Below are 284,111 nucleotides of genomic sequence, written 5' to 3'. Positions count from 1 at the left end.
TTTCTCACAAATTTTATTGATTTACAAAATACAGTTGATTTACAATGTTATGTTAATTTTTGTTATGCAGCAAATTCACTCAGTTACATGTATATATTTACATTTTTTCCATATTCTTATCCACTATGGTTTATCATAGGATACTGAATATAGCTCCTTGTGCTATACAGTAATACTTTGTTGTTTATCCATCCTCTGTATATTAGTTTGCATTTGTTGATCCAAAGCCCCAATTCTCCCCTCTTTCTGTCCCTTCCCTTATGAAAACCACTCTACCTGAGCCCTCTTGTTCTGGGATGGGCCCCCATTTCTGCACCTGCAGAGAGCTGTGGAAAGACCCACTTGATTCTCAACAAAGGAGGGAAATAAAAGCAAGAAACTGCCAGCTCTGGATGTCGAAGGCAGTGACAGGTAAGGGCTCAGGCTGACTGGTGTGTATTTCTGCCTCCCCCAGATTTATGAGAACCTCTGCATTAGCAGCTTTGCAGGAGGCTCAGAAGGCTTTAAAGGGCCAGAGACCTGGGTCCCTGGGTGATGTCTTCCTGAGGTTGTATTTCTCTATTTTCGATCGGAAAAACAACAGGGTTGGCCTGGCTCCTGCAGTGTAAATGATGAGCTGCTTTAGGAGTCAATCAGGCCCACTCCAAACACACACTCACTCACACCAAGGGCACTCTGGCCCAAGGGAATAGGTGATGAGACTGTGTTTGTTGCTCTGCAAAATCCTATTCTCAGTTAAAAGTAAAGGATTTCATCTCAGTGGGGCTGATACGAATGGATACCTCTCTTTGGGGTCGAGAAGGTGCATCATAACCAGGAACAATCTAGAATCAAGTCTCAACCACAAGTGAGAGGAGCCGAATTCCAACTGGCTTCAAGGAAAGAGGAGACTTATTGGAAGGACCCTGGGGATCTGGGACACAGGAACGAGAGTAAATCCAAAGATCGGTGATTGGATCCAAGAAATCAGAAGCCATCAAGCTCACTCTTTCTCTCCCTCGTTCTTTCCATTCTTTCATCTTTGATAATCTAAGCCGGAAAACTTTTTTCCCTCAGACTACTACACCTAGTGAGGGAGTCTGAAGGTGCCTACCACAGGGTTCTGTATCCATAAAGTATCTAACCCAGAAGGAAAGAAGTTCTGAAAAATCTGGTTACCACAGAGGTCTCTGATTGGTCCACCTCAGGTCATATATCCAGGCTGGACCAACCAGCCTGGCAGGGCAAGTGGTACTATGGCTTTACTTGATCACGTGGCCCTGTCCCGCCCCCATTGCCTCACCCCCTCACCCCACGTTGGGTAGAGAGGAGAAAGACATTATTTGGGGACTTAAGCTTTGGGTTTGCACTTTGGCTCCTCAGCTCTTTGCCTGTGTGACCTTGATCATGTCCCATAACCTCAGTTTCCTAATCCAGAAAATGGGTGTTGTGATGAATCCCCACCTGGGGATTGCATGTGTGCCTGGGATTGGCAAGTGGCCTGGGTGAGCAGGCCAAATATTAATTATTCTGCCTCCTGGGGGACAATCTGATGATTTCAGGGGACTCCTGACACCCACGGGGCTTAGTACTGAGTCAAGCAAATAACTGCTACTTCTGAACCATAACAGGGAATTCTGACTGAGCCAGGGCTTCTGTTTTCCTGGTTCCACAAGGAGCTAAAGCACAGGCTGATTACTCCCCTCCTCATCCTTACCAGCCAACCTGTCCTTGCCAACTACTTCAAGCCTGAAATCACACTGCAAAGAGAATTGTAAAGGCCTTTGGTTTCTTCTCAGTTTCCCACATCTCCTAGGGTAGCACAAGAAGCTGTTACCATGGCAGCCTGCACAGTTCAATCTCTGAGTGTTATATGGAACTGGACCCATTTCTCCCCTTGTGACAAAAACATCTGCGGTTGTCTTAGAAATCTTTCTAAGCTTTCTGTTTAATGAGGAAATATATGTTGACCTGATCAAGTTTCTCTTCCCAGGATAATTCCAGCCACACAGTCAAGTACCCAGACATTCAGTTGCCTAACTTCCCACAGATCAGATCAGATCAGATCAGGCACTCAGTCGTGTCCGACTCTTTGCGACCCCATGAATCGCAGCACACCAGGCCTCCCTGTCCATCACCAACTCCCGGAGTTCACTCAGACTCACGTCCATCAAGTCAGTGGTGCCTCATTCTCTGTCATCCCCTTCTCCTCTTGCCCCCAATCCCTCCCAGCATCAGAGTCTTTTCCAATGAGTCAACTCTTCGCATCAGGTGGCCAAAGTACTGGAGTTTCAGCTTCAGCATCATTCCTTCCAAAGAAATCCCAGGGCTGATCTCCTTCAGAATGGACTGGTTGGATCTCCTTGCAGTCCAAGAGACTCTCAAGAGTCTTCTCCAACACCACAGTTCCCACAGCATATGCCAAAAGCAAACCACCCATCATGCACTTCTCACTTGGCCCAAAGCACTATTGAATTGACCTACCTAAACAATCCCAAAAGTTGGCATGTGTGCCCCAGAAAAGAGACTTTCTTAGGTTTCTTTCTATGGATATTCTGGAGTTGGGATTAGAATTGAAGATGCCTTCATGGCCCCTGGTGCTTAATAGTTAAAACAGTGTGAAAGGCAGTGGAAACAGTTCAGGGCTTGAGAGTCTAATATTCTTCATTTAAATCCCAGCTATGTGACCTTGGGCAAATTATTCAGCCTCTGAATTCTTTTCTTCTTGGTAACAAGGAACTAACTCTACCAACCTCATCGGGTGGTTGTAAGAGTTTAACAAGAAATAAACATGAAAGTTTCTGGAGGTGCTAGAAAAATCACTAGACCAGCACTAGATAGCACTAACTCATGCACTCTCACAGGTTTTGAAAATCTATTATTGTAAAATGCTGCCTGACAACCCTGAACTCTGAGAGAACAGGTCCTAGAAGACAGCAAAGGATGTGGCTTTCTTTTTTTTTTTTTTTTTTAAGTATTTCATGTCCCGCCCCCCCCCCTTTTTTTTTGGTACATATACACAATGGAGTATTACTCAGTCATTAAAAAGAATACATTTGAATCAGTTCTAATGAGGTGGATGAAACTGGAGCCTATTATACAGAGTGAAGTAAGCCAGAAAGAAAAACACCAATACAGTATACTAACGGTTGTGGCTTTCTGAAACAGGCTCCAGACCAATCTGAACAAAGTTCCACAAACATAAGGGGGACCAAGGTGCCTGGTACAGTTCGAATAACAATGGTAAGTTAACAACAGAAGTTGTTATCAAGTTAAAGTTAAAGCTGACTTCCCTACATTTACTTTTGTCCACATTCTGCTCTGAAAATTCACCAGAAAGTTAGTCCCTTTTTTGTGAAAAACTTTTAGAGACTTGAAGGTTGGTCTTTATGCCCCCACCAAAATCTTGATTCTCCAGTGTAAACAAGCCTCCAAAATATCTGCCCACATTCCCACTTCCCAGCCAGATGGAGGTTTGGAAGCTAGTGGTCATGACCTCTTCATTCAGTGTCCAAATTCTTCCCCACCCGGTTTCTAGAGCTTCCAGGTTCTCTTAAGGCACTTCCTTGCTCATAACATTTTTCATCTCTTCTATTCGTTGCTGTCTAGTCTTCACTTTTCATTCCTCTCCTCCATTAGCACAGTCTAAAATCTCTGTGATCTCCATCACACACAGCACAAATCCCACACTCTTGAAATTAGGCTTGACTGCCAAGCCCTCCCCACACCACCCTGGGAGGTGGTCTTGGATTCCATCTTCTACATGGGCCTGTGTATCATTAGTGCTGTTGTCCAGATTTTCAAGTCTTTGTCCTAAATTCAGGCTGTATCACACATCCATAACTCCCTCATAATCCACTGTAGCCCTGTGGCTTGTTATATAAAGCAGGTAGCAGTGACGCAGCTCACTCATGGCAAATGCTTTGATAGTGTCACTAGGAAAAAAAAAAACAGCACAAACTAAAAGTTGACAATTTTGTTTTATTTGGCAAACTTTCTGAGGACTTCAAGCCCGGGGGCATCTTCTCAGATAGCTCTAAGGGATTTATCTGAAAAAGTAAAGGAGGAGGCAAGAGATAGAGGAGTTTTTGCAACAAAAACCAGATAGTCAGAACATTAAAAGATTGCTGTTCATTAGAGAAGGTCAAATATCTCAGATTAAGGAATGTAAGCATTTTTCAATGTATGGGAAGATGCAAGAGCCTGGGTTCATTGAAATCATTTCTTTGATATGCACCTTAGCTGTCCAGGGAGTGTATTCACTTTCTTCTCATCCTGAGGCCTCTCTAGATACACAGCTGGCAGGGGGTCAGGCGGCTTCAGAGGCTGGGGGCTTGACGGAGGGCATCCTTTGCCATCCTGAATTCCTTCTGGGATGACCTTTATAGGCAGCTATGTGATAGCTGGATGGATATAGCATCCTTGGTTTACTGATATGGCAGGCCACACTTTTCATTCACGATAGTCAGTACATACATTGGCACATGCCCTTCCCCCTGCCACAGCAACCAGGGACACTGCAGATGGTGAAGCCTCCATCAGTCCTCATCTGCAGAAGTATCCAGTCAGAGCCCCAAACAACTTGTGATGGACAGAAAGATTTCACTTTGGGAACCCACCACTTGGCATGCGGAATCTTAGTCTGTGACCAGGATTGAACCCATTTTTGCAGCTGTGAAAGTTAAAAGTTTTAACTACTGGATGACCAGAGAAGTCCTGAGCTCCTATTTTTAAACTGTGCATTCTTTGTACCACTGCACAGACTGCCCAGACTGGTTGATATAATGTATCCCTTAGGGCTAAGCTTTCAAAGTGACTGACAATCCCTGGAGTTCAGTAGGATATCAGTGCTGCCCTCTTTAATAGGCATTCCCTCTGCCCACACTCACTCAGCAATGTCCTTTATCCATGGAGACACAGCTCAGTAGCCACCTCCACCAGGAAGCCTTCCAATGTTTCACCCAAGGTGAGAGAGTTAAAGCTTAGGGCCCTTTAAGAAGGAGATGAACATCAAGCCCATGCTTTCCTTAAATATACATTGTGCAACAATGTATCTTGCCTGAGAACTGATCTTTCTTTACCTCTGGAACTAATCACAGAGCACAAAGTCTTACTCATGGAAATGCTTTTCTGAGGCTCTGTGTTAATGATCATAATTGTAACATATCTTGCCTGGAAACCAATTTCTCAAGACTTGTACCCCTGATTACACAGCCAACAGTATATATCTCCCAGAGACCAGCCCAGAAGCCTGTCTCCTTAGTTAATCTTGTGCCAAAGTTATCTCAGGATATATGCCTTGGGAAAGGGTCTGGTGGAACTCTTACAACCTTGAGGTATTCTTTTTATCTATTCTTAGTAACCAGTTGAGAAGTATATAGTGAGTAAGTGAAGCTGCTCAGTCATGTCGTACTCTTTGTCATACCATGGACTGTAGCCTGCCAGGCTCCACCGTCCATGGGATTTTCCAGGCAAGAATACTGGAGTGGGTTGCCATTTCTTTCTCCAGGGGATCTTCCCAACCCAGAGATCAAACCCAGGTCTCCTGCATTGCAGGCGGATTCTTTACCATCTGAACCACCAGGAGAAAAGTATACATGGCCTCGCTTAATAAACTAGTGAGGCGGGTACTCTCCTGCTCCCTTCCGATGTCTCTGTCAGAAGCTTTTTCTGTCACTTCCACTTTTAATAAAAATGTACACAAAGCTCTGAGTGACTGACTGTTTTTGGTCCTGGAGCTAAATCTTCTCCTTTGGAGACCATGAGTCTGGTGGCACCGTTCATCACATGCAATCAAAGGCAACTTTAGGCTTCAGCTTCCCAGGACTCCAGGAACATGTCTCCATTACAGGCTGCTCACATTTCTGTTCCGACATTTGGATTCCTGGACTACAAGGCCCTTGCTAGTCCACTTGGAAAAGCTGGCACTCCAAGGATACAAGCTTTGGAGGGAACAGCTTCATGGAAAAAGATTATGAACTGGGCTTCAGGCCATCTTCCCCCTGGGCACAGTGTCTGTATTGTGGGCACAGTCTGAATGGTGTTCCTGCACTCCAGGCTCCATCTATGCAGGGAACATTTTCCGTGTTAGGCTTTGAGCGCTTTGAAGAAGTGTTCACTGAAAGAATGAATATCCTAAAAGATGAGATCCTTCCTCAGTTTCCCCCTCTATCCCCTACCCTCTTTTCTCTGCATCACTGGCTGGTTCCCCAAGCCCAGGACTAGGAACAGCTGGAATTAGCAGTCAGACAAACCTGGATTCAAATCTTGGATCTATGACTCACAGGCCCTATGGCCTCCAGGGTGATGCTTCAGTTCAGTTCAGTTCAGTCACTCAGTCGTGTCCAACTCTTTGCAACCCCATGAATCGCAGCACACCAGGCCTCCCTGTCCATCACCAACTCCCGGAGTTCACTGAAACCCACGTCCATCAAGTCGGTGATGCCATCCAGCCATCTCATCCTCTGTCATCCCTTTTTCCTCCTGTCCCCAATCCCTCCCAGCATCAGAGTCTTTTCCAATGAGTGAACTCTTCGCATGAAGTGGCCAAAGTACTGGAGTTTCAGCTTCAGCATCATTCCTTCCAAAGAAATCCCAGGGCTGATCTCCTTCAGAATGGACTGGTTGGATCTCCTTGCAGTCCAAAGGACTCTCAGGAGTCTTCTCCAACACCACAGTTCAAAAGCATCAATTCTTTGGCGCTCAGCCTTCTTCACAGTCCAACTCTCACATCCATACATGACCACTGGAAAAACCACAGCCTTGACTAGACAGACCTTTATTGACAAAGTAATGTCTCTGCTTTTGAATATGCTGTCTAGGTTGGTCATAACTTTCCTTCCAAGGAGTAAGCGTCTTTTAATTTCATGGCTGCAGTCACCATTTGCAGTGATTTTGGAGCCCTAAAAAATAAAGTCTGACACTGTTTCCACTGTTTCCCCATCTATTTCCCATGAAGTGATGGGACCAGATGCCATGATCTTCGTTTTCTGAATGTTGAGCTTTAAGCCAGCTTTTTCACTCTCCACTTTCACTTTCATCAAGAGGCTTTTTAGCTCTTCTTCACTTTCTGCTATAAGGGTGGTGTCATCTGCATATCTGAGGTTATTGATATTTCTCCCAGCAATCCTGATTCCAGCTTGTGCTTCTTCCAAACCAGCGTTTCTCATGATGTACCCTGCATATAAGTTACATAAACAGGGTGACAATATACAGCCTTGACGAACTCCTTTTCCTATTTGGAACCAGTCTGTTGTTCCATGTCCAGTTCTAACTGTTGCCTCCTGACCTGTATATAGGTTTCTCAAGAGGCAGGTCAGGTGGTCTGGTATTCCCATCTCTTTCAGAATTTTCCACAGTTTATTGTGATCCACACAGTCAAAGGCTTTGGCATAGTCAATAAAGCAGAAATAGATGTTTTTCTGGAACTGTCTTGCTTTTTTAATGATCCAGTGGATGTTGGCAATTTGATCTCTGGTTCCTCTGCCTTTTCTAAAACCAGCTTGAACATCAGGAAGTTCACAGTTCGCGTATTGCTAAAGCCTGGCTTGGAGAATTTTAAGCATTACTTTACTAGCGTGTGAGAGGAGGTGCTTTCATTTCATTTCATTCAGTCGTTCAATCATGTCCGACTCTTTGTGACCCCATGAAACACAGCACACCAGGCCTCCCTGTCCATCACCAACTCCCGGAGTTCACTCAGACTCACATCCATTGAGTCAGTGATGCCATCCAGCCATCTCATTTCAGTTTCCTCATCTGTAAATTGGGGACAATCTCAAACTCTCAAGGTGCTCCTGAAAAGCATGTAGGGAAATGCAATCAGTGTCTAAGGTCTCCTTGAATGAATCAGGCCCTGTGCTTAGGACATTGGAGTGGCAAGGGAAGGTTTCCCTGAGGAGAAAGACATTTGAGATGATGTTGAATATTGAGAAGGAACCAGCCATGTAAAGAGTTGGGAGAAATTCAGTGCAATCCCTATCAAGCTACCAACAGTATTCTTCACAGAGCTAGAACAAATAATTTCACAATTTGTATGGAAATACAAAAAACCTCGAATAGCCAAAGCTATCTTGAGAAAGAAGAATGGAACTGGAGGAATCAACCTACCTGACTTCAGGCTCTACTACAAAGCCACAGTCATCAAGACAGTATGGTACTGGCACAAAGACAGAAATACAGATCAATGGAACAAAATAGAAAGCCCAGAGATAAATCCACGCACATATGGACACCTTATCTTTGACAAAGGAGGCAAGAATATACAATGGATTAAAGACAATCTCTTTAACAAGTGGTGCTGGGAAAACTGGTCAACCACTTGTAAAAGAATGAAACTAGAGCACTTTCTAACACCATACACAAAAATAAACTCAAAATGGATTAAAGATCTCAACATAAGACCAGAAACTATAAAACTCCTAGAGGAGAACATAGGCAAAACACTCTCCGACATACATCACAGCAGGATCCTCTATGACCCACCTCCCAGAATATTGGAAATAAAAGCAAAAATAAACAAATGGGACCTAATTAAACTTAAAAGCTTCTGCACAACAAAGGAAACTATTAGCAAGGTGAAAAGGCAGCCTTCAGAATGGGAGAAAATAATAGCAAATGAAGCAACTGACAAACAACTAATCTCAAAAATATACAAGCAACTCCTACAGCTCAACTCCATAAAAATAAATGACCCAATTAAAAAATGGGCCAAAGAACTAAATAGACATTTCTCCAAAGAAGACATACAGATGGCTAACAAACACATGAAAAGATGCTCAACGTCACTCATTATCAGAGAAATGCAAATCAAAACCACTATGAGGTACCATTTCATGCCAGTCAGAATAGCTGGGATCCAAAAGTCTACAAGCAATAAATGCTGGAGAGGGTGTGGAGAAAAGGGAACCCTCTTACACTGTTGGTGGGAATGCAAACTAGTACAGCCACTATGGAGAACAGTGTGGAGATTCCTTAAAAAACTGGAAATAGAACTGCCTTATGATCCAGCAATCCCACTGCTGGGCATACACACTGAGGAAACCAGAAGAGAAAGAGACACATGTACCCCAATGTTCATCGCAGCACTGTTTATAATAGCCAGGACATGGAAGCAACCTAGATGTCCATCAGCAGATGAATGGATAAGAAAGCTGTGGTACATATACACAATGGAGTATTACTCAGCCATTAAAAAGAATACATTTGAATCAGTTCTAATGAGGTGAATGAAACTGGAGCCTATTATACAGAGTGAAGTAAGTCAGAAAGAAAAACACCAATACAGTATACTAACGCATATATATGGAATTTATAAAGATGGTAACAATAACCCTGTGTACGAGACAGCAAAAGAGACACTGATGTATAGATCAGTCTTATGGACTCTGTGGGAGAGGGATAGGGTGGGGAGATTTGGGAGAATGGCATTGAAACATGTATAATATCATGTATGAAACGAGTCGCCAGTGCAGGTTCGATGCACGATACTGGATGCTTGGGGCTGGTGCACTGGGACGACCCAGAGGGAGGGTATGGGGAGGGAGGAGGGAGGAGGGTTCAGGATGGGGAACACAGGTATACCTGTGGCGGATTCATTTCGATATTTGGCAAAACTAATACAATATTGTAAAGTTTAAAAATAAAATAAAATTAAAAAAAAAAAAAGAGGTGGGAGAAGAACATTACAGAAGGGGAAATAGCCACTGCAAAGGCCCAAGTTAACCAAGGTTAATAAATGGCTACTTTTCCACCTCCAATCTTCCTTCCACACTTGGAACTCAGCCACACCTCACCCACTCTGACCTCATCACATACTTCACTAGTGAGATACCAACAATGAGCCATCTCATCCTCCCCAGAAGAGAAACCCTGGAGCAGACACAGGGCTAAGTTGGCTCTGGGTCTTGGGGCCATGTAGGCAAGATAGTTATTACCAGGGGCATCAGGTGCAGGGGCACCACCAGTAACTGACCATCTCTGTATGCTTGTCCTCAGGGGTAGAAACTCCAGGGAACAGATAGAGCAAAGAAACAAGCAATCGCTCTTGTCTCATCTTGCCCTGTGTGATCCCGTGGCCCCCTGACCACTCTGCTCTCTGGACAAAATCTCTTTCCTCTACTCCTTCTCCAAAGGTGGCCTGAGACCAGCATCAGCACCTGACCCTGTAGTCTGGTGGCTGGAAGTCCGTTCACAAGTACTTTGGACACAGGAATGCCCAGCCTTGCCCTGTTTGTCCGTCCTTCTCCCCCAACAAGATCCATAAAGCAAAGTCCTCAAAGAACATGACTAGTTGCATCTCCTCTCAAGGACTTCAAAGCTACAAGCTCTTTTTTGAGCATCCAGAAGGGAACGCATCCTTTGCATCCAGACTTGTCTTAGCCCTACCAACCCCCCTCAGCCAGGGGTTTCCTGAAAAAGAGTAAGACACTGCATCTTAAGTTGCCAGAGAGCTGAGCAGGAAAAATGCTCCTCACTGTGAAAGAAGGTCCATGTTACCCAGTCTCCCAAGGGTCTGTGTTGTGTGAACCAGGAGGAGGAGATATGGGGCTGATGAACTGACCTTGAGTCCAGCAACACCTGGATGTGCCTCCTGGGGCCACTCCAGCTGGGGCTGCCCATACTGTACCTGGAACCCAGCAGACCCAGCTCCTTGTTGCTTTCCTGCTGCTATAAGATAGTAGGTCTGCTGATAAAAGCTGTGCTGGATTTGAGGGGCAAGGGGAAAAGACTTCTGCTTTGGCACCTGCAGACCTCTGAGAGCTGTCCAGCAGTGGATACAGTTGAGCTTTCTCTGCTCTTTCCCTTCTCAGAGCTCTCCCAGCCTGAGAACCAGAGGCCCTGGGTCCCCATGCTTCACTAACTTACCTGCAGCCTTTGGGTGAGTCATACACTCCAGGTTTCAGTTTCCCGATCACTTGGATGACGGAGATTAGACTTGCTCCAGAACACTTGTTCCAGACCGAAGCTCAATACCAATTAGTGGACAAGTGTCTGAGAAGTACATGTTGCCAAGGACTTGGAGGCCACATCTGGTCATTAGGGGGCCGTGACCCCCTGGCCGTGTCTGGTGATGATGGACTCAGAACAGGGAGTAACAGACCAGTTGGCACACAGCTGCTGTGAGATGGAGGATCTTAGGGCCTTGCCCAGTAAAGTTTTTGCCACCTGGGTTCTGTGGGATGAGATCAGGTAGTCATAAGACAGAAGTTACCAACTGGGAAGGTTTCGATTCCTCAGCAGAAACCCGAGATAGGGTGATGAATCACCTCTCATAAAGGAACTCTGGGTACAATACATGCCAGGACACTTAGATAAATTAGGGATTATTTTAAATCTTTGGATGACCTGCCATTTTACTGTCCAGTCTGGGATCATGCCCACAGTTAGAGTGGAATCAAAGGGCCCCTGGGGGAGGCTGTCCCTCTCCCCATGACTCATTAGCAATGAAGTCAGCTCTATTCCTTCCATGTCCAGAGCAGGAATTCCAGCAGGAAGGATGTGACCTCCAGCAAGGTTAACCAGAAGACTCAGGTGGGTCTGGCCCTCTGGTTGGCACCTTTCATTTCCCAGTGCCTCTTCCTTCCCTCCTGGGTCCTGAGCAAGCTGCCCTCGTCTTGGTTAGTGGGTTGGAAATTCCTCTTCCCTTCCAAATATCCCTGCAGCTCCACGCCTTCGCTCCCTCCCTACCCAGGCCCTGCCCTCACCTGCAGGTGGCACTAAGGAAACTGGGGAGAGGATGCCCAGTTCATTCTTTCTAAAAGTATCCTCATTCCTCTACCTCCAGGCCCTGACCTGGCTCATCAAAGTCCCAACTGGATGAATATTGGGTCCTTTAATGGACTGGAACCTGGTGGTCTGGAGTCGACAATGAGAAAGTGAAAGAGAGAGCCAGAGGGAGGGAGAGAAAGAGAGAAAAAGACACGGGGACCCAAGCTCTGATGGAGGAAAGGTGCTTTAATGATCTTTCTGTGAGTATATATAGGCTGTTGTACAAGAAATTTCTTTCGATAATGGTAAAGATCAGAAAACCAAATGTACAGTAACCCTTACCAAGGGAACAAGAGATTAATAATGCTCACAAGGCCAGGAGATAATCCATATCTCAAGAAAGAAGATCGAGACTAAGCAGTTTTGTCATAAGGAGAATGTTTACTGAAGGAGATTCAAGCCTGTCTCATACTATGACCTCAGTCCTGGGAGCAGTGTGCCATTCCACTGGTTTCTGGCAACAGAAACTGATAAGGAACAGAGGATTTATGAGAAACAGCACATAGGAATCCTCCTGTTAAACATTCCCTGACAGATGACCAAGCAGCTTAGCAGTAGGGGAGGCGGGAAGGGGTGGGCGGTGATCATATGACAGGAGAACGAGCAATCTGTAAACTGCTGATTACAAAAAGATTTCAAACATCACAAAATAAAAAATAATAGTAACAAGAACCCTATATTTCTTCACACAGCATCAAGAACTACAACACTCTTCTGTTAGTCTGTCATAGCCAGGAGGCTACATGTCCAAGATTAAGGTGCTGGCCAACTGCATTCTTAGGACCTTTCTTCTTGGCTCACAGACAGTTCTCATATTACTGTGTCCTCCCAATGGTGGTGGACGGGGCAGGAGGTAAGGAGGGAGGCAGAGGGAGGGAGAATGAAAGACAGAGAAGAGATTGAGGAAGCTCTCAGGTGGCTCTTCTAATAAAGGCACTAATCAAATCAGAGGGCCCCACCATTAAGACCCCATCTCAACCAAGTGTGTATTAGTCACTCAGTCATGTCCAGCTCTTTGCAACCCCATCGACTGTAGCCCACCAGGCCGCTCTGTCCACGGACTTCTCCAGGCAAGAATACTGGAGTAGATTGCCATTTCCTTCTCCAGGGGATCTTCCTGACCCAGGAATTGAACCTGGGTCTCCTGCATTGCAGGAAGATTCTTTACCATCTGAACCACCAGAGAAGCCCCCAACCAAAATTTCAACCAAATTACCTCCCAGAGGCCCTGACTCCCAATACCATCACATCAGGAGTTATGCATTCAACATCTGAATTTGGGGGTGGACACAATGCAGTCCATACCAACTACACGGGTCTTTTTTTTTAATATAAATTTATTTATTTTAATTGGAGGTTAATTACTTTACAATATTGTATTGGTTTTGCCATCCATCAACATGAATCCACCACAGGTATACACGTGTTCCCCATCCTGAACCACCCTCCCTCCTCCCTCCCCGTACCATCGCTCTGGGTCATCTCAGTGCACCAGCCCCAAGCATCCAGTATCATGCATAGAACCTGGACTGGCAATTCGTTTCATACATGATATTATACATGTTTCAATGCCATTCTCCCAAATCATCCCACCCTCTCCCTCTCCAACAGAGTCCAAAAGACTGTTCTATACATCTGTGTCTCTTTTGCTGTCTCGCAAGAGACACATGTACCCCAGTGTTCATTGCAGCACTGTTTATAATAGCCAGGACATGGAAGCAACCTAGATGTCCATCAGCAGATGAATGGATAAGAAAGCTGTGGTACATATACACAATGGAGTATTACTCAGCCATTAAAAAGGATACATTTGAATCAGTTCTAATGAGGTGGATGAAACTGGAGCCTGTTATATGGAGTGAAGTAAGCCAGAAAGAAAAACACCAATACAATATACTAACGCATATATATGGAATTTATAAAGATGGTAACGATAACCCTGTATGTAAGACAGCAAAAGAGACACAGATATATAGAACAGTCTTTTGGACTCTGTGGGAGAGGGAAAGGGTGGGATGATTTGGGAGAATGGCATTGAAACATGTATAATATCATATAAGAAACGAATCACCAGTCCAGGTTCGATGCATCATACAGGATGTTTGGGACTAGAACACTGGGATGACCCAGAGGGATGGTACGGGGAAGGACGTGGGAGGGGGGTTCAGGATGGGGAACACGTGTACACCCGTGGTGGATTCATGTTGATGTATGGCAAAACCAATACAATATCGTAAAGTAATTAGCCTCCAATTAAAATAAATAAATTTTTAAAAAATAAAATAAACAGCACCAGTCTTGCCCATTGATACAATTCAAATTTTACTTTTTCAGTTCTTGGTCTACAAGATGATCATGGAAAACACTGCAAATCAACAGGTTCTGACAGTAACAAAGAACAACATGAGGCTGAGATTTGAAAAGAGAAAATAAGCCAAGGGCAGACAAATCATACAATTTTCTTTTTAACTTAAACTTATTTAATCGGAGGCTAATTACTTTACAATATTAAGTTAAATGCTATCCCTGAAAATAAGCAGAACAGTTTCAAAAGTCACAAGTAGAGGGGAGGCCTTGTTACTTATTTTTTAAAATGTTCATTAGGCTCCAGTGATTGTTTGCTACTATTCTTTTCTACAGTCATGCTGAGTAAAGCTATAGCTAAAGGGAAGTTAAACTGTGTTCATGAAGCGTTAAGGTTTACCTCTTTTTATCTGCAGTCTCTCAGAGAAAGCAAAGTAACTACAAATAGCGCTACACCAGAAACGACTTTCTTGACCAACAATGTCACTTCAGCACGTGATGAACTGGTTCACTCTAAAGTGGTCACGGCTGTTGAAGACAAGAGGTTTTGTATTTTTATATGGCACATCTTTTTGGTCCCTGTGAAAACAAGTTTTTTTGAATGTGAACTATCCTCTGACACTTGTGGAGTTACTATCACTCTTCCTATATCCATTAGATCGATATATGGCTCATGGCTGCACAAGTTTAAAATTTCATTACAGGGCAATGAGCAACATGTGGCTTGCCTCTGTGAGCGGCTGGGTCAATCTGCAAGAAAGAGTATTTTAGAGTATCATCAAGTTCCAAGATTGCAGCTTGGTTACCACAACAATAACAATATTTTGGAGCACTGAAAATCGTTACTGCATTTCAGGCAAAACACCAGTTATATCCCTCCATCACCAGCCAATGAGCTCTACACACCAACAGGAGGCCATTGGCATGATTAAATGTCTCAGAAACATCCTGCCCAAAGGTGTAGTCAGCTCCTTGAGGAGATATACCCCAATCTCCATGGTCCCTCTGGATCTGACCACAGCAAGTGATACGTTGGACCCTCGCGGGGAACTTCTCGTAAGTGATCAAGAGCTCTGATGTGATCCAGTGTATCTATGGATGGTGAGAGGCCACCATGTAGACAGACTATCTGCCCAGCCACTGAGGCAGTGAGAGGAAGATGGTCAAAAAGATCTGTAAAATATTTCCAGACATGCGTTTGCATATTTCCTGAAATATTCATCACAGAAACCACATACTTATGTAATCTGTCTCCTTCTCTCATGATTTCCTTGAAGAATGGTGATATGTTCACTGATAAGGAATCACAAGAGCTACAAGCAGAGTAACTGTTTCCACTGAATAATACCCTCTGTCAGCATAATCGCCCATAAACAAGTAGTTTGTATCAGGAGATTTACCACCAATTCTAAACAGTTCCATGAGATCATGAAATTGCCCATTCACATCTCCGCAGATGGTTACTGGACATCAAACTTCTTGTACATTGGATTTTTTTTGTCAGCATTTCTTTAGCCTTCATGCAGAGGCTCTTGACCTGGGATGGGGACTGCTGCTCCATCCACTTGTCCAGCTCCTTGGTGAATACCTTCTCGTCCATGATGTCAGCTGCCTGAACCAGCTACCGCTCCTTGCTCCTCCCGCTGGTAGCCAGTTCCCGCTGAACTTGTGCCTGTACTGGTGGTTGCTCAGCACTAGCGCTGGCCCTCTGGCTCATCCCTCTGTGCACAGCCACTGGCCGCTGCCCTCCTCCACTCACTCTAGGCCTGACACTCTGCTCTCTGTAATCTCCCCCTTCCTTTCTATGCCACTTATTTGTTTAAAAGGTGGGAGGAGGTGGAGTTGTCTTATAGAATTTTACAAGTATTGGGTTTAAAGCAAGGGACTGCAACACCACTACCAAGGGCCAGTAGGGTCTTTGACCTATTGAGACCCCGGCTGCACGGCAGGAGTGAGACTTCATCTGTATTTACAGCTGCTCCCCATCACTCTCCCGTCCCCCAGATGGGACACTCTTGTTCCAGGAAAACAAGCTCAGGGCTCCCACTGACTCTTCATTAAGATGAGTTGTATAATTATTTCATTATGTATCACAATGTAATAATAGAAATAAAGTACACAACAAGTGCAATATCCTTGAATCATCCAGAAACCACTCCCCTCCACCACCACCTGTAGAAAAATTGTCTTCCAGAAAACCAGTCTCTAGTGTCGAAAAAGCTGGGGACCGCTAGTTTAGAGGATTGCTTCTCTGTCCCTTTATCTATGTAATTCCCTGAGAACTGGGAGTTAGATCTAGACTTGAGTTCAACAAGTTTCATTGGAATATTTTATACATATTTCCATATATTTCTTATGCCACCACTTCAAGAGGCTCATAATTTCCCCCACTCCTATGACAGATGCTGAGATGCAGCAGGTCCTGATGGTGCCAACCTCATGCATGCATTGTAAAACACTTCAGCCTTTCATCTTATGGTTTTAGCATCCATTGATGACCTTTGCCTAGATCCATTGATTCATCAGGATGTTGCAAAACAGAGGATTTATGTTTCTACCACTCCTTCTGAATTTAATTCCTAAAATTCTTCAATTAAAGATGATTCTTTTAACTGTTTGTAGTTACATGAAATATGCTTCATATAAACAAAAATAGCATAAATGTTGATGATTACTTCCCTTTTTTCTCAGTGCCCATGTTGGTGAGTTGGTGCCCTACCAATGTGTCACTGTGACAAATTAGATGTTATCTATTAGCATTTGGATCTCCTGGCTTTTTATATATTTAATTTATTTCAGCTGATTTGATCTGATGCTAAAATTGTCCCAGTTTTAGCCTCTTTATATGGATTACTAAACTTTTTGTCCAGCCCTCGCTGGTCTTTGAAGGCTCAACTTTCTGGCCCTTCAAGATTCCCAGACTTATCTTGTACACTTCTTGACCCAGTCCTGAAATCAGCCATCTCCTCAAGAATCCATAGATCCTCTGGTGGAAAATGGTATTTAGAGGTCACAAGTTAGACCTCAGGATAATCACTATAAGCAAGCTGCATCGTTAGTAGGTTTTTTAACCATCAGAGTGATGAGGTATGCAATTCTTAAAAAAGAAAATAATTAAATGTTACAAACTTAAGCTTTCAAGTTTTAAGACTGCAAGGTTTTACTTAAGCTTTTTTGTTTTATACTTGAACCTCTTTCCTCTATCCACTGATTGTCTTACTTTAGAATAATAGTAGCTTTAATTACTTACTTGCTTTAACCTATAACACACATGCGATACTTTCACAACAGCAGAAGCAATATCACCAACAATAGGGTGTTGGACACAGTCTCAAATTTCTTTGCTTTTTTGTTTTTGGTTTTATTTTGGGTGTGGGGGCATGTTTTTGTTTCTCTTTGTCCTTAGAAAACATTCCACTCTGAATGCTGCTGCTGCTAAGTCGCTTCAGTCGTGTCCGACTCTGTGCGACCCACCAGGCTCCCCGGTCCCTGGATTCTCCAGGCAAGAACACTGGAGTGGGTTGCCATTTCCTTCTCCAATGCATGAAAGTGAAAAGTGATAGTGAAGTCGCTCAGTCGTGTCCGACTCTTAGCGACCCCATGGACTGCAGCCTACCAGGCTCCTCCGTCCATGGGATTTTCCAGGCAAGAGTACTGGAGTGGGGTGCCTACAAAGTCAAAATTCTGCATTTTAAAGCCACTTACTTAGGTAATGTTTTGTTCTGGGCAGTTATGTCATCAACTTGATACAATTAGGCTCCTTAATCTTAGTTTGTTCTCAGCTTCTACAGATGTGTTTATCTATTTTTTGATCTTGTAACATATATATTGTTGCAAATTCAAACTATAAAATAATAAAAATCACTTCCTTCTCTGCCCCTCATCCATAAATTATATTTTTAGTACTTTTGACTTATTCTTGCCCTCTTTATTATTGAAAATAGACATACGTGTATGTAAAAGTAACAAATTATAAACACTTTTTCAGTCTGCTTTTTTAAAAAAACTGAACAAGGTACCCTGAAGAAATCACCCATCCCACTCCTCCCTCCACCCGCATCCTCCCCAGGTGTTGGGACGCCCTGGGCCTTATTCCACAGTCCCCCACAAGTGGTCACTTCAGGTATGTTTGTAATCTTTTGCATTTACAAATGGTTCAGGATGAGGAACACCTGTAAACCCATGGCTGATTCATATCAATGTATGGCAAAAACCACTACAATATTGTAAAGTAATTAGCCTCCAACTAAAATAAATAAATAAGTAAAAACAGTTGTTGTAGTGAACAGCTTGTGCACATGGTGATTTCTACTTTTGCCAGTGTATCTTTGGAACAGATCCCTAGAAGTAGAATTGTTGAGTGAAGGGCATATGTGTGTGGCATTTGTTAGATGCTGTCAAATCCACTCTGTGGAGATTGAACAACCAATAATGAATGTAAACAATGTACAAAAATATGGGTTAAGACATAGCACCCTATCTATACACACCTGGTAACCGGGGAACCTCTCGATGTTCTACCCAAGGGTCAGAGTCAGACCTCGCTAGACCTCACGCAGGAACACCCAGGCTCTGGGAGTCCTGGGAGGAGCCATGAGGCACCATTGTCTTTACTTTGGCTGAAACAACAGTTTAACAGGCAGCCCTGTTCATCACAGGCTGAGCAGGAGCTCTGCATGATTTGTTTGTTTGTTTGGTCCTCTTTGATGGATAAAAACACTTCAAAATTATCTCTTTCTATGTTTGGTTTAGCAGTTAAAATGTTTCAAGGCATGAATTTTATTAGGGAATTAAATCAGAATTCTATCCATTTGTCCTTAGCAAATGGATATTATTAAATTCGCTGGTTTATATGACACTGCTGATCTTTCTTCACAAATGGAAGGAAAATTGACATAGTTAATATGTATTCAGTCTCTTACTCAGTCAACCAACTTGAATTGGATTCCCCCCTCTGTCCCCTCTGTACTCATACCTCTAGGCGAGAAATAAAAATCTGCACAGTCTGAAGGCCGAATCCCTCCAGCCTTTGAATCCCTTCAAATGAACAATGTATGCACATTTGTTGGAGAATCGGTTCACACTATATTTTCTGGACAAAAAAAAGTTTAGTTGCTAACATTCAAAAATCAGGAGATTACACATAGATTTACAGACTTCTGACTTCTCTTGGAAACTTGGCCAACCAGCCTGCTTTCCTCTGTGGCAGTCCCTGGTTGGAGCAGAGGCGAAGCTTCCCCCAGTGGTAGGACCTGTGCTGCCCAGTGTCCAGAATATCTACCCAGCCCTTCCATTCATTTCTCTTGCCTCCTGGGCCATAAATCTGTGAGAACTGACCTAGACTGCTAGCCTCTGAAGATACGGACCACCTGTGTGTTACTGGACTTTGACTTTCCAGCATCCTACCCAGACTCCAGCACACAGGGCTCTCCTTGTATGTTTGGTGGGTGATATGAAGTATCTTGTGGATGCCTGTATCACCTTTCTTCCGATACTAAAACCATGTGATTGCAATACTGCTCCAGCCAAGATCTTTGATACAGACTGGCAGCAAAGGTGCCCCTGATCTGTGCCAATGTCCCACTACTCAAAGCCACTCATATGTCACTGGGCTGCTCCTAAAGTCTTCACTTTTCTGTTTGATCTCTTTTCCTCCTAGCAATCTCCTCCCCAACTGAGCACAGCCATGCACATCTCATGTCATTTCTAGGACAACCACATGAGATCGCGAATGTATAGCATGGCACCCAGCATTTCTGTTTATCACATTCTTAGCAGCGTTTTGTCTCCAAGTTGGCACGAGTCTCCCCATTCTTAGTTTAGCTTAATTTTTCAGCCAAGCCTCAAGGAAGAGATTACAGTAGAAATTTCTGTAATCTGAGAATTTTCCAAATCCTATGTGCAGAGACTGACAGAGGTAAACATTTTATGGGAATTCCTGTGGTGAAGTGGTAAATAATCTGCCTGCAATGTAGGAGATCCAAGTTTGATCCCTGGGTCGGGAAGATCCCCTGGAGGACGAAATGGCAACCCACTCCAGCATTCTTAGCTGGAAAATTTCATGGACAGAGGAGCCTGAAGAGTCCATGAGGTTGCAAAGAGTCGAAATGACTGAGCACGCACACATGACCTTATCAGAGCCATTAGTGGCCTAACGGCGCAAATTAGGGCAGGTCAGAGCATATATAATTAGGAGCTTGTGTTCACCACTGCAAGCTCAGGACTTAATCTTCCCTGGGTCCTTGGAGCATGAAGGACCTTGTGAAGATCCTTCACTTCATGAAGCATGAAGTGGCCGGTGCTGCTTGGGCTGGTGGCCCTCCTGGAGTGCATAGTCAAGTAAGTATGGGGACAGTTAGTGGCATCATCTCTCTTTCTGGGATTTCTCTTGTCGTCCTCTTATCCTTACACCCATCAGGGTTAGAAGAGAAAGCAATTCTCTAGCAGTCCAAAGATCAACTCTTACCTATTGATGAGAACCTTGTCATGGGCACTGAGGGGCAAAAGCATCTTGAGGTAGGCCTGCAGGGTTGCACAGCTCTGGGGGTGCCAGTCACATTAGGACCCATGCAAGAACAGCACTCTCTGCAATTGTTCACTGCACAGCCTGTGCAACTCTAGGTGTGGTGCTGTGGAAACCCATTTCTCCTGAATTTGCCTCGGGGGCTTGTCTCTGCTCTCTCTCCTATTTTGGGTGTATGTATTTATGTCTTCATCTGCATAGGCGCCAAATGGTCATCTGGTTTACCCAAGATTACACAACAGAACCTGTATGCAGACCTAGGTTTTTGACATGTCTTTGCACGGCATCCTGATAAAAGATGACACTCATAGGAATGCTTGGAAAATACACAGTGCCATTACAATGCCAGGTATGACAGTCATACTATAATACAGACAGCTGATTGCTAACCCTTCTTTGTTTCCTTTTCCCCGTGCTCAATAAAAGAATCCCTATAAAGAAGAAGCAGGCCCTGCAAGAAATCTTCAGGGTAAAAATCCTGACAAAAAATTTCCTGCAGGCAAAAGCTTACAGTCTGTCCGACAATTCTGGTCTTTACCAGAGTTTCTCATCTCATCCCCTGAGGAACATCTTGAACATGAGTGTTGGGAGGATGGTGCTCCACAGCGCCCCCTGGTGCTCTGGCCTAGCACTGGGGCTCATCTGGAGGTGCCAGGTGGGATGTTGGGGCTGGGGCTCCTGCAGGAGGCAGAAACAGTGGGGAACAGGACCCCATTCCAAGAGGAAAAGGCATTCTCGTCCTCAACTCTTGGTCTGTGGTGACTGGACCCAGCAATGACCAGGTGGCAGGTAAACATCCATTTCTGTGCCAAAGACATTAGATTGAGGGAGATTGTTCTTTCTGAACGAAGTGAGCTACTGAGTTAAGATGAAGAGTGAACCATGACTAATCAAAAGATAGCCAACTGCAAACTAGTGTGAATCCTCAGGCAGAGAAAGGTCACCCTCTGCAAATCCAGGAATGATACCAGAAAAAAGTTACTGAGTCCCAAAGTCCCAAAGTCCCATGTGAGGCCATAAAAGTCCAAGACTATAGTTATTGTTTCTGTCATTGTTTTTTTTTTTTTTTTAAGAGTCTTATCTCTTCTTTGAGAATGCACAGACCAGGCTGAGAGAGAGGCAAAGATTGAATACATGTCAAGTGTAAGGGCCACCTGCGCATTGCTGACAGAAGTTTAGAGGGAGTGGCCTGGGGTGACTTAGAAGGCCCACAGTCTGGGGCTTGAAGAAGAAATTGGAGAGCTTCTCAAATGAAGTGACTAGTCTGAGCAGAGGCTGTGAGGAGGAACGGTTGGAAAATGATTTCTGGAGACCTGGGTTGCCCAGAGGGAAGCAGTCCTCTGGGAATCAGGGGTGATCAAGAAGACTGGCCTGCACTAACCTCCCCTCCCCGGCCCCTGTAGATGGCCTACATCAGCAACATCACCCCTGGAACACCCCCTCAACAGTTCCAGGTCATCTTTGACACCAGCTCATCTGACTTGTGGGTGCTCCCTGTCTACTGCCCAAGTTCCAGCTGCTGTGAGTACCTGCTCCCCCGACCCATCTTGGCCCTTCCCACCCCCTTTTCTATCCTTGGAACCTGACAGATACGCACCTCTTGTGTTGGCAGCTACGAATAGCAAATTCAACCCTAGTCAATCCAGCACCTTCCAGGACATGAGGAGGACAATCAACCTCAGCTTTGGCTCTGGGAGAATGAGTGGATATCTTGGCTCTGACATTGTTTGGGTAATGTGGGAACCAGGGGCTCAGTAAGGGCTGGCCCTGGGAGCGACAGCTACCTGCAAAACAGATACAGGACTAGCTGGCAGAGACTGTCCATCCCTAAATCCCCTAGTGGCCACCTGCCCAGCAGGGCCCTGTCCCTGAGGAGGCAGCTCCCCTGCTGACACACAAACTCCCAGAACAACTAACCCAGAGAGTGGCTTGACATGTGGATTTGTAGCTCCTTTACCCATGAGCAGCCCAGAGCTCATTTTGCTGGAGCAGAAGGAGGGGACAATAAAGCACCCACTTTTGTATTCTCAGACTCTACAGGGTACAGTTATGGTAATAACTTGTTTGATCCTGAAACAACCCCAGGAAGGAGGTATTACTATTAGCTCCATGATAAGGATAAGGGACATGAGGTGCAGCAAGTCAGGGCCTTGCCCAGGTCACACATTTTTCAAGTGAAGGAGCTTGGCTGTCCTTCAGGACTCAAGTAGGTGTGGGTTTGGGAGAGAGCATAAAACTGATCTGGGTCCCCTGGACAGCACAGGGCTTCAGGTATCCAGGCAAGTAAAGCAGGGCTCACAGATGTGGAAGGGGCCTGATAAATGGGATCTCACTCCAGGGGACCTTTGAGACTAATAAAAACTATGGCTTGCCTCCCCATAAGTGCCTAGTATACTCTACCTGTGTCTCTCTGTCTCTCTTCCTCTCATACATACACTCACACACAGGTATACACATCAGCAAAAGCCTCTTTCCCATGCCAAATTTTCATAAGAACCCTGCCAGTGACATTGTATAATAGGATTTCGTCTTCCTGGAGAGATACAGAATCCACAATGCATTGCAAGGAATTCAGTCCATTTCTGTTATCACATCATAGTGATGCCAAAGAGAAGACTAGCCTGCTCTCTATTCATTGCATGCTCAGGCAGGAACCATTTGGTCCTGTTCCAAGTTTTGGTTGCCCCACCTGTACAGCAGGCTGAGGTCAATTTGACTCACTCAGATGGTGTTTTCAGGAGAAGCAGATGTTGTTAAAATATACAGCATCACACAAATGGAACCTGAATTCCTGTGCCAGCTTTGTCTAACCATCTTACGTCCAGCCAGGGTACAGCCAGGCTTGTTTTTCTCTGACATGCTAATGATCTGCGCTCCAGCCCAATCCCACTTCCCAAACCTTTATGTGGGAACTCTCTCTTCCCATGGATCGGGGAACTTTTTGTCCCGTGGCAAGCATTTGGCCTGAGCACGAATCTGTCCAGGGAGGCCATGGAATACGGGCCTTATGATGGCATCCTGGGCTTGGCCTACCCCAGCTTTCCCACCGATGGGACCAGCCCTGTCTTCGACAACCTGAATAACCAAAGAGTCATTTCTCAGCCTGTCTTTGCCTTCTACTTGAGCAGGTAAGTCTGAGCTGGACAAGTCTTCTCTCTAAATTAGCTGTGCTTACAGTTGCATGAAAAATTATAGACCACCAGATCCAGAATATTTCTGAGAGATAGTCTAGCTTAGGAGAACTATGGCCCCAGGATCACATCTGGCCTCACCACTGGGTTTTGTCAATAAAGTTTCACTGAAACACAACCGTGTTGTTGGGCTCAAGGACAGTAATTTTGCCCAGGATGGGGGGTGGGGCGTGGGTACAGATAAGAGAGAGAGCAATAGAAGGTGTCAGGATATTGGATATTGGAGGAAAAGGCAACAGGATTTGTTGATAAATTTGATATGGAAGGAAGGAGTGGGATGGAGAGAATGTTTCCTTCCTCAGTAACATCTCACCAGGAGCCCAGGACCAGCTACAGAGTTTGCAAGAGCCAGTCCAAAATGAAAATGTGGAACACCAAAACATATTAGGAATTTTAAGACAGGGATATTAGAGTTGGAGGTCTGCTCAGCTGTAAGCCCCATGGACAGCACTGGTCACAGGCAAGTGAAGTTAAATTGAAACCATGCCCTTAGCTCCCTCGGGCCTTGGCTTTCCAGAATAATTATAGATTAGACAAAGAGAAAGCCAGACCACACCAGCATGGAGACCTCTGAGGGTATCTCTGAGCACTCGGGTGGCTGGAGAGGACCTGGCCTTCCACATAAGATTGGGTGGTGGAACCAGGTTAGGCTGCCCAACTTTGAACTTCTTTGGCACTCAGTATATGGGGACCAACCTTGGTCAGGTACTCAGTCCATCTAAGCCTCAATTTCTGCATATGTAAAATAAAAACTACTGTAGTAGCGCCTCTGATGGGTGAAGAAGCACAGCCTGCAGACAGTGCCTGGTGTTACTCTCTTCCAACAAGCCCCTCATCCTTCTCTATTTGGCCAGCTGGATATCACCAGCATGGTGATGTTTGGTGGAGTCGACAATTCCTACTTCCACAGAGATCTCAAGTGGATACCAGTGATTCAACCACGCTACTGGCAGATAATGATGAATCGGTGAGCCTCTCCCTCTAAGGGTCACCCCAATGACATTTCCACACATGCACACAGACAGACACACACAGTCACACACAGACACTGGCTCCACCCACAAACATACATAAAAACACATATGAGACACATATAAATACACTCATAGGCACAGATACAGACACGCACAGCACACAGATATGCACAAACACAGACACACAAATATAGACACACACATCACCCATGGGTTCATAATTGCCTCAGGCCTCCTGTCCAAGCCTCTGACCAGGGTCCTGAAAGGATCCAGAGAGGTCTGTGCAGCTGGGGGAGGGCTGCATTCCTCTGCTGTGAGGTGGGGAGCATGGTTAGAAGACCCTACAGTGTGGTGAAAAGAGGATCAGGGGGAATTTCACAAGTCTGGACAGGGTTGTGTTAAGATGACCTACTGACCAGGGCCACCCAGGACCTAGAGTGTTCTCAGTACACAGAATTGCCAGTTGAAAAACTGAGAAAGTCCTGAAAGTCTGGGAAAACTGATCTACTCAGGGAGAAGCCATCCAGCAGTGGAGAGAGGTTGGCTGCAGTCTTGAGACCTAAAACAATACATAAAAAAGAGACAACCCACCTAAACAATGCTACCAACCACCCAAACCGAGCACACAGTAGGGCAGCAGCTGTGACTGAGTCAGGAAGCTGGGATCCAGGAGTGGCCTGAGAACAAGGGGCAATAATAGATGAGATTCTGCATGATACCCTCAGGCCAAAGATTTCCTGTCCTTTGGAGGCCCCTGGGTCTGCTCACACTCCCCTGGCAGGGGCCTCAGTGTCTGAGCCGGGTGAGGGGGTGGTGCTGGGAGACAAGCACTCCCAGGGCAGCCTGTGTCTCCCCCACCACCACTCAGAACACCTACTGCCCCGAGGAACCTCCATCTTCACTGTATGGGCCGACCCATCATTGGTGAGACACCAGATACAGGTCTCTGGATGTTCTTCATTCAACAAACATACCTCATGCATCCATTGTGTGCTGGGCACTTGAGGAAGGCTCTAAGGATACAACTCGCCTTCACCTCTAGTGACGGAGACGTAGATGAAATGACTCACACAGTAGTCCAATAGTGAATTACCACTTTGGTACACACTAGACATGAGGAAAAGGCCCTGGCACCCGACTCCAGTACTCTTGCCTGGAAACTCCCATGGACGGAGGACCCTGGTAGGCTCGCTAAGAGTTGGATACAACTGAGAGACTTCACTTTCACTTTTCACTTTCATGCATTGGAGAAGGAAATGGCAACCCACTCCGGTGTTCTTGCCTGGAGAATCCCAGGGACGGTGGAGCCTGGTGGGCTGCTGTCTATGGGGTCACACAGAGTCGGACACGACTGAAGCGACTTAGCAGCAGCAGCAGACATGAGGAAAGACCTACAGAGAGTGAGCAAGACAGGTGCTCGATCTAGCCTGGGGTGAAGACTTTCCTGAAAAAGTGACAGTTAGGCTGGGACCTGGAAGATAAGGAGAAATTAACTATAGAAAGGGGATGAGGGTCTTCTAGAAAGGGCACCAGCACAGGTCCTGAGACATGAAACAGCCAGTTTATTCAAGAAAGGAAGTCCAAAAGGTGATGTGACCAGAATAAAGGTAAACAGAGTCAGGGCAAGAACTGAAGGTCTCTTCAGGAGACAGTCAGGCAGGGGGCAGTTGTTGAAGAGATTTCGGAGTGACCCTGGTGCCTGCTTTGTCCTTCTGTCTCTCAGTGTCTCCATGAACGGAAAGATTATTGCTTGTTACCACGGTTGTCAGGCCATTGTGGATACTGGGAGCTCATTGCTGATTGGCCCAACTGATCTGGTCAGCAGCATTCAGGGGCACATCAACCCCAGTCCCATCAGGGATAGCGAGGTGAAGGGTCATGCCACAGGGTCGTTCTTGGGCTCCCCAAACACCAAGGATCACCTGGGCCAACCACTCTCCCTCTTTTTCTTATAGCAAATGATGTCATGTAATGATGCCACGAACCTGCCTCCTGTTATCTTCACCATCCATTGCACTGACTTCCCAGTGTCCCCTAAATACTACATCCAGAAGGTGAGGGTTCATCCCTGGGGCTGGTTCCCAAATCTGGCAATTGCTGGAAACCTTGGGCTGCTGCTGGGAGGAGGGCACCCCCTGCAGGTCAAGCCACACCATTGAAGACGCTGCTGAGCTCTGTGGCTGGGCCAGTGCCTCCCACAAATTCAACCACTTGAGAGTAAAGGGCAGTCTGGTAGATCCATCATCCTGAAATAAATAGAGAGACACAAGCCCATTCCAGCAGTGTCGAGGCAAAGGGGGAGGGGAACTCTAAGGTCCTCAGACCTCAAAGAGCTTCAGTTCAACTGAAGCCCTCAGATGGATGAACACAGAAAGTCAGCTCTAGCAACCCTTGAAATAGACAGGGGACAATGGGGAGTGACTGGGGATGGTCCCTGTGCGCTGGCCCACCCTAGTGATTGACAGTCTCCCTTCCCTTCTCAAAAGAGGCTGATGGGCTCAAAAAAGGCATTGAGGAAGAGAGGGAATTTCAGTAATTCTAAATCCCCAGCCTCATGGAGGAGTGAAGAAGCCTGCTTGGGTTGAGGGATATCTACACCGAATTCCATGCAATCCATTGCATGGAATGGTTGGTGCAAAAGGGATCTGGAGGCAGATTAGGGGTGATGAGGGCTACAGACCAGGGTTGCACCAGGGGAAATCACTCAACCCAGTCTGGAGTGGCCAAAGAGGATGAGTATGGGTCCAAGGAGGCTTCCCAGTCAGCCTAAGTACAATATAAAGGGCAGATTGTGGGCACTGCTATTTAAAGTGGATAACCAACAATTACCTACTGTGTTGAACATGGAACTGTGCTTGATGTTATGTAATAGCCTGGATGGGAGGGGAGCCTGGGGGAGAATGGATTCATGTAGATGTATGGCTGAGTCCCTTTGCTGTCCACCTGAAAGTGTCACAATACTGTTAACTGGCTACACTGTGATACAAAATCAAAATCTTTTAGAAAAAGAACGGGTTGTGGGGAAGGATGAGAAGAATAGGCATTTTCTACAGAGCATAGAGCAAGCAGGAGTTGGAAGGAAAGAAACAGAAGACTGTGAGGGGAATTATGAGACATTCTTGTTCTTTTTTTAAAAAGTATTTTGAAGTATAGCTGCTTTACAACGTTGTGTTAATTTCTGCAGAACATCAAAGGCACTCAGTTTTATGTATGTACAAACATATACATATTCCTTTTCATGTTCTTTTCCATTACAGTGTATCACGGGATACTGAATACAGTCCCTGTGCTATACAGTAGGGCTTTGTTGCTTAACCATCCTCTCTATATTTGTTTGAATCTGATAATGCCAAACTCCCAATCCTCTCCTCCTCCCCTCCTCATGACAACCACATATTTTGGCCCTTCTTGTTCCTGTACCCCCACTTCTGCAGCTACTGTGAGAGCCACTTGATTCTTTCCACAGGAGGGAAAAAATGGAAAAGCTGTCTGCTCTGGATATTGAGGGGGATGGCAGGTAAGGGCTTAGGCTGACCGGTATGTATTTCTGTTTCCCCCAGATTTCAAAGAGCCTCTGCTTTAGCAGTTTTCAAGGGGGCACAGAGAACATGGTCCCCTTGGAGACCTGGATCCTGGGTGACATCTTCCTGAGAGCATATTTCTCAGTTTTCGATCAGAGTAAAAACAGGATTGGCCTGGCTCCCGCAGCATAAATCTGCACTGCTATAGGAATCACTCAGGCCCACTCCAAACACACACACCCAGGTAGGGCCATCCCACCCAGGGATGCTGAGGAACTGTGTCTGATGATCTGCAAGGCCCTATTCTCGGTAAAGAATAAACAGCTTCACTCTTAATGGTGCTAAAACAGATGGGTGTCTCTGTTTGGGTCCGGGAGGGTATAATGATTAGGAAGGAGCAGGAACCAAGTCTGAACCACAAGTGAGAGGAGACCAATTCCAACTGGTTTCAAGGAAAGGGGGGCTTATTGGAAGGACACTGGGGATCCAGTGACAGGAAGATGTTCTAGACCATGGAAGTGTTTATGACTGCACCACCAACTCCACCATTCCCCATCCAGAGGGACAGGGCTGTTGTGCCTGCATGCTCAGTCACATCTGACTCTATATGACCCCATGAGCTGTAGCCCCCCTAGGCTCCTCTGTCCATGGGATTCTCCAGGCAAGAATACTGGAGGGGCCATTTCCTTCTCCAGGGGATCTTCCCAACCCAGGAATCAAATCCATATCTCCTGCATTTCAGGTGAATTCTTTAACTCTTGAGACATCGGGGAAGCCTGCTTTCAGAGGGATTGTAAGGGGTAATAAAAATAGCTTCTATCCATCCTCCGCATCTCAGAGGAACATTGGCAGTGAATTTCTGCCCTAGGGGGATCTCTGTGAGGCCCTTCAAGTTGAGGTAATTCCTGTTTTCCTTCCACCCCAATCACCAGCTCTCTGCCACCCACACCAACTGTGTCCTTTCCAGTCCTATTTGCCAAGTTTTGGGCCGTGTGGATCCCTGAGCCATCCCTCTCCTCCAGGGCAAAGCACACCCCTTCCTTTGGCCCCCAGTGCTGCTGGGGAGGAAGCCATTCATGTCAAAGGAGAACTCAGGATGCACAGAGCATTCAGCCTGTCTGAGCTTCCTTCAGAGGCAGAGCTACAAACCATTTGGTTTGAGCTGCCATGGTTTGACACTTGCAAGTGAAAGCATGACTTTGTCCCACCTAGAGATCTGAGATAGAGAGTCTGGCTGGGGATGAGGGGTCAGAGGCAGGGGGAGACCCAGATAAGAGAAAAATAAATAAGTAAACAAATGAGTAAACTAGTAGATGCTCCCACGAGACCACACTGCTGTATTCATGTTGGGAGACATAGATGGTCTCAGCATGGGTACTGCCATGAAATCAACTGGGATTTGTAGACTTCAGTGAGAGAATAGGCAGGACAAAATAGCAAAAAGATAAGTCTTGAACACTTCTTTTTTTTAATTATTTATTTATTTTTACTTTACAATATTGTATTGGTTTTGCCATACTTCAACATGAATTGGCCACGGGTGTACACGTGTTCCCAATCCTGAACCCCCTCCCACCTCCCTCCCCATACCATCAAGTATAATTTATTAAATCTTTTTGGAGATGTTTTGTCCTAAACATACATATGACCTTTGTCACAACAATTTTGATTCTAACATTTATTTTAAAGCAATGAACAGAAGCACCAGCAAATATAAATAAGCAAGAATGAAGTCCTCAGAATCTCCTACAAAAGAGAATATCTAGGACTTCCCAAAATTCATTCAGCATAAAAGAGTCCACAGCATAAATAGGCCATCACACAACGAACTACCTGATAATTGTATTTAATGTTATGGGAAATCCTTCCAATAGGACACTGAGAGAAAAGAACAGAATACAAAACAGCATGATTCCAGGTTTGCAGAGCACGTGGAAGACAGTGCAGCAACCTCACCAGGCATGTGCATCCTGGAGCTTTCCTCAGTTCAGTTCAGTCGCTCAGCTGTGTTCGACTCTTTCTGACCCCATGGACTGCAGCACGCCAGGCTCCCCTGTCCATCACCAACTCCCTGAGCTTACTCAAACTCATGGCCATCGAGTCGGTGATGCCATAAAACCATCTCATCCTCTGTCTCCCCTTCTCCTCCTGCTTTCAATCTTTCCCAGCATCAGGGTCTTTTCCAATGAGTCAGTTCTTCGCATCAGGTGGCCAAAGGATTGGCGCTTCAGCTTCAACATCAGTCCTTCCAATGCATATTCAGGACTGATTCCCTTTAGAATTGACTGGTTGGATCTCCTTGCAGTCCAAGGAACTCTCAAGAGTCTTCTCCAACACCACGGTTGAAAAACATCAATTCTTTGGCCCTCAGCTTTCTTTATGGTCCAACTCTCACATCCATACATGACTACTGGAAAAACCACAGCTTTGACTAGATGGCCCTTTGTCAGTAAAGTAATGTCTCTGTTTTTTAATATCGTGTCTAGGTTGGTCATAGTTTTTCTTCCAAGGAGCAAGCATCCTTTAACTTCATGGCTTCAGTCACCATCTGCAGTGATTTTGGAGCCCCCAAAATAAAATCTCTCACCTTTTCTACTGTTTCTCCATCTATTTGCCATGAAGTGCTGGGACCAGATTCCATGATCTTAGTTTTTTGAATGTTGAGCTTTAAGCCAACTTTTTCACTCTCCTCTTTCACTTTCATCAAGAGCCTCTTCAGTTCCTCTTCACTTTTTGCCATAAGGGTGATATCATCTGCATATCTGAGGTTATTGATATTTCTCCCAGCAATCGTGATTCCAGCTCATGCTTCATCCAGCCCAGCATTTCTCATGATGCACTCTGCATATGTTAAATAAACAGTGTGACAATACACAGCCTGCCATATGCCTTTTCAATTGAACCCCCTCCCTGTCTATCCCTACTCCCACCTCTGTCCAAGAACTAAAAGCCTGCACAGCCTTAAGCCTGAATCCAGCACACAGTTGTTGGAGATTTGGCTCTCATTATGCTGTTTGGAATTTTTTTATTAAAATCAGAAGATTGTACATAAATATTCAGACTTCTGACTTCTCTCTAAACTGGGCCAATCAGCCTGCTTTCCAGCATGGCAACCACTAGTTGGAGCTGAGGAGAGGCTGCCCCAGGGGTAGTGCCTGTGATGCTGGATGCCCAGGACGCACTTCTACCGTTTCTCTTGCCTCCTAGGCCATGAGTTTGTGAGAACTGCCTTAGACTGCTAGCTCCCTGAAGATAAGGACCACCTGTGTCTTACTCAACTTGGACTTTCCAGCATCCTACCCAGACCCCAGCACACAGGCTCTCCTTATATGTTTGTTGGATGATATAAAGTGTCTTGTTGATGCATGCATCACATTTCTTCCAATACTGAAACTGTAATTGTAATAATGCTCCAGCCTAGATCTTTGACACAGACTGGCATCGAAGGTGCCCCTGATCTTTGCCATCCATCCCACTACCCACTACTCACATGTCACTGGGCTGCCCCTAAAGTGTTCATTTTGCCATTTGAACTCTTTTCCTCTTAGCAATCTCCTTTCCAACTGAGGATAGCAATGCACTTATATAACATGTCAAGGAAGACCACAAAAGATCACGGATGTGTGGCATGGCCCATAGCATTTACACTTTTCACATTATTAGGAGTGTTTGTCTCCAAGTTTGCAAGAGTCTCATCACTTTTATTTTAGTTTAACTTTTCAGCCACGCCTCAAGGAAGAGATTAACAGTACAGACTCACTGTCAAAGGGACCACAACCATCCTGGATAACCTGAGGAATCATAGCCATTTCTCAGCCTGTTTCTGCTTTCTGCTTGACTCATAAGTCTGAACTGGACAAGCCCTCTCTATAAATTAGTTATAAGATGCTTTCAGTTGCATGAAAAATTGTAGACCACCAGATCCAGAATATTCCTGAGAAACAGTCTAGCCTAGGAGAACTGTGTCTCAAGGATCATATCTGGCCCCACTATTGGGTTTTTGTCAATAAAGTTTTATTGGAACACAACCATACTCATGAGTTCAAGGACAGCAGTTTGGTCCAGAGGAGTGGAAGTAAGAAGGATAGCAATGGAAGGTGCCAGAAAATGGGTTGGAGGAAAAGGCAGCAGGATTTGCTGATGGATTTAATATGGGAAGAAGGCAAAAATGTTTCCTTCATCACTAACATTTCACCGGGAGTCCAGGACCAGTGACAGAATTTGCAGAAGCCAGTGCAAAATGAACATATGAGACCTTTTGGTCAAACATATTAGGAATTTCAAAACAAGGATAGCAGAGATGGGGAGTCTGCTCAGCTGTGAGCCCCATGGACAGCACTGGTCACAAGCAAGTAAAGCCAGTCATGGGTGTGCCTGAACCCCCATGCTCAAAGCACCCTCTGGCTTTGGCTTTCCTGAAAAATGACAAGCTAGATGAGGAGGAAGCCTGACCCCTCAAGCATGGTGTCCTCTGAGAGTGTATATCAGCAGTCAGGTCGCTGGAGAGGACCAGGCACTCTTCAGAAGGTTGGGTGGTCAGAGCCAGGCCAGGCTGCTCAGCTTTGAACCTCTTCTGTGGCACTCATTAGACAGTGACTGACCTCAGTCAGGTACTCAATCCCTCAGAGCCTCAATTTCTGCATCTTTAAAATAGGGACTGTAGTAGTGCCTCTGCTTTGTGGAGAAGCACAGCCCTCAGACCGTGCCTGGCATTACTCTCCTCCAACCAGCCCCCTTCTTCCTTCTCTCTTCAGCCAGCCAGAGAACAGCAGTGTGGTCATGTTTGGCGGGGTGGATCATGCCTACTACAAGGGAGATCTCAAGTGGGTACCTGTGACCCAAGCCTGCTACTGGCATATGCTCATGGGCCAGTAAGCCTCTCCCTCTGAGGGCCACCCCAAGTGAAGTTCCCACATGTGCATGTGTACACATGCAGACACACATAACTCCATGCACAGTCACAAACACATGCTCCACGCATAGAGACACATATAAACACACTTATAGGCACACAGATATAAACGCATATACACAGAGACACAAACATAGGTACGCATCACCCACAGGTTCATAATTGCTCCCTGGAACCTAACCAGATCTCTGACCAGGGTCCTGAAAGGTTCCAAAGAGTCCTGGGCACCTGGAGGAGGGCTGCATCCCTATGCTGTGAGGTGGGGGCCATGGACTGAGAAACCTATGTTGTGCTGAAAAGAGGATCAGGGGGAATTCATCAGCCTAAACAGGGTTGTGATAAGACCTACTGACCAGGGCTATCCAAGACCTTGGAGGTTCTCAGTACACAGAATTGCCAGTTGAAAAACTGAGAAAGTCCTAGACAATCCAGGAAAACTGGTCTCCTCAGGGAGAAGTTACCCAGCAGAGGAGAGAAGTTGGCTTCAGTCTTGAGACCTGAAAGCAATGTGTACAAAGAGACATCCCACCTAACCAATGGTACTTACCGCCCAAACCGAGCACACATTCTCTCCCATGACAGAGAGAATCAGGAAGCTAGGACCCAGGAGTGGCCTTGGAAGGAAGGGCAAAAATTGATGGGATTCTGTATGATATCCTCAGACAAAAGCTTTCTTGTCCTTTGGAGTCCCTTGGGCTAGCTCAAGCATCCCCTGGACAGAGCTTCAGTGTCTGAGTCCAGTGAGGGGGCAGTGCTGGGAGACATGTTCGCCAAGAGCCGCCTGTGTCTCCCCCGCCACCACTCTGAGCATCTGCTACCTGGAGACCTCCATCTTCACTGTGTGGGTTGACCCATCATTGATGAGACACCAGATACATGCCTCTGAGTGTTCTTCATTCATTCAGCAAACATACATTATGCATCCACTATGTGTCAGGCTCTAGAGGGAGACAATGAGGATACAACTTGCCCTTGCTTCTGCTAAGGCAGATGTATGTGAAACAACTCACACACATAGTGAATTACCATTTGGGTACAAGCTAGACTTGAGAAAGTGCCTGCAGAGAGTGACTAAGACAGGAACCTGATCTCGTCCGGGGTGAAGGCTTTCCTGGCAATATGACAATTAACTAGGAACCTGGAAGATGAGGAGAAATTAGCTAGACAAAGAGGATGAGGGGTCTTCTAGGAAGGGCGCCAGCACAAGCCCAGGCCCTGAGGTACAATACAGTGTGCATTCAAGAACTGAAAGGAAGTCAAAAATGTGATGTGACCAGAGAAAAGGAAAACGGAGTCAGGGCTAGAGCTGAAGGGCTGCTCGGGAGACATTCAGGGAGAGGGTAGTCACAGGGTAGACTTCAGAGTGACCCTGGTGCCGATTTTTCCCATTTTCTCTCAGCATCTCCATAAATAAATAATAAATGGAACGGTTATGGCTTCTTCTGATGGCTGCCAGGCCTTTGTGGATACCGGGAGCCCGTTGCTGGTTAGCCCAAGTGAGCCGGTCAGCAACATCCAGAGGCGCATCAACCCCAGGCCCAACCAGGATGACCAGGTGAAGGGTCATGCCACAGGGTAATTCCCAGCTCCCCACACACCAAGGATCACCTGGGCCAACCTCCTTCTTTCTCTACAGCAAATGATATCATGTAGCAATACCAAGACCCTGCCTCCTGTTGTCTTCACCATCTACAGCATCAACTACCCAATGTCCCCTCAATACTACACCCAGGAGGTGAGGGGACAACACTGGGAGCTGGTTCGCAAATCTGTAATTTGCAAGAACCCTTGAGAGTCCCTTGGACTGCAAGGAGATCCAACCCGTCCATTTTAAAGGAGATCAGTCCTGAGTTTTCATTGGAAGGACTGATGCTAAAGCTGAAACTCCAATACTTTGGCCAAAAGACCCTGATGGTGGGAGGGATTGGGGGCAGGAGGAGAAGGGGACAACAGAGGATGAGATGGCTGGATGGCATCACTGACTCGATGGACGAGAGTCTGGGTGAACTCTGGGAGTTGCTGATGGACAGGGAGACCTGGCGTGCTGCGATTCATGGGGTTGCAAAGAGTCGGACACGACTGAGCAACTGAACTGAACTGACTGAACTTCCGACTGCTGCTGAGAGGAGGGAGCCCTCTGCAGGCCCAGTCACCTCATTGCAGCTGCTACTATATAGAGTGTAAAATTTCTCCAGAAAAGGTAGAAGTCGAGTCAGTATGGACATAATTGAGTGAAAATTTTTATGGAAAGATGACTTCTGTCTAATACTAAGGTAGAGGTTCTGAAGTACAATCTTACAGAATTCAGCAGGTCTTACAAATGAAAAAAAATAGGAGTGGGGAACTCTAAGATAACAATAGCTGTGAGGACCATGAGGGTGTGTGCTGGCTGAGCACAGGCATTGGCTGGGCCAGTGCCTCCCACAAAACTAACCTCTTGAGAGTAAAGGGCAGTCTGGGACATCCATCCTCCTGAAATAACTATGGAGACACCATCCTGTGCCTGCATGGTGGGAGTCACAGGGAGAGGGGAACACTAAGGCCTCAGCCCTCACAGAGCTTCAGTTCAACCAGAGCCCTCAGATGCAGGAACACAGAAAGTCAGCTCTACCAATCCCTGAAATAGAACAAATGACAAGGTGGGTGACCAGGGACAGTCCCAGTGTTCTGTCACACCATAGAGTTTAACTGTCTCCCTTCCTATCTCCAAGGTGTCCGGGTTGGGATCATAAATTACATGCTTACCCTAGAATTTCGCTGAAACTTCACACTCTGTGAGTTGGGGAACCCGGGGATGCTAAGGTGAATAAAGGAGCACAGTGACTGCTCAGCCCCGGCACAGGGTGGAAGCTTCATGTCAGCCCCCTGTGGGAGTTCAGAGCAGGCTGATGGGCTCAAAGGAGGCTTTGAGGAAGAGAGGGAATTGCAATAATTCTAACCCTGCAGACTCATGGAGGCATGAAGAAGCCTGCTTGCTGCTGCTGCTGCTAAGTCGCTTCAGTCGTGTCTGACTCTGTGCGATCCCATAGACGGCAACCCACCAGGCTCCCCCGTCCCTGGGATTCTCCAGGCAAGAACACTGGAGTGGGTTGCCATTTCCTTCTCCAGTGCATGAAAGTGAAAAGTGAAGGTGAAGTCACTCAGTTGTGTCTGACTCCTAGCGACCCCATGGACTGCAGCCCACCAGGCCCCTCTGTCCATGGGATTTTCCAGGCAAGAGTACTGGAGTGGGGTGCCATTGAAGCCTGCTTGGGTTGAGGCAAATTATACTGGATTCTATGCAAATGGCCCCCTGGGGGCTGTGCAAAGGGAGACGGGGGCAGATTAGGGGTGATGAGGGCTGCAGATCAGGGAGAACCAGGGTAAGTCGCTCAACCCAGCCTGAAGTGGCCAAAGAGGGCGAGTGTAGGTTAAGGTAGTCTTCCTAGAAGACTGAGAATAGTATCAACAATGGGTTGAGTATACTGCTATATTTAAAATGGGCAATCAACAGGGACCTACTGTGTAGCACAGGGAACTCTGCTCACTGTTACATGGCAGCCTGGATGGGAGGGGAGTGTGGGGAAGAATGGGTACCTGTATATGTATGGCTGAGTTCATTTGCAGTCCACCTGAAACTATCACAATACTGTCAATTGGCTGTACTCCAATACAAAATTAATTAAAAAAAGAAAAAAAGAAAGGGCTGCGGGCAATGGGGAAAAGAAGAGGCATTCTCTGCAGAGAAAAGAACCAGCTGGGATCAGAAGGAATGAAGTAGCAGAGTGTGAGGGGAACTATGGGCCATTCTTGTTCTTTTTTTAAAAAATTTATTGAAGTATTGTTACTTTACAATATTATGCTAATTTCTTCTCTCACTCAGTTTTATATATGTGTGTGTGTGTGTGTATCAATTCAGTTCAGTTTAGTCTCTCAGTCATGTCTGACTCTTTGTGACCCCATGGACTGCAGCACGCCAGGCCTCCCTGTCCATCACCAACTCCCAGAGTTCACTCAAACTCATGCCCACTGAGTTGGTGATGCCATCCAACCATCTCGTCTTCTGTCATCCCCTTCTCCTCCTGTCTTCAATCTTTCCTAGCATCAGGGTCTTTTCAAATGAGTCAGCTCTTTGCATAAGGTGGCCAGAGTATTGGAGTTTCAGCTTCACCATCAGTCCTTCCAATGAATATTCAGAACTGATTTCCCTTAGGATTGACTGGTTGGATCTCCTTGCAGTCCAAGGGACTCTCAAGAGTCTTCTCCAACACCACAGTTCAAAAGCATCAATTCTTCAGTGCTCAGCTTTCTTTATAGTCCAACTCTCATATCCATATGTGATTACTGGAAAAACCATAGCCTTGACTACATGGACCTTTGTTGGCAAAGTAATGTCTCTACTTTTTAATATGCTGTCTAGATCATAACTTTCCTTCCAAGGAGTAAGCGTCTTTTAATTTCATGGCTGCAGTCACCATCTGCAGTGATTTTGGAGCCCAAAAAAATAAAATTTGCCACTGTTTCCACTGTTTCTCCATCTATTTGCCATAAAGTGATGGGACCAGATGCCATGATCTCTGGACGCCATGGAACCAGGTATGTGTGTGTGTGTGTGTATGTATACACATATTCTTTTTCATATTCTTTTCCATTACAGATTTTATCACAGGGTATTGAATATAGAATCCAGTACTATATATTAGGACTTAGTTGATTATACATCCTCTATATATTAGTTTCTGTATGATAATCCAAAACTCCAAATCCTTGCTACCCACCCCCCTCTGTCATGCTAATCATATATTTTTTATAATATAAATTTATTTATTTTAATTGGAGGCTAATTACAATATTGTATTGGTTTTACCATACATTGACATGAATCTGCCATGGGTGTGCATGTGTTCCGCATCCTGAACCCCCTTCCCGCCTCCCTCCCCATCCTATCCCTCTGGGTCATCCCAGTGCATCAGCCCCAGCATCCTGTATGTGAAATGAATCGCCAGTCCAGTTTCGATGCATGATACAGGATGCTGGGAGCTGAAACATTTCTAAGTAAGCATTTCTGGTGAATTGCTTAAAGCCATCTCAGAAGAAAGGAATCTAGAACTCTGTGACTCCAATCAGCTGTTGAGCTTTCTTTTCTCATTCCAAATAAAACAGTTGATCTTCCCACCTAATTTTGTTTTGTAATTGTGTATTCTGTTTTAAAAGAATGTAAGTTTCAGCAACATACTTAACCACTGCTTTATTAAGCAGTACATTTAGTAAGGTGCAATATTGTATCCTTACCTTAACCTATGTGGCTGGCTTCTATAGAAGAGGGCTTTAACTTTTCTATGGCTCCAATTCAACACTAGCAAGCAGGATGGATCCAAGTGTATGAATCCTGCTTGATTATATTTTAGTAAGTTGAATTTTGCAACCATTAACTGCAGTTCGACAAGCAAATTTAAGAAACTCGTCTTCATTTGGCCTGCTTTCTCTGCTGCTCCCTTTTTAGCCTGCATCTCTGTAGAACCCTACCACTGTCCAACATACCCTAAGCTGGTTTTATCCCTTCTTGTTCTCATAATCCCCATCTCTGAAGCTGCTGAGAGAGCCACTTGATTCTTCCCAAAGGAGGGAAAAAAATTGGAAAAGTTGCCTGCTCTGGGTATGGAGGTGGTGGCAGGTAATTGCTCAGGCTGACTGGTGTGTATTTCTGTCTCTCCCAGATTTCTCAGGACCTCTGCTTTATCAGCTTTCAAGGGGACCCAGAGCTCATGAGCTCCTCAGAGACCTGGCTCCTGGGTACCATTTTCCTGAGAGCATACTTCTCAGCTTTTAATCAGTGAAACTACAGGATCAGCCTTGCTCCCACAGTATAAATGCTGGCTGCTTCAGGAATCAGTCAGGCCCACTCCAAACACACTCATACGCAGGGCCATCCCACCAGGGATGCTGGTGAACTGTATTTGCTGCTCTGCAAGCCCTATCCTCAGTAAAGACTAAAGGATTTCATCTCAATGGAGCTAATACAAATGGCTGCCTCTCTTTGGGTTGGGGAGGTGCATCATAATTGGGAAGGATCTAGAATCAAGCCTGAAGCACAAGTGAGAGGAGCCCAACTCCAACTGGCTTCAAGGAAAGGGGAGACTTATTGGAAGGACACTGTGGATTTGGGACACAGGAACCAGAGTAGATCCAAAGAGCTCAATGACTAGACCTGAGAAATTAGAAGTCATCAGTCAGTCTTTCTCTCCTTCCCTCTATTCATTCTCTATTCTTTGCTTCTCTTAGCCTGACAGCTTTCTTCCCTCAGGCTTCTGCAGCTGCTGAAGGACTCTGCAGCTGCCTGCCCTGGGGCTTTACATCTCTAAAGCCTCTAGCCAGTATGGAAAGAAGCACAGAGGGCATCAGGGTTCCTGGGATGAATATGACTGGCCCAACTCAGATCATATGTTCAGCCCTGGACCAACTATCCTGTCAGGGGCACGAGGTTCTATGATAGGCTTTACTTAGTCACATGCCCCTGTCACCTCTGCTCTCAGCAAACAAGATTAACAGTTTCCTCCAGAACCACATGGCTGGAAGTGGAGAGAAGCCGTCCCAGAGGAACTGTCAGGGGGATGTTCTAGATTATGGAAGAGTTTATGACAGCCCCACCAAGTCCACCACTTCTTCATTCAGACAGATGGTAAGGGGTATTAAAAACAGATTCTATTCTTCCCATCTCAGAGGAACACTGCTAGTGGCTTTCAGTTCCAGGGAGGTTCCAGATGAGGTCCTTCAAGCTAAGATGGTTCCCTTTTGTATTCTCACAACAGTCACCAGCTCTCTGCTGCCCACACCTGCTGTGTCCTTTCCAGTCCCACTTCTCAAGTGACAAGCCCATGAGGATCCCTGAGCCATCACCCACCCTTTCAGGGCCCAACACACCCCTTCCCTTGGCCTCCAATGATGCTGGGAACGATGCTATTCATGTAACAGGGGACCCACGATGCAATGAGCATTTCAGTCTTTCTGAGCTTCCTCCAGGGGCAGAGCTACAAACCATTTCATTCGAGCTGCCATGATTTGGCATTTATGGAGTGGAAGCAGCACTTCTTACCTGGAGATCTTAGTATAAAGTCCAGGCTATGGAACAGCAGGTGTCAGAAGTGGAGTGAGACCCAGGTGAGAGAAGAAACAGGAAGGAATAATAGCGATGGAAAACACTCCCCAAGACAACACATAATATGGACCTTTACTCAGGCAAGACAAGCATCAGCAGAAGCAATGTCTCGCTCCCTTCCTTCCTCATCTTTCATACAGTACAAATTTACTGAGCATCTACTATGTGCTAGGTGCTGTGGAGGACCCCAGGGTTAGAGGGCTGGCTTAGGAACCACCACCAAGTCAAGGAAACAGATAAAGAAACCACACCGAGGGGCAGGGTCAGATAGAGAAAACAATAAACATGTTGGGGGGAGGGCAGAGGAGTGAGGGGTTTCCTCTTCAAGGGGACAGGGAAAGTCTGTCATAGGGTGACGAGAAGGGCACTGACTTCAGTCTTGCCACCCCAAACCCTGTGAAAGACACCCCTAAACCCTGCAATTACCATCTGTGTGCAGATTGGCCTTATGTCCACAGTTATGTGTGCCTAGACCCTTTTGGATGGCCCTGAATTATGATCAGTTTGAGGAAAGAAAGTGGACAGTGGCTGAGCTGATAAGGGGAGAAATATGAGAGCAGAACCAGTTTTTCTTTTTTAACAGTATATGCCAACAAAGGTCCATCTAGTCAAAGCTATGGTTTTTCCAGTAGTCATGTATGGATGTGAGAGTTGGACTATAAAGAAAGCTGAGTGCCAAAAAATTGATGCTTTTGAACTGTGGTATTGGAGAAGACTCTTGAGAGTCCCTTGGACTGCAAGGAGATCAAACCAGTCGATCCTAAAGGAAATCAGTACTGAATATTCATTGCAAGGAGTGATGCTGAAGCTGAAACTCCAATACTTTGGCCACCTGATGCAAAGAACTGACTCATTTGAAAAGACCCCAATGCTAAGAAAGATTGAAAGCGGGAGAAGTGGAAGACAGAGGATGAGATTGTTGGATGGCATCACCAACTCGATGGACATGAGTTTGAGCAAGCTCCGGGAGTTGGTGATGGACAGGGAGGCCTGGTGTGCTGTAGTCCATGGGGTCGCAAAGAGTCAGACATGACTGAGCGACTGAACTGAACTGATCTCTAAGCGAGCTAAATGGAGACTCAGTGAACAGTTTCTCAAACAGATTTTCGCAGTGGTCTTCACGGAGTCATAAGCAATGTTTCTGTTGGTGAGAAACCACAACCAAGAGTAAGAATAATGGCTCTGATTAATTACATATGCTACCTCACTGCCTCCCCATGAATCCCGGCAAAAAATGACCTTCTTTGTACAGATGAATGAAGTTTTCCTCTGATCTTCTGGCTCCACCACTAGTAACAGGCACTTAGTAGGCCCCCAAGAAGTACATGCTGACTAAATGAATGTGTGAATTAGCAGATGCTTCCACTAATACATAGGTGCATCCATGTCGGGAGACATGCATGATCTCAGCATGCTACTGCTATGATAAAACCTGGAGAAGGTCAGGCTGTACTCCCGTAGACCAGCCTAAGGTAGGGGCTAAAGCTGGTGTCCATTAATGAGACCCCTGTTCTAGAGGCTCCATACTTGTAGCCTGTGCCACCAACATGAGGATGAATTTTGATCTTCAAAGCAACAATCTTATCCCACCTTTCACTTTTATCCTTTACAAATTCTAATTCTAAAAAATTATAGCCTTCAGTGAGAGAAAAGGTAGGAAAAAAAAACAGGAAAACGCTAGGTCTTGAGCACTTCTGCTAAGTATGTGAATTTCTTCAATCTCTTTGGAGATGATTTGTCATAAATATACATATGACCTTTGTCCCAGCAAATTTGCTTCCAACTTTCTGCTAAAGCAATGATCAGAAGCAGCCACAAACATAAATTATCAGCAAGGAATAAGTCCTCAGAGTCTCTAAAAAAAGAGAAGATCGGTAACATCCCAAGGCCTTTCAACATCATAAACTTCAAATGTCCACAGCACACAGGCCATCATGCAACCGACTATCTGAAAATTATATTTAACATTATGAGAAATCGTTCCACTAGGACATTGAGAGAAAAGAACAGAATACAAAACAGCATGATCCCAGGTTTGCAGAGTACGTAGAAGACAATGCAGCATCCTCACCAGGCATGTGTATCCTGGAGCTTTTCTGCCTAGGATCAGATCCCAGGACAGGAGTCAGAGGGTCAGGATCAAGCAACAGCAAGGCCACCATATGAGCCACTGCAGACCCGTGAGGTCTGAGACGGGGTGGGGAGGGCTGGGAAGTGGGGAGGCGCCCACACAGCATCCACAGGTACAGGGACAACAGCTCTTTGGGGGGTATTACCTCCCATTCTAAGGAGATCAGACTGGGATGGAGGTGGGAAAGGAAGGGGTGCTGATCTGCATTCCCTCCACCGAGTAGAGATAATGTATCACTGTTATCTCACTAACAAACCCTGAGAAAGAAACTTTCTTTTTTCCTTCTTTCTTTCCTCCTTTCTTTCCTTCTTCCTTCCTGCCTTTCTTTTGTCTCCTCTGAGCTTTCACCTCCACAAAACTCACAAACCCAGATGCTGACGCAGGAGGCTGGCGTGTCAGAGACCATGTCCTCCGAAAGCTCCATCCCAACTCGGGCACCTCCTGCAAGCAGGAAGGCAGGCCCAGCGCGACCAGACCTGCCTGGTCTCCAAGGGAGGCTGTAAACCCACATCGCTGTGATGTCTCCCCATTTTTAAATTTCAACAGCAAGCTAAAGCTATAACAAACATGAGGTGCACTGTTGATTGCCACCTGACATCAACACCACACCCTCCATGAGAGACACACAGGGAGGACAGAGTCCATGGAAGGAAGGAAGGGTTAGAGGGGTGAGGAGACAGACATTTCTCAGGTGTCCTGGAGCCCAGCTTCTGTCACTGAGCCCTGTGTAGGGGCTGACAAAGCTGGAGCAGTGCCTGTCAGAACCAACAACACAGTTTCCAGGTACAGACCCTGGGCCTTGCTCCCACAGCATGGGGAGGGGTCACGAACTCTCCAGCTACTGACCCTACTGCTTGAGTTCTTGCCCTCAACTCCTTTCCACTACATTCTATTTTGATGAGATCCAGCTCACATACCTGGAACACGGGAAACTCAATATATGGGAAGATAGTGAGGCCCAGAGGAGACTACACAATATCTGGTGGACGGAAGCCAGACTGGCACCCTCAGTTACCACCCCAAAGAGGGTCTGAAGAATGTCCCCAAAGGGGAGGGATGCGGGCAAGGACTAGCTCAGGATAACTCTGAAGGTCTCACATCTGTGGGGTGAAAAACGTGAGGTATTGTTGGCTCTTGCTGAGTGAGGATTTATCATATGACCGTTCAGCTCAACAACAAATAGTTTCAACTGATATCAGATCCTGTGCAAGGTTGAGGCATTTGCTAAGCATGAGGGCACTCAGATTAGAGTAAGGTGTGCAGCCCCAGAGATGGCTGGTGGTACCCCTTGCCCCCTTGGGCACTCAGATTAGAGTAAGGTGTGCAGCCCCAGAGATGGCTGGTGGTACCCCTTGCCCCCTTGCTTCAGCATAAACAACTAGTGCCAGGTCTCCATTCCCCCCACACTGGGTGCAGGGCAGAAACATACAACATGGGGACTGATGTCCTGGGTTTGCGCTTCGGCTCCCCAGCACTTTACCTGTGTGACCTTGATCAAGTGGCATAACCTCAAGTTCCTCATCTGCCAAACATGTACCATGATGATAAATGGGGATCACACGTGTTACTGGGATGAGCAAGGGTCCCTGAGAGGGCTTTGCAAACTCCTAAGTCTGGAACAAATATTAATTATTCTTCCTCTTCTGTTTCTGTTATGCATCCAGTCCCATTACTTCAAGGTAAATAGAAAGGGGGGAAATGGAAACATTTTTTATTTATTTTAAATAAAGCACAAGACTTTATTTTCTTGTGCTCCAAAATCACTGCACACATGACTTCAGCCATGAAATTAAAAGACATTTGCTCCTTGTAAGAAAAGCTATGACAAACCTAAACAGCTATTACAAAGCAGAGACAGCACTTTGCCAACAAAGGTCTGGATAGTCAAAGCTATGGTTTTTCTAATAGTCATGTACAGATGTGAGAATTGGACCACAAAGAAGGCTGCTGCTGCTGCTGCTGCTGCTGCTAAGTCGCTTCAGTCGTGTCCGACTCAGTGCGAACCCATAGACGGCAGCCCACCAGGCTCCCCCGTCCTTGGGATTCTCCAGGCAAGAACACTCAAGTGGGTTGCCATTTCCTTCTCCAATGCATGAAAGTGAAAAGTGAAAGTGAAGTCGCTCAGTCGTGTCTGACTCTTAGCGACCCCATGAACTACAGCCCACCAGGCTCCTCCATCCATGGGATTTTCCAGGCAAGAATACGGGAGTGGGTTGCCATCTTCCTGACCCAGGTATTGAACCCTGGTTTCCTGCATTGCAGGTGGATTCTTTACTGACTGAGCTACCACTTACCATTCTAAACATTTAAAGTGTGTAAATACATTCACACTGTTGTACAAGCATCATCACCATCTACCTCCAGAATTCTTTCCTTATCCAACTGAAACATTGTACCCATTAAACATAAACTCCCTTTCCTCCCTTCCCCCAGTCCTTGATAACCCTAATTCTTCTTTCTCTTTCTATGGGATAGGTTCATAAAATTGGCTCTTAAGGATATCTATTTGAATATCTGTCCTGCCAGCCTCTCCCTGAGCCCAGCATGCCTCATTTCTGCTCTCCACCCTGAACTCCTTTCAGGTGAGTTGAAAATCATCAGCTGCTGCAGCAGGGTTTATTCCTGGAAAAGGTATATGTCAAGTGCTTATGGCCAGTGCCAATTTGCAGCGGATGGAGCCCCTCAGGGTTATAAATTCGACCATATCTTGAGAGGCATTTCATGACCATTTTATCCCACGGTGCTAGGAAGCTTCTTTCCAAGATCAGGCAAAGAACTACGGATTGGTCAGTGATGCTGGGAAAAGAATACAGGCCAGGAGCAGACCCAAGGCTTAAAAGCCACATCTTCACTACCCTGGAGAAAGTGCACAGCTCATTAGTGTTGCAGACCAGAGCATCCCTCAGAACCCACTCAGTTGCTAGACTCCTGCTGGTAAGTCAGACCCCACTCTTACCTTTCTTTCCAAATTTATACTATGGGCAACTTGGCTCTAGGATCACCAGAACTGTAACTAGCAAGATGCTCAAGCACAGGGAGGAGGGTAAAGGTGACGGTGATGAGTGCAGGAGACGGGTGGCACGACCTGTATGGGGAGCTCAGGTGGAGCTCCCACACCCACACTCCCACTGCAAGGGGCCTGAGCCTGATGGGACTCACATGCTCCTCATGACCAATCACCAGCCTCTGCAAGGTGAGGTGTGCAGGAGTGGTCATGCAAGGAGAGGTTGCCAGTCCTCGTCCCAACCAATGCCAAGACTCCACAGCTGCCACCACTGCTAACTCCAGTTAAATCACAACCCAAGCCCACACCTCTAGGGACCACAACCACCACCTTCCCACCAGGATATGACCCCCTTCCAATATCCAGGCCCTGGGAGCTGGGGCTCAGGCCACTTATGAGAGGCAGATGACATTAGAAAAGGGTGCTCATTTCTAACCTCCAACCTCATTTCCTCCTATTTTCCACTTCAGGCTATTTTCAGCCTCCCCACCCTCTATGAGCCTTGTCCCCTATCAATTGCTCCTATGTCCTCATACACCATGCCTCGACTAAACACAATGTCATTCCTATTCAGACTGACTCTGATACAGGCAAAAATGAGAGAGGAAGAGAAGGCAGCTCCTTACTTTCTTCTCTTGTTAATTCACTCCAAATACATTGACTGAATCCCTGTACTGCTAAGATCTGTGGATACAAAATTGAACACACCATCCCCAGGTTCAAGGAAGTCACCTTCTCGGTTGGGATTTTACAGTAAATAAGAGATCTCCATATTCTTGCCAACTCAGTCCTTCAGATGACTTTGATCAGGAAAAAAAAAAAAAAATAATGCAGTGGGAATGGTCATCCTGTTTCTACCCACTTCTAGAAGGTATTGTTTATCTCCTCAGTACTGTATCTTGTTATGCTAGTGGACTAGATGGAGATGTGATATGAACAGAAGTAAGGAAGATGAGACAGGTAGGTCAGAATGTGAGGTAACAAAGATAAAATATTTAAGAAGCTGAAGTATTGAGAAAGATATGGGACTGGAGTTGGAAAATAGATTTTCAAGAGAAGTTAGTCATTGTGGTATGTATAATCCCCAATTCAGTGCTCAGGAGATCTCCAGTGAAGACTTGGTCTTTTTTTTTTTTTTTTTTTTTGGAACACAAGTCAGATTCACCTAGCTGTTTCTCAGTCCTGGGCCTTCCTCCTGGCTCCAAAACTATGTCCAGCAGTTCAGCCCGGATCAACTGAGAAAGGTTTCATTCTCTGAGCCTTCAACATACCCAGTTTATAAGAGCTCTTGCATATGAACCCTTTGATCCTCCTTAGACAAGTTAAAGACAACCCATCAGGATCCTCTGTCCATGGGATTTTACAAGCAAGAATTCTGAACTGGGTTGCCATTTCCTTCCCCAGGAAAATGTCCCAACCCAGGGATCAAACTTGGTTCTCCCACATGGCAGATAGATTCTTTCCAGACAGAGCCAACAGGGAAGCCCAACTATTAAAAGAAGCAAGAGGAAACCAACGTGAAGGAAAATGTAACCTCAGATAATGAAACGTCAGATAATGTCAAGGTGTTCTCTACCCAGTCTGCCCTCTCCAGTGTCACATCAGGAATCCCACAAGGGGAAAGAGCCCCTTCTGGTCTCTGCAGGAAATCTTTTTAAATTTGATTTTTCTTTTATAATGAAATTTAGTTGATTTACAATGCTGTATCAGTTTTAGCTGTGTGGGAAAGTGATTCTATTACACATATTCATGAATCCTTGCTTTTTTAGATTCTTTTCCCGTACAGGTTATTACCAAATATTGATTAGAGTTCCTTGTGCTACACAGTAGGTGCTAGTTGATTATTTATTTTATAGAGTCAATTTTATACATTAATCCCAAATTCTCACTTTATCCCTCTCTCCCCACCTTTTCACTTTGGTAACCATAAGATTGATTTTGAAGGCTCTGAATCTGTTTCTGTTGTCAAGAAACCATTTGTGATGAACCAGGATGAGTCATCAGCTGGAGGTAGGAGTATTTTTCATAGCAATAGAGGCCATTTCACACTAGCTTTTCATACTGCCCCCCTCACCTACACACACACACACACACACACACACACACACACACATAATCTATGCTTTTAAGAGCAAGATGAAGGAACTAATGGGATTGCTGATAAACTGCATAGCCGAACAGGTCGGGCTCAGTCTTCAGTTTGGGTCCCCTTTGGCGTCCCACTGCAGCCCCTCACACTTGTGTTCCCACTGACCTTGGCATCAGCTGTGATGAGGTTCCAGGAGGTCAAACAAAGCTCTCCAAGCCCTCAGACCAGCTAGATGTGAGAGGGAAAAACCAGCCTCTCCTCCAGGCAGTCCAAGGCAGTCCCCAGAGCAGCTGTAGGCCAGTCTCCACTTGACCCACTCAGGCCTGGAGACCCACAAAGCAGCACCTTCATTCCAGAGCTGGATAGCTCCTGATAGCGATCACACAGCTCATGAGAGGCTCACTCACGACTCCAACTTGCCCAAGTTCCAGTCCCAGTTTTGTCACAAAATTTCCTGGGTGTAGAGCAACCATGGTCAAGTCCTGGCTGCTCTCTTGGCCTTGATTCCTCAACTGCAAAGACAGAGATGGGACCAGATACTCCCTCAAATCATGACATGACCTGAGGCAGCTTCCAAGTCATCAACAAGCTCCTCACATACAGCAGGTGTAACAGGTAAGAATTTGACTCCAACACACCTGATTAATTTTGCCAACTACACACTGTCCCTCACCATCTGGCACTACCAGGATGGAATCATTAGCCACTGACATCACTGACTTTCAACACACCCTGCAAAGAGGTCAGGCAGAGGTCAGGAAGGAGGCACTCGGTGCTCTGGGAAAACTGACAGAACAAGCCTTCGGAGAAATATTTTCAAAAGGAGATTTTATGAGCCCATTTTATTGTATATTCTCATATATAGAAAAGCACTAGCATCATAAACAGAGACATCTGCTCCTCATAACAACCAGTGGCCTCTGCCAAAATGTGTGCCTGACTGCACATCCCCCTGCACCAGATCACGTATACACTGACCCTTCCCACACACGAGCCTCTTTAATGAAGTTCCTCAGGGCTATGTGAGAGGCTCTGTCACAGGCTATAGTTCTCACTTTGCCTCAAACAAAACTAAGCTCACAAGTCTCATATTGTGCTCTTATTTATTTGACAATTTTATTTAAAACTCATATAGCACTTACCAGGATTCGAAGCACTGTACACACTAACTCAGTTGGTTCTGTTATTATCCAGTGTTAAAAGATGGGAAAACCTGAGGCACAGACAGACTAAGAAACTTGCCCAAGGACACACAGCTAGTAGATGGGCAAGCTGGGATTTAAACCCAGGACGTCCTGGCTTCCCTGGTGGCTCAGGTGGTAAGGCATCTGCCCGCAATGCGGGAAACCTGGCTTCGATCCCTGGGTCGGGAAGGTCTCCTGGAGAAGGAAATGGCAACCCACTCCAGTATTGTTGCCTGGAAAATCCCATGGACAGAGGACCCTGGTAGGCTACAGTTCATGGGGTCGCAAAGAGTTGGACATGACTAAGCGACTTCACTTTTTTTCTTTCATCTGGCTCCAGCACTACATTCTTAAGTGCTATGCTCTGCTCACTCCCATTTTGGAAGGATGTCATACACCCTTATCTATAACTCAAGTTCCATCTTCTCACTCGTCAAGCCAGAGAAAACTTATACCCCACTCTTTTTCCTCCTCCATAGAATCCTTGGCAATTTGTGGTGTCAGAAGGAAAATGAAATGAGGTGGTGTTTGTGCAGACACCATGAGGTCACCCTCATATAGCAGTTCCCCCAGCCACATGGTGGCATGCCATTGGACTCTGCATCTGAGAAGGCCACAGCGCTGCCATCCCAAGGTCCAGGCAGAGAAGCGGTCAGTCCTAGGGGATCACAGCAATTCCTCTGAAGGCTACACGCTCAGGGATCAGACTACATTACCCACCGACCTCCAGTAGAAGTTCTGCCCCTTCCTGTAGTCGTGACAGGAGAATCAGCCTCAGCGTGGACCACCCCACTTTCCCTAGAGAGGGCTTCCTCCTCCTTCCCACCCCACCAATTACCCTTTTGTATTTCTCCTCTTCTAAATTCCTTTAACTTGCCATCAAATCACAAGCAAGGGTGGGAGCTGGGAGCTTTCTTCAATGCAGTTGTAGAACGCCAAAAGCTCTTGACTCCCACTCCGTTCCTAAGCCTGGAGTATGACCTTTCCGTGCCATCTTTCCTAGGGTCTGAGAACAGGAGGGAAGTGAACATTTTTGGATATCACACACACAGCCCAATCTGTGTGAGATTCTTCTAAACAGTTTGAATAACAAGGGTAAGTTAATGACAGAAGCTGTTATCAAATTAAAGTGATATCTGCCTTCCTCCCATCTAACGTTTGTCCTCATTCTACTCAGAAAATTCACCACAGAATAAATGTAGTCCTTTTCTGTGTGTGAAAAAACTTTTAGAGACTTCCAGTTGTTCCTTGTACCTCTACCAACGTCTTGATTTTCCCCTGTGAACAACCCTCCAACATTTCTGTCCACAGTCACCTTCCTCAAGGAAAGGAAGGAATGGAAGCTAGAGGTCATGGCCTTCACTCACTGTTCAAAGGGTCTTCTCCGGCCCATCTCTATAGCTTCCAGTTTCTCTTAATGTACTTCCTTTCTCTTCACATCTTTACTCTCTTGTATCCATCTTATGTTTTAGCCTCATTTTCCCTTGTTCTCCTCCATTATCACAATCTAACATCTCAGTCACCTACTCAAAGATCCCCATCACCCCTAGGATAAATCCCACACTCTTGAATGTGGATTTGAACATCAAGCCCCACCCCAACCCACCCTGGGACCTGGTCTTGGTTACCATTTTCTACATTGTCCTGTGTATCATTAGTGCTGTTGTACAGATATTCAAGTCTTCATCCTAAACTCAACCTGGATTACACATCCATATTCCCTCATATTTCATTGTGGTCCTACGGCTTGTTTATACCAACATAATACTGGTATCCGTGATACAGGTCACTCCTGACAAATGCTTTCATAGTGTCCATTGAAAAAATGCACATACTAAAATTTGACGATTCTGTTTAATTCGGCAAACTGTATGAGGACTTCAAGCCAAGGGCAGCCTCTCAGATCTCAGGTACCACTCTGAAGAGGTAAAAGAGGAACCAGGATATATGGGAGTTTTGCAACACAAAAGATAATTGGAACATTAAAAATTGCTATTCATCAAAAGAAATTAAATATCTCAAAGAATTTAATAGTCTTTCAATGTATGGGGAAGGAAATGGCAACCCACTCCAGTGTTCTTGCCTGGAGAATCCCAGGGATGGGGGAGCCTGGTGGGCTGCCATCTATGGGGTTGCACAGAGTCGGACACGACTGAAACGACTTAGCAGCAGTAGCAGCAGCAGCAATGTGTGGGAAGATGCAAAAGCCTGGGCACATTGGAATCTTTCCTTTGATATGCACCTTAGCTATTTAGGGCAAGTATCCACCTTCTTATCATCCTGAGTTTCCTAGATACACAGTTGGTGGGGTGTGGGAAAGGTGGCTTCTGTAGCTGAGACTTGATGGAGGGCATCCTTCTGCCATCCTGAATACCTTTCCTAGTGACCACTGGGAGTGGATGTGATGTGATCGCTGAATGGCGGTACAGCATTTGTTTACTAATCTGGCATTCACAATAGTCAGCATACATGTTGGCACATGGCTGGCCCCCTGCTGTGACACCGGTGACACTGCCGATGGTGAAGCCCCCATCAGTGTGCGTCCCCAGAAGTCTCCACTCAGAGTCCCAGACAACTTGTGATGCTTGGCATGCCTCCTAGCTTCATTGAATTACACACAGCTGTGATCCAGGTGACCATCTTGCTTAGTTTTCTAAACTTGTGGTTTTCATTCTGGAAGCTGTATATTGTAGTTCTTCCTTCTTCTGTCTGCACTCTGATGGATGAGGATAAGAAGCTTATGCAAACTTCCTGATGGGAGTGACTGACTTGGGGGAAACTGGGTCTTGCTCTGGTGGGCAGGGCCATGCTCAGTAAATCTTTAATCCAATTTGCTGATGGGTGGGGCTGTTCTCCCTTGCTATTAGTTGTTTGAACTGAGGCAGCCCAGTCCTGGAGTCTATAGGCTCTATAGTACAGTTAAAGCTACAGTCCAAAAGAACTTAAGCCAACACACACCTCGCAGGACTGCTGCTACCAGTGCCCCTGTGCATGAGGCAGGCCACTTCGGACGCAAGTTGCCACAGGAGACCCTCAAAACTCAAGACTCTGGCTCAGTCTCTTGGGGGTCACTGCTCCTTCCCCCGGGTCCTGATGCATGCAAGGATTTGTTTGTATCTTCCAAGAGTCTCTGTTTCACCCAATCCTGTGGAAGTTTTATAATCAAATCCCACTGACCTTCAAAGTCAGATTCCTTAGGGATTCTGAGTCCCTTTGTCAGATCCCCAGGTTGGGAAGTCTGATATGGGGCCTAGAGCCTTCGCAAAAGTGTGAGAACTTTTCTGGCATTATTATTCTCCATTATGGGTCATCCACCAGGTGGGTATGGGATTTGGCTTCAACGTGATTGTGCCCCTCCTACAATCTCCTTGTGGCTTCTCCCTTGTCTTGTGACATGGGGTGTCTTTTTTTTTTTTTTTTTGGTGGGTTCCAACATCCTCCTGTCAAAATCTGGGAGATAGTGAAGGACAGGGAAGCCTGGCATTCTGCAGTCCACGGGGTTACAGTTGGACACGAATTAGCGACTGAACAACAACGAAAGTACTGAGTCTTGCTCCTCCTAGAAGGCTTCACGTCCAGATCCATCTTGGCTGAGGGGTGGATGCACACCCAGGGGAGGTTCCCAGGGTGAGTCAGGTATGGAAAAAGAGATCAGATAATTGGCCTGAAGGAAGACAAAGACCCTGAAGAACTGACCTGTGTAAATAACTTTACTGCCTCTTTACTGCACTCCTACTCACTAGGCAGTTGCCCACACGCTTTCTCTCCAGGTGGCCTTGCTTCTAGCTCATCTGTACAAACCATTTCTCTGTGGGCTTTCCTGCTTGTTGTGCTATGTCTCTCACAATAAACTTTGTACCTCCATCTATAGTTTCTGCCTCTGTGATAAATGCATTTTTCACTAGGGACAAAGATCCAGGGGAAAATAGATTCTAGCCTCTAGCCCTTGCTGGTCTGGTGGCTAGGATTCCTGGTTTTCATCCAGGCTACCAGATTCAATTCCTTGGCAGGGAATCAAAATCTTGCTTCACACCACATCTCACTGCTGCCTCACCGAGATCAGAACTACAACACTACTCTCTCAGTCCACCCAGGGTGTCAGAGACCTGAGGCTACATGTCCAAGATCAAGGTGCTGGTCAATTGTGTTCCTGCTGGGAACCCTCTTCTTGGCCCAGACAGTTTTCTCCTTGCTGTGTCCTCACACGTGATGGGGAGGGATATCGAGGGAGGAGAGAAGGAGGAGGGAGAGGAAGGAGGGAGAGAGAGGAGAATGAGAGAGAGAAAGAGAGGAAGTTCTCAGGTGCCTCTTCTTATAAAGGCCCTGATCCCATCATGATGGCCCCACCATTAAGACCTCATCTCAGCTGAAAAACCTCCCAAAGGCCCTGCCTCCTAATACCATCACATCAGTAGTTAAGGATTCAACATTCGAATTTGGGGCTACACACAATTCAATCCATAGCAACTACTCAAATCTGTTCCTTTAAAGCAAAACACACCCTCCTTAAAATTTTATTTTTTTACCATTTATTCATTTTTGCTGAAGTATTTAAAGGAAGAGACTGTTGTTGGTCTTGTTTAGTCCAACTCTTTTGTGGCCCCATGGATTGTAGCCTGCCAGGCTCCTCCACCCATGGAATTTTTCAGGGAAAAATACTGGAGTGGGTTGCAATTTCTTTCTGCAGGGGATCTTCTCCACCCACAGATCAAACTGACATCTCCTGCATTGCAGGCAGATTCTTTACCACTCAAGATGCCTGGGAAGCCCAAGTAAGAGTACCATTTTACAAAATGTACATAACCAAAAATGCTATTTTGTTGCAAATAAAATTAACATTTGATACCCAGCCCATGTTCAAATTGCCCTCAGTTCAGTTCAATCACTCAGTCATGTTCGACTCTTTGTGACCGCCTGGCTTGCAGCACACCTGCCTTCCCTCCATCACCACCTCCCAGAGGTTGCTCAAACTCATGTCCGTCGAGTCAGTGATGCCATCCAACCATTTCATCCTCTGTTATCCCCTTCTCCTCCTGCCTTAAATTTTTCCCAACACCAGGGTCTTTTTAATGAGTCAGCAACAGATGGCCAAAGTATGGGAGCTTCAACTTAAACATCAATCCTTTCAACGGATATTCAGGATTGATTTCCTATAGGATGGACTGGTTTGATCTTGAAATCCAAGGGACTCTCAAGAGTCTTCTCCCAATACCACAGTTCAAAAGCATCAATTCTTTGACTCTCTGCTTTCTTTATGGTCCAACTTTTAATATGTGACTACTGGAAAAACCAGAGCTTTGACTATATGGACCTTGTCGGTAAAGCAATGTCTCTGCTTTTTAATATGCTATCTAGGCTTGTTATAGCTTTCTTCCAAGGAGCAAGCATCTTTTAATGTCATGGCTGCAGAAACCATCTGCAGTGATTTTGGAGCCCAGAAAAATAAAGTCTGACACTGTTTCCACTGTTTCCCCATCTATTTACCATGAAGTGATGGGAGATGCCATGATCTTAGTTTTTTTGAATGTTGAGTTTTAAGCCAGCTTTTTTACTCTCTTCTTTCACTTTCATCAAGAGAATCTTTAGTTCCTCTTCACTTTCTGTCATAAGGGTGGTGTCATCTGCATATCTGAGGTTATTGATATTTCTCCCGGCAATCTTGATTCCAGCATGTGCTTCATCCAGCCTGGCATTTCGCATGATGTACTCTGCATAGAAGTTAAATAAGCAGGGTGACAATATACAGCCTTGATGTACTCCTTCCCAATTTGGAACCAGTATGTTGTTCCATGTTCAGTTCTAACTGTTGCTTCTTGACCTGCATACAGATTTTTCAAGAGGCAGATGAGGTTGTTTGGTATTCCCATCTCTTGAAGAATTTTCCACAGTTTATTGTGATCCACACAGCCAAGGCTTTGGCATAGTCAATGAAGCAGAAGTAAATGTTTTTCTGGAACTCTCTTGCTTTTTCTGTGATCCAACTGATATTGGCAACTTGATCTCTGGTTCCTCTGACTTTCCTAAATCTAGCTTGAACATCTGGAAGTTCTCAGTCACATACTTCTGAAGCCTAGCTTGGAGAAGTTTGAGCATTACTTTGCTAGCATGTGAGATGAGTGCAATTGTGCAGTAGTTTGAACATTCTTTGGCATTGCCCTTCTTTGGGATTGGAATGAAAACTGACGTTTTCAGGTCCTGTGGACACTGCTGAGTTTTCCAAATTCGCTGGCATAGTGAGTGCAGCACTATCACAGCATCATCTTTTAGGATTTGAAATAGCTCAGTTGGAATTCCATCACCTCCTATGAGCTTTGAGCTCAAAGGAGCTCAAAGGAGCTCTATCACCTCCTATGAGCTCACCTCACTATGAGCTTTGTTCATAGTGATGCTTCCTCTTATCCTTATCCATCAGAGGGCAGACAGAATGAAAACCACAAATGTCTCCAATCTTCTAAAAAAAATCTTTAGCAGTTTATTTATTCAAATCTAGATCTAGAGGATGAACATTTGTATGTTACATTTGGTTGTTCTAGGACACTCAATAAATGAAAGTCTCCTCCTTCCTTTTTAAACCATTTATTTGTTTAAAATGTGGGAGGAGTTAGGTGGTTTGTCTCATAGAAAGTCCCACGTCTTTTGTTGAGAGCAGGAGTCCACAACACCAATACCAGGACCAGAACTTGATCTATTAGGACCCAGGCCGCACAGCAGGTGGTGAGCAGCAGGCCAGTGAGTGAGGCTTCATCTGTATTTACAGATGCTCCCGTCGCTCTCCCATCACCCCCAGATGGGACAGTCTCGTTCCAGGATAACAAGCTCATGGCTCCCACTGATTCTGCATTATGGACAGTTGAATAATTATTTCATTATATATCACAACATAAGAAATAAAATTCAAAAGAAATGTAATAAAAAACAAACAAACAAAAGAAATGTAATATCCTTGAATCATCCAGAAATTACCCCTTCTACCCAGGTCTCTAGAAAAATTGTCTTCCAGGAAACCCTCCGTAGTGCTGAAAGAGCTGGGGACTGCTGATTTAGAGGACTGCTTCTCTGTTCCTTATGTGCTGCTGCTGCTACTGCTAAGTTGCTTCAGTCGTGTCCGACTCTGTGAGACCCCATAGATGGCAGCCCACCAGGCTCCCCCGTCCCTGGGATTCTCCAGGCAAGAACACTGGAGTGGCTTGCCATGTTCTTCTCCAATGCATGAAAGTGAAAAGTGAAAGTGAAGTCGTTCAGTCATGTCTGACTCTTAGCGACCCCATGGACTGCAGCCTATCAGGCTACTCCATCCATGGGATTTTCCAGGCAAGAGTACTGGAGTGGGGTGCCATTGCCTTCTCCAGTTGCAATTCTTAAAAACTGGTAGTTAGATGCAGACTTGAGTTCAACAAATTTTATTGGAATATTTGTAGTTCCAATTGGAATATTTGTATTGGAAGATTTGTAGTTCCATACAGTACTTATGGCATCACTTCAAGAGACATAATTGCTAGTTGCCTCACTTTGATGTATGCTGAGATACAGAGGGTCCTGATGTTGCCAACCTCATGCATGCATTATAAACTTCCCCTTTGACCTTTCATCTTAAGGTTTTTGTCTTATGGTCTTATGGGCTTCCCTGGTAGCTCAGCTGGTAAAGAATCTGCCTGCAATTCAAGGGACCCTGGTTTGATTCCTGGGTTGGGAAGATCTGCTGGAGAAGGGATAGGCTACCCACTCCAGTATTCTGTGGCTTGCCTGGTAACTCATCTGATAAAGAATTTGCCTGCAATGTGGGAGACCTGGGTTCGATCCCTGGGTTCAGTAAATCCCCTGGAGAAGGGAAGGCTACCCACTCCAATATTCTGGCCTGGAGAACTTCATGGACTTTATAGTTCACGGAGTCGCAGATTCAGAAACGACTTTCACTTTCACTTATGGTTTTATCATCCATGGATGATCTTGGCCAAGATCCATTGATTCATGAGGATGTTGCAAAACAGTGGTTTCTTTTTTCTACCAGTCCAGAATTTAATTCCTGGAATCCTTCAGTGAATAAGAACATTCTTTCAAACCTTTATAGTTACATGAAATATGCTTCACACAAAGATAGCACTGGAAAGCCAGTGCCCAGAATAGTGAGTTGGTACTCTTAGCAATCTGACACAGTGACAAATTAGATACTATCTGTTAACATTTGGAACTGTTGGATTGCTATGTATTTAATTTATTTATATATTTAATTTGTTTATATATGTAATTTGTTTTATATTTTAATTTTTATATATTTAATATGTTTAATTTTATACATTTAATTTAACTTGTTTAATATATTTAATTTCTTTAAATTAATATTTAATTTAATATTTTTAGCATCGATTTGATCTGATGCTACAATTGTGTCATTTTTTCCCTCATCAGATGGATTCCTAAACTTTTTGTTCAGCTCTTGCTCATCTTTGAAGGCCCTCAAATTTCTGGTCCTTCAAGATTCTCAGGCTTATCTTGTTCATTCCCTGGCCCAGTCCTGAAATCAGTCATCTCTTCAAGAATCCATGGACCCTCAGGTGGGAAATGGAGTTTAGAGGCCACATGGTAGACCTCTGGATAGTCACTGTAGCCAAGTTGCCATTCCTTCTTAGGCTTTTCAGTTGTCAGAGCCAGGAAGTACCGATTTCTGTAAAAAAAGAAAAATAAGGAAAATCATTAAATTGTACAAACATGTTATCAAGTTTTAGGCTATAGGGCTTTACCTACCGTTTTGTGTTTTAGACTTGAAGCTTTTTTCTAGCCGCTGAAAACCTTGCTTTAGAACGTTAGCACTAATTACTGACTTGCTTCAACCAATGACATGCATATGATACTTTCACAATAACAAAAGCAATATCACCCACAATAAGGGGATGGATAGGCTCAAATATTTTGCTTTTTTGTTTTTGGTTTTCTTTTGGATGTGAGAGAGTATTTTTTATTGTATTTGTCATTAGAAGACATTCCACTGTGAATGTAGAGTCAAATTCTGTGTTTTAGAGCCACTTAAATTATGTTTTGTTTTGTGCAGTCATGTCACCAACTTGATACACTCAGACTAATTTGCTGTCAATTGTTCTCAACTTCTACAGATATATTTATTTATTTTTGATCTGTAATGTGTTTTCCTGGTTGCAAAGTCAAACTGTAAAACAAGAAAAATCACTTCTGTCCCTGGCCCTCATCCATGTATTATATTTTCAGTAGGTTTAGGCTTATTCTTCCCCTCTTTCTTATTGAAAATAGACATTTTTGTGTATGTAAAAGCAACAACTGTAAGCATTTTTCTGGTCCCTCTTTTTCAAAAAACTAAAAACAGTGCACCCTGAGGGTCTCACACATCCCACTCCTCCCTCCATCCACATCATACCCAGGTGATGGGATCCCTGTGCCTTATTCCACACTCCCCCATGGAAGGTCACTTTGGGTATATTTATAATATTTTGCTTTTACAAACAGTGTTGTAGTGAATAGCTTGTGCATATGGTACTTGTATTTTTGCCAGTGTATTTTTGGGATAGATCCCTAGAAGTAGAATTGCTAAGTTAAAGGGCATATGTGTGTGTCATGTGTTAGATGCTGTCAAATTCCCTCTGTAGGAACCGAACCACAAAAACTGGGTGTTAACAATGTGCAAAAATGAGGGATAAGACCCAGCACCCCATCTATACACACCTGGGGACCAGAGAGCCTCCCAATATTCTATGCAGGGGACAGGCTTGGACAGACCTCACATAGAAACACCCAGGCCCTGGGAGTCATAGAAGGAACCATGAAGCACCATCGCCTTTATTTTGTATGGAATAACAGTCTAAGTGGTAGCCCTGTTCATCTCAGGCTGAGCAGGAGCTCTGAGTGGTTTGTATTTTGTTTGTGTGTTCTTTGATTGATTAGACACTTTCAATTATCTCTTTCTGTGTTTGGTTTGGCAGACAAAAAGTTGCAAGGCCTGGATCCTATTGCTATTGTTCTGTCACTCAGTCATGTATGACTCTTCGTAACCCCATGAACTGCGGCACACCAGGCTTCCCTGTCCTCCACTGTCTCCTGGAGTCTGCTCAAACTCGTGTCCATGGAGTCAATGATGGCATCCAACCATTTCATCCTCTTTTACCCTCTTTTCCTCCTGCCCTCAATTTTTTCCAGCATCAGGTCTTTTCCAATGAGTTAGTTCTTCACATCAGCTGGACAAATTATTGGAACTTCAGCTTCAGCATCAGTCCTTCCAATGAATATTCAAAGATTTCCTTCAGAATTGACTGATTTGATCTGCTTGCTGTAAAAAGGACTCTCAAGAGTCTTCCCCAGCACCACAATTCAAAAGCATTAATTCTTCAGCACTCAGCCTTCTTTATGCTCCAACTCTCACATGTGTACTTGACTACTGGAAAAACCATAGCTTTGACTATACGGACCTTTGTTGGCAAAGTGATGTCTCTGCTTTGTAATATACTATCTAGGTTTGTTATCGCTTTTCTTCCAAGGAGCAAGTGTCTTTTAATTTCATAGCTGCAGTCACTGTCCACAATGATTTTGGAGACCAAGAAAATTAAATCTGTCACTGTTTCCATTATTTCTCCATCTATTTGCCTTGAAGTGATGGGGCCAGATGCCATGATCTTAGCTTTTTGAATGTTGAATTTTAAGCCAGGTTTTCACTCTCTTCTTTGACATTCATCAAGAGGCTCTTTAGTTTATCTGTGCTTTTTGCCATTAAGGTAGTGTCATATGCATATCTGAGTTTGTTGATATTTCTTCCAGTAATCTTAACTCCAGTTTGTGCTTTATCCAGCCCAGCATTTCCCTTGATGTAGTCTACATATAAGTTAAATAAGCAGGGTGACAATATACAGCCTTGATGTACTCCTTTCCCAATTTTAACCAATCCATTGTTCCATATCCAGTTTTAACTGTTGCTTCTTGACCTGCATATGGGTTTCTCAGTAGGTAAGTAAGGTGATCTAGTATTCCCAACTCTTTATGAATTTTCCACAGTTTGTTGTGATCCACACAGTCAAAGACTTTAGCAAGTCAATAAAGCAAAAGTAGATGTTTCTCCAGAATTCTCTTGCTTTTTCTATGATCCAATGGATGTTGGCAATTTGATCTCTGGTTCCTCTGCCATTTCTAAATCCAGCTTGTACATCGGGAATTTCTTGGTTCACATATTTTTGAAGCCTAATTTGAAGGACTTTGAGCATTACCTTGCTAGTATGTGAAATGAGGACAACTGTGTAGTCAATATCAAAATCAGATTGATTATACTTTTTGCATACAAAGGCGAAAGTGAAAGTGAAGTCTCTCAGTCATGTCCGACTCTTTGCAACCCCGTGGACTGTAGCCCACCAGGCTCCTCCATCCATGGGATTCTCCAGGCAAGAATACTGGAGTGGGTTGCCATTTCCTTCTCCAGGGGAATCTTCCCAACCCAGGGATCGAACCCAGGTCTCCCACATTGCAGGCAGACGCTTTAACCTCTGAGCCACCAGAGAAGCCCTGCATACAAAGGTGGAGAGGCTCTATAAAGTCAGCAAAAACAAGACCAGGAGCTGACTTGGCTCAGATCATGAGCTCTTTATTTGCAAATTCAGACTTAAATTGAAGAAAGAAGGGAACAGAATAGGCCATTCAGATGTGACTTAAATCAAATCCCTTATGATTATACAGTTTAAGTGACTAATAGATTCCAGGGATTAGATATTATAGACAGAGTGCCTGAAGAGCTACAGACAGAGATTTGTAACATTGTACAGGAGGTGGTGACCAAAACCGTCCCCAGGAAAAAAAGAAATGCAACAAGGCAAATTGATTGTCTGAGGAGGCTGTACAAATATCTGAGAAAATAAGAGAAGTGAAAGGCAAAGGAGAAAAGGAAAGATATACCCATCTGAATGCAGAGTTCCAAAGAACAGCCAGGAGAAATGAGAAATCAGCCTTAAGTGAACAATTCAAAGAAATAGAAGAAAACAATAGAATGGGGGAAATTAGAGATCTCTTCAAGAAAACGAGAGATACCAAGGGAACATTTCATGCAAAGATGGGCACAATAAAGGACAGAAATGTCAAGGATCTAACAGAAGCAGAAGATATTAAGAAGAGGTGGCAAGAATACACAGAAGAACTATAAACAAGGATTTTAATGACCCAGATAACCTCAATGGTGTGATCACTCAAGTAGAGCCAGACATGCTGGAGTGTGCGGTCAAGTGGGCCTTAGAAGCATCACAATGAACAAAGCTAGTGGAAGTGATGGAATCCAGCTGAGCTATTTCAGATCCTAAAACATGGTGCTGTGAAAGTGCTGCACTCAATATGCCAGCAAATTAGCAAAACTCAGCAGTGGTCACAGGACTGGAAAAAGTCAATTTTCACTGCAATGCCAAAGAATGTTCACACTACTGCACAATTGTGCTCATTTCACATGGAATCTATTAGGGAAGTAGAATTCTATCCATTTGTCCTCAACAAATGGATATTATTAAATTTATTGATTTACATGACCCTGCTGATCCTTCTTTACAAATGGAAGGAAAATTAACACAGGTAATATGCATCCAGTCTCTTAATCAACCAACTTGAATTGAATCCCCTCTCTGTCCCCTCACTACTCCCACTTCTAGGACAGAAATAAAAACCTGCACAGCATGCAACCTGAATTCAGCACAAAGTTTTTTGACATTTGGCTCCCACTTGATCTCAGAGGGAGAGTAGTGAGCAGTCCTGAAGAGAGATCTTTGATTCCTGCCCAAGAATTAAACCTGGGTAACTTGCAAGAAAACCCAGAGTCCTAGTCACTAGACCACCAGGAGCTAGAGGTTAGAAGCAGTGTGGTCCTGGTTCTTAGCCCTGTTTGAAAGCAAGAATGTTTCAAAGAGGCAAAAACTGTAAAATCAGGTACAAATTTTATTATTAGAGACATGATACGATATATGGGAGGGCACATAGGAAAACAATTGTTCCATTCACCTCAGAAGCAAGGCAGAGAAACACACAGGGAGGGAAAGCATATGGGCATCTTCTCTAACAAAGAGGAGTACAGTAAGTCAAAAACTAGGCAGAGACGATACCCAAAGAGGAGGGCGGGTGTCCTGCATGAGAAGGAGTGCAGTATGGAGGTGAAGTAAATCATTTATATAGGACAATCCTTCTGGGTCTTTGTTTACCCTTGGCCAATTATCTTCTTTCTTTCTTCACACCTGACTGGTCCATGGATCCTCCCCAAGATGCATTCACAACTTTTTGCTAAGATGGATCCCACTGCACAGGCCTTTGGGTGCATGTCCACACTTATTATGGAGTGAGGTCCCCTCCCTTTTCCACCCCAAGAAGCCTTCTTGCGCATGTGCAGACAGGTAAATCTTCCTTGACCTCAGGAGTGGGTACCTTATCTCCTTGTTTTAGTAGAGCTCGGTTTTACCACTAACTTTGTCCTCGGACAGTCTGGGTGAAAACATACTCCACTTGTCAACTACCAGGTATCTAGCCCAGAGGCCAACTGTCAGCTACCTCATTTTGTTTTCGAAAACCAAAATAAAAAAGAGATAGAGATAAGTTGTCCGCATTTGAATCAAGAGATAGTACACAAATATCCAGACTTCTCTAAACGGAGTCAATCTAAACAGAGCCAATCGCTATGCTTTCCCGCCTGGAGCCTGCTGGTTGGAGCTGAGGAGAAGCAGCTTCCAGTGCAAGGTCCTGTTATGCCAGGTATCCAGGATGCCCACCAAACACTATCATTCGTTTCTCTTGGGCCAGGGGTTTGTGAGAAATGACTTAGACTGCTAGCTCCTTAGGATAAGGAACACCTGTGTGTTACTCGACTTTGACTTTCCAACGTCCTACCCAGACCCCAGCACACAGTTCAGTTCAGTCGCTCAGTCATGTCCGACTCTTTGCGACCCCATAAATCGCAGCAGGCCAGGCCTCCCTGTCCATCACTAACTCCCGGAGTTCACCCAAACTCATGTCCATCGAGTCGGTGATGTCATCCAGCCATCTCATCCTCTATCGTCCCCTTCTCCTCCTGCCCCCAGTCCCTCCCAGCATCAGAGTCTTTTCCAATGAGTCAACTCTTCGAATGAGGTGGCCAAAGTATTGGAGTTTCAGTTTTAGCATCAGTCCTTCCAAAGAACACCCAGGACTGATCTCCTTTAGAATGCACTGGTTGGATCTCCTTGCAGTCCAAGGGACTCTCAAGAGTCTTCTCCAACACCACAGTTCAAAAGCATCAATTCTTTGGCACTCAGTTTTCTTTACAGTCCAACTTTCACATCCATACATGACCACTGGAAAAACCATAGCCTTGACTAGGCAGACCTCTGTTGGCAAAGTAATATCTCTGCTTTTCAATATGCTATCTAGGTTGGTCATAACTTTCCTTCCAAGGATTAAGCGTCTTTTAATTTCATGGGTACAATCACCATCTGCAGTGATTTTGGAGCCCAAAAAAATAAAGGCTGACACTGTTTCCACTGTTTCCCCATCTATTGCCCATGAAGTGATGTGACAAGATGCTATGATCTTCGTTTTCTGAATGTTGAGCTTTAAGCCAACTTTTTCACTCTCCTCTTTCATTTTTATCAAGAGGCTTTTTAGTTCCTCTTCACTTTCTGCCATAAGGGTGGTGTCATCTGCATATCTGAGGTTATTGAGATTTCTCCCAGCAATCTTGATTACAGCTTGTGCTTCTTCCAGCCCAGCGTTTCTCATGATGTACTCTGCATATAAGTTAAATAAGCAGGGTGACAATATACAGCCTTGACGTACTCCTTTTCCTATTTGGAACCAGTCTGTTGTTCCATGTCCAGTTCTAACTGTTGCTTCCTGACCTGCATATAGGTTTCTCAAGAGGCAGGTCAGGTGGTCTGGTATTCCCATCTCTTGAAGTATTTTCCACAGTTTATTGTGATCCACACAGTCAAAGGCTTTGGCATAGTCAATAAAGCAGAAATAGATGTTTTTCTGGAACTCTCTTTCTTTTTCCGTGATCCAGCGGATGTTGGCAATTTGATCTCTGGTTTCTCTGCCTTTTCTAAAACCAGCTTGAACATCGGGAAGTTCGTGATTCACGAATTGTTGAAGCCTGGCTTGGAGAATTTTTGAGCATTCCTTTACTAGCATGTGAGATGAGTGCAATTGTGTGGTAGTTTGAGCATTCTTTGGCATTGCCTTTCTTTGGGACTGGAATGAAAACTGACCTTTTCCAGTCCTGTGGCCACTGCTGAGTTTTCCAAATTTGCTGGCATATTGAGTGCAGCACTTTCACAGCATCATCTTCCAGGATTCAAAATAGCTCACCTGGAATTCCATCACCTCCACTAGCTTTGTTTGTAGTGATGCTTTCTAAGGCCCACTTGACTTCACATTCCAGGATGTCTGGCTCTAGGTGAGTGATCCCATCATCGTGATTATCTTGGTTGTGAGCACACAGGGTTCCCCTTAAATGTTTGTTGGATGATATAAAGAATCTGGGGGATGCCTGCATCACATTTCTTCCAATACTGAAACCATGCAATTGCCGTACTGCTCCAGCCTAGATCTTGGATACAGACTGGCATCAAAGGTGTCCCTGACCTGTGCCAATGTCCCACTACCTAAAGCCACTTATATGTCACTGGGCTGCCCCTAAAGTCTTCACTTTGCTAGTGACTTCTTTTCCTTCTAGCAATCCCCTCTCCAACTGAGGACAGCCACATACATTTTATGACATGTCTAGGTATACCACATGAGATCACAAATGTCTAGCATGGCCCCCAGCATTTACTTTTATCATATTATTAGCAGTGTTTTGTCTCCAAGCTGGCAAGAGTCTCCACATACTTAGTTTAGTTTAATTTTTCATTCAAGCCTCAAAGAACAAGTTACAGTAGAAATATATGTATTCTGAGAATTGTTTAATCCAATGTCTACAGAAACTGATAGAGATAAAGATTTTATCAAGAGTTTGGTATTCTTTATCAGATCTATTAGTAGCCTAAAGGGGACAATTATGTCAGGTCAGAACATATATAGTTAGGAGCTCTTGGCCAGCACTGTAGGCTAAGAACCCAAACTTCCCTGAGTCTTTGGACCCAGGAGAGAAGCATGAAGTGGCTTGTGCTGCTCGGGCTGGTGGCCCTCTCAGAGTGCATAGTCATGTAAGTATGGGGACTGTAAGTGGCATCATCTCTCTTTCTGGGATTTCTCTTTTCGTCCTCTTATTCTTCCACCCATCAGGGTTAGAAGAGAAAGTAATCATTCCCTGGCAGTCTTAAATTTCAGCTCTCACTTATTGATGAGAATCTTGTCACGGGCATCGTTCATGGGGCAGGCCTGCAGGGTTGCATAACTCTGGGAGTACCAGTCATATCATGACCTATATAAAACTGGCACTCCTTAGAACTGTTCAGTGCATGACCTGTGCAGCTGTAGGTGTGGTGCTGTAGAAAAGCATTTCTCCTGCATTTGCTTCTAGGTCTTCTCTCTGCTCTGTCTCCTCTTCTGTGTGTATGTATCAGTGTCTTCATCTGTGTAGGCTCCAAATGGTCATCTGGTTTACCCAAGATTACACAACAGAACCTGTGTGCAGACCTAAGTCTTTGACATGTCTTTGCACGGCATCCTGATAAAAGGTGACACTCATAAAAAGGCTTAGAAAATGCACAGTGCCATTACAATGCCAGATATGACACTCATACTTGGTTATTGGCTCTTCCTTTTCCCCGTGCTTGGTAAAAGAATCCCTATGACGAAGATGAAGACACTTCAAGAAGTGGTCTTGGAAGAAATCAAGCCAAAATATTTCCTGGAGGAACAATCTTATAGCCTGTCCCAGGAAACTACTCTTGACCACAAGTTCTCATCTCATCCCCTGAGGAAAATCTTGAACGTGAGCGTCTTGGGAGGATGGTGCTCCACAGCACCCCCTGAGGCTCTGGCCTAGCACTGGGGCTCATCTGGAGGTGCCAGGTGGGATGTTGGGGCTGGGGCTCCTGCAGGAGGCAGACACAGTGGGGAACAGGAACCCATTCCCAGAGGAGAAGGCAGTCGCATCCTCAAATCTTGGTCTGTGATAACGGGGCCCAGCAATGACCATTTGGCAGGTAAACATCCATTTCTGGGACAAAAATGTGGCATTAGTTTCAGGGAGATTATTCTTTCTGAACTAAGTGAGCCACTGATATAAGATGAATGGTGAGATGTGCCAAACAAAAGGTAACACCAACTGCAAATCAGGTGTGAATCCCCAGGCAGAGAAAGTTCACCCTCCACAGATCCAGAAAAGGCACCAATTTACTGAGCCCCTAACGTATGTGACTCCGTAAAGGTCTAACACTATAGCTACTGTTTTATTTTGTTTCATTTTTAAAGGAGGGGGAGATGCTTATCTCTTGTTCAAGAATGCATAGGCAGAGAGAGTCAGAGAGAGTCAAAAATTGAATACATATCAAGAAAGGGGCCATCTTCGTGTTGTTGACAGGGCATGCTCTGAGATTAGCAGGAGTGGCCTGGGGTGAACTAGGAGGGCCACCTGGAGAAGAAGGTGATAAGGTTGGCCTTAAAGAGGAGACTGGAGAGCTTCTCAGATGAAGGGACCTCTGAGCAGAGGCTGTGAGGAAGGGCAATTGGAAAGTGATTTCAGGCCTTGGGATGCCCAGAGGGAGGCAGGATGCTATGAACGGAGGGTAGCCAGGCAGCCAAGTCTGCCCTAACCTCCCTCCTCGACCCCTGTAGATGGCCTACGTCATCAACATCACCATTGGAACACCCCCTCAAGAGTTCCGAGTCATCATTGACACCAGCTCATCTGACTTGTGGGTTTCCTCCATCTACTGTCAAAGTCCCTCCTGCTGTGAGTACCAGCCCCCCACCCATCTCGTCCTCCCTCTCCAACCCCCCACTCCATCCCTGGCACCTGACAGATACTCATCTCTTGTGTCGGCAGGTAAACACTTGAGATACAACCCTAAGGCATCCAGCAGCTTCCAGTCCGGCGATGGGAAACACATCAACCTCCGTTATGGATGTGGAAGGATAATGGGAGTTCTTGCCACTGACACTGTTCAGGTAACATGGGAACCAGGGCCTCAGTCAGGTCTGGTCCTGGGAGCAACCAATGCCTGCAAAATAGATGCACTACCAGCTGGGAGGGACTGTCTTTCTGAAAATCCCCTAGTGGCTGGCCACCTGCCCAGCAGGGCCCTGTCCCTGGGGAGACAGCTCCCCTGCTGACACACAAACTCCCAAAACAACGAACCCCAGAGAGGGGCTTGGGGTGTGGACTTGCATCTCCATTACCCAACGTTCATTTTGCTGGAGCAGGGAGAAGGGGCAATAAAGCACCCCCTTTTATATTCACAGGCTCTACAGGGCACTTTCATGGTAATAACTTGTTTTATCCTGCAACATCCCCAGGCAGGAGGTACTATTATTAGCTCAGGATAAAGACGAGGGACATGAGGTGCACAGAGCGAGAGCCTTGCCAAGGTCACATATTTTTTAAGTGGAGCTTCACTGACCTTCAGGACTCAAGTAGGTGTGGGTTTGGGGAGAGGATAAAACTGATCTGGGGCCCCTGAGGTAGCACAGGGCTTCAGGTATCCAGGCAGGGGAATCAGGGGTCACAGATGTAAGATGGGCCTGATAAAAGGGTTCTCACTCTAAGGGGCCTTTAAGACTAATAAAAACTATGGCCTGCCCCCCAACACACACAAAGTGCCTGAATATGCTCTCCCTGTTTCTCTGTCTGGGTCTCTGTCTCTCTCTGTCTCACACTCACACAGACACTTACACACAAGTGTGCACATCCCCAAAAGCCTGATATCCAGGCAGAATTTTCATTAGAACCCAGCCAGAGACATTGCATAATGGGCTTCTGTCTGCCTGGGCAGAGGCAGGATCCACAATCCAGTGCAATGAATTCAGTTCGTGTTTGTCATCAGATCATAGTGTTGCCAAAGAGAAGACTAGTCTGCTCTCTATTCATAGTATCCTCAGAGGGGAACCATTCAGTCCTGTCCTGAGTTTGGTTGCCCCACCTGTACAGAAGACATGAGACCAATTTGACTCATTCACATGCTGTTTGCAGGATAAGCAGGTATTGCTAAGATGCATGGCCCCACACAAATGGAACTCAAACTCCTGTCCCAGCTTGATATCCCCATCTGAGATCAACTGAGGATTCAGTTCTCTAGAGTGCTAATGGCATGTACAGTCCCACAGCCCAGTTCTAGTCCCACTTCCCAAACTTTACGTGGGCACGCTCTCCTCTCTCACAGATCGGGCGACTTATTGCCAAGTCGCAGACATTAGTCCTCAGCATGAATCAGCTCAGTGGGGCCTTGGAACATGCATCTTATGACGGCATCATGGGCTTAGCCCAACCCAGCCTCGCCATCCATGGGACCACCCCCATCTTCGACAACCTGAATAAAAACAGAATCATTCCTGAGCCTGTCTTTGCCTTTTTCATAAGCAGGTAAGTCTGAGCTGGACAAGTCCTCTCTCCAAATTAACTGTAAAATGCTTTCAATTGCATGAAAAATTAAAGACTACCTCATCCAGAATATTCCTATGAGATGGTCTAGCCTAGGAGAACTACGGCCCCAGGATCGCATCTGGCCCCATCACTGGGTTTTCATCAATACGGTTTCATTGGAACACAGCCATGCTCATGGGTCCAAGGGTGCAGTTTTGTCCAGGGAGGTGGAGGTAACAGGGAAAGCAATAGAAGGTGTCAGGATGTTAGAGGAAAAGGCAACAGGATTTGCTGATGAATTTGATATGGATGGAAGGACAGGGATGCTGGGAATGTTTCCTTCCTCATTAACATTTCACCGGGAACCCAGGACGAGCTACAGAATTTGTAAGAGCCAGCTCAAAAATGAAAATGTGAAACCCCTTATTCAAAACACATTAGGGATTTCAAGACAGGAAGAGTGGAGGTGGGCAGCCTGCTCAGCTTGAAGTTCCATAGATCGCACAGGTCACAGGCAAGAGAAGCCAACCCTGGGTGAGCCTGAACCCATATTTTTAGCGCCCTCAGACATCAGCTTTCCTGAAAAATGACAGGCTAGACAAGGAGGAAGCCCGACCCCTCCAGCATAGAGTCCTCCTAGGGTACATCTGAGCATTCAGCTGCTGGAAAGGTCCAGGCCTTCTTCAGAAGGATGGGTGGTCGGAGCCAGGCCTGGTTGAAGCCAGGCTGCTCAGCGTCGAACCTCTTCTGTGACACTCGTTAGATGGGGACCGACCCTGATCAGGTACTCAAGCTCTCCAAGCATCTGTTTCCGCATGTATAAAATGGAGACCGTAGTAATGCCTCTGATGGGTGAAGAAGTGCAGTCCTCAGACAGTGCCTGGTGTTACTCTCCTCCAACAAGCCCCTTCTTCTCTCTTCAGCTGGCCGCAGAAGAGCAGCTTGCTGATGCTTGGTGGGGTGGACCATGCCTACCACAAGGGAGCTCTCAAGTGGGTACCGGTGACCCAAACCCACTTGTGGCAGATAGCCGTGGACCGGTAAGCCTCCCCCTTTTAAGGCCACCCCAAATGATGCTCCCACACATGCACATGGACACATACAGTTCAGTTCAGTTCAGTCACTCAGTCGTGTCTGACTCTTTGCGACCCCCATGGACTGCAGCACGCCAGACCTCCCTGTCCATCACCAACTCTCAGAGTTTACCCAAACTAATGTCCATTGAGTTTGTGATGCCATCCAACCATCTCATCCTCTGTTGTCCCCTTCTCCTCCTGCCCTCAATCTTTCCCAGCATCAGGGTCTTTTCAAATGAGTCAACTCTCACATCAGGTGGCCAAAGTATTGGAGTTTCAGCTTCAACATCAGTCCTTCCAATGAACACCCAGGACTGGTCTCCTTTAGGATGGATTGGTTGGATCTCCTTGCAGTCCAGGGGACTCTTAAGAGTCTTCTCCAACACGCAGTTCAAAAGCATCAATTCTTCAGTGCTCAGCTTTCTTTATAGTCCAACTCTCACATCCATATATGACCACTGGAAAAACCATAGCTTTGACTAGACAGATCTTTGTCGGTAAAGTAATGTCTCTGCTTTTTAATATGCTATCTAGGTTGGTCATAACTTTCCTTCCAAGGAGTAAGCGTCTCATAATTTCATGGCTGCAATCACCATTTGCAGTGATTTTGGAGCCCAAGAAAATAAAGTCTCTCACTCTTTCCACTGTTTCCCCATCTATTTGCCATGAAGTGATGGGACCAGATGCCATGATCTTAGTTTTCTGAATGTTGAGTTTTAAGCCAACTTTTTCACTCTCCTCTTTCACTTTCATCAAGAAGCTCTTTAGTTCTTCTTCATTTTCTGCCATAAGGCTAGTGTCATCTACATATCTGAGGTTATTTATATTTCTCCCAGCAATCATGATTCCAACTTGTGCTTCTTCCAGCCCAGCACTTCTCATGATGTACTCTGCATATAAGTTAAATGAGCAGAGTGACAATATACAGCCTTGAAGTACTCCTTTTCCTACACACACAAATGCACTCACAGTCACACACAGACATATGCTACACACACACACATAAAAACAGATATATAAACACATACATAGGCAAACATATAAACACACATAGACACACAAATGCATGCAAACACACACACAGGAACACACACCACCCATGAGTTCATAACTGCCTCAGAGCTCCTGATCAGGCCTCTCACCAGGATCCTGAAAGGGTCCAGAGAGGCCTGGGCAGCTGGGGGAGGGCTGCATTCCTGTGCTGTGAGGTAGGGAGCCTGGTCAGAGGACCTTACAGTGTGGTGAAAAGAGGATCAGGGGGCATTTCACCAACCTGAACAGGATTGTGTTAAGATGACCTACTGACCAGGGCCACCCAGGACCTAGAGTGTTCTCAGTACACAGAATTGCCAGTTGAAAAACTGAGAAAGTCCTGAAAAACTGGGAAAACTGGTCTCCTCAGAGAGAAGTTACCCAGCAGTGAAGAGAGTTTGGCTGCAGTCTTGAGACCTGAGAGCAAGCATAAGAAGAGACACCCCACCTGACCAGTGCTAATTACCGCCCAAACCGGGCACACAGTGGGGCAGGGCTGTGACTGAGTCAGGAAGCTGGGATCCAGGAGTGGCCTGAGAACAAGGGGCAATAATTGATGAGATTCTCTGTGATACCCTCAGGCCAAAGCTTCCCTGCTCTTCGGAGGCCCCTGGGTCTGCTCATGCTCCCCTACCAGGGGCCTCAGGGTCTGAGCTGGGTGAGGGGGCGGTGCTGGGAGACAAACTCTCCCAGGGCAGCCTGTGTCTCCCCCACCACCACTCTGACCATCTGCTGTCCTAGACACCTCCATCTTCACTGTATGGACCGACCCATCATTGGTGAGACACAGATACAGGTCTCTGGGTGTTCCTCATTCATTCATTCGACAAACATACATTGTGCATCACCTGTGTGCTGGGCACTTGAGGGAGGCACTGAGGATCCAACTTGCCCTTACATCTAGTGAGGCAGACGTGCATGAAACGACTCACACACACAGTGAATTACCACCTGGGTACATGCTGGACACAAGGAAGAGTCTACAGAGAGTGAGAATGACAAAAGCCTGATCTAGTCTTGGGGGAAGACTTTCCTGACATAGTGACAATTAACCTGGAAGATAAGGAGAAATTTGCTAAACAACAATGATGCTAAACAACAACTCATTGGAAAAGACTCTGGTGCTGGGAGGGATTGGGGGCAGGAGGAGAAGGGGATGACAGAGGATGGGATGGCTGGATGGCATCACCAACTCGATGGCGTGAGTTTGAGTGAACTCTAGGAGTTGGTGATGGACAGGGAGGCCTGGCGTGCTGTGATTCATGGGGTCGCAAAGAATCGGACACAACTGAGCGACTGAACTGAACTGAACTGAAATGAAGCTTGAAGTCAGTCAAGAACTTCAGACACTTTCATTTATATATAGGCTCCAGAGGGTGCTAGGGGTAAAGAACTTCCCTACCATTGCAGGAGGTGTAAGAGTTTTGGGTTTGATCCCTGGGTCAGGAAGATCCCCAGGAGAAGGGCATGACAATCTACTCCAATATTCTTGCCTGTAGAATCCCATGGGCTACAATCCATAGGGTCACAAAGAGTTGTACACAAGTAAAGTGACTTACTAACTAGGTCTTTCCTACCCTGCCTTTATGTGTCATAAGATTATATTAATAGATAAAGTATTGGAGATGAAAAAAAAAAAACAATGATGAGGTTCTTCTAGGAAGTTCGCCAGTACAAGCCCAGGCCCTGAGCCTGGTGCCTGCAAGATCTGAAAGGAAGTTAAAAAGATTATGTGACCAGAGAAAAGAAAAACAGAGTCAGGGCAAGAGCTGAAGAGCTGTTCAGCAGAGAGTCAAGGAACGGATAGTGATGGGGGGGGTGGGGGGTCTCCAGAGTGACCCTACTGCCTGCTTTGTCCCTCTGTCTCTCAGCATCTCCATGAACAAAAAAGTGATTGCTTGTTCCGGCGGATGTCAGGCCATTTTGGATGTCGGGAGCTCATTTTTGTTTGGCCCAACTGACAGAGTCAGAAGCATCCAGAGGAGCATCAACCCCAGCCCCCTCCAGAATGAGCAGGTGAAGGGTCATGCCACAGAGTCATTCTTGTGCTCCCCACACACCAAGGATCACCTGGGTCAACCTCTCTCCTGCTTTCTTTTACAGCAATTGATTTTGTGTAACAGCACCATGACCCTGCCTCCTGTTATCTTCACCATCAATGGCATGGACTTCCCAATGTCCCGTAAATACTACATCCAGAAGGTGAGAGGACAACCCTGGGGGCTGGTTCCCAAATCTCAGACTTACAGGACCCCTTGGGCTCCTGCTGGGAGGAGTGCGCCCTCTGCAGGCCTGGTCACATCATTGCTGCACCTCAGATGCTGCTGAGTCCCTGTGGCTGGGCCAGCGCCTCCCACAAAAACCAACCACGTGAGAGGAAAGGGCAGTCTGGGACATCCATCCTCCTGAACTAAATGTGGAGACACCACTCCATGCTGGCATGGTGGGAGTCACAAGGAGAGGGGAACACTAAGGGCCTCAGGTTTCCCAGAGCTTCAGTTCAACCAGAGACCTCAGATGCAGGAACACAGAAAGTCAGCTCTAGCAACCCCTGAAACAGAACAAGTGACAAGAAGGATGGCTGGGAACAGTCCCAGTGTGCTGTGCCACCATAGTGATTAACAATCTCCCCTTCCCAACATGAAAGTGTCCAGATTGAGATCATAAATTACATGCTTATGCTAGAACTTCGCTGCAACGCTGCACTCTGTGAGTTGGGATACCGACCCCTCTGTGGGGAGGTTGGATGCTACGGTGAATAAAGGAGCACAGTGACTGCTCAGCCCCAGCACATGGTGGAGGCTTGATGTCAGCTCCCTGTGGGAGTTCAGAGCAGGCTGATGGGCTCAAACAAGACTTTGAGGAAGAGAGGGAATTGCAGTAATTCTAAACCACCAGCTTCATGGAGGAATGAGGAAGCCTTCTTGGGTTGAGGCAAATCTATAATGGATTCTATGGTACCCACGGGGGCTGTGCAAAGGTGCCCGGGGGCACATAGGGGTGAGGAGGGCTGCAGACCAAGGCAGCGCCAGGGTAAGTCACCCAACCCAGCCTGGAGTGGCCAAATAATGTGAGTGTAGGACCAGAAAGTTTTCCTAGACAGCCTGAGAGCACTATAAAGAACATGTTGTGACAATGCTATTTACAATGGGTAACCAACAGCAACCTACTATGTAGCACAGGGAGCTCTGCTCAGTGTTATGTGGCAGCCTGGATGGGAGGGGAGTTTGGGGGAGAGTGGATCCATGTATACGTATGGCTGAGTCCCATTGCTGTCCACCTGAAACTATCACAATACCGTTAATTGGCTATCCTCCAATACAAAATTAAAATTTTTTTAGAAAAAGAATGGGTTGTAGGCAATGGGGAGAAGAGTAGGTATTCCCTGTGGAGAAAACAAGAGAGCAGGAGTCAGAAGAAAACAGCAGAGTGTGATGGGGAGCTATGGGCCATTCTTTTCCTTAAAAAAAAAAAATACTTTAAAGTAGAGCTGATTTACAATGTTGTGTTAATTTCTGCTCTAAACCTAAGTCACTCAGTTTTATATATATATAAATGTATACCTGCTCTTTTTCGTATTCTTTCCCATTACAGTTTATCATGGGATACTGAATACAGTTACCTGTGCTGTACAGTAGGACTTTGTTGTTTTACAGTCTCTATATATTAGTTCGCATCTGATAATCCCAAACTCCCAGTCCTCCCCTCCCCATACCCCTCTGTCATGGCAACCACATGTTTTGGCCCTTCTTGTTCCTATACCCTCACTTCTGCAGCTGCTGTGAGAGCCACTGGATTCTTCCCAAAGAAGGGGGGAAAATGGGAAAGCTCTCTGCTCTGGATATTGAGGGGGATGGCAGGTAAGTGCTCACGCTGACTGGTGTGTATTTCTGTCTCCCCCAGGTTTCTAAAGACATCTGCTTTATAACCTTTAATGGGGGCACAGAGTACATTAGCCCCTCAGAGACCTGGGTCCTGGGTGACATCTTCCTGAGAGCATATTTCACAGTTTTCGATCAGAGTAAAAACAAGATTGGCCTGGCTCCCTCAGTGTAAATGCTGGGCTGCTTCAGGAATCACTCAGGCCCACTCCAAAGACCCTCACACGTAGGGCACTCCCACCCAGGGATGCTGGTGAACTGTGTTTGGTGTTATGCAAGCCCTGTCTTCAGAAAAGAATAAAGGATTTCATCTCAATAGAGCTAATACAAATGGTTGCTTCTGTTTGGGTTGGGGAGGTGCATCATAATTGGAAGGATCTAGAATCAAGTCTGAACCACAAGTAAAAGGATCCCAACTCCAATTGGCTTCAAGAAAGGAGAGACTTATTGAAAAGACACTAGGGATCTGGGATGCAGGAACTGGAGCAGATCCAAAGATCTCAGGGACTGGACCCAAGAAATCAGAAGCCATCAGCTCACACTCTGACACCCTCACACTTCCCCCTTCTCTCTTCTTTGATTCTCTTAGCCTGACAGCTTTCTTCCCTAAGGTTTCTACACCTAGTGAGAGAGTTTCAAGCTGCCTGCCTCACGCCTTTCTCTCTCTAAGGCAACTAACCAGTAAGGAAAGAAGCTCAGAAGACATCAGGGTTCAAGGGAGTGCTTTGAAGGGACCAACTCTGATCATGTGTCCAGTCCTGGACCAAGCATCCTGGCAGGGGCATGGAGTCCTATAGCTGGTTTAATTCATCACCTGGCCCTGCCTGTGATGACTGTGTGTGCTTGACCAGTTCCTCCAGAACCACATAGCTGAAACTGGGGAGAGGCAGCCCCAAAGAAGTGAAGAGTTTATGACTGAACCACCAACTCCACCACTTCCCATCCAGATGGATAGGGTTACAGTGCCTGCACACTCAGTCATATCTGACTCTATACGACCCCATGGACTGTAGCCCCTCAGGCTCCTCAGTCCATAGGATTTTCAGGCAAGAATACTGGAGCGGGTAACCACTGCCTTCTCAGGGGAACTTCCCAACCCAGGGATCAAACTCATGCTTCCTGCACTGGAAGCAAGATTCTTAACTCTGAGCCATCTGGGAAGCCCCCTTTCAGAGTGATGGTAAGGGGTAAAAAAATAGCTTCTATCCTCCCTGTCTCAGAGGAACATTGGCAGTAACTTTCTGCTCCAGGGGGATCTCAGTGAAGTCCTTCAAGTTGAGATGGTTTCCTTTCCTCCTCCTACCCCTAGTCACCAGCATTCTGCAACCCATACCTGCTGTGTCCTTCCCAGTCCCACTTCCCAAGGTTCAGGCCTGTGTGCATCCCTGAGCCATTCCTCTCCTCTGGGGTCCAGCAGGACCCTTCCATTGGCCTCCAGTGCTGCTGGGGAGGATGCCACTCATATAATGGGGGACCGTCAGCCTTTCTGACTTCCTTCAGGGGTAGAGCTCTAAACCATTTGGTTCGAGTTGCCATGGATTGACACTGTGAGAGTGGAAGCATCACTTTCTCTCACCTGGAGACCTGAGGCAGAGGCCCTGATGGGGACACCAGGGTCAGAGGCAGAGAAAAAGATAAGAGAAAAGAAAAAAAAGAAAGAATAAGTAACATGGAAAACAGACCCAATTCAATGCATAGTATTGAAAGGTTGCTGCTGTGAGCTGTGTGTTACACTGGGATTTGTGACCTCTGGAGGAGAGGATTTTGATCTGGGGGCAGAGACATGGCTAGATTACTTGGAGCTTTTTGTGTAGCAAAGTTTTATTAAAGCATAACAGAGATATGGAAAGCTTCTGACATAGACATCAGAAGGGGACAGAAAGAGTGCCCCCTTGCTAGTATTTAATAAGGTGTTTTGTGTCTGTTAGAAAGCTATTAACCAGATAACAGACACCTCAACGCTGAGGGAGTTTCACAGGACCTTTTCCCATAATATGCATTTTTGAGATAAGATGGCATGAGGTGTGTCATCCCCTGGCCATAAAACAATTAACAGGAATACTAGTTGGTTGAGCCATTTACAGCCCAAGGTTTGAGAAAAGAAAAAGAAAATTGGTCTTAGGTGGAACCATTTTAAAGAAAGATTCCAAAGCAAATACATAGTTTCGTTAACATAGCTTAGGAAAAAAACATTTCCATAAGAAAAACACATTGGGTAGCTCAAGGCAGAACCATGTGTCATCAATACAGAATTTAAAGAAGATTCTTTGAATTTTGTGTGGAGAAGGAAAAAACATCTGCCACTTGCAGTTTATTATTTCCTTCTGCTGCTTGGGGTCCTCTGGCCTTCCTACCTGTTACCCTCTCAGTATGGGCCTTTACTCTACAAGACAAGCGTCAGCAAGAGAGATGTATTCCTCATTCCTTCCGCATCTTTCATTCACTACAAATTTACTAAGCAGGTACTATCTGCCAGGTGCTGTGGTGGACCCCAGGGGAGAGGGATGGGTTGGAACCCGCCACCGAGTCGTGGAGACAGATAAAGAGACAATGCTAACGGGGAGCGCCAGATGGAGAAAACGGCAGGGTTGTGGGTAAGAGGCCAAGAAGTGAAGAGCTTCCTTTCAGGGAGACATGGAAAGGCTGGCATAGGGCAAGTGGAGGGTCACTGACTTCAGGCTTGTCACCTAACCCTGAAACACACCCGTCTACCTTGCAGTTGCCATCTGTGTGCGAAACGGCCACGTGTCCAAGGTTGCCTGTGCCTGGCCCCTTCAGGTGACACTGGATTATGATCACCTTGACAGTGAATATCATGAACTGAGCTAAATGGAGACTCAAGTGAACAGTCTGTTAAACTCATTTTCCAAGTAGTGTTCATAGAACCATAAGCCATGATTCTGTTGGTAAGAAATGACCAATAAGTGTAAGAAGCACAGCTCTGGTCAATTACATATGCTATCTTGCTGTCTCCACACAAGCCTGGCAAGGCATGTCCCCCATTGTACAGATGGAAGAAGTCTCCTCCGATCTTCTTCATCCATACTGGAGACAGGCACATAATAATCCCACAAGTAATACATGTTGACTAAATGAATGGGTGCATTTACAGATACTTCCAATAGAACACATTGGTGCATCCATGTTGGGAGACACACATGGTCTCAGCACGGCTACTGCCATAATATGAACTGGAAAAGGTCAGGCTTTGCCCCCCTAGATAAGCTGGGTCTGATCGGCTAGGGCTCTCCTAAAGCTAGGGCTGGAGCTGGTGTCTGTTAACGAGCCTCCTGTTCTTGAAAAGTGAAAGTGAAAGTCATCCAGTTGTGTCGGACTCTTTGCAACCCCAATGACTATACACCCATGGAATTCTCTCGGCCAGAATACTGGAGTGGGCAGCTGTTCCATTCTGCAGGAGATCTTCCCAACCCAGGGACTGAAGCTAGGTCTATCACATTGCAGGCGGATTCTTTACCAGCTGAGCTACCAGGGAAGCCCCTCCTGTTCTTGAGGCTCTATGTTTGTAGACTGTGCCACCAACATGAGGATAAATTCTGATCTCCAAAGCAATAATCTTACCCCACCTTCAACTTTTATTGTTTACAAATTGTAGATCAAAAAGATATATACCTTAGGTGAGAGAAACAGTAGGAAAAAAATAGCAAAAAGATAGGTCTGGAACACTTCTTTAAGAGTGTAATTTTGCTCAATCTTTCTGAAGATGTTTTGTCCTGAATATACATATGGCCTTTGTTCCAGCAATTTTGCTACTAATGATTATGCTAAAGCGATGGTCAAAAGCAGCCACCAACATAAATAAGCAAGAATGAAGTCCTCAGAGTCTCCTACAAAAGAGAATATCTGGGACATCCCAAGGTCAATTCAACATAGAGTGTCCACAGCATAGACAGACCATCACACAAGCAACTGCCTGAAAAATTGTTTTTAATGTTATGGGAAGTCATTCCAATAGGACATTGAAAGAAAAGAACAGGATACAAAACAGCATGATCCCAGGTTTGCAGAGCAGTTGGAACACAGTGCAGCCTCCTTGCCAGGCATGGACATTCTGCCTGGGTTCAAATCCCAGGGCAGGAGTCAGACGGTTGGACAGACCGAGGTGACAGCAAGGCCACCGTGGGAGCCACTGCAGGTGCATGAGGCCCAAGACAGGGTGGGAACAGCTGGGAAGTGGGTAGGAAGTCACACAGCATCCACAGGTACAGAGACAACAGCTCTTTAGGGGATGATACCTCCCACTCTAAGGAGATAGGACTGGGACCCAAGCAGGAAAGGAAAAGGTGCTAATATGTGTTCCTTCCACTGAGAAGAGAAAATATATAACTGTTTCCTCACTAACAAACCCTGAGAAACTTCCTCTTTACCTTTCTCTCCTCCTTCCTTCCTTCCTTTCCTTCTTTTGTCTCTGCTGTGCTTTCATCCCCAAGAGCTCACTGTTTCCATTGTTTCCCCATCTATTTACCATGAAGTGATGGGACCGGATGCCATGATCTTTGTTTTCTGAATGTTGAGCTTTAAGCCAACTTTTTCACTCTCCACTTTCACTTTCATCAAGAGGCTTTTGAGTTCCTCTTCACTTTCTGCCATAAGGGTGGTGTCATCTGCATATCTGAGGTTATTGAGATTTCTCCCGGCAATCTTGATTCCAACTTGTGCTTTATCCAGCCCAGCACTTCCCATGATGTACTCTGCATATAACTTAAATAAACAGGGCAACAATATACAACCCTGATGCACTCCTTTCCCAGTTTTGAACTGTTGTTCCATGTCCAGTCTGACTATTGCTTCTTCACCTGCATACAGATTTTTCAGGAGGCAGGTAAGATGGTCTGGTATTCCCATCTCCTGAAGAATTTTCTACAATTTATTGTGATCCACACAGTCAAGGCTTTGGCATAGTCAATGAAGCAGAAGTAGATGCTTTTCTGTGCACACCGTGGGCTTTACTAACCCTCACACCATGGGAAGGAGTCATGAAGTCTCAGATATTGGCCCTGCTGCTTGCATTCTTACCTTCAACTTCTTCCTGCTACTTTCTATCTTTACAAAATCCAGCTCACCTACCTCAAACACTGGGAACTCAATCTATTGGATGAGAGTAAGGCCCACATGGGGAAACAGTGGAAACAGTGTCAGACTTTATTTTTTGGGGTGCTCCAAAATCACTGCAGATGGTGACTGCAGCCATGAAATTAAAAGACGCTTACTCCTTGTAAGGAAAGTTATGACCAACCTAGATAGCATATTCAAAAGCAGAGACATTACTTTGCCAATAAAGGTCCATCTATTCAAGGCTATGGTTTTTCCAGTGGTCATGTATGGATGTGAGAGTTGGACTGTGAAGAAAGCTGAGCACCGAAGAATTGATGCTGTTGAACCGTGGTGTTGGAGAAGACTCTTGAAAGTCCCTTGGACTACAAGGAGATCCAACCAGTCCATTCTGAAGGAGATCAGCCCTGGGATTTCTTTGGAAGGAATGATGCTAAAGCTGAAACTCCAGTACTTTGGCCACCTCATGGGAAGAGTTGACTCATTGGAAAAGACTCTGATGCTGGGAGGGATTGGGGGCAAGAGGAGAAGGGGACAACAGAGGATGAGATGGCTGGATGGCATCACTGACTCAATGGACGTGAGTCTGAGTGAACTCCGGGAGTTGGTGATGGACAGGGAGGCCTGGCGTGCTGCGATTCATGGGGTCGCAAAGAGTCCAATATTCATTGGAAGAACTGATGCTGAAGCTGAAGCTCCAAAACTTTGGCCTCCTGATTTGAAGAGCCAACTCTTTGGGAAAGACCCTGATGTGGGGAAAGATTGAGAACAGGAGAAGAAGACAGCAGAGGATGAGATGGCTAGATAGCATCACTAACTCAACGAACATGAACAGGAGCAAATTCTGAGATGGTAGAGGACAGGGAAGCCTGGTGTGCTACAGTCCATGGGGTCATAAAGAGCTGGACACGATTTTGCAACAGAATAAAAAAAGAAAAAACAGGAGCAGGCACCAGATTTACTCTCCTACCTCAAACAACACCCAAGCAGACATATTAAACAAAACAACAGTTTTCAAACATTGGACATCTGGCAACAGAGGATAGATTCCTCAGAGGGAGGAACAAAGGAAATGAGCTCTACATAGAATCAACTCTAGACAATGTTCCAAATGTTTCCAAGTCTAGACACTGTTTCCAAGCCTGAAACAGGAAGCATATATCCAAGCAAAGCCCTACAGTCTCCTCAAGCTGGGAATCTGGGGTTCTAGGTAGCCAGAGTTCACAGGAGAGTGCTAACACAGAGAACTCTGGAAATCTATCGAGATACCACTCCTATTTTCAGCTGAGTGTTCATAGTACTGGTCTGGATTAGAGGAAACAATCCAGGAGCCTCAACTTGAGCCAAGACTAATTTGTGTCACCACCTAACAGAGTGGAAATATTTCATAATTCACAGGACATCAAGAGGGTGCTGAAGAGGATATTGCCTTGAATGGGGAAAAGTAACCCTGGTCTAAAGGCTGGTCTCCTCTCAGCTAACAAAGCTGAACAGCTTGCCTGTAAAAAAAAAATAAACTATTTACAGGAAATTAACAGTGTCCCCAAATAGTGCCAGAAATATTTTTTAAAATAAAAAATCCAGCACCCAAAAGCATAAAATTCCTAACATCCAACATCCAATCAAAAATTTATATACATACAATGAAGTGAAAAATATGATCCATAATGAGGGGGAAAATTAATCAGTAGAAACACATTCAAAAATACAGATAACAGAATTAGCAGGGAAGGACATTAAGATGGTTACTACAATCATATTCCATACATTTAAGAAGCTAAAGAAAATTGAACATTTTAAGCAAAGACATGGGAAATATTAAAAAGGTCCAAATCAAAATTCTAGGAATGAAGTATACAGAATGAAAATTACAGCAGATTAGATACAACAGAAGAAATGTTCAGTAAACTTGAAGAAACAGCAACAGAAACTATACAAAAGGAACCACAAACTTTTAAAATACAGGCAAAAAAATTAATTGAGCAACAGGGAGCTTTGAAACAACTCTAAGAACACTAAAATATATAACTGGAGTTCCAAAGAAGCAAGAGATAAGAGAGAAAATTCCTGAAGAATAACTCGGTGTAAAATTTCCAAATGTGATGGAACCTTTAAGACCACAGATACAAAAAATCAATTAACCCAAACACAAGAAATAGGAAAACTACACCGAGGCACATCATAAATACATTGATTCAAACAAGTAATAATAAAAATTGCCAGAGGGAAAAAGACATATTGCCCACCAGCCCCATTACCCAGGGTCCCATGTGTCTCAGACTCTAGGCATGAGCCTCAGGCAACTGTAACTGCACCCCAGCGAGCAGGTTCAGGCAAGATAGCTGCCCAACATGTAGATGCAGAGCACAACCTTGAGTCACAGCATACCTGTCAGAGGGAATTGCAAGGAAAATGCCTAGCTGACATCCTCAGGTCAAATTAAAATCTATGATCTGGAGGCTGAAAGTGGAATACATGTATGTGTTAGTCACTCAGCCATGTCCAGCTCCTTCTCACCCCATGGACTGTAGCCCAGCAGGCACTTCTGCCCATGGAAATCTCCAGGCAACAATACTGGAGTGGGTTGCCATCCCCTTCTCCAGGGGATCAGAGGGACCCAGGAATCAAACCCAGTTCTCCTGCATTGCAAGCAGATTCTTTACCATCTGAGCCACTGGAGAAGAATGAAAGTGGACTAGAAGAAACTTGAGAATTAAACCCAACTACAGTAATAGTCATATTAAAAGTATGTGGTCTAAACATCCCTTAAAGGGCAGAAATTTTAAAATTGGATTTTAGAAAATACAAAACTCATCTACTGCTGCCAACAAGATCCACTTTAAATACACAGACACAAATACTTCAAAAGTAAAAATATGTAATTTACCTTTAAAATATGTTATTTACCTTTAATTATGGTAAAACATTGTGGTGGTGGTTTCGTCACTAAGTCACGTCCAGCTCTTGCAAACCCGTGGACTATAGCCCACCAGGCTCCTCTATGCATGGGATTTTTTCAGGCAAGAATACTGGAGTGGGTTGCCATTTCCTTCTCCAGGTGATTCCTAACCCAGGAATCGAATCCCAGTTTCCTCCATTGCAGGTGACTTCTTTACTGACTGAGCTACCATTTACCATTTTAAACACTTAAAGTGTATAATTTTATGACATTAAATACATTCACACTGTTGTATAAGCATCATCACCATCAACCTCCAGAATTCTTTCATTCTCCAACTGAAACATTGTACCCATTAAACATTAACTCCCATTCTTCCCTTCCCCAAGTCCTTGCCAACCATCATTTTTTGTTCTATCTCTATGAATTGGGCTCACAAAATTGCCTCCTGAGGATATCTATTTGAAGATCTGTCCTGCCAGCTTTTTCCTGAGCCCAGAGTGCCTCATTTCTGCTCTAGACCCTCAACTCCTTTCAGGGGAGGTTGAAAATCACCAGCTGCTGCACCAGTATTTATTCCTGGAAGAGGTATATGGCGAGCATTGTGGCAACTGCCAGTTTGTATCTGATAGAGCCTCATGCGTGTGTGCTTAGGCGCTCAGTTGTATCTTACTCTTTGCTACCCCATGGACTGCAGCATGCCAGGCTCCTCTGTCCATGGGGATTCTCTAGGCAAGACTACTGAGTGGGTTGCCATGCTCTCCTCCAGGGGATCTTCCCAACCCAGGGATCAAACCCAGGCCTCCCGCTTTGCAGGCTGATTCTTTACCAGCTGAGCTACCAGGGAAGCCCCACATGGTCATAAATTTGACCATACGTTGGGAGGCATTTCGTGACCATTTCATCCCATGGTGCTAGGAAGTTTCAGTTCCAGGTCAGGCAAAGATTTTGCTAGTAGGCCACCCAATGTGCTGTTACTGGACTAAGTCCATCAACAGTAACCAAAGGGCTCTAGACCACATGGGATCTGGTATGGTCCATGAAAAAATTCCCTCTTGTTGTATCTTCTCATATCTAGAGTGACACTATTACAATCACTAATGGCATACGCACTTGCCATGGGCACTAGCCATCTGCCTCGGAAAGGATTAAAGCCTGTGTTGCAGCAGGTACTGATTTTTGACTCCCCCTGAGGGGAATTCATGGTGGAAAGCAGATATGAGGCAGTGTGTACTCAAGGAAAAATTGATAGGACAAATCTTCAAATAGATATTTTCAGGAGACAATTTTATGAGCCCAATTCCTGTGTCTCCTCGTATCTAGAAAAACACCAAAACCCTTCAAGTGATGAGTATTCCTTGTGAGTAGCAAAAGCTTCATGAGACGAGTTTTCCCAGAAACGTTTTGGAAAAATATTTGCTTGCTTGCACGTATTCCTCCTTCAACAAAATCTTGTATATACTGACTTTCCCTGCTGCTTATTTGGAGCAATTTCTCAGAGCTATCTGGTTCAAAATTGGGAAAGGAGTACATCAAGGCTGTATATTGTCACCCTGCTTATTTAACTTATATGTAGAGTTCAAGTCAACTCAGTTCGGTTGTTCAGTCATGTCCGACTCTTTGTGACCCCATGGACTGCAGCATGCCAGGCTTCCCTGTCCATCACCAACTCCCAGAGCCTTCTCAAACTAACGTCCATTGAATTAGTGATGCCATCCAACCATCTCACCCTCTGTCATCCCCTTCTCTTCCTGCCTTTAATCTCCCTTTCAATATGCAGAGTACATCATGCAAAATGCTGGGCTGGATGAGGCACAAACTGGAATCAGGATTGCCGGGACAAATATCGATAACCTCAGTTATGCAATGATACCGCCTTATGGCAGAAAGCAAAGAGGAACTAAACAGCCTCTTGAAGCAGGTGAAAGAGAAGCGTGGCAAAGTTGGCTTAAAATTCAACATTCAAAAACTAAGATCATGGCATCCAGGCCTATCACATCATGGCAAATAAATGGGGAAACAATAGAAACAGTGACAGACTTTATTTTCTTGGGCTCCAAAATCACTGCAGATGGTGACTGTGGTCATGAAATTAAAAGACTCCTGCTCCTTGGAAGAAAAGCTATGATAAAACTAGACAGCATGTTAAAAAGCAGAGACATTACTTTGCCAATAAAGATCCATATAGTCAAAAGTGAAGTTGCTCAATCGTGTCCGATTCTTTGCGACCCCATAGACTGTAGCCTACCAGGCTCCTCTGTCCATGGGATTTTCCAGGCAATAGTACTGGAGTGGGTTGCCATTTCCTTCTCCAGGGGATCTTCCCAACCCAGGGCTCGAACCCGGGTCTCCCACATTGTAGACAGACGCTTTACCATCTGAGCCACCAGGGAAGTCCCCATATAGTCAAAGGTATGGTTTTTCCAGTAGTCATGTATGGATGTGAGAATTGGACCATAAAGAAGATTTAGCATCAAAGAATCGATGCTTTTGAACTGTGGTGTTGGAGAAGACTCTTGAGAGTCCCTTGGACTGCAAGGAGATCAAACCAGTTTATCCTAAAGGAAATCAACCCTGAATATTTATTGGAAGAAGTGATGCTGAAGCTGAAGCTCTAATACTCTGGATACCTGATAAGAAGAGCAGACTCAATAGAAAAGACCCTGACGCTGGGAGGGCTTCCCTGGTGACTCAGATGTTAAAGAATCCACCTGCAATACCAGAGACCTGGGTTTGATCCCTGAGTTGGGAAGATCCCCTGGAGGAGGGCATGGCAACCCACTCCAGTGTTCTTGCCTGGAGAATCCTCGTGGACAGAGGAGCCTGGCATGCTGCAGTCCATGGGGTCGCAAAGAGTCGGTCACCACTGAGTGACTAAGCACAGCACAGCACAGCACTGATGCTGGGAAAGATTGAAGACAGGAGGAGAAGGGGATGACAGAGGACGAGATGGTTGGATGGCATCACCTACTCAACACACATGCGTTTGCACAGTCTCCGGGAGATGGTGAAAGACAGGGAAGCCTGACATGCTGCAGTCCATAGGGTCGCAAAGAGTCAGGCAGGACTGAGTGACTGAACACCAAAGGCATAGGCAACTATATATTAAATCAACTGCTCCAAGTCACCTAGTCTTCATTTTCATTGCAGTTCCAGTCACACATTTGGTCATGCAAGAAACAGCAATCTTGCAAAATAGACAAAATACAAATAACAGAGCTAGTGGTATTATTAAAGTCATAAGTAAGAATTAAACCAAGAACTTGCATTAGGTGTAGCCCAGTATATTCTCACATCTGACTTAGTCTATTCTACACCAATCTTTATCTTTCAGGGAAATTATATATTGGCCCTGTCCATAAGGCTCCCAGCCTAATTTCCTATTGTTACTAACCCAGTTACCCTTAGTATAATTTAATTGTTCCCCAGATAAAGGGTGACCTGAAAACTTAAATGACCACAGCCTAGTGTTAACTGTATAAATCCATCCTATAAATGTTAGAGGTTTTATTCCTAATTTTTGCTTGCTGTTCTGATTGAGTTTGAGTAATTTAGAGGAAAATTCATATTATGTCCAGGGTCAGAGCAGGTATTATTAATTGGACAGGTGAGAGGATCCCACTTAGTAATATCAAGAGTAGCCTGAACAGGACTGAACTTTCTTTCTGCTAAAATTAATTTTGTAACGGTCAGCTAATTAGAATCTTGTAGTAGAGAAATTCACCAAGGTAATCTAGACTTACTGCTGCTGCTGCTAAGTCGCTTCAGTCGTGTCCGACTCTGTGCGACCCCATAGACAGCAGCCCAACAGGCTCCCCCGTCCCTGGAATTCTCTAGGCAAGAACACTGGAGTGGGTTGCCATTGCCTTCTCCAATGCATGAAAGTGAAAAGTGAAAGTGAAGTCACTCAGTCGTGTCCGACTCCTAGCGACCCCATGGACTGCAGCTCCCCAGGCTCCTCCGTCCATGGGATTTTCCAGGCAAGAGTACTGGAGTGGGGTGCCATTGCCTGACACAGGTAATTAGCCACAACCCAACAATTGAATCGATTTTTTCTTTTGAATCAGTTTTTAAAACTAGCATTCAGGAGGAGCCAAGATGGCGGAGGAGTAGGATGGGGAGAACACTTTCTCCCCCACAAATTCATCAAAAGAGCATTTAAACGTCGAGTAAATTCCACAAAACAACTTCTGAATGCCGGCAGAGGACATCAGGCACCCAGAAAAGCAACCCAACTCTTCGAAAGGAGGTAGGAAAAAATATTAAAAACAAAAAAAAAGAGACAAAAGAGGGAGGGACGGAGTTCCGTCCCGGGAAGGGAATCTTAAAAAGAGAAACGTTTCCAAACATCAGGAAACCTTCTCACTGCCGAATCTGTGCCGAGCTTTGGAAGCACAGAGGGCAACATAACAGGGAGAAAAAATAAATAAACAATTTAAAACTCGCAGATTGCGAGCCCTACGGTAACTCCCCCAGCAGAGAAGCAGCGCAGACGCCTGCATCCGCCATTAGCAAACCGGGGCTGGGCAGGGAGGCGCGGCGTGGGCTGCATCGCTGAGAGTAAGAATCTGGCCTGAATACCCTGAGCGCTATCTGAGCGAAATAATTTGGGCTAGCAAACCAGACTGTGGGATACCTACCACGCGAAAAGCCAGCCCTAACCTAAGACCGCCAGGCCCGCGCACGGAACAAAGGACTGAACAGAGATAGCCGGCTGCAGACCATCCCCCTCCGGTGACAGGCAGCCAGAGCCGGAAGGGGGCAATCGCAGCCCCAGAGAGACATTATCTATAAAACTGTAAGCAGGCTTCTTTGCTAACTAAAACTTCTTGGGGGTCTGGACGGTCAACATCTGCCTGAGAAGGTGCGCCGGTTTTACATCCAGATAACCGAGTGGCGGGGAGGCGATAAGTCGCAGCATTGGCGCTCGCCTGGGAAGAGCAAATTGGCGCTCGGACCTGGGAAGAGCACAAAACGCAGGCCCAACTGAGTCTGCGCCTCTGAGGACTACCCGAGTGCCTGAACCTGAGCGGCTTGGACCTGGGAGGTGCATGCAGCCCAGGGCCAGCCTCGGATTGTTCCCGGCGGAACAACCTAGAGTCCGAGCAGTGTGGACAGGGAGGCTACACGCGCCGTGAGTGGGGGCAGACCCAGGGTGGCTGAGGCACTGCGAGCCCACGCCAGTGTTATTTGTTTGCAGCATCCCTCCCTCCCTCCCCACAGCGCGACTGAACAAGTAAGCCTAAAAAAAAAAAAAAAAAAAAGTGTCCTCCACCGTGCCCTTTGAGTCAGGGCGGAAACCAGATACTGAAGAGACTAGCAAACAGAAGAAGATATAACAGAGGGAAACGCCTTGGAAGCTACAGGCAATAGATCAAAACCCTGTGGTTACTACGGACTACATAGGAAGGGGCCTATAGATCTTGAGAAATATAAATCTGACCAAGGAACTAGCCAAAAATGAACTGAACCCACAAAACCCACAAAAAAAAAAAAAAAAAAAGTCCTAGATATATTTTTATTATTTTTACGATCATTCTTTCTTTTTTTTTAATTAAAAAAAAAAAATTTTTAAGTCCTCTATTGTTCCTTTAATTTTCACCTTTATATCCTATTACTTTGCAAAAAAAAAAAAAAAAAAAAGACCCTATTTTTTTCTTCTTCAGCAAACATCATATATATGTATTTTATAAATTTTTGACCTTGTTTTTTTTTGTTTGTTTTTGTTTTTTTCTTCTTTTCTTTAACATTATATTTTTGAAATTCTAAACTCTACTCTAGATTTTTAATTTTCGCTTTTTGGTATATGTTATCAATTTTGTACCTATAGTTTTTTTTTATATAATTTCTGTGACTTTTTTTTTTTTTTTCTTCTTCTCTGTTTCTTTCTCTTCTTCTTTTATATAACATTGTATATCTGAAATTCCAAACTTTACTCTAGATTTTTAATTTATGCTTTTTGGTATTTGATATCGATTTTGTACCTGTATTTTCTTTATAATTTTTGTGACATTGTTCGTATTTGTTTGTTTTCTCTCTTTATTTTTCTTCTTCTTTTTTTTTTTTTTTTAACATTGTATTTTTGAAATTCCAAACTCTACTCTAGATTTTTAATTTTTGCTTTCTGGTATTAGTTATCAATTTTATACTTGTACTTTCTTTATAATTTTCGCGACCTTGTTTGTTTTTGTTTGTTCGTTTTTTCTCTCTTTCTTTTCCTTCTTCTTTTCTTTAACATCGTATTTTTGAAATTCCAAACTCTACTCTAGATTTTTAATTTTCGCTTTCTGGTATTAGTTATCAATTTTGTACCTGTACTTTCTCTATAATTTTCGCGACCTTGTTTGTTTTTGTTTGTTCGTTCTTTCTCTCTTTCTTTTCCTTCTTCTTTTCTTTAACATCGTATTTTTGAAATTCCAAACTCTACTCTAGATTTTTAATTTTTGCTTTTATGTATTTGTTACCAATTTTGTACCTATAAGGACCCAATCTTCAGGACCCATTTTTCACTAGGGAGTGAGATTACTGGCTTGACTGCTCTCTCTCCCTTTGGACCCTCCTTTTTCTCCACCAGGTCGCCTGTGTCTCCTCCCTAACCCCTCTCTACTCTACCCAACTCTGTGAATTTCTGTGTGTTCCAGACGGTGGAGAACACTTAGGGAACTGATTACTGGCTGGATCTGTCTCCCTCCTTTTCATTCCCCCCTTTTATCCTTCTGGCCACCTCTGTTACCTTCCTCCTTCTTCTCTTCTCTGTATAACCCCGTGAACATCTCTGAGTGGTCGAGTTGTGGAGTGCACATAAGGAAGTGACTACTGGCTAGCCCACTCTCTCCACTATTGATTCACCTCATCTCATTTCGGTCACCTCTAACTCCCTCCTCCCTCTTCTCTTCTCCATGTAACCCTGTGAACCTCTCTGAGTGACCCTCACTGTAGAGAAACTTATCATCTTTAATGTAGATGTTTTATCAATGGTGCTGTATAGAAGGAGAAGTTTTGAAACTACTGTAAAAATAAGACCGATAATCAGAAGCAGGAGACTTAAGTCCAAACCCTGACTCCAGGGAACTCCTGACTCCAAGGCACATTCATTGACAGGAGCTCATCAAATGCCCCCATACCGACACTGAAACCAAGCACCACACAAGGGCCAATAAGTTCCAGGGCAAGACATACCAAGCAAATTCTCCAGCAACAAAGGAACACAGCCCTGAGCTTCAAGATACAGGCTGCCCAAAGTCACCCCAAAACTATAGACATCTCATAACTCATTACTGGACATTTCATTGCACTCCAGAGAGAAGAAATACAGCTCCACCCACCAGAACACCGACACAAGCTTCCCTAAGCAGGAAACCTTGACAAGCCACCTGTACAAACCCACACACAGTGAGGAAACGCCACAATAAAGAGAACTCCACAAACTGCCAGAATACAGAAAGGACACCCCAAACTCAGCAATTTAAACAAGATGAAGAGACAGAGGAATACTCAGCAGATAAAGGAACAGGATAAATGCCCACCAAACCAAACAAAAGAGGAAGAGATAGGGAATCTACCTGATAAAGAATTCCGAATAATGATAGTGAAATTGATCCAAAATCTTGAAACTAAAATGGAATCACAGATAAATAGCCTGGAGACAAGGATTGAGAAGATGCAAGAAAGGTTTAACAAGGACCTAGAAGAAATAAAAAAGAGTCAATATATAATGAATAATGCAATAAGTGAAATTAAAAACACTCTGGAGGCAACAAATAGTAGAATAACAGAGGCAGAAGACAGGATTAGTGAATTAGAAGATAGAATGGTAGAAATAAATGAATCAGAGAGGATAAAAGAAAAACGAATTAAAAGAAATGAGGACAATCTCAGAGACCTCCAGGACAATATTAAACGCTACAACATTCGAATCATAGGGGTTCCAGAAGAAGAAGACAAAAAGAAAGACCATGAGAAAATACTTGAGGAGATAATAGTGGAAAACTTCCCTAAAATGGGGAAGGAAATAATCACCCAAGTCCAAGAAACCCAGAGAGTCCCAAACAGGATAAACCCAAGGAGAAACACCCCAAGACACATATTAATCAAATTAACAAAGATCAAACACAAAGAACAAATATTAAAAGCAGCAAGGGAAAAACAACAAATAACACACAAGGGAATTCCCATAAGGATAACAGCTGATCTTTCAATAGAAACTCTTCAAGCCAGGAGGGAATGGCAAGACATACTTAAAATGATGAAAGAAAATAACCTACAGCCCAGATTATTGTACCCAGCAAGGATCTCATTCAAGTATGAAGGAGAAATCAAAAGCTTTTCAGACAAGCAAAAGCTGAGAGAATTCTGCACCACCAAACCAGCTCTCCAACAAATACTAAAGGATATTCTCTAGACAAGAAACACAAAAACGGTGTATAAACTCGAACCCAAAACAATAAAGTAAATGGCAACAGGAACATACTTATCAGTAATTACCTTAAATGTAAATGGGTTGAATGCCCCAACCAAAAGACAAAGACTGGCTGAATGGATACAAAAACAAGACCCCTACATATGTTGTCTACAAGAGACCCACCTCAAAACAGGGGACACATACAGACTGAAAGTGAAGGGCTGGAAAAAGATTTTCCATGCAAATAGGGACCAAAAGAAAGCAGGAGTAGCAATACTCATATCAGATAAAATAGACTTTAAAACAAAGGCTGTGAAAAGAGACAAAGAAGGTCACTACATAATGATCAAAGGATCAATCCAAGAAGAAGATATAACAATTATAAATATATATGCACCCAACACGGGAGCACCACAGTACGTAAGACAAATGCTAACAAGTATGAAAGGAGAAATTAACAATAACACAATAATAGTGGGAGACTTTAATACCCCACTTACACCTATGGATAGATCAACTAAACAGAAAATTAACAAGGAAACACAAACTTTAAACGATACAATAGACCAGTTAGACCTAATTGATATCTATAGGTCATTTCACCCCAAAACAATGAATTTCACCTTTTTCTCAAGCGCACATGGAACCTTCTCCAGGATAGATCACATCCTGGGCCATAAAGCTAGCCTTGGTAAATTCAAAAAAATAGAAATCATTCCAAGCATTTTTTCTGACCACAATGCAGTAAGATTAGATCTCAATTACAGGAGAAAAACTATTAAAAATTCCAACATATGGAGGCTGAACAACACGCTGCTGAATAACCAACAAATCACAGAAGAAATCAAAAAAGAAATCAAAATTTGCATAGAAACGAATGAAAATGAAAACACAACAACCCAAAACCTGTGGGACACGGTAAAAGCAGTCTTAAGGGGAAAGTTCATAGCAATACAGGCACACCTCAAGAAACAAGAAAAAAGTCAAATAAATAACCTAACTCTACACCTAAAGCAACTAGAAAAGGAAGAAATGGAGAACCCCAGGGTTAGTAGAAGGAAAGAAATCTTAAAAATTAGAGCAGAAATAAATGCAAAAGAAACAAAAGAGACCATAGCAAAAATCAACAAAACCAAAAGCTGGTTCTTTGAAAGGATAAATAAAATTGACAAACCATTAGCCAGACTCATCAAGAAACAAAGGGAGAAAAATCAAATCAACAAAATTAGAAACGAAAATGGAGAGATCACAACAGACAACACAGAAATACAAAGGATCATAAGAGACTACTATCAACAATTATATGCCAATAAAATGGACAACATGGAAGAAATGGACAAATTCTTAGAAAAGTACAACTTTCCAAAACTGGACCAGGAAGAAATAGAAAATCTTAACAGACCCATCACAAGCATGGAAATTGAAACTGTAATCAAAAATCTTCCAGCAAACAAAAGCCCCGGTCCAGACGGCTTCACAGCTGAATTCTACCAAAAATTTAGAGAAGAGCTAACACCTATCCTGCTCAAACTCTTCCAGAAAATTGCAGAGGAAGGTAAACTTCCAAACTCATTCTATGAGGCCACCATCACCCTAATACCAAAACCTGACAAAGATCCCACAAAAAAAGAAAACTACAGGCCAATATCACTGATGAACATAGATGCAAAAATCCTTAACAAAATTCTAGCAATCAGAATCCAACAACACATTAAAAAGATCATACACCATGATCAAGTGGGCTTTATCCCAGGGATGCAAGGATTCTTCAATATCCGCAAATCAATCAATGTAATACACCACATTAACAAATTGAAAAATAAAAACCATATGATTATCTCAATAGATGCAGAGAAAGCCTTTGACAAAATTCAACATCCATTTATGATAAAAACTCTCCAGAAAGCAGGAATAGAAGGAACATACCTCAACATAATAAAAGCTATATATGACAAACCCACAGCAAACATTATCCTCAATGGTGAAAAATTGAAAGCATTTCCTCTAAAGTCAGGAACAAGACAAGGGTGCCCACTTTCACCATTACTATTCAACATAGTTTTGGAAGTTTTGGCCACAGCAATCAGAGCAGAAAAAGAAATAAAAGGAATCCAAATTGGAAAAGAAGAAGTAAAACTCTCACTATTTGCAGATGACATGATCCTCTACATAGAAAACCCTAAAGAGTCCACCAGAAAATTACTAGAAATAATCAATGACTACAGTAAAGTTGCAGGATATAAAATCAACACACAGAAATCCCTTGCATTCCTATACACTAATAATGAGAAAACAGAAAGAGAAATTAAGGAAACAATTCCATTCACCATTGCAATGAAAAGAATAAAATACTTAGGAATATATCTACCTAAAGAAACTAAAGACCTATATATAGAAAACTATAAAACTCTGGTGAAAGAAATCAAAGAGGACACTAATAGATGGAGAAATATACCATGTTCATGGATTGGAAGAATCAATATAGTGAAAATGAGTATACTACCCAAAGCAATTTATAGATTCAACGCAATCCCTATCAAGCTACCAACAGTATTCTTCACAGAGCTAGAACAAATAATTTCACAATTTGTATGGAAATACAAAAAACCTCGAATAGCCAAAGCGATCTTGAGAAAGAAGAATGGAACTGGAGGAATCAACCTACCTGACTTCAGGCTCTACTACAAAGCCACAGTTATCAAGACAGTATGGTACTGGCACAAAGACAGAAATATTGATCAATGGAATAAAATAGAAAGCCCAGAGATAAATCCACGCACATATGGACACCTTATCTTCGACAAAGGAGGCAAGAATATACAATGGATTAAAGACAATCTCTTTAACAAGTGGTGCTGGGAAATCTGGTCAACCACTTGTAAAAGAATGAAACTGGACCACTTTCTAACACCATACACAAAAATAAACTCAAAATGGATTAAAGATCTAAACGTAAGACCAGAAACTATAAAACTCCTAGAGGAGAACATAGGCAAAACACTCTCCGACATACATCACAGCAGGATCCTCTATGACCCACCTCCCAGAATATTGGAAATAAAAGCAAAAATAAACAAATGGGACCTAATTAACCTTAAAAGCTTCTGCACATCAAAGGAAACTATTAGCAAGGTGAAAAGACAGCCTTCAGAATGGGAGAAAATAATAGCAAATGAAGCAACCGACAAACAACTAATCTCAAAAATATACAAGCAACTCCTACAGCTCAACTCCAGAAAAATAAACGACCCAATCAAAAAATGGGCCAAAGAACTAAATAGACATTTCTCCAAAAAAGACATACAGATGGCTAACAAACACATGAAAAGATGCTCAACATCACTCATTATCAGAGAAATGCAAATCAAAACCACTATGAGGTACCATTTCACACCAGTCAGAATGGCTGCGATCCAAAAGTCTACAAATAATAAATGCTGGAGAGGATGTGGAGAAAAGGGAACCCTCTTACACTGTTGGTGGGAATGCAAACTAGTACAGCCACTATGGAGAACAGTGTGGAGATTCCTTAAAAAACTGGAAATAGAACTGCCTTATGATCCAGCAACCCCACTGCTGGGCATACACACTGAGAAAACCAGAAGGGAAAGAGACACGTGTACCCCAATGTTCATCGCAGCACTGTTTATAATAGCCAAGACATGGAAGCAACCTAGATGTCCATCAGCAGATGAATGGATAAGAAAGCTGTGGTACATATACACAATGGAGTATTACTCAGCCATTAAAAAGAATACATTTGAATCAGTTCTAATGAGGTGGATGAAACTGGAGCCTATTATACAGAGTGAAGTAAGCCAGAAGGAAAAACATAAATACAGTATACTAACGCATATATATGGAATTTAGAAAGATGGTAACAATAACCCGGTGTACGAGACAGCAAAAGAGACACTGATGTATAGAACGGTCTTATGGATTCTGTGGGAGAGGGAGAGGGTGGGAAGATTTGGGAGAATGGCAATGAAACATGTAAAGTATCATGTGGGAAACGAGTTGCCAGTCCAGGTTCGATGCATGATGCTGGATGCTTGGGGCTGGTGCACTGGGACGGCCCAGAGGGATGGTATGGGGAGGGAGGAGGGAGGAGGGTTCGGGATGGGGAACACATGTATACCTGTGGCGGATTCATTTTGATATTTGGCAAAACTAATACAATTATGTAAAGTTTAAAAATAAAATAAAATTGGAGAAAAAAATAAATAAATAAAAAAAAAAAAAAAAAAAAAAAAACTAGCATTCAGCCATGTCCATGATAGAAAACATTTGATTTACAGGCAAAGGTCCAAAAAGTCAACAAGACATTATAAATGATCACAAGAATTAGGTCTATCATGGTGGGTAAGCTGTCTACTTCCGGTGTCATCTTCTCATCCTGGCGTAAGTGTGGCTTCTTCTGTTTGAGCATTTTAAGGTGAGTTGGAGGTCAGCAGTCCTCTCTATAGACCAGTCCAGTGTAGGGTCTTTGTAAGTGGGAATTAATCCAAGAGTCAGTTTTCCTTCAGTGTTACTGTGCATGTGCTAATTAACAGTACCTGGAAAAGCCCCTTACATTCAGATCAGAGACAGTCCTTTAAATTATGGCTTCCAGTACACACCATCCCCTGATTGCAGGTCATACAGTCTTAATCCGAAGATTACTGAGACAAGCTTCAGAAACAAATTGAGAGGATCCTGTTACTATTCAATTACCTCTTCCTTAATATATGGTTCATTCTTTCTTTTTTTTAATATAAATTTATTTTAATTGGAGGCTAATTACTTTACAATATTGTAGTGGTTTTGCCATATATTGACATGAATCTGCCACAGGTGTACATGTGTTCCCCATCCTGAACCCCCCTCCCACCTCCCTCCCCATCCCATCCCTCTGGGTCATCCCAGTGCACCAGCCTCGAGCACCCTGTCTCATGCATCATGGTTCATTCTTTCTAAATAGTCCTCATTCCTTCTACCTCCAGGCCCTAAACTGGCTCGGCTGAATGACCAAGCAGGTAGTGGTGGGGTGGGGATGTGAAGGGTGGTTGTCTGGAGTTGGGTGAGGTGATCAGATAACAGGAGAAGAGCTGGAGTAACGAATGAGCAAGTGGGTCTCCAACCACTGGGCATGCACAAAACTGCTTTTCTGGGACCCTCAGGGCATCACTAAAGACAAAAACTTCAAAATAGATATTTTGTAAACTTCTTATTACAAAAAGATTTCAAACACAACAAAAATTAAAAAGCATGCTATCATGAGCCCTGTATTTCATCACACAGCATCAAAAACTGCAGGAGATAGATGGGCTCCAGGCTAGACATTTACAACTGGCCTCCTATTTGCAGTTCATGGGGCACAAAGAAGTGGGCTTCAGCCAGGATACTCACAACTGTTAGCATTTTCTGAGACAAGAGATAGGTGGGATCCAGTTAGGGCATTTACAATCAGCCTCCTCTCTGCCCTCCAAAATGGGAGTAATAACAGAAACAGGGTAAATAGCCAGTGTTTACCTCTTGTAAACACCTTAAGGTAATAGTCATGGCAAGGACAAAGAGGAGCAAAACGCTGTTTGGTTAAAGGTTTAAGGGATCACCACTCCCCGCTCTTTTGGGACAAGGGAGACACTACACATGTGCAGAAAGGCTCCTTGTAGGTAAAAAGACATGGGATAACGTCAGGCCATAATGAGTCTTTTTTTTTTTTTTTTTTTTGCCTTTTAATACCGTTCATGGGCTTCTCAAGGGAGAATACTGAAGTGGTTTGTCATTCTCTTCTCTAGTGGACCACGTTTTGTCTTCACACTCCACTATGACCAATTCATCTTGGGTGGCCCTGCACAGCATAGCTCATAGCTTCACTGACTTACACAAGGCGGTAATCCATGTGATCACTTTGGTTAGGTTTCTGTAACTGTGCTTTTCATTCTGAAGGATGTGGATTTTAGTTCTTGCTTCTGTCTGCCCTCTGATGGATGAGGATAAGAAGCTTGTGTGAACTTTCTAATGGGAGTGACTGACTTGGGGAAAACTGGGTCTTGCTCTGGCGGGCAGGGCCATACTCAGTAAATCTTCAGTCCAATTTTCTGCTCATTGGTGAGGCTTGCGGTGTTAGTAGCTCAGTCATGTCTGACTCTGTAGCCCCTAGGTTCCTCTGTCCATGGAATTCTCCAGGCAAGAATACTGGAGTGGGTTGCCATTCCCTCCTCCAGGGGATCTTCCTGACCCAAGGATTGAACCCGGGTTTCCTGCATTGCCATCTGAGCCATCCAGAAAGTGCTAGACCCCCTCATAAAGGCGACACACCCAGATTTCCCTGATGACTTGTGGCAAAGCGGAGTCCTCTGATGTCTCCAGCAGGTGGCGCATTCTTCCACGCTGAGAGAGCTGCTTCACCTCAGGAGTTTTGGGGACTGAGGTTTTTTTTTTTTAACTGATTTATTTATTTTAAGTGAGGAGGAACTAAAAAGCCTCTTGATGAAAGTGAAAGAGGAGAGTGAAAAAGTTGGCTTAAAGCTCAACATTCAGAAAACAAAGATCATGGCATCTGGTCCCATCACTTCATGGAAAATAGATGGGGAAACAGTGGAAACAGTGTCAGACTTTATTTTCTGAGGCTCCAAAATCACTGCAGATGGTGACTGCAGCCATGAAATTAAAAGACGCTTACTCCTTGGAAGGAAAGTTATGACCAACCTAGACAGCATATTCAAAAGCAGACATTACTTTGCCAAAAAAGGTCCGTCTAGTCAAGGCTATGGTTTTTCCTGTGGTCATGTATAGATGTGAGAGTTGGACTGTGAAGAAGGCTGAGCGCTGAAGAACTGATGCTTTTGAACTGTGGTGTTGGAGAAGACTCTTGAGAGTCCCTTGGACTGCAAGGAGATCCAACCAGTCCATTCTGAAGGAGATCAGCCCTGGGATTTCTTTGGAGGGAATGATGCTGAAGCTGAAACTCCAGTACTTTGGCCACCTCATGCGAAGAGTTGACTCATTGGAAAAGACTCTGATGCTGGGAGGGATTGGGGGCAGGAGAAGAAGGGGACAACAGAGGATGAGATGGCTGGATGGCATCACTGATTCGATGGACATGAGTCTGAGTGAACTCCAGGAGTTGGTGATGGACAGGGAGGCCTGGCGTGCTGCGATTCATGGGGTCGTAAAAAGTCAGACAAGACTGAGCGACTGAACTGAACTGAACTGAATTTTACAATATTGTAGTGGTTTTGGCCATACATTGACATGAATCACCATGGCTGTACATGTGTCCCCCATCCTGAACCCCCCTCCCACCTCCCTCCCCATTGCATCCCTCAGGGTTGTCCCAGTGTACCGGCTTTGAGTGCCCTGCTTCATTCTTCGAACTTGAACTGGTGATCTATTTCACATATGGTAATATACATATTTCAGTGCTATCCTCTCAAATCATCCCACCCTCACCTTCTCCCACAGAGTTCAAAAGTCTGTCTTTATATCTGTGTCTCTTGCTGTCTCACATACAGGGTCATCATTACCATCTTTCTAAATTTCATATATATGCATTAATATACTACATTGGTGTTTTTCTGACTTTCTTTACTCTGTATTATAGGTTCCAGTTTCATCCACCTCATTAAAACTTATTCAAATGTATTCTTTTTTAATAGCTGAGTAATATTCCATTGTGTATATGTGCCACAGCTTTCTTATCCATTCATCAGCTAATGGACGTCTAGGTTGCCTCCATGGTCCTAGCTATTGTGAATTAAACTGAATGATGGAAGGGAATTCCCTGGCGGCCCCATGGGTTAGGACTCTGCGCTTCCCCATAGGGGGCCTAGGTTTGATCCCTAGTTGGGAACGATATACATGCTTGGAATTGGATTTGCTTATTTCTAATATTTACATATATTGAAATTTAATGGAAATCTTAACACATGAGAGTTAACATTGGAATTAATGAAAGCACTGTGTGAAGAGTAATTGGCCTGGGGAATTTACAACAGAAACCATTGGCTGTCTTATTATCATTTGTAAACTGCACTGTGTGCTCAGTGGCCCAGTCGTGTCTGAGCACCACTGGGATGTGCTGGGACTCTTTGTAACTCCATGGGCTGTAGCCCGCCAGGCTCCCCTGTCCATGGAATTTTCCAGGCAAGAGTTCTGGAGGAGCTGTGCTCCCTCCCTGTTAGTTGTTTGACCTGAGACAGCCCAGTTCTGGAGTCTATAGGCTCTATGGTAGGGTTAAAGGTGAAGTCCAAAAGGACTTATGCCAACACAGACCCCCAGGACCGCTGCTACCCGTGCCCCTGTCCACACAGCAGGCCAGAGCTGACAAATGCTGTCACAGGAGACCCTCAAAATTCACAGGCTGGTCTGGCTCAGTCTCTTATGGGGTCACAGCTCCTTTCCCCTGGGTTCTAGTGTACACAAAGATTTGTTTCTGTCCTCCAAGAGTCTCTGTTTCACCCAATCCTGTGGAAGTTTTATAATCAAATCCCACTGACCTTCAAAGTCAGATTCCTTAGGGATTCTGAGTCCCTTTGTCAGATCCCCAGGTTGGGAAGTCTGATATGGGGCCTAGAGCCCTCGCAAAAGTGTGAGAACTTCTCTGGCATTATTATTCTCCATTATGGGTCATCCACCGGGTGGGTATGGGATTTGACTTCAACGTGATTGTGCCCCTCCTACAACCTCTTTGTGGCTTCTCCCTTGTCCTGTGACATGGGGTATCTTTTTTTTTCTTTTTTTTTTTTTTTTGGTGGGTTCCAACATCCTCCTGTCAAAATCCAGGAGATAGTGAAGGGCAGAGAAGCCTGGCGTTCTGCAGTCCACAGGGTTACAAAGAGTTGGACACGAATTAGCGTCTGAATAACAATGAAAATATTGAGTCTTGCTCCTCCCAGAAGCCTTCACGTCCAGATCCTGAGGGGCTGAGGGGTGCATGCACACCCGGGGGAGGTTCCCAGGGTGAGTCAGGTATGGAAAAAGAGATCAGATAATTGGCCTGAAGGAAGACAAAGACCTTGAAGAACGGACCTATATAAATAACTTAATTGCCTCTTTAGTGAACTCCTACTCACTAGGCCCATCCTCTTTCTCTCAAGGTGTGCATCTCTGCCTTGCTTCCATCTCATCTGTACAAACCATTTATTTCTCTGTGTGCTCTCCCACTTGTTCTATGTCTTTAATAAGAAACTTTGTACCTTCATTTACAGTTTCTGCCTCCATGATAAAGGCATTTTTCACTGGGGGACAAAGATCCAAGGAAAAATAGCTTCTAGCCTCTAGCCCTTGCTGGTCTGGTGGCTAGGATTCCTGGTTCTCATCCTGGCTACCAGGTTCAATTCCTTGGCAGGGAATGAAGATCTTGCTTCACACCACATCGCACTGCTGCCTCACCGAGATCAGAACTACAACACTACTCTCTCAGTCCACCCAAGGTGTCAGAGACCTGAGGCTACATGTCCAAGATCAAGGTGCTGGTCAGTTGTGTTCCTGGTGGGAACCCTCTTCTTGGCCCAGACAGTTCTCTCCTTGCTGTGTCCTCACACGTGATGGGGAGGGATATTGAGGGAGGGGAGAAGGAAGAGGGACAGGAAGGAGGGAGAGAGAGGAGAATGAGAGAGAGAAAGAGAGGAAGTTCTCAGGGGGCTCTTCTTATGAAGTCCCTGATCCCATCATGAGGGCCCTACTATTAAGACCTCATCTCAACCTAATGATCTCCCAAAGGCCCTGCATCCTAAAATCATTACATCAGGAATTAAGGATTCAACTTTTGAACTTGAGGGTGGACACAATTCAATCCATAGCAAATACTCAGATCTATTTCTTTAAATCAAAGCACACCCTCATTTAAATTTTGGGTTTTGCTATGTATTCATGTTTGCTGAAGTATTTTAAGAAGAGACTGTTATTGTTGCTGTTGTAGTTGTTGCTGTTGTTGTTGTTTAGTCTGACTCTTTTGTGGCCCCATGAACTATAATCTGCTGGCTCCTCTGTCCATGGAATTTCTCAGGGAAAAACACTGCAGTGGGTTGCAACATTTTTCTCCAGGGGCTTTTCTCAACCCAGGGATCAAAATAATGTCTCCTGCATTGCAGGCAGACTCTCTACCACTCAGCCTCCTGGGAACCCCAAGGAAGAGAGTACCATTTCATAAAATGTACATAACCACAAGTGCTATTTTCTTCCAAATAAAATTAACATCTGATATCTAGTCCAAGTTCAAATTTCCCTAATCCTCTAAAAAAAAAAAATCCTTTATAGTTTACTTATTCAAATCTAGGTCTAGGGGATGAATACTTAGATGTTGCATTTGGTTGTTCTAAGACTTTCAATAAATAAAATTCTCCCCCTTTCTTTTTATATCATTTATTTGTTTAAAATGTGATGTGCCTCATAGAAAGTCCCAAGTCTTATGCTGAGAGCAGGAGTCCACAACACCAATACCAGGCCCAGTACCAGTCTTTGGTCTATTAGGAACCAGACACACAGCAGAAGGTGAGCAGCACACAAGTGAGGCTCCATCTGTATTTTCAGCTGCTCCCCATCGCTCTCCCATCACCCCCAGATGGGATAGTCTCGTTCCAGGAAGACAAGCTCAGGGCACCCACAGAGTCTGTATTATAGTGAGTTTTATAACTATTTAATTATATATTACAACATAATAATAATAGAAATAAAGTCCACAATAAATGTAATACCCTTGAATCATCCAGAAATCACCCCCTCCACCACGTCTCTAGAAAAATTGTCTTCCAGGAAACCAGTTCCTAGTGCCAAAAAAAGCTGGACACTGCTGATTTAGAGGATTGCTTCTCTCTTCCTTTATCTATGTATTTCCCTGAAAACTGGTAGTTAGATCTAGACTTATGTTCAACAAATTTTATTGGAACATTTAATTTGTAGTCACAAATATTTCTTATGGCATCACTTAAGAGACATAATCGCTAGTTGCCTCACTTTGATGTATGCTGAGATGCACTGGGTCCTGATGTTGCCAACCTCATGCATGCATTATAAACTTCACCTTTGACCTTTCATCTTATGGTTTTATCATCCATAGATGATCTCGGCCAAGATCCACTAATTTATGAGAATGTTGCAAAACAGTGGTTTCTTCTTTCTACCACTGCTAAATCTAATTCCTGGAAATCTTCCATTAATAAGAGCATTCTTTCAAATGTTTATAGTTACATGAAATATGCTTCATACAAACAAAAATAACATAAATATTGATGATTATTTCCCTTTCTGAGTGTCCATGATGGTGACTTTGTGCCCTAGCAATCTGCCACGGTGACAAATTACATGTTAGCTATTAACATTTGGAACTTCTGAATTTTTATATATTTAATTTGTTTCAGTGGATTTGATCTGATACTAAAATTGTCTCACTTTCGGCCTCATCAAATGGATTCCTAAACTTTTTGTTCAGCTCTTGCTAACCTTTGAAGGCCCTCACATGTCTGGTCCTTCAAAATTCTCAGGCTTATCTTGTTCATTCCTTGGCCCAGTCCTGAAATCAGTCATCTCTTCAAGAATCCATGGACCTTAAGGTGGGAAATAGAATTTAGAGGCCGCATGATAGACCTCATGATAGTCACCGTAGCCAAGTTGCCATTCCTTCTAGGCTTTTCAGTTGAAAGAGCCAGGAAGTACCGATTCCTTTAAAGAAAAGGGGGAAAAAAGGAAAATAATTAAATAGTACAAACTTATGTTATCAATTTTTAAGGCTATAGGGCTTTACTAAAGGTTTTTCATTTTATGTTTGAACCTCTTTACCCTATCCACTGAAAGTCTTGCTTCAGAACAATATTAGCATAAATTATTGACTTCCTTTAACCAGTAATAAACATATGGTACTTCTGAGAGGGTAACAGGGGGAGGGGGTAGGTATGCTGCTGCTGCTAAGTCACTTCAGTCGTGTCTGACTCTGTGCAATCCCATAGATGGCAGCCCACCAGGCTCCCCTGTCCCTGGGATTCTCCAGGCAAGAACACTGGAGTGGGTTGCCATTTCCTTCTCCAATGCATCAAAGTGAAAAGTGAAAGTGAAGCCACTCAGTCGTGTCTGATTTTTAGCAAACCCATGGACTACAGCCTACCAGGCTCCTCCATCCATTGGATTTTCCAGGCAAGAGTACTGGAGTAGGGTGCCATTGCCTTCTCCGGGGGGTAGGTATCAGATCAGATCAGATCAGTCGCTCAGTCGTGTCGGACTCTTTGCGACCCCATGAATCGCAGCATGCCAGGCCTCCCTGTCCATCACCAACTCCTGGAGTTCACTGAGACTCATGTCTATCGAGTCAGTGATGCCATCCAGCCATCTCATCCTCTGTCGTCCCCTTCTCCTCCTGCCCCCAATCCCTCCCAGCAACAGAGTCTTTTCCAATGAGTCAATTCTTCACATGAGGTGGCCAAAGTACTGGAGTTTCAGCTTTAGCATCATTCCTTCCAAAGAAATCCCAGGGCTGATCTCCTTCAGAATGGACTGGTTGGATCTCCTTGCAGTCCAAGGGACTCTCAAGAGTCTTCTCCAACACCACAGTTCAAAAGCATCAATTCTTCGGCACTCAGCTTTCTTCAGAGTCCAACTGTCACATCCATACATGACCACAGGAAAAGCCATAGCCTTGACTAGACGAACCTTTAGGTATATACCTGTGTATATACAGGTGTATATACACAGGTGTATACCTGTGGCAGATTCATGTTGATGTATGGCAAAACCAATATAATATTGTAAAGTAATTAACCTCCAGTTAAAATAAATAAATTTATGTTAAAAAAAAAAAAGAGAGTTCTGGGTCATCATTGACACGGGCTCGTCTGACTTGTGGGTGGCCTCTGTCTACTGCCAAAGTCCCTCCTGCTGTGAGTGCCTGCCCCCCACCCATCTTGTTCTCCCCCACCCCCCTTCTCCATCCTTGGCATCGGACAGATATGGATCTCTTGTGTTGGCAGTTGCATACTGGACATATGACCCCCAAGATGTCCACCACCTTCCAGTGCAAATGGAGGAAACTCGACCTCCACTATGGCTTTGGAAAGATAACAGGAGTTCTTGCCAGTGAAACTATTCGGGTAATGGGGGAACCAGGGGCTGAGTCCGGGCTGGCCCTGGGAGCAACCAATGCCTGCAAAACAGATGCACTACCAGCTGGAAGGGACTGTCTTTCTGAAAATCCCCTAGTGGTTGGCCACCTGCCCAGCAGGGCCCTGTCCCTGGGGAGACAGCGCCCTTGCTGACACACAAACTCCCAAAACAACGAACCCCAGAGAGGGGCTTGGGGTGTGGACTTGCATCTCCATTACCCAACGTTCATTTTGCTGGAGCAGGAAGAAGGGGCAATAAAGCACCCCCTTTTATATTCACAGGCTCTACAGGGCACTTTCATGGTAATAACTTGTTTTATCCTGCAATATCCGCAGGCAGGAGATACTATTATTAGCTCAGGATAAAGACGAGGGACATGAGGTGCACAGAGCGAGAGCCTTGCCAAGGTCACATATTTTTTAAGTGGAGCTTCACTGATCTTCAGGACTCAAGTAGGTGTAGGTTTGGGGAGAGGATAAAACTGATCTGGGGCCCCTGGGGCAGCACAGGGCTTCAGGTATCCAGGCAGGGGAATCAGGAGTCACAGATATAAGATGGGCCTGATAAAAGGGTTCTCACTCTAAGGGGCCTTTAAGACTAATAAAAACTATGGCCTGCCCACCAACACACAAAGTGCCTGAGTATGCTCTCCCTGTGTTTTTCTGTCTCGGTCTCTCTCTCTCTCTGTCTCACACACACAGGCACTCACACACAAGTGTGCACATCCCCAAAAGCCTGATATCCAGGCAGAATTTTCATTAGAACCCAGCCAGTGACACTGCATAATGGCTTCTGTCTTCCTGGGCATGTGTAGAATCCACAGTCCATTGCAATTAATTCAGTTCATGTTTGTCATCAGATCATGAAAGTGAAAGCGTTTGTCACTCAGTCTTGCGACCCCATGGACCTAGCTCGCCAGGCTTCTCTGTCCGTGGAATTCTCTAGGCAAAATACTGGAATGGGTTGCCATTTCCTTCTCCGGGGAACTTTCCAACCCAGCGAATGAACCTGGGTCTCCTGCATTAACAGGCAGATTCTTTACTGTCTGAACCACAAGGGAAGCCCATCAGATCATAGTGTTGCCAAAGAGAAGACTAGTCTGCTCTCTATTTGTTGTATCCTTAGGGGGGGACCATTCAGTCCTGTCCTGAGTCTGGTTGCCCCACCTGTATGGAAGACATGAAATCAATTTGACTCACTGAGATGGTGTTTGCAGGAGAAGCAGGTGTTGTTAAAATCCACAGCCCCACACAAATGGAAGCCCAATTCCTATCCCAGCTTGTCCTACCCATCTGAGGTCAACTGAGGCCTCAGTTCTTCTCTGCAGTGCTAATGGCATTTGCACCAAACAGCCCAGCCTCACTTCCCAACCCTTTATGTAGGAACACTCTCCTGTCTCACAGATTGGGACAGCTGTTGCCAAGAACCAGACAATTGGCCTGAACTGAGGCCTCAGTTCTTCTCTGCAGTGCTAATGGCATTTGCACCAAACAGCCCAGCCTCACTTCCCAACCCTTTATGTAGGAACACTCTCCTGTCTCACAGATTGGGACAGCTGTTGCCAAGAACCAGACAATTGGCCTGAACTGAGGCCTCAGTTCTTCTGTGCAGTGCTAATGGCATTTGCACCAAACAGCCCAGCCTCACTTCCCAACCCTTTATGTAGGAACACTCTCCTGTCTCACAGATTGGGACAGCTGTTGCCAAGAACCAGACAATTGGCCTGACCAAGAGTAAGATTGGTGGGTTCCTGGAAAATTCACCTTATGATGGTGTCCTGGGCTTGGCCTACCCCAGCCTCACCAGGCGTGAAGCCAACCCTCTCTTCGACAACCTGAAGAGACAAGGAGTCATTTCTCAACCTGTCTTTGCCTTGTTCCTGAGCAGGTAAGTCTGAGCTGGACAAGCCTTTCCTCCAAACGAGCTGTAAGATGCTTTCAGTTGCATGAAAAAGTGTAGGCCACCTCATCCAGAAGATTCCTGAGTGATAGTCTATCCGAGGAGAACTATGGCCGCAGGATCACAACTGGCCCCATCACTGGTTTTTGTCAATAAAAAATGGTTGTGTTTCACTGGAACACAACCATTCTCATGGATTCAAGGGTGCAGTTTGGTTGAGCGGGATGGAGGTAGGAGGGAGAGAAATGGTCCAGGATATGGCTGGAGGAAAAAGCAACAGGATTTGCTGATGAATTTGATGCAGAAGGAGAGGGATGGTGGGAATGTTTCCTTCCTCACTAACATTTCACTGGGAACCCAGGACAAGCTACAGAATTTGCAGGAACCAATGCAAAATGAAAATGTGGAACCCCTTGTTCGAAACATATTAGGAATTTCAAGACAGGGAGAATGGAGGTGGGTGGCCTGCTCAGCTTGAAGTCCCATAGACAGCACAGGTCACAGGCAAGAGAAGCCAACCGTGGGTGACCCTGAACCCTCAGACATCAGCTTTTCTGAAAAATGACAGGCTAGACAAGGAGGAAGCCCGACCCCTCCAGCATAGAGTCCTCTGAGGATATATCTGAGCATTTAGGTGGCTGGAAAGGTCCAGGCCCTCTTCAGAAGGATGGGTGGTCGGAGCCAGGCCTGGTTGGAGCCAGGCTACCCAGCTTCAAACCTCTTCTGTAACACTCATTAGATGGGGACCAACCCTGGTCAGGCACTCAAGCTCTCCAAGCATCTGTTTCCGCATGTGTGAAATGGAGACCGTAGCAGTGCCTCTGATGGGTGAAGAAGCGCAGTCCTCAGACAGTGCCTGGTGTTACTCTCCTCCAATGAGCCCCTTCTTCCTTCTCTCTTCAGCTGGCCGCAGAAGAGCAGCTTGCTGTTGCTTGGTGGGGTGGACCATGCCTACCATAAGGGGGATCTCAAGTGGGTACCAGTGACCCAAGCCCACTTGTGGCAGATAGCGGTGGACCGGTAAGCCTCCCCCTCTGAGGGCCACCCCAAATGATGCTCCTACACATGCACATGGACACATACAGACACACACTAATCCACTCACAGTCACACACAGACATACGCTCCACACACATGCACACATAAAAACATACAGAGACACATATAAAAACATACATAGGCAAACATACAAACACACACAGATGCACACAAACACACACACAGGAACACACATCACCCATGGGTTCATAACTGCCCCAGAGCTCCTGATCAGGCCTCTCACCAGGATCCTGAAAGGGTCCAGAAGGCCTGGGGGAGGGCTGCATTCCTGTGCTGTGAGGTAGGGAGCCTGGTTAGAGGACCCTCTAGTGTGGTGAAAAGAGGATCAGGGGGCATTTCACCAACCTGAACAGGATTGTGTTAAGATGACCTACTGACCAGGGCCACCCAGGACCTAGAGTGTTCTCAGTACACAGAATTGCCAGTTGAAAAACTGAGAAAGTCCTGAAAAACTGGGAAAACTGGTCTCCTCAGAGAGAAGTTACCCAGCAGTGAAGAGAGTTTGGTTGCAGTCTTGAGACCTGAGAGCAACGCATAAGAAGAGACACCCCATCTGACCAGTGCTAATTACCGCCCAAACCGGGCACACAGTGGGGCAGGGCTGTGACTGAGTCAGGAAGCTGGGATCCAGGAGTGGCCTGAGAACAAGGGGCAAGAATTGATGGGGTTCTCTGTGATGCCCTCAGGCCAAAGCTTTCCTGCTCTTTGGAGGCCCCCGGGTCTGCTCACGCTCCCCTACCAGGGGCCTCAGGGTCTGAGCCGGGTGAGGGGGTGGTGCTGGGAGACAAACTTTCCCAGGGCAGCCTGTGTCTCCCCCACCACCACTCTGACCATCTGCTGTCCTAGACACCTCCATCTTCACTGTATGGACCGACCCATCATTGGTGAGACACAGATACAGGTCTCTGGGTGTTCCTCATTCATTCATTCAACATACATTCATTGTGCATCACCTGTGTGCTGGGCACTTGAGGGAGGCCCTGAGGATCCAACTTGCCCTCACATCTAGTGAGGCAGACGTGCATGAAATGACTCACACACACAGTGAATTACCACCTGGGTACATGCTGGACACGAGGAAGAGTCTACAGAGAGTGAGCAAGACAGGAGCCTGATCTAGTCTCGGGGGAAGACTTTCTTGACAAAGTGGCAATTAACCTGGAAGATGAGGAAAAATTAGCTGGACCAAGGAGCTGGAGTCTTCTAGGAAGGAAACCAGCACAAACTCAGGCCCTGAGACACAGAAGAGCCTGTGCAGGCAAGAATTGAAAGAAAGTTAAAAAGATGATGTGACCAGAGAAAAGGAAAACTGAGTCAGGGTAAGAGCTGAAGGGCTTTTCAGGAGACAGTCAGCCAGGGGGCAGTCACTGAAGAGACTTCAGAGTGACCCTGGTGCCTGCTTTGTCCCTCTGTCTCTCAGCATCTCCATAAACAAAATGGTGGTTGCTTGTTCTGGCGGATGTCAGGCTATTGTGGACAGCGGGAGCTCAGTGCTGGCTGGCCCAACTCAAGTGGTCCGCAACATCTTCAAACACACCAAGCCCAATCCCAAGGAGAAAAGCCAGGTGAAGGGTCATGCCACAGGATCATTCTTGGGCTCCCCACACACCAAGGATCACCTGGGCCAACCTCTCTCCTGCTTTCTTTTACAGCTTGATTTCATGTGACCGTTCCAAGGCCCTGCCTCCTATTATCTTCACTATCAATGGCATGGACTTCCCAGTGTCCCCTAAATACTACCTCCAGAAGGTGAGGGGGCAACTTTGGGGGCTGGTTCCCAAATCTGGGATTTGCAAGAACTCTTGGGCTGCTGTTGGGAGGAAGGGGACCTCTACAGGCCAAGCCACACCATGGCTGATGCTGCTGAGCCCCTGTGGCTGGGCCAGCGCCTCCCACAAAACCAACCACGTGAGAGTAAAGGGCAGTCTGGTGGGAGTCACAAGGAGAAGGGAACTCTAAGGCCTCAGTCCTCACAGAGCTTCCATTCAACAGAGACCTCAGATGCAGAAACATGGAAAGTCAGCTCTAGCAATCCCTGAAATAGAACAGGTGACAAGAAGGATGTCTGGGGACAGTCTCATTGTGCTGTCCCACCATAGGGGTTAACAGTCTCCCCTTCCCAACTCGAAAGTCTCCAGATTGAGATCATAAATTACATGCTTACCCTAGAACTTCGCTGCAACTTCACACTCTGTGAGTTGGTACTGACCCCTCTGTGGGGAAGTTGGATGCTAAGGTAAATGAAGGGTGTACAGTGACTGCTCAGCCCCAGCACATGCTGGAGGCTTCATGTCAGCTCCCTGTGGGAGTTCAGAGCAGGCTGATGGGCTCAAAAGAGGCTTTGAAGAACAGAGGGAACTGCAGAAATCCTAAACACCCCAGCCTCATGAGGAACAAGGGAGCCTGCTTGGGTTGAGGTAGTCTATATTGGATTCCTTACAAATGGCAGCCTCGGGGGCTGTGCAAAGGGTCCAGGGGCAGATAACGGGTGATGTGGGATACAGACCAGGGGAGCTTCAGGATAAGTCACCCAACCCAGCCTGGAGTGGCCAAATAGTGTGAGTGTGGGACCAGAAAGGTTTCCTAGATGGCCTGAGCGAGTATAAAGAACGCATCGTGACGATGCTATTTACAATGGGTAACCAACAACAACCTACTATGTAGCACAGGGAGCTCTGCTCAGTGCTATGTGGCAGTCTGGATGGGAGGGGAGTTTGGGGGAGAGTGGAGACATGTATATGTATGGCTGAGTCCCACTGCTGCCCACCTGAAACTATCACAATACTGTTAACTGGCTATCCTCCATTAAAAAGGTAAACATTTTTTTTAGAAAAAATAATGGGTTGTGGCCAATGGAGAGCTAAACAGGCATTCTTAGCAGAGAAAAAAAGAGAGCAGGAGTCAGAAGGAAGGAAACAGCAGTATGAGAGGGGAACTATGGGCCATTCTTGTTCTTTGTTTAAAAAATACATTGAAGTAGAACTGATTTACAGTGTGGTGTTAGTTTCTGCTCTGTACCTAAGCCACTCAGTTTTTTGTTTGTTTGTTTGTTTTTTATTTTTAAACTTTACAATATTGTATTAGTTTTGCCAAATATCAAAATGAATCTGCCACAGGTATACCTGTGTTCCCCATCCTGAACTCTCCTCCCTCCTCCCTCCCCATACCCTCCCTCTGGGTCGTCCCAGTACACCAGCCCCAAGCATCCAGTATCGTGCATCGAACCTGGACTGGCGACTCGTTTCATACATGATATTATACATGTTTCAATGCCATTCTCCCAAATCTCCCCACCCTCTCCCTCTCCACAGAGTCCACAAGACTGATCTATACATCAGTGTCTCTTTTGCTGTCTCGTACACAGGATTATTGTTACCATCTTTCTAAATTCCATATATACTGTATTGGTGTTTTTCTTTCTGGCTTACTTCACTCTGTATAATAGGCTCCAGTTTCATCCACCTCATTAGAACTGATTCAAATGTATTCTTTTTAATGGCTGAGTAATACTCCATTGTGTATATGTACCACAGCTTTCTTATCCATTCATCTGCTGATGGGCATCTAGGTTGCTTCCATGTCCTGGCTATTATAAACAGTGCTGCGATGAACACTGGGGTACACGTGTCTCTTTCCCTTCTGGTTTCCTCAGTGTGTATGCCCAGCAGTGGGATTGCTGGATCATAAGGCAGTTCTATTTCCAGTTTTTTAAGGAATCTCCACACTGTTCTCCATAGTGGCTGTACTAGTTTGCATTCCCACCAACAGTGTAAGAGAGTTCCCTTTTCTCCACAAAAAACCTCGAATAGCCAAAGCTATCTTGAGAAAGAAGAATGGAACTGGAGGAATCAACCTACCTGACTTCAGGCTCTATTACAAAGCCACAGTTACCAAGACAGTATGGTACTGGCACAAAGACAGAAATATTGATCAATGGAACAGAATAGATAGCCCAGAGATAAAGCCACTCAGTTTTATATATATTCAAATATATACATGCTGCTGCTGCTTAGCCGCTTCAGCTTGCCTAACTCTGTGAGACCCCATGAACTGTAACCCACCAGGCTCCTCCATCCAGGGGATTCTCCAGGCAAGAATACTGGAGTGGGTGGCCATGTCCTCCTCCAGGGGATCTTCCCAACCCAGGGATCGATCTCCTGCATTGCGGACAGAATCTTTACCACTGAGCCACCAGGGAAGCCCACAAATATATACCAACTCTTTTTTATATTCTTTCCCATTACAGTTTATCATGGAATACTGAATACAGTTACCTGTGCTATACAGTAGGGCTTTATTATTTAAATATCAAATGTTAGTTCGCATCTGATAATCCCAAACTCCCAATCCTCCCCTCCCCACACCCCTCTGTCATGGCAACCACATGTTTTGGCCCTTCTTGCTCCTATATCCTCACTTTTGCAGCTGCTGTGAGAGCCACTTGATTCTTCCCAAAGAAGGGGAAAAAATGGGAAAGCTGTGTGCTCTGGATATTGAGAGGAGTGGCAGGTAAGTGCTCGCGCTGACTGGTGTGTATTCCTGTCTCCCCCAGGTTTCTAAAGATATCTGCTTTATCAGCTTTCATGGGGGCACAGAAGACAGGAGCCCCTCAGAGACCTGGATCCTGGGCGACATCTTCCTGAGAGCATATTTCACAGTTTTTGATTGGGGAAACTATAGGCTCAGCCTGGCTCCCTCAGTGTAAATGCTGGGCTGCTTCAGGAATCACTCAGACCCACTCCAAAGACACACACACAGAGGAAACTCCCTCCCAGGGATGCTGAGGCACAGGGTTTGGGGCTCTGCAAGCCCTGTCCTCAGCAAAGAATAAAGGATTTCATCTCAATGGAGCTCATATGAATGGCTGCCTCTCTTTGAGTCAGGAAGGTACATCACAACCGGGCAGGATCTAGAATCAAGTCTGAAGCACAAACGAGAGGAGCCCAACTCCAACTGGCTTCAAGAAAGGGGAGACTTATTGGAAGGATACAAGTATCCGGGACACAGGAACGAGAACAGATCCAAAGATCTCAGGGACTGGACCCAAGAAATCAGAAGGCATCAGTTCACTCTTTCCTCATGCTTCCCCTTCTCTCTTCTTTGATTCTCTTAGCCTGACAGCTTTCTTCCCTCAGGTTTCTACACCTAGTGAAAGAGTCTCAAGCTGCCTGCCTCACGCCTTTATCTCTCTAAGTCAACTAACCAACAAGGAAAGAAGCTCAGAAGACATCAGGGTTCAAGGGAGGGCTCTGAATGGACCATCTCAGATCATGTGTCCAGTCCTGGACCAAGCATCCTGGCAGTGGCATGGCATCCTATAATTGGCTTAATTCGTCACCTGGCCCTGTCCCCACAGCATGTGATTGACCGGTTCCTCATTAACGGACCCTGAGAAAGAATTGTTTTCTTCTTTCCTTATCCTTTCCTTCTTTCTTTCTTCCTTCTCTCCTTTAATTTCTTTCTTTCTTTTGTCTCCTCTGAGCATGCACCTCCACAGAGCTCACAAACCTAGGTGTGAGAAAACTTCAGATTCTTCCATGGACCACATCTGTCAAGAGAACAACAAACTCAAGATGTCTGGGTGGAACTCATATCAATAGAATTCAGCTTTGTGCTCCCTTCATGGCTCAGTGGTCAAGAATCCACCTGCCAATGCAGGAGACATAGGTTCGATCCCTGATCCAGTAAGAACCCACATGCTGAGGATCAGTTAAGCCCGTGCACTGCAACTATTGAGCCTGTGCTCTAGAGTCCAGAAACCACACTACTGAGCTCACGTGCAGTCACTACTGAAGCCCACATGCCCTAGAGCCCATGCTCCACAACAAGAGAAGCCTCTGCAATGAGAAGCCAGCAAATACATTAGATTGGAAATAAGACAATGGGGTAAAAACCCCAACATGGTCACTTACTGTGCAGCACCCTACCTAACTAGGACTCACTTCTAGGATTCACTTCATCCGCAAAATAGGCTCATCACCTAACCTGAAGTGTACCCAGAATCTCATATGTTTACAAAGCCCCAGAACACTGCCAACAGCACATGGCAGCAAGGCAAAAAGAATAAGAGCTACTGCTACCCTAAGTGGGGGGCAGGACAGAAGCTGCCCAGATGAAATCTACAAAGAAAATTTTCTGCATAATGGAAAATACAAAGGCACCAAGCCAGATTTCTGAGATAATCTAGGGGAAAAAAAGCTTTTCTGGGCATATGACTGTCATGAGTTCTTATTTCAGGGTCCAGTCTTTCTCCCCAAGTCCTAACTCCCAGGCCTGTGCAGGGCCTGGAAAGTCAGCCAAAGAAAAGTCTTCTTTCCCAAGTCCCTCTGTCATCACTACCAGCAGCTCTAGGGCTGACAGTCACAGACCTCACAGGTTTAGCATCTTGGGTGCACCAGTAGGAAATGGGACTCCTGGGTAAGAGGCAGGCAGCTGACGAAGAGAGTGGAAAAGTCCCTAGCCAGCAACAGTATTACTGGGATACTGCTGGAGTAAAAGGAAGTGAGTCTGTGAAGTTTTCAGAGTTAAGGGTGGATATTACCAGGGTGAGGGAACCCAGACATTGGGCAGCTGAGAAAGAGCTGACTTCTCTAAGGGGCAGAAACACTGAGGTGTAGAGTCAACTCTGCCAGTAACCCACAGACACACACCACTACTCTTGGAACCCAGGAGGAACTAGGCATACCTTGGAGATACACAAACATCAATGACCTTTGTACCCAGCAGGCCCAGAACTAGGGATTGTTAGTGATGCTGGGAAAAGGATAGGGGCCAGGAGCAGACGCAAGGCTGAGAAGCCATATCCTCACTGCCCTGGGCCGGTGGGGAAGTGCACAGCTCAAAGGGTTACAGATCAGAGTATCCCTCAGACCCCACTCTGCCAATGAATCCCCCTGGCAAGTCAGACCCCACTCTTACCCTTCTCTCCCCACCTGTACGTTGGGCAAATTGGCTCTTAGCTCATCAGAAGTGCAGCAAGCAAGGTGCTCAGGTACAGGCAGAAGGGTGAAAGGTGGTGATGAGGAGTGGCGTGGGACTGGAGGCCCGACTGGCCCAGAGAGCTTGGGCACTGCCTCCTTCTACTGGTTTAACTGCGAAGAGCACGGGCAGCAGTCCTTTAGAGGGTCACGTGCCCTTCATGCCCAATCCCAGCCTCTGCCAAGTGAGGCGCATGGGGGAGCGTCTGCCAGAGCTGCCCACAACCCCGTCCTCGCCCCTCCCCAGGTCCAGCTCACCTACCTCTGGCCACCACAGCCATGGCTGCTGCTGCTGCTGCTAAGTCGCTTCAGTCGTGTCTGACTCTGTGCGACCCCATAGACGGCAGCCCACCAGGCTCCCCCGTCCCTGGGATCCTCCAGGCAAGAACACTGGAGTGGGTTGCCATTTCCTTCTCCAATGCATGCAAGGGAAAAGTGAAAGTGAAGTCACTGCAGCCTACCAGGCTCCTCCTTCCATGGGATTTCCAGGCAAGGGTACTGGAGTGGGTCGCCAGTGCCATGGCTACTGCTGGTTACATTGCAGCCCAAGCCCACACTTCCGGGGACCACAAACATCCCCCTCACCAGATGTGACCTCCCTCCAATGTTCAGGCACTGAGAACTGGGGCCCACGTCACTATTCTGAGGCAGATGGTCTTAGAAAAGAGTGCTCCTCCTGTTATTTCCTCCAATTTTCCACTTCTGGCTCTTTTCAGCCTCCCCACCCACTATGACCCTCGTTCCCTATCACTTGCACCTATGTCCCTAATACCAGGCCTCCATCTCCCCAGTTTTCCTGTTCAGAGGGCCCTGACACAGGCAAAAAGTGAAAGTGAGAGAAACAGACGCTAGCTCCTTCCTCTCCTCTTGTTCATTCACTCCACATACATACACTGAAGGCTTGTGCTGTTAAGACTTGTGGATGCAAAAGTGAACACACCACCCCCAGGTTCAAGGAAGTCACCCTCTTGCTTGGGATTTCAGAGGAAACAAGAGATCTTCCTATTCTAGCCATCTCAGTCCTTCAGATGACTTTGATCAGGAACAAAAATTATTAAAGTAGAAATAGGCACCCTGTTGGCTGTGCTGTGCTAAGTCGCTCAGTCATGTCTGACTCTGTGATCCCAAGCACTGTAGCCCGCCTGGCTCCTCTCTCCATGGGGATTCTCCAGGCAAGAATACAAGAGTGGGTTGCCATGCCCTCTTCCAGGGGATCTTCCCAAACCCGGGATCAAACCCAGGTATCCCACATTGCAGGCACATTCTTTACCATCTGAGCCACCAGGGAAGCCCAAGAATACTGGAGTGGGTAGCCTATCCCTTCTCCAGGGGATCTTCCCAAACCAGGAATCAAACTGGGGTCTCCTGCATTGCAGGTGGATTCTTTACCAGCTGGGCTACCAGGGAAGCCCCATCCTGTTTTTACCCACTTCTAAAAACTGTTTGTTTAGCTCCTCAGTACTGGATCTTGTTACGTTGGTAGACTGGATGGTGAAGTGATATGAACAGAAGTTAGGAAGGTGAGCAGGGAGGTCAGAATGTGAGGTAACAAAGACACGGTATTTAAGAAGCTGAGTTATTGGAAAGACTTGGGACCTGAGTTGGGAAAGCACTTTTCAAAAGAAGTTAGACCATGTGGTATGCATAATCCCCAGTTCAGTCTTCAGATCTCTATGAAGATTTTGTCTTTTTTTTTTTTTGGAACACAAGTCAGATCCTTCTAGCTGTTTTTCAGTCCTGGTCCTTCCTCCTAGGTCTCACACTATGCCCAGCAGTTCAGCAAGCTCGATGGACAATGGTTTTGTTCTCTGAGCCTTCAACTAACCCAGTGTCTAAGGGCCCTTGTATTAGATCTTACAAAGACAAGTCAAAGGTGCCACTAGAAGCCAAAGTTCACCAAAACCAGGGAAAATGTAACATCAGATTATACTGAGGTGTTCTGTACCTGCTCTGCCTTCTCCAGCATCATATTGAGAATCCTGCAAGTCTAAAGAGCCCCACAGGTCTCTAGAGGTGACTTTTTTATTTAATTTTTATTTTATGTTGGAGTATAGTTGATTGTGGGGCTTCCCAAGTGGCTCAGTGGTAAAGAATCCACCTGAAATGCAGAGGACCAGAGTTCGATCCCTGAGTTGGGAAGATCCCCTAGAGCAGGGAATGGCAACCCACTCCAGTATTTTTGCCTGGAGAATTCCATGGACAGAGGAGACTGGTGGGCTACAGTCTATAGGGTCGCAAAGAGTCAGACACAACTGAGCAGCTAACTATATTATACTATAGTTGATCATGTTAGTTTTAGCTGCACTGGGATGTGATTCCATTATACATATACATGTATCCATTCTTTTTTAGACTATTTTTCCATACAGAATACTGAGGAGAGTTCCCTGTGCTATACAGTAGGTCCTAGTTGATTACTTATTTTATATATAGTTGGGTGTGTATGTTAGTTCTAAACTCTCAATTTATCCCTCTCCTACCTTTTCACTTTGGTAACTATAGATTGTTTTGGAAGACAGTGAATCTATTTCTGTTTTCAAGAAACTGTTTCTGATGAACTGAGATGAGTTCTCGGTTTTCAAGAAACCATTTCTTGAAAATGAGAAACAATTTCTGATGAGCCAGCTGGACAGCATGTGTGCTAGGTTGCTTCAGTCACGTCCAGCTCTTTGCGACCCTGTGGACTGTAGCCCTCCAGCTTCCTCTGTTCATGGGTTCTCCAGGCAAGAATACTGGAGTGGTTTGTGATGCCCTCCTCCAGTGCAGGAGTACATTTCACCCCAGTGGAGATCCTTCCACCCTAGCATTTAATCCTCTCTGTGCAAACACACACACACACACACACACACACTTTTTAAGAACAAAATGAAGGGACTGGTGTGATTGTTGATAAACTGCTCAACCAAGACAGGCCAGGCTCAGGTTTTAGTCAGTCCTCTTTGGTATCACACTGCAGTCCCTCACACTATCATCCCCATTGACCATGGCATCTGCTGTGATAAGACTCTAGGAGATCAAACAAAGCTCCCCAAGCCCTCAAGCCAGCTAGATTTCAAAAAGAACAACCCGCCTTCCCTCCAGGCAGCAGTCGAAAGGCAGCCCACAAAGAAGCTGGCGGTCAGATAATCTCCACTTAGCCCACTCAGGCCTGGAGTCCCACAAAGCAGCACCTTCATTCCACAGCTGGACAGCCTCATACAGCAATCACACAGTTTCTGAGAGGCTGACTCACGAGTGCAACTTGCCCAAATTCCACTCACTGTTTTGTCACTAAACTCCCTGGGTCTAAAGCAACCTTGATCAAGTCTTGCCCGCTCTCTTGGTCTTGATTCCTCATCTGCAAAAGCAGAGATAAGACCAGATGGTCCCCCAAATCATGACACGACCCTGAAGCAGCTCCTAAGGCCCAAACAAGCTCCTCACATACAGTAGGTAAAACAAATATGAATTTGAGTCCAAAATACCTGACTAACTAAGCCAACTAAACAATGTCCCTTGCCATCTGGTACTACAAGGATGGAGCCGCTGACCTCACTGACTTTCAACACACCCTGCCAGGTCAAAGTGGAGGTCAGGAATGAGGCCCTCTGTGCTCTGGGAAATCTGGCAGAACAAGACTTCAAAGAAATATTTTCAAAGAAGATTTCATGAGCCCATTTTCTTGCATCTTCTCATGCCTAGAAAAGAACTAAAATCATTAAGACACATCTGCTCCTCATGACTAGCAGCAAGGCTCTGCCGAAATGTGTGCTTGACTGCACATCCCCCTTCAGCAGATCACGTATACACTGACCTCCACCACACACACACCTCTTCAGTGAAGTTCTTCAGAGCTAATTGAGAGGCTGTATCACAGGCTGTAGTCCTCACTTTGCCCGAAACAAAACTTAACACACAACTCTCACATTGTGCTTTTTTTTATTTGACAGCTTCATACAAAACTCATACAGCACTCACCAGGATTCAAAGCACCCTACACATATTAACTTATTCAGTTTGTTATTATCCAAATTTAAACATGGGAAACATGAGGCACAGACAGAGTAAGTAACTTGTCCAGGAACACACAGCTAGTAGATGGCCAAGCTGGGATTTGAACCCAGGATATCTGGCTCCAGCACTGTGTTCTGAAGAGCTATGCTCTCCTCACACTCATTTTTCAAGGATGTCATGTACCTTTATCCAATGGAGAGGCCTAAGTTTGGGCTCTAGAAGGCATGCTCTTCCCATAGGCCCAGGGTGGGACTGCTCAGCTGGGTTCTCTGCAAGCACCAGGAAGAGGGCAGAATGCTCCAGGGTCTGGGGCAGGCATGCTCCTCAGGCTCTAGATCACGGTGCAGACACAGCGTCTCTGCAAATGACCTGCCACCACCATCTTGAACTGAACGCTGTGCCTGGTCCTTGGCAGTCGTGTGGTTGTGTTAGTTTCAATCTGTGGACCTGGGAACTCTGGTCTAAAGGGCTGGATGTGAGGCCTCTGTGTGTGGTGCCCTATGAACAAGTGAAATGAATCACAAAGGAAAAGAAAAAGTCCAGGATTTATGAATTGCAGCCCAGAGTCCCAGTCAATTAGAGTGATGACAGAGTTTCATACAAAACACAGGCAGAGAAATTCTACAGCTTCCCAATGGGAACCTACTTTTGCTTTTTTATGAACTCTCATATGATCACGGAAGTCAGCCATTTAAGCAGGAAGTGAAGAGAATAGGTAGTATTCAGATGGTATAGAATGGGATGATTTGTAGGAGAGGGACTGGCAGAGCAGGGCAGGGAGAAAGAACATCAGTCAGTTTAGAACATTTGGGTTTGAGAAGACTGGTACTTGGGACAGATCCCTGAGAGGAGGGAAAGGCCACCCACTCCAATATTCTGTCCTGGAGAATTCCATGGGCTGTATAAACCATGGGTACCATGCAACATGGCAGAGCAGAAGGATGTGCGCTCATCTTCTGAGGGAACTCCAAAACTACAACTCACTGCCAAACAACTGTCAGCTGGAGAATGTTGGATCCCACCAAAAAAAGATACCCCACATCCAAGGGTGAAGGAGAAGCCCCAGCAAGACGGTAGGAGGGGTGAAATCACATTTGGAATCAAACCCCTTACCTGCCAGAGATGCTCAGAAGGCTCAAACAAACCTTGTGTGCACCAGGACCCAGAGCCCCCACAGAGACTGAGCCAGAATTGTGTTTGAGTGTCTCCTGTGAAGGTACAGGTCAGCAGTGGCCTGTCTCAGGGGCAGGGGCTCTGGGTGCAGAGACCTGGGTATGGCATAAGCCCTCTTGGAGGAGATCACCATTAAGCCCACTATGGAGCCTCCAGAACTTACATGGGACTGGGGAAACAGACTCTTGGAGGGCACAAACAGAAACTTGTGTGCACCAAGACCCAGGAGAAGGAGAAGTGACCCCACAAGAGACTGACCCAGACTTCCCTGTGAGTGTCCAGAAGTCTCCAGCAGAGGCCTGGATAGATGGTGGCCTGCTTCAGGGTTGGGGGCGCTGAATGTAGCAGTGCCTGTATGGGGCCTTTTGAAGGAGGTCACCATTATTTGCATTACCTCCACCATAGTTTGGCCTCAGGTCAAACAACAGGGAGGGAACACAGCCCCACTCACCAACAGAAAACTGGATTAAAGATTTACTGAGCATAGCCCTGGCCATCAGAACAAGACCCAGTTTCCCCCTCAGTCAGTCTCTCCCATCAGGAAGCTTCCATAAGCCTCTTATCCTTCTCTATCAGAGGGCAGACAGACTGAAAACCACAATCACAGAAAACTAACCAATCTGATCACATGCACCACAGCCTTGTCTAATACAATGAAACTATGAGCCATGCCACATAAGGTCACCCAAGGCGGACAGGTCATGGTGGAGAGTTCTGACAAAATGTGGTCAACTGGAGAAGGGAATGGCAAACCACTTCAGTATTCTTGCCTTGAGAACCCCACAAACAGTATGAAAAGGCGAAAAAATAGGACACTGAAAGATGAACTCCCAAGGTCAGTAGGTGCCCAATATGCTGCTGGAGATCAGTGGAGAAATAACTCCAGAAATAATGACGAAACAGAGCCAAAGCAAAAACAACACCCAGCTGTGGATGTGACTGGTGATAGAAGTAAAGTCCAATGCTGTAAAGAGCAATATTGCATAGGAACCTGGAATGTTAGGTCCATGAATCAAGGCAAATTGGAAGTGGTCAAACAGGAGATGGCAAGAATGAACATCAACATTTTAGGAATTAGCGAACTAAAATGGACTGGGATGGGTGAATTTAATACAGATGACCATTATATCTACTACTGTGGGCAAGAATCCCTTAGAAAAAATGGAGTAGCCATCATAGTCAACAAAAGAGTTGAAATGCAGTACTTGGATGCAATCTCAAAAATGACAGAATGATCTCTGTTTGTTTCCAAGGCAAACCATTCAATATCAGGTAATCCAAGTCTATGCCCCAATCAGTAATGCTGAAGAAGCTGAAGTTGAACAGTTCTATGAAGACCTACAAGACCTTCTAGAATTAACACCCAAAAAAGATGTCCTTTTCATTATAGGGGACTGGAATGCAAAAGTAGGAAGTCAAGAAACACCTGGAGTAGCAGGCAAACTTGGCCTTGGAGTACAGAATGAAGTGGGGCAAAGGCTAATAGAGTTTTTTCAAGAGAATTTACTGGTCATAGCTAACACCCACTTCCAACAACAGAAGAGAAGACTCTACACATGGACATCACCAGATGGTCAATACCGAAATCAGACTGATTATATTCTTTGCAGCCAAAGATGGAGAAACACTATACAGTCAGCAAAAACAAAACTGGGAGCTGACTGTAGCTCAGATCATGAACTCCTTATTGCAAAATTCAGACTGAAATTGAAGAAAATGGAGAAAGCCACTAGACCATTCAGGTATGACCTAAATCAAACCCCTTACTGTTATACAGTGGAAGTGAGAAATAGATTCAAGGGATTAGATCTGATAGATAGACTGCTTGATGAACTATGGACAGAGGTTCATGACATTGTACAGAAGACAGGGATCGAGATCATCCCCAAGAAAAAGAAATGCAAAAAAGCAAAATGGCTCTCTGAGAAGGTCTTACACATAGCTGTGAAAAGAAGAGAAGCAAAATGCAAAGGAGAAAAGGAAAGATATACCCATTTGGATGCAGAGTTCCAAAAAACAGCAAAGAGAGATAAGAAAGCCTTCCTCAGTAATTAGTGCAAATAAATAGAGGAAAACAATAGAGTGGGAAAAACTAGAGATTTCTTCAAGAAAATTAGAGATACCAAGGGAACATTTCATGCACTCATGAAATGGGCTCAAAAAAGGACAGAAATGATATGGACCTAACAGAAGTAGAAGATATTAAGAAGAGGTGGCAAGAATATACAGAAGAACTATACAAAACAGATCTTCATGACCCACATAACCACGATGGTATGATCACTCACCTAGAGCCAGACATCCTGGAAGGTGAAATCAAGTGGGCCTTAGGAAGCATCACTATGAACAAAGCTAGTGGAGGTGATGGAATTCCAGTTGAGTTATTTCAAATCCTAAAAGATGATACTATGAAAGTGCTGCACTCAATATGCCAGCAAATTTGGAAAACTCAGCAGTGGCCACAGGACTGGAAAAGGTCAGTTTTAACTCCAATCCCAAAGAAAGGCACTACCAAACCATCTTACCCGCCTCCTGAGAAATCTTATGCAGGTCAAGAAGCAATAGTTAAAACTGGACATTGAACAACAGACGGGTTCCAAATAGGGAAAGGACTACTTCAAGGCTGTATATTGTCACCCTGATTATTTAACTTATATGCAGAGTACATCATGAGAAATGCTGGGCTGGATGAAGCACAAGCTGGAATCAAGGTTGCTGGGGAAAATATCAATAACCTGAGATATGCAGATGACACCACTTTTATTGCAGAAAGTGAAAAACTAAAGAACCTCTTGATGAAAGTGAAAGAGGAGAGTGGAAAAGTTGGCTTAAAACTCAGCATTCAGAAAACTAAGATCATGGCATCTGGTCCCATCACTTCATGGGAAATAAATGGGGAAACAATGGGAACAGTGAAAGACTTTATTTTCTTGGGCTCCAAAATCACTGCAGATGGTGACTGCAGCCATGAAGTTAAAAGATGCTTGCTCCTTGAAAGAAAAGCTATGACCAATCTAGACAGCATATTAAAAAGCAGAGACATAACAAAGGTCCATCTAGTCAAAGCTATGGTTTTTCCAATAGTCATGTATGAATGTGATAGTTGGATTATAAAGAAAGCTGAGTGCTGAAGAATTGATACTTTTGAACTGTGGTGTTGGAGAAGACTCTTAAGAGTCCATTGGACTGCAAGGAGATACAACCAGTCAATCCTAAAGGAAATCAGTCCTGAATATTCATCGGAAGGACTGATGCTGAAGCTGAAACTTCAAAACTTTGGCCACCTGATGCGAAAAACTGACTCACTTGAAAAGACCCTGATGCTGGAAAAGATTGAAGGCAGGAGGAGAAGGGGACAACAGAGGATGAGGTGGTTAGATGGCATCATCGACTCTATGGACATGAGTTTGAGCAAGCTCCGGGAGTTGATGATGGACAGGGAAGCCTGGAGTGCTGCAGTCCATGGAGTCGCAAAGAGTCGGACACAACTGAGCAGCTGAACTAAACTGATATCTTTATCCATGGGGTAAAGATATATGCCCATGGGGTTGCAAAGAGTTGGACATGACTGAGCGATTGAACAACAGGCCTTTATCTATAACTCAAGTTCAATCTTCTCACTCCTCAGACCAGAATATACCTCACTCTTCTCCATCCTCTATAGAATCCTTGGAGATGTCCAGACTACTGCAGTGTCAAAGGAAAATTAAGAGGGGAAGATGTTCATGCAGACATGCTGCTGTGTCACCATCAATTTCCACCTCCCCCAGCCGCAAGGTGACATGCCAGTGCTCTCTGTCTTTGGGCAGGTCACAGAGGTACCCCCAAAGATCCAGGTGGAGCAAGGGCCAGGCCTAAGGAATCACATCAATTGCTCTGAAGGCTGTATGCTCTGGGATCTGATTACAGTACCCACAGACCTCCAGTCAGAAGTTCTACCCCTTCCTGCAGACGTGACAGGAGGAGAACCAGCCTCAGCATGGACCACCCCCTCTTTCCCTGGAGAGTGTTTATTCCTTTCCATCCACGTACCTGCTCTTTTGCCCACCTCCCCTTTTAAATTCATTTAATTTTGCCTTCAAAACACAGGCAAGAGTGGAAGCTTTATTCAGGTTGTTCTAGAACACCACAAAGTTTTTGACTACCACCCCTTCCTAGCCTTGGAGAAGGAAATGGCAACCCACTCCAGTATTCTTGCCTGGAAAATCCTGTGGCCAGAGGAGCCTGGTGGGCTGCTGTCCATGGAGTCACACAGAGTCGGACACGACTGAAGCGACTTAGCAGCGGCAGCCTTCTTAGCCTAGAGTATTACCTTTTCATTCCCTCTTCCCTAGGCTCTGAGAACTGTAAGGAAATTATTCTTGAATATCACACACACAGCCCAGTTTATGTAAGGTGTTGGAAAACAGTTCAAATAACAATGGTAAGTTAATTACAGAAGGTGTTCTCAAATTAAAGTTAAATCTGCCTTCCCTCCACTTAACCTTTGTCCTCATTGTACTCAGAAAATTCACCATAGAGTAAAGGTAGTCTTTTATTGTGAAAAACTGTTAGAGACTTGAGGTTGGTTCTCGTGGCCATACCAAGGTCTTGATTTTCCAGTGCAAGCACTCCAACACTTCTGTCCACACACCCACTTCCCAATGAAACGAAGGATCGGAAGCTTAACTCACTGTCAAAAGCATCTTCTCTGGCCCCTCTGCACAGTTTGCAGGTTCCTTTAATGTACTTCCTTCCAATTCAGGTCTTTAATCTCTTGTGTTTGTCTTAAATTTTAGCCTCATTTTCCTTCATTCTCCACTCTCCCAGTCTAACATCTCACTCACCTACTCAAAGATCCCCGTCACCCTAAGTAAATCTCACACTCTTAAATGTGACCTTGAACATCAAGCCTCCTCCATTCCACCCTGGGACATGGTCTTTGGTTCCCCTTTTCTATATTGTCCTGTGTATCATTAGTGCTGTTGTACAGATTGTCAACTCTTCATTGTAAATGCACGCTGGCTTACATTTCCATACTCCCTCATATTCACTGTGGTCCTACGGCTTGTTTACATCAACATAACGCAGGTAGGGGCTTCCCTTGTGGCTCCGTCGATAAGGAGACTAACCACAATGCAGGAGACCTGTGTTCAATCCCTGGGTCAGCAAGATCCTCTGGAGAAGGAAATGACAACCATTCCAGTATTCTTGCCTGGAGAATTCCCTGGACAGAGGAGCCTGGCAGGATACAGTCTGTGGGGTCTCAAAGAGTCAGACACGACTTAGCCACTTAATCATAATCAAGGTAGGTAGGAGTGACACAGCATACTATTGGCAAATGCTTTGATGGTGTCAATGCGGAAAAAAAAGGCACAGCCTAAAAATTGACAATTCCAAGCTTTCTGGGGACTTCAAGCCTGAGGGCAGCCTCTCAGCTAGCTCTAAGGGACCGCTCTGAGCCAGGATATACAGGGTTTTTTGCTACAACAGCAACAAAAAAAATCAGAACATCAAAAGATCACTGTTTATTAACAGAAGTCAAATATCTCAAGTCAAGAAATTTAAACATTTTTCAATGTAAGGGAAGATGCGAGAGCCTGGACCCATTGGAAGCTTGCCTTTGATGTGTACCGTAGCTATCTAGAGCAATTATCCACATTCTTCTCATCCTGCGTTCCCTCTAGGTACACGGTTGGTGGGTGTGGGGTGGCTTTTATAGATGAGGGCTTAATGGAGGACATTCATTTGCCACCCTGAATTCCTTCTGGTCTGACAATTGTGGGCAGCTGTAATGTGACAATTGTATGGCTGTAACATTGTTTTCCTACTATATGGCAGGCAACACTTTTCATTCACAATAGTCAGTACATGCATTGGCACATGCAAGAGAATGTCCCCAATTCACAGATGAGGAAACTGAGCTTGCGAAGAATTAAGCGTCTCACTGAAGGCCATAGGGCCTGTGAGTGGTAGAGACAAGATATGAATCCAGGTCTGTTCAACTGCTAATTCCAGCCTCTCCTTACTGGGTTTGGGTGGTGTAGAGGAGATAAGAGGGTGGGAGATGGAGGGGAAAACTGAAAAAGGATCTCATCTATTAGGTAATATTCATTCTTTCAGTGAACACTTCTTCAAGGTGCTAAAGCCTAGTGTGAAAATTCTCCCTGCACAGATGGAGCCTAGAAGGCAGGAACACCATGGGGACTGCCCCCAGAAACAAATGCTGGGCACAGGGAGATGGTGGCCTGAATCCTAGTTCTTGATCTTTTTCCATGAGCCAAACCATCCAAAGCTTGTCCACTTGTCTGGCCTGCTTTTCATGCATGAACTAGCAGAAACTTGTAGTCCAGTAATCAAAATTTCAGAAAAGAAATGTGGCCACACTATAATGTACACATGCTCCTGGCATGCTGGGAAGCTGGTGCCGAATGTCGTCTTGGCACATTCTCAAGCTCTCAAGCTGACCATGAAAAGCACATAGGCAAATGCAGTCACTGCCTATGGTCTCTGAATGAATCAGGCTCTGTGCTGAGAGACTGGAGTCGTCAGGGAAGGCCTCCGAGCGGGAGACATTTGAGATGATGCTAAAAGTTGAGAAGGAACTAGGCATGCCAAGAGCTGGGAGAAGAACATTCCAGATGGGGAAATAGCCATTGCAAAAATCAAGGTAACCGAGCTTAATAAATGGCTACTTTTCCACCTCCAATCTTCCTTCCACACTTGGACCCCAGCCAAAGGTCACCGATGTCAACTTAAAAAAAAAAAAAAAAAGCACAACGTGAGAGTCACAACTGAAGTTTTATTTGGGGAAAAATGAGAAATGCAGCCTGAGAGACAGCACCTCAGATAGCTCTGAGAAACTGCTCCAAAGAAGCAGGAGGGAAGGTCAGTACATATGAGATTTTGGTGAAGGGGGAATACATGCAATCAGGAACGAATTTTTCCTGTAGGTTTCCACTGGGCTTGGGAAGCTTTTCTACTCACAAGAAACAGTCCTCACTGTGGAGAATTTTTGTGTTTTTCTAGATAAGAGAAGATATAGGAATTCAGCTCATAAAATCAGTTCCTGAAAATATCAATTCGAAGACCTGTCCTGCCAGTTTTTCCCCAAGCACAAAGTGCCTCATTTTTGCTCTCCACCCTGAAGTCCTTTTAGGGGGTGTTGAAAATCAGCAGCACATGACTTAATCCTTATGGAAGTAGATGGCAAGGGCCAATTTATAGTTGAAAGAGCACCTCAGGGTAATAAATTCGACCCTACCTTAGGAGGCATCTCATGACCATTTTGTCGCATGTGCTAGGAAGCTTCAACCGGTCTTGCAGTGATTTAGCTGATAGGCCATTCGATGTACTGTTCCTGAATTAAGTCTCCCAACAGTAACCACGGGGCTCTAGACCATCTCTCTTACGTAATCTGTTACAGTCCAGGAAAAAAAATTCCTTCTTGCTGTATCTTCCCATATCTAGAGTTACACTATTATGATCACTAATCACATATACCACTATATCTTCTATCGACTGCTTCAAGTAGCATAGTCATCGTTTTCTTTGCAGGTTCAGTCACACATTTGATAATGCAAGAAACAGCAATTTCATAAAACAGCCAAAGTACAAATAACACAGTTAACAGTATTATTAAAGTCATAAGCGAGAATTAAGACAAGAACTTGCTCTAGCCCAGTATATGCTCGGGTCGTCTGACTTAGGCTGTTCTGTACCAATGTTTATCTTTCAGGAAATTGTATATTGGGACTATCCATAAGGCTCCAGCCCAGTTTTGTAGGATTACTAAGCTAGCTACCTTAGTAGAATTTAACTGTTCCCCAGATAAAGAGGGCCCTTAAAATTTAAATGACCATCGCCTGGTGTTAGCCACACTAATCCATCCCGTAATTGTGAAATGTTTTATTCCTTTCCTAATTTGTGCTTGTTGCTCTGATTGAAGCTGAGCAACTCAGAGGAAAATTCATATTGGGCTCAGGGTCAGAACAGGTATTATTAATTGGACAGCTGAGAGGATCCCACCTAGTAATACCAATGGTGACTTGGATAAGACTGAACTTTCTTTCTGCTAAAATAAATTTTCTAAGGATCATCTAATAAGAATCTTGGAGTGGAGAAATCCACCAAGGTAATATAGACATACTAGACAGAGGTAACTGGCCACAACCAAACATTGGATCGATCTTTAAAATAGCATATGGTCATGTCCATGATAGGAAACATTTGATTGGTATGCAAAAGTCTTAGAAGTCACAAAAACATTATATATAATCACACAAATCAGGTCCAGCATCTTGATGTCATCTTTGTCTAGTCCTGGTGTGGTTTTCTTTGTTTGAGCATCATTTTAAGGTGAGTTTCAGGTCAGCAGACCTCTCTGTATTCCTGTCTAGTGTATGGCCTTTGGAAGTAGGAATTAATCCAAGAGTCAGTTTCCCTTCAGTTTCACTGTGCATAAGCTAGTGAAGAGTACCCTATAAACCTCCTTCCATCCAGGTTAGAGACGGTCCTGTAAATTATGTCTTCTAGTAAACATCATCCCTTGATTGCAGGTCACGGAATATCTACATTTCATCCAAAGATTACTGAGATAAGCTTCAGAAAAAACTTACAGGTTCCTTTTAACAATTCAATGAATTTAGGAAGTGAGTCACTAAATACAAATCTCTGTTTACAAAATTTGGATTTAACATTCATTAAAATATAATCTTTTTCTAATAAAATTCATTAAAATATAATATAAAATATTACAATAAAATATATCTAGTATGGAGAAGGCAATGGCACCCCACTCCAGTACTCTTTCCTGGAAAATCCCATGGACGGAGGAGCCTGGTAGGCTACAGTCCATGGGCTCACAAAGAGTTGGACACAACTGAGAGACTTCACTTTTATGCATTGGAGAAGGAAATGGCAACCCACTCCAGTGTTCTTGCCTGGAGAATCCCAGGGACAGCAGAGCCTGGTGTGCTGCCGTCTATGGGGTTGCACAGAGTCGGACACGACTGAAGCAACTTAGCAGCAGCATATCTAGTACAATAAATTATACTCGTTTCTACCAAATATATCCAAATTAAGACTAATTTGTTTGCAAAATATGTCTGGTCTCAAAAATTTGGGCTGATAATTTATATAACTATAATGGATCATATAGGCTTCTGGCTTTACTGTAACTTTTATAACCAGGATAATTAGATAAATTAGGTAGTATTTTAAATGCTTTGGATGACTTTGCTGCTTTGCTGTCCAGCTTGGAATGATGCAAACATCCCAAGAGTGGAATGAAAGTGCCCCTGGGTAAGGCTGTCCCTCTCCCTGTAACTCATTAGCAGTGAGTAGAGGAGAGTGAAAAAGTTGGCTTAAAGCTCAACATTCAGAAAACAAAGATCATGGCATCTGGCCCCATCACTTCATGGGAAATAGATGGGGAAACCTTGGAAACAATGTCAGACTTTATTTTGGAGGGCTCCAAAATCAATGCAGATGGTGACTGCAGCCATGAAATTAAAAGACGCTTACTCCTTGGAAGAAAAGTTATGACCAACCTAGATAGCATATTGAAAAGCAGAGACATTACTTTGCCAACAAAGGTCCGTCTAGTCAAGGCTATGGTTTTTCCAGTGGTCATGTATGGATGTGAGAGTTGGACTGTGAAGAAAGCTGAGTGCCGAAGAATTGATGCTTTTGAACTGTGGTGTTGGAGAAGACTCTTGAGAGTCCCTTGGACTGCAAGGAGATCCAACCAGTCCATTCTGAAGGAGATCAGCCCTGGGATTTCTTTGGAAGGAATGATGCTAAAGCTGAAACTCCAGTACTTTGGCCACCTCATGCGAAGAGTTGACTCATTGGAAAAGACTCTGATGCTGGGAGGGATTGGGAGCAGGAGGAATAGAGGACGACAGAGAATGAGATGGCTGGATGGCATCACGGGCTCGATGGATGTGCGTTTGAGTGAACTCCGGGAGATGGTGATGGACAGGGAGGCCTGGCATGCTGCGATTCATGGGGTTGCAAAGAGTCGGACACGACTGAGCGACTGAACTGAACTGAACTGATCTGAACTGATGGCTCTATCCCCTCCATATCCAGAGCAGTAATTCCAGCACTAAGGAAATGACCTCCAGCAAGATTAACCAGAAGACTCATGTGGGTCTGGCCCTCTGGTAGGTACCATTCTTTGCCCAGTGCTTTTTCCTTCCCTCCTGGGTCCTGAGCAAGCTGCCCACCTCTTGGTTATTGGGTTATGAATTCCTCTTCCCTTCCCTTCCAAACATGGCCAGAGACCCTCTCCTTGGCTCCCTGCCTACCCAGGCCCTATCCCTCACCTGCAGATGGCACTAGAGAAGAAAGAACCAGGGAGGGGGAGGCCCAGTTCATTCTTTTATAAATGTCCTCGTTGCTTCTACCTCCAGGCCCTGACCTGGCTCATCAGTCTCCACCTGGATGACCAAGCAGCTTAGCAGGGGAGTGGGGTGCAGGTGTGAGGGGGTGTTGATGAATGTGGGGGATGGTGATCAGATGACAGGAAAAGAGCTGGAATAATAAGCAGGTGGTTCTCCAACCACTGAGCCACTAGGGACCTACTTGACTCTGCTTTTCTGGTCCCTAAAGACAGGAATTTCAAAATGAATATTTTTAAAACTTCTCATTACAAAAAGATTTCAAACCTCTCAAAAATGAAAATGCATAGTATCATGAAACCTGTATTTCACCATTCAGCATCAAGAACTACATTACTTCCTTAGTCGGAGTGGTTTCAGAGACTGAAACTAGAAGTCCAAGATCAAGGTGCGGGCCAGTTGGGTCTCTGGTGGGGACACTTTTTAGGCTCCCAGGCATTTCTCTTCTTGCTGTGTGCTCAAATATGATGGGGTACAGGGAGGGAGTGAAAGTGGGAGGAGGAAATGAGGAAGGAGAGGGAGAATGAGAGAGAGAGAGAGAGAGAGAAAGAGAAAGGAGAGAAAGTTCTCTGGTGGCTCTTCTTATAAAGGTGCTAATCCCATCATAACAGCCCAACCATCAATATCGCATCTCAAGATAATCACCTCCCAAAGGCCCTGCCTTAGCTTATAAAGAAAGCTGAGCACTGAAGAATTGATGCTTTTGAACTGCGGTGTTGGAGAAGACTCTTGAGAGTCCCTTGGACTACAAGAAGATCCAACCAGCCCATCCTAAAGGAAATCAGACCTGAATGTTCATTGAAAGAACTGACGTTGAAGCTAAAACTCCAATACTTTGGCCACCTGATGAGAAGAGCTGACTCATTTGAAAAGACCCTGATGCTGGGAAAGATTGAAGGTGAGGGGAGAAGGGGACGACAGAGGATGAGATGGTTGGATGGCATCACTGACTCAATGGACATGAGTTTGAGTAAACTCTGGGAGTTGGTAATGGACAGGGAGGCCTGGTGTGCTGCAGTCCATGGGGTTGCAAAGAGTCAGACATGACTGAGCAACTGAACTGAACTGAACTAAAAGGCCCTGCCTCATAATACCATCACATTGGGAGTTAAGGACTTAACATTTGAATTTGGGAGTGGACACAATTCAATCTATAGCAACTACACAGATCTGGCTTGTTATTCTTTTTGAACCAAAATCAGTTCAGTTCAGTTGCTTAGTCATGTCCAACTCTTTGCAACCTCATGAATTGTAGCATGCCAGGCCTCCCTGTCCATCACCAACTCCCAGAGTTTACCCAAACTCATGTCCAGCGAGTCGGTGATGCCATCCAGCCATCTCATCCTCTGTCGTCCCCTTCTCCTCCTGCCCCCAATCCCTCCCAGCATCAGAGTCTTTTCCAATGAGTTAACTCTTCGCATGAGGTAGCCAAAGTATTGGAGTTTCAGCTTCAGCATCAGTCCTTCCAATGAACACCCAGAACTGATGTCCTTTAGGATGGGCTGGTTGGATCTCCTTGTAGTCCAAGGGACTCTCAAGAGTCTTCTCCAACACCACAGTTCAAAAGCATCAATTCTTCATCGCTCAGCTTTCTTCACAGCAACTCTCACATCATACATGACCGCAGGAAAAGCCATAGCCTTGACTAGATGGGCCTTTGTTGGCAAAGTACTGTCTCTCCTTTTTAATATGCTGTCTAGGTTGGTCATAACTTTTCTTCCAAGAAGTAAGTGTCTTTCAATTTCATGGCTGCAATCACCATCTGCAGTGATTTTGGAGTCCCAAAAAATAAAGTCTGACACTGTTTCCACTGTTTCCCCATCCATTTCCTATAGACCCTCATTTAATTTTTTTTTTTTTACTATGTATTCACTTTTGCTGAAGTATTTTAAGGAAGAGATTATTGTTATTGTTGCTGTTTGGTCTGACTCTTTTGTGACGACATGGACTGTAGCTCACCAGGCTCCTCTGTCCATGGGATTTCCCAGGTGAGAATACTGGAGTGGGTTGCCATTTCCTTCTCCAGGACAACTTTCCCACCCAGAGTTCAAACCGACATCTCCTGCGTTGCAGGCACATCTTTACCACTGAGTCACCTTGGAAGCTCAAGCAAGAGATGACTATTTCACAAAGTATACATAACCACAAATGCTATCTGTTCCAAATAAAATTAACATTTAATATCTCATCCACATTCAAATTTCCCTAATCCTCTAAGAAAATGTCTTTAAGCAGTCATATCAAGATCTAGAGGATGTACACATACGTTGCATTTGGTTGTTCTAAAACTATAAATAAAGTGGTCTCCTTTTTATGCCATTTATTTTTTAAAAAGTGGAAGGAGGTGGGATCATTTTTCTTATAGGATGTATTGGGTTTAGAGCAGAGGTCCACAGCACCTGGACCATAGACGGATACCAGTCTTAGCCCATTAGGATCCAGGCTGCACAGCAGGAGGTGAGCAGCAGGCCAGTGAGTGAGGCTTCATCTGTATCCACAGCTGCTCCCATCGTTCTGCCTTCACCCAGCGATGGGACAGCCTAGTTCCAAGAAAACGAGATCAAGGCTTCACTGATTCTGCATTATGTTGACTTGTATAATTATTTCATTATACATCACAATGTAATAATAATAGAAATGCATGCACAATAAATATAATACCTTTGAATCATCCAGTAACCACATTCACAACCCCTATCTATAGAAAAATTGTCTTCCAGGACACCAGTCCCTAGTGCCCAAAAAGCTGGGGACCACTAATTTAGAGAATAGCTTCTCTGTACCTTTATCCATGTATTTCCCTGAAAACTGGTAGTTGTTGTTGTTCTGTGCCTAAGTCATGTCTGACTATGTGCGAACATGGACTATGCACAGCCCACAGACTGTAGCCCATGGACAAGAGCACGTCAGGCTTCCCTGCCCTTCACTATCTTCCAGAGTTTGCTCAAACTCATGTCCATTGAGTCGGTGATGCCATCCAACCATCTCATCCTCTGTTGCTCCCTTCTATTCCCACCCTCAATCTTTCCCAGCACCAGGGTCTTTTCTAATGAGTCAGCTCTTCACATCAGGTGGCCAAAGTATTGGAGCTACAGCTTCAGCATCAGTCCTTCCAATGAATATTCACAGCTGGTTTCCTTCAGGATTGACAGGTTTGATCTCCTTACTGTCCAGGGGACTTTCATGAGTCTTCTCTAGCACCACAGTTAGAAGGCATCAATTCTTCAGTGCTCAGTCTTCTTTATGGTCCGACTCTCACACCCATACATGACTACTAGAAAAGCTCAACACTAGTAATTAGATCTAGACTTGAGATCAACAAATTGCATTGGAATACTTCCTGTGTAGTTCCATATATTCCCTGTGGCACCACTTCAAGAGGTGCCATAATTTCTAGTTGCCCCAATTTGATAGATGCTGAGATGTGGCAGGTCCTGATGTTGGCCACCTCGTGCATCTGTTATAAATTTCCCCTTTGATCATTCGTCACATGATTCTAGCAACCACTGGTGATCTGGCCTAGTTCCATTGTTTCATGAGGATGTTGCAAAACAGTGATTTCTTAATTCTATCACTCCTGAGTTTAATTCCTGGAATGTTCCAATTAAAAAAGAAATTCCTTCAACTGTTTGCAGTTAATGAAATATACCTCATACAAACAAAAAATAGTATAAATATTATTTCCCTTTCTCAGTGGCCAGAAAGGTGAGCTGGTGCCCCAGCAGCCTGTCACGGTGACTAATTAAGTGTTGTCTACTAGTGTTTGGAGCTTCTGGCTGTTTATATATTTAACTTGTTTCATTAGTTTGATGTAATGCTAAAATTGTCCCACTTCTGACCTCTTCGTGTGGATTCCGAAAGTTTTTGTCCAGCTCTTAGTGGCCTTTGTGGGCCCTCAACATTCTGGTCCTTCAAGATTCCCAGGCTTATCTTGTGCATTTCTTGGCCCAGGCCTGAAATCAGCCATCTCTTCAGGAATCTCTGGTTCCTATGGTAGGAGATGGTGTTTAGAGCTCACACGCTACGCCTCAGGGTAATCACTGTTATCAAGTTGCCATTGCTTCTAGGCTTCTCTGGCATCCAAGCCAGGAAGTACAGATTCAATTTAAAAAATAAAACAAGGAAAATAATCAATAATAAATGGTTTCTCTATCCACAGAAAGTCTTGTTTCAGAACAACATTAGCATTAATTACTGACTTGCTTTTGGGCTTCCCTTGTACCTCAGCCAGTAAATAATCTGCCTGCAATGTGGGAGACCTGGGTTCAATCCCTGAGTTGAGAAGATCCCCTGGAGAAGGAAAAGGCTACCCACTCCAGTATTCTGCCTGAAGAATTCCCTGGACTGTACAGTCCATGGGGTCGCAAAGAGTCGGACACGACTGAGCGACGTTCACGATACACTGCTTTAACCAGGAGCATACATATGATACTCCCATAGTTACAGAAGCACGATCACCAACAATAAGGTTTGAATAGAGTCTCAGATTTCCTTACCTTTTTGTTTTTTATTTTGGTTTTGTTTTGGATATGGGGGCTTATTTTTGTTTCTTTGTCCTTTGAAAATAGTCCACTCTGAATGCAGAGTCAAAATTCTGAAGTTTAAGGTTACTTAATATTTCTTTCTGTAACAGCTCTGTTACCAACTCGATACAGTTAGGCTCATTGGTCTTAGTTTATTCTCAGCTCTACAGATATGTTTACTTTTTTAATTCTGTTACACATTTACATGGTTGCAAAGTCAAACAGTTAATATAAAACAAGAAAAATCACTTCTGTCTCTGCTCCTCATCCATAAATTACATTTTAGTAGTTTATGGTGTACTCATCCACTTTTTCTTATGAAAATAGACTTATATACGTATGTAAAAGCAACAAACTAAAAGCACTTTTTTGATCCCTCTTTTAAAAAACTAAATAGTGTACCCTGAAGATCTCACCCATTCCACTTCTCCCTCCACCCACATCATCATACCCCGGTATTGGGATGCCCTGTGCCTTATTCCACAGTCCCCTGCGGATGGTCACTTCAGGTACGTTTCTTATCTTTTGCATTTACAAGCAGTGTTGTAGTGAATAGCTTGTGCATATGATGCTTTTGTATTTTTGTCAGTATATCTTTAAGATCGATCCCTAGAAGTAGAACTGCTGAGTTAAAGGGCATATGTGTGTATCATTTGCTAGATGCTATCAAACCCCCTCTATAGACTGAACCACTGAATGTTTAAAATGTGCAAAAATGAGGGTTAAGACGCAGCACCCCATCTTTACACACCTGGTGACAAGGGAACCTCCCAATGTTCTACCCAAGACACCAGCTTGCATAGATCTCACAAAGGAACACCCAGGCCCTTGGGAGTCCTGGAAGGAGCCGTAAAACAACATTGTCTTTACTTCAGCTGGAATAACATTTTAACAGGTAGCCCTGTTCATCTCTCTACAGGGTCACAAAGAGCCAAACATGACCGGGCAAATGAGCTGAACTGTTTGTTCATCTCAGGCTGAGCAAGAGCCCTGAGTGAGTGGTTTTTTTCTTTTTTTGTCTTCTTTGATAGATAAGACACTTCAAAATTATCTCTTCATGTGTTTGGTTGTATGTATGTTTGGCATAGCATATTAAAAAGCAGAGACATTACTTTGCTGACAAAGGTCTGTATAGTCAACGCTATGGTTTTTCCAGTGGTCATGTATGGATGTGAGAGTTGAACCATAAAGAAGGCTGAGCACTGAAGAATTGATGTTTTTGAACTGTGGTGTTAGAGAAGACTCTTGAGCTTCCTTTGGATTGCAAGGAGATCAAACTAGTCAATCTTGAAGGAAATCAATCCTGAATATTTATGGAAGGACTGATGCTGAAGCTGAAGCTCCAGTACTTTGGCCACCTGATGTGAAGAATGGACTCATTAGAAAAGGCCCTGATCATGGGAAAGATTGAAGGCAGGAGAAGAGAACTACAGAGGATGAGATGATCGGATGGCATCACTGACTCAATGGACATGAGTTTCAGCAAGCTTCGGGAGATGGTGATGGACAGGGAGGCCATGCTGCAGTCCATGGGGTCGCAAATACTGAACCACTGAACAACAACAACAAACGTTTGGTTTAGCAGACAAAATGTTTCCAGGCACGGACACTATTGGTGAATTACATCAGAATTCAACCCATTTCTCCTCAGCAAATGTACAATATTAAATTCATGGTTTATATGACCCTGCTATTCTTTTTTTACAAGTAGAAGGAAAATTAACATGTTTAATATGCATTCACACCCATATGCAATCAACCAGATTCAATTGAACCCCCTCCCTGTCCCCTCTCTATCCCCACCTCTAAGCCAGACATAAAGAACTGCACAGCCCCCAGGCTGAATCCAGAACACATTTGTTGGGGAATTGTTTTTTGGAAAAAAAAAAAAAAAGATAAGTTGCTAACATTTAAAATAAAGAGATTGTACATAAATACCCAGACTTCTGACTTCTCTTGAAAACTTGGCCAGCTTTCCAGCATGGCAGCCTCTGGTTGGAGCTGAGGAGAGGTTGCCCCAGTGGTAGGGCCCATGATGCCCCGTGTCCAGGATGCCCACCCACCCTTCCATCATTTCTCTTGCCTCCTGGGCCACGAGTTTGTGAGAACTGCCCTAGACCGCTAGCCCCTGAGGATACGGACCGCCTGTGTCTTGTACGACTTTGGCTTTTCAGCATCCTAGCCAGACCCCAGCACACAGGGCTCTCCTTATACGTTTATTGGATGATATAGTATCTTGTGGATGCCTGCATCACATTTCTTCCAATACTGAAACCGTGCAGTTGTAATACTGCTCTAGTCTAGATCTTTGACACAGATTGGCATCAAAAGTGCCCCTGATCTGTGCCAAAGTCCCTCTACCTAGTCACTCAGATGTCACTGGGCTGCCCCTAAAGTCTTCACTTTGCCATTTGACCTTTTCTTCCTCCTAGCAATCTCCTCCCCAACTGAGCACAGCCATGCGCATCTCGTGAAGTGTCTAGAAAGACCACATGAGATCACGAATGTCTAGCATGGCCCCCAGCATTTACTTTTATCACATTATTAGCAGGGTTTTGTATCCCAGCTGGCAAGAGTTTTGCCACTCTTAGTTTAGTTTAATCTTCCATCCAAGCCTCAAGGAAGAAATTACGGTAGTCTCTCTGTAGTCTGAGAATTTTCCAAGTCGAATACACAGAGAGACTGAGAGAGGTAAAGATTTTACAGAAAGGTTCATGTTTCTTATCAGATCCACCATTAGCCTAAAGGGGAAAATTAGGGCAGGTCAGAGTATATATAACTAGGAGCTCCTGTTCACCACTGCAAGCTCAGAACTCAATATTCCCTGAGTACTTGAAACCAGGAAAGAAGCATGAAGTGGCTTGTGCTTCTCGGGTTGGTGGCCCTCTCAGAGTGCATAGTCAAGTAAGTACAGGAACTATTAGTGGCATCATCTCTCTTTTGGGGATTTCTCTTGTCATCCTCTTATTCTTCCACCCGCCAGGGTAAGAAGAGAAAGTAGTCATTCTCTGGCAGTCTTACTGGCTCTCACTTATTGATGAGACCCTTGTCATGGGCACTGTGGGGCCCAGGCGTCTTGGGGCACACCTGCAGGGTTGCACAACTCTGCGGGTGCCAATCACCTCATGACCTTTGTAAAAATGGCACTTCTTGGAATTGTTCAGTGCACAACCTGTACAACTGTATGTGTGATCCTGTGAAACAGCATTTCTCTTGCATTTGCTTCTAGGTCTTCTCTCTGCTCTCTCTCCACCTCTGTGTGAATGTGTCAGTGTCTTCATCTGTGTATCTCTCTTTTTTTATCTCACCATCTCTTGATATCTCTGTGCATGCAGAAATCTCTGTTTTGTTTTTTTCTATTTTGATTCTTCCTTACTTCTCTAGACTCTTAATTTCTCTAATTTATTCTCCATCCCCTGACATTTACTCTCATCCATCTTTTCTGCTAGCGCCCTGGATGAAGATGAGGAGGGCTACTTCTATGCTGTTTTATCTCTAACAAAGTTGTATGACCACAAACAAGTCACAAATTCCCTGCATTTCCTTTCTTCACCTGTAAAAACAGGATAATGATCCCCTTCTACGTCACTCCCTGAGATTCTTTGAAAAAGATACGGTGGGATGGCAACAGCAATGGTAATGGCTGTCACTGCTGAGACTTCCTGTATATTAGAAACATTATATCCATCATCTCACTTAATACACAAAACATTGCATATGGGGGGTGGGGGTGGGGATTATTAAGTTTCACCTTTTTACCAACGAGAAATTGAGACTCCAAATGGTCATACGGCTTACCCAAGATTACACGACAGGGCCTATAGTCAGACCTAGGTCTTTGCCATGGTCTCTGCACAGCATTCTAATAATAAAGATGGCACATAAAAAGGCTTAAAAACTACAAAGTGCCATTACAATGTCAAGTATGACAGTCATAACAGGGACAACTGACGGCTGCCCCTTCCTTGCTTCCTTTTCCCCATGCGCGGTGAAAGAATCCCTCTAACGAAGATGAAGACCATGCAAGAAGCCATCAGGGAAAAACAATTGCTGGAAGATTTCTTGGATGAACAACCTCACAGCCTGTCCCAGCATTCTGATCCTGACAAGAAATTCTCTTCTCACCAACTGAAGAATTTCCAGAATGTGAGGGTGTTGGGAGGATGGTGCTCCACAGCGCCCCCTGGTGGTCTGACCTAGCACTGGGGTTCATCTGGAGGTGTCAGGTGGGGGATTGGGGTGGGGCCTCTGCAAGAGGCGGAAACACGCGGGGAAAGGGACCCCGTTCCCAGAGGAGAAGTCACTCTCACCTTCAACTCTTGGTCTGTGGTGACTGGGTCCGGCATGACCAGCGGGGAGGTAAACATCCGTTTCTGTGTTAAAGATGTGGCAGTAATTTGAGAGAAATTGTTCTTTCTGAGCAAAGGGAGCCACTCAGTTACAGATGAAGGGTGAGCCATGACTGATCAAAATGTAAAGCCAACTGCATCAAATGTGAAACCCAGGCAGAGAAAGTTCACCCTCCACAGATCCAGGAATGACACCAGGGGCTGGTGCACTGGGACGACCCAGAGGGATGATACGGGGAGGAAGGAGGGAGGAGGGTTCAGGATGGGGAACATGTGCATACCTGTGACGGATTCATGCTGATATATGGCAAAGCAAATACAATATTGTAAAGTTAAAAAATAAAATTAAATTTTAAAAAATGTTACTGAGCCCCTAAGGCATGTGAGATCATAAAAAATTAACACTATAGTGATTTTCAAAAAAAAAAAAAGAGCTTTATCTTCTTCAACAATGCACAGGCTAGGCTGAGAGAGAGGCAAAGATTAAATACATGTCAAACGAAAGGGCCATCTGCGTGCTGTTGACAGGACATGGTCTGAGTTTAGAGGGAGTGGCCTGGGGTGACCTAGGAAGGCCACCTGGAGGAGGAGGCACTGAGACTGGGCCTTAAAGAAGAGACGGCAGAGCTTCTCAAATGAAGGGACTGGTCTGAGCAGAGGCTGTGGGGGGCGGGGGGCAGTTGGAAAGTGATTTCTGGAGACCTGGGATGCCCAGAGGGAGGCAGTACTCCAGGAATCAGGGGATATCCAGGCAGCCAGGTCTGCCCTAAACTCCTCTCCCCGGCCCCTGTAGGCTGTCTACTTTGGTACGATCACCATTGGAACACCTCCTCAAGAGTTCCAGGTCAACTTTGACACCGGCTCATCTGACTTGTGGGTGCCCTCTGTCGACTGCCAAAGTCCCTCCTGCTGTGAGTGCCCAGCCCCCCACCCATCCTGTCCTCCCCCTCCCCTCTTCTCCATCTTGGCACCTGACAGATACCCATCACTTGTATCGGCAGCTAAACATAAGAGATTCGACCCTCAGAAGTCCACCACCTTCCAGCCTTTGAACCAGAAAATTGAACTCGTCTACGGCTCTGGGAGCATGAAAGGGGTTCTTGGCTCTGACACCATTCAGGTAACGTGGAAACCAGGGGCTGAGTCAGAGCTGGCCCTGGGAGCGATCACTGCTTACAAAACAGATGCAGGACCAGCTGGGAAGGTACCCACTGGAGTTTTCCCTTGTGGCCCCGTCAAACATGACCACTTCCCAAAGTCCCCTAGTGGCTGGTCACCTGCTGGGTAGGGCCTTTGCCTGGGGAGACGGCGTCCCTGCAGACACACAAGCTCCCACAGTGGCTAACCCAGACAGTGGCTTGGGGGGTGGATTTGCAGCTCCTTTGCCTGTGAGCAGCCCAAGGTTCATTTCGCTGGGAGTAGGGAGGCGGGCTTTTATATTCTCAGAAACTCTACCAGGCACGTTCACAGTAATAACTTGTTTAATCTGGTAGCGACCCACACAGCAGGTACTATGATCAGCTTGTGATACAGGTGAGGGACCTGAGGTGCAGAGAGCAAGGGCATGGCCAAGTTCACACATGTGGTAAGCGGTGGAGCTGGGCTGGCCAGTCAGGACTCAAGCAGGCATGGGAATTTGGGAAGAGGTTAAAACTGATCTGGGGTCCCTGGGGGCAGCCCAGGATTTCAGGTATCCAGGCAGGTAAAGCAGGAGTCATAGATGTGGGAGGGGCCTGATAAATGGATTCTCACTCTAGGGGGCCTTTGAGAGTCTAATGAAAACTATATCTTGCCTCCCCCTAAGTGCCTAAGTATGCTCTCCCTGTGTTTCTCTGTCTCTCTCTTTCTCACACATGCACAGGCACTCACACACAAGTGTTCACACCCTGAAAAGCCTGTTTGCCAGGCAGAGTTTTCCTAAGAACCCTGCCAGCGACATTGTATAATGGGCTTCTGTCTTTCTGGGCACATGCATAATTCACAGTACATTACAATGAATTCAGTCCCTTTCTGTCATTAGATCATAGTGATGCCAAAGGGAAGGCTACCCGGTTCTCTACTCGCTTTGTCCACAAGGGGGCACCATTCAGTCCTGTCCTGTTGCCCGACCTGTACAGAAGGCATGAAGCCAATTTGACTCAGATGGCGTTTGCACGTGTGAGAAGTAGATGCTCTTAAAATACACAGCCCCACACCAATGGAAACCAAGTTCCTGTCCCAGCTTGGTCTGACCATCTGATATTAACCCAGGGCATAGCCAGGTCTCACTTCTTCTCTGCAATGCTAATGATATTTCCTCCCCAGCCCAGTATCAGCCCCATTTCCCAAAACATTATATGGGAACACTCTCCTCTCACACAGATCGGGAACCTTGTCATCGTGAACCAGATTTTTGGCTTGAGCCAGAATCAGTCCAGTGGCGTCCTGGAACAAGTACCTTATGATGGCATCCTGGGCTTGGCCTACCCCAGCCTCGCCATCCAGGGGACCACCCCAGTCTTCGACAACCTGAAGAATCGAGAAGTCATTTCTGAGCCAGTCTTTGCCTTCTACTTGAGCTCGTAAGTCTGAAGTAGACCAGATCTCTCTTCGAATTAGCTATACAATGCTTGCCAGCTGCATGAAAAATTATAGACTACCTGATCCAGAATTTTCACAATAGATAGTCTAACACGGGAGAACTACAGCCTCAGGGTCACATCTGGCCCCATCACTGGTGTTTGTAAATACACTTTCATTGGAACATAACTGTGCTCTTGGGCTCAAGAGCAGTGGCTTGGTCTAAGGCAGTGGAGATGAGAGGGAGAGCAATGGAAGGTGTCAGGAAATGGATTGGAGGAAAAGGCAACAGGATGTGCTGACGAATTTGATATGGAAGGAAGGAGAGAGATGGCAGGAATGTTCCTTCCTCACTAACAATTTACTGGGAACACAGGACCAGCTACACAGTTTGCAGGAGCCAGTGCAAAATGAAAACATAGGACCCTGTGTTCAAAATATACTAGGAATTTTAAGACAGGGAGAGAAGAGGTGGGGGACCTGCTGAATCTGGAGTCCCATGGATGGCACAGGGAACAGGCCAGTGAAACCAGCCCTGGGTGACCCTGAACCTATGCCATAACACCCTCAGGCCTCGACTTTCATGAAAACTGAAAGGCTAGACAAGAAGAAAGCCAGACCCCTCCAGCACGAAGTCCTCTGAGGGTATATCTGAGCACTCAGGTAGCTGGAGGGGACCTGGTCCTCTTCAGAAGGATGGGTGGTCGGATACAGTCCAGGTTGCCCAGCTTCAAACCTCTTCTCTGACACTCATTAGATGGTGACTGACCTTGGTCAGGTACTCAATCCCTCCGAGCCTCAGTTTTTGCATCTGTAAAATGGGGACCATAATAGTGCCTCTGATGGATGGAGAAGCACAGCCCTCAGTGTCTGGCGTTTCTCTCCTCCAATGAGCCCCCCTCATCCTTCTCTCTTCAGCCGGCCAGAAAACATCAGCACGGTGATGTTTGGCGGGGTGGACCACACCTACCACAAGGGAAAACTCCAGTGGATCCCAGTGACCCAAGCCCGCTTCTGGCAGGTAGCCATGAGCAGGTAAGTCTCCCCCTCCGAGGATCACCCCAAGTGATGCTCCCACACGTCCACAGGAACACAGGCAGACGCATACAAAGGCACGCACAGACACTCAGTCCCTCACAGACATATACTCCACCCACAAAGACACACATAAAAACACATACAGAGACACATATAAACACACACAGGCACACAGATACACACAAGCACACACACAGACACACAAGCACAGATACAAACATCACCTATAGTTCACAGGCGCCCCAGGGCTCCTGACCAGCCCTCTGACCAGGGTCCTGAAAGGGTCCAGAGAGGCCTGGGCTGGGGGAGGGCTGCAGCCCTGTGCTGTGAGGTGGGGAGCCTGGTTAGAGGACCCTATAGTGTGGTGAAAAGAGGATCGGGGGAATTTCACCAACCTGAACAGGATTGTGTTAAGATGACCTACTGACCAGGGCCACCCAGGACCAAAGGGGTCCTCAGGATACAGAATTGTCAGCAGAAATAGAGAAAAAGTCCAGGACAAACTGGAAAATCTGGTCTCCTCAGGGAGAAGTTACCCAGCAGTGGAGAGAGGGTGGCTGAAATCTTGAGACCTGAGAGCAACTCATAAAAAGAGACACCCCACCTAAACAGTGTACTTACTGCCCAAACTGAGGACACAGTCGGGCAGGGGCTGTGGCCAAATCAGGAAGCTGGGATTCAGGAGTGGCCTGAGAACAAGGGGCAATAATTAATGGGATTCTCTATGATATCCTCAGACAAAAGCTTTCCCGTCCTTCGGAGGTCCCCTGGATTGGCTCATGCTCCTCTGGCCTGGGCCTCAGTGTCTGAGCCAGGTGAGGGGGCAGTGATGGGACACACCCGCTCCCAGGGCAGCCTGTGTCTCCCCCACCCCCACTTTAAGCATCTGCTGCCCCGGGGAACCTCCCACCTCACTGTGTGGGTGGACCTACTATTGGTCACATGACAGATACAGGTCTCTGGGTGTTCCTCTTTCATTTTTTCATTCATTCATCCAACAGACACACATTATGCATCTGCTATGTGCTGGGTACTGAGGGAGGCACTAAGGATACAACTTGCCCATACACCTGCTAAGGCAGATGCATGTGAAACGACTCACACACATAATGAATTACTACTTTGGTACAGAGAAGGCGATGGCACCCCTCTCCAGTACTCTTGCCTGGAAAATCCTATGGACGGAGGAGCCTGGTGGGCTGCAGTCCATGGAGTCGCAAAGAGTCGGACACTTCTGAGCGACTTCACTTTCACTTTTCACTTTTATGCACTGGAGAAGGAAATGGCAACCCACTCCAGTGTTCTTGCCTGGAGAATCCCAGGGACGGGGGAGCTGGTGGGCTGCCGTCTAAGGGGTCGCACAGAGTCGGACACGACTGAAGCGGCTTAGCAGCAGCACATGCTAGACATGAAGAAGTGTCTACAGAGAGTAACCAAGACGGGAGCCCGATCTAGTCTGGGGGGAAGGCTTCCCTGAAAAGTGACAATTAAACTAGAACCTGGAAGATGAACAGAAATTCGCTAGACAGAGGGGATGGCCTAAGAAGGGTGACCAGCCCATGCCCAGGCCCTGAGACATGAAAGAACCTGGTACATTCAAGAACTGAAAGGAAGTCAAAAGGGTGATGTGACCAGAACAAAGGACAACAGAGTCCGGGCGAGAGCTGAAGGGCTGTTCAGGGACAGTCAGGGAGGGGGCAGTCGTGGGCGAGACTTCGGAGTGACCTGGTGCCTGCTTTGTCCCATTTTCTCTCAGCATGACCATGAACGGGAGTGTGGTCGGTTGTTCCCAAGGATGTCAGGCCGTTGTGGATACTGGGACCTCGTTGCTGGTTGGGCCAACTCACCTGGTCACTGACATCCTGAAGCTCATCAACCCTAATCCAATCCTGAATGACGAGGTGAAGGGTCATGCCACAGCCTCCCTCCTGGGCTCCCTCCACACCTAGGATCACCTGGGCCCACCTATCTTCCTCTCTGTCTTACAGCAAATGCTTTCATGTGATGCCGTCAATAGCCTGCCTACGCTCCTCCTCACCATCAACGGCATCGTCTACCCTGTGCCCCCTGACTACTACATCCAGAGGGTGAGGGGGCAACGCTGGGGGCTGGCTGTCAAACTGGGACAGAACCCTTGGGCTGCTGCTAGGAGGAGGGCGCCCTCTGCAGGCCAGGTCACACCATTGCAGATGCTACTGAGCCCCTGTGGCTGGGCCAGTGCCTCCCACAAAACCAACCACGTGAGAGTAGAGGGCAGTCTGGGACATTCATCCTCCTGAAATAAACGTGGAGACACCATCCCTTGCTGGCATCATGCCTGGCACAAGGAGAGGGGAACACTAAGGGCCTCTGCCTCACAAAGCCTCAGTTCAACCAGTGCCCTCAGATGCATGAATACAGAAAGTCAATTCTAGTAATCCCTGAAATAAGCCAAGTGACAAGGGAGGGTTTGGCTGGAAACAGTCCCCATCTCCTGTCCCAGTATAGTGATTAACAGTCTCTCTTCCCTTCTCAAAAGTGTGCGGGTTGGGATGATAAATTACATGGTCACCCTAGTCCTTGGCTGCAGCTTCCCCTTGCACTCACAGCGCCCCCTCTGTGAGTTGGGGTACCAGACCACTCTGTGGGGAAGGTTGGATGCTAAGGTGAATAAAGGGAGCACAGTGACTGCACAGCCCCAGCACAGGGTTAAGACTTAATGTCAGCTCCCTGTGGGAGTTCAGGGCAAGCTGATGGGCTCAAAGAAGACTTTGAGGAAGAGAGGGAATTGCAGTAATTCTAAACCCCCAGCCTCACAGAGGCATGAGGAGGTCTGCTTGGTCAAGTAGAATCTACACTGGATTATGTGCAAATGGAACCCTCAGGGGCTGTGCAAAGGGGAGCTGGGGACAGATTAGGGGTGATGAGAGCTGCAGACTGGAGGAGCACCAGGGTAAGTCACCCAAGCCAGCCTGGAGTATCCAGGGAGGGTGAGTGTGGGTCAGGAAGGCTTCCTAGAGGGTCTGTGTGTGTGCTATGTCGCTTCAATTGTGTCCAACTCTGCCACCCTATAGATCATAGCCCGGCAGGCCCCTCTGTCCATGGGGATTCTCTAGGCAAGAATACTGGAATGGGTTGCCATGGTCTCCCCCAGGAGATCTTTGCGACCCAGAAATCGAACCAATGTCTCTTAAGTCTCCGGCATTGCAAGCTGATTCTTTACCACTGAGCCACCAGGGAAGCCCTAGAAGGTTTTAGCACGGTATAAATAACCAGTTGTGGGCACTGCTATATTTAAAATGGATAACCAAAAACAACTTACTGTGTAGCACAGGGAACTCTGCTTGGTATTATGTGGCAGCCTGGTTGGGAGGGGAGTTTGGAGGAGAATGGATATATGTATGTGTATGGCTGAGTCCCTTTGCAGTCCATCTGAAACTATCACAATAATGTTAATTCAGTTCAGTTCAGTCACTCAGTCGTGTCCGACTCTTTGCGACCCCATGAATCGCGGCATGCCAGGCCTCCCTGTCCATCACCAACTCCCAGAGTTCACTCAGACTCACATCCATTGAGTCGGTGATGCCATCCAGCCATCTCATTCTCTGTCATCCCCTTCTCCTCCTGCCCTCAATCCCTCCCAGCATCAGAGTCTTTTCCAATGAGTCAACTCTTCGCATGAGGTGGCCAAAGAACTGGAGTTTCAGCTTTAGCATCATTCCTTCCAAAGAAATCCCAGGGCTGATCTCCTTCAGAATGGACTGGTTGGATCTCCTTGCAGTCCAAGGGACTCTCAATAGTCTTCTCCAACACCACAGTACTCCAATTCAAAATTTTAAAATTTTTAGAAAAAGAATAGGTGTGGGGAATGGGGAGAAGAACAGCCATTCTCTGCAGAGAAAACAGCGATTGGGGTCATAATGAAGGAAACTTAGAGTGTGAGGGGAACTACAGGCCATTCTTGTACCTTTTAAATAAAATTTATTGAAGTATTGAGCTTCCCTGGTGGCTCAGATAGTATGGAGCCTGTTTGCAGTGCAGGAGACCCAGGTTTGATCCCTGGGTTGGGACGATCCCCTGGAGAAGGGAATGGCTACCCACTCCAGTATTCTTGCCTGGAGAATCACAAGGACAGAGGAGCCTGGAGGGCTACAGTCTGTGGGGTCGCAGAGTCATACACAGCTGAGCAACTAACACACATGCATTGAAATACAGCTGATTTACAATGTTGTGTTAATTTCCGTTATACATCAAAGTCACTCAGCTTTATATATATACAAGTATATCCATACTCTTCTTCATATTTTTTTCTGTTACAGTTTATCACAGGTTACTGAACAGTTTCTTGTGCCATACAGTAGGACTTTGTTGTTTAACTGTGGGCTTCCCTCGTAGTTCAATCAATAAAGAGTCTACCTGCAATGCAGGAGACCTGGGTTTGATTTCTGGGTCAGGAAGATCCCCCAGAGAAGGAAATGGCAACCCACTCCAATATTCTTGCCTGGAGAATCCCATGGACAGAGGAGCCTGGCAGGCTACAGTCTATGGGATCACAAGAGTTGGACACAATTGAGCAACTAAGCACACATATATTAGTTAGCATCCGATAATCCAAACTCCCAATCCTCCCCTCCCCAGCCCCCTGTCGGGACAACCATATGTTTCGGCCCTTCTTGTTCCTGTACCCCCACTTCTGCAGTTGCTCAGAGAAACACTTGATTCTTCCCAAAGGAAAATGGAAAAGCTGTCTGCTCTGGATATTGAGGGGGGTGACAGGTAAGGGCTCAGGCTGACTGGTGTGTATTTCTGTCTCCCCCAGTTTTCTGAGAGGATCTGCTTTATCAGCTTTCAAGGGGGCACAGAGATCTTGAAAAATTTGGGAACCTCGGAGACCTGGATCCTGGGTGATGTCTTCCTGAGGCTGTATTTTTCAGTTTATGACCGAGGAAATAACAGGATTGGCCTGGCTCCTGCAGCATAAATTCGGGCTGCTACAGGAATCAATCAGGGCCAGACAAACACACACTCACATGCAGGGCCATCCCACCCAGGGATGCTGGTGAACTGTGCCTGATGCTCTGCAAAGCCGTATTCTCAGTAAAGAATAAAAGATTCATCTCAATGGTGCTGATACGAATGGGTGCCTCTCTTTGGGTCTGGGATATGCATCATAACGCAGCAGGATATAGAATCAAGCCTCAACCACAAGTCAGAGGAGCCCAACTCCAACTGGCTTCAAGAAAAGGGGAGACTTATTGGAAGGACATTGAGGGTCTGGGATGCAGGAACCAGAGATCTAAAGATCTCAGAGACTGGACCCAAGGAATCAGAAGTCATCAGCTCACTCTTTCTCCCCCTGGCTGTTTCTCTTCTCTCATCATTGATTCTCTTACCTGACAGCTTTCTTCCTTCAGGCCTCTACATCTAGTGAGGGAGTCTGAAGCTGCCTGCCCCAGGGTTTTATCTGTCTAAGACAACTAACCAGTAAGGAAAGAAGCTCAGAAGACACCAGGGTTCCAGGGAGGGCTCTGAATAGGCCACATCAGAGCATGTGTCCAGCACCGGACCAACCATCCTGGCAGGGGCATGGGGTCCTATGCTTGGCTCAGTTGATCATGTGGCCCTGCCCCCACAGCAAACATGATTGACAGATTTCTACAGAAGAACGTGGTTGAAACTGGGGAAAGGCAGCCCAAAGAAGTGACAGGGGGATGTTCTAGACCATCTCACAGATGCAGAAAACAGCAGAGGTGTAGGTGGGAGACCACAGGAGTAAAGAGCTTCCTCTTCAGGGAGATGGGAAATGGCTGGCATGGGACAAGGGGACGGGCACTGCCTTCTGGCTTGTCCCCCCAACCCTGAAACACACCCGTAAACCCTGCAGTTACCATCTGTGTGCAGATCGGCCATATGTCCACGGGCACTTGTGCCTGGCTCCTTTGAGGTGATGCGGGATTATGACTGGCTTGAGGGGAATGAAAGCAGACTGGCTACCAAAGCTGATAAATGGGGAAGAGGTGAGTGTAAAACTGGTGGTTCTTTTTTTTAACAGTAAATCTCATGAAGTGAGCTAAATGAAGACTCAAGTGAACAGTCACTCCAACTCATTTTCCAGGTGGTCTTCATGGAACCATAAGCAACAATTCTGTCAATGAGAAACCACCAACAAAAGTTAGAATAATAACTCAGGTTAATTACAGATGCTAAATCTTACTGACCCCCAGGGAGTCCCTGCAAGGCATAACCCCCATTGTACAGATGAAAAGAAGTCTTCTCCAATCTTCTGGCTCCAGCACTGGTGACAGGCACATAGCAGGCCCTCAGGTAATGCATGTTGAGTAAATGAATGGGTGAATTAGTAGATACTTCTCAGGGACACATTGCATCATCCATGTCAGAACACATGCATGGTCTCAGCACGGCTACTGCATAGTATCAACTGGAGAAGGTCAGGCTTTGCTCCCCTAGATCAGCCTAAGACCAGGGCTGGAGCTGGAGTCTGTTAATGAGCCTCCTGATCTTAAGGTTCTGTATTTGCAGCCTGCGCCACCAACTTGAGGATGAATTCTGATCTTCAAAGCAACTATCTTCCCCCAACCTCCACTTTTATCCTTTACAAATTGTAGACCATAGATTATTAGACTTTGGTGAAAGAAAAGGTCAAAAAAAAAAAACCACAAACAACAAGAAAAAGATAGGTCATGAACACTTCTACTAAGAGTGTAAATTTGTTCAATCTTTTTGGAGACGATTTGTCCTAAATATACCTGTGGCCTTTTGTCCAAGAAATTTTGCTTCTAACATTTATGTAAAGCCATTGGGCTTCCCCTGTGGCTCAGCTGATAAAGAATCCGCCTTCTATGTGGGAGACATGAGTTTGATCCCTGGGCTGGGAAGATCCCCTGGAGAAGAGAAAAACCACTCCAGTACTCTGGCCTGGAGAATTCCGTGGACTGTATAGTCCAAGGGATTGCAAGAGTCGGACACGACTGAGCGACTTTCACTTCTATGATCAGAAGCACCCACAAACATAAAGGAGCAAGAAAGAATTCCTCTGAGTCTCTTACAAAAGGGAAACACTGGGATATTCCAAGGTCCATTCAACATAGAGTGTCCACAGCATAGACAGGCCATCATGCAACCAACTGCCTGAAAATAGTATTCAATGTTAAGAGAAATTCTTCCAGTAGGACACTGAGAGAAAAGAACAGAATACAAAACAGCATGATCCCAGGCTTGCAGAGCACGTGGAAGACAGTGCAGCATCCTCGCCAGGCATGTATATCCTGCGGCTTTTCTGCCTGGGCTCAAATCCCACCTCTGAGACCTACTAGTTGTGACCTTAATAAATTCATCCCTGGAAATCAGTTTCCTATTCTGTATATTTGGGGGTAGGGATTGTTCCTTCTTCACTAATCATCAGGAAACCCAAGTCAAATGACCATGAGGTACTATCTCACATCTATGAGGATGGTCATTATCAAACCTCGAAAGGTAGCACAATGAGGATGTGGAACCCTGTACACCAACGGTGGGCATGTGAAATGGTGCAACTGCTGCAAAACAGAATTGAGGTTTTTCCAAAAGGAAATTTTTTGTAAATCAGTATTTGATCCAGCAATGCCACGCTTGGGTATTTATTCCAAAAAAAAAAATTATAATCATGATCTCAAAGGACATTTGTCCTCCCGTGTACACTGCAGTGCTTCCCACAATAGCCGAGATGCAGAAACAGCCTGGATCCATCAACAGTTGGATGAATAAAGAAAACGTGGTAGAGACAAACAATAGATATTATTCAGCCTTTTTAAAAGGAGGAAATCCTGCCATTTTCAACAAGTTAAATGAACCTGGAGGATGTTATGGGAAGTGAGAGAAGCCAGTCACAGAAGGATGAACACAGTATGATTCCACCCATATAAGTTTTCTAAAATAGTCAAATTCATAGCAGCAGAGAGTCAAATGGTGGTTGTCAGGGGTTAAGGAGAGGAGGAAATGAGGAGCTGCTATTCAAATGGTATGAAGTTTCAGCTACACAACATAAGTAAGTTGAGATAGAGATATACATAAGTATACATAAGTATACATAAGTAGAGATCTGATATACAGCCTAATGCCTATCATTACCAATACTGTATTGTGCACTTACCTTTCTGTTAAGGCAAAGGATCTCATGTTAAATGTTTGTTATTGTTGCTAAGTCATTAAGTCGTGTCCAATTCTGTGACCCCATGAACTGCAGCACGCCAGACTTCCCTGTCCTTCACTATCTCCCGGAGTTTACTCAAACTCATGTCCTTTGATTCAGTGATGCCATCCAATCATTTCATTCTCTGTCGCTCCCTTCTTCTCCTATTGCTACAATAAATAAAGAAACAAATACCTTTTAAAAAATGAAAAGTCTTATGTATACATACAGCTGATTCGTGTTGTTGTACAGCAGAAACTAACACAACATTATGTTATGTTAGTAACGTAACATAATTGTTAGTAAAGCAATGATACTCCAATTAAAACAATTAAAAATGAATAGTCCTTTCTAACTGAAGGGAAGGGAGCAGAGGCTGACTGCTAATTTGTACATTGCTTCTTTCTGGAGTGTTGAAATGTTCTAAATTTAAGCCATGATGATGGCTACATAACTCCATGAATATATGAAAAATCACTAAGCTGTACACTGTGAATGATAGAATTTATGACATTTGAAATACATCTCAATCAGATAGTTATATACATACATATATATACTCACATATATATATAAACAGGAAAGAATAATCCTCAAACTTGTAGAGCTATAGTGAGGATGAAGTTAATTAATCTACGGAAAGCCTTTAGAACAGCGCCTGAAACACAGTAGAATGAGCTGTTACTATATTTCACTGTTAACACTAGACAAAGACCGAACGTGTATAACAATGATTTATATCAAGGTGGTAGCAATTCGGAAAATGTTTCCCCTTATGCTTTTCTTAGTTCCTTCAGGAATGGCATTTATGATCAGAAGAAAGTTAAGCATTATTCTATAAAATACAGAGCCTTCCGACAAAGAGGGGACCGTTTCTTTGCTGGAGTTGGCTGCTGGAGCCTATTGCTGCTGCTGCTACTGCTGCTGCTAAGTCGCTTCAGTCGTGTCCGACTCTGTGCGACCCCACAGACGGCAGCCCACCAGGCTCCCCCGTCCCTGGGATTCTCCAGGCAAGAACACTGGAGTGGGTTGCCATTTCCTTCTCCAATGCATGAAAGTGAAAAGTGAAAGTGAAGTCGTTCAGTCGATATTGAGTCCCATAGAAAAAGCCATCCTGCAACAGATGGTGAAGGACTGACATCTAGTGGCCATGGTGGATATTGCAAGCACGTTTCACCCGCTCTGACCTCTCTGCTGGGAAACCTGCCGGTTGATTTCATCTACTTGGAAGAGCTATTTAGCAATATGAAGTCATTCCCATCAGCTCTCCCACTTTTAGACCTGATAATCACACTTTGACAAATGGATTCCAAGTATATATATTTATCTATAAATGATTTATTAACTATAAATATTGTCCCAAGGATTTGATATATACTAGTAAAAAGTTCATGGCACCCCATTCCAGTTCTCTTCCCTGTAAAATCCCATGGACAGAGGACCCTGGTGAGCCACAGTCCATGGGGTCGCTAAGAGTCGTACACGACTGAGTGACTTCGCTTTCACACTTCACTTTTCACTTTTATGCACTGGAGAAGGAAATGGCAACCCACTCCAGTGTTCTTGCCTGGAGAATCCCAGGGACGGGGGAGCCTGGTGGGCTGCCGTCTATGGGGTTGCACAGAGTCGGACACAATTGAAGCGACTTAGCAGCAGCAGTAAAATGTTAGAAACCACCTTAGATTCTAACATCAAGGAAATTATCACCAGGAAGGAATCAGCTCCTAGCTCTCTAGGTGGTGAGTGTGGACTATGCCCGAATAAAGAAATGTACAGCCTGAATCTCAGGTCACAGACACACTCACTCTCCCTTCTTCACCTCCTTCAAATCAACAGAGAAATGACCCCTCCTCTATTTAAAATGCTAACCCTCCCTGCCCTCTCCCTTGCTTTCACTTTCCTCCAGCATCACCACTTCACACACTGTATCATTTCTCTAGCTTTAATTATCTGTCTCCTTCCCTGGAGACACAAGGACAGTGATTTGGGTTTGTCTTGATCCTTGATGAATCTCCAGTGCTTCCACTAGAACCTAGGACATCGTAGATGTTCAGTAAATATTTTGGTTATGAGTATTAGTGAAATTAAGGCTAAGAGAACACTGTGTCATAGGTTCATGCTGAGTACAACCCTGTGAAATTGAGAGGTATGAATGCTGCTGCTTCCCTGGTGGCTCAAACAGTAAAGAATCTGCGTGCAATGCCAGAGACTCGGGTTCAGTCCCCGGGTTGGGAAGATCCCCTGGAGAAGGGAATGGCTACCCACTTCAGTATTCTTGCCTGGAGAATCCCATGGACAGAGGAGGCTGGTGGGCTACAGTCCATGTGGTCACAAGAGTCAGACATGACTGAGCACCAAGCACATACATGAACATAGCCAACTGTACCAGTCTGTTTGGGCCAATAGCAGATGCCACAGACTGAGTGCCTTATACAACAGGCATTTACTTTCTCACGATTCTGGAGACTGGAAGCCTGAGATTAGGGTATCTGCAAGGTTGCTTCCGCTCCTCGATGTATAGATGGCCGTCTTCTGTGTTTTCAAGGGGTGTTTCCTCTGAGCATGTCTGTATCCTAATCTCCTCTTCTTATGACACGTCAGATTAGATTAGGGCCCACACTGGTGACCTCATTTAATCTTAATCATCTCTACTTCCAAATACAGTCATTTGGAAGTACTGGGGGTAGGACTTCAATATACGGATTGTTAGTGGGGAGGAGGAGGAGAGAGACACACAATTCAGCCCATAACACCATAAACACAAAAGCAACCTTGAGACATGTCAAAAGAATACAGGAGTCAGCATAAAGAACTCCAGTGGGCCAGACGTGGGACAATTTCAGCATGAAAATTCTGATAATAATGGATTATCACTGACTGAGTGAAGTCAGAACCTATGAGTTCACACTGATCAATAAACACAAATATAAACAAACAAGATGAAAGGAAATCTCTTCCTTACCAAAGAACAACATCTATTTCTTCAGTATTTATTTATTTATGGCTGCACTGGGTCTTTGTTGCTGCTCAAGGGCTTTTCTCTGGTTGTGGCAAGCGGGTTACTTTTCCTTGCGGTGCACAGGCTTCTAATTGTGGCCGCTTCTCTTATCTTGGAGCACAGGCTCTGGGAGCCCAGGTTTCAGTAATTGTGGTTCACGGGCTCCAAAGCGTGGGCTCAGTAGTTACAGTGCAATGGCCTAGTTACTTTGCAGCATGTGAAATCTTCCCAGACCAGGGATCGAACCCGTGTCCCCTGCATTGGCAAGCGGATTCTTATCCACTGTACCACCAGGAAGTCCAATAATTTTTAAAATGTAAAAGAAACAACAGGGTTAGAAAATCACAACTCTATAACCATCATTTCAGTCACTGATTCAGGCAGAAATCAGTGGTTGCTTAAACTTTGGGTGGAGAGTGGATGGACCACAGGTTACTTATACAGTTGCAAAGTATCTCCCTGCCAAATATGTCCATGATCACAACCCAGTAACTACAGTGGAGAAGCTTGGTGGGAGACACCACCTTCACTAAATAATCAAGGTTAATGTCACCAATAAAGGGACGAATCAACAATTATGTGCCTCCCGATATGACGCCCTGAGAAGGACACAGCATTGTTTCTATAACATTCCTGCTAAAAAACAAGTAACCTGGGACGTCCCTGATGGTCCAGGGGTCAAGACTCCACTCTCCAATGCAGGGGACACAGGTTCCATCCCTGGCCAGGGAACTGAGATCCCACACGCCATGCAGCGTGGACAAAAAAAATAGAAACATAATCTGAATTGAACCGTAAGAAAACATCAAACAAACCCAAACTGAACGATGTTCTGCAAAAGTGGCCTACACTTTCCGAAACTCTTATCATCAGGAACAAAAAAGGCAGGCTTAAGAGCCATTCAGACTGAAGGGGAGTCAAGTGACCAGACAACCCAAGACAATACATGACCCTGGGTGAAATCCTGCAGAAGAAAAACCACTAAAAGGGACAGTTTTAGGACAACTGATGAAAACTGAATACGTGCCATGGATTAGCCAATAGGGCTTCCCAGGTGTCTCAGTGGTGAAGAATCCGCCTGCCAATGCAGAAGACAGAGGTTCAAGCCCTGGGTCGGGAAGATCCCCTGGCTATAGTCCAGGGGTTTGCAAAGAGTCAGACATGACTGAGAGACTGAGCATGCGTGGACTGTATAGCACTGAAACTATATTCAATATCCTGTGATAAACCATTATGAAAAAAGAAAATATATATATGCATAAATAAATCACTTTACTTTACTGTAATTACAGCAGAAATTAATGCAATTAGTTGCATTGTAAACCAACTACAGGAAATCAGTCCTGAATATTCATTGGAAGTACTGATGCTGAAACTAAAGCTCCAATCCTTTGGCCACCTGATGCGAAGAACTGACTCACTGGAAAAGACCCTGATGCTGGGAAAGGTTGAAGGCAGGAGGAGAAGGGGATGACAGAGGATGAGATGGTTGGATGGCATCATTGACTCAGTGGACATGAGTCTGAGCAAGCTCCAGGAGTTGGTGATGGACAGGGAAGCCTGGCGTGCTGCAGTCCATGAGGTCACAGAGTCGTACACGACTGAGCGACTGAACTGAAACCAACTATTCTTCAATAAAAAATAAGAAAAGAATTATCTTTTTTAGGAAAAGGAAGTTATGAGTGATTTCATCTCTCACACTGTTGTTCCAGAACTTCCCTGGTGGTCGAAAAAGACCTGGACGTGATTTGGTGACTAACGGCAACATCGTTGTTCCAGAACTTCGGCCACAAACCAGATCACGTTTCTCTCCGTCCCACGACAGAAGTGAGAAGAGAACAGCTCTCCATTTTTCTGCTGCCAACTGTGGACCTATTTCACTATCAGTGACCCAACAGATTGGATGTTAATGCTCCTTTTTATAAATGAGGGCAGGAAGGCTCACAGAAAGGTCACTCAAGGTCACTAACATGGAGGCAGGGGCAGAAGCAGGGTCTGACGTGTGTTCATAGGCTCCGTCTCTGCGTACTGTGTTCTCCAGGCTCTGGGCCAGGCGGAGCCGGGCGCTGCGGTGAAAGCCGGGGAAGACCCTGCTCCCGTCCTAGGCTCACAGCCCACTGCTGGTGGTCAGGCCCCATGAGCTTGATGCCGGGGGACGAGAGAGTCACAGGACAACAGAGGGGATGGTGCTAAAACCTAAGGGAGATGGGAGCTCCCAGGGGCCCTTTTTTTCCTCCATCTCCAGATTCTTTCTCGGGGATCTGCCCTGCTCAGAGCCCAGGAGACTGCCCACAGGCCCCTAGGGTGGGTCTAGAAGCCCTAGCGGAGATCGGAAGGTGGGGAGGGGGCCGACACTCCCTGTGCTCCTGGCCGCTGCATCCCTCTGCCTTCAGAGCCCCAGGTTTTGGTTGCTGCCCCCTCCCTGCCCCCCACCACCACCACTGGCTCCTGTGCCCCTCCACATCCCTCTTTGGGGTCACCCTGCCCGCCCCTCTGTACACAGCCCCTCCCTGAGTCTCTTTGGTGAAACCTCTGGGTGGTCACCTGTTTTCTGCAAGGACTCTGACCCCTACGCCCGTTGAGGAGAGAGAAGCACATTCAAAAGGAACAGCATGTGCCAAGGCCCAGAGGCAGAGAAGGCTGGCCTGCTGGGAGAACTCAGACAGCCCGGGCTGACCTGCCGGAAGATTGGAAGGCAAGCTGTTTCAGCCCAAGTCCCAGCTCTCAGCCTTGGACTGGAAACTGTACACCTCCTTCCCTCCATCCACTGCTGCCCATATGACCCATCTCTAGGGGTCTGCCTGCAGCCTTCCCTGGACCATCCATGGCGTCTGCAGCCTGGGGCAGAGAGGCCAGAGGAGACAGGCCTAGGGCTCCACTCCCCATAACATGGGTCCGCCTCCTGCTGAGAATGATAACGTGAGCGGCTGGTGCTGCCTGTACACCAGCAGCGTGATTTCAGAGCCTCCAGCTGGCCTTAGAACCCTCCTCTCCCTAACCCAGCCATCCAAAGCTCATTCCACAGGGTCAGCTCGGGTGTCTACTGCTCAACCCTTAGTCCAACGGGTGCCAAGTGCAGATCCCTATGAAAATGTAATTTCTCCCGGGGGGTTTTAACTTCCAATCCAAATATTATTAAGACAGCTTGAATGCCTCCTCGTCCATGGCAACCTCCTAGAGGCACTCTGGAAGTGGGCTCCTTTTTCTAAATGACCCATGGCATCTCTTTTCAGTATCCTGCTCTAGTTAACTAGGACTGTCATTTTCTGTCTTAGGCACGTGTGTGTAAGTTGCTCAGTTGTGTGCGACTCTTTGCGACCCCATAGACTGTAGTCCACCAGGCTCCTCTGTCCATAGTTATTCTCCAGGCAAGAATACTGGAGTGGGTTGCTATTTCCTTCTCCAGGGGATCTTCCTGACCCAGGGATAGAACCCAGGTCTCCTGCACTGCAGGCGGATTCTTTACCATCTGAGCCACCAGGGAAGCCCTTTCTGTCTTATAGGGATTTTAAATTGGGTCGTATCCCTCCCATTCGGATGTGAACCTGTTAAAAGCAAAATTCACAGCCAATTCATCTCTGTTGAGCTTACTACCTGGCATGTAGAATGAATGAATGAAGAGATGAATAAGGCAAAGGAAGTGATGGGTGCTCGGGAACGCAGCCACGGTGGGTGGTGCGAGGCAGGCAGCAGGGCGTGAGAAGATGGTAAAGCCTTCCACTTAGATTGCAGCCTCATTCCTCACCTCCGCCAAGGCACAAAGTTGCCTGAAGCTGCTGCTGCCACAGGCTCTTTGGGCCAGGAGGGCTGGGTGTCCTGGCTGCCTTAGGAATGGCTTTGTCCATCTGGAGCAGGAGGGTAATAAATACCCTCCAGTCACACCCCAGCTCACTCCACTGTAACCAAACGTGATAAAGATACCAGTCAGAAGCCAGGACCCAGGTCATCGAAACAAAGAACAGGGCCTACATCGAATAAGATTGGATCAGAAAAGGCATAGAGGGTTGGGTCCAGAGCTGTGCTCACCAGGGAGTGATGTGGAGTTAGAGATAAGGAGAACAAAGGAGATGGGGGCCGCTGGGGTGGGACCCATTATCAGCAGAAGCACCCTTGACCTCTGTCCTCAAGTGGGGCTCACGCAGGCCACCATCTCCAGTAGGTTTGCTCTGCAGCCCAGGGAAGGACCAGCTCAGAGGAGGCACCATTAGGAGGAGAGGGGGGCTGCAAGGGCAGTGGGGGCCTTCTGAGAGCCCCTTTGTCCCTGCTGTGGGACTTCAAGCCAATTCCTTGTTATGCTCCAGTTCTCAGGAATTTTCCATACCCTGGTTAATATCTCCATCCCCCGCCAGCCCCCTCCCAGGTTCCAAACATTTCCTTTTCTGCTTCCAGTTAACTCTTGCTTGGCCCAGTTTCGAATTTCTGCCTCCCGCAAGCCCTTCTCTTACATTTTACCCAAAAGCAAGTATCAGAACGCTTTCCGAAAGCTGGCCAGACTGGTCGCAGGAGGCTAGGGTTGAGGTTCCTGGCTACGCCTGTCCCTTCCTGGGACTCTACATGGCTACATTTCTGCCCCCAGGAACCACTGCCTAATCAGTGCATTCCAAGTGTCCTCGGGAGCTTGGACTACAGTGCCATGCCCTTCCTATTCAAAGGACCATACCATGGGGGCTATCAGGGGCCAAGATGTTTCTCACTCCCCATGGCCCTTGCCCCTGTCCTCAAGGGAAAAGTCATTCATTCATTCATTCACTTAATCTGTGAAAGTGAAATTGTTAGTTGCTCAGTCGAATCCAGCTCTTTGCGACCCCATGGACTGTAGCCCACCAGGCTCCTCTGTCCATGGGATTCTCTAGCCAAGAATACTGGAGAGGATAGCCATTCCCTTCTCCAGGGGATCTTCCTGACCACACTTTCTTTACTGTCTGAGCCATCAGGTAGGTAACTTAATCTGTATGGAATATCTATTCTGCACCAGCTGTCAGATGGCATCTCAGCTTCTTCTTACATACTTCCCATGGAGCAGAGCTCATTACCTGTAGGTTACCTTATCCACAGTAAATAACTCAATTTGCTCAAGGCTGGACCCCAGGGAAGGGCTTTGGGAGCTCTGAAACTAGGGGTGCTGAGTTTCAGAGCTCTAGCTGTGTGTGTGTGTGTGTGTGTGTGTGTGTGTGTGTGTGTCTTCCTGGGAAGGGGGCCCTGAGTTTTCACCACATTCTAAAAGGCAGTGAATGCTTACAGGTATGGACTCAGGAACCAGACAGCCTGGGTTTGAAACCCACCTTAGCCTTATGTAAACTGTGCAACCCTTCAACAACTTGGGAACATCTCTGCACCCCATCAGTAGAATAGGAGTACCTACTGGATAAGATTGTCAAAATGAGACTTCTTCATTATATAACACATGTGCCTTTATACATGTTAGCCATTGTCACGCTCATGGGTACTTGTGCCTTACTGCCACTGGCTCTCATCTGCCTCCTTGTCCTGGTGACTTATCTAGGTGGAAGGGGTTTTGTACCACCTGCCCCGGGGATGTGGATTGTACTGAGGAAAGCATTCTCTCTTCCACGTGCCACTTGCCAGCCCTCAGAGGTCTGGAAACCAAACCCAACTTGACATTCACTTTCCTTAATGGATAGGGAGGTGCCAGAGCCAGAATGAATGGACTAGCTGCTCTTCTATTTTTTGATTGTGAAGCATAACAAACATGTAAAAATATGCTTAAAGCATAAGTACACAGTTTAACACATAAAATTAAACACACTTAGGCCAAGAAATGGAACAAGCCAGTCTCCCGAAGCCTCTCATGTGTCTCCATCGAAAAAAACTTTCACCCTCATTTCTCCCAAGAATCTCTCAGACCCAGAAGGGCAGGCACAGTCAGAGTCATGATGCTGACTCCTCTGAGCAGATGAGTAGAACAGAGGAGTCAGGGATGCCAGCTCTGCCTCTCACTGCTTTGCACTCTAGGCCAACTGATGCACCTCTCTGAGCCTCAGTTCACCAGCCACAAATCTGTAAAACAGTCCCGTTTAGTCCTGTATCTATCTCACCAAGAGAGACTGTGGGTACCTGGCCTGATGCATGTAAGTGATTGACACCTACAAGCAATTACTATTGTTAGCTTGGGTGGGGACAGCTATAGGGTAGATTTCTAGAAGGGCTCTCACCTCTTTTCCCCAACTCAAAAACTGCAGATGAGATAGATATATAGGAGGTAAGGGTTCGAAGAGCATAATCTATTTCAGGGGGGTTTCAAACTGTGTTCCTTTGATCCCCAAGGGTTCCATAGAGCTGTCTTGTGGGACTGGTGGGTTTTCATCCCCTCTGCTGCCTGAACAGCCCAGCTTCCCTCATTTTTCTATAATGGCATCACATGCGTGTCATGTTTAATGCAAAGATATTTTGCACCATCAAATTAAATGACTGATGTAAAAATTCTACAACCTCTAATAAAAGACAAATACCCAAACTTTTTTTTTAATGAGCAAAAGACTTGAGTAGACATTTCCTAAAAGAAGATATACAAAGAGCCAATAAGCACATGAAAAGGTGCCCAACGTTATTATTTATCAGGAAATACAAATCAAAACTACAGGAAGATACCTCCTTACAACCCCTAGAATGGCTACAATGAAAATGACCGACATAGCAAGTGTTGATGAGAATGTAGGGCAACTAGAATGCTCATATGCTGCTGGCGGGAACAAAAAATGATAGAACCACTTTGGAAAACTGTTTAGCAGTTTCTGCTGAAGCTAAAACATCTGCCTACCCTGTGCTCCAGCAGTTCCACTCCTGGGTCTATACTCTACAGAAATGCAAGCATATGTTCACCATAGGGTATGTACTAAAACGTTCATGGCAGCTCTTTTCCTAAGAACCCTACACTGAAAACTACCCAGATGCCCACTGACCAGAGAAGAGATAAATAAACACAATGGAAAAATATGCACAGCAATGAAAATAACCTATTTGCAGCTGTATACTATACTGCTGTGAATCCCACAGACGTGATTTTCAGCAAAGAAGCTGGATACAGAAGCATGCTTGTTACATGGTGCCCTTTATCTAAACTAAAAAAATAGGCCAAAGTAATCTTTGCTGTTTGAAGTTAGAGCTTTGATTACGCTGGGAGAGCTTGGGGGAGGGAGAGGGGCTACTTGCAATGTTCTGTTTCTTGATCTGCATAGTGGTTATATGGGTATATTTGTGAAAATTCATCAAGCTATTCCCCATGACTTGCATTGTTTTGTGTACATATTATACTTTAACTTTAAAAAGTGATGATGTAAACTTTTAAGAAATCACTTGAAAAAAACATTTTTTCTTTTAAAATCAAGTTGCACTAACTGGTGGGAGACACAGCCCCACCCACCAGCAGGCCTGCTGCCTTGAGACCCCTGAGCCTATGGCCACCCAGGGACACAGCCCTGCCCACCAAAGGGTCCAGAATCTGTCCCTGCTCACCAGTACGCTAGCACTAGTCCCAGGAGACCCCCAGGGCCCTGTAGGCAGAGACCTCAGGACCCAGCTTTGCCTACCAGTGGGCCAGCATTAGCCCCCAGACCCTGTGGACCTCAGCTCCACCCACCAGCAGGCTGACACCAGCCCTGGAACCCCCTACCCCCAGGACCCAGCCTCACCTACCAGTGTGTGGGTATCAGCCCTGGGATCCTCTAGGCTGTGACTTTATCCACCAGAAGGCCAACAATAGCTCTGGGACACTTGCACCCCTCAGCCAGCTGCCCCAAGATCCAACCCTATGGACCAGTGGGTTGATATCAGCTCTGGGACTCCCAGGTCCCTGCTACCAGAGACCAAGAAACCTGGCTACTAGTAGGCTAGCACTAGTCCTGAGATCCCAAGGGCCCTGCTGCCAGCCGCTGCCCCACCTACCAGTGGCTGGCAGTCTCTGCATAAGGCAAGGCCAGGCAACCAACCAGACTAGAGGCCTTCCATGCATACCAGAGCACCCACAGTAATCAGCTCACCAGAACAGAAGGCCCCATGCAGACCAAACAGAGGGCACCCCTAGAGCATATGGCACAGTGGTTAAGAATCCTCCTGCCAATTCAGGAGATACAAGAGATGTGGGTTCAATCCTGGGGTGGGGAAGATTCCCTGGAGAAGGAAATGGCAACCATTCCAGTACTCTTGCCTGGAAAATTCCATGGACAGAGGAGCTTGGGGGCCTACAGTCCATGGGGTCACAGAGTTGGACACAACTGCGCAACTGAGAATTTATGCACTAGAGCATATAGCTCTGGTGACTACAGGGAAGTGCGCTGATGGGACACACAGGACATCTCCTACAAAAGGCCACTTCTCCAAAGTTAGGAAATGTAACCAACCTGCCAAATACATAGAAATAAAAATAACAAATTAGGCAAAATGAAGAAACAGAGAAATATGTTCCGAAGGAACAAGATAAAGCCCCAGAAGAAGAACTAAGTGAAGAGGAGACAAGCAACCTACCGAATAAGGAGTTCAAAGTAATGATCAAAGAAACTGAGGGAAGATTGGATGAACAGACTAAATTAGACATTCGTAACAAAGAGTTAGAGAATATAAAGAAGAACCAAACAGAGATGAAGAATACAATAACTGAAATGAAAAATACACTATAAGGTATCAACAGTAGAGTAAATGGTGCAGAGGAACAGGTCAGCGAGGTAGAAGACAGAGTAGTAGAAATCACTGAAGCTGAACAGAAAAAAGAGTGAAAAGAAATTAGGACAGTTCAAGGAACAACATCAAGCACAGGAATATTCCCATTATAAGGGTCCCAGAAGAAGAGAGAGAGAAAGGGGCAGAAAACATATTTGAAGATATAATAGCTGAAAATTTCCCTACCTGGCAAAAGAAACAGTCATCCAAGTCCAGGAAGCACAGACAGTCCCAAACAGAATCAACCCAAAGAGGACCACGCCAATACACACTGTAATTAAAATGGCAACGATGGAAGATAAAGAGCTAATATTAAAAGCAGCAAAGGAAAAGCACCAACTTACATACAAGGGAACTCCCATAAGGCTATCAGCTAACATTTCAGCAGAAACTGCAGGCAGAAGGGAGTGGTATGGTATATTTAAATGGATGAAAGGGGAAGCCCTACCACAAGAATACTCCACCTAGAAAGGCTTTCATTCAGATTTGATACAGAGATCAAAAGTTTTACAGACAAGCTAAGAGAGTTCAGCATCAGCAAACCAGCTTTATAAGAAACTTTCAGGGAAGTTTCTCTAAGTGAAAAGAAAAGGTCACAGCCAGAAACATGAAAACTACACAAGGTAAGATCTCACTGGTAAGGGTGACATACAGGACGTCTACACAGGAAAGGTAGTAAATCAATCACATTTAAAACTAGTATGAAGGTGACCTTCTCTGGTGGTCCAGTGGTTAAGAGTCCACCTGCCAAGGCAGGGGCTGAGGTTCAGTCCTTGGTCCAGGAAGATCCCACTTGCCATGGAGCAGCTAAGCCCATGTGCCATGACTTCTAAGCCCACGTGCCTAGAGCTTGTGCTCTGTGACAAGAGAAACCACTGCGGTGGGAAACCCTTACCTTGAAACACAGAGTAGCTCCCACTCGATGCAACGAGAGAAAGCCCACACACAGCAATGAAGACCCAGTGCAGCCAAGAAAAATTAAAAAAAAAAGACTAGTAGGAAGATGAAAAGACAAGAGTAATAAAATCATTTGTATCTGCAATTAAAGGATACACAAAACAAAAAGATGCAAAATATGATGTCAAAAACTGCAGACATGTGGTGGGAAATAAAATGCAGAGTTGTTAAAATGTGTTTGAACTTAAGAAATTAGCATATATGCACCCATACATTCACATTAGCATTATTTACAATAACCAATATATGGAGACAACTTAAGTGCCCATCAATAAATGAATGGATAAATATATATATATATATATATATATATATACACACACACACACAATGGAATATTACTCCATTATAAAAATGAGTAAAAACTTGCCATTTGCAACAACATGAGCAAAACTAGAGGGTGTTATGCTTAGTGAAATAAATGAAACAAAGAAAAATACTGTATGATTTCATTTATATGTGGAATCTAAAAAAAAGAAACAAATGAACAAACATAAGCAGAAATAGAGTCATAGATACAGAGAACAAACAGGTAGTTGTCAGACAGGAGCAGAGTAGGAGAAGGAAAGATATAGGTGAGAGGGATTAAAAGGTACAAACTTCCAGTTACAAAATAAATGAATCATAGGTGTGAAACATACAGTGTGGGGAACACAGTCAAATATTATATATCTTTTTATGGTGACCTATCGGACCTATTATAATTAAGATCATGGCCTCTGGTCCCAACACTTCATGGGAAATAGATGGAGAAACAGTGGAAACAGTGTCAGACTTTATTTTTGGGGGGCTCCAAAATCACTGCAGATGGTGATTGCAGCCATGAATTAAAAGACACTTACTCCTTGGAAGGAAAGTTTTGACTAACCTAGATAGCATATTCAAAAGCAGAGACATTACTTTGCCAACAAAAGTCCATCTAGTCAAGGCTATGGTTTTGCCAGTGGTCATGTATGATGTGAGAGTTGGACTGTGAAGAAAGCTGAGCACCAAAGAATTGATGCTTTTGAACTGTGATGTTGGAGAAGACTCTTGAGAATCCCTTGGACTGCAAGGAGATCCAACCAGTCCATCCTAAAGGAGATCAGTCCTGGGTGTTCATTGGAAGGACTGATGCTGAAGCTGAAACTCCAATACTTTGGCCACCTCATGTGAAGAGTTGACTCATTAGAAAAGAGCCTGGTGCTGGGAGGGATTGGGGGCAGGAGGAGAAGGGGACGACAGAGGATGAGATGGCTGGATGGCATCACCGACTCGATGGACATGAGTTTGGGTAAACTCTGGGAGTTGGTGATGGACAGGGAGGCCTGGCGTGCTGCAATTCATGGGGTCACAAAGAGTCGGACACGACTGAGAGACTGAACTGAACTGATTGGACCTATCGTAAGTAAATTTATTGTGCTGATCATTTTGAAATATATAGAAATACCAAAGCACCATGTTGTGTAACAGAAACTAATACAGTGATGTTGGTGAATTATACTTCAAAAACAAACAAACTCACAGAAAAAGAGGTCAGATTTGTGGTTACCAGAGGTGGGATTAGGGGAAGGGAAAATTGAATGAAGGCTGTCAAAAGATACAAACTTTCAGATGTAAGATAAATAAGTACTAAGGATGTAATGCACAACATGATGAATTATCATTGCTATATATAATCTATGAAAGCTGTTAGAGTAAATCCAGGGATTTTCCTGGTGATCTAGTGGTTAAGAATCCACCTTCCAATGCAAGGGACACAGGTTCAATCCCTGGTCAGGGAACTAAGATCCCACATGCCGAGGGGCAACTAAGCCCACCCACTGCAACTACTGAGTTCACAGAGCCCATGTTCCACAGGAGAGAAGTCCGTGCACCGCACCTAGAGAAAGCCTGCACACCACAATGAACACCCAGCACGGCCAAAATTTAAGAGAGTAAATCCAAAGGGTTCTCATCACAAGAAAAACAATTTTTCTATTTCTTCAATTTTTGAATCTGTATGAATAGATGAATGTTCACTAAACTTATTGTGGTCATCATCTTATGATGTATGTGAGTCAAATCATTATGCTGTACACCTTAAACAGTGCCGTAGGTCAATTATGTCTCAATAAAACTTGAATATCAAATAAATATACTGTGTTGAATGACCTCATTTTTGTAAGTAAATGTATTCATTTATAACATTAAGGGTGGATAGTTCTGGGTAGTGGAGTTGAGTTATTTAAAAGTTTTTATAAATATCTACAATGAACATGCGTGTGTGCATGCTCAGTCACTTCAGTCATGTCCAGCTCTTTATGACCCTATGGACCATAGCCCGCCAGGCTCCTCTGTCCATGGGATTCTCCAGGCAAGAATACTGGAGTGGGTTGCCATGCCCTCCTCCAGGGGATCTAGACCCAGGGATCAAACCCATGTCTCCTGCATTGCAGGCAGATTCTCTACTACTGAGCCACTGGGGAAGGCCACAATGAACATAAATTATTTGCAATAACTGGGTCCCAAAAATGTTCTTATAATTTTAATTTTTAAAACCTATGTCTGTCTCTGGAGAAACTCCACAGATTCAGGACTGAGAAGTGGAGACATGTTCTCTGTGTTGTTGGATGACCACATGCCTGGGGTGAGACCCTGACTGAAAGCTCCCCGGGGGCCAGCCATCCCAAGGCCTATCAGACCAGCTCAATAACACTAATTGTGCTTAACGTGCTCCATCCCAGTCTTGCCATGATTCAGTTCTTCAGATTTCCTTCCATTGCTTGATTTGATATGTTCACAGAACATTTCTGAACACCTGCGCCCTTGGCATGAGATGCCATGCATTAGCAAAGTAGTTCTGAAAGCCTCCAGAAGCCAAGTCCCAGGTAAGACTAATGGCAAAGTAAACACTGTTGTCTAATCTTTCTGCCACGCCAGTCTGGCACAATGAGATTACACGGCTTCCCTGAAGGCAGTCATAGATCAGTCCTGGCTGACATCAGACTTCTCGGAATATTTACTGTACACTCTAACCAATGGATGGAAACCAGGTGGATGTATGTGGGCACAGAGCCTGGCCCGGGACAAAAGCCTCCCAAGACCAGAGCCTTCTAAGACCCGGGGGTCTACTCCTGCCCACGTCACTACTTAGTTATGTGAACCCGCACTGATCACTTAACTCTTCTGAAGTGTGTCAATGGGGATGATGCAGGAATAATACTTTTTCAATAGGTCATACATCTCAGTTCAGTTCAGTTCAGTCGCTCAGTCGTGTCCGACTCTTTGCGACCCCATGAATCACAGCACGCCAGGCCTCCCTGTCCATCACCAACTCCCGGAGTTCACTGAGACTCATGTCCATCGAGTCAGTGATGCCATCCAGCCATCTCATCCTCTGTCGTCCCCTTCTCCTCCTGCCCCCAATCCCTCCCAGCATCAGGGTCTTTTCCACTGAGTCAACTCTTCACATGAGGTGGCCAAAGTACTGGAGTTTCAGCTTTAGCATCATTCCTTCCAAAGAAATCCCAGGGGAAGTGGTCAAACAAGAGATGGCAAGAGTGAATGTCGACATTCTAGGAATCAGCGAACTAAAATGGACTGGAATGGGTGAATTAACTCAGATTTAACTCAGATGTATCTCAAAGCACTCATAAAAGCATTAAGAGCCACAGAAACACAGTCCTTGTTATACTGACTGGGATTTACAGATAAGCAAACCAATGATGTCAGCCCCCTCCTTCCCAGATCATTCATATTGCCTGAGCAGAAAACCACCTTGCAGAACACTGAAATGGCCCCCAAATGGCGAAGAGCAGGAGGCAGCCAGGTACATCTTTGTGGAGTTTTCTAGGAGGCGTCTAACCCTGTATTAGTTTTCTATCACTGCGACAAATTAACACAAATTTAACAACTTAAAACAACTCACATTTATTATCTCAGTGTTTCTGTGTTTGGCTAGGTTCTCTGTTTCAGGGCCTCTGACAAAGTGTCAGCCAGGGATGTGATCTTATCTGATGCTCCAATAGAGGTCATCTTCTAAGCTCACAGGGTTGTTGGAAGGATGCAGTTTCTTTCTTTTTTTTTTTTAAATTTTGCTGTGCCAGGTCTTAGTTGTGGCATGTGGGATCTGGTTTCATGACCAGGGATCAAACTCGGGCCCCCTACATCGGGAGCATGGAGTCTTAGACACAGACTGCCAGGGAAATCCCTGGATTCAGTGTCTTGTGGGGTATCAGACAAGGGGCCTCAGTTCCTTGGTGGCTGGAGGCCACCCTCTGTTCCTTGCCACGTGGGCCTCCTCATGGGGCATCTTACCTCTTCAGAGCCATCCAGGGAGAAAAAATCTATACAAAAAGCCTGCTGGCAAGACCAAAGTGACAATGTCACGTAATATAACCACAAAAGTGACACCCCATCTGCTTTGCCTTATGCTATTGGTTAGAAGCAAGTGCTGGGTCCTGCATACATTCGAGGGGAGGGGACTACAAGAGCCATGAACACCAGGAGGTGAGGATGATTGGAGGCCATCGTAGAGTCTGCCATATATTGGGAATTGGTGCCACCAAGCACATCAGCACCAGCCCCCGTGAAGGTTTCCCCAGACCTCAGATTCTTCACCAATCCAAGGGCTTCCTGTGAGTGTGATCCAAAGGCATCTCTGGGTGGGAAGGAAAGGGACCTTCCCCTGCCCTCTCCTGACCTGACCACAAACTCCTCAACTTACACCCTAGCTCCATCTTCTTCGTGGATGTACCCCCAGCAACTAGGACAGCCTACTCAGCTCAGAGTAGATACAGAATAAAAACATGTTGAATGATTGTGCACATGGATCCTGCAGGTTACTGCCTGAGGAGTCTCCCTCCTGCTTCCCAAACAGATTTCTCTTCTGTCCAAAATTCCTATGTGGGTCCCACAGACAAGCTATTCCCCAAGACCTATGCCTAATCTTGGGCTCCAAGCACCATATGTCAGCTCCAGGATGCTCAGAGGAGCGTCCCTCCTAAATGGACTCGGGCCATCCCACACTTACCCCCAGGGTGACATGAGAGAGCCCATCTGGACAGCCCAGCGCCCAGGAGCCTGAGAAACGTTCACAGTCCCCACCCAGCTCCTTGGAGTTTTGCCACCAGCTGCCAACCTTGTCAGCCCTGCCACAGACATGGAGTATGGACATATTTTACTCATGGTTCAAAGGACCAAAACAGAAGCAGAGATGATGATCAGTTGTTCTTTTCTGTTTTGTTTTCTTTTGTAGGATTGCGTCATTTTATGTGTCCCAGCCAAGGCCTCCATGGCCCTGGGCAGTGCCTGGTGCCCAGTTCTGTCTTCACTCCTACAGTGTGGCCATCTCTGGCTTAGCACTTTACCTGCTGTAAAGTCAGATACGTCTGGCCTATTGTCACTGAGTGAAATCCACCTTTTCAGGTGAGTCTAGACTATTTGCATCACCCCGCATAGTTCCCCTATGGCCCCTTGTAGTCGGTCTTCTACTCTGACCCCAGCCCCTAGAAACCATGGACCCATTTTCTGTTCCCATTATTTAGCCTGTTCCAGGATGTCATATAAATAGAATCCTACAAATGTAGCCTTTGCATCTGGACTCTCACTCTGCATAACGCCCGTGAGATTCAGTTCTGTTTCTATCACTGATGGTCTTCCATAGTTGGCTGTACACTCTTCACTTACCCAAGGATCTGCTAAAGAAAACTGAGTTGTTTCCAGTTCGGGGCTATTATGAAAATAGCTCTTATAAACATTTGAGTGGTCTTTGTAGGAACAGGTCTTTGTGGGGACATATGTTTTTTGATTTCTTTTCAGTAAATACCCAGGAAGGTGGTTTCTGGGCTAAATGGTAGGTACATATTGACTTAATAAGAAACTACTAAACTGTTCTCCAAAGTGGCCATAACATCTCAAGTTCCCCACCTGCAACAGAGGAATGTTCTGCTTGCTCAGCATCCTGATCAGAACTTTTTATTTCAGCCACAGTATGTGTATGGCTGGTGAGGACTCTGTACTTAATCCTCACAACAATCCCATGGAATTGGTGGCACTATTATCCCCCTTTTACAGATGAAAAAACTGAGTCTTAGAGACTGGATCAGTAGCCCCAGGTCTGGAAGTTATTCAGAGGTAGGGCTGAGATCCAAACCCAGATCTTGAAGCCAGAGCTCTTCCTGAGATTCTTCTACTGCTGCTGCTGCTAAGTCGCTTCAGTCATGTACGATTCTGTTCGACCCCGTAGACGGCAGCCCACTAGGCTCCTCTGTCCCTGGGATTCTCCAGGCAAGAATACTGGAGTAGGTTGCCATTTCCTTCTCCAATGCATGAAAGTGAAAAGTGAAAGTGAAGTCGTTCAGTCGTGCCCGACTCTTAGCGACCCCATGGACTGCAGCCTACCAGGCTCCTCCGTCCATGGGATTTTCCAGGCAACAGTACTGGAGTGGGTTGCCATTGCCTTCTCCAACAGCCTCCAGTAAACCCCAGTTAGTGGGTACACAAGGGAGCAAGCATGGGGAGAGATAGGGATCCAGATTCAAGCCCTTGCTCAGTCACTTCTCACCTGTGTCACCTCAGGCAAGTGGCACAGCCTCTCTGGACCTCAGTTTCTTCATCTGTAAAATGGGAATAATAATATCACTTACCACAACGAGTTAAGAGTAGTGAATCTAAACTCCCGCATCTCCCCTCACTGTCAAGGAAGAGAAACACGTGAATGAAGCCCTTCTTGTGTCAGTTACTGCAATGGCTGGCAAACGGCAGAAACCGCTAACTGTGAAATCATGATCCTGCTGAGTATACTCCCAAGCTGCTCTTAACTAAGCCGAGCTTACATGGGATTAATTAAAGCGCTGTGTTGAACACTTGATGAACCATATAATTCACAGAGGGAGATGAAAGATGAATAAAACACACGTAATCTTCTTCATGGTTCATTGCCCACATCTCAACCCTGAGGGTTCCCTGACTCACCCTGCTCCACCCAACCTCAGTTGCCTCCGTTTCTAAGCTGAAAAGTATGCAGAACCTCCTTTTACTTTTTTTAAAGTATCGTAAACAGTTTCATATATGCATAACCTACACATGAGCACATGAGCACCCACGTACCTACTGCCCAGCGTGAGACACCAGGTACCTCTAAAGACCCCGGCCAGCCCCCAGAACATGCCCCTCCCCCACCCGCCCCGGGGGAGTCTTGAGCCAGGGTTTCCATCTGCTGTTCCCAGGACCTAGGCAGGCATCTTCAGGACCATCAGCTCCTCCTAGAAGCACTGAGACGTGCCCAAAAGTGACAGCATAGCTCAAAGAAGAAATGCTCGAAGGGGAGGAAAAGAGAGCAGAGAGGAAGCAGGCACTAAAAGATGAGAAAATGCGAAATACAGATCAAGGATCCATGATCGGGGCACAGAGGTATCTTCATGGGTATCTTTTGAATGCAAACGTGCTTTGTAGTTAGGCTCACCACTGGCCCAGAACTTGATTCGCACTGCCCACTCCTCCATACTCATCCAGAGGCCCTAGGGAAATTGGAGTTTTATAGTATCTGTGTTTCCCACTGTTGGAAAAACCAGATGTGGCCCAGGGAATCTGTTATCAGAACAAGACCCACAGACAGGTCTTGTTACCTACTTGTGACCTCCCCACCTCCCACCCCCTCACCAAAATTCCTACATCAAGCTTCTCACTCCACTTGGTCCACTGAATAAACCTCACAAAGGGAAGAAGAATCCATTGAGCTAGAAAGCATCCTTTTTAAGAAGAGAGCTTTTCACTCCATGCTTCCACTGCAGGGGGCATGGGTTTGATCCCTGGTGAGGGAACGAAGATCTAGCATGTCATGAGGCACAGCCAAAAAGAGAGAGATGAAGAGAGAGAACTTTTCTCAGTCATTCACACCTTAGTGTGAATTTGCCTGGATTGCTTTGGCCCACTGAAGCTGATTCAGTCAAGTTTTAAGCATGGAATGCTTGGGAGTCAGACCCAAATGGGGTCTCAGAGGCTTTGAGTAACCAAGAGGATGGGAGAGGGCAGTATGAAGAAAAGGGTGTTAGAAAATGAGAGACACAGATTCCACAGACAAACCCAGCCTGTTTCAAGTTTGCTTCCTCCAGGGTCGGAAGCATTCTTCCACCCACCCCATCCCCTTGCTCTGTACTACACACACCACTTTCCCAAGACGCAGCCCAAGAGCCACGAGCAGCAAGAGCAAAATAAGGCCCATATGCTAGCTAGACATCCAGCAACCCCATATAACGATCTTTTCATGGGGAAATGCGTCCTGAGTCCCAAACCACCCACCCAAGGATGTGCTTGAGGACTGCAGCTCTGGGGACATGGCCCATCACTTCAAGGACAGCCACTCTGTCCCACCATCTGTCCCACCAGGACCATTCGGGTACCTGGAGCTCCTCTGACATCTGTCCAACATTCAGTGCACTTTGGACCAATTTTGTCAAAATATTTTGCTTATCGAGTTTGGATGCCTTCTATTATTTAAGAAATAAGCCGCCACTTGGCCGCTTGCTCTCTGCAGGGTCATTCCAGCCCGAGGTCTGCGTAACAAATGGAAAGCTACTCAACTGGAAACTCTGAACATGGCATAGGGCAAGGACAATCTTATCAGGAAACTTTCTGCTTGGGGTGAGAGTAATGGGTGACGTTGGTGGCTGATAAGGCCATGCCCGAGGACTCAGGCTGTATATAAGGAGCGGCTCCTGCCTGCTACTGTACACTTTCCCGTCTTCCCTTCTCCGGAGACTTGCGAGCCAGGAAGAATCATGAAGTGGCTGCTCCTGCTTGCTTTGGTGGCACTCTCTGAGTGCAGCGTCGTCAAGTGAGTCTGGGGGACTCTCTGCACCAAGAGCTGTTTTCCTGGGGTTATTTCCTTTTGCTGTCTGTCCCTCTTCCCTCCCACAACTCCTGTCTCTGCATCCGTCGGGAGTCTCTTTTCTCTGCTCATTGGGGGACGCAGCTCAGCAGACATGGTTAACAGCACAGACCCTCCAGACCAGGCTGGGTAGGGTTCTCAGCACCAGCACTGGGCCGGGCCACTTCCAGCAACCACTTCTCTTGTCTGCATTACTCTGCCCAAAGACGGGAGCATCTCCCCTCTCAACTTCCTTCTTGTGCTCTTGGGCAAGCTTTCTTTTCCTTCCGGATCTTCCACAGCACCCCATGAGTGTCTAATCACCCTTCTTCCTCCAAACCAACTGTGTGCAAATGCTCTGCCACAGGATCCCACTCGTCAAAAAGAAGTCCTTGAGACAGAATCTGATCGAGAATGGCAAGCTGAAGGAATTCATGAGGACACACAAATACAACCTGGGCAGCAAGTACATCCGGGAGGCCGCCACCTTGGTGTCTGAACAGCCCCTTCAGAACTACCTGGATGTGAGTGTGTGGGCAGGCAGCGGGCCAGCTCCAAGGACTCAGCCTAGAGGAGAGAGGGGGGATCCCAGGGTCTGGGAAGACAGGTCAGTGCTCTAAACCCCTAGGCAAGTGTAACCCAGGGTCTGCTCCCTGGATCTCAGAGACACAGGGAGAGTAGAAAAACTCACAGTCAGAGGTGTTGCTCTCAACTCATTTATTCATTCATTCATCCAGTGCTTACCTAGAGGGAGCACCTCCTGTGTGTCAGGCTCTGTGCTGGGCCCAGAGAAGCGGCAGTGGACGAGCCTCAGGGTCCCACAATCTAGCAGGAGAGACAGATGATAATCAGGGAGCCTCACAAAGCATGACAAGCACAACCAGGCCAAGGCCACCCAGTGAAGCCAACACAGGGACTGCAGACAGATGACGGGCAGGGGCACCTCCCTGGGGCAAGGAAGAGAGAGGGGAGTTCTGAGAGGACAGCAGAGTGTCCCAGAGGGCGGGAAGACTTGCACCAGACCCTGTGACAGCGGGGGGCAGAGTGCATTTGAGGAATGGAAGCCAGAGTCCATTTTCAAAGCGAGGTCCGTGTCCATGGGGGCTGGTGGGTGGAGCCAGACCAGAGTGGGTGGGGGGGATGAGGCTTGGCATCTTAATTGCCACCAGATCACCTTAACTAGGGGCGGGGATTGACAAGATCAGATTGGAGTTTCAGGAAGATCATTCTGACTCTTCCATTTCGGATCCAACGGGCTTGCCTTTCAGTGGATACTATAGGTCCCCTGGGTGAAAGCCAAGGTCGTGAAGCACTCTTGCCTGTCATTAAGAGCTTGGCCTGTGACATTTGCCAGACCTAGGGAAGTCTAGGCTCTCATGTTTCCAAGTCATGGGACCTTGGACAAGTCTGAGTGAGACTCAGCTTTCTTGTCTGTAAGACAGAACTATTACTATCCACCACCAGAGGGTTGTTTAGAGTAATTCAAGCAGTAATGTAGTGGGGGAGGGTTGATTTGGGGGAAGTTTTTTCATTTTGGGTTTTTTTGAGTGCTTAGAACAGGGCCTGGCCTTTGGTTAGAGCTTGGTAAAAGCTTTGTAAAGTTAGCCCATTTGTTCACTTACAAATATTTATAAAACACCTACTCTCTATCAGAGACTATGCCAGGAGCTGCGGAAACAACGGTGACTAAGCAAAGATTCTGGAGCTTATATTCTAGATGGAAAGACAAATAAGAGACAAATAAATAGGAATGTAAAAAAGTCAACTGGAGTAAGGAGAAAAAGAATGGGGCAGGGGCAAATTTAGATAAAGTAGTCAGGGAGAGCCTCTTGATGGAGGTGATATTTGACTAGAGCGCTGAAGAATGGATCAGAAGGAGTCAGCCAAGGAAAGATCTAGAATAAACATTTTCTTAGCACAAGAAATACCAAGTGCAAAGACCCTGGGATGGGAATGAGCTGGTCATGAAAGAACCATAGCAGCGTGGCTGGAGCAGAGCTGGCCAGGGAAAAACTGCTGCCACTAAGAATAAAATTCGTGAAGATACTCTTTCTTTCTTTTTTTATTTATTTGGCTGCACCCGGTCTTAGTGGTGGCACGCAAACTCCCAGTTGTGGCATGAGGGCATCTAATTCCCTGACCGGGGTGGAACCCAGGCCCCCTGCATTGGGAGCATGCAGTCTTAGCCACTAGACTGCCAGGAAAGTCCCAAGGATATACTTTCTTAAACCCACTGCAGTCATCTAGACTTAGGAATAAGATATCTCAAGGGGTCTTCACTTCTAGGTGACTTGTTTATCTCCCCATCAACAATTTAAAGAAAAAATGCTTAAGCATTTACTCTGCTGGGGCTTCCCAGGTGGTGCTAGTGGTAAAGAATCTGCCTGCCAATGCAGGAGACACAAGAGACCTGGGTTCAATCCCTGGGTTGGGAAGATCCCCTGGAGTAGGAAATGGTAAGCCACTCCAGTATTCTTGCCTGGGAAACCCCATGGACAGAGGAGCCTGGTGGGCCACAGTCCATCAGGCTGCAGATGGTTGGACACGACTGAGCGACTAAGAACAGATTTACTCTGCTGGATAAGTTTCTACCCTATCCAAGAGTGTGCATTCTCTAGGATAACAAGACTAAGACATTCAAGGCAAGAGGGGACAGCAGGTTATTGTTGAGTGTTCATGAGGCTTAGAAGAGAATAGGCAGAGGTTAACAGGATTGCAATCAGGGAAGACTTCAAGGAGGAAGGGAGACCTGGCTGGACCTTGAAGGATGGAGGGATGCACTGGATCAAAAGATGAAGGAAAGGGGGCCAGTGAAGGGGGAGGCGGGATGTGGCCAAGAAGACCCAGTGACAGTCCCTGGGGAGACCAGGCTGGGGAGTCCCCAGTTGGTGAGCTGTGTGTCCCCCCGGCAGACGGAGTACTTCGGCACCATTGGCATCGGCACCCCCGCTCAGGACTTCACTGTCATCTTTGACACCGGCTCCTCCAACCTGTGGGTGCCCTCCATCTACTGCTCCAGCGAAGCCTGCAGTGAGTGTCCCCTCAACCTCTCCAGGCCCCTGGCACTGAGTCACCTGGGAGCCCCGAATGCTCAGGGGCCTCACATAGGTCTGATTTCAAGCCCGCTGAAGCCACTCAGGGATCCACTCCAAAAGCATTCACTGAGCACCTATTATGTGCCAGGCTTAGGTGCCCTGGAGGATGAAGGGGTGAATCACATGTGGTCCCAGCCCTCAGGAAGTTCAGTCCAGTGGCAGAGTGTGCAGCTGCACATTACCATGGGCAGCTGTGGGCCTGCTCCAGTCAGCATGAGCCTGGAAGGACCTTCCACCAGAGTTGTTGTTGTTCAGTCGCTCAGTCATGTCCAACCCCTTGTGACCCCATGAACTGAAGCACGCCAGGCTTCTCTGCCCCTCACCATCTCCCAGAGTTTGCTCAAAATCATGTTCATCATGTCGATGATGCCATTCAATCATCTCATCCTCTGTTCGCCCCCTTCTCCTTCTGCCTTCAATCTTTCCCAGCATCAGAGTTTTTTCCAATGAGTCAGCTCTTCACACCAGGTGATCAAAGTATTAGAGCTTCAGCTTCAGCATCAGTCTCTCTAATGAATATTCAAGGTTGATTTCCTTTAGGATTGACTGGTTTGATCTCCTTGCAGTCCAAGGGACTCTCAAGAGTCTTCGCCAACACTATAGTTCGAAAGCATCAAATCTTCAGTACTCAGCCTGCTTAATGGTCCAACTCTCACATTTCTACATGACTACTGGAAAAACCATAGCTTTGACTATAGGGACCTTTGTCAGCAAAGTGATATCTCTGCTTTTTAATACGCTGTCTAGGTTTGTCATAGCTTTCCTTCCAAGGAACAAGCGTCTTTTCATTTCATAGCCACAGTTTCCATCCACAGTGAGATGATCCCAGTTGGTCCAACCAGACAGGAATGGAAACTGGGAACACTAGGGCACCAAAGTCTAAAGAAAAAAGTTAACTTTCTCTTCCAAAATCCAACCCAAAACGAAGGCACCCTCAGCCCATGACTCTGGCTCAGCTTTTGGAGTTTGACCATGTCTCTTCTTGTCCTCACAGCCAACCACAACCGCTTCAACCCTCAAGACTCTTCCACCTATGAGGCCACCAGCGAGACACTGTCCATCACCTACGGAACCGGCAGCATGACGGGCGTCCTTGGATACGACACCGTCCAGGTAAGCAAACTCTGGCCGGCCGCCTCATCCTGCACAGCTTCCAACTTCAGGGACCTTAGAGGCCACAGCACAGACCTCCCCCCACCCCCTCCTCACCCTCTGCGGCAGCTCCTTCAATATGGATCTTTGTATCACAAAAGCAACCTAACTGGGGCATGCAGAAAGTGGCAGAGATACCACAGATATTTTGGAGGGGCTGGTGGTGGTGGGGTGGGGGGAAGAAGTAGTAAGGTAGGGGAATGCCAGAAGCCAGCATCAGCACCCAAGTCGAATGCTATGAAGGGGTAGGAAGAAGGTAGGAAAAGGCTCAGTTCTCTTTTAGCACCTCCTCTTCTTCCTCCTCCCTGAGCCCACAGCCCCCCTAAGTCACAAAAGCTCAACCACAAGCATCCCCCGCCTTTCCAGGGCGCAGCAGGGGTCCAGGGTTCTGATTTGCCCAGCGTCTGCTTTGCATCTGATCTTCAGAAACACACACATGGTGACCATCTGTTCTGCAGCACATTCTCACACCAAGTCGCAGACGGTGCCCATCTGGGGATCAGCCTCAGTTGTTCTTTCCAGCAGAATAACAAGAAATTCCAGGGCTAATCCCTCTCCCCTCCTTCCAGCCTGATGCCCCGGAAGCCAAGTTCTACATGAAGTGAACCTGGGGATGCTCTGAGCCCAGGGTGGGCACCCCGCAGTGCTCAGTCGGCACAAGCTAATGAGAAACGTCTTGGTTCCCCCACGCAGGTTGGAGGCATCAGCGACACCAACCAGATCTTTGGCCTGAGTGAGACAGAGCCCGGCTCCTTCCTGTACTACGCTCCCTTCGACGGCATCCTGGGTCTCGCCTACCCCAGCATCTCCTCCTCCAGGGCCACCCCTGTCTTTGACAACATATGGGACCAGGGTCTGGTTTCCCAAGACCTCTTCTCTGTCTACCTGAGCAGGTAAGTGAAGCAAGGAGGTCACAGTCACCAGGTCCAGCAGGAGGCTGTCGAAGGCTGGATGGGCTGGAATCTTGGCAAGCAGGGGGATTGGCAAGGTCAGTGTCTTAGACTTGAGATGTGTATCTTTGGAGAGAACAGTGCCAAATTCCTCTCTGATGAACAGTCTTCATCGTCTTATTTTACTAGCAAGATTCTCTGTCACCTTGCTTTATGCAAGTCAAATATCATTAGCTATTTGCTCTCCAGAAGACCACCATTTAACGTGAGTCCACTTAGGGACTTCCCTAGTGGTCCAGTGGTCAGGAGTCTGCACTCCCAGTGTAGGGGCCCAGGGTTCAATCCTTGGTCAGGAGCTAGATCCCACATGCTCTGATTAAGACTTGGTGCAGCCAAATTTAAAAAAAAAAAAAAAATTTTTTTAAAGAGTGAACCCGCTTAAAATTGGAGCCAAAAGTTCATAGCAATAAATGAAAAGAAGTTTCGATTGGGATTTAGACCTTGAACAGAGAAACTTTTAAATGATGAAAGCAAGTTTCTTATATTAGTTAACAAAATTTAGGTTTCAGGTGTGGCTATGAGTTAATTCTAAGAATAAAGAATAACCAAGCCTTGGTTTCAGCTAAGTAAAGGTTTGTGCCAGAATATCTGAGGTTGTGTCATCGACTTTCTTGAGACACTCAACCTTCCTCTGACACTCACATCCTTTTCTTTTGAAGCGATTTGTCATCACTGATGGGGTTTTTTTAAGATATTGACTGTTCTATAATCTCGCGGGTACTGTCAGATGTTTACAAGGAAGGAGGGGTGGGGTTGGGGAGTGGAATCATCTGCCTGTGATTGGTCTGTCTGTGACCAGTTGCTTGCTGAATAATTTCTTAGTGTCATCTACATTTGCTTTCCTGTCTAAACTGAAACTGCAGATTTATACAATGACTATTTCAGTTATCAGGACTCCAGCAATGTACAACAGGAGGGTCTTTTTAGCCTTTTTTTCTCTTGACCACTTAATATTCAAGCTTCAGCTCTCTTAAACATAATCTGTTTTTATGAGCAGTTAGGTAATTCACACAGGGCCAACTAGATTGAAGTTTCGCAATCCCAGCACTATTGACGTTTTTGGACCAGATGATTCCTTGCTGTTGGGGGCTGCTTTGGGATGTTTGGCAGCCTCCCTGGCCTCCACCTCCCAGAGGCCAGCGGCTCCCCCGACCCCCACCTAGTCGTGGCGATGAAAAACGCCTGCAGACATTTGCAAACCATGAACTACATTATCAAGGCTTTAAGAGCAGACACCGTCATTCATTTATTTCTCTTGAGGTCCCCACAGCAAAGAGCGTATGTGGTGGAAACCACACATACTTTGGAACCAAAAAGACCCAGGTTCTGTGGCTCCCTGGCTGTGTGACCTTGGGCACACTACACCACCTCTCTGAGCCTCAGTTACTTCAGTGTAAAACAGAAATAATAGTGATCAAGGCATGGGTCTTGGTGTCAGGATTATAAGAAACCCTGTGAACCACACACACTGCTCAGCTCTTGACGCTGGCAAGATCCCAATTAAGAGTAGCTCTTAGTTTATGGTTGCTGGAGAAACGATGGGAGAAAGGGATAGTTAGGGAGTTTGGGATGGACATGTACACACTGGTATATTTAAAATGGGTAACCAACAAGGACCTCCTGTATAGCACATGGAACTCTGCTCAGTGTTATGTGGCAGCCCGGATGGGAGGGGAGTTTGGGGAAGAATGGATACATGCATATGTACAGCTGAGTCCCTTTGCTGTACATCTGAAACTATCACAACACTGTTAATTAGCTATACTCCAATACAAAACAAAAAGCTTTTTTTTTAAGTAGCTCTTAGAATGCACACAGTTTATATGTTCAGTTGGAACTGTGAATGTATGAATGAATTCCTGTTTTCCCTCCACTCTCCATAGCAACGAAGAGAGCGGCAGCGTGGTGATATTCGGTGACATCGATTCTTCTTACTACTCAGGAAGTCTGAACTGGGTGCCTGTTTCTGTTGAGGGCTATTGGCAGATCACTGTGGACAGGTGAGGTCATTGTGGATGGGCTATATCCTGGCATGGGTCCCAGAATGCATTTCTTTACACACTCATAATTAACATAATTAATCCCCCTGGAACAGCCAGCACAGGGACATGTGCTCCAGAAGGAGAAGGTAAAAGTTGGCCGAGTCAGAGAGACCCGGAGAAGGGCACATCACTGGAGGATAAGCAATGTCTGGGACCACCCCCTCCGACCCCACACCCCAGAGACTCAGCAAGGATGAGACAGCCAATTCCCTTCTGAGCAAAGAGACAGGACAGTCTACCAGAAACTCTATGGAGAGTGGGGGGTCCCCTGTCCATACATCTTGGCTTTTAGGGGGCTTGTCACTTTTGGTCTAAGGTCAGGGCAAGATGGTGGAGAAGTTGTTTCGAAACATTTCCTCCCATTGGCTTCCCTGGTGGCTCAGACGGCAAAGAATCTACCTTCAGTGTGGGAGACACAGATTCAGTCCAGGGTCAGGAAGATCCCCTGAAGAAGGGAATGGCAAACAACTCCAGTATTCTTGCCTGGAGAATCCCATGGACAGAGGAGCCTGGCAGGCTACAGTCCATGGGGTCGCAGAGAGTCGGACAGACTGAGCGACTAACACCCACACACACATTTCCTTCCACTTTCCACTTCAAAGACTGTCTGCCCCCAGGTAGCCTTAACCTCTAGCTGTTCTGCCCACAGTTGGCCTGCTTGGGTGACCCATAGCCCAGGTTTGCCCAGGAGTGAGCAGTTTCCTGGGATGCCAGCCTTTCAGTAGTTAAACCAAGACAGTCCCGGGGAAACTGGGACACACTGATCTCCCTAGCAACCTTTGGGTGTCCACTTCTCTGAGAAGCCTTCCCTGGCTTGGTCCACACCAGCACTCTCACCCTGGCTTGGGTTCTGTTCCCCTACTCATCCTGCTCCTCCTCAATCATAATTTATCTTTCCAGCTAGAGTAGGAGCTCCCTGTGGCCAGAAACTGTGCACCCATCTTGTTTGGCTTTGCATGTCCTGTGCCTAACACAGAGCAGGCACTCAGTAATTCCTGGTAGAATACGTGAATTCAGAGAATGAGCGTGTGAACAAGAGAAGCTGAAATTTTATGCATTGGCCAATGGATGGGGAAGGAACCAGGATCGCCTGGTTCCTCCTTGAGAGATGTACCCTCCAGGGGCTCAGGGGACCCTGACTTGCCTCTTTTCCTCAGCATCACCATGAATGGAGAGTCCATCGCTTGCAGCGACGGCTGCCAGGCCATTGTTGACACTGGTACCTCTCTGCTGGCCGGCCCAACCACTGCCATTTCCAACATTCAGAGCTACATTGGAGCCAGCGAGGATTCCTCTGGCGAAGTAAGTCCAGCTCTGACTGCCCTGTTCTAGACTCAAGTGGTGGATCTGCCACACACGAGCAATGAAAACCCTGCTAACCCTTGTTCCTTCCAGGTGGTGATCAGCTGCTCTTCCATCGACAGCCTGCCCGACATTGTCTTCACCATCAATGGTGTCCAGTACCCTGTGCCCCCCAGCGCCTACATCCTGCAGGTAAGGGGGGTCTGGGCCTTCCACTAGATGTACCCACTCAGAATGTGGACACAGACTGCCCCTCGGCACAAGGGCAAGGGCACTTCCACAAGCTGGAGCTTCCGTTTGCTCTGGACAGCCTCCAGAGAAAAAGAATACATCACAGATAAATGTGAGACTGAGAACTGAGAGGCAGCACCCCCAGGGAGGAAAAGCAAGCAAAGGTTGGTGGTGTGAAAGGAGGATTTCTAGTTGGGCCCTGGAGTCCAAGCTCTGGGTCTCAAGGATTAGCCCCAGGTTCTTCAGCAAGGTACTAGCCCCTGGATCCCTCCTTTATCTAAAACCTAGACCTTTCCCCACACCAGGGTGCAGTTATCGTAATCACGCAAGATTGCCTACATCAAAGCTACAAAGTGTTGGGCAAGTGGAAACCACACCTCCCATAGGGTCAGGGCTTATGACACTCCTATAGTCTCTGCTGCTGCTGCTGCTGCTGCTGCTAATTCGCTTCAGTCGTGTCCGACTCTGTGCGACCCCATAGACGGCAGCCCACTAGGCTCCTCTGTCCCTGGGATTCTCCAGGCAAGAATACTGGAGTAGGTTGCCATTTCCTTCTCCAATGCATGAAAGTGAAAAGTGAAAGTGAAGTCTCTCAGTCGTGCCGATGCACCCAGGAAAACCTTGCCTTCTAGTACAATGCTGGATGGGAAACTAGTTTTGCCCTGTGGGTGGATGTCATTCAGCAAGAACTAACTAGGCCCCTCCCCCAGCAATGCTGATTAATTAGGAAGGGGTGGAGCCTAAGCCATGGTAGGGAGTGGGGTGCAGAGGGCTTGAAGTTCCAGAGGAGATTGTAATATGCAGCCAAAGTCACAAAGTCAGCGACTTAGTGAATGAAAAGGTCTAGCAGCTGATCCAGTTTGCCACTGGTGGGGATCAGAATAATGAGAAAAGGCTGTGTCACCAGTGCTTCCAGAATCCTTCCCGGCAGCTGAGTTCTCCCTAAGCCCCTTAGCTCTGATGCTGACGTCAAGGTGTGTACATCTGCCAGAAACACTGGATAATGTCTGGTAATCCCTGGAAACCAAGAGAGCAGCGAGTTGCTTACAGAGGCAGACCCCAGGCCAGGAAGAGCCAAGTCCCCAGGCACGAGCCAGGAAGCTCCTCCTTGCACGTGGCTGGCAGCGCACCATGGTCCTGGATGCTCAGGCCCCAGCGCCTGTCCCCAAAGGGTCTGAGTCCCAGCTCGGGTTTTATTCTCCTTTCCTCCAGAGCGACGGGATCTGCTCCAGTGGGTTAGAGGGCATGGACATCTCCACCTCCTCTGGGGACCTCTGGATCCTGGGTGATGTCTTCATCCGCCAGTATTTCACCGTCTTCGATAGGGGCAACAACCAGATCGGCCTGGCTCCCGTGGCCTGAGCCTGCGCGGTTCCAACCACTTCCAGGAAGACCCCTCCCTGATTCTGCCCCTGATCTTTGATGTAGATAATTCTCCTGGTTGTTCCTCCTCTGGGATCCTGGAGGTGGAATCTTGGCCCTGTTCCCTGTCACATCAATAATGTAGAATAAATCATAACCTCCTGGAAAATGGCTTGTGTGGTTGCTTCTGTTTGTTGGAGTTCCCCTTTGCATCACTGGGGTCAGAACACTGGGGCAGAGGGACAGAATTGACCACTGCCATTTGGATAGCACCAAACACAGTGGCACCACGTGCTTTGTAACAGAGCTAGGAAGATGAACGGGCCTCTGGGGACCAGCTGGGAGCGTCATATAAAGACCTGGAGACCAGAAATGCCAGGGCTGTTGCTTTCTCACAGAATTTGCATGCGCCTGCTCAGTCACTTCAGTCGTATCCAACTCTTTGCAACCCTATGCACTGTAACCCACCAGTCTCCTCTGTCCATGGGGATTCTCCAGGTAAGAATACTGGAGTGGGTGGCTATGCCCTCCTCCAGGGGATCTTCCCCACTCAGGGATGGAAGTTCTTATAGAATAGAGCACCTGAATTCTCTCTCTCTCTTTTTTTTTAATATTTATTGATTGATTTGGCTGTGCTGGGTCTTAGTTTCAGCACTCAGGATCTTTAGCTGTGGCTTGCAATTGAGCTCTCAGTTGCGGCATGTGGACTTAGTTGCAGCATGTGGGATCCGGTTCCCCAACCAGGGATGGAGCCCAGGCCCCCTGCATTGGGAATGCAGAGTCTTAGCCCCTGGATCACCAGGGAAGTCCCAGCATCCGAATTCTTGATTGAGGGAGTAACTTATTTTTCCCAAAGCCAAGAAGAGATGATGAGAAAAGGAAAAGAATTAAGGAGAGGTTCCCACTGATGGTGGCACTCCTAAGTATGCCAGGCAAGGCAGAAATGACCATGAGACATGGGCCAGAATGGTTTTCCACTCCCCAAGGAGAGGAACAACAGGTGATAATGGAGCCTAGACAATTCTGTCTTTGGATTATAAAGAGAATAAGATTTGCTTGCACATACATAAAAAGAAAAACGGCCCCCAAGAACCAGACACCACAAAAGGGGTGGCATGGGATGAGGGGAGATGTGGTGAGGGGAGACACCTCACTATTCTCCAGGCAAGAATACTGGAATGAGTTGCCATGCCCTTCTCCAAGGGGTCTTCCCAATGCAGGGATCCAACCCAGGTCTCCCGCATCACAGGCAGATTCTTTACCAGCTGAGCCACAGGGGAAGCCCAAGAACACTGGAGCGGGTAGCCTATCCCTTCTCCAGGGGATCTTCCCAACCCAGGAATCAAACCAGGGTCTCCTGCATTGCAGGTGGATTCTTTACCAACTGAGCTATCAGGGAAGCCCTGCTGTGGCTTGTCGTCAAGACTGTTTATCTAATAAACCAAAAATTCCACTAAGCCGGTGCACCACAACTATTGAGCCTGTGCTCTAGAGCCCGGGACCTACAACTAATGAGCCCAAGTGCCACAACTACTGAAGCCCGTGCACCCCAGAGCCCGTGCTCCGCAACAAGAGAAGCCACCTCAACGAGAAGCCCACACACCACAACTGGAGAGCAGTCCCTGCTCGCCTCAACTAGAAAAAAGCCTATGTGGTAATGAAGACCCAGGCAGCCAATAATAAACAAATAAAATTATTTTTTCAAAGTATCAAAGTAAGTACGCGATGGGCTAGATTCTAGGCCTTTCTTCGAGGCTCACGGGGCACAGACCCCAATCAAAGGCTCTGAGAACTCCTACTGCAAAGTGATCTGTTTCACTTGACTCAGCCCAGCTTGATCCCAGCTCCTCTCTTGCTGATGAACCTATCATAGTCTCTCCTCGCACACGGCGCCTGCTTCTGCTGTGCTGAAGGCCATCTGCTGGAGACACTGGCCTGAGGGCTTGAGCCCCACCTCCCTGCTGAAGGGAACTGACTTTAGGGTGCTCAGAACAAAATGGCTTTGGGCGCTCTTGTCATATCATTCCCCAATTTGTAATTTACCACATAAATGCAAAATATTGGAATCAACGAAGGGGTGGGGTGAACTCTCCCAGTCAACGCCCCAGGTCTCCCCAGTGTCATTTATACCCATTCTAGACTATTTTCCAGAGCTGCACAATCTTCTTTTTTTTTTTTAATTTTATACAAGCCTTTCATGAAACCTAATCTATTCCTTTTTTTTTTTTTCCTTTAGCAGTGCCAGGTCTTAGTTACAGCACCAGGATCTTCGATCTTTGTTGCAGGGTCTTTAGTAATGGAATGCAGGACTTTCAGTTGAGGCATGTGGGATCTAGTTCCCTGACCAGGGATCGAACCCAGACCCCTTGCATTGGAAGGGCAGAGTCTTAGCCACTGGACCACCAGGGATGTCCCAATCTTTTTAAAACATAAATTTGATCACATTCCTCCCTTGCTTCAACCATTTCATCAATGCTCTGCAATTGCATTTGGAATAAGACAATAAATCTCTGGCGTGGTTTCCAAGCCCTGCAGGCTCTGGTACCCCTGGACTTTCCCTGTCTCACTCTGATCCCTCATACCCTCCCTAGCTCCCACCACCCTAGCCTTTGCCCACTGCCTACACAAGTTCTCCCCACTTCAGGCCTTTATACAGACCCACTGTTCCCTCCTAGCATCCTGCAGGTATCAGCTTACACGTCACTTCCCGGAAAAGCCCTTCCTGGCCACCCTATCACAGGGTGGCCCTCCTTCACGTCATGGCACTTGGCACAGCTGGTGATGATGTCTTGGTAGGAGTACTTGTTTCAAATCCACCAAGGCAGAGACTGTGATCAAATATTTAACCACTGAAGCACCAGCAGCCAGAGCAGGGCCGGGCACACTGGACGTGCTTAATAAAAATTTACTGACTGAGTGATGAATTTGAGATAATGTTTTAAAAGGAAATAACCAGGATAAGATGAGAGAGTGGATCCAATTTGAGAGAGGCTATGGTCAAGACCACAGACGGGTCCACCCCCACTCCCACTGACAGTCTGTCCTGGTCATATTTGGTCCTGGGACAAACAGGTGTATTCTCAGGTTTCTGGGGATGAATTTCACCGTGTCCTGGCTCTTTGCTGTGTTTGTGTTTCTGCTATTTCCTGAGCTCCTCCCATGCCCCAGGCAGTATTCTAGGCTCCAGGGATACAGCCAGGTGTCCCCAGACCCTTCCTGTTCTCCTGTTCCTGGCCCCAACCTCCCCGCTTCTTCCGCTGTGTTCTCCCTACTCAGCCCAGCAGCTGCAGCTCAGCCACTCCTTCCCAGCCCCTCTTCCGCTCCCTCACCCTGGGACTCCTGGATCCAGACAGAGTCTAAAAAGGCTCCCCATTAGATCATCCATACTAGAAAACCCCGAGCTAATTTGTCTGATCTGACACTTCCCTCCATGAGATAAGATGGATTCACATTCCATTTCTATGGTCTCAGGCCTCTTTCCCATCCATCTTTCCCCACTTCCTGAGAGCCTTGGGGGTCTAAGCTCAGCTCAATCCATCCTTCCCACTCATACTTGTCCAGGAGTGTTTTGATGGTTTTTTCTTTTTGCTGCACCATGTGTCTTGCTGGATCTTAGGACCCCGACAGGGGTTCGATCAAACCCAGGCCCACGGCAGTGAAAGCGCCAAGTCCTAACCACTGGACCTCCAGGGAATTCCCCAGGAGTGTTATTTTCATCTCACAGGTCTCTGCTCTGATCTTCCCAGACTCAGATACCTGCACACCACTGGTGGGAGCATCATTGGTACAACCCCTAAGGACTGCCATTTGGCACTATCCATCAAAATCAGACAGGCATATACCTTTTGGCCCAACAACTTCACTTCTGGGAATTCATCTTACAGACAGACTTGCACACGTGCAAAATGATGTAAGGCCAGGGTTATTCTTTGTAGCATCTTTTGTAAAAGCAAGATTTGAACCGACCCAAAGTCCACCCCCAGGAGATGGTTAAAAGTCTGCTGTGTGCTGCTGTGAGCTGCTGTGCAGCTGTAAAAAGCAAAGGATTGAAGATGCAAGCTAGGGATGGGATGGAAAGATCTCAAGAAGAGATCGTTAGGTGAGAAGAACACACACAAGCTGAACAACAGGTGATAACGGAGCCTAGACAATTCTATCTTTGGATTATAAAGAGCATAAGATTTGCTTGCACGTATTTAAACAGAGAAATGGTGCCCAAGAACCAGAAACCACAAAAGGGGTGGCATGGGAGGGGGTGTCTAGGTGGATATGGTGAGGGGAGATGCCTCACTATTCTCCAGGGAAGAATACTGGATTGGGTTGCCATGCCCTCCTCCAGGGGATCTTCCTGACCCAGGGATGCAACCTGGGTCTCCCACATTGCAGGCAGATTCTTTACCATCTGAGCCACCAAGGAAGCCCCGCATACAATTTTACAGATCTTTATTTCTAATGATGTGGGTTACTCCACATTGAAAATAAGTTAATGAAAGGTACTTTTAAACCTCAGAGAATTTGTTCCAATTTGAAACCTACCATGGCTTGTCCTCAAGTGTGTTTATCTAATAAACTCCAAAAGCAAGTCTCTTGAACCATGTCTGATCATTTGGCCCTTCAGGAATTCCCTGGATCCAGTAAAACTGACCCAGGGGGAACAGGCTCCAGCCCCCCCTCCCTGTCCTCTACCGCTTCTCAGAACCTGACAGATGGACTCCTAGGAGAGAGAGTGCAGGGTGAACTCACCCAAGAACAAGTACTCCCCACCCCCGCTTGCTGGAGCGCAGGCTGCTGAGAACTCAGACCAGTTCATCTGTTGGCGAAAAGCACTCTGTGCCAGGGACTTCTCTGGTGGTCCAGTGGTTAGGACTCTGCACTTTCACTGAAATGGACCAGTTTGATCTTTGCTCGGGAGACTAAGATCCCAAGCCAAGTGGTGTGACCAAAAAAAAAAAAAGCACTCTGTGCCTATTTGGGATCTTGAAAGTGGTTTTCCTGATGCCAGCCCTGGACAAGGGGCATCATACTGGGCTCACTGCCGGCAGAGCATGCTCTTACCAAGTCCCCCCAAGACCTCCCAACATGTCTCAATTGGCACTGCCTGCCCACAAGGGGTGGGGAGAGCATGAGCCTCCCACCCCGGGGGTCCTGAGAAGGGACTGTGGTGACCACAGTGTGGGCGGTAAGAGCCCTGGCCCAGCTGGGGGATAGGTGGAGTGCTCTGCCGACAGCTCCTGCACTTCCTCCTTCCCTTCCCCCCACCAGGCCTTCTTAGGCCCGGAGCAAGCAGACAGGAGGCAGGCATGGTCCTCGGGTAGGGACAGCTGGACTTACTGGGGAGCAGACAGTCCAAGAGCAAGAGAGGGACAAGAGTGACATCCTCAGGGCTTCGGGGGACAATTCTGAAACGTGTGCCACATGACCTCCCAGAGGGTCCACAGAAGGACAGGGTGCCATTGGCCCACAGCAGTGACCACTCTTTAACAAAAACTGACTGGCTGTCTTCCCTTCTCTCCCCGCCCCCCTCATCCCCACCATGCTCCCTGGGATCACTTCCAGGGCGGTGACTCTCACCCAGTCTCTCTCTCTGGGTCTGCTCTCACAGAGCTCAAACTAAGACAAGGGGATCACAGCACCCTTGCATAAACTGCAGCCATCAACTGCCTCTCTGCAACTCCAACGGAAGAAGTCAACAAAAAGCCACGCAAAGGAAAAAAGCCCAGACTGGGAGTCAGAAGCCTGGGCCCTCCTCCCAGCTCAGCCTTCCTAATCTGTGCAACCTTAGGACACTCTCCTGACCTCTCTGGGCCTCTGTGGTCTCAGCTGTAAGTAGGGGATGGGGGAGTCTCAAATAAGCATGTTTTTATACTTAGACCAACTTGGAGGAAGTGTTCACAGCTGTCCTCCCACTTCCCCATCCCTCAGCTTTTTTTTTTTTTTTTAATGTTCAAATACCATTTATTATACTTGAGTGTTCTGGACAGGGAAGACTAGTACTAAAACTTGAATCGCATCCTTTGTTGAATACAGGGATAATGATGAGAAAACTGGCACTGACTTTGAGCCTCTACCATGTTGACAGCTGGCTTGTCTGAGGAGGGGCAGCCAGTGTTCCACACTCTCATCCTGAAATTAGATCCCAGGCAGCACTGTGAAGCTCGGCAGGCCGCACAAGGTCACCACCACAAAGCACAGAGACCAGTGGAGTCTGTGTCACATGCAACCATCTCAACTCCAGGAGGAAGCACTGTCATAATCCCATTATACAGATGAGGGAACGAAGACCTCAGGTCCCATGGCGTGTCAGAGTGTAGGGCTCAAACCTGGGTTTCATAGTACCCCAGACCTCATTACACCACACATTTTGGGTCTCACTGCACTTGATGGTCTCTAAGTCCTTTGCATCTCTAAAGTCTTTGGTTTTCAGGCTCCTAATTCCAAATTCATTATTCCTGCCACCCTGCTTGGATTAGGACGCCTCCTTACCCTAACATAGAGCTTCCCTGGCGGCGCAAAGGTTAAAGCACCTGCCTGCAATGTGGGGGACCTGGGTTCGATCCCTGGGTTCGGAAGATGTCCTGGAGAAGGAAATGGCAACCCATTCCAGTATTCTTGCCTGGGAAATCCCATGGACAGAGGAGCCTGGTAGGCACCAGTCCATGGGGTCGCTAAGAGTTGGACATGACTGAGCGACTTTACTTTCACTTTTCACTTTCATGCATTGGAGAAGGAAATGGCAACCCACTCGTGTTCTTGCCTGGAGAATCCCAGGGACGGGGGAGCCTAGTGGGCTGCCGTCTATGGGGTCGAACAGAGTCGGACACGACTGAAGTGACTTAGCAGCAGCAGCAGCACTTGATGGTCTCTAAGCCCCTTGCATCTCTAAAGTCTTTGGTTTGCAGGCTCCTAATTCCAAATTCATTATTCCTGCCACCCTGCTTGGATTAGGACCCCTCCTTACACTAACATAGGGCCTCCCTGGTGGCACAGAAGTTAAAGTATCTGCCTGCAATGCGGGGCACCTGGGTTCGATCCCTGGGTTGGGAAGGTCCCCTGGAGAAGGAAATGGCAACCCATTCCAGTATTCTTGCCTGGAAAATCCCATGGACAGAGGAGCCTGGTGGGCTACAGTCCATGGGGTAGCAAAGAGTCAGACACGACTGAGCAACTTCACTGAACACTAACGTGAGGGCTTCCCTGGTAGCTCAGACAGTAAAGAATCCACCTGCAATACAGGAGACACAGGTTCAATTCCTGGGTAGGGAAGACCCCCTGGAGAAGGAAATTACTCCCTTCTCCAGCATTCTTGCCTGGGAAATCCCATAGACAGAGGAGCCTGGCAGGCTACAGTCCATGGGGTCACAAGAGTTGGACACAACATAGCGACTAAACAACTACACCAACATCTGGGCTAGATACCCCCAGATGGCCTTTGCAGTCAATAACCACCGGGGATCCCCCTCCAGGGATACATGGTGAACAGCAGGGCAGAGAAGAGCCAAGGGGAGGGTGGCCTGGGCCAGGACAAGCGGGGTCCGTGCACCAGGGGCTGCAGGTGATTATGCAGCCTTCTTGGGTTTCAGGGGTAGCAGGTTGGTGACTTGGTGACACCGTAGTTCTCTGTCTTCCACCCCCATCTCTTGTCTCCCCATCAATGACAGCACCGTCCTCTGTCATGGAAACTGGTCTGCGCCACCCAGATGCCCCCTTCAGGACGGACACATTTACTCCCCAAGTCAGAAAGAAGGTTGTTGGGTGGCAGCTCTGGGCCGCCAGACCTCACAGGGAACTGCCCTGGCTGACGCCCCTTTCCGGGAGCAGCTCAGATAGAATTACTGGCCAACATGGAAGCACGAAGCCCTGTCCCGTTGCTCCAACGCAGGACAACTCTGAGGGCCATCTCAGCCTCAGAGCTCCACAGAGGGTTGGCTGAGACCTTGGCACTGCCCAGCCCACCCCCTCAGCCTCCTGCTTCCCTCCCTCATACCCAGAGATATTAAAGCTGAGCACGGACCCTAAGACTCCACTGGCCTCCTACTCCATCTCAGAGGCTCCCTCCCAGGGAACCCACCCTGCAAAGCCCTCTCCATCTGTCCTTCCCCTCCTCACTTTAGAAGTCCCCCAGAATCAAAGGTCACCAGGTGCTCACCTAAGACCCCTCCCAATCCAGCCCCAGGCCCATGCAGGTTTTCCTCCCAAGCTGGGGGCTGAGGTGGGTGCTAGTTCATCCCCCGTGGGCTTGACAGTGATGAGGCAGTGACTTCTCCCTTTCCAAAGGCGAGAAGTGAATGAGCAGGGCAGCCTGCAGGAGACCAGACAGATTTTAATCAGGAAACCCCAGGTGAAGACATGTGGCGGCTGGTAGCACAATCCCAGTGGAATCCCAGCCCCTTCGGACCTTCCTCCTCCTCCAGGGCAGGGACTCAGCTGCCCCAACCTTTCTCAAAAGACAGGCGGGCTGTGGTCCAGGAAGGATGCTGTCCATGGAGAACACATTGCTGGATTCTCACAACACATCCCAAATGCTTCCTGGGAACAAGGCTACATCAGGCCCTGAGGATTTTCCAGCCCCGCCAGGAGTCCTGCAGGATCAGCAGCCTCGTTGGTCCCCAGAGCGGCCCTGCAAGCTCCCAGGGCCCCCGGCAGAGTCTTCTCTGTCCCACATGCCCTGGGCATGACCCTGAAATGGAGGCCTGCTTACACCGTGGACTCCTCCTCCTGTGAGGTCCCCAGGGTGGGCTGCCGGGGGCCGGGGCTGGCTGTGGCCACGAGGGCTGCAGAGAGTCTGGAGGTGGCTGGAGAGGACCTGCGAGGCCTGAGGACAGTGACGGGAGTCTCTGAGGCACTGGGGCCTGTTGTGGAAAGGGCTGAGGCTCCACGCGGGATGGCGGCAGGCAGAGAAGGCCTTCTGGATGCTGAGTGGGCCCCGGAGGCGGAGGACGGGAGCGCTGGAGTCAAAGGAGGTGGTCCGGGAGCCATGGGAGAGGCTGGAGGTAGAGAGGAGGCTCCTGGAGGGATCGGAGGCCCCAATGAGGGCTGAGGAGGCTGGGAGGCCCTGGGCCCTCCTGGCCTCGAAGACGGTGAGGGTGAGGCCTGGGCTCCTGAGGGGCTCATGGGTAAAGTCTGGGGGTTAGACAGGTTCATTCTCAGAAGGAGCTGGAGGAGCTGGAGTGCTGGCCTCTGAGGGGCCACCTCTGGGGGCCCTGGGCAGGAGCTGCAGTTGATGGGGGCCTCGGGGTCTCCACGGGGGCTCCGGGCTGCTTTGCTGAGCTCCACGTCTCCACGAGGGGAGAGTGCCTGGCTCTCTTCCAGGGACTCTAGAGAGAGGGGCGGGGGCGAGAAGATGCACAGTGGTTCTCCCTGAGGCAGGTCTGGCATGAGCTGCCCCGGGACGATGCCTGTTATGTGTCCTCCGAGGGTCCTCGCACAGCTGGGGGCTCAGGGGGAGGGGGACTTGCCAGCTCCTGTCTCCAGAAAGGGAAGACCCAAGAGGAACCATGAACAGAGAGACGCAGTGCACCAAAGGCATTGGCCGTATGACCTTGTGTAAGGCTCTTAACTCCCTGAACCTCCATTTCCTCATCTGTAAAATGGGCTTCATAATAATAGTGATGACCATAGAAGCCATGCAGTGAAGACTGAATGAAATGGAGCCTTAGAGGGCTCGCCTAAACCCGAATGTAAACTATGGGCTTCAGGTGACAAATGTGTGTCAGAGTGGGTTCATCAGTTGTAGCAAGGGCACCATCTGGTGGGGGATGTTGACCATGGTGGGTGCGGTGGCACTGTGCCTGGGGGAGGGCAGGAGGTAGGTACATGGGAAGCTTTCTGTAACCTTCTGCTTGATTTTGCTCTGAATCTAAAAATACTCTAAAAAAAAATTCTACTGAAAAATAATCGTTTTTTAAGTCTCAACCTGGAGTCCAGCGCATCATAAGGACTTAATCCATAGTGGAAGGAAAAAAAAATACTGGAAAAAGGTATGATCAAGGGAGGAGACAGAGGCTGGCAAACACATTAAAAATTGGGACGATTAAATTTTAAAAATCATCGAGAGATAACTTTTAACAACTGTGAATCAAAAAAAAAAAAAAACAATTGTGAATCACCATGTTGTACACCTGAAATTTGTACATCAACTATGACGTATTGGCCGCTCAGTCATGTCCAACTCTTTGCGACCCCATGGACTATAGCCCACCAGGCTCCTCTGTCCATGGGATTCTTCAGGCAAAATATAGGAGTGGGAAGTCATTCCTTTCTCCAGGGGATCTCCCTGACAGGGATCGAATCTGGATTTCCTGTACTGCAGGGCAGATTCTTTACCATCTGAGCCACCAGGGAAGCCCTAATCAACTATACCTCAATTAAATAAATACATATATACATATACACACATATATATATAAACCATCAGAAGGACAATCATACAACTCTACCAAAAACCACTGAGTTGTGTACTTTGAGTGTGTTACCTGTATGGTGTGTGTATTATATCTCAAGTAAGCTGTGTTTTTTTTTTTTAATTATCAAAAGGAAACAATGAATACCTTGTATTTCAATAAAAAGCAGTTTCTCCTTAAAAATACATCTCATTAGGAAGAGGTGACTGCAGCTGAGGCAGGTGAAGGAAAAGGAGGTGGGTGGGCTCTGCATCTCGCCTCTTTGGGCCTGATTCCCCATCAGGGGGCTACAGAGCAGAATGGGGCTGAGAAGGGAGTGAGGAATCAGAGACCTGGCCCTGAGTCTGAGGACACCATCACCTAGAGCAGGGCCTTAAAGACAGAAACTTGGGAATTCCCTGGCAATCCAGTGATTGGGACTTGGCAATTTTGCTGCAGGGGGCCAAGGTTTGATCCCTGGTTGGAGAACTGAAACCCTACAGGCTGGGTAAAGAAAGAAAGTAAAGTAAAGAAAGTGAAGTCGCTCAGTCGTGTCCGACTCTTTGCAACAGGCTCCTCCATCCATGGGATTTTCCAGGCAAGAATAGTGGAGTGGGTTGCCATTTCCTTCTCCAGGGGATCTTCCCAACCCAGGGATGGAACCCAGGTCTCCTGCATTGCAGGCAAACTCCTTACTGTCTGAGCTACCAAGGAAGTCCTGGTGGCATGGCCAAAAAAAATAAATAAACAATAAATAATTTTTTTTAAAAAAGACAGAAACTTAACTTCTCTGAGTCTCCACCTCCCTATCTACAAAATAGAGATAATAAGAGAACCCATACATGAACTTTGCTGACAAAGGCCCATATAGTCAAAGCTATGGTTTTTCCAGTAGTCATGTATAGATGTCAGAGTTGGACCATAAAGAAGGTTGAGCACCAAAGAACTGAACTGTGGTGCTGGAGAAAACTCTTGAGCGTCCCTTGGACAGCAAGGAGATCAAACCAGTCAATCCTAAAGGAAATCCAACCCTCAATATTCATTGGAAGTACTGATGCTGAATACTCCAATACTTTGGCCACCTGATGCAAAGAGCAAACTCATAGGAAAAGATCCTGATGCTGGGAAATATAGAAGGGAGGAGGACAAGGGGACGACAGAGGATGAGATGGTTGGATGGCATCACTGACTCAATGGACATGAGTCTGAGCAAACTCTGGGAGACAGTGAAGGACAGGGAACCCTGGTGTGCAGAGTCGGACACGACAGTGACTGAACAACTAAATGCATGAAACATTCTTGGGGCATTTAAATGAAATGATACACATAAAATCCTCCATACACTGCCTGGCACTTTAGCTAATGGTTAATCTCTAGAAATTGGGGGAATAATAGCCATCAGCTTGCAGAGGGGTTTGTGCTGGTTAAAGTTGAATCTGCAATCACTCAACAGTTCCCAACTTAATGACTGTACAGGATGAGAATGTTTCCTGACACCAGCTGCTCATCCACAGATCTGAAGAGCTGCTCTAAATACAGAATGTCCTCTTCAAAAGGTCAAAGGAGTTAAAGAGGTCTTTTATACAAGAGGAAATTCAGGCCACAAATCTGTGGAAAAATTCACTGTCCTCCTGGAAGTTTAAAAAAGTGCAAAATAGCCACATGTGAGGTACTCTACGGACATGCTAAATTGGAAAAATTAAATTCAAAACACACAGTGTACAGTTGGTGGGTAAATGGGGAACCAGTTACAGCTCTTTCTGTAAGCTTCCTCTTTCTCCAGAACCCCATCTGGTAACATGCTGTCATGCTGTGGGAATCACCAAACAACTCCTGACACCCTGTGACACAATTACTCCACCTATTAACCACAGGGTCTGAACACAACTCACGAAATTTGGGAAAAAATAGTGTCTGACCAAAGATGTTTCACAGTAGGTCCATTGTGGGTAGAAAAAGAAGAAGAAGAAGAAAACCATCGAAATGTCAACCAAAGCCACAAAGGGCAAGCAAACCACAACATTCGGGAGCTTTTTAAATGGCCAACTGCAGGCTACGTGAATTCTCTGGAACTGTGTGGTGGCTCCTAGTGGTAAAGAACTCGTCTGTCAATGCAGGAGACATAAGAGATGTGAGTTCAATCCCTGGAAAAGGACAATCCTCTGAAGGAAGGCATGGCAACCCAGCCAGTATTCTTGCCTGGAGAATCCCATGGACAGAGGAGCCTGGCGGGCTACAGTTCATAGAGTCGAAAAGAAGCAACTTAGCATACACACAGGCACGTGGTACAGTAGGATGTCCATGTCTCATTTATACTTCTGCAAAAAGATCTACATGGATGAACACTCATGACATAGAGTTCATAATAATGTCCAGGAGTTAATGCAGCAGAGTAGCTAAAAGCATTGACTCTGGGCTCAAATCCCAGCTCTACTGCCAACCAGCTGTGTGACCCTGAGCACCTCATTTCATCTCTCTGTGCCTCAGTTTCCTCACCTGGAAAATGGGGATGCTAAGAGTGCCGATGGGCCTTCCCAGGTGGCTGGTGGTAAAAAACCCATCTCCCAGTGCCGGAGATGAAAGAAACATGGGTTCGATCTCTGGGTCAGGAAGAAGCCCTGGAGGAGGGCATGGCAACCCACCCAGTATTACCTGGAGAATCCCATGGACAGAGGAGCCTAGAGGGCTACAATCCATAGGGCTGCAAAGAGTTGGATACAACTGAAGTGACTTAGCACACATAAGAGTACCTATCACAAAGACTTGCTGTGAACAGGGGATGAAACAACACATATGAAAACAAACAGGTGGCCAGCATGTACAGGAAAAGATAATCAACATAACTAATCACTGGGGAAATGCAAATCAAAACCACAATGAGACGCCACTTCACACCTGTTAGAATGGCTATTGTCACAAAGACAAGAGATAAGAAGCATTGGTGAGGATGTGGAGAAAAGGGAACCCTCATGCACTGTTGGTGGGAATGTAAACTGGTACAGAAACTGGTATAGCCATTGCATTAAACAGTATGGAGGTTCCTCAAAAACCTAAAACTAGAACTACCATACGATCCAGCAATCCTACACCCAGGTATGCGTGCGTGCTCAGTCGCTCAGTCATGTCTGACTCTTTTCAACCCTGTAGACTGCAGCCCGCCAGGCTCCTCTGTCCATGGGGATTTTCCAGGCATGAATACTGGAGTGGGTTGCCATGCCCTTCTCCAGGAGATCTTCCCAACCCAGGGATCGAACCCAAATCTCCTGCATTGCCAGTGCATTCTTTACCTGCTAAGCTACCTGTGAAGCCTATGCCTGGGTATATATCCAAAGAAAATGAAAACTGTAATTCAAAAAGATATATGCACCTCCGGATTCATTCCAGTATTATTTCAATAGCCAAGACACGGGAACAACCTAAGTATCCATCAATAGATAAAGATGGATAAGTATGTGGTATGTGCAGATATATAGCAGCTCAGTTCAGTTGCTCAGTTGTGTCCAACTCTGCAACCCCATGGACTGCAGCACACCAGGCTTCCCTGTCCTTCACCATCTCCTGAGTTTGCTGAAACTCATGTCCACCAAGTTGGTGACGTCATCCAACCATCTCATTCTGTCATCCCCTTCTCCTCCTGCCATATATATATACATATATATATATATACACACACTTATGTTAATATATATAATGGAATATTACTCAACAACAGAAAAGAATGAAATCTTACTATTTGCAACAATGTGGATGGATCTAGAAAGTATAATGCTAAATGAATATATCAGAGAAAGATAAATATCATATAATTTCCCTTATATATGGAATCATTTTTAAAAAGCTGAACTCACTAATACAGAGAACAGATCGGTGGTTGACAGAGATGGGAGGTGAGGGATGGTCACAACGGGTGAAGGGGATCAGAAGGTGCAAATTTTCAGTTATGAAATAAATAAGTCATGGTGATGTACTGTACAATATAACTATAGTTAAAAATCCTGTATTGAAATATTGTATTTCAAAGTTGCTAAGAGATTAGACTTTAGAAGTTCTCATCACAAGAAAAACATTGTAACTGCATATAGGGAGACATTCACTAGACTTCCTCTGGTGATCTTTTCACAAAATACAAAATATCAAATCATTATGCCACACACCTGAAACAAAAATATCAGGTGTTGTGTCAATTATACATCAACTAAAAAAATATATATGATGTTCCCTGATAAATAAAGGGTACTCAATACATATTAGCAATTATTCTTCTGCAAAATTGATTCAGTTCCTAAATTCTAACTTTTAGAGAAAGGATTTAGAAAACAGAGGAAAAAAAAGAAAAAGCACAAAGAAAAAAAAATAGAAAGCAGGGGAAGAGACTCAGAAAGGAGGAAATGAAGAAAAGGGAACAGTAAACAGACTCGTCTGATGGCATGGCACAGTGGAGAATAAAGAGCACCGACGCGGGTCAGCACACGGGTCAGCGAGCCCAGGCGTGAGCCCGGGCGCACCACGAGCCAGCTGTGTGACCTCAGGTGGGCCACATTTCCTCTCTGAGCCTGGGTTTGTCACATCCAGCCCAGTATAAGTTCTGTGTTTCTGAGAAGAGCAGAGTGGAAAAAAGATGGTGATGAGACTCCAGGTCACAGAGGCCCGCCTACCTGGACAGGAGGAGCAGCAGTCCCTGCGGGGCATGGTGCGGTCCGAGCAAGCCTGCTGGCAGGACACCTTCTCGCAGGTAACCTCTCCCAGCTGGGGAAACAGAAGGAGACGGGTGAGAAGCCCAGAGCATCTCACCTGCCCAGAGCAGCACCCTCGAGGAATTCTTACACCAGCAGCTGGACCCACAGAAAGATCTCGGGCAGAAGCTGCAGGGTCTGGTCCTCACCTGAACAACAGGTGAAGCCGGACCCGGTGGGGAAACCTTAAGGAAACTACGCAGGCAGAGGATACTGTCAAACCCAAAGGTATTCCCACAGGTAATTAAAGCTGCATAACAGCGGGTGGAAGATGGGTGTACACTGGCTAAGAAGCTCCAGGTTTGGCAAAGGGACTAAAGGCTAGAAGCAGCCCCTGGCCAGGCAGCTCCGGGGTCCCCAGGACCAGCTCACCTGGCATACGCACTGGGTACAGGGCTCATCGTCCAAGGTGAACACTTGGCCGTTCCCCACCTTCCTCCCCTCGTAGTTGCAGTCTGTAGGGGGCAGCAGAGACAGGGGCTGTGAGAGCCAAGGCCCACCCGGCAGTCCTGGAAGAGGGGCGGCTGGTCCCACTCACCTTGGCACACTGGACAGCACTCCCCATCAGGGTGGAAAGGGTAGGAGCAGGTGATGGGGCAGTCCACGGGCGAGCAGGCCACGGAGCCCAGCTGCAGGACACAGAAAACTCGCAAGGCCCTTCATTCTGGGGGCTGAAGGGACACTCAGGAATGACAGACCACACAGCTGTTGAGTGCCCATGGGAGCCACCAAGGTCAGGCTAGGGGTCCATGGTGAGGGGACAGACCAAGTAGGAGCCTGTCCTCCTGCTAGAACGCAAGCCCCCCGGGGCCAAGGGCCTGGCCTTGCCCTGAGAGCTCATCTGTCAACAGGTACCTGTTGAACAAGTCATGAACCGCCCAGGGAAGCTGAGCACTCAGAACTTAGGAAGGACTTTCCTGGTGGCTCAGCGGATAAGAATCTGCCTGCCAATGCAGGGTGCACGGGCTCGATCCCTAATCCTGGAAGAATCCACACGGCTTGGAGCAACTAAGCTCGTGCACGGCAACTGCTGAGCCCATGTGCTGCAACTGCTGAAGTCTGTGTACCTAGAGCCTGTGCCCTGCAACAAGAGAAGCCACCGCACTGAGAAGTCCACGCACTGCAACAAGAGTAGCCCCTGCTCGCCGCAACTAGAGAAAGCCCACGGGCAGCAGCAAAGACCCAGCACAACCAAAGATTAATTAATTAATTAATTAATTTTTTTAATTTAGGAGAAAGGACCCAGAAGTCAAAGCTCCCCAACGTAAACGGCTATGAATGAACAGGGTCACCCAGAGGCCAGGGATGTTCACCCCAAGTGTCTCAATCTTTTTTCAGCAGACCACCATCAACAAAGAAGCCTCATTAGCATGAAACATATCCAGCATGACAAGCAATAAGGGCTTATTTTTCCATTTTCCAAATACCAAATGAAACTCCTGTCATTTAGACTGAGCTATGGCCTAGGTGATATGGCTTAAGGTAAACATGTGCTTTCTGAAAGAGATTCAGGTTGCTAGGATCAATTCCTGGCACCTCACTTGACTACTTATGGAGTCTTGAGCAAATGACTGTCTCCCTGTGCCAGGTTTTCTCACCCAGCAGCTGGGGACGGCAGTGCTGCCCACCTCATAGGCTTCCCTGGGGATTAACTGAGGTTGTGTTGAGCTCAGGGACGGGCTGAGAAACGTGAGTATATTAAAGATTCCATGCAGAGTCCTGGGCTTTCATTCCTCACCTTCACTCTCACGGAGAACCTTGGGCCACACTTTATACCTTAAGGCCCCCGCCCAGACCCTCCCTGGTCACCCAGAAGCAGAGGAGGTTTGCTGGGCAGGGATAAAAGTATTTCTCTGGCCTTGGGTGAAGATTCATCCCAGGCAGGGCTGGAGGGAGCCGCCTTTCACCAAGACCCGGAAGCAACCGTTCTCTTCGAAGTCTCTGGATGTTTGCCTCCAGAGTTCAAGAGCTGGTGGCAGTTCCTGGGGAGCTTCTACAGACGGGGACCAGGTCAGGGTGGTCATACCAGGCAGATGCAGCTCAGGCACGGGTCCAGCACGGACGGGAAGGTCTGGTTGTTGTAGAAGATTCTGCCTGTGTAGGTGCAGCCTGCCAGAGAGAGCACGTGGTGAGGGCTGGCCGGGGGGCAGGGGAAGGGGTGCGGGGAGGGGGTGCGGTGTCCAGCCTTCACCAGGGCCAAAGTCCAAGGCCTATCCAGGCAGCAAAGGTCAGGCCAACGGGCTCTGCAGGCACTTGCCCAGGGGACGGGGGAAGGAACAGAACACACTCCTGGATCGGTTGCTGACTTTTTTCTCACTGGATTCAGCAAAGGGATCATAGTGTCTTCACTTCAGGGTTCTCACCTGGGCAAGGGGGCCGTTCCTCCTACCCCTCACCAGGCAGGATCAGGATGAAGGACTCGGAGACTCAACCAACCTGTGTGCCACAGCCACCCTGTCTGCTTCTCTGCACTCAGCCAAACCTCAAACCCCACCCTCCAGGAGGGTCCCCCACAGCTCCCCTCTCTGCTTCCCGAAGCCTGCAGAGGCCCGCCTGAGGGTGGCCACCTTGATGATATTTATCCCATGTTAGTCACTCAGTCATGTCCGACTCTTTGTGACCCCATGGGCTGTAGCCCACCAGGCTCCTCTGTCCATGGGATTCTCCAGGCAAGAACACCGGAGTGGGTTGCCATGCCCTTCTCCAGGGGATCTTCCCAACCCAGGAATTGAGCCTGGGTCTCCTGAACTGCAGGCAGATTCTTTACCATCTGAACCACTAGGGAAGCCCCTTTATCCCACACAAGTAAGTATAAAAAAGCAGGTGATGGGACAGTAGAGAAACCTTTTATAAGAAAAATTATATAGGAAATTCCCTGGCAGTTCAGTGGCTAGGACGCTGTGTTTTCACTATCAAGGGTACAGGTTCAATCACTGGTTGAAGATTTCACAAGCTGTGTGGCACAGTTAAAAAAAAAAAAGAAAAATATGTAATATATATCTATGATATGCTATGTATCTACGACATGATAGATATATAGATGTATGTTATAGATACATTATAGAGATAGAGATACATAGATACTGATGTTATATCATGAAGAGAGACTGGAAAGACAAAACATAAAGTTAAAAGTGGTAATGGTTGCTTTTTAATTTTTTCCTTTGCTGTCTGTATTTTCTAAATGTTCTATAAAAAAATGTTACTTGTGAAATGATGGAAAAGGTGAAAATTACTATTAAAATATAAAAGATCGCTTTAATTTCCTCTCCCTGTTCTCCAACTGTCTCACAGGGATGTTCGTTTATCACCCCACCTAGGCTGCAAGCTCTGCACATTTTCATATCTGCTTCCAGCACCCAGATGGAGCTTCCTTTGGGCAAACCGTTTTCCGTCCCTGAGCCCCAGTTTCCTCATCTCTAAAATGGGGTTGCCCCATGGATATGTTGCAAGGACAAGCAGAGATGAAGCAGGGGTGGTGCTCTGCACAGAGAAGCCTGGTGCAGGGTGAGCCCGGATGTGGGAACCGGGGGTTCTATGCTGCCCCACCCCCCACCCCAAGACAGAACATTACCTGCCGAACAGTCTGGGCAGCACTGTCCGGGGATTCGAATCGGGTGAGGGCAGGAGTCCACACAGTCTGTCCTCTTGCAGCTCACTGAGCCATCTGCCTGGAGGAAGGAAGAACTTCACCAAGACCCCACTTGCCACACCAGTACCCACCTCCCCACCCTACTCCACCCTGCCAGTCCCCCAAAAGAAAGGGCAGTGCTGCGAATTGGCCAGGACCTGGCCTAAGGGGCATCACAATGCAGCTAGGAGGTATCAGGGTTCCCCCAAAGAGAACCAGCTACTTGGGAGAGGGGGCTTGAGCCTTCCAGAAAGCCTTCCCATACCCCAGAGGGGGAAGGTCAGAGCTGGGGTTCTGGTCTCCTCAGCTTCCCAACCCTTCCCCCAACAGCCAAGGCTGTGCCACGACCCCATCCAAATTCTTCTGTCAGCATTTCCCTGAAACCCTGGCTCACCCCAAACCTACGGAGTACAATAAAATCCTATTTTTATAGAAAGCTATTCCACCGGAAATGTCTTTCAGAAGATGAAAGCGCCGTACACAGTTTCTTTTCTTTCAAAAGAGGCTGAAGTTTTGTGTGATTTTCTTGTAATATGAGTGCCCTAGATCAGTCCTGAAGGAGAAAAAAGGCAGCGGAGGTAACTTTCCTCCCCACTCTAATTCCAACGAAGCGTTTCCAAGTTTTTTAAGAGTCTAAGGCCTTTTAACAAATGGCGCATCAAGAGGATGTGAAGGCCGTGGTTCTCACGAGCTGGTGTACACCCAAGTCACCCAGGGATTAAAATGCAGATGCTGAGTCCAAGGCCTGGGCAGCTAGAACCAAGGTTCTACCAGGCCCCCCAGCGATGCTGATGACACAGTCAGTGTGTACATGCGTGCTGAGTCGCTTCAGTCGTGTCCAACTCTTTGTAACCCTATAGACTGTAGCCCGCCAGGCTCCTCTGTCCATGGGATTCTCCAGGCAAGAATACTGGAGTGGGTTGCCATTCCCTCCTCCAGGGGATCTTCCCAGCCTAGGAATCGAACCAGCGTCTTTTATGTCTCCTGCATTGGCAGGCAAGTTCTTTACCACGAGCATCACCTGGGAAGCCCACAGCCCGTGCAGGGACCTCATTTTTAAAAAATAAAATTCAAAGGGACTAAAAATTCTTTCAAAGTAGAAAGGAAACTGGGGACTTCCCTGGAGGTCCTGTGGTTAAGACTTGTCACTTCCACTGCAGGGGGCATGGGTTTGATCCCTGGTCAGGAACTAAGATCCCAGATGCCAGATGGTACAGACAAAAAAATTTTTTTTAATATTTTTTAAAGTAGAAAGGAAAGCCAACCTGTACTCAAACAGGAGCTAAAACAATTGTGCTGGTAAATAGCTGTGTTTGCATTTCTGTTGATCTGACTCTCAAACTCACACACCCTCACCTTATCCATTTCTGAAGAGGTGAGGTCATAGGATTGATGTTAATGAAGGAAGCATCACAGTTGCACAGAAAAGGCCTGAACTACTGGGCCTTGGGCTGCCTGGCTCCCTTTGTTAATCCTGTCCATGAAAAACCTGTTCCCACGAATCCTAGTTCTGACTCCTTAGGCCAGCGGGTCCCCTCACACGCACCATGGGTCACATTCCACTCTTATGACAGACAGACTGCCAAGCTCTGCCATCCTGAAAATCTACGGAGGACAAAATAACCTGGATCCCAGCTCTTCTACAAAAACAGCTGACAGCATGGAAGGGAGATGGGGACAGGGCCTGACGTGGCCCCCTTCTGCAGAGGCAGCTGTGCTGGCCGGGGCGGGGAGGCGGGGAAAGCAGCTGAAGGCGCGCAGGTTGTCATTCACCTGGCAGATGCATAACTCACAGGGATCACCGGGAGACCAGATCTGTCCAACCGGAAACTCAACCCCGTTGTCATCAAGAGAGCAGCCTGGCGGGGGACAGCGGGGGAGAAAGCACAAGTGGGCAGAAGTGCCAAGGAGTGGCCTTGATGCCCGAGGGACCCACAGCACCACCCGGTGAGGACAGACAGATGCCTCTGCTCACTCGCACTGTGTCCATGCAGCCACCTGCCCCAGCAGCTGCCGCCTGGCTCCCCGTGTTAGTCAATTTCTTCCCTCCCAGCATGCACCTGGTATACACGGGCACACACACACAAAGGTACACGTCCATACATATCCATGAACACACCCATTCACACACAGAGACACACTCATATGGGTACAACAGACACACGACACAAACACACAGTCGGAAAAATGGTACAGATGAACCGATTTCCAGGTCAGGCATGGAGAGCGGACATGTGGACCCAGGGTGTGAGGGGAGGGTGGGACAAGCTGGGAGAGTGGCACTGACATATATGTATGTCTACACTGCCGCGTGCAAAACAGGTAATCAGGGGGACCTTCTGCATGCTCAGGGAGCTCAGCTCGGTGCTCTATGATGTCCTAGAGGGGTGGAATGGGGGGTGGGGTGGGAGGGAGGTCCAAGAGGGAAAGGGATATATGTATACATATAGCTGATTGACTTAATCGTACAGCAGAAAGTAACACAACATTGTAAAGCAATTATACTCAATAAAACACACCGATAGCCCTCACAGACAACTTGTACACAAACTCACACACAGATGCTACTCATATACAAACTTAAAACACACAAACATACACACTCACAGACACACACACACACATGCTTACAGAGTACACATACACACACACAAGTCTCAGCGGGTGAAGCTCAGCCTCCTCCCCCTCCGCTTCCAGGCCTGGTGCTGGGTGCGGCCTGGGATGCAGGCTGGGTGGCCCTTACCTGTCATGGGCACGGGTTCCCTGCAGGCATAGCAGCACTGCCCGGGGCCCAGCCACCACTCCTCTCGGGGGCAGTCCAGTTCCGGACATGGAGTGAAGGAACATTCTACCTCCCCGTTCTGGAAGAGAACCAAAGGCACGAACCAGGGAGGGGCAAGAGAAGGCAAGCAGGCTGCCATCTCCTCCCCTGAAGGTGACAGATCTCCAGGGGGCAAGAGGGGAAGGAAGGGTGAGTCCTTCCCTGGAGGCTGGGGGTCAGGCTGGGAGAGGGTCTCTGGAACATGCCGACTGTGTGGCTGCAGGGTCCCAGGCTGCCCTAGCTGCAGCCTCCAGCACCTCTTCCCCTCGCTTCTCCAACAGCTTTCTGCTCCAACCCCAAACCCACTCTCACCTGCAGCCACAGAACCTTCTCGTGCACCAATCTGATTGTACCCCTCCATCACTTAAAACCCGACAGCTCTGCAAAGTCCAAACCCTCTGCCTGGCAGGCAAAGCCTTTCTTGACTGAGTCTGAAGCAGAGGCTGTCACCCCCACATACAGACCCTGTCGGTCCCCTAGGCACTGCCCTTGGCCGATGCTAACAGCGTCCTCCGGGTTCCTTCCCCCTACACTCCCTAGGAAGCAAGGGACTATGTACAACCACCTGATGCTGGGGGTGTAAGAGCCCAGCTCCATGGCCTCTGGACACACCCACCTCCTTGGTGTCCTCCCACTCCAGAGGTCCCCATGGGATCAGCCCGAGACCCTGTCTCCACGTGGCCCCTTCACCCGCCTGACCTGCTTCCCTGGCCAGTTCCTCCTGAGAGCACCACCACCAGAAAACCACTTACACAAGAGGCCCACCCCAGGCCCTGCTTCTTGGAACCCAGCCTAAACAGGATCCCTGCCTCGGCTGCATCTCCAGTCCCTCTTGCCATCTGGCCTCCAGCCAGAATGAACACCACCAGGCCTCAGACTATGCCATACTCTCTCCCGCCTCCAGCCTTCTGCTCACACTGTGCCCTCTGCCAGGCACACCACTGCCCGCCTAGCTGTGGGCCTCCTGATGAAGCGACCCGAGGCCGCCCTGTGCTCGGCTGTGGCCCCAGGACTCAGGACTGTCCCAGGTGCACAGTAGGTGCTCTATAATAACAACGCTGAAGGACCACCTTCAAGGAGACTGCGGGAAGGCCTTGGGGAATGCTAAGTCCCTTTAGTCTCTTTCCTGCCTCGGTTTCCCTTTTGCTGTTCAGTGTCTCCTCTTCTCCCAGTCAAGGGCTCCTGGGAAAGCTCTGTGCCCCTGCCCGTCACCCACCAACTCAGCCCCCTACCTGGCAGACACAGGTGGTACACTCATCACCACCCCCACTGAACACGGCCCCGTCTGCATACCACCGGCCGTGGAAATAGCATCTCACTGTGGAGGAAAAAGGAAAAGACAGCTCAAGGTCTTTGGACAGCTAAAGAAACAGGTAAGAGGGTCTCTGGGAAGAAAATGCACCCCCACAATACTCCACGGCATGCCCAAACCCAAGAGCCCAACCACTGCTACCCTCAACTATTAATAAAATTAGATCGGTGCTTAAAAACTGGTGGAGAATGAAGCATACACAAAATAAGGTCCCTAACCAAGAAGACAGTGAAGCCCTGAATAACTAAACAGTAAGTGGGACTTCCCTGGCAGTCCAGCGGTTGAGACTTCATCTTCCAACGCAGGGAGTGCAGGTTCAATGCCTGGCTGTGGAACTAAGATTCCACATGCCTCATGCCAAGAAACCAAAACCATAAAACAGATACAATACTGTAACAAATTCAATAAAGACTTTAAAAATGATCCACATTTTTTTTTAATCTAAAAGAGTAAGAGAAAAGAAGAAATGAAAAACGAGGGCCCCAGACACCTGCAGCCAGGTCTGGGAATGCCATCATTCCCTGGATAGGGTTGGGAAGGATTCAGTAAGAACCTCTTATCTGAACATCCCTCACCCCTGTTGGTAAAAAAAACCACCTTAAAAACTGGCCAAGGCTCCACCTGGGTTCAGTCAGAGAGCACTGGGTTCAAATCCTAGCTTCTCAACTCGCTAGGGGCAAAATACTTAAGCTCTCCTAAGCCTCAGTTTTCTCATCTGTAGAATGGGGTTAACAGTTCCTACCTCAAAGGGAGCATATTGCCTATTCAAAAAATGTTTTAACTAAAAATAATATAACATTCAAAAGTTAAGAGGAAAAGCAGTATTTAATAAGAACACTAGCTCTGAAGTCAGGTAAACTTGAGAGCAAGCTCTGCTTCTTTACTAACTGGCATGTGCCTTTGGGCAGTGATGACCTCTCTGAGCCTCAGTTTCCTCATCCATAAAATGGAGCTATGAATAGTACTCCCTCAGGGCTGCACCACAGGGATTAATGAGATCAAGGGCTGGCAAGCACCCCACACAGCAGCAGCCCAGAGCCAGCAGTGACAGCCATGACGTCATCTCAGGAAAGAGAAGCACATTTTAACAAAGAACCGACTCAGGAGTGGGGCAAGGGAGACCCCCTCCCAGTGTCGGGACAGAACCATGCCAAGGGTGGACCCAAACCCCTTCCTGTCGGGGTTGAACACACCACCCTGTCTGGGGGCAGGCCGGGCTCTGAGCCCAACCTAGCATCCAAACTGCTGTGTACACAGTAGGTACTCAATTAAAACTGGCACTTTGAGACTTCCCTGGTGGTCCAAGGGACCATACTTTCCCTAATTAAGACTTCACCTTCCATTGCACAGGGAACAGGTTCGATCCCTGGTGCCCTGGTTGGGGAATTAAGATCCCTCATGCCACGTGATGCAGCAAAAAAAAAAAAAACCAGCACCCTAAAATGCTTCACTTAATCTGAGTTTCTAGAGCAGAAATCAACGCTCTTGCTCTCTCCTATGCTCAGTTCAGTTCAGTTCAGTCGCTCAGTCGTGTCCAACTCTTTGCAACCCCATGGACTGCAGCACACCAGGCTTCCCTGTCCATCACCAACTCCCGGAGCTTACTCAAACTCATGTCCATAGAGTTGGTGATGCCATCTAACCATCTCATCCTCTGTACTCTGCTGCTGCTGCTGCTAAGTCGCTTCAGTCGTGTCCGACTCTGTGCGACCCCATGGACTGCAGCCTACCAGGCTTCTCCATCCATGGGATTCTCCAGGCAAGAACACTGTGCTCACTCCCCCTCAAAAAAAACATACTCAAAGTACACCCCTCCACTCTCACCTACACTGCCGTCCTCACCCCACAGAGTCCCTTACCTGGGACGCAAGTACAGCAGTCCGACTTCGGGGAGGCCTGGCAGGGGTCGGGGGGACACTCGGGGGAGATGCAGGACACATTTCCAGCCTGGGGAGGTGAGAGGTGGAGTGGAGGGGGGAGGATGGACCATCAGGTCCATCAGAACCAGCTCGCTCCCTATTTCACATCATCCACAGGACTCCTTTCCCACATGAAAGTCTCCTAAAGGAAGCCATCTGAGACCTTTAAATGCCAACATGGACACAAAGGGATGCAGGCAGGGACCCAGTAGCAGGGTTTATTATGGTGTTGGTTTCCAATATTCCCCTTTCCAAGACGAGGGGCAGAACGGAGAGCAGAGCATGCTGCCTTCCTCACGAAAATGGACGAGCCTAGACCCCCATGGTACTGCTCCCCATGGCATCCCCCGATGACATCCCCCCATGGCACTTCCCCACCATGGCATTGTCCCCATTGATCACCCCCACGGCATTCCTTCCCATGGAACTGCCTCCCCATGGCATTCCCTCCCATGGCACTGCCCCCTATGCCATTCCATCCTATAGCATTCGGAAGGTCTTGGAAGAATGCTAGGCAGTGAGGAAGAGGTTACTCCATGTTCCTGTGCATCTGAGTTTTGAACCAAGTCACTGATACTGGCCAGAGAATTAAATTTAAAACTCAATTTTCAAAAACTGAAGCTAAGACCCAAAAAAGGTCCCCAGTTTTGGAGTCAGCCAGACCTGAGGCCCAGGGTTTGCTCCTCCTACTTTGGGCAGAGCATATCACCTCTGAGCCTCTGTCTCCCTACCTGTGAGAAGAGCCAGGGTTGTTGAGGATTGCGTGAGATGCGATCAGGCACAAAAGTGCTTGGTCACTACAAGAGTGTGGCACATGGGAAGGGCTCAGTAAGGGTGGTGGCAGCGGTCTACGTGCCACCCCTCCCCCATTTTACATTGCAGCTCCATCATCCCTGACAGGCTGGGGCCACTTTTAAAGATGATCAGAGGCAGTGAGGATTGGTGGGCAGAGCCTAGGTTTGGACGCAGACAGACCTTGGCTCAAATTCCAGTTCTGTCACCTCCCAGCCTCAGTCTTTGCATCTGGAGAATGGGGACAGTAAAGCCAACCCTGAAGAGCTGCCAGGAGCCTCAGGTGAGGAGCTAGACTTGTGCGCACTGGGTGCTCATGAGCCAGTCTTCAGGACAGCACCTGATTGCGTCTGGCGCATAGTAGGAGCTTAATAACTATTCTTGGAGGAGTGCACTTGCCTCTAGCAAAATGCTAACAAGCTGAGTCTGGTAACCAGCCTTCTCCCTCCGCGTGTGGACACCTTTATTGTGCCGGCAAATATTTTGCCTGGAGAGAAAAACAGCCTCCCTGGTAGGAAGTTTCCGAAGGAGTACCCTCCCCTCCCCTTCCAAGACAGATGGACCCTGTTTGCCTGCTGGCTCTTTTCTGCTCAGCAGAAGCCTCCCTGACCCCACAGACTACTGCCTTCCCATCCCCCACACTTTGAAATGTGACAAGTTCCAACCCAAATCCACAGCCTGAGAGCTCTCCCTCCGTTCAACTAGCTCACCTTTACCATCCCGCCTTTCCCTCTTCCTCTAAAATCCCCAAAGGTTAAGAAAACACGCATGAGGCTTCAGGAAGCTTGGGATGCTCACCAGACAGACACAGACGGTGCAGTTTTGGTTAGGAGGTGAAAAAACGTCCCCTTCAGCCCGGATGACGCCACTGTGAAAACAGCCTTTGAAAGACAAACAGGAGTGGAGGCATCAAACCTCTTCAAAGGAAGCTGGAGGTCTCGTTCCTTTTCCAGGCATAACATACCCAGAACCTTCTCTCACTGGCTTGGATGCCTCAGCAGTGGCCAGATCTAGGTACTCAGAATTGTGGGGTCCTAAGACCCCTGGAAAACCACAGGAGACACCCACTTATGGTACCCTGGGAAGGTCCTATTCATGTCTGATAAGCCCAGAACTGTGTTGAAAGTATGGTCCTTTATTCTTATAAAGCAAGAAAGGCAGCCATACAGCCCCAGGTTCCAAACCTGGCCTGTCACGTGAGTAGCCTTGGACTTGGATGTGTCACTTAACCTCTCTGGGACTCGGTTGTCTTTTTCGTTAAATGGAAACACCACCACATGCCCTGCAGGGAACCTGGAAGGAGCCACAACCTCAGATGTAATGTAGACAGCAATTGACATTTCGGGCTTAGTACACAGTAGAGACACAGTAAAAGATAACAATCATCATTAAGAAAATCAGTGAGTTGCATTTTCCTTGTCACCTTTAGAAAGACTTTTTCACTGCTGCTCAAAGTACAGCAGCATCAGTATCTTATCACCAGGAGCTTCACAGAAATGTAACAGCTCAGGCCCCTCTCTACATCTTCTGAATGAGAATCTGCATTTTAACAAGATCCCCAGCGATTCATGTGCATGTGTGTGTGCTCATTTGCTCAGTCGTGTCTGACTCTTTGTGACCCCATGGACTGTAGCCCGCCAGGCTCTTTTGTGCATGGAATTCTGCAGGCAAGAATACCGGAGTGGATAGCCACTCCCTTGTCCAGGGGCTCTTCCTAACCCAGGGATAGAACCCAGGTCTCCCCCATTGCAGGCATAATCTTTTACCACTCAAGCCACCTGGGAAGCCCGCAATTCCTGTGCAGGGTGAGTTTTAAAGCACTCTGCTGAAGGACTTGTTACGATTTGAGGTCTTTATCCTAACAGCAATGAAAGCAAATTTTAAAAATTGTCAGCAGATAGTGGGAGGGAATTAGGAAAGCGATACAATTTATGAACAATTACTCTTCCTGCAGTTAGGAGGGGGATTGAGGCAGGGGAGGGGACTGCAGACTGGGTCTTGAGAAACCTGCTGAATGAATGAATAAAGCTTAAAAAAGGATGTCCTTAAGATGAAACCTTCCCCTTGGGAACACAGATACCAGTGGTTCTCAAAGTGTGGTCCCTGGACCAACAGCATTAGCTTCACCTGGGAACTTGTGAGACAGGCAAATTCCCAGGACTTATCCTACACCTGATAAATCAGAAGCTCTGGGGGCTAGGCCCAGGGATCACCCTTCAGGTGATATATCAAAGTTAGATAACTGTTTTTCAGTTGCAGAAAGGCAGGAAAAAGGAAGAGGGAGGACCTTGCAGGAAACTCATAGCCTTCCCTGGACCGGCTCCCACCTGTACACGATGGGCAGCACCCTCCATCTCTGGAGGGAATCGGGTGGGAGCAAGCAGCTTCACACGTCATCTTTTCACAGGTCACCTCCCCATCCTAGAAGCAGAAATGGAAGTTCCAGCCACCACAAGGCCCCAGACACCAGACCAGGGAAACCCCAAGGACCCCTCACACCCACCTCACACCAGCACTGGGAACAGCCAGGCTCTGTCCAGCGGCTCCCTGACTCATACGTGGCCCCTAGGTGCCAACAGGCAGAGGGTCCTGGTGCCAGCCGTGTGGTCTCGGGGCCCCTGGGCAAGGGAGGGGTCACCGCCGTCTTCTGGAGTTGTGCGGGAGGTCTGAGGGTTCCCAGCAGAGAGGGATGCGGCACGGGGGTGGCCACCGGGGTGGACAGCAGCGGCGTCGGGGCAGAAGGGGAGGACGTGGACAGTGCAGGCATGGGAGGTGGTGGTCGTGTGCTCCTGACTCCAGTCGGGGGCCCCGGAGCCCCGGAAGGAGGGCTGTGCCCAGGGGAGAGGGCGGGCCGGCCTGCCTCTGGAAGCAGCAGGAGCATCTTAGGAGGGTGCTGCAGAGGCTGCAGGATGGCAGATGGGGCCAGCACAGCTTTGGGGAAAGCTGAAACGGAAACACAGAAGGGTCTGGAAGGAGGCAGCAGGGGCAAGAGGTGAGATTCGCTGGGCGTGGACTTGGGTCCATCATCACAAGGCACTGAACCTGGGTCAGTTTCTTCATCAGCAGGATGGGTCTAATACCAAGAGTTGAACCTCAGACTAACGGGGCTGCAGTGACGATCAGGAGAGAAGACTCATGAAAAAGTACCAAACAAGCAAACTGAAGTTATGATGCTGGCGGTCAGAAGCTTCTGTTGCTGCTGCTGCTAAGTTGCTTCAGTCGTGTCCGACTCTGTGCGACCCCACAGACGGAAGCCCACCAGGCTCCCCCGTCCCTGGGATTCTCCAGGCAAGAACACTGGAGTGGGTTGCCATTTCCTTCTCCAAAGCATGAAAGTGAAAAGTGAAAGTGAAGTCGCTCAGTTGTGTCCGACTCTTAGCGACCCCACGGACTGCAGCCCACCAGGCTCCTCCGTCCATGGGATTTTCCAGGCAAGAGTACTGGAGTGGGGTGCCATCACCTTCTCCAGTCAGAAGCTTCGGCCACTGCCAAATCAGTCTTCTCCCTTCCCCTCCTGGCTGGCCACAGAGGAGACTCGGGATCCCTGAAGCCCTCAGGGATCCATCCTGGGAATGACCCTTCCCTACTTCTGTGTCCCGACAAGTTGGCAGTGTGTCCCCTGCCCCTGACCCAGAGGGGGCTTCCCACGAGGAGATGCTGAGGCTCAGGAGAAGGAAGAGCCCAGGGTCCTCTCCGGTCCCACCCCAGAAAGGCCAGCTTACAAGATGTTGCCTCCCCCAAAACACACACACACACACACACACACACACACACACACACTCACATACACGCTTAGGAAAGTACACATTTTCCCCGCAGATGGACACCAACTGCCCAACAGTCTCAAAGAGAGATCCGACCAACATGAGAGAGAGGAGGCAAATGTGGGGCAAAGGTAAAAGGAGAAAGAGGGAGTCACAAATCAGAGTGTGCCCGGGAGAAAACAGGCTGGGCAGGGAAGGGGAACCTGGGTGGCCAAGCTCAGACCAACACGGGCAGTCACACCATGGAAAACTGGCCCCTGGACTAGAAAGAACACCTTGGATATTGACACGATATTACACAGACGTTTACAGGCACGCTGTTAAAGCATGGCAGAGAACTGACCCCACACTGTCCGAAGTGTCCCGCGGAGCCCAGGTTACTGGGACTCCTACATAAAGGCTTCTCTGTCATTGATTGTTTTTTGGTGGGTTTTTTTCCCTTTATTATTTGGGGGAAAACAGTAGGGCTGGGGAAACAGTGAAAGGAAAATAAAAGAAGGATGGGTAAAGGGGAAAGAGAGAAGATAAAAGGTCGGTGGTAGAAATAACAAAGAAGATGAACTGAAAAAAAAGTTTCTGCGGAAGGAAGAGGCACCCTGTCTCCCGCGCTTAGGGAGAGAAGGGCAAGGCTGAGGGCGGGGCCTAGAGCCGGGGGCGGGACCTAGAGCCAGGGGCGGGGCCAGGAGCTCACCTTCACAGGACACTCGGTCAGCCCGGAGCCGGAAGCCAGGTCGGCAGGTGCACAGGAAGCTGCCCACGGTGTTGTGGCAGGAATGGTGACAGACTCTTCTCTCCAGGGGCCTCCGACACTCATTTACATCTGCGGGAGAGCCTCGCTACCGACGGCTGCCTTGTCAGGGCTACCAAGTTATCTTTCCTCCATCTCTTAGCCCTAAAGACCGGGGAAGTCTCCCTGCTGTATTCTTACGGGGTCCTTCCCTGCCCCAGGGCGATGACGTGACTCAGAAGTCTGGGAACGGGGCTGAAGTCTAGCGCTGGTCCCCTTGGAAGGTCTGTACATCCAGTAGGCGTTTAATGGATGCACCAGTGACTCGCACTCCAGCACTGTGCAGCAGTGATTAAGTGCTGGCTGGTGGGGATGGGCCCCCATTGGGAATCTCGGCTCCAAACCCTCCACCATCCCAGTGTTGGGCATCGGGTGCTGTGGGCCCTTCTGAAAAAGAGTCTCCAAAAAAAATCACTGCACCGCTCAGGGCAGGCTTCAGGACAAACACCCAACTTTGCTAGAACAAGGTCTTTTTTCAGGCCCATGGGACCCCACCTTCAACCCATGAGCCAAGCTCAAGCCAAACATGCCAATCCCTTTCTGGAAATTTCTGCTAATGGGCTGAGAAAACAGGGGTCTCCTTCTAAACCAGAGGAACCAAGACATAACGTGCTTTATTTACCAAGGGGAGCAAAGGCAGCCAAGAAAATGGGTGAGCAGAGAGGAATCCTTGGGGTGTATCTGGGAGAGGGTGGAAGAGAAACATAACAGCATGAAAGTGGCATGTGGCCAGGAAAAGTCCAAGACGGGGTCTTCCATCAGGAGCCACGCCAACCCCAGGGAAAGGTAGGCTCTGAGCAAAGGCTCAAGCACTTGCAGGCTCCAGGGAACCAAGGAGGTCCAGACTGTTGACCTTTCCCTGTCCCTGGGCTCACTCTGTCAGTCTTCCTGATTGGCAACCTAAGTATGAAGACAGCAGGGTCCCTGGCCTTACCTACACAGGAGTGCCGGTTTCCATGGAGATGGAAGCCAGTTCTACAGGAACACCTGTAGCTGCCAATGCTGTTTTTACATCTCTGCTGGCAGGGGGTCCCAAGGCATTCATCAGTGTCTGGAAGGGAACAGGACATGGCTGGAGCTCATTTCCCTGTGGGGTTTTGGAAACATACAGTCCTCTCTACCGACCTCTCTCATCACCATCTCCTACCAGACTCTTAACCCCTCTCCTTCTCAAAACCCACATCCAGTCTATCAACTCCTAAGTTCTCCGTGGACCAGCCCACTTCTCTCAACCCTCACTGCCATATCCTAGCCCAGGGCACCTTTGTCTCTGGTCTGGAGGATAACAACAGTGTTGTGTGTCTCTCTGCCTCTCCCTGTGCTCCTCCCAAGCTACCCTCTACACAGCCTCCAGGAAGTTCTGACGAAGGGTACCTCTGATCAGGCCACTTTCTGCTTAAAATCTCTCCAAGGCTCCCACAAGTACTAATGCTGCACCATAGCTCATGAGCCCAGGGCTGCCTTTCCAAGCTCCCTCCTTCCCCCTTACCTTTACTTTGGCCTAAATTCTGGCCATTTTCCAAATGCACCATGCTCTTGTGGCCCTCCTCCTTTACACATGTTCTCCTATCTGCTTAGAATGTTTTCTAATATTGTCTGGTTGGAAAACTCCTATTCATACCTCAAAACCCAGCTTCTATACCACCTCCCCTGTCAAAGCCTCCCCAAGCCATTGTTTGAAATTAGGAAAAAACTGAAAATAATCTGTATATTCATCAATAAGAGAAGAGTTAGGGAACTATGAGATATTTGCACTGCAGAGCACCAGGCAGCAGTTGACAAGAATAAAGCAAATCTGTTGACCCTGATGTGGAAATATCTTCAAGATGGACTGTTGAGGGGGGAAAAGCTGATGGAGCAATGACTGGGTTCAGATCTCAACTCTAATATGATCTTGAGCAAATTAATTTCTTTAAACCTCACTATTCCTACCAGGAAAATGGAAATAAACAGTACCAACTTCATAGGACAATTCTGAGGATGAAATGAGAAAATGTGTGTTAAGTACTTAACGTGGTGCCTGGAACACAGGAGTTGAATAACTATTAACCCCCCATACTCCCTGCATCTCTTATCCTTCTATCTCTATAAGGGAACATGTACTGAGGAGAGGCAGGCAGGGCACTCATCAGATTGATGACCAAGTGCTATTCAACTGCATTCTCTCCAAATTCACGTATGGAAGCCCTAACCCTCAATGTGATGGTATTAGGAGGTGGGGTCTTTGGGAGGTAGACGAGGTCTTGAGGGTGGGGCCCTCATGATGGGATTAGTGCCCTTAGAAGAAGAGCCATGAGGACCTCACTGAAGAACCTCACTGTTCTTCCCCTTCCATCAGGCAGGGCGCTGGAGGGCAGGGTGCTTTCTTACTGGCTATGTGTCTCCAGAGCCTGGCCCAGCACAGGGGCAGGTGGTGACTCTATCACAGCATGGCCTCGCACATGACACACCCCTGTGTGTCACAGCTCCGTCCCCTCAGCCCTCCCCTATGTCAGTGGCCTCCTCGCTCTGGTTAGTCTGCTCCGCCTGCCCCTGGCCCTTCCCTCTGCCTCTCCCTCACCTACCCCAAATCCTGCAATGATGGCAGCAGCAGTTTCTACTGAGTCGTGGTCCAGAGCAAAGGCCTTAGTGTCAGACATGCAACCTGACTCCCCCTCCTCCTGCTGTCAGAATGGCCTTGGGCAAGCCTCATCCATAAAGTGAGGATAAGAACACCATCTCCTGGAACTTCCCTGTCAGTCCAGTGGTTAAGACTTTGTGTTCCCTGCTCGGGGAACTAAAGTCCCACATGCCAAGAGGTGCAGGCAAAAAAAAAAAAAACAAAAAACAGAGAGAGAGCAGCATCTCACTTAGAGAACCGTGGTGAAGGTGACATGCAGTCATGCCTGGAGAGCACAGGCTGGGCCTCGCAGGGCCTCGAGGTCCACGTCAGAGTCTAAAAGCGGTGGCGACAGCACGCAGCATCACTGCCCTTCCCAGAGCCACTCACCTTGGCAGCTGTGGCGGTCCGCAGACAGCTGCATGCCCGGCCCACACTCACACACGAACCCGCCTTCCGTGTTCACGCAGTGGCCCTCGCAAGAGGAGCTTAAACATTCATCAATGTCTAGGAAGAGAGGAAACACTCTTACATAGCTCACTCTGAACGTGTTTTGTTTATGGGGAGGGACTGCATCCCACAAGGACCCTGAGCCCACATGGGGCATGCCCCACTGCCACCCCAGGAAGAAAGAAGGCACTAGGTAAATCTTCTGGTTTTAGGGGCCCCCAGTCCAAGAAAGAAGAGGCCATGGGGCCAGGCCTCTTCTGACCCACACAGAACAGATGACGGGAGAGACTGGTTGAAATAGAACTATTTCCAACAGTTTCACCTGCAAGGCAACCCAAAAAAGGCCAGGGGAAGGGGCAGGAAGGTTGATTAAATTCCCTTTAGTTCTTGTGGAGCACCGCTGGCATGCAGTGGACCTGGAAGGGATCTGTCGAGGACACAAACATGACTAAGACACAGTGCTGGCTCTCCAGACGGTTGCAGCCTGAGAACACAGGAGTCATGAGGCACATCCATGAGAGGCCAGTGTGGGGCAGGGGCTATGTATATGTCCCACCAGGGACCACCCCCCACAGCAGTTGTGTGATGGAGGAGACATGGCTGAGAGGACCAGGTGGCATCAAGAATGGGGCTGTCGAATGGAGCTTCCAGGAAGCACAGGGAACACAGTGGAGGAGTGGGGAGGGGGGCAGTCTGGTGGGATGCTGAGTTGGAGAGGTGGTGGGTTAAGGTTCAGCTGTGGGGCACAAAGGAGCCCCCAGGCTTCTGTCCAGGGGGAGCCAATATTGCTTTAGGGAGGTTCAAGCCTGGGGGAGGGAGGGGGCTGAGAGACAGAAATCCCCCCCACCCAGCTTCAAAACATCCTTTCCTATCTCAGAACCATGAAGACCTACGAGGTCAGCTCCTCCCACTCCAGTCTACTCTGCCCACCTGAATCTCCCTTCCACCCCCTGCCCCCATGCCTACTGGTCCCCTCCATTCTCCTTTCTTGCTCTTCCCATGGCAGGCACCTTTGGGACTATGCCCACTTCCTCTAAGACATCCACTCTGACTCACCCTATCCCACCCCTGTGACTCCCCTGCCCTGCACTTGCTTTGACATTGGTCTCTGGCTTTTCCTTACTCCAGTTTGCCTCTGCAAGGAGAAATGTGTCTGGAAAGTACTTCAACCTTCTGAAAAAGGCGGGGAAGGGGGTGGGGGAGGAGTAAGCACCAAAACTCCTTCATGGGACCTTTGACCCAATAGTCTTCCTTCTGGAAATAATCAGAGAGGCCAACTAGAAGCCACTTTACTGAAGCATTATTCATAGCAGCCGAACACTGCAGACAAGCTAAGGATGGATAGCACAGAAGTAGGTACTTAGATTACAGTAGCCACATCTGCAGCCATTAAAAGTGATGTTGTAAGGACTACTAATATTTCCTGCTTACAGCACAAAGTGAGAAAAACAACGAACGAAAGTGATAGATAAGGTATGATCCCAATTTTATAAAACAGACAGAGAGGCATGTCCCACACACACAAGTACACATACAGACCCAGGGGACAAGGGCAGGAAAAAAAAACAACTTCATTTTAGTAACAAATATCTCTGGGTAGGAACTTCTGGGACATGTTTATTTTCACCTTTATACCCTTCTTTTACTTTCCAAATGTTCCCAAGTAAGTTATTTTTTATTTTTATATTCAGGGGAAGAAATGTTTATTTCCACAAAATGTTAAAAAGGCACAAGGGTGGGGGTGGGGGATGGCTTTCAAGCTCTCTGGAAAGACAAGTAAGAAGCTGGTCACAGTAGCATCTATGGGGAAGGTAACAGACTTGGCCTGTAGGAAATTTTTTGAATCATGAACAAATAATATTTTTACAAAATAACTACTGATTTCTCTTGCCTCATCGTTCAAATGTCACATTCTCGAGGGAGTCTTTTGCAGTCCAGCCCACCTCCAGCCCCAGTTCCCTGTGCCCCTGTGGGCCCTGACACTGTGCACTCCTCCAGTGATGGTCCCATTAGGTGGGACTGTCACTGTCCTTACTCATCTCCCTGCACCATATCTTGAAGCAACATATGAGCAGACACCACCCGCATAACCCCAACCACAGGTCGGTTCCTGGTCCCTAAGACATGTTTGATAGGTATTTGTGGAATAGCCGAAGTGGCAGATTCCTCATGTTCAGCTGCCCACCTGCCCACCTGCAGACTTCAGAGCTGCTCCTAGCTTGGCTTCACTCCAGCATATCCCGGGAGACTGGCCTCGGAGGACAGGGAGGAGACCCCCTTCCCACCTGCCCCTCCCTGCTGCTCCCAGGCCTCTCACCGGTACACCTGATGCCAACCGCTGTCTCGGTCATGGAGAAGCCCACGGGGCACACTCGGGCCACCTCCTGACAGCCGCCGTGGTTACAGGTGAGGTCACAGCCATATTCCCCGCAGGGTCCGTGGGCTTCTGAAACAATCACCGCACCTATGAGCATGCACCATGCAGCAGTCCCAGCCGCCCCCCTCCCCAGCCCCCCGCCCCGTTCCTCCTAAATTCTGTGGGGAAGGGGGCCCTGGAGGCACACAGGACTGAGTTTAAATGCAGCTCTGCCACTTACTGGCCATGTAACCTTGGGCGAGCCACTAGCTTCTGCGCCTCAGTTTTCTCATCTATAAAATGGGAATGAGAATGCCTACCTCATAGGGTTGTTTGAAAATGATGCGCTAGGGCACAACTGCCCAGTGCCCGGCACAGTCTCAGTGTAAACAGAGCTCTTCCCATCAGCCAGGGCCCGCGCCCCCAGTTACCTGGGCAGGTGGGCCCTTGCTCTCCGTCCTGGCAGGAACAGACATTGGGAGCGATGCAGATGCCACTCCCACAGCCAAAGGAGCAGAGGGCTGAGAGGAGAAACACAGGTGAGGGAGTCGGGGCTGGAGCCCCCCAGTCTGCCCCTCAGGCCAGCCCAGGGAAGGCGCACCCTGCTGTGGAGGACATTTGGGGCACAGGGACAGGCACTTACGAAGGGTGCAGTGCCCACTGCCCATGGAGGGCGCCCAGCCAGGGCAGCAGCCGCTCCCGAATCCCGAGAGGCAGACGTGGGGGCCCAGCCGGCGTCTGCAAGAGAGGAGAGAGTACCTTCCATGTTCTGTCCTGGGGGCCAGGGGAGGATTCATCTCCTGGGCAGTGAAAGCCTCCCAGCCAGTCAGTAAGTCAGTCAACCAACACTTCTGGAAGCCCCCACCTCCACCCCCAATGGACAATGAGAAGTTTCCAAAGAAAAATGACCCAGACGGTCTGTCCCTCCTGGAGGCAGGACAAAGATACAGTTGTAAGAGAACAGACACTAGCTGCCTGTAGATGCCTGCCACGTGGACTCTTGCTCTGAGAGCAAGGAGGGCCCTCAGAGCTGAGAAGGGAAGACTGCAATGGAAGAAGAACCCCAGGGACGGCAGCCTCAGGGCCTTTGCACTTGCAGTTTCCCCTATCAGGAGGGTTCTTCCCCAAACACACACACACACAGCACCCCCTTTCCTGTAAAAGTCTCTCTGCTCAAGTCACCTTCTCAGAGAGGCCCTACTTGTGCACCCTTACCTCACTTTATTCTGCTTCATAACACTTACTTCCTGGGACACTGAATTATTGGGTTGGACAAAAAGTTTGTTCTGGTTTTTCCATAACATCTTAAACTTTTTTGCCAACCCAATACTCCCTAGTTTGTTGACATACTCATTCCCCAGCTCCCCTACCATACTCTGAGGACAGGGGCTTCATCTTTTTGCTCAACTCCACACCAAGGGCAGCATCTGGCACATAGTAGGTACTTAATCAATGGCAGTTGAGGGCAAGGTTGAGAAGGGATAACAAAAGAAGGGGGGGGTGGAGATGGTGAAATGTCATTCCCCAGGTGACATCTCTGGGAAGGGGGAGAGGGTGCTGGTGAGCTGCCCAAGGGAGTGAAGGGGAACCCAGTGTGCCCAAGGCTGGGTTAGGCGAGGCAGTCCAGCCATGAACAAGCCATTTCCTCCACCTTCAAGGGGCAGACAAGGAACCATGTATAGCAACAAGTGCCAGAATGTTACAGGCTAGGGAGGCCCAGGGAGCACAGGAGTGGTTTCCTCAACTGAGGCTGGAGAGAGAATGGGGGCAGCCGGTGAGAGTGGAGGAATGTTCCAGGCAGGAGCGGCAAGCACATGGGCCTGGAAAGGGTCAGAGGCGATGACAAGAACTGGTTCTGGGCTGGGCAGAGGATAATGAAGTCCAGCCTAGTTTGAACTAGGAATCCTAGTCCAACAGAATAGGGACAAGAAATCTCCCCCAACAGTGTTCTACCTGAGATTGAAGACTGGTGGGAATATCCTGCCAGTCAGGCAGTCTAGGGGCTTCCCTGGTGGCTCGGGGGTAAAGAATCCACCTGCCAGTACAGGAGACGCAGGCTCTATCCCTGGGTTGGGAAGATTCCCTGGAGAAAGAAATGGCATCCCACTCCAGTATTCTTGCCTGGAAAATCCCATGGACAGAGGAGCCTGGAGGGTTCTTCTGGGGCCTTTGGGACCCCAAAGAGCTGGACACGACTTAGGGACTAAACAACAGCAATAGGCAGTTTACAGAGGATCCATGATGTGCAGCAGACACTCGGGACATGGATGGAAAGACAGAGTCAGTCTGCTCTTCTGGAGAATAATCTGTGTCAAAAGTGACAAGTATTCTGGAAAGGGAAACTCTGGGCACAGGGCAAAACAGAAACGTCTGCAGAAAACTGTCCCTGGAGCCTCAAAAAGCTTTTTCCCTCTCTGAAGTCATCGCACAGAAGGGGCCCTGGAAGGGGGTGGGGAGTGCGGCAGGGATGTCTCACCCGCTGCCCTCGTGGGAGCGATTATGGCAGCAGCCTGAGAAGGAGGCTCCTCAGATGGGGCTCTCAAAGGGACAGGGGGGCCACCAGAGCGGTGGATGGAAGGATGCCCGGGAGGCCACTGGAGCCTCATCCTCAGGTGGGCAGGGGCAGAGCGCCCCAAGGGGCCGAGGGCAGGCGGTGACGGGGAGACAGGTGGCAGGCAGCACAGCTCTGACACGCCGGCGGAGCAGGGCGGATCTGAGCAGGAACTGGCGGTGGCTGTGGAGCACACGTGCGAGTTGCGAGCCTGGCGGGGCCGCCCCCCTGCGCGCCCCCCGCCCCCGAGGCCGTGGCCGCGGGCCAGGCCGCCCGCTGACACCGTGTTCCCTCGCTTTGAGCATCACGCACACATGCGCTCCGCCCGCGGCGACCCGGCCCTCCCAGGAGGAGACACGAGGGGAGGGAGACATCAATCGGGAAAGAGCAAAGGGACAAACACCCCACCCCCGCCCGCGTGCACACACTGGCAGAAACCGAAACATAACCTAGAGAGACCCCGGCGGTTCCAAGGTCCACGGCGGGCACGGAGCCTGGATACAGGCAAAGCCCCCAGCCGCGGAGCGGCCAGCGCCGCGGGGCAGGCCAGGCACTGCCTAGGCAGAGCCACGGGCACGTTTGGGAGCGAAAAGCCCGCCAGTCCGAAGACTAGCTGGTATGTCCCCGGCCCCCTGGCCAGGGATCCGCGCTCCACGGTAGTCAGAAGGGCTCACCTAGCATCGGGGTCTCCGGTCCCCCCGCCAGATCCCAATCAGGACAGCCCCGGCCAGGGGCGCAGGACGGCCACCCGCCCGGACCACAAGCTGCTGTCCCATTGTCCCGAACTCCCGGGCTCGCCCGCGCCGACAGTGCCACGGGCGGGTGCCCGGACCCGCGGCTCCGGGACGCCCCTCCGCGCCTCCCGGCTCCGCGCCGGTAGCGCTCCGGTGAAGGCTCAGGGGAGGGGTGCGGGGCGCTTACCTCTCAGCCCCAAAGTGCCCCGGCGTCTTCCTCCCGGTGTAGCCGCGGGCCGGGGTGCCCGGCAGCAGGAGCGCGACGCAGGCGGCCCGGAGGAGCAGTCCGGCCCACATGACCGGCGGCGGCGGGTCCCCCCGGCTCGGCTGGGCTCCGGCGCCACGCGCGGGGGAGGGGGCTGCGGGCCCTCGCCCCTCCTCCTGGCGCCGCGGGGAGCGAACCAGCGAGCCCCGAGCTGGCACGCGGAGCCGAGCAGGGGGGCTGGGGACGCCGAGAGGAGGCGCCGGGGGCCGCGAGGGGACGCGGCGTACGGCTGGGGGGTCTCTCGCACCTCGAAACGAAACACACAAAAGGCAGCGGCGCCCGCCGGCCCGCCGGTGGCCTCCCGGGGAGGCGCGGAGCCCGGGGCGGGGGCAAAGATCAGGGACCCCTGGGGGCGGGGTTTCGTCCTCGGCCCACACCCCCTGCCCGGGTTTGGGAGTCGGCTTCCTGCGAAGGGCTGTGGGCGTGAGACGGAGGCCGGGGGAGGAAAGAGACTCCGGGAACAAGGCTGGAGGCTGCGCGTCCCGGGAATTGCTGGTCGCGATGGAGCCCGAGATACCTGTGTTGTACGAGAAGGTGGGACGCTGAGTTTTTGCAGGTGTTCAATTTAGGGTGGTTACCTCACCCTGCTGGAGAAGGAAATGGCAACCCACTTCTAGGCTAGCCTCCAGCCTACCAGCAGGTTTGCACCCTAACCCTCCCTGGGTGCGCCGGTCAGTGGGTTCCCCTGCTCCCTGATTGGGGGCGCTAGCGGCTCTTGAACCCACAGACTCCCCTTGTCCCCTTCAGCAGCTGCCCCAGGCCAGTCAAAAGATGGTAGGCAGGAGGGTGGTGAGCAGGTGGTGGACGTAAGTCAGAATCATCCGGCTGGGAGAAAGCGGAAAGGCTGACTGAATTCTACTTTCAGCTTTGGGCAGGAACCTCCCATCAGTCCAGCTTTTACTTAAACACTTGTGGGGATGAAGGTCTCACTACCTATCAGAAGGCAGCCCAATCCAATTTTGAGTAACTCCCATTTGTTGGGAAGTGTTTTTCCTTCCCAGCTAAATTACCCCTGTGCCTTTGGTTCTGCCTGTGCAGTAGCCTTTCCACTGGCGACCTCAGCCTGTCACTAAAGTCCTTAACATTGGTGGCCACAAGTGAACACGGTGCCAACAGTGGTCTGGATTCTTGCCTCCTCCCTTCCAGATGCTGTACTTCTATTAACACAGCCTGATATTGCTTGGCCTTTTTGACAACCCAATGATGCTGTAAGTTCCTTACATAAGATTCACAGTAAAGGAAAGCCTCCGGTGCTCTTTGTTGTCATGTCTTTTTGTTGTTATTGAACACAAGCTGCTAAGCCGATCTCCTTACCTGAACCTGTGTGGCTGAGTTTTTGCAGGTGTTCAATTTAGGGTGGTTACCTCACCCTGCTGGAGAAGGAAATGGCAACCCAGTCCAGTATTCCTGCCTGGGAAATCCCATGGACAGAGGATCCAGGCTACAGTCCACGGAGTCTCAGAAGACTTAGTGACTACATAAGCTCGTCGTGTTAGTTTGACCCATCTGAGCAACACGTTTTCAGCTAATAGGTTGCCAACATACTCTGTATTGGAAATGAATGCTACTTCCATACTTATGTCCATTCTGAGTCCTGAGGACCCTCAGGGTCTTAGGGCATCTTTTCTTTATGTTACACACCCAAAGGTGCCCTCCCCGCTCTGCCGTTCAGACTGCATTCCTCACTACCACTCACAATGTGCTTCGATGCCCAGTCGGTGGCCACATAGTCAGAAATCTAGCCCTGAAATCATTCTTTAAAAAATATTTATTTGGCTGCGCTGTGTCTTAGTTGTAGAGTGTGGGATCTAGTTCCCTGACCAGGGATGGAACCTGGGCTCCCTACCTTGGAGGTATGGAGTCTTAGCCACTGGACCACCAGGGGAATCCCATAGCCCTGAATTATTAAATAGGGATAAACAGAAAACTCTTCCTTCATTCGAGCCTGCAAAATCTATCACACCGCCGTCCTTATCATTCCTATCTAGACCACCATCGGTGTCAAATAGGTGCTCTGTCTTCCTGGATCTAGAAGCTACCCACAAATTCTCAACATATTTGCACAGGATAGGTTTTTTTTTTTTACATACCTATCACCCTTCATGCCATCTTCTCCCATGCTCCAGCACACCTCAGCTACCTCCTTTCTGAACTTGACTACTTTATGGAGTTCCGGCCCCTCCGTCTCACCCTGTAAGTCTGGCAGACTTGGGTCAGTGGGCAGCCACAATGACCGAGATGTAACTGTGTATAAAGAAAGTCCTTATCTATCCTCAACAGAAGCCCAGGAAATTTAAATCTGTAAATTCCTACTGGTGAATTTTGAAAGAAACTTTCTAAATAGCCCGACATTTCTTTCACTTCCTGTTTCTTTGACCTTATGGCATTCACCTTGCTCACCATACCAAGTTCACTTCTTCAGTTTGGTTTTCACTATTTTCTGTTTGTTTTGTGTTTTGGTTTGTGTGACCTCGAGGCTTCGAAAACTTTGGACCTGGAGAGCTGCTCACTTAAAATCATTCATCCTCAAGGATGAGTTTGGGCCCATATGGTTCCTCAGTATTTCCTCACCGGTTCTGTGGCTTGTGGCTGCTCAGTAACAAAAGGGACCCTCCACGGAGGGTGGAGGATTCAAGTTGTTGTTGGCTGTAGAAAGGAGGCCTCTGGCTTGTGACCCTTCCAAATGGTCATGTGATGAGTCAGTGTTTCTATTATTCTCCCAAAGGTCCGTTCGTGCAGAGGCCGGAGTGAGGCGAGCTCATCAGCGCCTACATGGAGAGGAGCCATTCCAGCTGGCTGCAGCAAAGCTCCAAAGGCAACCTTTCACCCCGGGAGAGGTGATTAATGGTTTTAAGAGGGGATGTGGGAGTGTGGCAGCAGGATGTCAGTTTCTAAAGGATTGCTGGAATTCAATCCGGAGTGAATATACCCGAGATTGTAGGAAACAAAAAGCTGCACGCTCTCTGGTTTCAAGTCAAGACTGAAGCCCCTGGTAAGTGACAACCTTCTCCTGAACATGGCAGGTCTCCGCAGCTGCAGGTCAAACCACTGAGAAGCACCAGAATAATAACCCTGCCACATTCTGTTTTTCTCCCATCTAGGATTAAATTTTTTAAATAATCACAATCTGGAGGCCTTTGCTTGCCTGCCTCATTAAAGCTGGTCTCTGGCATGGGGGCAGGCGTTTTCAATTCAAACCATGACTTGAAGAATTCAAATCACAGTGTTGAGTTTCAAGTTCAAACTGTGGTTTTTGAGAGATGATTATTTTTTCCCTTAAGACCCTTATCCTCCACCCTCAGAAACCCCAGGAGAGTAAGGGGAAAAGAACTGTAATGAAACTCAAGGAATGCCTCCAGGGAAGGAAACTTACTCCCAAAGACCCCCAAAGCAGAGATGCTTCTTTGCTCTTTTCCTTTTAACCTAGAATCTCCCAAAACCACAGTTTGAACTTGAAACCACAATTTTCCTGACACTGTATCAAAGGCTGGTCTTAAAGGAGCCAGCCAATATGCCTGGGATCAACCCTGCTCCACTGTTGGGACAGAGCAGCCTTTATTCCCACTGGATCACTGGTGGAAACGTGGGCCCAGACACTCTGACCCACTGAGTCGAAAGAAGACTGGCTCTGTTTGCTGAACAGAAGGGTGAACCCCAAATGTGCCCTACTCCTGTATTTTCAAACCTAAGGCACCAAAGGTTTACTCAATGAAACCAGAGGAAATAAAATCTGAATCCAAAGGGCATGTGGCAACAGGAAGCTGGGAGGAGTGTGAGGAGCAGTGCCTAGGGGGCTAGTTGGCTGAATGCTGCACATACAGCTGGCTGTAAAATGACGTCAGGAGAGGCAGCCCAAGCAGCATTACTAACAGAGGCCACTGGGAATAGAAGGATGACTGGAGTCAAAGGCAACCCAAGACAGCTGAATTTCAAAAACCTGACTCCCTTCATCCCTGGGATCCCACCAAGAGCGATCATATGACAAAGGAGAGGTACAGAGGACACTTCTCTACCTGAAAGGAATGTTCCAGCAGCCAGGACAAGGGGCCGCTGCAATGGCTGTGAAGGAGAGAATGGCAACTGCAGTACCCTGGGCACAGAGCGCCTGGGATGCTGGAGAGCCAAGCAGGAAAAGAAGAGCAGAAACAAATGCATCTTTCTTCTTAGACTCTACTTTATTTGGTAAAACTCAGAAACTAACCACCAATTCACGTCCCCCCACCTCCTTCCCTCTGAAGAAGGCAGTTCCCCAGAGACAAAAAGGCTGTGGCTTGGAAATCATCCACCATCTGCAGGTCTTACCCTCAGGCAGCCCATGGCCTGGTGGTCAGCCCTCCAGACCCAAAGCTCTCAGAGGCAACAGAAGAAAGCAAAGGAAGCTCTCACCTCAAAGACAACGAACCCCTCCCGCCCCACCTTCCCCCTACCCACAACCCTCCCCGACCCCAAACCTAAATAAAAAGATAGTGAGGACAATGCATGAGTGTGGGAGACACACACACACACACACACACACACACACACAGAGCTTCCTTTCATCCAAAGAGCTGCAAAACTGCTCCCTGGAAGGACAATTGGCTGTACCAATCCAGGCTTGGTGGCCCAAGGTGATGGCTGGAATCATGTGAGACTGGTAAAAATCCAGGGAGAAAACATTTCACCTTCAGCCCTTGCCCAGGTCTCCAGTGAACTGGTTTTCGTTCTACGAAATCCCCATTTCCACTCAGGTAGGCTGTGGCTTCTGGGGCTTAGGGACAGGCTTCCCATGGCCGAGAGACAGTGGCAGGGAGGAGGAGAGCAGGAGGGCAAAGCCTTCAGAGAGGGTCTGGGAAGGGATCCCTGCCCTTGGCTAATGGATCCGAGTTAACTCCTCCACCACCTTGATCAGGTCATCTGCAGTGGCCTCTCGCTTCATCCCGCTGCCATCGTCATACTGCAACGAGGAAAGGGGAGGAGGGGAGGCCGTGAGGGCTGAGAGCGGGCTCTCCCTCCCTGGGGAAGGGGACGCCCACAACGGTACGTGCGCCACACTGCCATGGCAGGAGCAAAGACTGATCATCAGAAGCCTGTGCTTCTCCTTGGGGGTCCAGGTGAGCAGGGTCTGCTGGCAGCAAAGCTGCCCAGAGGCTGCCACCCAGTATATACATCCATCTCCACCCGGCTGTTTGCCAGAGGCACCACCTCCAGTAGGCAATACCCCAAACTCCAGCACCATGGTAACTCCTCTTCCCTGCAGGATCCTGGCCCTGCCCCCTTTCCTAAGGATGTTCCAGGGATCCCAGACATGCCCGAAGGTGCCCTCGTTGCTAAAGTTACAGTGCCTGGTGCCTGGTGGGGGAACCCACGAGCCTCAGCCTTATCTCCTTGCCCTTGGACACTAGCTTTCCATGTGGGTAGAAGAAAACTTTAAAAAGGGCTCTTAGCACGTGGGAACCAAGGGAGGGGAGCCCTCCTGGCGTGCCTGGCCCTGCAATGGAGTTGAGTCACTGGCCCCGGGGCTGCACCCTGCACAGTGGCACAGCTTACCTGTAGGTTTGCCACAACTTCCTGCATCTTGGGCCGGCTGATATCCAGGAAACTCTCAATCAAGTCGCCATCGATGAAGCCGGTGGCTGGTTCTGTTTTTCGTTCAGTATGAAAGGATCTCCAAGTGGACAGATGAGTTAAGGAATGTGCTGATCATTTGGAAATAATAAATACCCTCTCCGAACTCATCCCCACCTCTGTGCACAAGACCACAGTCTGAAGCAATCATCAGGAGGAGAACAGAAAACAACAGGTTCAACTAAATATCACAGCTGTTTGGACAGTTTTGCAATTTCTAAGACCTATAAATCATTACCTAATCCAATGATCCTCTCAACTGGAATAATCATCAAAATAACCTTTTAAAAATTACAGGGATTTCCCCTGCAGCCCAGTGGTTAGGAGTCTGGGCTTTCAATGCCGAGGGCATGGGTTTGTTTAATCCCTGGTCAGGGAACTAAGATCCTGCAAGCCACACAGCAAGACCAAAAACAATTAAAAAATTAAAACAGAATACAGATGACTCTTAGTTCAGAGCATGGACATATACAGATTTTTTTTTTAACAAGTGCTCCATGTGAACTGGATGCTTGCCAGTTCACATGCTTGCTCTTTAAGTCTAGCCTTCACAGATTAATAAGCTGAGGCTCAGTGAAACAAGAGATGTGCCTAAAGTCCTGTGGGTTAGCAGAACACCAACACATCAGCCTACGTCCTCCCTCCTTGGCGAGAGCTGGTTTATCCTGCCTTACAACAGACTCTCAGCAGAATCCCCTCCAGAGCCCAAGGGCTCCTCGTCCCTCTCCCACAATGAACAAACTCCCAGTAGTACTGGGCCCCTCAGTGTCCAGGGGGCGGACCCTTGGGCTTCCGGAATTCACAGCTTCTTTGCTTTCCCCCTCCTTTTCCATTCGGCCTCTCTAGCGAGGGTCCCCAAACACCACTGCCCCGAACAACATCTCTGAAAGGATGTTCTAAGTTGTGATCTAAACTTAGGTCTGACGTGCAACGCCAAAAAGGTCAGAAGCAGACACAGGGCATGAACCTCAACGTACATTTTCAAGATGAACCAATAAAACTGGGAGATAAGTGCATGGGGGTTCATTATACTCATACGATTCTCTCCACTATTGTGTGCTTGAAATTTTCCATGAGAAGTTTTTACATAGCCTGTTCCCCACTGGAACCTAGTCAAGACATTTTCTAGAGGGACAAATTTCCAGAGGCCGCTCAGGGTAATGTGCTCTCTGCCTGGGCCAGGCCATGTTTTTGAGCAAGGGGGCACCTCTGGGAAGGATATAAGGAGTGCTCAATCTTGCCCACACTTTTGATGACTTTATTGAGTCGATTCTGCATGTCCAACAAGAGGTTGTACCAGCTCTCTGACAATGAGGTCACCAGGCCTAAGGAAGCAAAGGGAACCAAAAGCTACAGGGCGCTCCAGAGCCCACAGCGAGCACTGCCTGCCAAGGGGAGCCCAGGCAGGAGGACGGACGAGCTGGCCACCGACTCTCGAAACCCTGCTCTCCCCTGGCCCTGGGAAGGAGGCTGCACGCCTCACGGGGCCACCCTTACCAATCATGCCATTGACCGTGCCGAAGAGCACCGAGCCCTGCGTGGGCGTGGAAGTCTCGCCCAGGTTCTGCATAACCAGAGAGCCGTGGCAAAAGACGTTGACGAACTCGCCCAAGTGGAAGAGCCCAACCTCCTGGAGGTGTTGCCGCTCCTCATCCGTGGTGGCAGCGCTGCAAGGGGTGCGAGACACTCACAACCCAGGCCTCCTGTCCCCCAAGTTGGGGCCCCAAGGACCGCGTGCAGTGATGGACAGACTCCCTGGTGGGCCCACCCACTCCACAGAGGAGCTGGCCTGAAGAGGCTCATCCATCTCTGCAGCCTGATTCTCTCACAGATACCCTCTACCCCTGTGAAGAGGCGCATGCGAGCCTGTGAGGGCCCTGTGTCCTCACCTACCACAGGCTACTCCCACAGCTGGCCACTCACCTATCCTTCTGACACACAAACAAGTTAAAGGCATTTTCAGCCCCCAGGAAATTGTCATCATCCAAGATTTCCACAGCACTCATCCAGTTGGGGTTAAAGTCTCGAGCAATCTTAAAAAAGACAAAATACAAGAGGGGAAATACAATCAGCAGTTTGCAGGCAAGCCAGTGTTGAGACTTGGCCAAGTGCCTGCCCTGCCTGTGTTTAACAACCGCCCCTCTATAGAGTCTCCCCTTTGCCTGGCCAACACGGTCCTGAAACAGGGCCTACTCAGAGTTCAAGTTGGGGGTCTCTAAAAAGACTGAACGGATGCACAACGTGTGCTCCAGGGATGACGTTTCTGCCCACACTGGGCTTCATCACCCCTCACCGCCAGCTTAAGCAAGCCAACCGCCCACACCCCGGCTACCTCTTCGAAGTTGCCCTCCATGGGCTTGTAGGCCAGCAGGAGCACCGAGCGCATCAGGTCGCCCACCAGGATGAAGTCGCCCTTGGTCTTCAGGTAGAGCGCCATGATGTTGTTGTAGTGGTTGCACTCCGTGCGCAGCTCCTTCTCGGTCGTCCACTCATAAAGCCGCACCTGGAGAGGGGGGCAGTGCGTTTCTCTCAGCCCCAGGGGCCTTCCATCTGCTGCACCACTTACCCCAGTGCAGTGTGGGGTGTGAAATGGTTTGCTGTGGAACTCGCGTGAGCATTTGTAATTATTATACATTCATGAAAGATGAAAACAGAGTGAGCACATGAAACTTAATACTACAAAGTTTTCCTTTATATTAAAAAAAAGAATAACTCAGGATAAAGAAAAATACTAAGTAAATAGTAAAGCAAGTAACACTATAGAAATGACAAGAGATGGTTTTGTGACTGAAGTCTGGTAACTGTCTAAGAAATATCTCTAGAAGGAGAAGATCCATTTCCAATTTCCTGATCAGAAAGAAACAAGATCACCTCCCAACAAACTGCCCTTTCTGAACCCTTCTCAAAACACATACATCCCTGGCACCTTTTGATGTTCATCCAATGAGCAAAGAAAATAGAATAGAAAAGTCCAACAGAAACTCACTCTAAAGAACTAGTCTCTGGCCACCCCTCTACCCAAAGGGGAAAAAAATGCCCCTTTTTTCTTCACTGCAGTGTTTCTTCCATTATAACCATATCTCCAAAAGAACAAAGATGCTTTATGATCAACAGACAGATGAACAGATACTTGGCACAGCCCAGTCCCAGCAGATCCTTCAGGGTCCAGGCAGCCCCACCCACACCTCTGCACGTACAGACACTCCTGGGAAGAAGATATGAAGCCATGATTTCTCAAGATGTGTTCAAAGAACACTAGCCCCACAGGTGTGCACTCCAGGGCTCACTCGTAATAAGCACAATGGCTACCACAACTCCTGTTCTGGGTCAGGTGAGCCCAGAACACCACAGATTAGGAGAAGCCCAGTTGGACTGGGCTTCCAGACTTCCAAGAGTGAGGTGAAGAAGCGGTAAATGCAAGTAAACATTTTGAGTCTCATGAGCCCTTCCAGCAAATTATGAAACCTAAGGGTGGTAAGAGATTGTGGGAACCCTAACTTAGTAGCAAGTCAGACAGAAGTCTGAGTAACACTACTTGGGCTGGGGTTTGAATAAAGACAGTCTTGTGGGACCGAGCCCTTGAACCTGTGACATCTGACTCCAACTCTGGGTAGCTAAAGTCAGAATTCAAGTAAATTATAGGACCCCCCAGTTGGAAAACTGATTGTCATAGGGATAAAAACTCCTCACACATGGTGTCAGAAGTGTTGTGAGTAAAGATACAGTTTTCCCTTACTCTCCAAACCTGCCCTACTCACAATCTTCTCCATCAGTACACAGCAACACCATCTCTGTTACTCAGGCCAAAACACTTGACCCTTTATTCCCTTCTCACGACTCATCTTTAAGCCCTCATTCAATTCAGTTCAGTCGCTCAGTCGTTTCTGACTCTTTGCGACCCCATGAACTGCAGCACGCCAGGCCTCCCTGTCCATCACCATCTCCTGGAGTTCACTCAAACGCACGCCCATAGAGTCGATGATGCCATCCAGCCATCTCATCCTCTGTGGTCCCCTTCTCCTCCTGTCCCCAATCCCTCCCAGCATCAGAGTCTTTTCCAATGAATCAACTCTTCGCATGAGGTGGCCAAAGTACTGGAGTTTCAGCTTTAACATCATTTCTTTCAAAGAAATCCCAGGGCTGATCTCCTTCAGAATGGACTGGTTGGATCTCCTTGCAGTCCAAGGGACTCTCAAGAGTCTTCTCCAACACCACAGTTCAAAAGCATCAATTCTTTGGCGCTCAGCTTTCTTCACAGTCCAACTCTCGCATCCATACATGACCACAGGAAAAACCATAGCCTTGACTAGACGGACCTTTGTTGGCAGAGTAATGTCTCTGCTTTTGAATATGCTGTCTAGGTTGGTCTTAACTTTCCTTCCAAGGAGTAAGCGTCTTTTAATTTCATGGCTGCAATCACCATCTGCAGTGATTTTGGAGCCCAAAAAGAGTCTGACACTGTTTCCACTGTTTCCCCATCTATTTCCCATGAAGTGATGCATTAGAGCCCCTCAATACTAACATCTGCGGGATTTGACTACCCTTCAGCTCCTCTGTCAGCACACTGCTCCCAGCACCGTCCACTGCTCTCTGGATCATCACCAGAGCCTCTGAGCTGATCTCATTGCTTCTACCCATGGTCTTCTACCACCTTCTCCAAGATGCGCAGTGAGCTTTTCAAAATATAACTACAGGGACTTCGCTGGCGGTCCAGTGGTTAAGAATCCACTTTCCATATAGCAGAAACCAACACAATATTGTAAAGCAATTATCCTTCAATTAAAAATAAATAAATTTAAAAAGGAAAAGAATCCATCTTCCAATACAGAGGACATGAGTTCGATCCCTGGATGGGGAACTGAGATCCCACGTGCCGTAGGGCAACTAAACCCCACCACGCCACAACTAGAGAGCCCGCGCCTACAACAAAAATCCTGTGTGCCACAACTAAGACCGGACACAGCCTGATAAGTAAAGCAGCATATTTTATATATATCATACATATATATATATGTATACATATATAAAACTACAGTCACGTCATGCATTTGCTCGAACCCTCTAGAGGTTCCCATCCCCTCGGAGTAAAACCCTTAGTCCTTACAAACCCAAAACACACAGCCTATCTGGTTCCGCACGTGCTAGCTCCTGGCTGCCTCTCCGACTTATCTCCCAGCACCCAGCACTGCCTTCCCACACTGGGTGCAGGCTGGCCATGGACTCCTGGCACTTGTCTTCTTCCAGACCAAGGTATGGCTGGCTCCCTCCTTTCCCTCAGAAATCTGCCCCAAAGCCACTGTGCGAACCTTCCTAACCATACGACAAAACAGCGCCACCTCCATGCTCACGCTGGCACTCTGTCAGCTTCTTGTCCTGTTTTTATTTTTCACGAGGTGCTTCTCATCATACATACACATATATATTCTATTTGCTCACAGGCCCCAGGAGGCTAGCTCTTTGTCCATTTCATCTACTGCCTCATCCCAACTACCAAAACAGTGCTTAGTATACTTCAAGTGCTCAGTTAGTACTTCTTGAATGAATGTCAAGTTAAAGTATTTAAGGGGACGTCCCTGCTGGTCTAGTGGTTAAGGCTCTGTGCTTCCACTGCAAAGGTTGCAGGTTAGATACCTGGTCTAGGAATTAAGATCCCACATGCTGCAAAGCACAGCCAAAAAATAAATAAAGCTGCTTTTTCTTTGGAAAAACAAAAAAGAAGTATTTAAGCAATGCTTCTCTACTCTTGATCTTCTCAGAATCTTTCATATGCTACAATGCACTGAGAAGCTTCTAAGCAGAAGATACAGGATACAGCAAGTCCCAAATTTGTTTGACCGTGTATAATTTTTTTTGTTTTTTGGCAAGGGAGGAGGTGGGGTCATGCCAGAAGAAAAGTGAAGAATTTCACAGGCCTAGTATTTAAGGGGTTTACTCAGGATGAATGCAGTTTGGCTCATTCTGTCCCACACAGATAAAATATTCTCATGCCATGACACATTCTAAGTGCAGGGACCACAGTTCTTACACTCTTCTCAATTCCCACAGAACGATACGTACACAGGGCTTCACAGAACCAAATCTGGTGTTTGGTCCAACCCCAGCTCTCCATATTCCCAGCTCCATCCTCTCTACTCGCTACTCTGTTACCCTTAAAATTGTGACACACATGCAGTTCAGAAAATGCAAGGGAACCAGACTCTCTGGACAGAGGTGTGAGGCCTGAGGCCGAGACCAGAGGGAGAAAATGCATGGGAACCAGGATCTGTGGACGGAGGCCTGAGGCTGAGGCCAGAGGGAGGGCTCACCGTGCTGTTGATGCTGGCTAACAGCTTCCCGTTAAACTCTACCATGGAGTACACGGCCCCCTTCACCTCCTTTTCAGCAACAGTCTGTAGTTTTCCTGGGGGAGAAAAGATACCCTTCAGTCTCCTTCATGAGCCCACACTTTAATCAGAAGAATCCTGTGCTTCCCCCGCCAGCTCTAATTCCTGCCCCTCCAAACCCCTCATTTCAAAGCAGAGAATATAGAATCTGTAATATACTGGGGTTAACCACCTCTAGAAGTGTGGGCCACCCCATCACACGCAGTGATTCCAGACAGCACTCTGGTTCTGCCTCCCACCTGGGACTCTGGATCTCCCTTCAAGATGGAGACCAGACTCCACCTCAGCCATCTAACCTGAGATTTGGGGGCTAACAGCTAGTCTTCAGAGCCATCATGGGTAGGGGAGATAAGAAATGATACAGAAACGAACACCAAGTGCTGATGCTGGGAAGAGGGCCTAAAAGGCTGAGCAGCCAAGTGGAAAACACACCACAGAGTCCTACCAGAATTCCTAACTCTCATTCTGGTCGCCTCTCCCTTTCTCTTCCTTTCAAAGAGTGAAAAAGGAAGAAAAAAGGGCAGATTTTATTTGTGCCGTTGCTCACATACTCCAAAACTCATTCAGACCATCAACAGCTTAAGTGAGAAACATCTTGAATCTTGTGTCACTGCAATTAACCCAAGTTCTTCTGCATAACTGAGTCTAAAACCTAAAACTGTCTGTCTGCTTCCTTTCCCAGTTTTTAAATTTCTCAAAAGCCAAAGACTGTGTCCACTTACCATCTGAATACTGAAAGACCACAATACGACCCTGCTTGGGCTCTGCCTCTTCTGGGTACACCATGGCCGTGCCCACGATGAAGTACGTGTTGGGGTCTTTGCCCAACTTGCAGGAGACCAGGCTGAGGGCATACTCATTCTGCAGAAACTGGTGGGCATGAAGCACTAGAAGAAGAATAGTAGAGAGGTGACTGACTGACGACCCCCATGCATGGGTGCTTCTGCACTTCTGTGAGGTCCACAGCTCATCTTGGAGCACAGTACAGAAGGCATCTGTACTGTGTCTACTACTCCTGTCTCCTCGCCAGCCTATTCTGACATGAAGAGGCCCAGTACTCTGAACTCACAGCCAACTCTGAGGCCCCACCCTTTCTTCTCCTCCTAGGATAGTCTGCCAGTGTCTATCAAATTCTGGAATACAGCAGAGCCCAGAAGAGCCTAGCTTAGGGAGGATGTAGGTACAGCATGATAGAAAGAGCTCATTTGCACCTTCAAAGGTGTGCTGGTCAATGATAAGGAGGTTATGCACCTCCACCTCTTCTCCAAAGGAGGTCTCGTGAGGGGCTGTGCTGCTGGAGAACAGCTTGCTGGAGCTGACGCTGCTGGACAGGGCCTGGGAACAGAGAGAACACACATCACCCCTCTCAAAAGAACGGGTGCTGGGAGAGCAGTGTCAGCATCAGACAGGATCAGAGAACAGAGACAGAGTTTGAACGAGAAAAACTTGAGGCTGGCCGCCTGCACAGAGCCCAAGTGCAAAGGGCTTCAGAGAGGACACAGGGACTGAGGCTAAGGATCCAGACTCCATATGGAATTGACACAGCAGTCCAAAACACCGCCAGAATCTAAGTGCACTTAAGAGCACTAAAACAGTGATGCCAAGTCAATCAAGAAAGCTAACAAGAAACCCAGGCGACCTAATAACGTGACAGGCTTCCACCTCTCTCAATGGGAAGAGCAGGAAACCACTGCAAATAAAAATGAATACATAAAGACCTACTCTGGGTTAAGGGAAGAAGTCATACCATGGATGTCTACAAGCAAGAAAGGCAGAGAATACATGGAATAAAACGACCAGTTAACATCTCCACTGGGTCTGTGATGTGCGGCTCTAGACGGTCCATTATCATTTCGCAGATGATAAAACTGAAGCTGCCCAAGGTGACACAGCAAGCAACAAACCCTGGAGCCAGTTCTGTCAGACTCCAAGTCCCACGCTCTTACCTATGGTACGACACTGCTACCCCTACCCGACACAAAGTACCCAAAATGATAATAAGAGGAAAGGAATTATTCATCAGGCAAGGGTACCAAGTAGCAAAATCACGGAAGCCACACTTATTTAAAGTTCTTCTCAAGTCTCTACCGAGGCGGCCAAATCCAGCTCACTGCCTATTTGTTTAAGGTTTTACTGGAGCCCAGCTATGCCCACCTGTTGTCTACAGATGCCTTTGTAATGGCTGAGGCGAGTAGCTGTGACTGAGATCATGTGACCTGCAAAGTCTAAAGTATCTACTATCTGACCCTTTCTGAACAGTCTGCCGCTGCTCTCACACCACTGCCCTCACCTGGGTGCTGGCGCTGGGCCTCAGAGCAGTTGTGCCCCCACTCGTGTCCTGGACTTCAATGCGGCTGGAGAGGACCCCGAAGCACTGGGACACCTCCTGATAGCAGATCTTCCTACAGAACAAGCACCAAACAACAGGGTCCCTCAGGAAAAGGCTGAAGCGCTGCACACCAACCCCCAGGGCCCCGTCCCCTGCAGCTCCCCTACCCTGCCCCTCACCTGGGAGATTCATATAGGGGAACCGTCCGAATGTGCAACTTCTGGATCTCGTCGATGGTGCCAATCGTGAGAGTGCTGTTGTTGGCCAGTGCCAGGCTGGAAAGAAGGTTCTGGGTTTAGACTGAGTACACCCAAGGAAGAAAAAGGACTTCCTGGTGGCTCAAATGGTGAAGTGTCTGTCTACAATTCGGGAGACCTGGGTTCGATCCCTGGGTCAGGAAGATCCCCTGGAGAAGGAAATGGCAATCCATTCCAGTACTATTGCCTGGAAAATCCCATGGACAGAGAAGCCTGGTAGGCTACAGTCCATGGGGTCGCAAAGAGTCAGACACGACTGAGCGACTTCACTTAAGCTTACACTTAAGGAAGAAAAGGATTCTATGAGGCAACTCCATAAGAGGAAGAAAAACAAGGCAGAATTACACTAATTTACTACAGGGCAGTGATTATCAACTACAGCTCTCTGTTAAAAAACACCTGGAGACCAGTCCCATCCCTCAAGATTTATTTAATTGGTCTGGTTGGGTCTAGGCTGAGATTTTAACAGCTATCTGTTTAACACTAACATGTAGCATTCGGATATAGAACAGTGATTCTCGAACTATCAAACCACGCTGGCATCAAAACGACCTGCGGGGCTTGTGAAGCTAAGACCGCTGGGCCCGCCCCTGGAGTTTCTGATTTGGTGAGTCCATGGGCGAGGCCTGAGAATGTACATTTCTAACAGAGAGTTCCCACTTGGTGCCATGGCTGCAGTGAGGGAGCCACTTTGAGAATCCCTGCTCCAGGGGAACACATAATGAATGATCTCTGCCACAGGAACTCTGAAACTTGACCAATCACTTGAATTGCTTAAGAGGTTTTCTAAAAATACAGATTCACATCTGGGGCCCAACCCTAGATCTACCAAAGCAAACTCTAAGAAAGATTCAAAAACAATTCAGCACATTTAAAAGGCTTACGAGGTATTTCTACTGCAGGTCTGCAAATCTCTGTTCTACACATCTTATCTCAGCCAGTCACTGGCTTTGTCACTGGAAAAAGGCTGGAGGGGAAGGGTCATGACGCCTTCCGTCCTGGCTCTCACTGAAGACAGAAAAAGAGGCTCACCTGTCAGGATAGCCATCTGAATTGAGGGGACACATGTAGTTCACTTCCTTGAGGTTGACATTGGAGAAGACCAATTTGTGGTTGCTGCTGTAGATGACAGTGGGGCGGTCAGAGCAAGCAAAGACGTTGGTGGTTGAAAGAGAACGGAAAGTTCTCAATACCGTGGGCTGGGTGCCCAGAGTCACCTTCTTACGGTCACTCAACAGGCCTACAGAAAGAACAGCATCCAGAGAAAAACAGAAACAAAACAGGACAGTTGGACTGTGAAGGTTCAAAAGCTGCACCCTGAAGCTAAGAACTCTGCCGACTCCAATACCCCAGATTCTCCAAAGCGCCGCTCACCTGACATGCTAGTCTCACCTGTCTCGATGTTGAGCCCAAAGTAGAAGAGTGCTCCGTCTCCCAAGGCACAAAGGAGGTAGTGACTGCTCTCAAAGGTGGTCATCAGGATGGAACGGGGAATGATCTCTGTGAGAAAGAGGTACATTGAGCGCTTGTTCCAAATCCTGATTCTGATCCTAACTCAGGCCTTGAAAAGAAACACCCCTCCCCCCGCCCTCAAAAAAAAGAAACACACCTCCACCCAGCATCTCTTTGTGCAGTAGCTCAAAAGAGGGCAGCTTTGCAATTCGGGCTGAGATGTCTGTCCAGAGGCCGATGGCACAAAGAGGGGACATTCCATTGCTGTCTCCTAGAGGGGTAATGTCCAAGCAGGCCACTTCGTGTTCCATCTCTGTGTGGCTGAACAGAGAAGAATATGGCACAGAAAGGACTCCAGGGATCAAAGAAGTCCCAGAGAAGAGGGGAGGGCAGAAAGAGCAGAGACAGAAACACACACCTGATCTGCCGGAGCTCCTGAGGATGGATCTGCAGGTAGTAGAGGGCCCTCCCCACGGCAACTACTACCTGGCTACTGTTGCAGGAGGCCACGCTGATGTTCTTGCCCTGAGGCTCCTTCCACTCACTGACGAGTGCTTTGGGCTCTTGAGAGACCAGCCTCACAGATGCTGAAGTGATCTAGAGAAAAAAGAGCAATGTCTCCAAGCCCCTGCAGGGATCTATCTACACAGAGGTGAGAAGGTGGTAAATGCTGCCCTCACGGAACCCTAAGAATAAGGTATGAAGTCCTCCTCTGCTATATAGATTTTTTCAAGTTCCACAATGACCGATTACATAAAGATGTCATTTTTAACTGAAGCCTTGAAGAAGACTGGCTTCAAGCAGCTTACAGCTCATATACTACAGCCTGAAAAAGAGAAGGCGTGTCCTGTTTCACTCTGATTAAGGCTTGGGTATCACAAATGGCACCCTATGGAAAGGTATCAATGGAGTAGGACCCTGCAACTACCAGTCTAGTTGTTTTTCTCAACCCCAAAATCAGATCTCTAAAATATCCAATTTCTGGGAATTCCCTGGTGGTCCAGTGGTTAGGAGTCTGCATTTTCACTACCGAGGGCACAGGTTCAATCCCTGGTCAAGGAACGCAGATCCTGCAAGCTTGTAGCACGGCCAGAAGAATTTAAAATATGCAAGTTCTTTACTATGCATGAACCATTAAAATCACATAAAATTCTTTAGTAAATATCAGTATATCTTATTTATCAAAATTGAGTTTTTACTTAAAGAAAGACCCTTAGAATTATAAACACTATGCTGCTGCTGCTGCTAAGTCGCTTCAGTCGTGTCTGACTCTGTGCGACCCCAAAGACGGCAGCCCACCAGGCCCCGCTGTCCCTGGGATTCTCCAGGCAAGAACACTGGAGTGGGTTGCCATTTCCTTCTCCAATGCATGAAAGTGAAAAGTGAAAGTGAAGTCGCTCAGTCGTGTCCGACTCTTAGCGACCCCATGGACTGCAGTGCACCAGTCCTCTGTCCGTGGGATTTTCCAGGCAAGAGTACCGGAGTGGGGTGCCATTGCCTTCTCCGATAAACACTATGGGAGATGCAGAAAAATACCACAAGCTATTACTGATACTAATGAACTACAATGGGATTACATAATACTTCCTAGAGTTATTAGTCTTTCCATTTGGTAAAGAAGCCCATCATTAGTAATAACTGAGCTGGAATAAAATAGGAAATCAGCTTTTGAAGGGTCCGGTCCAATACAAATTACAAAACCAGTGCAGCAGCATAATTCTGAAAATTAAAAAAGAGGAAGGCCCTTGAATAATAAGATATGTGAGCTGGGGCCAGGATTCAGGTCCCAGTTAGAAAACACTGACAAAGCACTGAGTCAGTATCTGGGCACTTCCCACACTTGTTCAACCAAGTGACAGACCTTCCCTCTGGTTTTTAACTAAACCCACCACTGCCTGTTGGCTAAAAGGAAGACCAAGAGAATAAAACGATGGAGTTCAGTAATCCTTAGGCCCTCAAGTGCTACAGCCACGACAGGCAAATACTGACTCTGCTCAGTGTGGAGACGGCTCCCGGGTGAGGAGGGTGTGCAAAAAACCAAGAGCATCATGGTCACTCCAAACTTCAGCCTGCCAGGTCCTGAGAGGTGCAAAGAAATCAGGGTCTCGTGGCTCACAAGTACCAAAGGGCTATATGATCCCCATTACCACAGAAAAAGTTAAAATAAGTATCTGAACAGAGTTAGAACTCTAGTTATAAGTAGTACACTGGAAGTGCTATCAAAAGTCATATAGGGATGGTAGCATATGACTAATCTTTTTCTTCTTTGTGCTTTTCAGTATTTTCCAAATAAGTATATATTACTATTAAAATGAGTGGAAAATGTGTCTCAGATGACAGGATATAATTAGTGCTAAAACAATATCACCCTGCCCCCCCAAATACATATATATATATATATATATATATATATATATATATATATACACACACACACACACACACACACACACATACATACAATGATCCCATCCATAATAGAAAATGTAAATAAATACAACATACAGCCATTCCTCAGTACCTGCAGGGGACTGGTTCCAGAATCTCCAGTCAATACCAAATGCACAGATGTTCAGGTCCCTCATATAAAATGGAACAGTATTTGCTTATAACCTACTCATATCCTTAAGTGCACTTTAAATCATCTCTAGATTATCTGTAATACCTAATACAATGTAGTGTTAGTTGCTCAGTTGTGCCTGACTCTTTGTGACCCCATGGACTGCAGCCCACCAGGCTCCTCTGTCCATGAGATTTTCCAGGCAAGGATACTGGAGTGGGTTGCCATTTCCTTCTCCAGGGGATCTTCCCAACCCAGGGATCGAATCTGGGTCTCTTGCACTGCAGGCAGATTCTTTACTGACTGAGCTACAAGGGAAGCTACAATACAATATACAATGTAAATACTATGTAAATAACTGTGAATACAATGTAAATGATATGTAGACAGTGGCTGCTGCTGCTACTGCTAACTCACTTCACTTCAGTCCTGTCGGACTCTGTGCGACCCCATGGACTCTGTGCGACCCCATAGACGGCAGCCCACTAGGCTCTCCCGTCCCTGGGGTTCTCCAGGCAAGAACACTGGAGTGGGTTGCCATTTCCTTCTCCAATGCATGAAAGTGAAAAGTGAAAGTGAAGTCGCTCAGTCGTGTCTGACCCTCAGCGACCCCATGGACTGCAGCCTACCAGGCTCCTCCGTCCATAGGATTTTCCAGGCAAGAGTACTGGAGTGGGGTGCCATTCCTGGTGCAAAGCAAATTCAAGTTTTGCTTTTTGAACTTTCTGACTTTCCCCCCCCCAATTTTTTATTTTTTTGGCTGCACCGAGTGGCTTGCAGGATCTTAAGTCTGCTGACCAGGGATTGAAGTCCAAGTATCAAGTCCTAGCCACTGGACCTCCAGGGAATTCCCACCCCAAATACTTCTCATCGTGGTTGGTTGAGTCCATGTATGCAAAACCCACAGATACAAAGGGCCGACTGTACATACATTTGCAAAAAATAAAACTAAAAGGAGTAACTCCAAAGTTTAAAAAAGAGTTACACTGCTCTCAGTAATGGGTGATTGCTGATGCTGCAGCTGCTAAGTTACTTCAGTCGTGTCCGACTCTGTGCGACCCCACAGACAGCAGCCCACCAGGCTCCCCCGTCCTTGGGATTCTCCAGGTAATTTCAATTTTTTTCCAAGCCTTTTTACATTACGTTTAGAGCCATAAAAATTGACTTTAAAAATCCAGTGGTGCTCTGTAATGCACTCCAGGTCAAACTGATGCATAAATGGGGCCTGCCCTTTCCTCAGTTACTACCTGGATAAGTTGTTGATGAGCCACGTTGCCACAGAAAAAAGTCTGCTGATCGTCCACAAAACCCATCAGTTCGGTTTCTTCCACTTCCTCTCCATTTAACATGAGAACTCTGCAGCAGAAGGGAAGGCTGGGGTTAGCCGGACCAGCTGCCCCACCTTGCAACCTTTACATGGATGCTTGGAGCTGACTCGTCTTACCTTGTCTGGCCCACAAAAGAGAGCACCAAAGTGTCATCGGTCTCCCGGTTGGGATCAGACCTCAGTGGCCACAGGCCTGGAACACAAATCAAAGATTAAGAGGCACAGCATGAACCAACACTCAGCTGGCTCCACATGGTCTAAGGAAGGAGCAGCCTAACCCCACACAAAGAGCAAGAAACTCTGAGTCAGTCCTAAGATGAAATACCCACTCTATTCCTCCCTGGCTTCAAGACACTGAAGAAGTTTGGTATTTTTTAAACTGTTTGAGCTTAGTATTTCAAAGCTTTTCATTTGGAGGCTAGGTTGGAAGGAGAAGTACAGGGGTGAGACTATAGTGATTTTGGATGGGATAATTCATTTCTATGACTCAAAGTCAAAATTTATTTTTTAAATATTTAATACAGAAGTCTCACTCCTATACCTCTCCTAGCTCCCAAATAAATAAACAATAATAATTTATCCCTCCAATTCTTTTCAATAGATAAATGCTGTACTGCAAGCCAATACAGTAGCCTCTCACCAACTGTCTATACATTTTTTTTTTCATCTAATATATGTCTGAGTCCTTATCAGAACCAAACAGTTTCTTGTTTTTGACCTCTGCACAGTATTTAATTTTATGGATGTACTAGTTTACTAGCAAGTTCCCACTGATGGACGCTTTTTCAGTATTCTGCCATAATATACAATACCACAATGAATAATCTTGTATTTATGTCATCTTATACATATGAAGGTCTATGGGTCAGATGCCCAGAACTGGGCTTGCAGGGTAAATCAGCTGTAATTTCAGTAGACACTGCCAATGAGCATGCCCTTTCCTCACAGCCTCACCAACACAGACATTGTCACACTTGGATTTTGGCATCTGGTAAAGAATAGTATCACTATTTTGTTTTGATTTGCACTTCTTCTTTTAAGTTAGGCTTGTTATCTGTCCATTCATGTACTCTGTCAATTTGGGGGCAGGAAATTTGGTGGTCTTTCTAGAAATTTTTTTATCAATTAGACAGATTAGGCCTTTGTGTGTAAGATGAACTACAAATGTTTTCATCTAATTTACCATTTCTTCTAACTTAGCTTATAGTGTTTTGTTTCTGCCAAGCAGGGTATTTATGTTTATGTTGTTGAATTTATCAGTCTCCTTTTGGCTTCTGTACTTTTGACTCAGAGTTTGAAAGACTTTCCCCACTCTAAAATTAGAAAGGAAATCACCAACTTTTTCTTCTAGCTTTTGCATGGCTTCATTTTTTTACATTAAGTCTTCGATCTATTTAGAGTCTAGCACTGGGCACACATTGTGCAGTATGGACCCAAACTTATCTTTTCTCAAATGACTAGTTATCCCAATACTGTTTATTCAAAAGAATTACCCTTACCTTACTGAGCTGAGATACCAGCACTATCCTACACTAAAGCCCCATGTACAAGTTTGTCTATTTCTGGACATTTGAGTTTGCTCATGGGACTCCTGCCTATTTGTGCACCAAAACCACACTTTTAATTTCTAAGGTTTAACAGTACCTTTTAATATCTGGTAGGACTAGACCCACCTCATTGTTCTTTTTTAAGTTTTTCCTACCTTTCCTTGCATCTTCTGCTTCACATTTGGACTTTGACTTGTCCAGGTCAAAGAAAAAAAACCTACTGATTTTTTTATTGAAATATATTTTAATATAAATATCAGAGAGAAAAAGCTTTATAATATTAATTTATAAGACCTTACCATGTCTTTTTTATTTGATCAATCTATCCTTTCAATCCTTTAAGAGTATTTCAAAGTTTTCCTTAAATAAGTTTTGCACAATTCTTGTTAAACTTATTTCGTGGTATTTTATCTTTCTATTGCCATTGTAAACTGCCTCTTTCCCTCTACTACACCTTCTAACTGACTGTTTTTACATGAAAGCTATTGATTTCAGTACCTTAATTTTATATCCTACCTTAATGAGTTCTGTCTATAGGTATTCAATTCTCTTGAGTTTTGTAGTTTTATGATCTCTTCCTAATTCAGAAATCTTTTTTTAATCTGTTCTCATCTTCTTACTTTTTTATATTCTAAATTACTTTTTTTAAGTTGTGTTGTATATACTACTTTGAATTAGTTTTTGCCTGATCATCTACTTCTTATAATAGGTGATTTCAACCTATTTACATTTACTGACAGTAGATATCTGATGTATCAGTTACTCATACAGATGTTTGACATTGAGTTCTATCATATTATTTTAAGTTATGTCTACTGTTTGTATATTAAAAAAGTCTTTCGCTATGTAGTTTGTGTTTGATCTTTTTGATCATTAGAGTTCTCCTGGAATTTAGGAAGATTTGTACTTCTGTTCTAGAAGTTACCTTTGATATGTACCTCGTTCTATGACATGCTCAGTCTCCTCTTTCTTTAGAGATTCTATCAGTTCCCTTATATAAACAACATTAAATTTTCCACTAAATTGCCCATTCCTCTACTCCATTATCCAATTTTGGTCAATATCTTCTTTTTTAAGTTTACTTTGGAACCTTTAAATACATTTAATCTTCCACTGCTTATTTGGCATTAAAAGTTTTTTTTTCTCTTCATTTGATTTGCATTCCTCTAGCTCCCAAGTGTCTTCATGACATGTAATGACGCCAAAGTCACTCAAATAAGATCTGCATCCTATGTCCACCGAAAGGCTACCTTTGATGCCTGGCAAGTCAATGCTGGCATGCTCGTGGATTCCAATTCCGTTCCGGATGATTCGCAAGGAACCTTCCTTGAATGCCCCAGAGCAAGTGACCAGCTGCAAGTAGAGAAAAGGTTTCTAAATAACCCCCTCCAGAGATACAACTAGACTGATGCTCAGAAAGTAAACAAGGTATATCTAAGTCCAAGCACCCTCTGCTGGGGAGCTAGGTTTGAGGATGCAGAATTAGCAGAGGGTAACCTCCAAAGTGTCTCATATTTATCAAGCAGATAGGGTGCCCTAGTCCAAGAAGCAAAAGGGCCCTACCACTGCTTCCAGCAAACTTGTTTCCTTCCTGGGATCCTAGTTTACTAGAAAGTGCACAGGATCTGGGGGCAGACACACTTGCCCTTTAGTAGTTACGTGACGTTGGACAAGTTGTTTAATCCTTCAAGGCCTTAAATTTCCTCACTTCTGAAATAGCCAAAAATCCCTATCTAAAGGGTGCTGGGGTGATCAGAGATAATGTATGTAGAGTGCCTGGCAGACCAAGATAGGCACCCAATAAATGGCAGTAATCCTTACATTTTTGGAATTAGTGAGTGAGGCTCTCAAAACTTATCTGCAGTGCACATTCCCCATTCAAGCTAAGCAGACCCAGGACACAGTTTGAGTGGCCATACCAACTATCCCTTTCCAGGATGATCCCTTACCTGTCCCTGCCCCTGCCTCTCCAGGTCCACAACGCACATGTCCACAATGGGTCCTAAATTGGTAAAGGTTTCCATGGCCACTACGTAGGAGCCTTGTTCATTGCTGTCAACATTGAGCTAAAAAAGAAAGAACAATTTTAGTCTTAGAACGCTCCAGATGCACCCTAGAGAGATAGTTTTCATCCAAAAGAAACTTAACCCAACTAGGTCTGCCTTTCCTGTGCTCTAGTGGATGCTTCCAGAAAGGAAATGCTGACTAAGGGGCATGGGTATCCTACAGGTGACCCACTAACCAGTCAGGGATTTCTAATCTGGCATCCCATGGATGGATTTCAGAGGAATAGCTTGGAAATTAATGTAAAATGTTTGCATGCATTTTTCTGCAGAGAAGGCTCAAATTCTCATATTTTAGAGGGGGTAAAGAATATTAGACTATGATCTATTTGAAGGCATAAGCTGGGTCTTGTTCACCATTGTATCCACAAAACCTAACACACCGCTGAATGAACATTTAGGACAAAAAGCTAATCAAGGTAGGATGCTACATCAATCAAGCAAAATGGTGTATAATAGGGATATGGGTGAACTGAATAAACTCTGAGTGGCACCCAACACAGGGGAAAAACTTGATGAAAAAGCAGTGAAGACTGAAAAATAGAAGCCAGAAAGAAGAAAATGTCTTCTCACCTTCACAAGCTGGGAATCACCAAGGCGAGAACCAACAAACACAACACCATTGTCAAGGTACGTCAAGCACTCAGCAATAGAGGTCTAAAAGAAAATCAGCAGCATGAAAGACATCAGAAAGTACTTCACAAGGGATCCAGACACCATCCTATCCATCTCTCAGACCCGTGCCTAGAAAAACAACAACTGCAGCCACGGTCCCCAAAACAAGTCTCCATTTCAAATCCCCAGGTAACACTCAATAAACGTTTCTAAAGCCCTGAAGTTTGTGACTCTTCCTTTATTGCATCCCTATAGTCAGAAAAATCTGTAAATTTGTCTTGCAGGTGCGTGATCTAAATGACCATTTTAATCCCAACAGCTCCAAATAGCCAGAGACCTCTAAAATTCACTGAGTTGTTCTTAACAGTACTATTTTGGAATGTCCTCCCATAATTGAGTATCAGCCCTAGATTAACCTTTAATTCTATAGTGTATCTTTCTGTTTCTCTTTTTAATACTTGAGGTAGCATCCCACTGTTTGTGAGATTCTCTAAAATCTACTCATTCCAAAACTAACTCCCACAGCAGGACTGAGCATTTGTTGTTCGGTGTCAACTCATGTCATTCCCAGCTGCAGTTTGGGACCACATGTCTGGGGTCACCAGGCACCTAGCAGAACGTAAGAGTAGGGACAAGGCCCACCTCCCCAAGGAGTTCCACACGGAGATCCTTGAGGGTGACAGTGCCATCCATCTGTTCCTCCTTCTCCAAAAGCAGCATGAAGAGCCGTCCTTCCATGTCTCCAAGCAGATAGCGAGAACCATTGGGGTCCACTCGATTGTGACACACAATTGTGCTTTGCTGCCAAGAGGAAAGACACAGTCATTAGACATAAAGCATCTTCCACACCAGACAGTAAACCCTAGCAGACCATTCCCTTTACCAGATCCAGTCACTTCATGAGCAAGAAATCCACTCAACTCACATAGGTGACCAAAAATGGGGACGTTTGATTTTTGAGGACAATGTTCCAAGGAGCTCAATATACTTTAACTGTTTACTCACATATTATTCTACTGGAAAACAAATATATAGAAGAGGAAACAGCTGTAAGTATTCCCTGGACTATGCTACCACAGATTTTGTTATTTAGCCTCAAAAGATAAAAAACACGTAAGGTTTCATTTTTATGACTCAATATTTTAAGGTGAATTTTTTTATGACTAATGTTTTAAGTCTATATGTATTTTTCACTTTATTATTTTACATGCTTTGTGCTCTGAAGACATTAACATTCAACAAAATTACCGAAATTTCTCCTTTCTTCAGATTGCACCAGTGAATAGAAAGGATAATCTGAACTTTATTCTCTCTCCCTTAAGTTAGCAAGCAAGCTCGCTGTTAGCAAAACCAAGCCAATCTCTCTTTGTATTCCCAGTGACCGACACAGTCTTATATACACAGTGAATAAGGTGACAGTTGTGAATCCCCTTCTAACCAATGGGGGATTAGGAGGGAGAGACAACAGAAGGAAAAAAAGGAAAGGAATGCTGCTCACCTTAATGATGGGAGGGGCAATTGCCAGGTATTTGTCACCGTTGTGATACGTAATCGACTCCTGTCCAATGATGATGGCGCCTCCGAAGGGCTCCGGGACTGCAGGAGAGAGGGCAGCATTAGAATGCTGAGCACCCGGAACCTGCCAAACCCTGAGGCAACTTAGGCACTGAGCCAGTTATCTCTGAGGCAAACTGGAAGATAATCATTATTTTAGACATCAAAGTCCAGGGAACACGATAACCTTTTTCTGAGATTCCTGTCTTAGAAATTGTAAGCTGCCCGCTCTGTACTCCTGATAAATATTTTTACTGCCACTCTTTTGAAGTTCACATGGTCTGAAGGGTGGGGAGTCTTCCCAGTGTTCTTCCATATGCATTCTGCCCCTTTCTCTTCTAAATGTCTGATCCAAAAGTTTTTACTTTCTCCCCTTGTGCCTTAGCTTAACTTCCCCCATTATCAGAGTCACTATACAGAAGAACCAATTTGCACTTAAGAGTTTTAAAATTTCTCTACTGGGTAAAACACACAATAATGTTGAGGAAGGATATAGGATAAACAGCAAAGAGACCTGGACTTCAGCCCAGGCTTTGCCAGTGAAATACAGGCACAGGCAAGTCCCTCGGCCCTGTTTCCTCATCTGGGAAATAAAGGAACCAGATAAGATAAGCATTATTGCCTCTTCTGGTTTTTAAAAATGTTTGCCGACAATAAAATGAGACTATTTTCCCTGTGCCACTCGGCAAATCAATCTCATTGTTTTAGTTAAACCCACCACTGCAAAGAAAGGAAAACTATACTTTGGGGGGGGGGGGGGTGGGGAAGAGTGAAAAACAAGACAATCTTGAAGACGGAAATGCAAAGAGCAAAGAGTAGCACATTAAAGAGAGGAGACATAAGGGAGGGGTGAACAATGCGTGTGCTCAACAGCACTGGAGCACGGACATAAAGGGGCAGAGAAGGTGGGGAAGGAACAACAGATAACTCGGGTAGGGCCTATTTCCTACGTCCCCCAACAAACCTGCAATCACCATGGACGCTTCAGCTTCTACGTTTTCCTGTTTCCAAGGGCCCTTATTGAACTCCTTCTCTCGGAGAGACACCTCATAAGTTTTTACGTGCCGCCCCTGAGGGTCCTAGGTGGGGAAAGGTAGAATCGTTAGTCCCTAGGAAGGGTGACCCCTGGGCTAGATAAGGGTCCTGAAGGGGGCAGCATTGAACACTCCTGTCACACCAGCCTCCCCATCCTTATCCATGAGCATGCTGACAGCCACCAGCTGGGCTTGGGATAGTCTGGGGAGACTGTGACTGAGGCCAACTGTTTCTAACAACAAAATCAACAAAGAGACTTAAAAAGTAGAAAAATGAACATGTCACACTGTATTAACCACTACAGAAATATAAGTGTATATATGTACATTTGTGTGTGTGTATTCCTCTATTCCTTACCTTCAAGGAACTTACAAAATAGCTAAAGAGGAAAAACAAACACATTGAGAAGTGAAATACATTTAACAAATTTTAAAACTTTGACATAATCTCAGACGCATCCTGATGGGGCGACAGCAGAAAACAGAGCAAGTAGCCCCTCTAATGCTGGTCACAGCTTCCAACCCTGTGTCATCAACACCATCTTCCCCTCCTTTTTCTGAGCCGTGACTCACTTCAGACCTGGAACCATCAAAGTCACCTTTAAGAAGCTAAAGGAGCCGGCCTGGGGCCAGTAGAGAGCGGCCGCATCAAAGGCCAGGGCAGGCTCTGAGAAGTTATGGGAGGAATCCGACAGTGTGTTTCAAGGCAGGGACCACATCTCAATCACAGTTATAGCTCCTGACGCACTGTGCATGACTACCTTTCACATGATATTTTCCTTTCTCTTTTATCTTTTTAATTTTGGCCATGCCGCAGGGCTTGAAGGATCTCAGTTCCCAGACCAGGGACTGAACCCAGGCCACGACTGTCAAAGTGCTAAATCCTAACCACCGGACCACCAGGGAACTCCCTCACGTGGTAGTTTTCAAACTAACTTTTGAGCACAAAACAGGAGAAAAAAATAATTTATAGCTGATGAGGATTTTCCCACCAATGATGAGGAGTGAGACGCAACGTCAGCGTATGTTCCAGATGGGGTTTGGATTCGGGCCTCCATTTCCCACATATGGAAATGAAGCACATTCATAACTGGCAGCCCTGAGCCTGCCCAGAGTCAGTCCTGAATAACCAACATCAATGTCTTAATGACCAGATATTTACAAAACTGAAGGGAGAGAAATCCTAAGTTTTTATTTCAGTTCTGATATTTAATGTATTATAAACAAGATTAAGCAAAATCTCCAAAACTGGTTTCAACCTATTCAAATGAACTTTATACCAACCAGAGTCAAAGCTGTAGCACTCAGGTGACACTAAGAAATATACAAAAACACATCAGTATTTCCAATACTTAACACAGCTATCAAAGTGTTTACATGCCCACACACAGTACTTAAGACTTGGACTAAGCTTCCTTCCAACATTTATTCAGGCACATGCTACTGAAATAACCTCATGCTGTATGGCCCTTTGTTAAAACGCTGAGATTTTACCAAGATACAGGCATGTTAGTCTGGTGCTCTGCCACCCTGCCCCCACCCCCACCCCCTCAAGAGATCTGGCCCAGAGAACAGCTGCCCAGGATCAGCTCTACAAAAGTTTTAGGCACAGACTAAAATAGAAGTCAAGAGCCAGCAGTCACCAGAAAGTTGCGTGCTGATCAAAATGTACTTCTTCTTGGAAGACACACAAAGCATCCCCAACACATTTCTCACTGCGTGTAAAGGCAATTTCCAGATCATTTCTCTACAGCTAAATTTTAATAATCCCCTAGCATGCCAGTAAGTGACAAAGTATAAACTGGGTCGCCCTACAAAATCTCCAAGGCGCACACCCAGAGTGTAATCTCAGGATTAAAGCCTGCTACAAGCTCCTGACTGTTTCCTGCCTCCACAGTAAGTACTGCTGTTCTCAAGGTGCAACCAAAACCTCACACATACTAACTGCATCATTCAAAACATTTCAGGACACATACATTAAACACTTCTGCCCATTCTACCATGAAATCCAGACATTCTGATGAGCAAAAATGCACTCCCCACTGAGCCAAGCCACATCGCTTCTCCCTCTTCTCCTGCCCCAGTACCTGGTAGACAAAGCAGATGGTAGGCGCTTGGCAACCATATAAGAACTTGACGTCGATAACATGCAACTCCTCCAGGCGGATGTTAAAGGCCTTGAGCTCTTTATTGTCCCGGTCTAGTGGAATAACCTTGAATAGGCCATCATAGAGTCGCAGGCCAATCATTCGGCACTCAGGGTCAATGATGCCAATAATGCCCGTCTCTGAGGGGCGGCCAATTCGGTCCTGAGAAATAAAACTGGGGTTAGGGAAGAACCTCAACACCTAGGGTGACAGAGAACACTGGGTACCACCTTCCCAGGATGACTTTAGTAGGAGTGGTAGTAAAACGAGTGCCATCTTTTTGACATGCCAAGCAGCCCAAATGTCAGTGTGGGCTTTCCTGCAATACACTGAATCTCAACGAAGTATTATTACCTACCTTATCCCTTGGATTCTGAGTAAACTACAGAAGTCCTTAGTGCTTTCTCCTTGTTTCTCTAACCACACAGAGAGAGCTGCCCCAGCACTTCAATTTCCTTCACCGAATCATGACAACCCCACCTGGAAAACTCTCATCAGCCTGCAGCAGCCACCTCACCTGCACATTGCCATGAGCTCGAGTTATGATGTCAATGCTCTCGCCACTCTGCTTATACTCCAAGATGCAGGCATTGTACTTAGCTGTCAGGATAAACAGTAGGTCCTTGCTCTCCCCCTGGAAACCAACATCATACTATCAAAATAGATTTCTTTTGAAAACAGGAATACCTATCTAGGCTTTCACCATTCCCTAAGCATATGAAATTCTTCAAGAATTTTCTTTTCTCCCTGAAAAAAATCCATGGTGAACATGTATGTTAATAAACGACATGAGTTACACACACCCTAAGGGTGTGTACAAAAGGTCAGAACTGAAGCTGGTAAACATTTAGTCCTCTTTCAAGATTCTGTATCTCTGCTCTACAAACAATGTATTCATCTAGTTCCGTGTCAGCTAATCTCAGTTATTCCATTCAAATTCTGAAAGATGAATGTAACACCTCCTCTAATCCCTCCCAAGTACTTGGAAAAAAGAAAAAAACTGAACAAGGGAAGCTCAAATGCATCTACCAAGTCTTTCTTACTTACTAATACAGACCCCAACAAAGTGAGTTTTTTGTTCAAAGGGTTATAATTTAAATTTTGAACCTACTGCTTTCTTATCAGATTCAATAAACGCATAATGAAGCAACGTGGTGGCTATTTTGATGAAAGCTGTTGAATTATAACAATGATAATAATTCGACAGTAAGTGGCAACAGTGAATGCTCATTATGTGCTAGGTGCTGTTCATCTTCACAATAACCCAGAAGACTGAATATTGTTATCCCCATTTTTCAGATGCAGAAATAAGGCTCTGAAAGGTTAGGTGACACCCAATGTTAGATTTAATAAGGAATAAAGTGTACTGCCCTAACTCCAGAGCCTACTCTCTGAATCACTATGATGGCCCACAAGGATGGTGACCCACATTTCAAACTGCTTTCATATTCTCTTCTAGAGAATTCAACTTGATAAAATAAATTTTTTCCCCAGTGAATTTCTCCTTCTATCTCTTGGAAACGTATTAAATAAGAATATAAACTGAAATCTGCCATTCAAAAAGAGAAAAGTTTCTCTCCTAGGCCTTATTGCACCCATCCTAAATGAGCAATGACATAAAACAACACAAACTCAACTACAACCAATGGTTCTCCCCTTGTTGCTGGGCTCAACCAACCCAGAGCACTTACCTTGGGCCTGAAAAGCTCCATGACAGCAATCTTCCCATACATGCCCACCTCTTTGACGGGCCGAAGCCCCTCAGCAGTGACCACATAGATCTCTAATCTCGTATTTTTGGCAATCAACAGGTTCAAGTCTTCCGCTGAAGTAAAATGTCCTGCAAGAACAGATCCTCTAATTTTTGAAGCCAAAGCACTAAGTAATCCTATCACTTCTACCTAAAACCTCCTGAATTCTCATTTACTTCACATATTTCTCTGGCTCCCTCCATTCTCTCCCTTCTCAACAAATCCTCAAAGAGTCTTACTCCGTACGTTCAAGAAAGCTACTTTCCTCATCAGACTAAGAAAACTAGCCTGGGCCTAAGAGCAGCATGTCCTTCAACTGACAATGACGGTGAAAACCCTTCAGATGGCTCTGTGCCCTCGAATTTCACTTTTCCCATTGCAATGGCCGACTCATCCTCTAATTAAGAAGAGATGCTGGAGAAAGTGTTCCTTTCTAGTCAGTTCCTTAGTTGGATTTTTGCAAAACCTTTACCAAACAGACCAGATCAAACAAAGAGAATTCTCAGAGCTTCACCTTAAAATATTGCTTTGTTTGTCCTGCCTGCCCTCCCAGCAATCTACCAAAACCCCATCCACACTCCTTCACCGCTTCCAACTCTCCAAACAATAGTTTTCTTTTGGAATCATGTCTAGAATTTACATAAAAATACAAGTTTGAGAGCTTCCTATTCTGTTGAAAATTTGGCTCAAGATGATTATTCTGGTTCAAGATGATTATGTCCAGAACATCTGTGTCCTTAACAATTCTTGCACAAACAAACAAGGCAAGCCCAGCACTGGGCTGGGCCATTCTAAACCCTCTTCCCCAGCACCTCCTTCTTGTAAACAACAGCCCCAGGCAAAGCGGACTCCTCTCTTTCGCCTTGAGTGCGGACATTCTTCACATCCCTCCACCTCCTGCACCTCCCAGGCTCTCCCACTTGAAAATTCGTGCCCCCAAATGGCCATCACCACCGCCCTTTCGCGAGGCCAATCTCGCGGCTCAAGCAACACCGCACAATCAACTCATACCCCACTCTCCGTCCCACTGGGCCCGTCCCTGTCCTCGAGGCCAAGTGACCGCCGAGAACGAAAGCGGACCCTCAAAAGCAGCGTTGACTCCCCTAAAGGCGCTTACTCCCCTAAAAGGCGTGTGTTTAGACAGCTTCTTTGAAGTCGGGGGCTGTGGGAGGTCCTTCCGCAGCCAGCGCCTCTCATTCCCCGGGCCCGGTCCTGGCCGCGGGCTTGGTGGCCACCCAGGGGCCGCGGGCTTCCCTAGGCCTCGGTTGCCCCCAGCTCCCTCCCTCACAGGGGTCTCCTGCCCTGGCAGCCTCACCGGTCACGCAGCCGTTCACGGCGGTGGGCTTCTGTGCCGTTACCACGTAGTTGTACGACATGTCGAGGCCTGGGGCAGCCCAGTGGGACTCAAGCGCAACGATAGAGGGATGGACACGAGCTAAAAGACTGGGATCCCCCACCCGCGCGGCGAACTCCGCTGCCGCTGTCTCCGCCCCACAGACACGTTGCAGGCCAGAGCGACCGGGACGCAGGGCATCACGGGACGGCCTCACCTGGCCTCTTGGAGGACTCAAGGCGCCAGAGGCGGCCAACCAAGGGAGGCCCCGCCCCCCGGAGGCCCCGCCCATTCTCTACCGCTGGAGCTTGGAGTACCCGGATGAGGGCGCCCCGTCGGGAGTCTTTCGGTACTGGTGGCGGTTACTGAAAAGGCTTACCCGGACGAGAGCGGGTCGCAAAGGTTCGCCGACTCTTCCTTCTTCCCCGGAGCTGACCCGCCGACCTCATCCGTAGTCCGCTCCCCTCGCCCTTCCCCAGACCCCGTCCACACCCCCTTCTTAGCTCCAGGAGCCCTCGGGGCTGGTCCCTATTTTGGAACCAGAAGATACTGCAGAGGCCCAGAGAGGGGAAGAAGGTGACATCAGTTTGTGCACCTCCCAGACTAGAACCGAGGTTCGTACCTCCCTCTCCCTAGCCTTCCCAGTATCTCTAAACCCAGCCCTGCCTGATCCTAGAATGACCCATCACTCCCATCTCACCTGGCGGGCGTCTGGGGGAGGCACTTAGACTGTCCCTTCTCTCCTTTGAACTTGTTTGTGTTTGAAACTTTGTGTTTCGAGGCCCCAGCAGGCCACTTCTCCAGCAGAGTTAGTGCCCCCATGATCTGTGCAAACTCGGACCTCAAACACGAAAGCAGAATTTGCCTGGTGAGAACCTTAGTGACCCAAGAAAGCAGTCAGTTAGCCCTGCAGCTTGCAAGCCACTCCACATCAGACAGGCTCTGCAAGGAGTAGAAGAACCACGTGGCTTGGAGCACCTGCCAGAAGGCTGTAGAGGAAGCTGCCCCCATTTTACAAATGAGGAAGCTAAGGCTCAGGCAAATTGATTTACCCAGAATCCCCTAGGAAATCAGAGGCAGAGCTAGGTGCTGAGGCTGGTGGGGATTCTTTGCATTGCAGAAAGGTGCCTTGAGCCCAAGACACCTCTGAACCTGGCTGAACCAAAAGGAGCTAAAAGGTCTTTGTGATTTACATATGTGATTTCCCACACCCAGGACTTTCAGCCTTGACTTTTGAGGCACTGAATTTATCAGTAGAAAGAACACAGGATTTGTAGAGAAGCTAAACATAGGTTTGAATCCTGGCTGTTGTTGGAATGGCCTTGGACACATCACAGAGCTTGCTGGGTCGGTTTCCCAGAAGGAAAATAGAGTCACAGACTCAGCCATCTCCTTCCTGGTGAGGTGCCAACACTGACAGGAGCAAGTCTGTGAAGATCTTTAGGAACGTATTCACTGCATGTGTGCCCATGTAATAGATGAAGTTACTCTGAGGGTAAATTTGCCCCTTGGTGATAAGGTGGGCGCCACTCCTGAGCATAAGGCAGATGTGTGCCCAGCATGGATCTATCAGTGTTCTGGCAGCCAGGTGCAGAATGTGAACCTTGGTCAGCCGCAAACTCTTCTCCATCCCCAGCTCACATTCTAGAGTTTGGACTTAGATCAAAGTCTGGGGAAGCTCCCTAATTACCAGGGTGCTGGAAGCATGACTGTGCCAGTAGGCTGCAAGTGTCTTCAGCAGCTCATGTCGTTACCCACCTCTTGCAGATTCTGCTTGCCATCTTCACTGTGCTCAGACCTGATTGCACACACGGGACTGCCCATCTGCCAGAAGCTCAGTGAGACGGTGTGAGGCACACTTGCTTCAGAGCCTCCCCATCATGGTGAGTCCCATGAGGGCCAGGGCAGAGGAAGGGCACTATGGGCTTGGGGCAGTAGGTGTGTCAGCCCTGGGCATGTTGCAGTTCCTCACTCCCTGACCAAGAGATGCTGCTGCCTCCTGAGCTTAAGAGAAAGAGTCATCCTCTGTCTCAGGGCCTGACTTCCCTTCATTTCCCAGCTAGGCCCAGCCCAATCTGTGGCTGCAGCCTCTGAGTCCCTCCAAGGCCCACATGGCCCTGGTCTGGGTCAAGCGTTTAGAACATTAACAGCTACCGTTGGTGATGGACAGGGAGGCCTGGCGTGCTGCAATTCATGGGGTCGCAAAGAGTTGGACATGACTGAACGACTGAACTGAACTGGACTCTGTAATAGACACCACACAGGAGTCCAAAAGAAGGACCTGTTGTGTCTTTCTGAGCCTTGGGCATGTGTGGGCTTGTGGGATCTACAGTGCAGGAGGCTCAATATGCCCCTCAGCATGCCCCAGGCTCATTCTAGAACAGATCTGAAGCAAAACAGCCCTGGGAAGTTGTTGTGAAATCTCTTAGTCGTGTCCAACTCTTTGTGACCCCACGAACTGCAACACACCAGGCTTCCCTGCCCTGCACTGTGTCACGGATTGTGCTCAAACACATGCCTGGGCAGGCCTGGGTTCAAGTTTCAGCCTACCACTAACCAGCTGTGTGACATTTTACCGAAACATGACCTCTCTGAGCCTCTTTCCTCATCTGCAGATTAGTCGATGGGGTGTTGACCAGACCAGGATCTAGGGGCCTCCCACATTTGCCTGTAGGAGGCAACTTTCCTTTCTTCTTCCATCCCCTCAGGCCACTGGGAGCCACAGATGGCACTGGCGGCTGATCTCTCCACTGGCTCTGGTTTGGGAATGGTTGCAAATCCCAGGCAGGGCGGACTGTCAGGGGTGGCAAAGGGACCCATTCTCAGAGGGTGGTAGCGTTGGAGGTTGGGCTTGGAATTCAGACCCACTCTCAACTTCATTGCATATTCCAGTCCCTGGCAGGCGCTGGGAGCCACAAGCCCATGCCTTCACTTGGGCAGAACGTCTGCCACTCTCAGCCTCCCTTCAGCCCCTGGGGAAAGCAGCATGATAAAGCCAAAATGGAACTAGCTTTGGAGCCAGGCTGACCTGGACACTTGCTGGCTTTGTGACCTTGGGCGGCTGCTGCTGCTGCTGCTGCTAAGTCGCTTCAGTAGTGTCCTACTCTGTGCAACCCCACAGACGGCAGCCCACCAGGCTCCCCTGTCCCTGGGATTCTCCAGGCAAGAACACTGGAGTGGATTTCCATTTCCTTCTCCAATGCATGAAAGTGAAAAGTGAGAGTGAAGTCGCTCAGTCGTGCCCGACTCTTAGCGACCCCATGGACTGCAGCCTACCAGGCTCCTCCGCCCATGGGATTTTCCAGGCAAGAGTACTGGAGTGAGGTGCCAGTGCCTTCTCTGGTGACCTTGGGCAAAGTCATATAATTCTGCCTGTTTCCTCACTGGGCTAATTTTACTCCATAGGGTTGTTGGAAGGTTGAATGAGATGTGCTTGAAAACGCTTAGAATCAGATCTAGAATGAGGTCTGGCTCACTGCCCTGGCCCACCCCTGACCCAGAAAAGGCCAGAGTTTGCATGAAAGAACCAAGTTCCTGCAGACTTGGGGAAGGCTCAGGTGCAGGCTGCCCTCAGGCCACCAGGGGGCGCTGGGAGCCCGGCCCTCTCTGATCCTAATTGGGCCCCAGTTTCACTGTTTGGGACAAAGGCAGGAGCCGCATGCAGCCCTTTCAGCCAGCTCCGGCTTTTCAGAGCTGGCAGTAGAAGGGACTAGTTCCCTTTTATTCAGTTTTTACTGTATAGGGGGCATATCCTGTAGTTCATTAAATCCCTGTTTTGCTGAGGAAGCAGATGGGTGTGGGACCTGTCTGGCCCCCACCCCTGGGACAGGAGCCCCAACCTGGGGCTTCTCCGCCTTTGACAAAAGGCTGTTGGGCCCCAATTATCTTTGTGTACTGAGGACTCCAGTCCCCCCATTTTCTTTGTATCAAAGCCGTTCTTCAGGATAAATTTCAAAGCCGTTCTTCAGGATAAATTTAAGTTAGGCATTGAATAAAAAGTCACAAATTACTAAGTCATAGAAACATCCACCAGATAAAATGATGCCTAATTCAAGGAACCGCTGTTCCCTGGAGTTCCTGGGCAGGTGTGGGCTAGGGGTCTTAGTCACAGCAGTGTGGCTGGGCAGAACAAGGGGGTGTCCCTGCCAGCTACACCCAGAACCTCCTCCTGCTTCTCTCCCACAGACCTCCAAGAAGCTAGTGAACTCAGTGGCAGGCTGTGCCGACGACGCTCTTGCCGGCCTGGTGGCCTGCAACCCCAGCCTACAGCTCCTGCAGGGCCACCGCGTGGCCCTCCGTTCTGACCTGGACAGTCTCAAGGGCCGGGTGGCCCTACTGTCGGGTGGGGGCTCCGGCCATGAGCCTGCCCATGCTGGTGAGCACGCTGAGCAGAGGTGGGGGGTGGGCTCTGGGCAGAGTGGACGGGGGCTGCTGGGAGATCTTTGGCACCGTTAGGAGGTTCAGGATGGAGCCCGGCTGAGAGCTGGAAGCCTGGTGTTGACTCTGGCTCCCGGCTCCCATGAGCTGTGACCTGGAGCCAGGCCTGGGCTCGCTGTGCCTCAGTCTCTATGTCTGTAAAAGCACAAGGTTGGGCCAAATGATCTCTCAGGCCTCTCCAGCTCTGAATGTCAGTGATTTCACAAATCCTCCCTTCCTCCCAGGCCCAACTGACCTGCCGTCTCCTCCTCCATGAGGCCTTCCTGAGTCTTCCAGCCTAGAGCAGTATCCCTCTTCTGAATTCCCAGCCTACATTTTCAAAGTGGACTGTCCTGGATTGTTTCCTATTTAGTGCCAGGCATGTGCACTTTCCCTGAGAGCTCAGGGATGGGGGTAGGGAGTGAGGGACCAGGCTTTTGTATCCTCTGTATCTTTCCTGTTTCTCTGGCGAATTCATTCATCCATTCAGCAAACATTCCTGAGCACCTGTGCTTGGCACTGTCTGGCCACTAGGGGCGCAAAAGTGACCCAGACGAGGTACCTGCCCTCATGGAGCTTCTGTTCTCCTTTGGGGAGACAGAAACCAGGTAAACACACAAACGAAAGAGATCATTTCAGAGCATGTAAGTGAGGTAGGGAGGACAGGAGAGCAGGATAAAGGAGCAGCGAATACCTGGGGATGGAGTGAGTGACTGTTCAGTTGGGAGGTTGGGGAAGACCTCTCCAAGGAGATGAAAGATCTGTGGAGCATGACCCAGCTGCTTTTCTGCAGCAGGCACACAGTAGGGCTCACCAGGGCATGAAGCCCTGAGCCCCAGGGCCTGCAGGCACAGGTCCCCACCCAGCATCCTCTCCCCACCTCTCTCCATCACAGGTTTCATAGGGAAGGGGATGCTGACAGGGGTCATCGCGGGAGCCGTGTTCACCTCCCCGGCAGTGGGCAGCATCCTGGCAGCTATCAGGGCCATGGCCCAGGCAGGCACAGGTAAGCCTGGCCTGCAGGAGGGGCTGCTGTGGGGAGGGAAGGCGCTGATGGGGCCCTGCTGGCTGTTCCCACAGTGGGGACCCTCCTCATCGTGAAGAACTACACTGGGGACCGACTCAACTTCGGCCTGGCCCGGGAGCAGGCCCGGGCGGAGGGCATCCCTGTGGAGATGGTGGTTGTCGGGGACGACAGTGCCTTCACCGTCCTGAAGAAGGCGGGCCGGCGCGGGCTCTGTGGCACAGTGCTCATACACAAGGTGAGGGTCCCCTCCAGGGGACCCCTTGGTTTCCAGGCTGCACCCAGTGCCAGAACTTTCCAGCCATCTGTCCCACCCCCCAGGAAGCCACTGCTTCCCCAGTGCTCCCTGATCCAGGAGGGCACCCCCATCCCCGTAACTAGCTCAGCCCAGGTACAGGCTTTCATCCTCCCAGCCCCTTCCTTGCCCTCCCCCTACCCGACCTTCCATCACCCTATCCTGTGGCCCTACTCCCCAGGGCCTCCAAACACACCTCCTCGTCCAAGCCCTGCTCTTCCTGTCTTAGCCTTGCTTTGGTCTTGCCTGCTTGCACCCAGGTGGCTGCCGCTGCCTTCTCACCTGGGTCCTCTGCCTGTTTCCTTCCTGCCCTGCCCCAATCTCTTCCCCATACCACCCCAGAGGTGTCTTTTAACAATGTGTCTCTGACCAGGCTGTTCGGCTACAGAAAGCACCCCCAGGGTTCCTAGGGTCAGCGCAGGCCTTCCAGTCAGGTGTCCACCACGCTCTTGCCCCTCCTACCTGGCTTTCAAGTTCCTCTCCCATTGCTCCTATGGTCCCCTTATCTTCCATGAACACCAGTGCCCTGTACTACTGGGCTGTGGCTCACCTCTGGGGCTTTGCTGATGCTGAATCTTTGGCCTTGAAAATCCTTCCACTGTCCAATCCCCCTTTAGCCTGGCTAACTCCTGCTATTCTGTGGAGGCCCACACCTGCTGTCTATCCTTCTGGGAGGCTTGCCGTCTCAGCACGCCAAGCAGGCTAGGACCCCCTGCCCTCAGCGTTCCCATAACACCTGTGAACTCCATCATCAGATTCGTCACTTCACATGAAACATTCAGTCTGTGCTGTCTGTTTCTCTAACCCCTCCCCAGATCAAGTTCCTCCAAGGTAGGGACTATGATTTAGACACCTTTTCCCCTTTTCGGCACATATTAGATGCTTGGCAAGAAGTGGGTGGGTGGCCAAAGTGAGCCACAATACATATGCCATGGAGAAAGGACTCTAGACCAAGAGTAGGGAAACTAGCCACCAACTGGTTGTGTGACATTGGACAAGCCCCCTCCCCTCTCTGGGTCCATTTCTCCATTTGTAAAGTTCCTCTGGCTCTGGGATTCTTAGAGTCCTGGCAGTTGCCCTAAATACGTTGGGCCAGGTTGATGCAGCAGGACGAGGAGGTTCCCTGTTCCCAGCTAGAAGCTCAGCCCCAGCCTGTCTTCTGCCCGAAAGTGGTACAGTGACCCCTGCCCTGGTGGGGGCCTGTCTCTGTGAGCGCAGGTGGCGGGTGCTCTGGCCGAGGCAGGTGTGGGACTCGAGGAGATCACAGATCGGGTGAGCGTCGTCGCCAAGGCCATGGGTGAGTGCCAGCTCAGGGCTCGGGAAGGGCAGGGGAGGTCGAGGCCCACCTTGGACCAGGAACAGGTTCCCTGAAGCAGCACAGGAGGCTTCCCAGGGGCTGCAGGAGGGTTTCCTGGGAACAGTGGCTTTGGGTGCCTGAGCAGGGGTTCTCTTCCATCACTGAGATGAAGAGCCCAGCAGCCTGTATCAATGAAGAGACTTCTGAGCTTGCTGCTGCCCGGCTGACGCCTGATGCGAGGAGCAGAGCAGTCATCCCCTTCATACTTCATTTCTCGTAGGAACCCTGGGAGTGAGCTTGTCCTCTTGCAGCGTCCCTGGTTCTAAACCCACTTTTGAGCTCTCAGCTGATGAGGTGGAGCTGGGGCTGGGTAAGCTTGTGACCCCTTGGGTTCCCTGGGTTTTCCCAGCAGTTTCTACCCTGGGAGCCATCTCCTGGGTCCTGTATGCTCACATGGAGCCGTCGCCTAGGGGCTCTGAAGTTTTTTAATTGGGCCCATGAGCCTGCTCTGGCCCAACCTGCCTGATTTCTACCAGCCATTGCCCTCTGCACCCAGGGCTCCATGTCCTGTGCACCTCCTTGCCTGTGCTCCCACCATTCTCCTGTACCCATGACCCTGCCAAGATGCAGCCCTTCTTTCAAGGGCAGTTCTGGGGCCACCCCAGCTACAGAACTTCCCCTCTTCCTCCCCTGTGCTTTCAGAGTGATGGGCAGAGGCCTCATGTGGCCTCTCTGTGACTGCCTCTAGTTAGGCTACTTCAGTAGTTGGAAGTTAAGTAAAGCTCTGGCTCTCTCCACCACCAAGCCGTAGCTCCCAGAGAGCAGAGACTGTGTATGTTTCACTATTCCATCTGTGTCCCCCAACCCCACACTCCCCAGATACACATGCCTAGCCTAATGCGGACCACTTAGAAAATCCTTGAGCAGAACGTGCTGAGCGACTCCCCAGGCTCCGAGTGGGTCAGCAGTGCTTGTGTCTGTCCACAGGGATCCATGGGGAGGCTGGCGTGCGCCGGATAAAGGTAGGTGGCCTCCCCGGTGCAGGCTGGCCCGAGGCCGGGGCCCCGACGCAGCTCACTCACGGCTCCGTGACAGATGGCGACTGCCGACGAGATTGTGGCGCTCATGCTGGACCACATGACGAGCTCCTCCAACGCATCCCACGTGCCTGTGCCACCCGGTGAGGGACTGTCACGCTGTCTCCCCACCTTGCCTCCCCCTCTGGAAATGGGGCCGAGAGAGTCACCTGGGCGTCATGTCCGCCCACAGGCTCCTCAGTAGTGCTGATGGTCAACAACCTGGGTGGCCTGTCGTTCCTGGAACTGGGCATCATAGCCGACGCCGCCGTCTGCTCTCTGGGTGAGCCCCACACTGGAGTCGGACCTCCTGACCCCCAAGCTTCCTCCCGCCCGCCCTTTGAAGCTGGATGTAGGAAAGGCACCTGAGATAGAGCCTTGCAACGATAGTCGGGCTCCACAGTCTGGAGCACGGGCTGTGCAGTCAGTCAGGCCCGACTTAGATGGCCGTCTGCGACCTACTTGCCAGGAGCCTTGAGCCTGTTGCCTTGTCTATAAAAAGAGGGTAGTAATAGTAGCTGCCTTAAAGGGTTGTCACGAGGATTGTTGTTGTTTAGTCTCTCAGTTTGTCTGACATTTTTGCAACGCCATGGCCTCCTCTGTCCATGGGATTTCCCAGGCAATAATACTGGAGTGAGTAGCCGTATGAGATTTAACTCACTTAGCACAGGACATGGGACCTGGTAAGAAGAACCCAGTAACTGAGACCTGTCGTTACTCATCTGCCCCCATAGAAGGGACGCCTCCAGGGTATGTGGTCATTCAAGGTATCTTTAAAGGACGCCCCGAGGAAATCTGACCGGCTCCCTACTGACCTCAGGGCCCCAGCTCCCAAAGTCCTTGTTTTTCTCTTACTCTGTTTCCTTCTCTGATGCTCTGGGGAAAACTGCCCAGAAGCACTTCCCTTCTTCCTCACACTCTCATGCTCTGGTACTGCAGAGGGCCGCGGGGTGAAGATCGCCCGTGCCCTAGTGGGCACCTTCATGTCAGCCCTGGAGATGCCTGGCGTTTCTCTCACCCTCCTGCTGGTGGATGAGCCCCTCCTGAAACTGATAGGTGAGACCTGGAAGCTGGGGTCAGCCAAACCAGGGCTCCCTGGAGCTGGAAGGAGCCAACTCCATCAGGGCTGACCATGAGTTAGGACCCTGTGGAGAGGCCCTTTCTGGCTTCCCCAGCCTTCCCCAACTCTCTCTTGACTGTGGAGGAGTTGGAATTAGGCTCCTCCCCTAGGGGCCCTCATTTCCCATGTACACAGTCAGCACTCAGTACCCACTTACTGCGGTGGAGGGAACCAGGCCACCAGGTGGGGAGTCCAGGCCCTACTTGATCCTGGCCAGCCGACCCGTCTCTAAGAAGAGTCATCCTGCTGTCCCCAGATGCTGAAACCACTGCCTCGGCCTGGCCTAACGTGGCCAAGGTCTGGGTGACTGGGCGGAAGCGGAGCCGGGCCGCCCCCACGGAGCCCCTGGCGGCCCCTGACTCCACTACTGCAGCAGGTAGGGGCCATGCTCTAGGGGAAGGTGGCCCAGGCGTTTGGCCTGAGGCCTAAAGGCTGCAGTGTGTGCAGAGGGGCGTGCAGGGGCCCTGGCACCCACACCTGCACTCTGGTCACGTTCAGTTGTGAGAAGAGCCAGGCAGGTGGGCCTCCCTCCTGCTGTCCTCCCTTTGCAGGTGAAGCCTCAAAGCAGATGGTACTTGTGCTGGAGTGGGTGTGCACCACCCTCCTGGGCCTGGAGGAACATCTGAACGCCCTGGACCGTGCTGCCGGTGATGGAGACTGTGGCACCACCCACAGCCGTGCAGCCAGAGGTTGGTGCCAGGGCCCACCTGGGGTAGGAGACGGGGTGGTACGGCACACTCATGTGGCGTTTCATGAATCAGTGATTTCAAAAGCATTTGGAGTACTCACATGGGGCTGGCAACTGTTATTTTGCCAAAAGACGTCATCACAAACTTAGCGTGCTTTTCACCTGTTTTCATAAAGGGATATGTCTAGTACTACAGTCTTTCAGTGAATAATTGTGAAAGTCGCTCAGTCATGTCTGACTCTTTGTGACCCTATATTCTCCAGTCCAGAATACTGCAGTGGGTAGGCTTTCCCTTTTCCAGGGGATCTTCCAGATCCAGAGATTGAACTGAGGTCTTCCACATTGCAGGTGGATTCTCTACCAGCTGAGCCAGCCACAAGGGAAGCCCGAATAACAACTTTAAATTATCCTAAAGGGAAACTCACACCCTTACTCTTTCTCAGCTTACCCAGCCGAGGCAAAAGTTCTGAATTATCCAGCTATTATCTTGTTCAATCAAGAAAAATATATTTAGTGCTGACCATGGGTCAGGTGCTGCCCTCAACTCTATGGATACAATAGCTAGAAAAATATTAAAATCACTGCTCTTGTGGCTTATGTTCTGGTAGGAAAAAAAGACCATTAACAAGGTAAATCAGTAAAAGACAAAAAAGAGGGAAGCGAGGAAGCATCATCGCTTCTCATTGACCACCAAGGTCCCCATCGGTGACCTGTCCCCTCCTCTCTCCAGATGCAGCAGGACAGAGAGGGGGCCGGGGAGTCTCTTCATGTTGGTTCCCTCAGCCTCTCCTAGCGTCCATTCCTTCCGCCTGGCAGTGAGGCCTGGGTACTTGGTTGGGGTCCAGGCAGACGGGAGGGAAGGTCTCTGAATTCCTTGCCATCTCTTATCTGCCTGCAGCGATTCAGGGGTGGCTAAAGGAGGGCCCACCCCCAGCCAGCCCTGCCCAGCTACTCTCCAAATTGTCCTTCCTGCTACTGGAGAAGATGGGAGGCTCCTCAGGGGCAGTGAGTGCCAGCAGCCCCCGGGGGTGGAGGGCTGACACAGAGGGGTTCTGGGTTGGCCAAGGCCCCAGGCCAACACCGTGCTCAGCATCCTGGTCCTCCCCAGCTCTACGGCCTGTTCCTGACTGCGGCGGCCCAGCCACTCAAGGCCAAGACTGACCTCCCGGCCTGGTCTGCTGCCATGGATGCCGGCCTGGAGGCCATGCAGAAGTGAGCCAGGGCCCAGAGTGGGCTGGGGGTGGTGGTTGATGTCACCCACCCCCAGAGTGGTGCTTCCCTGTGGTGAGCCTCACTAGTTCTCTTTCCCTGCCAGGTATGGAAAGGCTGCCCCAGGTGACAGGACTATGGTGTGTATCTGGCCCAGGCCTTGCCCCTTTGGAGCGTAGAAGCCCTGAAGGCCAGTCTCAGTGGCAGGGCCTATCCTCAGCCCATCTCTCCCCTCCCCCTGTCCAGCTGGATTCTCTGTGGGCAGCAGGACAGGAGCTCCAAGCCTGGAAGAGCCCAGGGGCCAATATGCTCCAGATTCTGACCAAGGCTGTCAAGGTGAGTGAGGCTGGGCCCAGCCACCCAGAGAGACAGAACCACCAGGCTCCCATCTCCGTGCGACCTTGAACAAGTTCATATCCTTTCTGTACTTCACTTTCCTCCTCTGACAGTGGAGAATACCTATCTCAGAGGGTGGCTGGGGACTAGAGAGATACATAGGGTCCCAGCACTAGGTCTGGAACATAGCAGGCCCTCAGCAAATGGTGTCCCCTTGTCCCTGCTAGTGGTGGGTGGACAGTGACCTCTCCACCCTGGTGACTGTGCAGAGGGTCCTGGCAAAGCTGGGACCCCAGGGTCCATGGCAGGAAGGAAGCCTGATGGCTCCTCTTTGAACCGGCTCCCACACCCCCACCCCTCAGAGTGCAGAAGCTGCAGCCGAGGCCACCAAGAACATGGAAGCTGGAGCTGGAAGAGCCAGTTACATCAGCTCTGCGCGCCTGGATCAGCCAGACCCCGGGGCGGTGGCAGCCGCGGCCATTCTGCGTGCCATCCTGGAGGTCTTGCAGAGTCAGGGTGCGTGAAGGCCTCCACGGGCCTCAGGGCCTCTCTCACTGCTTTCCCCAGCAGCCACCATCACTTGCTTCTGCCTTCTGCCGTCCTCCCCTGCCTCTGGCTCTCGAGACCTGCCCTCTGCATTCAACAGGAACTCCTCAGCCAGCCTACAGATCCTCCACTGTAGAAACTGCAGGCCCAGAATGGGTGTCAATGCGTTTTCCCTTTTCGGGGAGGGGGCAGTCCTAGGGTCACCGGGCTCTGCCTCTAGTCAGTTCTGAGCTTTAGTGATAAGGCTTTTCCCTGGGTGGCAATACAGCCTTTAACTGGTGATGCTAATTTGGTTTTGAGACTCCGCATGAAAGGTCTTCTGCACATGAACTGAGCCAGTGTGAAAAGCCAGCCAATAAACCACACTGAAGCAGAAGAGCTGTGCTTCCTCTGAAGGACCTTCATCCAAGCGTGTGAACAAGTGGGCCCACCGATGCCCTGAGGCTCAGAGCTCAGCCCCCGTCTCCTCCCACCTGAGGCCTGAAGGCAGGTTCTGTGCAGGTGGGCCAACTCCACTGGGACCCAGTCTGTCCTTCTGGTGCACACACCACCCCGGACAGGTGTGCTTTTCTCAGCCCTAGACTAAAAGAACTCACTGATTCTTCAGAAATCAAATGTGCAGGTGGGTCACCAAAAGGAAAACAAATCACCATACTCTTTTAAGGATCAGCAGCAGAATAGAAACCATTCTCAGGCCAGCCCCACGTCTCCAGAGCCATCAGTGACAGCCCCAGGGGGAGCAGGAGGGGCTGTGGGGTCAGCATGGTGCCTGGTGGAGACATACGGCGCACCCCTGGCCCCTGCTTGGCATAGGGGTGCAGTTAAAGTCATTGGTGTGACTCACTTTAGACACTGACATGACCTTGAATCCTGGTCCTGTTTCAAACTAGCTACACATAAACTCAGGCCTATTTAGCCTCTTAGAATCTAAAACCAAGAATGGTGCCCACCTCATAGGCACATGTGCTGAGTTGCTTCGCGTCCAACCTCTTGGAATCCCAGACTCCTCTGTCCATGGGATTTTCCAAGCAACAGTACTGGAGTGGGTTGCCATGCTGTCCTCCAGGAGTATCTCCCCAACCCAGGGATCGAACCTGCGTCTCCTGAACTGCAGGCAGATTCTTTCCACTCAACCACCAGGAAGTCTCATAGGCACACAAAGGATTCAAAGGAACCAGTGAAGATAAAGGGCCAGAGACCATCCAGATGCTCACTCACTGGGGGTTGCTGACATCACATGTCTGCATCCAGCTCCTTCCAAGTCCTCTGCTCCACCACCAGGCGGTCTCAGCTCGTCACACTGCTGCTGCTAAGTCGCTTCAGTCGTGTCCAACTCTGTGCGACCCCATAGACAGCAGCCCACCAGGCTCCCCCATCCCTGGGATTCTCCAGGCAAGAACACTGGAGTCACTGGGACCACTTATTTTGCCCAAACTTGATTGCAGGCTTCCTCAACACTTTGGCTTCCCCTGCTCTGCCCAGGGCCCCCCACCCATCAGACACACCACAGGTCGCCAATCATAGTCACAGTTATTGGTGGGCACAGGTACACACACCCAGCCCCTGGGAAGGAAACTCTAGCCTCAGACACCTGGCCTGTGGATCCCAACTCTGCCACTGCCTGGCTGGGTGACCTCAGGCAAATCACTTAAGCCTTTTTGAGTCTTGTGTTCCAGAAAATGAAAGAGGAAACAGCTCCTTCCTGGTAAGATAACCAAATCCTCAAAGGCCATTTACTTTTAAGGACAAGTTCAGGAACCAAGAGTCACATGCAATTGCAGGAAAAGAGTCATGTGGGCCTTTGGGTTTGTCCCTCCCCAAGTCTGGGTCAGTACTAGCCCATGGCTTCTGCAAATGGCCCAAGATCACGTCACAGTGTCATTTCAGCACAGAAGGCTTTGATTCTTAAAAATACATTTAATGAAAATCAAGCCTCATAAGTCAAACGCCTACCCACGTGGAGAAAAGGGAGAGCTGGTCTTGTGACCAGAGTGCCTGGCAGTCATCCCAGTGCCTTTGGAGGGTCTCAGCCGCTTGGGAGGTTCAGTCACAGCCCTTTGGCCAGCATCTGGCCACGTGGGGTGGGGTGGACAGTCAGCCTTGTTGCCATCTGCCACAAATCAGGACACCAGGTGTCCTGCTGCTTGTCACCTAGGCACAGCAGCATGGAGCCTGGGACCTGGCAGGGCCTGTGTGCAGAGGGCAATGCCACCCCAGTCTCTCACTGGGAGAAAAGCAACACCTCACACTTGTGTCACACCAGAGACTTGTCTGCTAGGCAAGCAGCCATGGAGGGGTGGGAGGGGCAAGTGAGGCACTTGGATGCTCAGCAAGGGATGCCCCTGGGGGTGGCCATGGCTTCCAGGGCTCTGCTGGGTACAGTGCACCACAACGCTGGCATGTTTCATGGTGAGCAGCAGAGTGAAGATGGCTGGGCAAGGGCCCTGGTGACAGCCCAAGGCTGATCCCACCTGGGGCCAGGCAGCCGAGCTTGGACCCAGTAAGGGAAAAGGAAGGAGGTCTGCTACTCCAAGGAGCTGGACAGGCTCTTCTCAAAAGAGCAGGTCACGTAGGGCTGTGCGGCAATGACAGGCATGTCAGTCACAGGGAAGAGCCAGGATCCAGGCCCCAGTCGCAGCAGCAGCTAGCAGGACACACAGAACACGTGGACACAGAAGGCAGCAACGGGAAATGAGGAGCAAGCAGCCAGCCCTCAGCTTCTCTTCTGCAGAAGCGGCTCTGCCAGTCCCCGCTCTCCTTCCAGCATCACCTCTGGCGTTCCCGCCCGGCCTCGTGTCCTGGTGGGCTGGATGGGAGGTTACAAGAGCAGATGCAGCCTGGCCGGGGCAGCAGCCTCAACTTCGGGGGAACGCCAACGGAAGCCCTGGCTCCCCCACTCTTCACAATGTGGATGGTACTCAATTCCCAGCTTATCTGAGTCCTCAGGATTCCCTACCACATCCTTAGGGGTATGAGGGGAAGCGAACTTGACTTCATACAAGCAGCAACAGCATGAGCAGCCAGGGCAAGGAGGCCAGGGGTAAACAGATGACCTGAGAATTCAATGCCAAGAAGGGGCAGAGAAGCCAAAGCCACCAAGGAAAGCACGTGGGCAGGCTATGGGAGAGCAGGCCCACCCAGAGGCAAGGGGAGACCGGGGCCCACAACCAGCGAGAGCAGAGCTTCGGGAAGGAGTTTAGACTGCACACAGACTGCTCCTGGGAGTCCCTTCCTGCTTCACTCCCTGCCACGCAACAGGGCCTGGAAAGACAAGCAGGTGTCAAAATGGCCTCTGACCTGCAGGAGTCCCGCCAAGCCTGAGCTGCTCAGACAGACCCCAACCTGCAGGGTGAGCCCCAGTCCACCCACCACACTTTTCAAGGAAGCCCCAGAGTCCCTCAACCGACACACTCCATCCCTCAGGTGCCTGCATGGCTGAGAACAGGCAAAATGTCCCAAGCCCTCAACCGGTCACCACACACCCACGAGGAAGGCTCCCATCCCACTAGATGAGCTCTGAAGCTGGAGAAGCAGAAATCAGCATACCTCCTCCTCACACTACAGCCCTTCCTTGGGGAAGGTAAAGCCACACTTCCCCGTGAGACCACAGCCATCTGGGGAGGGGAGGAAGCCCCTGCTCCCCCAGCGGACAGGGCCCTAGGAGCAGCTGCACTGGCCATGACAGGAAGCGCTGGGTTCACTCTGGTGCTCCCCATCAGCCAGCCGAACCCCACCTTCAAGCTACTTGTTTCCCACCACGTTACTGGGTTGGTCTTCCTGGCAAAGCCCAAGCCTCTACTGGCTGACCCCTCGGACCCGGCCCTACCCCAACCTGCAACAGGAGACCAAGACCCCATACCTCTCTCTCAGCCTGCATCCCTGGCTCTGGGCGTTTCCAAGATGAAGCCAGCAGGATATAGAGCACCAGCAGCCCGAAGACCACCACCAGCATCCCAGCGCAGTTTGCAAAGACAGCCTCACTGGGCAAGTTGGAGTATGTCTTGGTGCCATTTTTCCTGAGAATGACAAAACAATGCGGGCCCTTGAGAAACTTTTCTACCTGTTTTTGCCCAATGTGGGACCCAATGCCACTAACAGAGGATAAGAAAGACTTCCCAGGGCCCGCTGCAACCTGGAATATTAACATACTTTCTAAGTCTCTGCCATGACTAGTGTCTGCAGAATGCTGTCTACCCTTGAGGAAGCTGAAGCTCCCAGACATGACATGAACTCGTCCTGAGGTACACAACTAGGAAACGGCACAGCCAAGATCTATACCCAGGTCTGACCTCAAATCTTGTCTGCTCTTCATTGCACCCCAACTCCCTCCCCAAATGGAGAACGGTAGTGGTTAGGTGTACGAGCTCTAGTCCCCTAACTCAAAGCTCTGCCACTTACTGGCACATTGCTAAACCTCTCTGTGCCTCCGTTCCCTAATTCATACGTGGCAAGGACAACATTACCAACGCTATAGGGCACTTGGAGGATTAAATTTGAGACGTTTAGAATAGTTTCTGCCAGAGTAGGTTCTAAATCACTTTGATGCTGGGTAAGTATTTGGCGACCAGTTTACCAATCTCAGCCTAAAGAAAGATGAGTCCATTACCTTCCAGATCAGGAACGAGCTCAACCCCAAAGGCTTCCCTCCCTCAGACGGGTCCTATGACCCATCTTTTGAAGACCCTATTCCTGCCCCCTACCTTACAGTTGGAGGTCCCACACACGCCCCCCCCACTCACAAACTGAAGAAAAGCTTCTCGTTAATGCCAGAAACAACAGACGCAATGGCCAGAGAGAGAATGGAGGCTCCAAAGAAGACGTGGATGGGTTTCAGGAGGCTGCGCAGCCACATGGATGCCCAGGGCAGCAGGAAGACTGAGAAGCCCAGGAACCACTGTGGACACAGGAAATACCTGACTGTATTGCGTGTGACCAAAGGCATGCCGGGTCACACCGCCCGTCAGCACCCCCTGCTTGCCAATGAACCCTGGCCCCTCTCTCACAGCTCAACCCTCCCGCCAGGCACTGCAGCCTCCTCCCTGTGATCTGACACAAACAGGAATGTCACATACATGAAAAGCCTGGCTACACCCCCACCCTCCCGCAAACCCAGCCCTCCTCATTTGTCTCTGCTTCCTTCCTATCCTGGCTCACAAAACTCCCAATTCATACATGGCTACAATCAGGATGTGGATACTACTGCTCAAATTGCTTCTGGTTCACAGAAAAGGGGAGTGGAAAAGGTGACTTAGAGTCAGCCTGGTACGTACTGTGATCGAGTTAGCTCAGAGCGCTCCAGGACCACAGTGGGTGGTGTGAGGGATGAGAATGGAACAGGGTGAATGGGAGAACCACCAGCCTCCCAGAGCCCCTCCAACTGCCAATCCTACAGCATGCGCCCTGCCACACTGTCTCCAGGCACTGAGCAGAAGGAAGATTTGGTGCTGATGCGAGGGAAGCCCCAGCCGGAGTAGGCAGCCAACGGGAACCCAAGGAGGACAGAGTACCCACCTGGCAAGCGAAGAGGAAGACGGTGGTGATGCCCAGCCAGCTGTGCAGGGAGTAGAGGTGGGGGATCTTTGCGTGGTTGTGAAATTCAAAGACCGCGTGCAGCCCCAGCACAGTCAGGAGGAAGGCCAGCAGGTGCATGGCTGCGTGGCCGGATTTCCAGGGCAGCCTGGGCCCTACCCATGACTGGGGCAGGCGGTAGACCAGCGATGCTGTCGGAGAGAGCAGTCCCAGGGCTCGGCCTCTTCCCCTCTTGCTCATCCAAGCATCAGGGGAGTCACCCTGCCATGATCCCAAACAGCTTCCCAACAAGGAGCAGGAAGTGCTAGGACACCAGTATCAACTCTCCAGCATCTTCCATCCTGGCATCACTTCTAGTGCAGCCATCAGCCATGAAGGGGGAGAAGGGACCATGATAAAGGGGAGGGGCGGGAGGAGGGAGAAACTAGGAGTTTGGGATTAGCAGACACAGACTACTACATATAAAATAGATAAATAGTAAGATCCTCCTGGGTAACACAGGGAACTATATTCACTATCTTGTAATAAACTATAATGGAAAAGAATATATGTGTGTGTGTATATATATACACACACTCTATATAAAACTGAATCAGTGTATACTGGAAACTAACGTAATTTATTTATTTAAGGCTTCTTTCTCTCAATACAGTTTTATTTTTTTCTCTGTAGAAGTCTTATGTGGCTTTTGTTAATTTATCCTAGTAAATCAACTATACTTCAATTTTTTGGACTTCCCAGGTGGCTCAGTGGTAAAGAATCCTCCCACCAATGCAGGAGACGTGGCTTTGATCCCTGGGTCAGGATGATCCCCTGGAGAAGGAAATGGAAACCCGCTCCACTATTCTTGCCTGGGAAATCTCATGGACAGAAGAGAATGGCAGGCTACAGTCCGTAAGTTAGTGACTAAACAACAACAGTACTTCAATTTAGGAAATTCCCTGGTGGTCTGGACAGGGAAGCCTGGCATGCTGCAGTCCATGGGGTCACAAAGAGTTGGACACGACTGAGCAACTGAACTGATGGTATAATATATGCCAGGTGTATGCATTTTTATATACAGGTTGAAAAGCAGTATCACATTCATTATTTCATCTAACTGGAAGAACTCTCACAACTGAAGTGAGCTGTCAAGGACACAAGTTTTAAGGTTAGATAACCGAGGTCCAAATCCCGGCTCCACCTCTCAGCTACCTGGCATCTTCTTTCTAAATCTCAGTTTCATCTGTAAAATGGAGACAATAGAGCCCACCTCACAAGCTGTCATGTATGGAAATGAGAGTTGGACTGTGAAGAAAGCTGAGCGCCGAAGAATTGATGCTTTTGAACTGTGGTGTTGGAAAAGACTCTTGAGAGTCCCTTGGACTGCAAGGAGATACAACCAGTCCATTCTAAAGGAGATCAGTCCTGGGTGTTCATTGGAAGGACTTATGCTAAAGCTGAAACTCCAATACTTTAGCCACCTCATGCTAAGAGTTGACTCATTGGAAAAAACTCTGATGCTGGGACGGATTGGGGGCAGGAGGAGAAGGGGACGACAGAGGATGAGATGGCTGGATGGCATCACCAACTCGATGGATGTGAGTTTGGGTGAACTCCGGGAGTTGGTGATGGACAGGGAGGCCTGGCGTGCTGCGATTCATGGGGTCACAAAGAGGCGGACACGACTGAGCAACTGGACTGAAGAACAAAACAGGATGATATCATCAAGTACACAGGGCAAGCTGCTATTTATCAATGTCACTGTAATTCCCATTTTAGAAGTGGAGAGAGGAAGACTGACCTGGGCCCCAAGCCCAGCTGTGAACACACGGGATAAGCAAGGCTGGTCCGGCAGGAGTGAGCAGATCCCTCATGTCGAGACCTGACTGTGCCGTGAGGGGCTTCACCTTCCCACTTCCTAGAGCATGCTTGGCAGGCTACCACTCACAGGACAGATCCAGGCCACTGCCTGTTTTTGTGAATAAAGGGGTTTTTCTCCTTATGACTGCCTGAACATCATTTATTGAAAAGAACATCTTATCCCACAGCTCTACAGGGCCACCTTTCCTCACCTGTCTATTCACTTATCATGGCCACACTGTTATTAATATTACTCAAGGATAGTTGATTTACAATGTTGTGTTAGTTCCAGTGTGCAGCAAAGTGAATCAGTTATACATATATATGTATCTCCACTCCTTTTTAGATCCTTTTCCCTTAAGGGCCATTAGAGAATATTGAGAAGAGTGCCCTGTGTGATACAGTAGGCCCCTCACTATCTTGATCACAGCAGCTTTATAATAACCCTGACTAGATGGGCAAGTCAGCTCTCCAACTGTGCTCTTTTTCAAAACTTTCTTGATCAATCTTGGCCCTTTGCATTTCAAGATAATTGAATTGTCAGTTTTCACAAAAATAAGCACTGAGGCTTTGGAATTAAAATTAACCTATGAAATAATTTCAGGGGAACTTAAATCTTTTCAATGTTTAGTCTTCCAGACTACTTACACAGTATATCCCTCCATTTATTTAAGGCTTCTTTAATTTCTCTCAATACAGTTTTATATTTTTCTCTGTAGAAGTCTAATGTGGCTTTTGTTAATTTATCCTAGGTAATTAATGCTTATGGAGACTATTATCAATTAAATCATATAATATTTTAAATGACACTAATTTTTAAAATTTTACTGGTATTTTCCAGTTTTATTGAAATATAACTGAAATACAGCACTGCATAAGCTAACAGTGTGGAGCATCATGGTTTGCCTCACACACATCATGAAATGATGACCACAGTAAGTTTAGTGAACCTCCATCTTCTCACACAGATTCAGAATTAAATAGAAAAAAATTTTTTCTTGTGATGACAACTCTGTGGATTTACTATCTGAACAACTTTCATATTTAACACACAGCAGTGTTAAAAACTATATAGATCATGTGGTACATTATATCCCTAATACTTATTTATCTTAAAACTGGAAGTTTGTGCCTTTTGATGACCTTCATTCAATTCCCCCTCCCCTCCACCCCTCACCTCTGCTGCTGCTAAGTCGCTTCAGTCGTGTCCGACTCTGTGCAACCCCATAGATGGCAGCCCACAAGGCTCCCCCGTCCCTGGGATTCTCCAGGCAAGAACACTGGAGTGGGTTGCCATTTCCTTCTCCAGTGCATGAAAGTGAAAAGTGAAAGGGAAGTTGCTCAGTCATGTCCGACTCTTTTCGGCCCCATGGACTGCAGCCTACCAGGCTCCTCCATCCATGGGATTTTCCAGGCAAGAGTACTGGAGTGGGGTGCCATCGCCTTCTCCGGACCCCTTACTCCACAAATCTGATCTCTTTTACTCTTACTATGAGTTTGTTTGTTTTTGAAATATAATTGACCTACACAGCACTATGTTACTTCCTGTTACATAACACAGTGATTCAATATTTCTGTACATTTCAAAATGATCACTGTGACAGTTATGATCTGTCACCAAGCAAAGATATTATATAATAATTAACTCTCATTTCCACACTGTACCTATGACTCATTTATTCTGCAACTGGAACTCTGTACCTCTTCCTCTTCCTCACCTATTTCTCTCCTCCTCCCACCACTATAAATAGTTTTATTGGAACATGGCCACACACGTTTCTGTGATGTCTCTGGTCACTCACAAAACAATAGCAGAGCTGAGTAGTTGCAATACAGATCACAGGGCTTGCAAAGTCTAAAATATTTCCTACCTGGCCTTTAACAGGAAATGTGCAAACCCCTGCCTAAGAACATCCATGGAGCTGCCCTTCTCAGATGTCTCAGTTCTCAAGACTTCTTCCTCCAAATGTCAGCTGGGCCCAGAGACAACCCACCGCATCCCATCCCTCCCTCACAGCCCTGAACCTGACAGTAACAAAGGCCAGGATGGACAGGGGGAGCGCTGCCCCACACGGGCCTGGGCCCCACCACGTGTCCGCTGCCGACCTGTACTCACCAGCGCTGTAGAGCACCACCATGCCTGTAACCATGAGCACCGGGTGCCAGTTGAACATGAGCATGCTGCCATCCCAGGCGAAGCCACCATGCCAGTACCGCATCCAGTAGATGGTGAAGAGGATGCACATCGAGCCCAGGGAGCACAGTGCCAGGACAGACAGGTAAAACCATCCCACGGCCATTCTGACCAGGCAGCCCTAGAGGAAGGGGAAATCACACACCCCTGCTGGCTCGGGTGCACCCCACACCCCAGCCAGAGGAGGTAACATTGACCTTGTTCTTGGCCGGAAGGGTGGTTCCCCTGCCATCAGCCTGGGCACTGTCCCATGAAGCCTTGATGGCATGCTGGACCCCATCTCTGGTTATGAACAATGAGTGAGAGTGAGGTGCCACCCCAGCACCTGGCAGTGTGCAGTGCAGCCAGCTCAGCCCCAGGGCTGGCCCTGGAGAGAGGGCTCCTCTGCAGTGGCCGGATGCTGAGTCCAGAGCCCTAGGATGGGTGTCCCCTCACAGGACCAGAGGTAAAGAATTATACTTCCACTCCTCACAAAAAGAAAGGGCAGAAGTCAAAATCCAGGCTAGATAATACAAATGCCCAAGCCTTCCGTTCTAACATAAAGAGGCAAAATTCACAGTCTCCACACTATTATCAGGCCACCTGGGAAAAACTGTTATAGGATCCCACTTCCACAGCAGAGTTCTTCCCTAGATAGTGACCTCTACCCATGGGAAGGTGAGATGGGGTCTTCGTTCCAGTCCCCATACTCCACATCTTGAATTGGACAAAAGCCTGTAGCTGGTCCCTAGACCTACAACTTCTGCTTTCTCTTCTCTAGGGAAAGTCCAGAGGAGAAAAGAGGAAGCAAGAACTCATGATCTAGAAAGCAAAGAATTTATTTTGAGGTTTCCGCATATACCTGATAACTCAGAAACCAACTCTGGTTTCAGGCATGGTGAATGCCTAGCCCCCTAAGCAGCTGCTCTTAAAAGCCAGGCAAGTGGGCATGAGGGTTGGCAGGCAATCTGCAAAGCCACAGGATGCCCCTGCTTTCAGCATGAAAACAGCTCTCAAGGCAGGCACACTGTCCCTGAGGAGTCAGGCCAAGGTGACACATGGCTTCCGGAACTTGAGGTTCCTCAACTGGAACCAGCTAACACAAGAAGAGGCCCCTAAAATTGCCAAGAACTCCCAAAGAGATAAAACATTTGACCCTCACTTTTATACCCAGTGACAAGCTGACAGAGTAGTGGCCTGGACTCCAATTCTTAGGCTCTGAGGCTCCTTGAGCAAATCACTTAACATCTGAAGGACTGTCTTCTCATCCGAAAGAAAACCATGGCAACAGGATGTAACTTACTGAAAGGCAGCTATGAACAGACATCACACCACAACCTTAAGACACATGATTGATCCCATGTTCTCCTCTTGACAATCCTGTGAGGGGTTATTTCCATTTCAAACCCCATGTTTTTAATTTGATCACAAGTTGCCAGAGGATCAAGTGAGAAAATACATTAAGGACATTGTAAATTATTAAAATTTTCTTAGTAGTATTACAGCATTTCATCCTAACTACTAACGAAACCCTGAAGCCCATGGCTCTTATGGCCGCCCAAGCCTCTCAGTGGTCCCGATTCCATGTCGTGCCAGCTGTCTCGATGCCAGGTGTCCACCTAACCAGAAACACCTGTGGAGCTCTCACAAAGGGATCCAGGGTGGCAGAAGTCTCTGAGAAAGCAAGATTTGAGTGCTGGGGGGAAAATAAATATAAGCTTCCAGGAGGTTAGAGGGAGAAAATCATCCCACTTGCTTCCTGGAACCTTTTGGACTCAGCTGCTAAACTCAGCAATTTGCTACCCAGCCTCAGAGGTGTCCCCTTCGTTCCTGTAAGAGCAGTGGAAGTTTCAGGTCACCAGATGTTCAATCACCCCCCGCGCCAGGGAAGTGTCAGCACAAACGGGCTCCCCATCAGCAGGCTCTGTCCATTGGCTAGTATCTACTTTTAAATTTGTTTCCCTTTGTAAGAGGAAAAAAGAAAATATCCAAAAGGGACCATACCCGCCCCCCTAGAAGAGATCCTGGATTACTGCTCTGGGACAGACTTGGAATAGACAATAGGGACACTTTCCTGACAGACTGGCTGGAATGTTTTACTGCTCAGAGTACACAGATGAGCCCTCCCTCTGCTTGAAATGGAGAGCAAAAGGAGAGAAAAAGAACACAGTGAAAATTGCCATCCAAATGCTAAGACTATCTTCTCATTTATTCCAAGAGAGTAGTATGTGCTAAGATTTCAGGATGTGTGCAGGCTCCTAGTCTGCCCGCACTTGTAGAGCCACATTCGAAGACAAAAGTCCGCAAAGTCCTGTAAAGTGTGAGAATAGTAAATATCTTAGACTTTGCAGGCCATATGGTTTGTCATAACTGTGCTATCAACTCTTGATATACTGCAAAAGTAGTCATAAACAATACTTTCACAAATGTACAGGCTGTGTTCAAAAAACTATGGACACTGAAATTTCAGTTTTTATATCATTTCCACGTCACAAAATATCCTTTTCTTTTCAATCACTGAAAAATGTAAAACCCATTCAGGCCAGCCAGATTTGGCCTGTGGGTCATGTTTGTTGACCCTGATCTAAGGAGTTGTACTCTCCAACCTAAATCCCTAAGCAAAAAAGATTCTCCCAGGCTGCACTAAAACAGATCAAGCCCTGGGGCAGAAAATGGGTATATCCTACTCAGCCCTAGTCTTAGGGAAACCCACAAGCACTTAGAAGTTTAAATAGATCAAGGCATAGGAAGGCTGTTGGCTGCTCTCCCACTTTTCAGATGAATGGTGGGGGGCTTTAGGAATCTTGAGACCCAGCGTTAGAGCTCAAATCCTTAATTTTTATCTTACAGATTAAAAATACTGGGGCCCAAACTATTAAAGTGACTCGGCCAAGGTGAGTGGCAGGGCTGGTAAAAGACTCCAGGTTGACTCCCCCCTCGGCTCCAAGGACGCCTCACTTCCAAACGGAGCTTCCTTAAAGTCAGGGACTCAGGAGTGAGAGGCCTTAAATACCAGGCAGGAAATAAATAAGCAAGGCCCTCCTGAGCGGCAGAGTGATTACAGGGACGCCCTTCGCACGGTGCTCTGGTCTGACCCAAGTGTCCAGAAAAGGGTTCTAGGAACCCAGGGGCTGATCCTTGACTCGCCCGCCGCCGGGACCACCTTGGTCCCAGCTAACCTTGGCATCACCGACTCAATGGAGTTTGAGTAAACTCCGGGAGCTGGTAATGGACAGGGAGGCCTGGCGTGCTGCGGTTCATGGGGTCGCAGAGTCGGACACGACTGAGCGACTGAACTCAACTGAACCTTGGGTGAAAAGGTAGGCTCCGCCTGCTGACTGCGACTTCTGAAAAGTTTTCGTGCTTTACAACCACCACCTGCGGAAGGAAGAGCATGGAGAATGGTGTCCATTTCCTAGGAGAGAAAACTTAGAGAGAGGGGTCGTAACAGCGCGAAACGAGGTAGTAGCAGAGCTAGCACTCGAACCCAGGTCCCTGAACTCCCAGCCCGGGCTGTTTCTCACCCCCGAACCACAGTGGGACGCAAGGGGACTGGGGTCTCCGAGACCCGTCTCTTGCCAACCCGCGCCGGAGCCGCTGCTCCCGAGGCTCCTGAAAGATGCAGTGACAGACTCTCGGCAACACTCTCGACCACCAGGCACCGCTGCGCTACAACCGAAAAGCTAGGGGCGCATTGTCCTCTTATAGGCGCGTATACTTCCGGTCGCGCGCGTGGCCACCTGGGAAATGAAGTCCCGGATCTCGGGGGTCTCCAGCTCTCGGGCGCCAAGGCGCTGACCCCCAACTCCAGTTCTTCGGCGGGCGTTTCTTCCCTAACCCCGAGGTACCGGGGACCAGGAACGCCGTCACGGGTCGGCCCTGTCCTCACCCTCAGCCCCACGATTCCGCTGAAGCGGAAATGTTCGGGCCAAGGCGAAGCCTCTGGCCAGGGGCTGGCCCTCCGCAAGGCGGCGCGCGGGGTGAACGGGAGGCCTTGGCCGGATCTAGGAGCCCTGGAACAGGCCACGGCGACGCTGGGAAGGCCTGGAGAGAGGCGAGCCCAGGAAAGCGGGGGCCCAAACATGGCGGCCGAGTCGGCCATAGAGCGGGAGAGAAAGCCGAGGACAAGCGTGTAGCACGGCGCAGGCTGAGCCCGCGTCCGCCATCTACTTCCGGAGTTTAAAGCCGGTTTCCGGAATCCAGGGTGGTATCCCCATGACAACCGACGTTGGGCCTCTGAGGTGAGTCCTTGTTGAGGAGTGTGTAAAGAGGCCAGAAGTCGGAATTTCGTTGTTAATTGCTTTGGTTTTGGTTTTTCGCTAAGGCAGTCCCATTTAAAAGTGGGTTGGGACGGGTGGGGAAAATTGCTCTGCTCTACCGAGGGAACGCGGCGAATAGGGGTGAGAAGACCGAACTGCTTCATTACCTTTCGAAATCACCGCTACGCTAGCCCTAGATGATGGTCATCCTTCCCTGGTGATGGCGGTGAACGGTTCTTTTTAACGGAGCCTCACAATAGCCTTCTGTGGCGGCCTGTGAAGTAGCGGTTAAGGGCAAGGGCTTTCGTATCACACTTAGTTGTGAATCCTGGAGGAACGGCCTGAACTCTGACACTGTCCTTGCCTGTAGAATGCGGATAATTCTTTCCCATCTTGCAGAGTACTTTCGAGGACTAAAGGAATTTATCTTGGTTGACAAGTTTATCATGGTGTGGGTACATAGGTGATACTATCAGTGTTATTTGATGAATAAGGAAACTCGGCTCAGAGAAAAACCACATTGTACATCCTCAGTGGGACTTCATTAGGTGAGGTGGACGAAGTTCTGCAACTTCTCAGAGCCTCTGTGTAAAGTGGGGCTATAAGCATAATAACAGCTAGTTCTTAAAATGGATATAGGATTAAATAAGGAAGTAAATATGCAGAGTTTGTAAAGTAACATTTTACAGATGTTGATTTAGTCATTCTGTAACACTTCAAAACATTTTGAAATTTGCTTATGGATTTGATCCAGCTGGAGAGGGTCATAGGACAACCCCAGAGCAGCTTCTTTGTCTTGGAATAAATGAAAATAAAGGCCCAGCTTCCCTTACCTGGTGCCATTGTGTCGCTACCATAATCTTTAACGTTAGAAGAGCACTATTTCCTCTCAGCTTTTTCTGCCTAAACCATTAACCACTTCTCTGCCCATGTTTTTCCTGCCTGTGTGCATGCTCAGTTGTGTCTGACTCTTTGTGACCCCATGGACTGTAGCCACGAGGCTTTTCTGTCCATTGAATTTTCCAGGCATGAATACTGGAGCGGGTTGCCATTTCCTCCTCCAGGGGATCTTCCCAACCCAGGGATCAAACCTACGTCTCCTGCATCGGCAGGTGGATTCTTTACCACTGAACCACCTGGGAAGCCCTTTCCTGCCTAGTTGCGTGTAAACCTGTCAGTTTTGTAAGAAGCAGCTTTGTGCAGTAGTTAAGCCCTCAGACTCCAGACCCAGACTGCCTCGATCTGAATGCTAGCCCTGCCAATTACTAGCGATATGACGTTGGACAAATTGTTTTACCTACCTGGGCTTCAATTGTCCCCTCTATATAATGGAGAGAGTAATAGTGTGTCTTCCACCTCAAGGGTAATGGAGAGATTTAAATAATGTTCTGCTTAAAATTATAAGTGAAATACAAAGATTTGCTTCTGCAATTAGAATTATTATCGCTATATGACCAGACAGTCACTTTGTGTATTTTCCCTAGATTCCTTTGGACTCAAAACTGGTTAGAAAGAGCTCTACATTTAGAGGGTTCCAGGCACGGAGACAGGTTTGAGGGTGAGGGTCCCTGGAAGGAATGACTAGTTGTTTTTTGTTGGTGGTTTTGTCATCAATGTATCACAAGCACCTAGAATGGTGCCTGGCATATAGTAGGTCCTAAGTAAATATTTATTGTACTGTTGAATTTCTAACCTCTCTTTCTCTTCTTTTTTTTGGCTTTAACCGACCCTTGTCTTAGAGCAAGGGAAGCAGCTGCCTTTCTGAAGAACTCAGTGCCTGGGGGAGGACCAGTAGTTGTTTTCTGAGGAACTGTGGAATGTGCCCTTGGAGGCACAAGAGAGCAGAAGGAAGATGCTCCAGACCAGTAACTACAGCCTGGTGCTCTCCCTGCAGTTCCTGCTGCTGTCCTATGACCTCTTTGTCAATTCCTTCTCTGAGCTACTCCGAATGGCTCCAGTCATACAGCTGGTGCTCTTCATGTGAGTGGGACTGTGCAGCTCAACCCAATCATTTCAGAAGCCCCGATCAGGGGAAATAAAATTGCAGTTTGTCTTGGGTACTCCATGGTCCATAGACATGTCACAGGATACACTGTTTTGATACTTCTGCTTTGATATACTTCTAACAAGGGTTTGGGACACAGGAAGCAATGCACATAGAAAAAGAGAGTCAGATTGTTGACACTGTCATTATCTCCGTCTGTGAGTAGAAAGTGTCTTACAGTGCCATGAAACAGGGTTGCAAAATGTCAGATAAAGGGGTTATCAGGGACTTCCTGGTGGTCCAGGGGTTAAGACTTGGCATTTTCACTGACCTGGCCCTGAGTAAAAATAATGGGTTTTTTTTTGGCTGTTCTGGGTTTTCATTGCAGCACGGGCTCTCTAGTTGCCCTGTGGCATGTGGGATCTTAGTTCCCTGACCAGGATTAAACCTGCATCCCCTGCACTGGAAGACAGATTCATAACCACTGAACCACCAGGAAATTTCCAGAATAACCATATTGATAACATATATGTATCCCAGAGGATGGAAGCTATTGTCATTTTTCGTCCACAGTGATTTTTAGTCTCCATGAGGCAAGTTCTAAACAGAAAACCACAATTTTAGACCCTGTCTTCACTCAGCAGATGTTCATCAACCTACCAGACAGTGCTGTAGCTGCAGTGGTGGACCTGACAAGTTCTGTTTGATGGGATTTCCATTCTAGTGGAGAGAGACAACAAACATTTTAATAACTTCAAATAGTAATAAATGTTACACAGTAGACAAAGTATGTGGAATGGGGAGAAGAAGGTAGTGGGGTGAAAGAAAAGTTTCTGAAGAGGGGACATTTGAACCAACACTTGAATGGCACTAGGCACCAGGTTATTTGGGTGCCTGTCAGGTTATTTGACAGGGCTGGCATTTTCTGGATACAGGGAGGAAACTAGCTGCTTCTCACAGGTGCCTCGGAGGCTTGTTGAGTTGGGAGTGTCAGCAGGAAAGCCTTGTCCGTAGACTGCAACTCAACTGATGGGACCAACAGGTAGCGGGTAGTTTTAATTTCATGTCACTTGGGGTTCAAAACCCACACTACCTCTGGGGGGTTTCAGAGGCAAGGACAGACCTCATGGTGTCCCTCAGGACTCAGGGCCAACTCGGGTGCTCCCCAGGCCTCCATTTGGCTGTCCTTTTGTTTTCCATGTTTGCAGCATCCAGGATATCGCAATCCTCTTCAACATCATCATCATTTTCCTCATGTTCTTCAACACCTTCGTCTTCCAGGCTGGCCTGGTCAACCTCCTCTTCCATAAGTTCAAAGGGACCATCATCCTGACAGCTGTGTACTTCGCCCTGAGCATCTCTCTTCATGTCTGGGTCATGGTAAGAGGGAGGCTCTGAGTCCTTGGAGGACTTGGAATGTTTTATCTGTGGGAACCCAGCATCTCTGGATGTTTATCTCACAGAATCCTTGATAAGAAACAGGTGAAATGAATGTAGTCCAACCTGGAGCTCGACACATGAGAATTTCATAAGGCACTTTTTCTCAACCTTATGTGTTGAAGAACAGCCTTATCCAGGAGTCGAGGGGCACTTGTGGAACATTTGATTCATTTTGCCCCTGAAGACCTGCAGGTTAAAACAGGAAATTGAATCTGTACCATCATTAGCTGTTTGGGCAGGTGCGTGTTGATACAGGGTATCCTTAGGCATCAGTGTCCCATGGGAAATAGCCAGGCAGGAGTGCCACAAGTCTTCTGCTGTGTCCCCATCGCTTACATTAGGAGAACGAGCCTCTCGTTCTAACATAGTCCTCGAAGCCTGTGTTTTTGTGGTTTCAGATTTCTTTTTTGTTTTTCATGTTTTGTTTTGTTTTGTTTTTGCCGTACCTAGTGACTTATGGGCTCTTAGTTTCCTGACCGGGGATCAAACCCATTCTCTCTGCATTGGAAGTGCAGAGTCCTAACCACTGGGCCACCAGGGAATTCCTTCAGATTTCTTCTGCTCCACAGATTCTTCTCTGTGGGCATCTCATGTGTTTCTTTGCACTCATTTAATGGAACACATTAAAACCTCAGGGATCCCCAGGCATTTCTTTACTAAAGGCACCTTCTCAGACTAAACCTCCCATTAGGTTGCCCTGTGATTCCCCAGAGAGAACAAGAACTCACAGGGGAGAAGAAGCACAGTGCCAAAGTCTCAAGGTGCTTCCCAGAGAGGATTGTCTCTGCTCAGGTTCCTAGAGCCAAAATAGTCCTGGCTTTGTACTGTGAAGCTGCTAATCTGATTAAACCCTGAGGGCACCAAGCCTTTATCTGACAGGAACCAAGCCTCAGATTTCCAAGGCAAGACACTGACCATGCTGAACTCCTGAGATAATGTGTATCATTTCTCATTGGCCAAGGCAATGGGATGAAAGGAAATAAATGGCTTAGTTCAGACTTACTCCCTCAGGGTTAAAAGAATTACTTCCTCTGCAGCAAAACACAAGGGGACTTGTTGAAGCTTGTTTGAGAAACACTCCTTTGGCTGTGGAAAGAAAGAAGACGATGAGATTAGCCCGATACTAAATGAAGCAGCATCTCTGCAGCTCACCAGGCTGGAGATGTCAGGGCCTCATCTGGCCATTCACTTTTCTCTGTCTACTCTTGTCTCCTTCAGAACTTACGCTGGAAAAACTCCAACTGCTTTGTCTGGACAGATGGACTTCAAACATTGTTTGTATTCCAGAGGTTAGGTAAGAACCACAGCAACCTCAGGCCTCACTTTGGCCCCATTTGTGGCTCTGGCAGCGAGGGCCTTGATCCTGGCTTCCCAGCCCATCACAACCAGCGTGAGATGAGTGGAACAGCCATGCCAAGACCAGGAGAGACCACTGCCCTCTGCCCTTTCTGGGAGTCACTGGGAAATCATGGGACAGGGCCCCTTGGCCTCGTCTGGTCGTGTTCTTCCCCTGAAACACTCACTCACTCAGGTGCATCCCTGACTCTTCTTTCCTGTTTATTTTCCACAGCGGCGGTGTTGTACTGTTATTTCTACAAACGGACAGCTGTGAGGCTGGGCGATCCTCGCTTCTACCAGGACTCTTTATGGCTGCGCATGGAGTTCATGCAAGTTCGAAGGTGACCGTTTTCTGTCACATCGATGAACGCCTTTCCTTCCTGACAGAAGTCACACTGGGGGCTCTGCAGAGGGGGCGGTTGGCCCTGCGTGCTAGGAAGTAGCTTGACATTCCGAGGACAGGCCCCAGCCAGCCAGTGTGCAGCAGGTGAAGAGGAGGCGCCGCCCTCCAGCACCTTAACGCGTCCCCAGTGCAGACTCCTGAATGCCGTCCCTTCCCAGCCTCCTGCCACAGTCCCACCCCCGTTCCCTCCCGCCCTCTGCCTTCTTCCTCACTAAGGGCTCTGTGGCTTTTCCCAAGGGAACTTTCCACTGACCCTAGTACAGGAGCAGCTCCCAGCCCCGCCTCTGTTTGCACTGCACACTAATGATTGAAGGATGCAAAGAGTGACTTTTCTGGGCTCCTGACTGAGCACACCTCAGACATTTAGATTTTATACCCAAGGTACTTTTTTTTACATTGTATAAATAGGAAATAAATTCTTTTCCATAAATGATGGAGTCTCTGCCTTGCTCAGTCCCTCTGCGGTTAAGAGGGATGCCAAGTCCTAGCCTAGCCTAGCCTTAGTGTCTACTTGGTCCAGTGGGCAAATTGAGCCACAGAGAAGATATGGGTATTCTTCAATCCCATTGTCAGTACAAGATATTTTTGCAGAAAAGATGTGATCTGATGCCCCACCCCCATCTCTGGAGTTTCAGACTTCATGTTTAATTCAGTCTTCCCCCGTCAGAGCCCAGAACTGTCCTCGGGAGAGTGAAATGTTCCCTAGCCTCTTTTGGCAAAAGAAATCTTAAACACTGGTGTGCCCGTAGT

The 284,111-nt window shown here is 47.4% G+C and overlaps 10 protein-coding genes and 2 pseudogenes across 27 annotated transcripts; 8 read left to right on the top strand and 4 right to left on the bottom strand.

Moving 5' to 3' along the window:
• The window catches only part of LOC113885994, an 8,649-nt pseudogene extending 8,041 nt beyond the window's left edge, over positions 1-608 (top strand).
• A 14,131-nt stretch (positions 609-14,739) lies between these two features.
• Positions 14,740-15,652, bottom strand: LOC113885993 (annotated as a pseudogene).
• Positions 15,653-21,583: 5,931 nt separating this feature from the next.
• Positions 21,584-28,585, top strand: LOC113886241 (pregnancy-associated glycoprotein 2-like). The gene is given in 6 exon segments (XM_027532292.1): positions 21,584-22,096; positions 22,188-23,707; positions 24,621-24,733; positions 26,464-26,608; positions 26,696-26,794; positions 28,301-28,585. Coding segments are annotated over 5 exon segments (651 nt in total). The 5' UTR covers positions 21,584-22,096; positions 22,188-23,566; the 3' UTR covers positions 28,454-28,585.
• A 36,204-nt stretch (positions 28,586-64,789) lies between these two features.
• On the top strand, positions 64,790-74,480 carry LOC113886354 (pregnancy-associated glycoprotein 2-like). Its single transcript, XM_027532510.1, has 9 exons — positions 64,790-64,867; positions 65,448-65,598; positions 66,444-66,561; positions 66,655-66,776; positions 67,988-68,187; positions 69,111-69,227; positions 72,167-72,311; positions 72,399-72,497; positions 74,199-74,480. The coding sequence occupies exons 1-9, from the start codon at positions 64,815-64,817 to the stop codon at positions 74,349-74,351; spliced, it is 1,158 nt and encodes a 385-aa protein (XP_027388311.1). The 5' UTR covers positions 64,790-64,814; the 3' UTR covers positions 74,352-74,480.
• Positions 74,481-94,901: 20,421 nt separating this feature from the next.
• Positions 94,902-111,286, top strand: LOC113885992 (pepsin F-like). Its single transcript, XM_027531947.1, has 8 exons — positions 94,902-94,981; positions 103,324-103,406; positions 103,468-103,610; positions 105,311-105,510; positions 106,426-106,542; positions 108,002-108,146; positions 108,232-108,330; positions 111,134-111,286. The coding sequence occupies exons 1-8, from the start codon at positions 94,902-94,904 to the stop codon at positions 111,284-111,286; spliced, it is 1,020 nt and encodes a 339-aa protein (XP_027387748.1).
• A 25,122-nt stretch (positions 111,287-136,408) lies between these two features.
• Positions 136,409-146,690, top strand: LOC113886296 (pregnancy-associated glycoprotein 2-like). The gene is made up of 9 exons (XM_027532382.1): positions 136,409-136,536; positions 137,628-137,778; positions 138,775-138,892; positions 138,983-139,101; positions 140,343-140,542; positions 141,459-141,575; positions 143,335-143,479; positions 143,567-143,665; positions 146,377-146,690. The coding sequence occupies exons 1-9, from the start codon at positions 136,484-136,486 to the stop codon at positions 146,536-146,538; spliced, it is 1,164 nt and encodes a 387-aa protein (XP_027388183.1). The 5' UTR covers positions 136,409-136,483; the 3' UTR covers positions 146,539-146,690.
• A 3,185-nt stretch (positions 146,691-149,875) lies between these two features.
• On the bottom strand, positions 149,876-220,536 carry VWCE (von Willebrand factor C and EGF domains). Of its 3 annotated transcripts, XR_003509442.1 has the most exons (23): positions 220,353-220,536; positions 217,524-217,618; positions 217,312-217,401; positions 216,842-216,970; positions 214,465-214,581; positions 212,410-212,526; positions 211,380-211,508; positions 209,428-209,867; positions 209,252-209,345; positions 207,723-207,805; positions 206,073-206,160; positions 204,134-204,219; positions 202,824-202,941; positions 201,854-201,939; positions 200,024-200,120; positions 198,476-198,558; positions 196,988-197,078; positions 196,822-196,904; positions 196,372-196,462; positions 171,948-172,028; positions 168,900-168,951; positions 150,310-150,403; positions 149,876-149,915 (listed from the first exon to the last, which is right to left on the bottom strand). XR_003509442.1 is itself a non-coding variant. In XM_027532639.1 (20 exons), the coding sequence occupies exons 1-20, from the start codon at positions 220,460-220,462 to the stop codon at positions 190,032-190,034; spliced, it is 2,847 nt and encodes a 948-aa protein (XP_027388440.1). In that variant the 5' UTR covers positions 220,463-220,532; the 3' UTR covers positions 189,638-190,031. The 3 variants fall into 3 exon arrangements, 2 of the variants coding, with proteins under 2 accessions (XP_027388440.1, XP_027388441.1); XM_027532639.1 differs by lacking the exons at positions 149,876-149,915; positions 150,310-150,403; positions 168,900-168,951; positions 171,948-172,028 and adding an exon at positions 189,638-190,651 and having other exon boundaries at positions 220,353-220,532; XM_027532640.1 differs by lacking the exons at positions 149,876-149,915; positions 150,310-150,403; positions 168,900-168,951; positions 171,948-172,028 and adding an exon at positions 189,638-190,651 and having other exon boundaries at positions 200,024-200,116; positions 201,874-201,939; positions 220,353-220,532.
• On the top strand, positions 171,043-181,506 carry LOC113886452 (pepsin A). The gene is made up of 9 exons (XM_027532646.1): positions 171,043-171,170; positions 171,571-171,727; positions 174,116-174,233; positions 175,293-175,411; positions 176,144-176,343; positions 178,284-178,400; positions 179,600-179,744; positions 179,838-179,936; positions 181,188-181,506. Exons 1-9 carry the CDS (start codon positions 171,115-171,117, stop codon positions 181,335-181,337), a joined length of 1,161 nt encoding a protein of 386 aa, XP_027388447.1. The 5' UTR covers positions 171,043-171,114; the 3' UTR covers positions 181,338-181,506.
• Positions 220,537-224,584: 4,048 nt separating the features above from the next.
• DDB1 (damage specific DNA binding protein 1) lies at positions 224,585-252,648 on the bottom strand. Its single transcript, XM_027532638.1, has 27 exons — positions 252,369-252,648; positions 250,994-251,142; positions 249,820-249,936; positions 249,243-249,464; positions 247,086-247,200; positions 246,066-246,163; positions 245,210-245,368; positions 244,526-244,609; positions 243,839-243,955; positions 243,140-243,242; positions 240,460-240,535; positions 240,263-240,371; positions 236,874-237,052; positions 236,613-236,776; positions 236,396-236,503; positions 236,036-236,243; positions 234,926-235,021; positions 234,708-234,819; positions 233,629-233,752; positions 233,140-233,304; positions 232,340-232,434; positions 228,367-228,537; positions 227,958-228,067; positions 227,532-227,701; positions 227,257-227,359; positions 225,957-226,080; positions 224,585-225,363 (listed from the first exon to the last, which is right to left on the bottom strand). The coding sequence occupies exons 1-27, from the start codon at positions 252,427-252,429 to the stop codon at positions 225,280-225,282; spliced, it is 3,423 nt and encodes a 1,140-aa protein (XP_027388439.1). The 5' UTR covers positions 252,430-252,648; the 3' UTR covers positions 224,585-225,279.
• Positions 252,649-252,682: 34 nt separating this feature from the next.
• Positions 252,683-264,771, top strand: TKFC (triokinase and FMN cyclase). 4 transcript variants are annotated; one of them, XM_027532641.1, is made up of 18 exons: positions 252,683-253,000; positions 254,154-254,269; positions 256,572-256,761; positions 257,698-257,808; positions 257,883-258,064; positions 259,340-259,418; positions 259,699-259,788; positions 260,406-260,440; positions 260,514-260,598; positions 260,688-260,777; positions 261,434-261,550; positions 261,871-261,990; positions 262,166-262,303; positions 263,201-263,307; positions 263,411-263,514; positions 263,618-263,651; positions 263,758-263,847; positions 264,210-264,771. In XM_027532641.1, the coding sequence occupies exons 2-18, from the start codon at positions 254,267-254,269 to the stop codon at positions 264,369-264,371; spliced, it is 1,737 nt and encodes a 578-aa protein (XP_027388442.1). In that variant the 5' UTR covers positions 252,683-253,000; positions 254,154-254,266; the 3' UTR covers positions 264,372-264,771. The 4 variants fall into 4 exon arrangements, with proteins under 4 accessions (XP_027388442.1, XP_027388446.1, XP_027388443.1 ...); XM_027532642.1 differs by having other exon boundaries at positions 252,685-252,788; XM_027532645.1 differs by lacking the exon at positions 256,572-256,761.
• A 1,519-nt stretch (positions 264,772-266,290) lies between these two features.
• LOC113886453 (cytochrome b ascorbate-dependent protein 3) lies at positions 266,291-278,065 on the bottom strand. Of its 9 annotated transcripts, XM_027532656.1 has the most exons (7): positions 277,462-277,600; positions 277,245-277,315; positions 273,881-274,079; positions 269,905-270,113; positions 269,133-269,287; positions 268,253-268,409; positions 266,291-267,199 (listed from the first exon to the last, which is right to left on the bottom strand). In XM_027532656.1, the coding sequence occupies exons 3-7, from the start codon at positions 274,062-274,064 to the stop codon at positions 267,107-267,109; spliced, it is 798 nt and encodes a 265-aa protein (XP_027388457.1). In that variant the 5' UTR covers positions 274,065-274,079; positions 277,245-277,315; positions 277,462-277,600; the 3' UTR covers positions 266,291-267,106. The 9 variants fall into 9 exon arrangements, with proteins under 9 accessions (XP_027388457.1, XP_027388458.1, XP_027388454.1 ...); XM_027532657.1 differs by lacking the exons at positions 277,245-277,315; positions 277,462-277,600 and adding an exon at positions 277,678-277,770; XM_027532653.1 differs by lacking the exon at positions 277,245-277,315 and having other exon boundaries at positions 277,462-277,671.
• Positions 277,920-283,794, top strand: TMEM138 (transmembrane protein 138). 5 transcript variants are annotated; one of them, XM_027532662.1, is made up of 5 exons: positions 277,920-278,178; positions 279,936-280,176; positions 281,389-281,560; positions 282,839-282,914; positions 283,191-283,794. In XM_027532662.1, exons 2-5 carry the CDS (start codon positions 280,049-280,051, stop codon positions 283,301-283,303), a joined length of 489 nt encoding a protein of 162 aa, XP_027388463.1. In that variant the 5' UTR covers positions 277,920-278,178; positions 279,936-280,048; the 3' UTR covers positions 283,304-283,794. The 5 variants fall into 5 exon arrangements, with proteins under 5 accessions (XP_027388463.1, XP_027388459.1, XP_027388461.1 ...); XM_027532658.1 differs by having other exon boundaries at positions 278,090-278,178; positions 282,839-283,794; XM_027532660.1 differs by lacking the exon at positions 279,936-280,176 and having other exon boundaries at positions 278,096-278,178; positions 282,839-283,794.
• Positions 283,795-284,111: the final 317 nt, after the last annotated feature.

Source organism: Bos indicus x Bos taurus, chromosome 29, assembly GCF_003369695.1.
Source record: "Bos indicus x Bos taurus breed Angus x Brahman F1 hybrid chromosome 29, Bos_hybrid_MaternalHap_v2.0, whole genome shotgun sequence".
Lineage (NCBI taxonomy): Eukaryota > Metazoa > Chordata > Mammalia > Artiodactyla > Bovidae > Bos > Bos indicus x Bos taurus.
This window is presented reverse-complemented; position numbering and strand designations above follow the sequence as displayed.

What these genes read in the sequence shown, in the direction of transcription:
- LOC113886354 (XM_027532510.1), top strand. Translation starts at nt 64,815, where the DNA reads ATGAAGTGGCTTGTGCTGCTCGGGCTGGTGGCCCTCTCAGAGTGCATA. An exon ending in CTGTCAAAGTCCCTCCTGCT is followed by an intron (nt 66,562 to 66,654) that starts GTGAGTACCAGC and finishes TTGTGTCGGCAG; the next exon opens with GTAAACACTTGAGATACAAC. An exon ending in GTAAATACTACATCCAGAAG is followed by an intron (nt 72,498 to 74,198) that starts GTGAGAGGACAA and finishes TGTCTCCCCCAG; the next exon opens with GTTTCTAAAGACATCTGCTT.
- LOC113885992 (XM_027531947.1), top strand. Translation starts at nt 94,902, where the DNA reads ATGGTGGGTAAGCTGTCTACTTCCGGTGTCATCTTCTCATCCTGGCGT. An exon ending in AAGTCCCTCCTGCTGTGAGT is followed by an intron (nt 103,407 to 103,467) that starts GCCTGCCCCCCA and finishes GGCATCGGACAG; the next exon opens with ATATGGATCTCTTGTGTTGG. An exon ending in TTTGCCTTGTTCCTGAGCAG is followed by an intron (nt 105,511 to 106,425) that starts GTAAGTCTGAGC and finishes TTCTCTCTTCAG; the next exon opens with CTGGCCGCAGAAGAGCAGCT.
- LOC113886296 (XM_027532382.1), top strand. Translation starts at nt 136,484, where the DNA reads ATGAAGTGGCTTGTGCTTCTCGGGTTGGTGGCCCTCTCAGAGTGCATA. An exon ending in CTGCCAAAGTCCCTCCTGCT is followed by an intron (nt 138,893 to 138,982) that starts GTGAGTGCCCAG and finishes TTGTATCGGCAG; the next exon opens with CTAAACATAAGAGATTCGAC. An exon ending in TTGGCTCTGACACCATTCAG is followed by an intron (nt 139,102 to 140,342) that starts GTAACGTGGAAA and finishes CCTCTCACACAG; the next exon opens with ATCGGGAACCTTGTCATCGT.
- LOC113886452 (XM_027532646.1), top strand. Translation starts at nt 171,115, where the DNA reads ATGAAGTGGCTGCTCCTGCTTGCTTTGGTGGCACTCTCTGAGTGCAGC. An exon ending in CCCTTCAGAACTACCTGGAT is followed by an intron (nt 171,728 to 174,115) that starts GTGAGTGTGTGG and finishes TCCCCCCGGCAG; the next exon opens with ACGGAGTACTTCGGCACCAT. An exon ending in GCGAGGATTCCTCTGGCGAA is followed by an intron (nt 179,745 to 179,837) that starts GTAAGTCCAGCT and finishes TGTTCCTTCCAG; the next exon opens with GTGGTGATCAGCTGCTCTTC.
- VWCE (XM_027532639.1), bottom strand. Translation starts at nt 220,462, where the DNA reads ATGTGGGCCGGACTGCTCCTCCGGGCCGCCTGCGTCGCGCTCCTGCTG. An exon ending in GTTCCCAGTGCTGGTGTGAG is followed by an intron (nt 209,346 to 209,427) that starts GTGGGTGTGAGG and finishes TTCTGCTTCTAG; the next exon opens with GATGGGGAGGTGACCTGTGA. An exon ending in GTGCTGTCCAGTGTGCCAAG is followed by an intron (nt 196,905 to 196,987) that starts GTGAGTGGGACC and finishes TGCCCCCTACAG; the next exon opens with ACTGCAACTACGAGGGGAGG.
- DDB1 (XM_027532638.1), bottom strand. Translation starts at nt 252,429, where the DNA reads ATGTCGTACAACTACGTGGTAACGGCACAGAAGCCCACCGCCGTGAAC. An exon ending in AGAGGCAGGGGCAGGGACAG is followed by an intron (nt 243,243 to 243,838) that starts GTAAGGGATCAT and finishes CTCTACTTGCAG; the next exon opens with CTGGTCACTTGCTCTGGGGC. An exon ending in CACGGTCAATGGCATGATTG is followed by an intron (nt 227,360 to 227,531) that starts GTAAGGGTGGCC and finishes TTGCTTCCTTAG; the next exon opens with GCCTGGTGACCTCATTGTCA.
- TKFC (XM_027532641.1), top strand. An exon ending in CCATGAGCCTGCCCATGCTG is followed by an intron (nt 256,762 to 257,697) that starts GTGAGCACGCTG and finishes TCTCCATCACAG; the next exon opens with GTTTCATAGGGAAGGGGATG. An exon ending in CTGGCGTGCGCCGGATAAAG is followed by an intron (nt 260,441 to 260,513) that starts GTAGGTGGCCTC and finishes GCTCCGTGACAG; the next exon opens with ATGGCGACTGCCGACGAGAT.
- LOC113886453 (XM_027532647.1), bottom strand. Translation starts at nt 278,039, where the DNA reads ATGGCCGACTCGGCCGCCATGTTTGGGCCCCCGCTTTCCTGGGCTCGC. An exon ending in TCCGGGACTTCATTTCCCAG is followed by an intron (nt 274,080 to 277,677) that starts GTGGCCACGCGC and finishes CCCTTCCTCTAG; the next exon opens with GGCTGCCTGGTCAGAATGGC. An exon ending in GGATGCAGGCTGAGAGAGAG is followed by an intron (nt 267,200 to 268,252) that starts GTATGGGGTCTT and finishes CCTCCCATCCAG; the next exon opens with CCCACCAGGACACGAGGCCG.
- TMEM138 (XM_027532658.1), top strand. Translation starts at nt 280,049, where the DNA reads ATGCTCCAGACCAGTAACTACAGCCTGGTGCTCTCCCTGCAGTTCCTG. An exon ending in ATACAGCTGGTGCTCTTCAT is followed by an intron (nt 280,177 to 281,388) that starts GTGAGTGGGACT and finishes CCATGTTTGCAG; the next exon opens with CATCCAGGATATCGCAATCC. An exon ending in CTCTTCATGTCTGGGTCATG is followed by an intron (nt 281,561 to 282,838) that starts GTAAGAGGGAGG and finishes TGTCTCCTTCAG; the next exon opens with AACTTACGCTGGAAAAACTC.